This window comes from Panthera tigris, chromosome A1 (genome assembly GCF_018350195.1).
Source record: "Panthera tigris isolate Pti1 chromosome A1, P.tigris_Pti1_mat1.1, whole genome shotgun sequence".
Lineage (NCBI taxonomy): Eukaryota > Metazoa > Chordata > Mammalia > Carnivora > Felidae > Panthera > Panthera tigris.
Window position 1 is genome coordinate 218440334 of NC_056660.1, and position 288358 is coordinate 218728691.

The following is a 288358-nucleotide window of genomic DNA, read 5'->3' on the forward strand; positions in this document are numbered from 1 at the left end:
AGACATTATCTCAGATGAAATTTTTCCTGAAGGCACACATATGGAGCATTTTCCAAATTGCCTTTGTTAAAATTTTATTGAAAACAAATTATTTAAAATTTTTATTAATATTAACCCTTCCAAAAAATGAGTAGTACTTTTATGATGATAATAATATCGAGTACACAAGCAACTAGAAATAACACTATGCTTGAATATGGTCGGTTGTAAGAATGTGGTAGTGAACAAAAGTTTTACAAGAGTTTCTTTCATTCTTAACTCTGTGTGGGTTTTAAAAACTGAAACATAGGCAAAACAAACAAACAAACAAAAACAAACATTCCCAAGCCTATTGTTAGCTTGAGCTAACAATCTCCCACAGGTCTTCATTATAACTCCTTCCTTCATTCAGTACCAGAGATTAGAAACTTTTAGAACCAAGATTTAGATGAGGTTTCTCAGGAAAGCCGTGGAAATGAAGAAACTGGCATCAAAAATTCTTGGCTGCTTTCTAGTTTATACATGAAAAATAAAGGCCATTGGCCTCCTAAACTCTTCATTTGCTTTTGTTGTTTGTGTATTCGGTCTTGAAAAAAAAAAAAAAGATATTACCTTAAGCTAAAACTCAGTATTATTTTTGCTTCTTTATGGACTTATTATTCTGTGCTCTACTGTACTTTTTGTAGATAAGGAGATAAACATTTCTTTGGGGAGTTGAAACATACCCTGGACCAAAAGTAATAATATTTCAAAACTCTATTTCAGAGAAAATTATCATGATGAAAGCTTCTCTCTAGTCTACATTGACCCATGTGCCTTAACCTTTGTCAAATAAGTTACAGCCCACAGAGCTGCAGTAAGTCTACATAGGACATAAAAACTGGTTTTTCAATTGGTGAGGTCACAGTAAATCAAAACAAAACAGCTGAGGTCATTGGTTTGTTTTTCCCTGTCCCATTAATTCCATCCATCAGCCATAGGTTGGTACCCTAACCTTGGAGAGTGATCTTGAAAATGTGAATATTTATTTTCTTAAATTTGGGGAGAGGGGTAAGACAGTGTAAATGGAAATGTGCAAGTAGATCGTTAGTCTTTCATAAAAAAAAAAAAAAAAAAAAAAAGATAAAACTACAAAGACTACAAAGGGGGTTGGTGAGCAGTATTACCCAAAGGACTCCACATGAAGGTGCATTATTTGCACAAACGGATGTTCTTCAATATTTAATCCTCTACTTCAAACATACAAGTCCAAGTTAACAAGTGCCTTTGTCCCCAAAGGACATGTGATTCAGTGTGCTTCTAATTCTGTGACAGCATGCACAAGAATAAATAAATGCTTAAGTATTCATTTGTTTGACAGGTCTCAATTTTGCTAAAAATCAGCATGTTAATACTGAGCAAGGATTAATATTTTTTCTGACTCATTTTATTCAACTTTCAGACAATGATTTTGGAAAGGCTTACTTCCAAGGTTCCAACAAGACCTAAGATTTTATGATTTAGTGAGTTAATTAACAATCAACATGTTATAGAGGAGGTCACATTATGTCACCTACTAAACGTTAGAAGACAGGTAATCATGCAGGAATCAGAGAACACTGTTAAATATCACAATTTGATCTTTCTGAAATGTTTGTTAAAAGACATTAGAAAATTTGTCTTGAGTTAAAGTGATAGAGAAATACTAAGACATAAAGACTGGTTATTTAACTTAAAGCTAAACGATCTTGAACAAATGTATGGAATACATTAAAATTAGTAACTTTGTGATTTAATTTGGTGAGAAAAAATAAGACATACAGAACAATCATTAATTAAATATCTGGAAAGCAAAACTGAGCATTTTTGTTTTGATATTAATAAATTTTATATGCCAGAAAGAAAATAACCCTGTTGATTAATGATGATTTTATTAACATGCATAAAGTTGTGGTTTCCCTTGCAAGCTATTGATCACACCTCACATTAATTTTTTTTAAAAACAATGAAGTTAACAGAAGCTATTCTGCATCAGTAATTTTTAGATGGTTTCAATAAATTAGGATAATTTAATACTATTATTTTCAAAATTCTGAATTTTGTAGAATGTACGTGTTTTATTGTGAAACAGAATGGGGCACTATTTTAACTTTAAATGATTTTTTTTTATATTTAGACATAAATTAGTGAGCAAATTTTATTATCATATTATCACTTCAGTATCTAGGCCATGGCTTAGTTGGTACTAATATTTATTATTAACTATTTACTATTTCATACAACATTCTGTTTTTTTAATCTATGTGGTGCTCTTTATACTATGTGCTTATAAGAGTTCACTCAGATGTGCATGCCTACGTGCCAGCATCAAAGGTCAATATTAACATAGTGGATCTTGTAGGAACACAAATTAACCTGCAGAGAGCTGAAATGGCCAAGCAGGAAAGAACATTTTTTTGTTTTAAGAATTTCAGATATTTGATGATAACCTACCAAATACATGATCAAATTATTTCATTACTTGCCATTAAACTTATTTTCTCAGTAGATGTTTTAATGGGGGTTTATGCTAATGCATAAATGTTTTAAAATACTCCTTTGCTAGAATGTAGTAAGAGATATACACATCTAAGTTGCATTAAACTAAATATTATTTTATGTGCAATTTTTAAATTTATGATAAATTAAATTCAATTTAAGTGTAGAGACTTCATATGAGTTTGGAAAGAGTTTATTATTGAGATCTACTTTCCAACAAGATGGCAGTTATTGTAAATGTATCAATTAAGTACAATTTATCTTTGACTTTATTCTGATTAATTCACTTTTCAGTTTAATTTTAAGCGTACAAACCTAGGCCTCCTCATTCCTAATACAATGTTCTTCTAAAATACAATGCTGTCATTTTTTAATTAATGAAAACAATAATAGTCATTTTTAATGTTTGAAACCTGTCACTTTAATAGGCCCAAAGTCCCCGTTCCCACTTAATATCACCTAGAAACCAATTGCCATTGCTAAGAAAATCAAAGAGCAGAACTTTATAATATTGAAATCTCATCTCAATGAATTTGCGTGTACCTTCAAAATATCATTCTTATTTAGATTCTCAAATTAGGTTTATCTAAAAAATCATTAACTCGAAATTGCTCAAGTGAAAAGTGTATAGTTTGCCAGATGGTTAGGAAGACAGGTAAGCAGAAATCACTGAAGATAGGAGCTACTCATTGAGCAGCGCAGGAGGGGGGCATCAAGCATGAAAATGGTCTCTTCTAAACTATTATTCTGAAATTTTTCAGTCAACAAAAACAATAATAGTCATGTGTGATGCTAAAGGCAGGGTAAAAGATAAATTCAACATATGTTTAAAGTGTGGAAACGTAAGAAATGTTTAAAAGTCACAAATGGAATCCATTCTTTTGTGCCTTCTAGCTTTTAGAGACTGACCACATCCTTGGCTCATCCATCTTCAAAGTCAGTAATAGTGGGTCTTTCTCATGCCACCATCCCACTGGGTCTCTTCATTTGTTCCCATATCTCTCTTTGAGCTGAAAATGTTCTCTGCTTTTAAAGACTCATATGATTATTTTGGTCTTGCCAGAATAATGCAGGATAAACTTTTCTTCTCAATATCCTTAACTTAAATATATTTGCAAAGTCTCTCTTACTGCATAAGGCAATATATTCACAGGTTTCAAGGATTGGGGGGTGGATATCTTTGGGGGCCATTCTTCTACCAAAAACATACACTTCCTAAACTTGCTTTATTTTTACATATAGCACTTACCACCATCTGCAGTATTAAATGCTCGTTTATTTTCTTACTGGCTTTCTCTTAGTTGAATGCAAACTTTTTTGAGAACAAAGACTTTGTACATTTTCTTTACTAATGTATCCCCAAGTTCTAGAATAGTCCCTGGGATATGGGAGGCATTAAAGAAATATTTGTTAAATGAATAAATAAGTCAGGTGTATTTAATAACTAAAAGAGATATTTATGACCATGAATAGTAAACTTGATATTGAAATTAAGAAATATTGCTCAAGAAATTTGTGATTTCATTTGAATATAAGAATAGAATTTGCAGGTGTAATGAAATAATATATGTCATATGTTTTTATTATAGCAATCTGGTTGCAAATTAACACATCCCTGACGCCTATCCAAGGAGTGGTAGGTTAAGTAAATGAAAATGAAACAAATCCTATACTGAAAATTTATAACCAGATGACACTTTTATTCTTTAAGAAATACAAAGCACACAACAGCACATTGGCTGTTAAGCTAGATCACCTCCCGAAGATTCCAAAACGTATGCGACAGGGAGGGTCGCTGAAGCAAACAAATGAAGTCCAAACATTTGATACTGAGTAATGCATATCAATGTCTTCTAATGACATGATAATAACAATTGTTGTCAGACTTTAATTCCCTTAGGCTATGCTCATAAATCCATCCTGATTTTTATCATTTAATTTTTCATTATACTTTATTTTTGAGGAATTGCATATAAACAACATTTTATTTTTGAAAGATTGCATGCAATAAAAATCTACACATTCATTTTTATTGACTTCAAAAATGCACATATGCCAAATTGCCTGCACTATGGACTATAAGCTAACAAGGCTGAAAGGCTAACAAGGCCCAGAGGCTAAAAGGTAATAATAACATGATAAGGATTTTCAAAAGTCTAATAATTCATATCTGCAATGTACTTCCCTTGATGATATCACACAAGCCATTTTTGTGTGAATGTATATTATGCTAAATTTAAATATACCTACCTATTGGGGCACCTGTGTGGCTCAGTCGGTTAAGTGTCTGACTCTTTGTTTCAGCTCAGGTTATGATCTCACAGTTCGTGAGTTCAAGAACCACATCAGGCTCTGTGTTGACAGTGCAGAGCCTGCTTGAGATTCTTTCTCTTCTCTCTCTGCCCTTCCCCGACTCATGCTGTCTCTGTTTCTTTTAAAACAAATAAACTATATATAGCCACCTATTACATGCAGTTCACAAAGCTGTATCAATACTGCTAATACACTAAGGATTTACATTTTCTGATCTGTATGTGCTTATCAATTGCATAAGCTTTTAGGTGGCTTTTATTCAGGTATAATTTTCTTCTTTAAGAAGAAAATAGAAAAGTTAATTAAATGCAAATTATACTGACCAGAGAGATAAAGACAGAGACCCTTAAGAATGTATGTAGAACTTTATTAGAATAGTGAATCATAAAGTCGTATATTAGCACAGTCCACTTTACCCTCCATCTGGCTTTTGGGTGGGGAAACAGCCCACTGTTGTGGTGACACCATCTATCCCAAGCCAGGTCCACAAGCCTCCAGTGGTGAGGCCAAACTTGGAGGCCTCCCTATCCTAGGGCTTTGATTTTAGTTCTCAGTTCTTTCCCACTTCTAAGTGCCTTCATATCCTCCTCAAGAGCCCTTCTCTCCCTGATGCTGCCCTCCACCAACCCCAGTACAAGGTATAAGAAACTGAAAATATCTAAATTGATGAATATTGGAGTAAGCATGAATTTATTAAAAAAAATGTCACTCATGGAATTTAAGAAACAAAATGAATGAACATAGGGAAGGGAAGGACAAATCAAATAAGATAAAAATAGAGAGGGAGGCAAACCATAAGAGACTCAACTAACTGAGAACAAACTGTGGGTTGCTGGAGAGAGTTGTGGGGGGGATGGTCTAGATGGGTGATGGGCATCAGGGAGAGCACTTGTTGGAATGAACACTGGGTGTTCTACGTAAGTGATGAATCACCGAATTCTTCTCCTGAAACCATTACTACACTCTGTGTTAACTAACTTGAATTTAAATAAAATCATGGAAGAAAAAAAACGTCAAATAGGACTGGAAGACTTAGGATGGGAGACATGAGTGAGAGAGAAAGGCAGTTTAGGATTAAGATTGAAGAAGGAATTCTTTTTGATAAATAAAAATAATAATAATAATAAGGTTTAAACATACTTTTATGATTGCCATACTGTGAATATCATGTGTATATAAACAAATTTAAAAGTTTTAGGGTTATTATGTTAATTGATATAAGTGAACATTGAAAGTCACTGAGAGTTTTGCATCTTAAGTCTTTCCCACTGTTTAAAATTTTGTGTTTAGCACTTCTTATTTTGTTAAATGATGTTATATGGTTTTTCTTAAAAATTGATCATTTTCTTTTTACTTTGGAGGAAGTCTGTTTTACTGTACTAGAATGAAGGCCAATAACAAACATGAAGTTGATAAAGAACGCACTAAAAAATTTCCACTCCTGGAATAGTATTTACAGAACCAACTCAGGAATTTGATAAGTGATCATTCTTATGCTTTGATTTAATTTATTTCTTAAATTTAAATTTAATGTTTTAAATTAGGCAGTTATTAGTAATTTTAACAAATCATCTAAAGTTTGTGGATGATTGTGTATTTTTTTACAAAGACTTTTAATCCATTTGTATTAATTGAGTTAGGATAAGAAATGCAAAATGTTAAGCATTATATTATACATACCCTGAGACCTTGTATGTAGTTGAATATCTACTGTATCAATTAAATGATAAAATTTATGAAATGTAAATCTTTATCTAAAAATAACACTCCTCTAATCAAAGCAAATTTGTTTTGGCCTTTGGTTTAATCAAGCCTGAATGAGATATCTATATCTATATCTATATCTATATCTATATCTATATCTATCTATCTATCTATATCTATATCTATATCTATCTATCTATAGATTAGATATAGATATAGATATAGATATAGATATAGATATAGATATATATCTGAATCTCATTCAGGCCTTGGTTGAATCTCATTCAGGCCTCTCTCTCTCTCTCTCTCTCTCTCTCTCTCTCTCTCTCTCTATATATATATATATATATATATATATATATATATCTGAATCTCATTCAGGCCTTGGTTAAACCAAAGGCCAAAACAAATTTGCTTTGATTAGAGGAGTGTTATGTTTAGATAAAGATTTACATTTCATAAATTTCATCATATATATATATATATATATATACACACACATACACACACACACACACTCTCACTTAGAGGAGGACTCTCACGGAGGCTAGACAGACTTAACTTTTGGCTCATTGTAGTAGCTGAAGTATGTTTTGCTTCATGACCAGCAGCATGAGTAAGATAATGTTCTTAGGAAATTCCTCTGACCTCCTTACCAGCCCCTCATCCTACCCACCCCCTGAAGTTAGGTTAAGACCTTAAAAGCTACTATAGAATCAAGTGTGTTCCTTCAGTGCACTTACTGCAGTGAATAATAATATAATAATTTGTGAGATTAAATAATTATTCTTGTCTCCTGTTAGAGGGTGAGTTCTATGTGGTTAAGAACTAATTGAGCTGTTGATGACCATCACATCTCCAGGGCTAAGCAAAATGTGTGGTACATTGTGGCAGCTCAATCAGCAGCTGGAGAATGAAGAACTGAATACATGAATGAATGAAATTTTACCTACTGATTTCATTGAGGCTTTATGCTAATGCCTTGACACTAGAGATCAAATGTTACAGAGTCAAGCCCAGCTTAACATGAGTCAAGTACACTTTATTGTCCTTGTTTACTAATGACCGATTTATTGATGTGTTTGTCTGTTAAATGTCAACATTGATTACTGTTCAAACATTCATCTATGACAGGACCTTTTTAGTCCATGGGTGACATCATTCTGCATCAGCATTGTTAGCCGGTTACAAAGCAGATCAGCTACAAAATCAAGTGCCCCCATGCAAAATGAAACATGGAGCCCCTTGTTCAAAAATTGTAAGAAATTCAAGAATGTACCAGCAGTGCATGAAATCAAGAGCAGGCCCCTTCTTAAGCACAGAGTTGTGTGTGACCATGCAGGATGCATACCCATAAAGCAAGCACTGTCAGTAAGAAAAAAGATGTTTTTTGCTTTCCTGTAGGTTTGGAATCTGATTTTACGAAACTCTCCCCTTCCTGTTTCCTCTCATTTTTTTATTCCCCATTCCTCATCACTTCCAATAATGTCATCACATGAAGGATTACACAGGGAGGAGTGTAATCACAAGAGGGGCTGGGGTTAGGACAGACATTTGTATGCAGAGCAAGCTAGCACCACCATTAGAGATTGTAAGAAAGGAGTTCAGAACTCCTCCTCCTTCTGGTCTCTTGGCAACTGTGGTAGGACTTTGTTTAATCAACACACTGCTGGGATGAAGCATCATGGCCAGGAGTTTTCACTGCCATTCTTCTCCCAGCATGTTGACTGCAAAATGAAAACCCAAACTGACATTCATCAGAGTTGTAATATTATATTTTGAAATCTTGAGAGTAACTACTTCTGCATTCATAACACACGTGGCAAAAATCGCTTCTTTCTTCCCCTTCATTTACTTGCATGTATACCTTGTCGTCATTTCTGTCTCTCTCATTAGATGGTTAAATCCTTATTTAGCCAGGACCGTGCCTATAGCTCTCCCCCTCAATTTCATAAATAGCATATGTTTTGCAGCGATTCTACATATTTAAGTGTGTGTGTTAAAAATAATAAGTGATTGCATAAACAATTCTCTTATTTGTAAACCATGAGTTTTAAGTCAGGGTTTCTTTCTTTTTCTAGATTATTTTAAAGCATCTGAAGCCCAGTGATCCTCAGACTTTTGCTCTCAGAATCACCTTAAGACATTTGAAAACACAGAATACTGACCACTCCCATAGTTTGGAACTGACCCTCTGATTCAGTACGTCTGAGAGCCTGCATTTGTAACAAAGTCCCTTGTGATGCTATCATTGTTGATTCAGAGACTGCATTTTGAGAACCATTGTTCCAGGCAGTAAAGAAAAAATTATTCAGTGGCGTTTGCTAAAGCACAGTAAGGAAGACTTTGTTCAAGGAGGCCATTTTGATTGGTGCAGGGACCACTGCGTGGGAAAGAGGACTGGGTTCAACTCAGAACATAGCATTGGCAAGTGGGAATTTAGAGCCATGGAGCAGGTGGGGGTCAGTGCATGGAAAATTACTAAGAAAACAACAGATGGGGGTGGGGGTTGGGGGGATTCCTGCTGAAGGCAGAAAACAGTGATCAGACATCATCAGGGATGGTGGAATATGAGGAACCTGATCAAAAATTGAGAATGATCAGATTTGTTCACAGCCCGTTATAGAAAAAGTGTGGTTCCTAAGCTTGGTGTCCTTCAGCTAGGATGTAGAGTCACCACATGTACTGCATCCACCTGAACTCATCTCAGACATTGTCCAAATGAGATGTGGGAGAAAAAGGAAATTGACATAAATATGACAGCCATGCTGTTTGGCTTTGGCTCTGACTTAGAAGTCTCATATTTTTTGCCAAGCATCCATGAAGCTGGCAAGCTAATCTGATAGCTTATAAGGAGGTTAAATAGCACAAAATTAAGTTATTGATAAATAATAAGGGAAAGAAAGGTGAAGGAGGAATGAAATGATATATTTTTTTTTTAACATTTATTTATTTATTTTGAGAGAGAGGGAGAGGGAAAGAGAATCTGAGCAGGGGAGAGGTAGAGAGAGAGGGTGGGAGAGAATCCTAAGCAGGCTCCACGCTGTCAGCACAGAGCCCAACTTGAGGCTTGGTCCAAGAGATCCCCGAGACCATGACCTGAGTCGAAATCAAAAGTCAGATGCTTAACTGACTGAGCCCCCCAGCCCCCCCAGAAAGATATTTCAAAAACAAATAAAACAATATTTAACCTTTGTCTAATCTTTTTATAATAGATACTCAACTTATTTAAAAAATTGCCTTAGGGATGCCTGGGTGGCTCTGTCCGTTGAGCTTCCGACTTCAGCTCAGGTCATGATCTCACAGTCTGTGAGTTCGAGCCCCGTGTCGGGATCTGCTGACAGTTCGGAGCCTGGAGCCTGTTTCAGATTCTGTGTCTCCCTCTCTCTGACCCTCCCCCGTTCATGCTCTGTTTCTCTCTGTCTCAAAAAGAAATAAACATTTTTAAACAAAATTAAAAAATTGCCTTAAAAAGATTCTTAAAAAGAATCCTTAGAAATGTTTTAGTGATGATATTAATTAAAATACTGCCTGTATCACTCAGACCTAGTCTTTGCATTAACAATATAACTTAAAATAAAATATAAAATTAAAGACTATATTTTTGTTCATTAAGTGCAATTGCAGAAACATTAAACTTTTGATTTATTTTTGCCACTATTGTTTTTTTTTTATTTGAAATATATTTCTTTCATTCACTTTCTTAGGCATAAACTGAAATCACAACCAGACAATGGAAAATTCAATCCTGATTACTTTCACTTCACCAATGTTTCAAAATTTAAAGTAGGCCACTAACACTAACCTTATTCGGGTATGGATACGGTCAGATTGAGTAAGAATTTACTTTTCAATCAAACATGAGAAGTATTCAATCTATTTTGTTTCTGTCTTGCTAAGAAGATGGGATTCAATTTATTTGTAAATCGTTTCATATGTAACCAAAAATTTTTATGTTAAAAATAGAAAGCAAAAAAAAAAAAAAAAAATCAAGCAGTGTGATTCAGGTTTGATCTGATAAAATTAGGAGAAAACCAGCCCTGACTTTTACACCTAAAGTACACAGAACACCTGGCTCATAAAGGGAGGGGGCAGGAAGATCAAAATAAATTTAAGACCACATGTTCTTTCATTAACTCTTGATTGTTTTTCAAAATAATTACATTTTTTAAAAATATAACTGGCTATTTGATCCTTTAACTTTTCTCTGGTCAGTCTTCCCTCCCCTTGCTTCCAAGTAATGTGATCTAAGATATGCTGAAATACGATTAAAAAGTAACAGTAACAGAAGTTACTGTTATAAACAGGTTTCAGTGACAGTTTACTTGCAGATAACAGAAACCAGGTTAGGTGATGATGACGATGATGGCGGTGGTGGTGGTGATAATTGCATCTTGAATGTAGATGGGAGCCTACAACATGATCAGAAGGAGAAGGACTAGGTGATTGGCAAGTGTACTTCCTGCCCCAGAATCACACATCCCGGGCTGTGGTGCGAACAGCTGCCAACATGGCCTCAGGTAAGGGTGACTACAAAACCATGCTTCCTCCATGGTGGCCAGATCAACGTCTCCCCCCCTTCCCTTTCTCCTTATTTGACTCAATTTCTAATTTAAGGATCATGAGGACATCTGAAAAACAGCATATGAATCACTCCCCACCCCCACCCTGAGCACTCACTGCCAGGGGAATGTAATTTTTAGTTTTCCAGACTCTACAGTCCATAAGGCAGACTGGAAGGAAATTAGGAAAAAAAAAAAAGTGTCAAAATACTACGCAAAATTATTCTTCCTCCAATGTATTTGTGGAGAAGGAAGTGGTATAGACATTCTCTACATTCATCTCATAGCCATAGAGAGAGAATTAGGTTTAATTTCCTGTTATAATGGAAACTCATATTATCTCTAATACTAGAGATTAAAAGGAACCCAGGGAAGGGTGGCTGAGAAGCTATTGATTTTAACAAGTATGTAGCTCTTTAGTAAGTGACACCTTAAAGATTGACACATTATTTAGCAACAGCATGACAACTTTTAGGCATATAATTCCACACGAAATAGAAGGTTGTTTTATTTAATTGGTTTTAACCAAATTGAGTATTTTACATTTGCTGAAGGTGGTCAGCCTTCAGAAGATCCCATTATTATAATGACAGAATTCTCTTCAATTTTTTGAGTGTTTTATGATTATAGTAAGGCATCTTTTGTGCAACTTCTCATTTAGTTTTAAAAGTATAGAAATAGGGGTGCCTGGGTAGCTCAGTGGGTTTAACCATCTGATTTCAGCTCAGGTCATGATCTCATGGTTTGTGAGTTCAAGTCCCACATCAGGCTGTCAACACAGAGCCTGCTTCGAATCCTCTGTCCCCTTTCCTCTCTGCCCCTCCCTGGTTCATGCTCGCTCTCTCTCTCTCTCTCTCTCTCTCAAAAATAAACATTAAAAACCTTAAAAAATAAAAATAAAAAAACTAAAAGTATAGAAATAACTTGTTTCAAGTTTTTATCTGCTTTTATTTTCTTACAATGGACATGTGGCCTCTCCTTACAATGAGGGATACTTCTGAGGCACTGACTCATTGATCCCATTCATACATATTTTACTGTCTTTTCTTTTTCTTGGGCTTTTCATTGGGCTACCATTTCTTTAAATAATAATAATAATAATCATCTTTATTTATTTTTGAGAGAGACAAAGAGCAAGCGGGGGGTGGGGGAGGGGCAGAGAGACAGGGAGACACAGAATCCAAAGCAGGTTACAGGCTCCAGAGCTGTCAGCACAGAGCTCAAGGTGGGGCTCAACCCCACCAACCTTGAGATCATGACCTGGGCTGAAGCCGGATGCTTAACCAACTGAGCCACTCAGGTGCCCCTGTGGGTTACCATTTCTTAACGTTGGTGACTCTAAGGCAGTTTTACCTAACTCACACAACTAGTTTGCGTAATATTTCTACAGAAAACTCAAAAGAAATAGAAAGATTTGCAGAATCCTGTTAACCCATTTACAGAGTGAAAAAAAGAAGGAATTGAAAATTATATTGTTTAATAAAACAAAACTCCTTATTAGAGGTTTTAATTTTGAAGTAATGTTCTGTTTGTTCTGTATTTTAATTTTTATTACTAAAGCTTATGTTCAATAAGATAGCATATGAGTCGCTCTCTTAAAAGGAGGGTATCAAGGAAAATGGGATAAGTTTTAATACATTCATTTTTCAAATGCTCTCTCTCTTTCATATATCTGTATCTGTATTTCCTGAACTTTGGAATACATAGATGTTTATTATTTACTACACATATTGCCTGATCATAAAAGAAAATGCAGTAACAGGCAAGACCATTGTCTCATACTGTAAAGCTTTAAAATATTACAATCATTTTGCATGGGTGCCGTTCTCCAACACTACGATGAATTTCAATTTTAGACAAAAACAATTTTTTTCCTCTAAAAAGCTAGAAAACATATGCCAGCACTACTGCTATTTGTATCCAATTTTGTTATCTACTTCTCTAAAAGTATCAATGGCCTTGGCTGGGCAAATGGCTTTGCAGAATAAATACTATGTTCCCAAGTCTCTCTCACAACAAATTTGTGCTCAAGTATCTAGTTTTCAGCCAATGAAATCACAGAAGATTCTAAGGGAAGGGAGCATCCTTTTCTTCTTCATTTTATTTCTCTTTATAAAAAGCAGATGTGGGGGTGATCTCTCTTGGGTCATCTATATGAATTCAATTCCTTAATAATGGTTGAGCATGAAGACAATCTGAGTTTCTGATGACTACACAGAGCAGGGCAATGATACCAACTCAGAAATTTATGTAAGAGAAGAACAAACTTCTGTCTTGTTGAGAAACTATTATTTTAGGAATATATCATCACATCATATATTTTCATGAATAAAATAGCATTTCACATCTGATTTCAGCCTTTGGTTATTTTTTAAATTGGACCCATTTAAATGTAATACAAATAACTCATCACATATGCAGTCATTTATTCTAAAACTAACAACAAACAAGCATACAGAAAGAGGCCATCATGTGTGTGTCCATCATCCCTCCCGCACTTAACTAAAGACTGTAAAACATACAAACAGTATGAGATTCTACAATTTCTCTTGACAACCAACTTTAATATGTCAATGGCAGTATTATATTGAAGGCACACATGTATATTAATGTATATTAACAAATGCATTACAGGAAAAAAATTGGAGTACTTATTTTTACCTGACTGTAACGTTAAAGCATTCTGTTGAAAAAACTATGGGTAAGCAAGAGATCAGGTTGAGAATTCTCACTCGATTATCACACACATTACAATTTTCCAGAGTTTAGTGCCCTCGTATGTGACATCAAGATTCAAAAATCGTTTTCTGCTCTAAATATCATTTTGTTGAGCAGAAATATTTTCTATTTTTTTTTAAGTGTATTTGTGTATTTTGAGAGAGAGAGAGAGAGAAAGAGAGACAGAAAGAGAGACGATGGGCAGGAGAGGGCAGAGAGAGAGAGAGAGAGAGATGGAGAGAGAGAGAGAGAGAGAGAGAGAGAGAGAATCTCAAGCAGGCTCCAATGCTGTCAGCTTGGAGGTCTAGGCTGGACTCAGACTCAAGAACCTTGAGATCATGACCTGATCTGAAATGAGAGTCAGACGCTTCACCAACTGAGCCACCTAGGTGCCCCAGAAATATTTGATATTTTAAAATAGAAAACTAGTTAGTAACATTGGTCATATAATAACATTTGGTATACTAAAACTTTTTTGCAGTCTGAATTAACATCTCCTTCCCCCCATTTTTCCTCCCAGATTAAATTTCTTTCCTTTCTCATTATGCTTACTGTATAAAGGACCTACTGATATTGCAATAATCAGATATGTGCCCAGGAGGTGGTATGACATTTCAGAAACAGTACTAAAGTGGAACTATAAATACAGGTAATACATGTTATATACTTACATAAACATATTTATATAACTATTAAATATCAAGTCATTATAGTTTTAACTATATCACCACTTAGCTCTGTGACCTTAAGCAAGTCATTTAACATTTCTAAGAAGTATTGTCCAGTTTTATAAAAGTCATAGCTAGACAAGATTATCTCCACAATCCCTTCTCCAGCTGTAAAATCATTTTATAGTACATTATTATTTCATAGTATGTTTATAAAATTTATTTACTTTAAAAAGAAATCTATATGTAGCCAGAAAAATATAAAGGTGTCCATTATCTTATGGAGCTATACTGACATCCTTTGGTAAGGTTTTGGTCGAATACAAATTAATGTAGAGATAGATGAAAATAGAGAGATGGACAATCAGATGTTTGATAAATAAATAGAAACACCCAGATGTACTTACATCTGCCCCCACACACATTTGGGCAGGAAATTCAAATTTCTAGGAAAAAAAGAAAAAAAAAAGATTGTGTTAAGTCCGAAGTCTAAACATTGTAATAGTATTAACTGCATATTTGAATCATGAATAAAATATTTTATCTGTAAAATATAAAAAATGCAAAGCAGGTATCAGATTAAGGAGACCAGACTGGCTCACGGACGTTCCAAAAACGATCAGCCAGGTTATGTTCTCCTATGACAAGAAGTAACAACAATAAGGTATTTGGAGAATCAAAGAAGAAAGTTCACTGCAAGCAAAATTAAATAAAAAGCATAAACCTCAACCCAAATCACTCTGGGAACGTATCAGATCTGGTTGCAACGTGATTTGGCACTCGGCTAAATACTTGTATTTCAGTAGTCTGGTGTAAGGGTGGTGCAGGAATATATATGTCAGAAGAAGTATCTATTCAAGAAGAATTGCAAGAAGCAGTCCTGTTCCTGAGATTGCGTGACGGACACAGCCGGATTAGATTGGGCTGATTACCTTAGCCTTGAAACAGAGAGTCTTTCTGCCCTGCGGGGGAGGGGAAGCCTTTCATCCACAGCTCTCGTCTTGGATGCGCCCTCCCCTCGCATTCACTTGCAAATCGCTGTGTGCTAGCAAAAGCCGGCACTTCCCCAGTCTCTAACCTTCCCATGGCGAGGACTGCCGCTCTATCAGCAGAACCTTTCTCTCCGCGTGAGGAAGGGCTTTTTTCCCCTCCTCTCCTTTTTCTCCCTTCCTCTTAATCAGAAGCACTGAATGAAAGCCAATCAGAGAGAGCTCGCCCCCGTTTTCTTCGGTTCCCTGCCGTCCAGAGTTGAAAGTAATGCTGAGAGAAAGCTTGAGTTAGATTGGAGTAGCATCAGTGATAGAAAATAACAGCCGAAAACAAACAAAAAGGAGACACAGTGACAATTTCTCCAGGGTTATTTTGGCTGGAACCAACTTCCGTTATCCAGAAGCTGCCAAAAAAAAAAAAAAAGGTAGGAAGACTTCATCTCTCCCACCTCCTCTTTTTTTTTTTTTCCCCCCTAACCCCCTTAAGGTCTTTTATTTTCTCTCCCTGGGGGTGGGGGTGGGGGTAATGTTTGTTTTTAAGTTGTATTTAGCAATTATTTCCAAATACTTATTTTAACACATGAAGAAATTAATAAGCATAAAACTCTATATATTAGATTCTAGAAACAACGGCTTTGAATATCTATGGAGGTAACGTAAAACTAGATTAAATTATATATTATGCTCAACAGTGGGTCATCATACTAGAGTTTGTGAATTCATTCACTCTGAACAAATGCTAAAAACAGATCACGGAGTGTAATTTGTCATGCTCGTACTAGTTTGTCTTTATTTGAAAAATCAGTTGAAGAGATAACCTTGTTGCTGTGAACTCTCACATCATCTAACATTACTTTGCATTCCATACGAATGGATTCACTCTGCGCTTATTCGTAGTCATAGTTCATTGTATGTTCAGTATAAAGAGAAATGACAGGCAGTCGACAGATTCCTTGAAACTGTCAATGGTCACTAAGCATCTACATAAATAAAAGAGATTGGCATTCATCAGAAATAGAAGAGGCATAATTCCTACATGCACATTTCATATCTGAGTCAGAAGTGCAAGGGGAAAGATGAAGAAGGGAGACTAAATGCATGTAGTCAGCAGCATTTATTGTCTCTGCTGCAATAAAATCCATATTTTATGTGGTGTTAAATTAATGCAGCACGTTGCGAGTCTAAATGCATGGCCCCAACAAGTAACTATTGATAGCACTGTAAGTATGGGCAAAAGCAGTAGTCCGAAAGTGTTTTTATGTCACCACAATAGAAACCTACCATCTCCTCATGATTAAAAGGGGGTGGGGGGTACAGGTGCAATCAAAGACAAACATCATTTTGAAACTGCCCTATCATCTTTTGCTTCAAAAAAACAGAAATCTCTTTATAATAGTGGTTCTTCATCCCAGTAAAAGCTTCTGTTATCCAAAACTGCACATCCATTACTCTCAGCTGTTTGGAGATGCATTATTTCTTCTTCTTCTTCCTTCTTAAAGGCTCTATATTAAAAAATCATCTGTCCCTCTGATGCTGACAACAGTTATACTTCAATGCATATGTTGGTAGACTTTCTTCCTCCACACCATCCCCCTCCCTATCCTTCTTTAAAATGTAGCTACAAGAGCTTCTCTGTGGTGAATAACACTTGGCAAGAGTGTGCTCATTTTTTAGGTCTGGTATGGTGAGGATTTTTAATTAGTAGAACTTTCATGAAAACATTATGTCATTGACAAGAGCTCTAGGTTCATTTTTAGTTTAAGTGATGAAGAAAACAGGAAGAGGTTGTGTCAGAGAGAAATAGGTATATAAGTTGCATAGATCATGTACCTTGTCCCTAATGCTTGCAGTGTACGAAATGTGGCACAAATGTATTCAATGTGTAATGCATAAGTAGTTTATGGTGGGGGGAGATCGGGGAGTATACAAATATAAGCAGAATGTGTCTGTGTGTTTGGGACCCATCAAATACAAATCCATCCTGATGATAAAAACATAAAGAAATGCTTCCTTCGTTTCCTTTCACTTTTTTTTCTCCCCAGCTGTCTTTAAAGTATGAGTCGATGTCTGTTTTCAGGAAATCAGACACTTTTTTTTTTTTTTTTGGTTTCAAATACTTGCTGCTAACAAATTGACTTTCCTGGTGAATGCATATGCCTTCCCTGACTCCAATCAAAGAATAGGATTCCATACAGTTATATGCTTTGGAAAAAAACAAGCAAACAGGAAAATAAGAAAGCAACATATAATGTCTATGGCATCCACATATGTATGTATATGTAGGAGGCCAGTGGTTAAATTGCCTGGTACCTGATCAATACTTCAGATGTTATTCCTAGATGTTTATAAAAACTAGCTATTTGGTGATACCAGTACTGCACAGGTATTCGGTTTAATATCACACAGATTTTTACCACACTGAGATTTTCTTTAAAAAAGAAAAAGATGGAAAATTGATTTTCTATCTAGGGAGATGTACATTTCTGGCACATTATTAAGAAAGTAGTGTAATCTGAAAGGTGAATGGCTTTTTCTTGTTGAAAAAGAGTATATTTGAAACCGAAAGGTTAATTCCAAAATACGTGAACCCTGTCCAGACTCTAATATTCATTTCATGATCTTCATATTTAATTTCCCATATAAACAAAAAAATCGAGGCAGATAATATATTATCTAGGGGATTTCTGGACATAGGACTTATTTCCTATGTTTCTTAACCTACTTTGCAGCAAGTGATAACACTGTGTCCTCCTGGAATATGTCATTTTTATACCAAATCATTCCGCTAGGCTGCAGCACAGGAATATCATTAGCTCCAATGATGCTGATTCAGCAGCAAAGTGAACCATATTTTTGTTAAGTGTTATTATCAGGAAGAGTGCTGCATAGTAAGCAATTAATACAAATCATGGATATAAACCCAACTGTCTCTAGTCTAGCCTTTGGGTTTGAAAACTATTAGCCACAGAATATTGTTATTTCTACTCCGCAAATTGCATTCTAATACTGTTACCACATTAGAAGTGCTTGTAAAATACTGAAATGAAGTAGCAAAGTATAAGAAAAGAAATATAAACATTATTTGTACCAATCATAAGTAATTTTATGCAGATATTTGATCTCCAGATTTCAAGTCTATGTTTGAAAGCTCTACTTTTGATTAACCTAAAATATTATCTGATTAGGGTTTCAGGAAAGTCACTTTACTAACCATATTATATTTAGCAGTCCTGTTTGAAATAAACTGAAGTTAAAAGTCAAGTAGCAAGAATGGTGCCTTCATTCTTATTAGGCTAATACTGAGCAATAGTGATATTGATAAGGCATTATACTAAGTATAATGCACCATACCCTGTTATGAATATTTTGAAAAAAAATCAGAGCCCAAAGAATATCATTATGAACACATATTTGAGAAATGAAAGTAAACATAGGGCAATATATTTTCCTTTTCTTGACACTTTATTCACATCAATGAGTTCACTGAAAAAAATTTATTTTGTCATAATTAAAATAATCTGAAATATACAGGTAGAAAGAAATGTCCCAAATTTAAACATTTTTAAATCTGCCCTCTTTCTCTCTCTTTTTTTTTTTTTTTTCTGGTTAAAGCATTTGGATTATGTTCAGAGAGCACTAACATAACATTCCCTGCTTTTATCTCTAATAAGTTCAACACTCAAAATTACAGATTTTTTTCACGCATGAAGAACGAGAAGATTTCAATCAACAAGGAGTGCCTGTTTTCTAAGATAACAATATCAGCTCACGGTCACCTCCCTTCTCTTCTTTGCTTTACAGCAGCTTCACTTCACTTGACATTTTAGTATGAGACTTGGAGCCCTTTCAAATCCAGTCATAGTGTCTTTCGTAAGGGTATCTAAAGCATGAGGCCATTTTTGCCTTTGCCATAACCTCCTTTGTCACTGCTCACTTCAACTAACTCAAGAGTCAAACCCTGTAAGAAAACATCTATCACATTAAGGTTGTAGATTGCTGGAAATGCATTATCCTTAATGTTATATGAACACTGATCAGTTAAATTATCTGACAGTTTTATAAAAACTGTTTCAAAAGAACTTTTGTTTAACTCTTTATTATCAATGCAACTTCTTGCAACAAAAAAGTAATTTGATTTTTTTTTTAAAGAATAGAGATGCTTTATTTTCACAAATGTCTTTACATTTTTGTCCTATTTCTCTCTTGCAATGTACGTGATGGTCTGTCCTCTGTATTGCTAAGAGATATTTGTTAAACATTACCACATGGGTGGTAGATTTAAAGAAAGTGGAAACTGGAAATTGAGTAAGAATGAATAAAATGAAATTACATGTCGCCTCATTTTAGGAAGTAAAATGTAGCATTCCTTAAAAATAGTGACTGCCTTTGGGAGTTGAAATACCTTCATATAACAATCCCTTGTAGTAGAGGAATGTAGTACAGAGTTTGCCAGTAACATAAAGCACTTTACCAAACTATGTGATCTCAATATCCTCCCCACACCCCACCCCCTTCTTTTGGAAAGTGTCCTGGATTCTCCATACTCTACCTGATGCAAAAATATACAAAGTTAAATGACCTTTGACTTCAGGACAGAATTTAGCAATAGACTGTAAGGTATAATACAACATTCCTTCACAACAGGAAATTCATCATTAAATGACATGTCTAAACACTTCAGAGCCCTGATGATGCTCAGAAATTTTGTAGTGTGCACTCATTCTATCTCTCTCATTGCACCTCCCTCCCTTTTTCCCTCTCTCTGTCCCTCTCTCTCCCTCCCTCCTTTGTCTCCTCCCTCACTTATGGCAGTTACAAAGGTCCTTGAATGAGTTTTCCATGTGCTTTTTAAAAAAGTCACCCTATATGAAATAATATTTCTGTAAGTCTTGTGATTTTTATAGCCACTACCCTGTCATTTGCTATATTATACTTTTGATTTATTACATTGTACTTTGCATTATAGCATAAAGTCTATGACAGTTCAGTTGGCTGCTTCATGTCCCTTAAAATGAAAGCACTTCTTTTAGATATTATAACACCTAGGCTTTTAAGGAATTGAAATTGGCACCAATGTAGTTTACTGCACTAGCAAGGAAAGTATGGGAACTGCAGCATTTATTAACGAAATGACTTCTCCAAAGTATCAGAATGTAGAATGCATAGACATGAGTTATTATATTCAGTACATTGGTTTATTGATTGGGAATCTTTGTTGATTTACTGTAACAGAAAATATTGAAATAGTTGGGCAGTCCTGGTTTTAAAAATAAATTAAACATAAATTGCACTTTCCAGGAAGCGGTCTTTCATTAGACATGTTGATTCTTCTTTTTGCAAGACACGAATATTACCAGTTTATAATATAAGGATGTAAACTGATATAAAATGAGCACATGTCTTTCATAGACACTGTAAAGAACTGTCATTGCTCCTTTTTGTTTTCAGTAGAAAATTTGGGAAACGTAAACCGTAATCATACTCAAGTTAAGCAGAATCTACGGAAATTAAAATAGTCAATAAACTCAATAAAGTAAATGTTTTAACTTGGATTATTCTGGTAATTCTCTGCAATGTTCATGTAGAATTTATACATAGAAGAATCAAAGTTGAAATTTTGCATAGTTATGTAAACGGACCAAAGGCAATCAATATGTTTGACTTGGCTATTGAGTACATTTTTTGCATAATGCTAATATAAGTTTTAAAAATGTGACTGGGCCTCCTTTTGTATATAACTTTGCTCCCAATAAAATCAAGTTATATCCACTCCATTTGAAAACCATGGTAACTTTTGGGATTTCTAAAAGTAAAGAATGTTTCCATAATTCTTGAATCAGACTTCACATTTAGATGAGGTTCCATAATATTTTCGGATAATTTGACTTACAAGCATCGGCTATAAATTAGTAGTCCTTTACTTAGGTAGATTTGAAAATATTTGTACTATCTGCAGGACTTTAATACTTTTGTGTCCACCATGTAAATCTTCTAAATGTGGAATATATTTATTATTTTATTTAAATTTTTGCTTAAAATAACTAAAATATTAATATTTTACTAGCTCTAACTCATTGGTTTAAATCTTCTGCTGATATAATAAATAATAGGAATTACGTGTACTTTTAATACCAACAGCATAGTATTTTATTTGCTTTAGCAGATACGTAAAGGAAATAAACCATTGGAATAAAATAACATATATGTCAACTTATTCAATCAAATAAGCAAACATCAAGTACACAATGACTAACAATTAACCCTGGCAAGTATATATGTTTTTCCTTTCTTTCATTTTTTTTCTTCTTTTGGGGCTTCTTCCTAAATCACGGTAAGTTGGGGTTTATTCCTGCTCTGTAGTCTCAAGCAGTATTTGGTTGCCAAAGTGACTTTTTGATGTTTACTCTCTAGGGTGTAAAACCCACCAACATGCACATTTATTCTGTCTACATCTAGCTACTTAAATTTGAGTACAGTAATCCCCCCTTATGTACAGTTTTGCTGTCAGTTACTCACAGCCAGGTGTTATTTGAAAACAGATGACCCTCCAGACATCACAAGGTCAGTCGTAGACTAACGCTATGTCACAGCGCCTATATCGTTCACTTCATTTCCTTTCATCATGTAGGCCTTTTATCACCTCACGTTATCATATAAAGAAGAATGAGTATGGATATTTTAAGAGGGAGAGAGAGACCACATTCATGTAACTTTTATTATAGTATTGTTATAATTGTCTCATTTTATTATTTGTTGTCAATCTCTTAATGTGCCCATATAAATTAAAGTTTATCACAAAATGTATGTATAGGTAGAATCATAGTTTGGTACTATCTGCAGTTCCCAGCATCCACTGGGGATCTTGGAATGTATTCCCAGCAGATAAAGCGGGACTGGTATGAAAGCCTTTGCCTATGAATAAAAACCTATGGAAAGTCTTCATTTCTTGATCAACTCCTTCACCCAGGCTTCAGCTATTCTTTTGGAGATTTGTTCAACATTGCATCCTAAATACAGGCATGGGCCTAGAGGCATTCTTCCATCTTTCTGCTTTTTCTTTATGTGTGTGTGTGTGTGTGTGTGTGTGTGTGCGTGTCTCTGCGTGTATTCCTGCTGAATTGAAGAGTGGAGATTTTCTGTAGAATTTCTCTCCATGAAACAAAGGAGTTTTTTTTTTTTTTTTCCTACTGGACATGATTTTTGGATGGATGAAAGTAAAAATATAATGAGAACTCTACATATTGTCTAACAATCTCTTCTGTTCTAGCTACTATGCCTTTTAAAATACATGCCCTAATTTTTTTTAACATTTAATAACTAGATAGTTCTACATTTTAAAAATTAAATTTGTAAAACTTCACTATCTTGGGAATAGGCACAAATATTCTTTCCCATACTAAAAAAATAAATAAATGTTGGGAAATGAATAGCACTAAATTTAAGTTATAATAAATCATTTCTTTACTATTTTTTTTCTCAGAACTGGATTAGCCTCCATTATAGAATATGAAATCTGCACAAAGTGAGGGGAAAACATGTTTTCTTTTTTAGGGCAAAGCCATGTGATTGTTACATGTACAATCTCTATTGAACATCCAACCCAGTGGAGAAACTAGAGAAATGATAACCATAATTTTGACTTCAGAGAAAAAAACATTATTTCACTTCACTTGATAGGTAGGGTCTAAATCAAACCCATTTCTGGGTAAGGCCAAGGTTAAAAAAAATGTGGAAAAGAAGAACCCTTACCTTTCTAGAAGCAAAGTGTGATGTCCCATATCAACCATTGTCCTCAAAAAACTCCTTATGGAAATTTTCAATTTTTAATAGTGGCAGCAGGCTAAGCACTATGATGATGCAAAATTCGCAATAATTAATTTAACCCCCTTTGGTTTTAGGTTATCGTATTCTTTTACATGCGTTATATTTTTCACTTTTATTTTCCTTTATAAATTTAAATAATTTCCTGGAATGTAAACAATAACTCTTTCAATTTTCCCCCAGCTTCTAATTGATTTCATTTATTTTGGGGGAAGTTTCTATGAGCCAGTCCCTTCGTGCCTCATCTGGAAATATAAAGATGAATCCAAATATTGTAAACATTGTACTTGAGGAGAGGTGATTCTAATGTAAGATATTGACAACAAATACATTCACAGTAAATATTACATAAGTTATAATAGAAATCTTAGGTAGCTATGTTTTTTATTTTATTCTATTTTTTGAGAGAGAGAGAGTGAGCGAGCGCACAAGCAGGGGAGGGGTAGAGAGAGAGAGGGAGGCACAGAATCTGAAGCAGGCTCCAGGCTGGGAGCTGTCAGCGTGGAGCCATATGCAGGGCTTGAACCCACCAATCTGAGCCAAAGTCGGACGCTTAACTGACTGAGCCACCTAGGCACCTCGGTAGTTATGTTTTCAATGTTTCAATTTTCATGGAAAAGCAGTGAATTAGATAACAGGATATCATTTAGTCAGTCACCTATTTCTCCACCTAACACAAAATCTTCAGTTTTGATTTTCTGTTATTTAAACTACTGAAGAAACCTTTCATATCTTGTTTCCTTCATTCATTCTTTCATTCCTCCATTTGGTATGTATTCTTAAAGTGCCTACTGTAAGCCACATACTGCACGAGCATCCTAAGGTCCACACATGGAGAAAGAGAGAAAAACAAAACCAAACCTAACCTCTGCTACACTGAGGCATTAAATAAATAATCACATGATTTGTTATCATCACCCAGTTTGGGTAAGAAAGATGAGTACTAGGTACTTTTATAATGAATGACCTGGGGCTCTAATTCACATATTTTTAAAAAAAAAATTATATTCTGGGGCACCTGGGTGGCTCAGTTGGTTAAGCATCTGATTTCGGCTCAGGTCATGATATTGTGGTTCGTGAGTTCGAGCCCTGCAAGGAGCTCTGTGATGATAGCTTGGAGCCTGGAGCCTACTTCGGATTCTCTCCTCCTCTCTCTGCCCCTCCTCTCTCTCGCTCTCTCTCTCTCTCTCAGAAATAAACAAACATTAACAAAATTAAAAATAAAATAAAATTTAAAAATATATTCGAAGCCACGCAACATCTTTCAGGAAATTGCCACAATGTGTTAGCAGATTAGTTCAAGATACATTTTTATGTAACCTCAGATTCATTCCGTGGCCTCCTGAAAGTGGGTTCTGAATTGGTGCTTCAGTTAGGGGCCACCATCTTGGTTGGAGTTCTATGTTATACTTCTCGTTTGCAATAGACAATTGTCACCTTATAGCACGGGCTTTAAATTTGAGACTAATATTCTCATCCCAGACATGAAGCCTAAATAACAAGTACGTATCTGAAGGCCACGTGGACCCCCAAATTCTATTGCTGAAAATTGTTGACAGAAGGTCTCACAAACCCATGAGTAATTAAAATATGCACTGGCATAGAAGCCATTGTGTTTGAAACTTGTTCACTCTGTGAAAAAGTTTCTCATACAATATTCTGTTCTTGTAAGGATACCCGATGAAGGTCATGTTTAATAGGGAGGCTACACAGTGATAAGCCTACATGCCAGAAGCACTGAGGTTCCTTTCTTGGAATGGTAAGATTGGCAAGGTTGCCTTTATTAGAATTTCTTTGATGGAGAAAAGTATGGACTGTGGCACCAGGCTGTCTGGCTTCAAATCCTATGTCACTTACCATATATTTAATATTTAATATTCCTGATACTTTTTCATCTGTAAAATGAGGTTAATAATTACACTTACATAATAGTGCAATTATTATAATTTTTAAAACTTATAAATGTAAAATATAATACCTGAAAATAGCTGTTCTAGTGCTATATATTCTTGTTACCTTTTATTTTTATTGGTATTATTACTACTATATGTAAATTCATGTGATCTATGCTCTTTTTTTTAATAAATATTGAGTGTGCTTTATTTTAACCATAGCATACGAGTTGGACTACCACTTTAAAATTTTTGACAGTTTTAACTTGTATCCTATAATTGTAATTTTGTGCTTGAGTTGGAATGAAAAATCCTTGGTGTTTTAAGTCAGATTTTGTCACTAATTCTACTGATAACATCATATTTTTTTCCAATTATTTTTTGTTTGAAGTTTGAATCATATACTTTTCAAAGACACAGTTTATCTATTGCTGTAATTAGAAAGGGCTCATACAATCTACTATGGTATCTGGCAAGGGCTCAGTATATAACTGCTATAAATATATTCATTCCCTAATGATTGTGAAAATGTCAGTTGCATAAAGAGAGAATGTAACCTGAAAACTTAAATTACATTCTCAGAATCACACATAGTAATTGCATGATCTAGGAAATTGATGGACATGAATTTTGAAAATGATACAAGGACCCAAAAAGGGGACAGAGGAGGGAGAAAGCATTAGAAAGATAGAGACTTACTGTTGTGAGTTCCATAAGCCACATAAACTCACTCAGGTGAAACATGAACCATTTCTGAATACAGGCAGTAATGGTTCTTTTAACAGATTCTCCTTCTTGAGGTCAGAGTAATGAGAATTAGAACAAGAATGATGAACAGAGGCAGTGCATTACAGAAATAATCCCATTAAAGTTTGGATACCCATAAATCTCAAGAATAATTCTGCAGTCTGTATTACAAGCTGAAAGGTCAGTGGACTACTGCTTTCTTAGACTAGGTTCCAGAAACTGTCTGATGAAGACATAGGATCTGCTGCAAAATGTGAAAATTCTAACAGGTTTTATTTAGATAATTCTTTCTTTTCATCCTTCATATTTAAGGTGATATGAAGATCAATTTAAAATCGCTTTTTCTTCTTCTGGCTTGGGGCTGTATATGGTAATTTAAAAGGCATGTGGAATGAATTTTATGACTTACAAAAACAAACCAAAACATTGAGGTCATAAAACATACATTTCTGTGAGTCCATAAATATCTTTCTTTTTACAACTCCTTTTTTGAAATCCAGAATTATATCACAGTTTTCATATTTCAGTCTCATTTATAACCCAGGACTAATTAATGTACTTATTTTAGATGTTAACACATTGAAAGAATATACTTAGTAGTTTATTATCCATCCACATGGAAAGGTGAAATAAGTCATAATAGAGACCACTAAACCTAGCCAACAGATGTATTTTTGTGAACATAATAAAGATAATCCTCATTTTTGGTCATAGCTATATATTTATATGTATTATATATATATATATTTACTATTTAATCAAATTCACTGTCTTCTTATGTCATCTTTACTAAATAAATGCTGTGATTATTTAATAACAGTCATTTCTCCTCCTGACTTCACTATAATATTTGGATAAATGTTTTCATCTTATGGATGATTAAGATGTCTGACTTAAAATATTCTCTTAATGTTACATGTTTTAGTTTAGTAGATATTCTCAAAGTGTGTACTTTTAGAAGGAAGCCTCTAAAGATTAAAAAAAAAAAAACTAGGCATGCTTTCTCTTTAGTTTTGAAATTCTTTATGCTAGTGAGAAAGTTCATTAACTTGCAGGTATTTTCCTTTCATTTAGTTGGAAATCAATTGAGAATCAAATTGTGCAGAATTAGAGGAGAAATTAATTATCAAAACCTAAGCAAAAGAAATGTTGTTGAATAATTAATTATGCAGGCCAAGTAATCATTTCCCTTCAAAATCCTCCAAATTCTTTAAGGTTTTTAACCATTTGACATGTTGTTTTGAATATCTGCATTTTAAAATAATAGAAATTTTATTTCAAAACTTAATTTGAAGGTTAAAATGAGTTTATGTTTCTGAAGTATCTTCCCACTTAGTAAATTACTGCTAACATTCCTGGTAAAACTGTATTCACCTCTCAAGAAGTAAAATAACAACATACTGTGGTCTTTGGAGCCACCTTGTGGCCACATCATAGTACATTAAGGAATGCTCTCTGGTTTCAGATTCTTTTAAAAAAATCTTTTTTTAATGTTTATTTATTTTTGAGAGAGAGAGAGAAAGGTAGAATGAGTGGGGGAGGGGCAGAGAGAGAGATAGGGAGACACAGAATCTGAAACAGGCTCCAGGCTCTGAGCTGTCAGCACAGAGCCCGATGTGAGGCTCAAACACTGAATGGCAATATCATGATCTGAGCCAAAGTCTGAAGCTTCACAGACTGAGCCACCCAGGCGCCCCCAGATTATTTTCTAACTAATCATTACACCTGGAAGCATTGAAACCAATGAAAGAGGTCCCTGGCTAGTTTAGTAGGTAGAGCATGTGACTCTTGAATTCAGGGTTGTGGGTTCAAGCCCCTCCATTGGTTGTGGAGACTACTTTAAAAAAGTAAAATAGAAATATTTAAAAAAATTTTTTTAACGTTTATTCATTTTTGAGAGACAGAGAGTGTGCAGGAGAGGGGCAGAGAGAGGGGGAGACACAGAATGTGAAGCAGGCTCCGGGCTCTAAGCTGTCAGCACAGAGCCTGACACAGGGCTCCAACTCATGGATGGTGAGATCATGACCTGAGCCGAAGTTGGACATTTAACCAACTGAGCCACCCAGGCGCCCCTAAAATAGAAATATTAAAAGAAAAAAGAAACAAATATGAACATAAGGGCTATATAGTAGTACTAAAAATAGATCATTTTTACATTAATTCAATTTAATTTTTATATATCAGTGTGAGGTTGTAAAAATACCGTTTTGAAAAAATGTAAATAAAATATTTTAAACAGCACTTTTGAGGAAATAAATAAGTTTTTAGATTTTTTTGAAGTTTCTTTATTTATTTTGAGAGAGAGAAAGAGAGAGAATCGCAACAGGCTATACACTGCCAGCACGTGGGGCTGGAACTCACGCACTGTGAGATCATGACCTAAACTGAAATCCCAAGTTGGTTGCTTAACCGAGGAGCCACCCAGATGCCCCAAAGTAAGATATAACTTCTAACTTAAACTGTATTTCACTGTGTCGCTGCAAGTCAACTCTAATGACTCCTTAAATGTTTAACTTTCTCAAGCAACATTTCTTCCAGCATCCTCTGGTATATAGCACAAAGAAACCAGGGGCTGCATTGTTACTCTTGAGTTTTGTAAAACTTTAACATAACTATGTAGCCTGCATGAGAAAGCAAACAAATGATTGTGATTGTGTTTTTGAGCTGAGCTCATTGGAAGTTTAGGGCGACAATTTTTTTGCTTTCATTTCTCCATAAATATTAGAATAATTTATAGTTTGTGTGCAAACTTATAGGCATAAGATACCTATCCACAAAATGTGAATAGGTTTGTGTGCAAACCTTATAGGCATAAGGTACCTATCCACAAAATGTGAAACCTCTTTTACTAGGTTTTTTGTAACTTAACACACTTGCATGAGAGTACCCATAGTTACTGCTTCTCCTGTAATTTTAAAAGAAAATACCTGCACTTAAAAACAAAACAATACAATTATTTTCTAGAAGCCAGAAATAAGCACTTCTAGATTTTAAAATCTGGAACAGGCATTGATTGCTTATATGGTCTTACTCCTCATTGGTTACTTTATTCTCTACAGTTAAAAACGAAGCCGTTTGATTAAAAAACATTTTCTTCCCACATTGCCCGTAGCAAAAAAATTTCTTTAATTCTTATTTCTATATCTAGAGCTGTATCTTTAGCTTTCTCTATTTCTATTTGCCTGTCTCTCTGGACACATTTATGTTATCATACTAAAGTAACACTGTTCATCATCATCATCATCTTCTTCATCAGCATCATCACCTGCATAAGACTTCAGTTCCAACATTGGACATGCGAAAGCTTAGTCACATTTACAGCCCACAATGTGAACAGGTCCTGAATTGTCTCTCTGGATCAATGAGATGATTAATTAAAAGAATAAAGCTCAAAGGGAACTGAAAACAAACTCATAAAATTACAAAATAATCTTATGAAGGTTTTCTCTGTTATGTGTTAAAGCCATAAGTTGTCCATATTTATTATTTTTTTAAACATGTTAATTTATTTTTGAGAGAGAGAGAGAGCACAAGCAGGGGAGGGGCAGAGAGAGGAAAAGAGGATCGGAAGCAGGCTCTGCACTGACAGCAGCAAGCCCGATGCTGGGCTCTAACTCATGAACCGTGAGATCATGGCGTGAGCCGAAGTCAAGTGCTCAACAGACTGAGCCACCCACGTGCCCCTAAGTTGTCCGTCTTTATAAAGCAAATCATTTTCTGTCTCTATTTTGAACATGTCAGGTTGCCTCTTAATGTAAAACAAGTGGTCAGAGCATATCATTTCTCATGCACAGCCCAATAGTCTGACTGAAAACAAAGATTACTTTGCTTCCCATTAAGCTATGTTCCCTCTGTCAACGAAAGTGCTTCTATTCTAAGAGATATTACTATTGATTTGCTTTTATTCTTAAAAGACTGCTAGGTTTTTTTTTTCTTTGCAGTGCTATACCCTGTATTATTTCAAATAAGCCTACAAAGCATTTATTATAATCCAAAATGGAGACATAAATTGAAATGTTGTGTTTAAGAGTTTAGAAATGTTTAAAATTTAGATAAAACCTTTGGATGATGTTATATTCACATTTTGTGCAATTGCTTTGGACAAAGTTTTTTTTTTTTTTCAGAATGGATAGTGAATGGATAATCATAAATATAGAAAGAAAACATATAAAAACATCTCCCCTGGTGAGTAAAAACCAAGAAATACCCCAAACACTTTTAGCTAAAAATTTCTAGTTCCTTGTCAATTTTAGTCTAAAACATAGTATACCTACTTACCCAAGATAATTGGGTATTATCATTAATCATCATTCCTGAGACCATTTTTAAACTTTTTAAAATCATTTTTACTTAGGGCAAATGCATTGTTTGTAAATCTAACTCTCTCTACCCCAATATGATTATTTGATGAACCTTTTTAATTCTAACTCTATAAAAATTATAAAATTGATACTTTTCCTAATTCCCATGCAACAATACAGAAGAGGTTCTAATTGTATCTTTCCTTCTCAGTTCAACCATATTTTTTAGAGTTTTATGAGGTTTGCTAGGAACCTGGGAAATAGTTATAGATAATTTAGTCCCTTCCTCAATGAGATGAAAATACGGTAGAAAAAAAGCAACATTTAAAGGTAAATACACTTATAGTTATTTAGTGTTTTGCTTGTAGGATGAATGAGGCTTTAGGGGAATGTGGATAAGGGAACATGGCAATTTAATCATAGAGGAGATGAAGGGGAATTTGAAAGATGTTATTTGATTATTGTTCATTACTTAATTTGTTATTGAAGGTGAAACTAATGAAACAAGAGACATGGCTATGTACACATCCAAAAATCCCCTAGGTGATCTTCTCTCTCCCTGCTCTAGTCCTTCCTAAAATATATTTTTCTTAATCCATTTTTCATGTAATTATTCATTTACTAATAGTCATTGATATTTCATTATGAAGAAGGCAGTAAATTAGATACCGAGATGTTATGGAAAATAAGTGATATTCAAACTTTCCAACCTTGAATGCCTTCTGGTATTTTCCAGAAGACAATCAAAACAAAAATTACAAATAATCTGATGCCTGCAAGGAACAGTATAAGCACAGGGTACTATGAAGTTAAAGATGAGGGCATATGCCAATGTTAGAATCTAAGAAAGGCTTGCTTCAGAGATGAAACTAAAGCGAAACCCATAAAGCCATGTCGCTCATTAGCTTGCAAGTTTTCCTGCTTAGCTCTGTTTTGACAGATGCTATCAAGTAGTGGTAAATTATTCTCACTCCAGAGTTGAACAGGTGGATCAACATAGTTTTACTTCCATCACCAAAGAGCTTGGAAATCTCGGCCAAGGATTTTAATCTAGCTAAGGCTGGGTTTCCTCATCTGGAAGATGAGATAATGATGGCTACTTCTTAAACCTGCTGAAAGGATTAAATGAAACTGTGCTTATAAAACACTTAGAGATTTGTTTTGCAATTATAAACTCCTAATAAACATTACCAGAGTTGTTACTGCTTGCTAGGTAAAATTCAAATTTTTTAACCTAATCTGATCTGTTTCTTCTTTTAAATCATTGTAGCTCCTTCAGCATCCCCCCACCCTGCCCACACCTAGTGATTTGCCTCAATACATACAAAGTGACCAGCACTCAGTTCTAGAATTCCCCTTGTTCTATGCATTATTTAATTATTATTATTTTGCATCTGCCCAGCTTTGTTTATATTGGTCATTCTGCCTCCAGGTTCTGCTTACAAAACCTCTTACCATTCAGATAGGCTTCCAAGTGTTGCTTTTACTTGAGATACTCTTTGATTCCCCTGCTAGACAGACTCCCTAGCTTTAGAAAGTCTTAACTCTTTATTTACACCTCTCTTTTACTATGGGTCATCATCTGTCTTGAATTATTTTTTTGTATATGCCTTGTTTCTTTTTTATATGTAATTACTTTCTTTTTCTTTTTTAATTTTTTGTGTGTTTATTTTTGAGGCACAGACCATGAACAGGGGAGGGCAGAGAGAGAGGAAGACACAGAATCTGAAGCAGGCTCCAGGCTCTGAGCTGTCAGCACAGAGCCCAACACGGGGCTCAAACTCACAAACTTTGAGATCATGACCTGAGCCGAAGTCAGACGCTTAACCGACTGAGCCACCCGAGCGCCTGTAATTACTTTCTTAAATCCAGGATCGTTTTGATTTTTATCTACAACACCAATGCTTAGCTCCATAACTCCCACATAGTAGCAAATGTATGATAAGGAAACTCATGCATAAGTTGAACATATACTATGGATTATAATTTAAAGATAAACATACTACCATAGAGTAATTCAAAGATTAAGTCTTTGAGGACACAAACGGTGTTTCCTTTTCCAGTGGACGCTATTCACTATCTCTCCTTTAACAAAAGGCAATTTTCATTTTTAGAAGTATGAACGCTAAGGCAGTTTTTTTTCCCTCAAACTGATTAATTTATTATCTTATTCATTTAATATGCACAACTGACCCCACCCTAGACTTTTTGGAGCTATGGTATGGACTTACATATTTTAAATTTTTGTCAACATTTATTTATTTTTGAGAGACAGAGTGTGAGTGGGGGAGGGGCAGAGAGAGGGAGACACAGAATCTGAAGCAGGCTCCAGGCTCTGAATTGTCAGCACAGAGCCCTGCATGGGGCTCGAACTCATGGACCAAGAGATCATGACCTGAACTAAAGTCAGCACTTAACCTACTGAGCCACCCAGGTGCCCCTGGCCTTACATATTTTAAAATTCTTCCTGGATGATTTGAATATGCACACCAGAGAAATCATTATAACTAGAAAATACTGTGATGTGTTTATGTCTGGAGCCGTAAATTGATCACAAACCGGTTTTAAAAGGGAAAGTTTCATAAATACATTGAAAATAACTAGTATTTTTTCTTGAAAGTAACCACCATGAAGGAGACGTTACTTATTTTAAGATACACAAATTCTTATTTGATTCTTTTCTAATTGACTCTTGCTTTATAGTCATTTTAAGCACCTATTATGTACAGAGCTTTGTATTGTACACTGAGATAAGTATAATGGAAAAAGTAAGAGATGCAGTATGTTACTGAGAAACAAAGTAGAACAGTCAGTACTTGGGGTATGATTAAGCACTCAAATGACTCTAAAGCAGTAGGTTTTAGGAATCATTAGTATAAGTTTAAAAGGTGAAATAATGGGGAAGATAGAATTGTTATTTTCCCTTTGCTTGGAGGATGTATATAATGTGTACAAAGAGCAGCCAGTTCACCATTTTTATCACTAGGAGCAAAAACAGGAATGGACATGGAAGATTGGTTGGCCACTAAGGAACAAAGCTGTGTTTAATCTGAGAGTACTATATTTATGAAGAAACTTGCAAACAAATTACAGGGTTCAGACGTGATTAAAAAGTTCACAAGAGGTGTACTAATTTAAAGCTGTTAAAAAACATATATTCTTTGGGGCATCTGGGTGGCTCAATCAGTTGAGTGTCTGACTCTTGATATCAGCTCAGCTCATGATCCCAGGGTTGTAGGATTGAGCCCTGAGCTGGGCTCTGTGCCAAGTGTGGAGCCTGCTTAATATTCTCTCTCTTTCTCCCTCTACCCCTCTTTCCTGCTCATGCACGTGTTCTTGCTCTTTCTCTCTCTAATATAAATAAGTAAGGAAATATTACTTTACCCTGAATTCATTGGAACAAATAAAATTTAAAAAAAATTAACCATGGGGTGTCTGGGTGGCTCAGTTGGTTAAGCGGCCAGCTCTTGGTTTCTTCTCAGGTCATGAATTTACGGTTCCTGGGTGCAAGCCCTGTGTCAGGCTGTGTGCTGACAGCGCGAAGCCTGATCTGGATTCTCTGTCTCCTTCTCTGCCTGCCCCTCCTCCACTCGCGCTCTCTGTCTCTCTCGAAATAAACTTAAAAAAAATAATTGAGCATTATGCTTGACACTTTAAATGCCTCACATGGTGGTGGCACTAGAAAACCAAATCCTTCAAAGTGAACCAAAACTAATAGCCAGCCTGAAAGTGCTAATGGAATTATGCTAATAAATAGTATGTCTGCCTCTGCCCATTCTCTACCACCAGCAGTTTTCCTGTATGTGCCCTCAAACACTGGTGTGCCCTGAGTTACCATATCATGTCTGTGATTTTCCTCCACTCCATACATCATTCCCAATGGCCTGGTTGCTCTCTGGTGTCTTCTACTACTGATGGAAGCATAGTTTTCTCTAGTCTGTGTTTGCTCATGGGATCTGGTGTTCCAAAGCTATTGAAACTACTGATGCCGACACTAGTGAGTTAGTACCTTTGATGTATCACACAGCCTTTCAAAACTTCTGCTTCAGTCGAGGCCCATTTGTGTGTGTGTATGTGTGTTTCTTAAGAAAACAACTTGTTCTTAATCTCATAGTCAGTTATTGGCAAAACACAAAGTAGAACTTATGTCTTAAAATTCCCATCCTTGTGTTGTTTCTACCATGCTATAAAAGTAGTAAAAGGTTTTCCTTGCTATAAAATGGAAAGTCGGGTAATACCAGTTGCATGAGTTTATTTTTTTATAATTAAATGAGGTAATACATGTAATATACTACTGTTGTATGATACACACTGCTTATTCTTTATATAATAATTAAAGCTGCCATAGTTCTTTCACTAATACTGATTATTTGTAGGAGATGTTAGATCTGTTATTAAAAAGTTTTAAAGCAAATGGCTAAATATTAATAAGCCTCATAATGGCAATAACTGTCATTTTTTGAGAATTTTCTAAGTGCCGGACACTGCTCAGAGTGATTTACATCTAGGGTTTTTCTTTATCATCATTAAAGAAGAATTTTTTTATGAATAATATTATTATCTCATTTTTGAAATGAGAGAACCAAGGCACAGAGAGGGTAGATAACTTTCACAAAGCACAAAGCGAGTACGTTTGAGAGCCAGAATGCAAACTCTAGTATGGCCCCTGCCCCTCTGTTCTTACCATCTCCCCCCTGGTTACCTAAGCCATGTATGCGTTCCTGAAAGGAGAAAATACATGATCTACTTTTTTCTACTCCTGCTTTCCTTTTTGTAAAATTTCTATTTGCCAATGGCTATTTTTATTTGTTTCTTTTTCAGTGAGAACATTGGACTAAAAATAAGTGGGTTTTAGCATGTAATAGTACAGCAAATGTGCCATATTTTAAGCACTGTTTTATTAATATGTACAATTGAATTATCAAAATTTGTTCATAAATTGTGTCATGGCAAAGAGAAAACTTGCATTGTACATAGAACAAGTTTTACTAAAATATCTAACCTACAAAAGTAACCATAAATTCCTTATGGATATCATGTCATTCTCTTAACATTATATTGTAGTTTTTTTAATGCCTCCAGTTAGAGGAATAAGGCATATAATAATATTCTGAAGCATATGTAGGATATTTCTGTAGTAGACATAGAAAAATGGCCACAATGGTTGGCTCTGGGTATGAGGTAAGGGAATTGATGTGTCTACAGTTAGAAAACCACCTTCATTGTACCTTGTACATTAATCAATACATTGTACCTTATTAGAAAGTATTATGAATATGAACAAATTTTTCAAAACAATATTTAGTTTAAAAAGGCTTGTCAATCATCATAAAGCCTCCTGAGAATATGAGAAATGAAAGATTCCAAACTCTTAAATTGATCTTTAGAGCATAAATTAACTCATTCAATGTCTTTATATAAAGAGAGGAAAAAAACTATTAAGTGAATGTACATATAAACATCATTTACTAAGCTTTAGTAAATTGAACAGATATTACCAAGAAAACTCTCAATAACATTGTTTTTTCCCATGTGGCTCTAACCTTAAGAGGAATTTTATATATTTTTTAAAATTAATTGTTAGCAAACCATGTTGAGATTATGATATAAACCAATGTTCTTCAAACTTGATTCAGGCTATATGAATTTTGAAAACTGAACTTTCATATGACAGTATGGATATATTTAATGTAATCATACACTTAAGGCAAAAAAAAAAACAAAAACCCATCTTGTAACAAATTACTCTTGGGGCACCTGGGTGGCTCAGTCAGTTAAGCATCTGACTTCAGCTCAGGTCATGATCTTGCGGTCTGTGGGTTCGAGCCCCACATCAGGCTCTGTGCTGAAAGCTCAGAGCCTGGAACCTGCTTCAGATTCTGTGTCTCCCTCTCTCTGTTCCTCCCCTGCCTTCTCTCTCTCTCTGTCTCTCTGTCTCTCTGTCTCTCTCTCTCTCTCTCTCTCTCAAAAATAAATAAACATTAAAAAAATTACTCTTATGTTATTCCAGGACCCACTTTTCCATTGTGATCATTGTCACTGTTGAGCTTCTTTTAGGTTTCTAAAGCAAGAACAGAGGTAGAAATATTATATATCTAGTGGGTTTTTCCAAGTGAGCTTTAAATGATATTGTGATGAATTATCTGAATTAATTGAAAGTTTTGCCACATAGTGAAAAGTGAATCAAGAATTTACTTTGTTCTTTTTTTAATGTTGATTTATTTATTTTTGAGAAAGAGAGAAGACAGAGAGAGAACAAGAGAATACGAGTAGGGGAAGCGCAGAGAGAAGGAGACAGAGAATTCCAAGCAGGCTCCATGCTGCCAGCACAGAATTCAGTGCCGGCCTGAAACCATGAACAATGAGATCATGACCTGAGCCAAAAATCAAGGGTCAGGTGCTTAGGGGCACCTGGGTTGCTCATTTGTTTAAGCATCCATCTTGGTTTTGGCTTAGGTCATGATCTCACGATTCCTGAGATCAAGCTCCATGTCAGGCTCTGTGCTGACAGGATGGAGCCTGCTCGAGATTCTCTTTTGTGTTCTCTCTGTGTTCCTCCCACACTCAAATGTGCTCACATTTATGCTCTCTCTCTCCCTCTCTCAAAATAAACAAATAAACACTTAAAAAAGAGGTGGATGCTTAACCAACAAAGCCACCCAGGTGCCCCTACTTTGTTCTCTATGTATTAATCTCTAAATAATTTCCATTTTAATTCTCAGTGCCATATTCACACTCAACCAATTAGTTATTGTAAACCAAAATAATCCCTTGCATAGAATTAGTATGAATTTGAATACTATTAATTTTGTCAGTTTTGCTTGTAATTACTACTTTTGTGTTATAGTCTAAGTACAAATGTTTGTCATTTCACCAAAAAATCTCATGCTTAATTTATACGTGTTCCAGTAACATTATTCTACAAGTTATTCACATCAATGTAGTAGTAGGAATTATGATAAGAGAACACAATTCAACCTAAAAGTTCACGAATAAATCTGAAATTATCTCTCAATATTTAGTTGTTGAGTGAGAGTAATATATCATGGTGATATTTTTTTTTTTGCAGCTAAGATTAACATTTTAAAATGTGTTAGACCTCATGATATTAGGGATGTAACACCAAGAGACTAAGAGGCTTCAAAATAGAGCTTTCTGTGTCCCAAAACCTAGCGTGCATATCTGGTAGAAAAATAGCCTTTGGTATGTTTTCATATTTATGAATTTGTGAATATGTGTATTTGTATGCCTGTATATATATAAGTATATATTCCAGAATCAGAGAGATCTTGCTGCTAAATGTAGAGATTTAATCCAAACATTCGGAGACGATGCAGCCTCAGAGAGAGTTCAGTATATCAAATCACATTTTCATAATGGTCCCATTTGGAAATTTTATCTTCACTGTGGGAAATTAATCCAGTCAACAGTAAACTATTGAGAATTAGTTAGGTGTAGAGCTCTGCTCCACATCAACTTTTACTGTTTAGCCCGTGTTGCCAAGACACGTGGTTCTTTAATTTTGGTGTGAAAATGTTCAAGCTCGATCACTTCAAGTATCACTAAAGACAAGAAGAGCCCTGTATGTACTTTGACAAAGATAAAAGCAGTTTTAATGGTATATTGGGCCACTTCCCTTAAATAGTCTAGAATTGATTTATTGTATGTTTTTTATCTAAACCTTTTATGAACCTATTATATTTTCAGTCCGTGTTACTTCCATAAGCACTCTATCTAATAAATAAAGTAGTTTGGCACTTCCCATTATTTGTCCTAAATTTATCTCTTTTAAACTTCAAAGGATGCCCTTAGACCTTGTGTAATTGAAGTTTGTGGATAGCTTGGCTTTCACACTACCAACCTTCTTCATGATTTAATAGATGTCAGAGTATCCAGATTGAAGATTCTAATCTTTAAGGTCTTCCCATACAAAGCTGCTCCATTTCTTTAACAATAGTTTAGTTGTCTCTCTGTGAGCATTTTCTAGCTTTGCTATATTTCTTTGAGGTAATGCAGTCAGCATTGTGTGAGAACCTTCAGGCAAGTGGATCATAGAAGTTCATAACACAAAGAGTGAGTATCTTAGAATATGAGTTCCAGTCTCGCCCTTTCCACCAATCAAGGGATCTGTAACACATGCTTTTATACCTCTTGCGTTTATTTTGTTTCCACCAAAAATTGGGCATTTAGAAGCATTGACTTCTAAGTTCCTTTGTGATGTTAGAACCTCAGAAATGAAATTACCAAATTATTTTTAAAAAAGAAAAAAAATACTTTCGGATGTGGTTGACGAGGCCGGACTAACAATGAAATAATTTAGATTTCACCTTTGTGTAGTGATTGATACGGTAGCCACATAATTTGATATACTAACATGGAAACCTTCTCATACCCCCATGACCACTCTTTTCAGTCTCGTGTCACCTCATTATAGCTTTGTTTAAATGTCTCAGAAATGGTTATGTTTTCCTCCCTCTTCCTTTAGGTTGTTTACTCGCAATTCGATAAAATAATTTTCAGTAATAGTTGGTAACTTTATATTGATTCATTTATATATTGAATGAAGCAGCGGGACAAAAATCCATACATAAAAATCTATGACCTCATGGAATTTCAGGGTGGGGATCACACAATAAAAATCTAAATGACAAAAATATTTAATATGGCTGATGGTAATAAGTGCTATGGAGGAAACAATGCAGAGGAGGGTGTTACTGGTCTAAAAGTGGTTCCTTCCTCTCAACAGGATGCTGCATCTTTGATGGCGGGGTTTTGGTCCCTCCTGTACCTTGGAGCACCTAGTGAGCTCTCTGAAAAACAGTTGTTGTGTGGGTATCTGGCGATGTCCGTTTTTTTTCCTTCAACCTGCTGTTCTACTGTGATCATGAAGAAATGTTATAGAAATGTATTTTGCAGGGAAAAAAAAGAGAGAGAACTTTCATTTCTCACTAGATAAGGTACAGTTCAGAAAATGCAAAAAATAGTTTTGAGTGATACATTTTTCATTTTCATCACTGATACAGTTGACAGTTTTGTGAAGAGGGAAAAAAAGGCACATGCTGTGAGACAAATCCCTAAAAACATATATGCGGTTATTTAAAAGTACAGCTCACCCTTCACTTGCATTTGGAATTCAGCAATGCCTTCTGCTTACTTTGTTTTTGATAGCTTTCCTTTTCTGTAAGGTAAGAGATACTCTGACCAGAGGGTTGTTTGATTTCATAAATATTTTTGTTCACATGATGCTTAAATGCTATTGAAACAGCTCCTGCCAGATCTGTAAATCTCTCTGTTTGGGGTTTTCTTATTCTCTGTCGCTATCTTTGTATCAGTTTCCTTTCACGTAGCTTTGAGGTATTTGAAAGGAGAAGTTCTCTGATTGTTTAAATTATTTCTGATTTGAAAGAAATACTCTATTATAAGAATGCACGTTGCAATGACATTCTCTTTTAAAATTTGTTATGCGATTTACAGGTTTTGGGCTGTCACTCACTACACATTTGTTCTCTTATATATTGTTATTACCTTTTATCCTTATCGCGTGTCATATTTTATATGCAGTCATTAGACACTTTCATGCTCAAGCGGTCATTAGCTGTGTGCTCTCCAGCTGTTCACGACTGTTAAATAAAACTAGTTCCCCCATCGGGAGCGTGCCTGACTGGCTTCCCTGCATCTGCAGGAACCGCTGGCATGGAGTTGGCTATGAATGAACATGAAGAGTCTGCCCTGATCCGGTAACTTCATTTCCCAATCCTGTATCTTCTTCCTGGGTGACACAGAGGAAAGGGGAAATAGTACTCATTTCTGGAAGAGCCATACCATTTTTCTTCTTCTTTTCCATATACTTGGCATTATGAGCACAGCACTCTTTGAAGCTACCTCACATTTTTATATGTCCTAGAAAGTGCCAGAACTAAGATCAAATATGCAAGTGCAAAGCTTTATTTAGTCTCAAAATCTTTTTTTTTTTTTGAAATGGGAAGAATTGAATTGGTAGATTTCTATCTTTTTCATTTCTTTGAGTTTTACAAAATGGAATGATTCTAGGTAAAGCAATATTTAAAAAAATATGTGGATGTGGGTAAAATATAAATGTGACTTTAGAGGGTTCCCCGCCCCAACTACCTGCATTTTTATGTCTTTGTAATTACAATACATGAAGCAATGTTTGGTATCTCAGAAATATTGAGAGCTGCCATATTACCACCATGAATATATGCCTCCTCTGTCTTAGAAATGTTAAGTGCTGGGCGCCTGCAGAACAGTAAGACATCCTGTGTATCCAAAACTTTATATTAGCAGACTTAAAATACATCATGATCATCACTGTCAAAACTAACAGGGATTAAGAATGGTGATTCATTTTCTCATTAGAAGTAAGAGTGATTTGGCTAAACACATATCTGACTCTGCACACTCTCATCCATCCTAATGCATTCCAAATTTTCACAGCCTACCAGAATAGATCTTTTAATATCAACGGAGCTGAGTCTGTTATGGCTAGCTAGGAGAATGTCCCTTTTTCCCTCATGCTCCTATCTTCTTCTTCCTTGCAAATTCTCACAGCCCACACATGATGTATATGTGTGTGTGTGTGTGTGTGTGTGTGTGTGTGTGTATTATTCATCCACCAAGTGTACTCTTGCCTACAACATTCAAAAGCTGAAAAAATTTCACCACATTAAATGAATGTTTTGTTAAAAGTCAGCTGTGTCTTGTAGAATTGTACTGACGTTTTTTCTGGAGTCTTCATTCTAACTGAATTGAGTAGCCTTCACATGGATCTCCTTGTTTCCATGCTTGCTCCACCTCAAACTAATCTCAGCCCAGGTACGTGAGATCATGTCACTCTTGTGTGCAAATGCCTCATTTGGCCTAAAAGCCAAAGACTTTGCAAGAACTGGCAAGGCCCCTCTATGGTCTGGTTCTCATTCTGTCTCCAAACACATCTCCTGCTTTCCCAGGGCTGACACACCACCTCTGCCCTTTTGGTTTCTAGCTGAGCATGTAACATTCTATTATGCCCCTGCATTGGGTGGAGCTTTTGAATTTTTATGTCCCTTCTGGAAATGTTTTCATATATGCATATAAAATATGTATATATGCCACATATCTATTTTATACATATCTATTTGATATATTTGATTTTTACACATGTGTATTTTACATACATATATCTATGTGTGTATATATGAGGCCAGATTCACTCTTCTTTCCTTTGGGTCTTTACTCAAACACGACCCCTTCACAAACGCTTTCCCTGATATCCCTATTTAAAATAGAAATCCTAAGGGGTGCCTAGGTGGCTCTGTCGGTTAAGTGTCTATTATTTTCAGCTCAGGTCATGATTTCATGGTCATGAGATCGAGCCCCGCATCAGCTCCACATTGGGTGTAGAACCTGCTTAAGATTCTCTGTCTCTGTCTCTGTCTCTCTCAAAATGACTGAATGACGAAATAAATAAATAAAATTTAAAATAGAAATCCTTCAACACTTCCATTTTCCCAATTTCGGTGTTTCCTAAGCATTTCTCATATCCAACATACTATATATTTTACTTATTCCATTTGTTTATTGCTGGTATCCTCCCAATGAAATCAAGGTTCTTGATGACAGTGAATTTGCCTGTTTTGCTTCTGCTGTATGACTTATTTATTAGGTTTGTTTCTTTGTTTGAATCCTTCCAATAAAAATGTAAGCTCAGTACTGGCCAAGAATATCGTTTGATTTATTTAGCTGTGTCCTGTCAATTCATATGCGTTGTTTGAATGTTTAAACAAGTGAATGAATATGGGGATTCTGTAGGGTTTCTAGATGGTGACCAATCCTGGAGATTGCAAGGAGACTTAGATCACTTCTTTGGTTTTCTTTCTCCCCACTGACGCTCTGACATCCTTCAGTATTGTGGGCAAGGGCCGTTGTGGACTCCCAGGTGTGGCTCCCCTGACCTGGCAGTTCTGTCTGTCCTTGAGTAGACAGCTGATGAAGGAGGTTTCTTCCTGAATTAAACTGCATCCCAGTATTTGCTGCATGTTGGCAGGTACACCCCAGTTTCAAACTTGAAAATATGAAGTTGGATGCTGAGAGGTCCAAATGTCTTGTATATTATGCTGACAGCTAGACCTTGATGATAAGATGAAACTAAAAAGAATTCTCCATAAACCTTCAAAAGTTAAAACAAACTGTCCAGAGCTAGTCAGTCAGCTAAATTGATTGCTGTTTTCTGGAATTTGTATATTTAGTCTGCACCTCTTCTGTCAACATTTTTTATGTCCAATATGAATACTGACTGGTACAGGCACGACTTACAAAACCGTGGCAATGAGAGGAGAAAAAAATCTGCTTCACCCCCTAAGTGTGGTCATATATAACTGGCCTATTCAGAGTTGATTCTCTAGAGTAATTTTAAACAATATATAAAGGTCAGGAAAGTACAACCTTGACAGGGATATGTTCTGTCCTTACCGCCCACCAAAAAAAATAGTTGGATTTATATGATTTTAAATCAAATGCAATGTTAATGTGCTGCTTCATTTTTAGAGAACTTCCTTTATTCAGAGGACAGATTTTGAGAACAAAAAGAACTCTATCACATTTTATATGTCTTATGCAAGTTTTTTTCTCATCTTAATTGATTCATAATGAAGCCTTGTTAATTTTAGACAAAATGAACAACTTTGCTTCTTAGTACTACTCTTTCTCAGTGTATTTGAGGTCTGATTGTTGAGGAAGGTTATTTACATCTTAAAAACAATATGGAGTCTTCTTTTAACTTATATAATTTTGTCAAAATGTCGTAAGTATAAACAATTAACTGCTTCATTTTGAGCTGACAAAGGAAACAAGGAAAAATCTATGTTCAGGAATATTAGAAAAACTTTTTTTTATGTTTACTGTGATAAAAAATGAATATGTTAACATCTGTGAGAGATTAGAGCTTTATGTCTGAGGTCGGTAAGGTAACATTGAAAAGGAAGGAACTTACAGGTTTTTATTGAGAAGTGCTTAGGCTGATACATGTAAGTATACTGCATTCATTTTAAGGCTAACAATGTTCCTTTTTTATGAACAAATCTCAATTATAACAAAAATCATTTTAAAAAAGCCCAGTGTGGTACTATATAAGTAGAAACAATACAAAATTAAATTATATGTTAATTTTGGATATATAAATTTTGGCAAAAATAGAAAAAATATGCATGAAAGCACACACACTAATTTTATGGCAATGTTATACTGGTAAAGGGAGAAGAAAGAGAAGAGCTGGGATGAAGCTTATTTTGATTTTTAAGAGAGACATCTGAAGCATATGCAATGCTTTTTGACATGTCTAAAGTCTGATTTTTGGTCATTTGATTTCTCTTGCAATATTTGTTATATTTTAAAATACAGGCATTAACATAAACATATTAAAATGTGTGGACAGGTAATATCAAATTGCATTTGTAGAACCTATTAACACTTTCTGCACTATTTTCAAACATTCCAGTTTGTATTTTACTTTCTTTTCATGCATACTGTTGAGAAGAAGAACAATGGCAGCCTCACCTTTTCCCAAAGCACTTATGGTTCCATATTCAAATACAGTAAAACCTTGAATTGCAAGTAACTTGTTCTGTGAGTGTTTTGCAAGATGAGCAAACATTGCTAATAAATTTTAACTTGATAAACAAGTGATGTCTTGCCATACAAGTAGTATGTGATGACGAACATCACATGATCAGAACTGAGCCAGTGGTTCTTCTCTTGCGCGCGCTTGCTGGGGGACTGTGGGGGATTGTTTCCCATGTTCGGATGCTCGGTCTCAGGCCACGAGATGTGTGGCAGAAGTCAGTGGTCTTTCGGAACATTGGAAGGTGCCCGCAACTGGCACTGGTGTACTTTTTGTCACTTCAAAGCACCTGTGGACAGTCTTGCTTTTCCATAAAAGAGTGAATTTAGGAATGCTTTGCTTCATTCTAGGTCATTGGATAGGTTCCTTGTTAAAGTTGCACAAAAAGAAAAAGATTCCATTGAACCAGCAGGTAGCAGTGATTCGGTTAGTGATAGTAGAAGTCCTGCTACGCAGTAACCCTCCCCTCTCCTGGCTCCCTCACACCAGCCACAAAGATTTTCAAAGGTAAGTGCAGGTTAATTTGTTTATTTTTCTTTATATGTTGTATTTACTTTGTTATTTTGTATTATATTATCCTATTATAATCAGTTTTATATGAATATTTTTGGGTTGTGGAACAAATCATCTGAGTTTCCATTATTTCTTAGGGAAAAATTTGCCTCGATATACACGTGCTTTGGATTGTAAGCATCAAACATGTTTCCAGAACAAATTATGCTCGCAAACCAAGGTTTTACTGTATGTTATGTATATTATAAAATTTTATTTCAACATGAAGCATGACATAATTTGTTTCTATATGCCAATGAACATCCCATGTATCAATATACAATATTACCAATATGTAACCTTTATATTCTGAACGACTTTCTAATAAAATACTTTTTTTTCCCTATTTAAAGACATAAAGGGAGAAATATTTATAATTTGTAAGGTCCTGGAAAATTTTCATTTAGGAAGAATTTCTGATGCTTAAAAATATCAATCTTTTTAGTGAATAGTTTTTGGGGGGATTAAGGGTTAAATTGGTAGTGGAAGATTATACCCTTTGTATTTAGTGAAATTTATTTCAATTTAACATTTTCAGTCTTTTTCTCTTTGGGTGTGGGAGGAAGGAAAGATATCAAAATGGCTGTGAGTATATGTGAAAACTTCTCCAAGATGCTGTATGCTACACTCTTTTTTGTTTGTTTTTGTTTCTTTTTTTCTTAAGAAGGTAGTTTCTAATGTTCAGTGAGAAGGGTCAATCAATCCATAATCACTTATTGAGCTTATATTATGTCTTAGATGTGTGAGGAGTGGTATGGAGGTGGATAAAAAGATAAATAAGAAACTATAATGAATTTATAAGCTAGATAGAAGTTTTAAAAGCATATATACACATATATATATGCTTTAGAAGCGTGTATATATATATATATATATATATATATATATATGCTCAGACCACAGCAGATTTAGAACTTTTTGAGGAGATTCATGAGGACATTATTTTATCATCATCAATATACCTACAAATCTAGTTAGGCACCTTTAAATTGGGATCTTGGTCATAGAGCCATATAGTTTTAGAATTGAGATCTGCTATAAGTTGCAGGCAGAGGTGATTAGATAAGGAAGGCATAGCCTTATGAAGAGTGTTAATGCCCTTGTAAGAGAGGTCCCAGGGAGCTCCCTTGACCTTTCACCAAGTTATGACACAGCAAGAAAACAGCTACTTATGAATCAGGAGGCGGATTCCTTGCAGACATGGAATCTCCTGGCACCTTGATCTTGGACTTCCCAGCATCTAGAACTATGAAAAATAAATGTTTGTTATGTAAGCCACCCAGTCTATCACAATGGTAATTTTACACCATACCAGTCTATAGAGACCAAGGCAGGATCTTAGCAATCAGTGTGTCTCCATCCCCTATTTTATATACCATCATCAAAAATGTTATGTGATTTTTCTTATATCTCCTGCTACTGCTTCAACAGTAGGTCACAGCCCCCAATTCGTCAGTGTGCAATCTCAATGTTTGTTTGGTAGGAGTTTGTTCCCCTCCTCAACCATTTTATACAGATCATGAGGTGATTTATCATATGTTCATTCAAGATCCCATCTCAGAAAAAATGAACTATTATTATAAGCGTAATTTTGGATAATTTTGAGTTAAAATAATTTAACACGGGCATGGTGGCTATAATTTTCTGGTGTCTCGAAACTGCACTGTTTGGAATGTTACTGAAGGCTGATTAGTTATAAAGCAAAAGTTCAAACAGTTAAGGAGACAACTGTGGTGGAACATGCAAATTCTGTAAAGCTAGTTGCTGAGGGGTTTATTCCCACTTACATTTTATATATTTTCAATATTTACTTCGTTTAAATGTCACTGTTAAGATTCATATGATTATAATATTTTCTGCACAAATATTAAACGGGCAAGCATGAAACCCTTTTTCATTTCTGAACTTAATACTTTTATTGAAGTTCTAAATTTGTATTAACTATATCTTTTAAACACTGGCCTTAATTTTCTTCTGACATAGTGATTTCAAGGGAGTACTGGTTTCATCTAATGGAGAATGATTTAACTGTTTACACAAGTGATCCATTAACTGATGCTGACCACTTTATAGAATTATAGATGGAAAAAAAGTTATATGGTATAGCTATCTAAGTAATACTTAAGCACTATAATGCTTTAATCGAATGTTTATTCCTGAGCACGAAACTCAGTATCTATAGGAACATCTTCTTTAATTAGACTTCTTTCTCTTTTGTAGATGTTATTTTATATTGAAATCAAATGATATATTGAGAAGTATCTAGAGGCATTGCATAGTGTCAAAAATAAATTTCCTGTAGTCTTAATCATCCTCAATATGAATTTAAAAATGTTTTCTTGGCTTTTAAATTTTGAATTACTTGCAGACTTAAGAGCTTCTGTCAAAATATTACTTTTTATAATTGTTATTCTTGCTTGTTTTAGTATGTTCTATAGAATTGTTCAGTAATCTAGTAAAACAGTCAAGGTTGAAACTAACCCAAAACACGAGTTTATTTTTGAATTAGTAAGAGTACATACAATAGTGATATGAATTTCCTAATCCTTAAATATTTATGCAAGTGTTAACTTATGTCTTTAAATTTAAAGTGCATGAACACATAAAAGGTAACTCTAAGCACCCGTTTATACCTTTTAGCAAGATATAAATTAAGCCCTCTTTTATGAAATTGAATATAAATTATTTGTGAGCACCTCAATTTTAGAAAGAAAACATAGGCATAAATTATTTAACTTGAAGTACCCAGAATTGTATACTATCTCTATGAATGATATTAGTGAAGTTATAAACTATTCACTGGGTAAATTTGTGGTTTAGATTTAAGATTCGAATATTCAAAATTTCAAATTCTTATGCCTTTTTAAAAACTAATTTAAAACCTTCAAATAACAAATAAAATCTGTGATACAATATTAATAGGTAAGTGACTCCACTGATAAATTTTAAAACCCTCATGAAATGTCTTAGTGGTTCTAATGAATAAGATATTACCTGTAACAAAACTTGCCTTTAGAGAGTCAAGTTGTAAATTCTCAGGAAGTATAAACTGCACTGAAATGATCATTAAACATCTTTGCTGGAAATTTATTTAGAAATATCTCACATTTGCCAAGTGAGTATCATGATGTGTTTTTTTCACATTTTTTTCACATTTAATATGTTAAGATGGCCAGAATTCTTTTTCTTTAATAAAAAGTTGCTTTCTCATCAAGAAAAAATTAAACACCCATACTAGAAAAAATTTCATAAATAACATAATTATAACACATTATTCTGTCTAAAGCATTAACCTGACAAATACCATTTTATTTCCAGTTATACATCCACAGCTTGTCTCAGAAAGGGTGATTTTGTTTGCAAATTTTACTGAACTAACAGCCAGTGAATTTAGTTCTATCTCTAAAGTAATTTATTGGTTCAGTTAACTAGAAGACCACAGATATAGGAATTCTATGTTGTTTAAAAACTTGGGTCTTTCTGGCTCTATTTACTTTCATTCACAGTTTTGAATTCTTCCAGTAATAAGGCCCCTTATGGTTGCAAAAAAAATAGCCATAGGTGGTAAAGAGAGAACATGAGAGTGAGACAGATCTATCATAAAAATAACTGAAGAGAGCCTCTCAGAATTCTATCATTGGATCAGTCAGGAACAAGGGGCATGGGATTACTGGAACTTGTAAAGTTGGCTGTGGTTAAGTCTCTCCTTGAGGTACATGATGGGAGTGGAGTAAAAAAAAAATCTGAATAAAAAATTAAATACTTAAGAAGAAGTAAAAACGAATGAAAGCTAGCTAGCTTTTGGAGATTTTCTTCTAGTTTCTGAGCATGTTCATTTCAATAATATGCCCAGAAACTGTGTACATTGATATTGGATAGGCTTGAGGTTTCACTGAGCTGATCATGAGATGAAATTAGATCAAAAGTCCATTTTAATACTTCATTTGTCCTCATTCTGGGTAGTGGATCAGAAAAATTTTTATGTTCCTAAGTACTTTGATAAGCTTGAAAATTTCATCAACATTCTCAAAATGTCTAGCTATTTCTGTCTACCCAGTTCACAGTTAACCCAGAAAGTCTCATTTGGAAAATCTAGGTAGAAGCTATTTGTGCTGTTACCATGGTTATTATCTAGGTGTGGTCAAATAATCATTCTGAGTCTTTGAAGTGACTCAGTTCTGGAATTTGGCTGAAGAGACAAATCTCTGTTGTTGTTAGAGCATCCTTTTTCTGCCTCACCAACCGAAAGAATTCTCAGTTTCATAATTCTTGTAGACCTTGGAGTGCTATACATCTATTTCACTCCTAGAGACTGAATCATTTAGTCACTGAAAAATGCTCTCTTGTACCACTATTAATTACAGAAATTACATCTTGAATCTGATGGTCCATTGGCATTATTTACTCTCAACACTCAAGGGTCTCATCCATGCTGCCCATAGATATAGGGAGGCTTTTTTAACTGCAAAATCTGTTAGTAGCATTTTTAGCTAACAGAGGACAATCTCTACAGGACTTTTGGAAGATGCTGATATGCTATAATCTATATTTCTTAATACCCACGTTAGAAAGCATTTTTCATTGTCTTTTAAGAGATGTAAGGAGTCAACTGAGTGAATTTCACATGATAAACCATTCTACCATTCTCATTTCCTTAATTAAATGAATCTTTTTTATATACAAAATAGCAAAGAGTTTTGGGCATCTCATAGTCTTCATTAAGTCCATATTTTAATTAGCTAATAAAGCAACAAAGCATACCCCATTATCATGTGCTGAGAATAACACAATAATTCTAAAGTTTATGGGAAGGGCAACCATGTTAGTAAATGTTGCATTATAAAATGTTCTGCAATCCTGGGTTTATTACTTTCAGAACTTAATCCTATATATATTTTCTAGATTTTTGCTAATACAAATCCAACAATTCTTGCAATGTTTTCATGATTAATCATGTCTTCTAAAATCTGAGTTTGTAATTATCTCTCTTGGGCACATTGGGTTCTGATTCTAAATTAGATTAGGAGGTAATTAAACATGGTGGAAGATCAACATAATAAGAATAGTTTTGCCTTGTAAAGTGACTCTCTCAAAAGAGATCCTTACTGGATTTTAAGCAAAAGCAAAAAGGGCCTTATCGCACTTGGAAGGAAGGGTTGCTTTTGCTAACCATGATCAGGGATATTTGGGAGTTTGGGGCCACTGAGCCATCTGGATCCTATCACATTTCCCTACTCCAATATTCAGAATCTTACTTATTCTCAATTAATTCACTAGTTTTCATACTGTGGTAGTAATGAGACTGTGTAGACAACCAACTTACAATTTTATAATTGACAGGATCACATTTTTGAGTTTAGGGCTCTGCCTTAGGTCTACGGTTGTAGATGATAGAAGGTTATTTTATTAGTCATAAAATTCCCATGGTTTCTCTCTGTGCCTTGAGCCAAGATCAGAGCTTTGAGCTTGTTATTCTTCTTTAAGCTGTCAGTACAATTTGAAACAATCAACTCTTTTACAGTTCACACATTCCTCATGCTTTTTATATTGTTCTCTGGTAACAGCCACCTGATTCCTCAAAGCATTGTGCTCAGTGAGCACTTTACTCTAGGTTACCATAGGTCATGATTTAATTAGGTGTTTTGCTACTGCAGACCACGGGATGATAAAATTTCATCTGGAATTTTTTTAGAGCCATAAGCTATACCAGGCCTGTTAACAGAGTCAACATTTCTTTTATTGCCCTGAGGTCCTGTTGGCTGTGACCACTTCTACCAATTTATGTATCATTTCAATTTGTGATGCATCAGGTTTGTGGAGTCAAACTCACATGTGGGTTTTCTAACTGCAAAAGGGGCTAAGAAATCTATTCTTTGGAATTCTTTCTTAGGATTCAGGAATTAAAAGGCAGGACATTCAGTCAACATTGAAAAGGTATTTGAAATAGACTTGTCAGCAAAAATAGTGACAAATATATAATACAATGGTTCTTATCTTTTGGGGAAGCATTACATATTCATTTTTTTACTCATTTTTTATGAGGGTCTCATTTTTTTAAATTAATTTGTCAAAGTACTTTGTCCCTTAGAGGTATTAAATCCTCTGTCCTATATATTGCATGCATTTTTCCAAATATTCACATTGTCCATCAAAATATATACATTTGTTATTATTATAGCTTTTACATTGACTGTATTTTTGCCTTATTTAATGTATTCAGTTTTTCTTTAAAGACTTTTTAAAAGGCCATGTCTATAATAGCAGTGTGATGTTTTTATAATTACCTTTCAATTCATTTTGATTTAGATTCCATCAGGAACCTAAGTTCTGTTTTGTTTGGGGGTTGTTGTTGTTGTTTTGTTTTGTTTTGTTTTTGTTCTCAAAAAGTACCAAAAATATTTTTTCCTACTGATACGAAATTAATGTACATTTGAAAACATAGTCAAAGCTTATATTTGTCCACTATTTCTTTGATGTTATTATGTAAGCAAAACAAAGTGTTAGTAGTCCTCTTGCTCCTGGGGCTGCCTGTCAGCTGACCTAAACAAATTACATGGCCAAGATGGAGTGGGGATATAGGTGTCATTAACTCAACAAGGAGGCTCTCCTCTTTGGAGGTACATGGTAGAGACTACAGATACATTACCCTAACAGAAGGAGGAGATCAAGACTTAGAAGTGGTTGTTTAATTATTCCTTTGTAACATCTTGCATTAATTTGTGGCTGGATATCTCTCCAGTTTTTTGTTTCCTTCTGAGATTTGAAAAATATTAAATTATAACTTCGATTTTACATTTATACTTTAAGTCATTTGGAATTTATGTTGACATACTTATGCTATGAGTATCCAATTGTATTTTATTATTTTTTTTAATTTTTTTTAACGTTTATTTATTTTTGAGACAGAGACAGAGCATGAACGGGGGAAGGGCAGAGAGAGAGGGAGACACAGAATCTGAAGCAGGCTCCAGGCTCTGAGCCATCAGCCCAGAGCCCGACGCGGGGCTCGAACTCACAGACCGCGAGATCTTGACCTGAGCTGAAGTCGGATGCCCAACCGACTGAGCCACCCAGACGCCCCTCCAATTGTATTTTAAATAATCAATTAGTTTCATCGGTTAATTTAGCTGAATATATGTATTTTTCCATATTTTATTTTATTTTTTAGTGTTTATTTTTTTTTAATTTTTTAACATTTATTTATTCTTGAGACAGAGAGAGACAGAGCATGAATGGGGGAGGGTCAGAGAGAGAGGGAGACACAGAATCTGAAACAGGCTCCAGGCTCTGAAGTGTCAGCAGAGAGCCTGACGCAGGGCTCAAACTCAGGAACCATGAGATCATGACTTGAGTCAAAGTTGGACGCTTAACCCACTGAGCCACCCAGGCACCCCTTTTAGTGTTTATTTTTTGAGAGAGAGATAGAGTATGAGTGGAGGAGGGGCAGAGAGAGAGGGAGACACAGAATCTGAAGCAGGCTTTAGGCTCTGAGCTGTCCCCACAGAGCCCCACGCAGGGCTTGAACCCACAAACCGTGAGATCATGACCCGAGCTGATGTCGGACGCTTACCCAACTGAGCCACCCAGGCGCCCCATATTTTTCCATATTTTAAATTAGTACCAACTGTTCCTTTTCTAATATGGGACAGTAATGTACCTATTGAGAAATATCAAATAGCTAAGATCACTAAGTCATCGAAAATACCACAAATATTTTATTGTTATTATTGCCTCCAAACCAAAAATGAAGGTTTTCTTTCATAAACTGTTGAGTTAATGCATTCTACTGAAAACCAAGGTGAGGATAAAGATAGATGGTCAGACAGACTCTTAAGATAAAAACTCTAACAGATATATGCTGTATACTATTGCTTACAGAAAGCGACTTTTTGATCTTCTCTGAACCAATATTCTTGTCTCTACCATATCCCATAGTCCTCAATTGCCAATTTTTTCCAGCTTGTCTCTATGCCAATTATTACAGAATTTACTAAGCCATATCAATCACATACTTCAGTGTAAAGGAGCTTTTTTTTGATATTTTCCTGAGTTTTGGTTCAGTGTGACGCAGGAGAAAGCCTAAATGTATGCCTGAAGGTATATGTAATGTTTTAGGGAATTTGGTGTGACTGGACTCTGCAGTTTTGGATTATTGGATTAGCTATGCTAGTATGAACCCTTGGAGAAATAATTTACCTGTCTGATGACATATGTATATATTTTTTATAAATTACTGATTTGGATTAGATTAACTCTGAAGTCATTTTGCACTTCAAGCTTTTATGAAAATAGCTTAGAAAGGGAAAACAGAATGATATCCTGTAAAAAAAAAAAAACAACTTGCATTCTATATTTGCATACAGATTAATTAGCAAACATATGCCCAACACTTACCTCTTTTCAGGACTTCACTCAGCTCCTGATTTCAGTCTTCCTTTTCCTTTAAACTTGCACATTTTTTAGGGTTTGCTCTCAGTGCTTAATTAAGTTATTCATCTAAATATAAATATTAGAGGTGATGTTACAATTTTGTGGTTTTAACTGGGGACCCTTTTGCTGCTACTTCCCCGGGGAACATTTGGCAGTATCTGGAAACATTTTTGTCTGTCACCACTGAGCAGGGTGTCATTGCTACTGGTGTTGGGTGAATACAGGCCAGGGTTGCTGCTAATCATCCTACCTGGCACAAGATGGCCCCTCACAACAAAGAATTATCCAGTCCAAAATATCAGCAGTGCTTCTGTTCAAGAAAGTCTGATATAAATTCATCATAAATTCAACTTGATTTATTTGCAAGAGGCTGGATTTGCCATTCCTTTACAGTGCTAACCATGCAAAGATTTTTGACTAAAGGGATACGTGTTTTAAAGGGATGAGATAATTAAATTCGATGGAGTTATAATAATGAGAGATGTGTCTTTTTCTCAAATAACTATCTGGCTTGGATGTTCTTGAAAAAAAGAAGATATATTTATATAGATGGTAGAGGAAAAATAACACATGCACTCTGAGGACCAGTATAATCTATGGTCATTCCAGAGCATGAACTTAGCTGACATGCAAACTGATAAACACAAGAATTTGGACTTAGTCCAGTGGTTTAATAGATATGAATTTGAGACTCCTGCTTATCTAGAATCAATGAATGCATCTGAATGCCTACTAAAACATTCTGGAGAATAAATTTTATTTTGTTCCACATCTAAATTTTCACAGAACAGGAACAGTTGATTGTATGATACTTTTTTTTTTAATATAGAGAGTATTAGTTATGTCCAGTTTCCAAAATAATTGCAATCTAGGAATAGCCCCTACTTTGTACTAACTTCATTCACATTTATCAATGCTACTATTTGTTTTATATCTACTTATTTAATACTTTCTTCCTTTTTGTTGTTTTTAGCTTTAAGAAATCCCAAAGTGTAGAAGCCATACTCAGTTATTTCCTAAAAATGTAAGAAATCTTGAAAAACACAATGCTAATTATAATCCAAATTTATTGCTTAAAAACCAATTCCTAATTCTCATTAACCTTGGGAAACACACACACACACACACACACGCACACACACACGCACACACACACACGAATCCTTCTTTTAATGACTTACGTAATGAACATTTAAGTATTACTTGGTCTTTGCCACAGAAAACTCAGATAACTGAAGTCTACTTTTTTCCCCACTAAACCTGGGTATCTCTTGAAAATTACTACACATAGACCTCTCTCTTCTTTTTAACCTGCTGAAAAGACTTAAACCCATGCAATGTCATGGAATATACATTTCCTTTCAAAAAAGCATAACAGATCAAATAATTTTGGATAACAGTGCATAAAAAGAGGATGATTCTTATTGAATAATTTAAAGTAACAGAAGGCATGCTAGCTTGAAAATGTGGAAAGATAAAATTACAAATGCTAGAGCCAAAATCATAACCTCTAATTGCCAACAGATTTGGGTAATAAACATATGCTATGGCTAATCATGGTAAGGACCACTTTATGCTTCAAGGCATAATTTCCAAAACACATGGCCTGCTCACCCTTCATCACTTTGTTGAATTACATATATGGATTACTTTATGGCATCATCAGAATAAAAAAAAAGTCAGTCTAATGGATAGGCTTGAAAATGAGAATCTGAACTGTACCTGGAAGTCAAGTGAAAGTTAGAGAGGTATGTTTTAAATTATTTGGAGCTTGATATTCGCTAGGAGATGCAAAATCCATGATAGGTACAGATTTTAGGTAAGCTCTCTAGTCTTAGAAAGACTTAAGTTATTCATTCATTCTTTGTTTCATTTGATTTGTGCTAACAGAATATTGACCTACAATGAGTTCAGTACTGCTCTGTGTTTGTGGCTGCAACAAAAAACAATAAATGCTAGTTTGCTGTACATGTAGAATGTATTTTAGGAATAGATGACAGTTACACAATAGATAGAAATAGCAATAATATCACTGTGTGATACAATCTACAAAAGAAATGAGTGAGGTGAAGTGAATGAGAATGTCTTTGAGGCCAAATTTTGAGTAAGATTGTCAGAAATTTCTGAGGAGGTGATATTTGAGTTGAGACTTGAGAAATGTTAAAATGTGAAACATGCGGGATGTGAACAAAATGCTTTCCACACAGAAGGAGCAGCAGGTGTAAAGATCCTGATGCAGAAGCAGGCTTGAATGTGTTGGTGGAAATAAATGGAAGGAGAAGAAAACCAACCAAGAGAAATAGATGAGAGATGACTTAAGAAAATAGACAGGCACAGTATTATAATGCATTATGAGTAAAGGACAACCTGAGAAGATGTGGGGAAGAGGAATTTGGGAGTTTATATCAATGGATCTGAAGTTACAGTTATAGAAGATGAAAAAGTTTTAGAGATCTGTGCAGCATAGAGTTTATAGTTAACAATGCTGCATTACGCATTTACAAGTTTAAGAGGGTAAATCTCATGCTAAGTGTTTTTACCACCCCCCCCCCCACACACACACAAAGACAAGGAATGCACAAAACCTTTTGGAGGTGGGAGACGTGCCTATTACCTTCTTTGCAGGGATGATATCACAGGTGTATGCATATATGCAAATTCATCAAAATGCATACATCAAATTGTGCATTTTTTGTATATAAAGTGTACCTCAATTTAATTTGAAAAGAAGAAAAAAACATAGTCAAGAGTGTTTGTAAATGGACTGGTTCAGTGGCTACACTCGCTGGAGACATCAGAACACGTGAATGCCTCCAGGTGCTAAATTCCTGCAGTTGAAGATGGCATGATGGTTGAAGCCAAAGCCTGTATATCTTTGTCAGCTGCTATTCTAGGCAATAGAAAATAAGGGGACTACATTAAAAAAATAAGCCCTGTTCTCTTGGATGTGGCTGGTAAACAATGAGCAAGCAGGTGGCAAAATGAAGAATGAAAGCCGAGATAAATACGGATCTTGTGCTATGCCTCAGTTTAAATAGTGCCCGGAATTCATCCCCAAATATCAGTCTGGTTGGCACAGAGAATTACTGCAGACACCAGTAGCCTGATAGTTGTGCCTGGTTCTCTCTTTACTGTGTCTGAAAAACAAAACAAAACTGGCTTCATCAGATGGTGGCCTCAACAATGAGAAAGTTGTGAGAGGCAGTGGCAGAGAAAACATAGTGTGATGGATTCCTCACCCATTTCATTGGCTTCTGCAATGTCATGCTGGTTCCTTTACCAAATACTTAATTTATCAACCCTCTATTATTTATTTTTAAGTTCATTTATTTTGACAGAGAGAGGGAGAGAGCACAGGCGAGTGGGGTAGGGGCCGGAGAGAGAGGGAGATGGAGAATCTCAAGCAGGCTCTGAGCTGTCAGAGCAGAGCCCAATGCAGGGCTCAAACTCAAGAACCATGAGATCATGACCTGAGCCAAAGTTAAAAGTCGGATGCTTCACCAGCTGAGCCACCCAGGCACCCCAACCCTCTGTCATTTAGAATTTTTAAAATTAGTGTGTACATCCTCAATTACACTGGGATCAGACACTATAGTTTCATGATCCTTATTTTTTCTGTTCCAAAGTTAAGTTGTCTAAATTCTATACCATATAATCAGGAGGAAGTGTGACTACCATTGAAAGGGTGCAAGCTAGAATTAATTTCTTGGAAGTAAAATATATTTTCCTATTTCTCTAAGGTTTTAGAAAGTGAATGTATTGCACATTGTATTATGCCAGATCGCATTATTCGAACATGCCTTGTATCTATACTTGTTTACATTTTCCTACTTCATAAATTTCCATTGCTGTCATATGGCCTCTCCTTAGAACTCACAGTTTGTTCTATGAGTAGTGACTAATTATTTTGTTAATACTGTCAGATCCACTGTGTCTGTATTATAGCCACTTACTAATATCAACCACACAATAGAACCAGAAAATACCCTATCACAATTATAAGAATATGTTCCTTAGCTGTGTGATCTGACTTCAGCCATACTCTTCTAGAATGCATAGTTTCACGTCCAAGAGACCATCTGTTAGTTTTGGTGTTTAGGTATCCCTACAAATGAATAATTCCTCAGGTTTCAAGTTACATTTGTAATTTTTCTATTCATAAGCAAATGATTCACTCAACAAATATCTACTTAATGAGTAGTTGAGTCAAGGTGTTTTCAGTGGGGATGTGAGAGCAATTGACTCCCAGTTCAAAAAGGCCTTTCTGTAAAGTCTTTCTATTCACAAAATAGCCTGAACCTTTCATATGTATTATGTATGGTATCTTCGTAAGGGACTGGTTCTTTAATTACCAATAAATTATGTGCCCCCAAATTAGTTTATGTAAAACCTGAAAAAATCGCCAGAATGTACTGTGTTGCAACCCTGTCCCGATTCCTACTTACTGAGAATGTCTTCACAAGCTGCCTCAAATACTTCCAAGGACTTCCTTTCATTTTTATGCTAAACGAAAGCTGTATTTCATTTTATTTTTCAGTGAAGAGGATGCTTGCAAGCCAAAGAATACAGCAGAGAGTACAATGAAAACAATGAACAAAATTTTGAAAACTACTATATAGGAAAGTAAGAAGATACATAGAAAATAAAGATGATTTAATCTCTTTTTTTGCTAGGAAGGCTATAAAAGTGAATCGTACTGCTGTAAAAATGAGTCTTATCAACCACCTAGTTATTTACACCTGCTCATAGATATATTTACAGCAGAGAATACAAATGCATTGTTTTTCCTGAGTTTTTATTTTTAAGGTGATTTTACTCACCACAGCTATGGTCAAAATATGAAATAATGAACAGTTCAATGCTATACGCCTCTTTCCACACATTCTCTAGAGCTGATGGGCACCTCAATTATTCATTTGCAATTTTAAGAACCAAATGCCTCCAGTTTAGATAGAATGAACATAATGGAAAAATTACATTACACTCTTACATTTTTTTCTGTATGGAAGTGCTCTAGGATTATCTTAGATGATGACAATGATATCCAGTCAGTTCTTGCAGCCTGTCTCAAGAATAGTAGATGTGACCTACATCTCTAAGGGGTGTCTTCTCATGTCTACAAATAAGGTACTGCACGATCCTGATTCAATCACCCTTTTAGAAAGACTCAAAAATATAGTGTAACGTTCCATCAGAAGTTGTCATAACCATATACATTTTTGATGACTAAGAAACTACCCTACATTTCCAAAGTTCAATTAGTGTCCTACCAATTTCGCTATATTGATTAAAAGGAATCACACCAGTAAATTTAAACAAAGGAAAAAAAAAAAACTTCTTAAACTACCATAAGAAACATGTGTACAAATTTGAGGCCCGTATATTTTCTTCAATGACTTCTGAATTTTTAAAAACCGTTGTATTTGTGAGCCTTGATTTTTGTTCCAATATTGCAGAACAATAACAAAAAAGTATTTAAAATGTATACCATTAACACATTTATAATTATTGTGGTTTATCAGTTGCATAAGCACTGTCATTTTATGTCAATAAGAGAATAAATCTCTTTTTAAATTTTTTTATGAATTTTTTAAATGTTTATTTTGAGAGAGAGAGTATAGGGAAGGGAAAGGCAGAGAGAGAGGGAGACACAGAATCCAAAGCAGGCTCTGGCTCTGAGCTGTTGGCCCAGGGCCTGATGCGGGGCTCAAAGTCACAAGCAGTGAGATCATGACCTGAACCTTAGGACACTAAACTAACATGCCATCCAGGCACCCCTAAACTTCTTTTAATTGAACTATGTCATTAACCGAAAGATGTTTTCTACATTCAAAGGTCGTACAATGTGAAAAAAAAAATTCATCTTTGAATTGATGAGTTAAGGTCAGAGGAAATGGGGCATATAGAAAACAAATTATGCCTTTTGAAAGATTTTCTTTTTGTGGTACCTTACTGCAATTGGAACCATATAAAATATGGCATTTATTGTGGTTCAGGAAACTATTCTTACTTCCAGTGGGCCTTTGGTCACTCTGTCCCTTTACTACATACATTTGCATGATCATAAGCACGTGATACTTTTTCTAGAAAATGTGATCCTTTTTAAAAATTAATTTGTTTGAATATAATATTAGTTATATATTAGCATGAAACAAATTGTCAGAAAATTTGGCTGCTTAAAACAAAATGCTTTTATTATATTACAGTGGTGGTGTGTCATGAATCCAGGCATGACTTAGCTGGATCCACTGCTTTAGGATCCTTCACAGGCTACAAAGATGCCACGAGAGGGACTGAATAGATGGTTGTTGGCAGAATTCAGTTCCTCACAGGTTGTGGGACAGAGGGCCTCAGTCCTTTGATGGCTCTTGGCCATGGGCCAGGCTCAGTTCCTCGTCACATCATCCTCTCCAACATGGCAGCTTTCTTGTGAGCATGTAAATAGAGAAGGCAATGGAGGGAGTCTGCTAGCAAGATGTAAGCCACAGTCTTTGGAATTAATATCTCTTCACCTTTCCTGTATCCTCTTGGTTAGAAGCAAGTGTCTAGGCCAGCTTGACATTCAAGAGAAAGGGATTACACATGATTGTGAATGCCAGGAGGAAGGAATCACTGGGGACCATCTTAGACGTTTGCCTACCACAATTAATGAAAACCTATGCTGAGAAATAGGAGACAGGAATTTTTAAATGTTTCTAGTGATTCTGTTTTATACTTTCTTCCATAACTATGTTTATTGCTATTTTACAAGGTATGAACAGTCTATTGTTAGAAAATCAGATAATAAAGAGGAAAGAAAGAGACTCTTCTAAAATCTTAGTCATTTACTAGCTATGTTGCCTGAGACATGTTATTCTTCAGACTTGTGTGATTTATCAATTAAGTGCGATTAATACTTTATATGATCTAGTTGTAGGTATCCTGTCAAGGAAAAATAATAGCTTACTTTTCAATAATTTATTGAGTGACTATATATACAAGGATCCACGTTAGGTCCTAGGGATTAAAAACAAAGTAGTTAGTCTGTTCCCAGAACAGTAAATAATCTGAAATGAGAAACAGTATTTAAACTATATAGAAACATGTCTGGCCCATAATAGTCACTCAGCCAATGCTGGCCCTTCAGAGGCTTTTTGTTCTTTTTAAATTTTCTCTTAATAAATGTTGGTTGTTGATCCTTCAGTGAGGGCAAAGGGGACAATTGCTAGAGTCTTAGGAAATCAGTAAAAGAGACAGCATCTCTATTTTCTTCAGCACACTTATCCGTTTACATTTCTACACCTCTTTATCATTTCCCACCTTTCTTCCCTACCCTAAATGCACAGAAGCCCAGGATCCCACAATCTTCTTGAGTACTTGGACTGAAGAAAATAAAATTAAGGATGAGAAAATTGCCAGGAAGTATTTATTGATGCTAGTATGAAGATTTTACCAGAAATAAATCAATATATAATGTCTATATTCAGGGATCATAATTCCAGTTGGTAGAGCTATTTAACATTGCCATTCAGAGAAAATGTAATGTTTTATTCATAAGTTTTTTTTAAATAGAGGCCAAACATTCATATTTATAATATGAAAAAAATATTAATATTTAAATATCTACCTCTAAATTTAATCAACTGCAATTAGCATAGGGGAAGTAAAAATACAGATGACCCTAGTCAGCGCAATTTTTAAATGGACTATTTTTTAAATGTCTTGTATATTGAAATTAAGATTAAGGAATTCAATTTCTATTTAAGAAGTTATTTAATATGATGTTATTTTCTATAGCCCTACACAGGCATCTTAAGTATTTTTGCCTTATTTTTCCCATTTATATAATTAGAAATCTAATTCACAGCTTTTTAAGAATTAACAGCTTTTGTGAAAGTACCTTGCTCAGTGGTTGGAATGTAATAATTGGTCATATATGAAATTTGATTTTCCAGAACTATCTCCAGATAAAATTAGATCCTACAAAGAAAGATCAGCTAGCTAAAAATGTCCAGTGTATGTGTATCAATATGGAATATTTCTGAGTCCAAGACCCCCTTAAAATATGCTAATGAATTCTTGTAGTGTTTATTTATTTTTGAGAGAGAGAGAGCAAGCAGGGGAGGAGCGGAGAGAGAAGGGGACAGAGGATCCAAAGCGGGCTCTGTATGAGTCACCCAGGCACCCTGATGCTGAGAACTTTTAATGGGTTCACTTCCCTGCTCTTCTGCTCCACACCACTGTCTTCCATTATAGTACCTACCAGATGTTATGGCCTGAATTCTGGACTGGTAGGGGAAGAGATGAACAGATATCTGACAGCTAGTGGTGTGATTAGTAATTCTGATGGGTACCTGATCATGGAGGCAAAGCCAGATGACCAGGGGAATTAGGAGATGGTCAGCAGTGGTGAGGATGACTGAAGCCAGCTGAGAAATGTGTGTATGGGGAAGAATCTAGTAGGGGAGATCAGAAAGCGGAACATTGTAGGGTTGCTCTCATAGTCTTGTGGTGGCAGTGCCTGATCTGGGATACCTGTTGGTCTCTGTTGCAAAATACCTAGTCCTTAGAAACTACACGGTAATTATTTGAAGGATGATCATTTTGGTAGATAACCCCAGAGTTGTGCTGGCGTCTGATGTAGTATGGTTGGCTTATGATTGTCTGGTAGGATCCTATCATAATCTTGGGGCTGAAATCTGTGGTCTCACTTCCTTGTCTTTTCTTAATCTCCCTTTTAATGTTTGTTCTGGTTCACGAATTACTTCCTCAGAACATGCTCGATTGTATAGGGCTCTGTCAGGCTGCCTTCCCACTCACCCACCTAGGCACATTCATCAGCCATTTCTATCTACCACCCAGTCTGTGCCTCTAACTCTTCCTCCCCAGTCCTCAGCCACACCTTAAGGGTGTAGACTAGAGGCCTAGAAGAGGAAGAAATTATCAGGAGTCAGGAGCCTAACGTCTTTGACCACTTGCCATTCTGTTTGTTTTCCTGAGAGCGCTTCTTCAGAATTCGAAGTGATTTCCTCCTTTCCAGTGGAGTGAGAATTCTGCATTTTATCCTTAGTTCTCTCCATTCTGAGGTAAAGCTTTACAAGTTCAACAGTTACTGACTTTCAAGGCATTTATTCTACAGATATACTAAAGAAAATACAGTTGGAAACGCAGTGCTAAATAACACAACTTTATTCTATCCAAACCCTTGGAGCCTAACACCCAAAACTTCCAGCACAAAGAACGGTGTTAAAGTAATTGGGGGTAGCATTTAGCAACATGTGTCATGAGGAATTCTTTAAATGCACAAACCTCAATAACTTTAAAAAAGCTGCATATTCAGTTTATATTGTTAATATCTCTTTTTTCCTTTTGAACATTAGGCTTGTTTAAAAGAGTGTTGTACTTTAAATCCTGATTGTATTTTACAGTATCTGGTTTATACTAAGTGTTAAATAGCTGTTCATTGAATGAATTGATCAAGTGATGGGATAACAAAGATTTTAAATGTTTTTCACAAATATTGAGACCATGTGATGTGCACTAATACATTCTATTTTGAAATCTTTTGCTAAAATATTCAGATCGTAAGTAAATGAAGCCATTAAAGAACAACATATTGTGTTTACAGGTAGTAAGAAAAGTCAAGAAAGATGGCTCATTATGCTAACAGAATCCATTACTATTCTGTATCTTTTCTCATTACCACTGGTTTAAAATGGTATGATTTGCAATCTGTTTATTTGTAAGAATATGTCTATGTTATTAAAAAATACAAAATATTGTGTCACATACACTGTTTAGTGTACTTCCTCCTAATACTAACATTTCTTGTCAAGGATATTTCAGTAGCAAACTGAGGATTCCAAACATTGTCAGGGAGCTAAAATAGCCAGGTTGATGTTATCAAATAAAAACAAAATAAACCAAAAGAAGGCTTGTTTTAAATATAGAATCACCTTTACAAAAATATTGAGTTGATAATTTTTTATCGCAAGATAATCTTAATATTTAGGTCAGGCTGAGATATACTGTTTAAAGTATTAATAAAACACTGTTATGAAAAGCATCATAGAGTATTTGCTTTTGCTTCAATATTAACAAAACTTCCATTTGTATGATCTCAGATGAAAAATTCTTCCTAGCTCTGTGAATGATTCATAATTCAATTCCTTTCAAGAAATTATTAATTTTATTTTTTTGGATATCATTTGGAAAGGTATAACTAATAGGCACCCCTAGAGAGCAAGATGTAAAATACAATATATGGAATTCTAACTCATAGCTCTTGAACTTCTCTGGGATTCACAAGAAAGTTTTAGAAAGCTTACATGTGAGTCATAAAAATATTATTCCTCATTTGTAATTTATGTTAGAAATTTGCATGTGAATAATGTGGGAACGGTAGAAGTCTGGTGGTATCTTTCATAACTTTCGTTCTTATTTATAATGCAACTCTGTCGAGTTTGTTTCCCTAGTTGCCTTTCCCTAAAATGTGCCCTTCCCTATTTTTGTCCTGTTCCATCAAATACTTGTAAATCTAAGTCCCTCTGAGCATAACTTCGCACCTTTGCATCTGTCTCTAAGGGAAAATGTAATCTTCCTTCCGTCATCTAATTAGCAGTGGGAGTCTCTGTGCTGTAGGCTCCATCATAGACACAAGTGTGATGTGCCAGTGCGCTGACATCAATGAACACTTTATTAAATTACACACCCCTCTACGCAGGAACGGGCTCAGAGCCCTAATATTTTATGCACTATTGCACTGGCTCCCTGTTTTCTGAAACTGTGAGTATAAGGCCAAGCTAGGGTTATAAAGTCTTGGTGAGATTATGTAGATATAAAAAAGATACATGGCACACTCTTATGTGTTAGGTTTAATGTTTATTTTTGAGAGAGAGAAACAGCGTAAGTGGGTGAGGGACAGAGAGAGCAGGAGACACAGAACTCAAAGCAAGCTACAGGCTCCAAGCTGTCAGCAGAGAGCCGGATGTGGAACTCGAACTCAAGAACCGTGAGATCATGACCTGAGCTGAAGTCGGATGCTTAAGTGACTCAGCCACTCAGGCACCCCTTAGGTGTTAGGTTTAGTCTGTTTTAACAACTGATAACTAGCTAGAATTAAAGAATAACAGGAAGAAAGATGGGGCATATAATTTAGTGCCTCTTTTTCTTTGGACCACCGATGTCTCAGGAGAATAAAGCAGCCACTGATCTGAATAAAATTTCAAAATGATAAACCTTTCCTGGAATACTCCATCTTTAGATTTATAAATAGTATGTTGTAGTTAGTTTTCTGGAATGGATACTTATAAAAGTATACATTCTTAATGCTTTTAAAATTATTAAAATGTTTAATATATGATAAAGGTAAGTACAATGAAGCTAAATATCCTTTTTGAAAAATGAAATTTATCCTATTTAATAACCATCCTGACAGGTGCGAGGCGAAATCTCATTGTGGTTTTGATTTACATTTCCCTGATGATTAGTGATGTTGAACATCTTTTCATTACCTATTAGCCATCTGTACGAAGGTCTAATTTACATATAGTAAACTGATCCTTTTTAATGTAAAATTCTATGAATTTTGACAAATGTATACAGTTGTGTAAGTACCACCACAGAAAAGATAGAGAACATTTCCATCTCCCCAAAATGTTCCCTCATGTCACTTTGTGGTGATTAAGTCCCTGCAACCACTAATCTTTTGTGTTTTGAGTCTTTATACTTCTCTTTTTTCAAGAATGAAAAATTGAAAATATGCCAAAAATGTCATATACATGGTTATGCACTATATATGATTTTAAGTCCACTCAGCATAATGCATTGGAAATTAATCTGTGTTGCTATATCAATAGTTCCTACTTTCCTAATGACAAGGAGCATGTCAGTGTATGGCTGCACCAAAATGTCTTTGTCCATCACACATTTGAGGACATTCAAGCTGTTTCCAGATTTCGATGATAAAGAATAATGAATAATCATTATTTAATCATTTACATATACTGTAGTTTTGTGTCAACAAGTATGTTTATTTCTCCTGAACAAATACCTAGAATGAGAATGTTAGATCAAATGATGAGTGCATGTGTAACATTTTAAGAAATCTCGTTTTTTTTCTCTAAAGTGGCTATAGGCAGTCCCAGCCCCCAGCACAGGGCTCAGTAAGTGAATTATTGAATGAATGAATCTTTCCACAATGGTAAGGAGCCTGCAAGAAAGAGTGTTAGTGTAGAATTTGTATGTGGGCTCATCACACCCCACAGCTGTAATCTTGTCACTGGCACTGCTTGGGGTGTCTGAACTCTCCAGGGAAGTCCCTCTTTAAAGGTGGTATTGGGGGAGAGACTGGAAGGTGGCGGCGTAGGAGGACGCTGGGCTCACCTCGTCCTGCTGATCGCTTAGATTCCACCCACATCTGCCTAAATCACCCAGAAAACTGCCAGAAGACTAGCAGAATGGACTCTCTGGAGCCAAGTGTAGACAAGAGGCCCACAGAAGAGGGTAGGAAGGGCGGAGAGGCAGTGCGCGCTACACAGACTGGCAGGAGGCAGCCGGGGCGGTGGAGGGGCAGCCTGCCGGGCAAGGCAGAGACCCCGAGTCTGGCTTGCAAAAATGGAGGGGCAGGACTACGTGAGTTCTGACAGCCAGCGGGACTCAACATCTGGAATGCTATAAGTCAACAGCTCTGCTCTCGGAGAGCGGAGAGCGGGAGGGTGAGAGGACACTGGGAGGGAGAGGTATTGAGCCCCGGAGGACAGAGCTCAGCTCGGTGGGGAACAAAGGTGCTGGGAAACACCATCTCCCTCCCCCATCCCCCAGCCGAAATCCCAAAGGGAGCCAGTTCCGGTCACCGTACTTGCTGCAAACATCCAACACTGTGCTTCTGTGGATCCATCCTTCCAACCGGTCTGCCTCCCTCCCAGTGCTGCAGGGCCCCTTCCGCAGGGGAATACTGATGGCAAAGCAAGCAAAGCCTGCCCCTCAAGGCCCCTGTGCATCTTGTGGATCCACCCTGGCTAATTCACCCTTGGCCAGATCGCATCAAAGCAGCACCACAAGCCTGGCAGTATGCAAATAGCCCAGACAGGGGCTACACCACTTCACAGTGAGTCCTGCCTCTGGGAGAGGGGAAGATAGGTACACACCAGTCTGACTATGGCCCCAGCAGTGGGATGAGGGCAGACATAGGGTCTGACTGTGGCCCCGCCCACCAACACAAGTTACTCTGGACAGTATGGGGGAAGTGCCCTGCAGTTGGGAGCCACCCCAGGGACTACCCAAAATGACGAAATGGAAGAATTCTCCTCAAAATAAATTCCAGGAGGTAGCGAAAACTAACGAATTGATCAAAAACGATTTAAGCAATATAACAGAATAAGAATTTAGAATAATAGTCATAAAAGTAATTGCTGGGATTGAAAAAAGCATAGAGAACAGCAGAGAATCTATTGCTACAGAGATCAAGGGACTAAGAAATAGGAGCTAAAAAATGCTATAAATGAAGTGCACCATAAAATGGAGGCAGCCATAGCACGTATTGAAGAGTCAGAGGAGAGAATAGGTGAATTAGAAGATAAAATTATGGAAAAAGAGGAAGCTGAGAAAAAGAGAGATAAATCCAGGAGTATGAGGGAGAATTAGAGAACTAAGTGATGCAATCAAATGGAACAATATCTGTATCATAGGAATTTCAGAAGAAGAATACAGAGAGAAAGGGGCTGAAGTTGTACTTGAACAAATCATAGCTGAGAACTGCCCTGATCTGGGGAAGGAAAAAGGCATTGAAATCCAAGAGGCACAGAGAACTCCCTTCAGAAGTAACTTCAATAGATTTTCTGCATGACATATCATACTGAAATTGGCAAAATACAAGGATAAAGAGAAAATTCTGAAAGCAGCTAGGGATAAGCAGGCTCAAACTTATAAAGGGAGATGTATAAGACTAATGGCAGACCTATCTACTGAAACTTGGCAGGCCAGAAAGGAATAGCGGGAAATCTTCAATGTGATGAACAGAAAAAATATGCAGCTGAAATCCTTTATCCAGCAAGTCTGTCATTCAGAATAGAAGTAGAGATAAAGGTCTTCCCAAACAAAAACTGAAGGAATTCATCACCACTAAACAAGCCCTATAAGAAGTCCTAATGGGGATTCTGTGAGTGAAATGTTGCAAGGACCACAAAGCACCAAAGACATCACTACAAGTATGAAACCTACAGACATCACAGTGACTCTAAACCCATATCTTTCAATAATAACACTGAATGTAAATGGACTAAATGCTCCAAACAAAAGACATAGGGTATCAGAATGGATAAAGAAACAAGACCCATCGATTTGCTGTCTACAAGAGACTCATTTTAGACCTGAGGTCACCTTCGATTGAAAGTAAGGGGATGGAGAAGTATCTATCATGCTACTGGAAGTCAAAAGAAAGCTGGAGTAGCCATACTTATATCAGACAAACTAGACTTTAAATTAAAGACTGAAACAAGAGATGAAGAAGGGCATTATAAAAAAAATTACAGGGTCTATCCATCAGGAAGAGCTAACAATTATAAATGTCTATGCACTGAATACGGAGCCCCCAAATATATAAAACAATTACTCACAAACATAAGCAACCTTATTGACAAGAATGTGGTAATTGCAGGGGACTTTAATACCCCACTTAAAACAATGGATAGATCATCTAGACACAGGATCAAGAAAGAAACAAGGGCCCTGAATGATACATTGGATCAGATGGACTTGACAGATATATTTAGAACTCTGCATCCCAAAGCAACAGAATATACCTTCTTCTCGAGTGCACATGGAACATTCTTCAAGATAGATCACCTACTGGGTCACAAAACAGCCCTTCATAAGTATAAAATAATTGAGATCATACCATGCACACTTTCAGACCACAATGCTATGAAACTTGAAATCAACCACAGGAAAAAGTCTGGAAAACCTCCAAAAGCATGGAGGTTAAAGAAAACCCTACTAAAGAATGAATGGGTCAACCAGACAATTAGAGAAGAAATTTTAAAAAATATATGGAAACAAATGAAAATGAAAAGACAACAATCCAAACGCTTTGGGATGCAGCAAAGGCAGCCCTGAGAGGAAAATACATTGCAATCCAGGCATATCTCAAGAAACAAGCAAAATCCCAAATACAAAATGTAACAGCACACCTAAAGGAAATAGAAGCAGAACAGCAAAGACCGCCTAAATCCAGCAGAAGAAGAGAAATCATAAAGATCAGAGCAGAAATAAACAATATAGAATCTAAAAAAACTATAGAGCAGATCAATGAAACCAAAAGTTGGTATTTTGAAAAACAGAATTGATAAAAGTCTAGCCAGGCTTCTCAAAAAGAAAAGGGAGATGACCCAAATAGGTAAAATCATGAATGAAAAAGGAATTATTACAACCAATCCCTCAGAAGTACAAGCAATTATCAGGGAATATTATGAAAAATTATGTGCCAACAAACTGGACAACCTGGAAGAAATGGAAAAATTCCTAGGCACCCACACACTTTCAAAACTCAAACAGGAAGAAACAGAAAACTTGAACAGACCCCATAACCAGCAAAGAAATTAAATCAGTTATCAAAAATCTCCCAACAAATAAGAGTCCAAGACCAGATGGCTTCCTGGGGAATGCTACCAGACATTTAAAGCAGAGATAATACCTATCCTTCTCAAGCTGTTCCAAAAAATAGAAAGGGAAGGAAAACTTCCAGACTCATTCTATGAAGCCAGCATTACTTTGATTCCTAAACCAGACAGAGACCCAGCAAAAAAAGAGAACTATAGGCCAATGTCCCTGATGAATATGGAAGCAAAAATTCTCAATAAGATACTAGCAAATCGAATTCAACAGCATATAAAAAGAATTATTCACCATGATCAATTGGGATTCATTCCTGGGCTGCAGGGCTGGTTCAACATTCGCAAGTCAATCAATGTGATACATCATATTAAACAAATAGAAGATAAGAACCATATGATTTTGTCAATCGATGCAGAAAAAAACATTTGACAAAATTCAGCATGCTTTCTTAATAAAAACCCTCGAGAAAGTTGGGATAGAATGAACATACTTAAACATTATAAAAGCCATTTATGAAAAGCCCACAGCTAATATCATCCTCAATGGGGAAAAACTGAGAGCTTTCCCCCTGAGATCAGGAACCCGACAGTGATGTCCACTCTCACCGCTGTTGTTTAACATAGTTTTGCAAGTGCTAGCATCAGCAATCAGACAACAAAAGGAAATCAAAGGCATCAAAATTGGCAAAGATGAAGTTAAGCTTTCACTTTTTGCAGATGACATGATATTATACATGGAAAATCCGATAGACTCCACCAGAAGTCTGCTAGAACTGATACATCAATTCAGCAAAGTCATAGGATACAAAATTAATGTACAGAAATCAGTTGCCTTCTTATACACTAATAATAAAGCAACAGAAAGACAAATAAAGAAACTGATCCCATTCACAATTACACCAAGAATCATAAAATTCCTAGGAATAAACCTAACCAAAGATGTAAGAGATCAGTATACTGAAAACTATAGAAAGCTTATGAAGGAAATTGAAGAAGATACAAAGAAATGGGAAAACATTCCCTGCTCATGGATTGGAAGAATAAATATTGTCAAAATGTCAATACTACCCAAAGCTATCTACACATTCAATGCAATCCCAATCAAAATTGCACCAGCATTCTTCTCGAAAGTAGAACAAGCAATCCTAAAATTCATATGGAACCACAAAAGGCCCCGAATAGCCAAAGTAATTTTGAAGAAGAAGACCAAAGCAGGAGGCATCACAATCCCAGACTTTAGCCTCTACTACAAAGCTGTCATCATCAAGACAGCATGGTATTGGCACAAAAACAGACACATAGACCAATGGAATAGAGTAGAAACCCCAGAACTAGACCCACAAACGTATGGCCAACTCATCTTTGACAAAGCAGGAAAGAACATCTAATGGAAAAAAGACAGTCTCTTTAACAAATGGTGCTGGGAGAACTGGACAGCAACATGCAGAAGAATGAAACTAGACCACTTTCTTACACCATTCACAAAGATAAACTCAAAATGGATGAAGGACCTGAATGTGAGACAGGAAGCCATCAAAAACCTAGAGGAGAAAGCAGGAAAAAACCTCTCTACTCTCAGCCACAGCAATTTCTTACTCAACACATCTCCAAGGGCAAAGGAAATAAAAGCAAAAAATGAACTATTCGGACCTCATCAAGATAAAAAGCTTCCACACTGCAAAGGAAACAATCAACAAAACTAAAAGGAATGGGAAAAGATATTTGCAAATGACATATTGGACCAAGGGCTAGTATCCAAAATCTATAAAGAACTCACCAAACTCCACACTCGAAAAACAAATAACCCACTGAAGAAATGGTCAGAAAACATGAATAGAAACTTCTCTAAAGAAGACATCCAGATGGCCACAGGCACATGAAAAGATGCTCAACGTCACTCCTCATCAGGGAAATACAAATCAAAACCATACTCAGATACAACCTCATGCCAGTCAGAGTGGCTAAAATGAACAAATCAGGAGACTATACATGCTGGAGAGGATGTGGAGAAACGGGAACCCTCTTGCACTGTTGGTGGGAATGCAAACTGGTGCAGCCACTCTGGAAAACAGTGTGGAGGTTCCTCAAAAAATTAAAAATAGATCTATCCTATGACCCAGTAATAGCTGCTAGGAATTTACGCAAGGGATACAGGAGTGCTGATGCATAGGGGCACTTGTACCCCAATATTTATGGCAGCACTTTCAACAATAGTCAAATTATGGAAAGAGCCTAAATGTCCATCAACTGATGTATGGATAAAGAAATTGTGGTTTATATACACAATGGAATACTACGTGGCAATGAGAAAGAATGAAATATTGCCTTTTGTAGCAACGTGGATGGAACTGGAGAGTGTTATGCTAAGTGAAATAAGTCTAACAGAGAAAGAAAGATACCATACGTTTTCACTCTTATGTGGATCCTGAGAAACTTAACAGAAGATCATGCGGGAGGGGAAGGAGGAAAAAAAAAAGTTAGAGATGAGGTGGGGAGCCAAACCGTAAGAGACTCTTAAAAACTGAGAACAAACTGAGGATTGATGGGGGGTAGATGGGACAGGAGGGCGGGTGATGGGCTTTGAGGAGGGCACCTGCTGGGATGAGCACTGGGTGTTGTATGGAAACCAATTAGACAATAAATTTCATATTAAAAAATAAATAACGTGGCTATAATATGCAGCATTACCATCTGCAAAGTATAGAAGTTTGATTTACTTTGTGTCCTTACCAGCACCTGTTAATGTCTTTTGAAATTTTATTTTAGCTAGTTAATGTAGTGTAGTGGTCAACATTGTGGTTTTACTTTTCAAATTTTTATTAATGGTGACTGATGTTGAACATCTCTTTATGTCATTATTTGGCATATGTATGCTGTTGTAATTGTGGAGCCTGTGCCCATTTTTAAGTGAGTTAATTATTGACTTTGGTATTTTTTAATGTATTATGGAAAATGTTTTATCACATATGTGTTTGCAATTATTTTCCCCAAGTTTATGAATTTTCTTTTCATTTTATGTTTCTTATAAAAGACATAATATATTTAATAAAATGTATCATTATCTATATTAAATATATAGTTATTACATATATATTTCTTTTGTCTCCATCATTTATGAAGAATTCTTCTTTTAAATGTCTTTTAAAAAAGATTAATTGATTTGACATGTTTTTCCTTACTGAAATTGATATGTTATGCTTTAAATTTCCCTTTAAGCACTTTATTAGCGACATCCTACAAGTTTTGAAATATCCTGGCTTTTTAAATTTTATTAAGGTTAAAATCAACACAAGAAGAAACAACAGATGTTGGCAAGGGTGTGGAGAAAAGGGACCCCTCTTTCACTGTTGGTAGGAATGCAAACTGGTGCTGCCAGTCTGGAAAAGAGTATGTAGGTTTTTAAAAGGTTGAAAATAGAACTACCCTATGATCCAGCAATTGCACCACTAGATATTTAACCAAAGATTACAAAAGTACTAATTCAAGAGGATAATAAGTACCCTGGTGTTTGTAGTAACAGTGTCAACAATGCCCAAATTATGGAAATAGCTCGTGTCCATAGGCTGATAAATGGATTAGAAAGTGCTATGAAAAAGAATGAAGTCTTGCCATTCGTGATGATATGGATGGAGCTAGAGAGTATCACGCTAAGCAAAATAAGTCAGTCAGAAAAAGACAAATGCTATATGATTTCACTCATAAATGGAATTTAAGAAACAAAACAAGCAAAGGGGAAACAGAAAAAGAGGGGCAAACCAGGAAACAGGTTCTTAACTATAGAGAACAAACTGATGGTTACTAGAGAGGAGACAGGTGGAAGGAAGGGTGAAATGGGTGATGGGGAGTAAGGAGTGCATTTGTGATGAGCCCTGGGTGTTATATGGAATGTCAAATCACTAGAATGTTCACCTGAAACTAGTATTACACTGTATGTTAACTAACTGGAATTTAAATAAAAATTTAAAGTAAGATAAACTAAAATAAAAAATCTAATCTAATCCAATCTAATCTAATCTAATCTACTCTATTATGGTACTTCTTCTGTGACCCAGGTCTAAGAGTTTTTTAAATTTTTAAATATTTATGGATATTCAGGTTTTTCTCTCTCATTACTCATTTAAATCTGTTATAGTTAGAGAAATATGGTATAATTTGTCTTCTTAAATATACTATGACTCATGTTACTGCCCAGAATGTGGCCTTCTCACTGCATCTTATATGTGTATTTGAAAAGAAAGTCTTTGCTGATATTATTGGGATGGATGTTAAAGTTCACTGTTGTAATTGTGTAATTACTGATATTTTTTTATAAATCAGTTTATAAGCTTTTCAGTTTATCAGTTTATAAATTTTTGCGTAATCTATTTTGAAGTCTGTCTACACATTTATTATTGTTGCATTTTCTATGTGATTTGGCCCTTTTTCATTATACAGTTTCTTTTTCTATGGTAATATTCCTTGTTCTGAAGTCTACGTTATCTGATGTTAATTTAGCCAGTCCGTATTTTTTATAATTAGTGTTCTCATGGTAAATATTGTATATTCTTTTACATTCAACCTATCTCTATCTTACTATTCAAGATGAATTTATTTTATATCACATGTAGTCAGTTCGTACTTTGTTACCATTCTGGTACAGGGCAAGTGAAGATACTAGGCTTCATAGTGTTTGGAAGTTTACTTATTTGATAATTAACTCTAAAAATATAATGAAATTTACTATAAGCTTACTATAGTTTTCATTATCAGTTTTATTCATGGTGATAAATCTACCTAATCAAACTAAAAATCAAAATTAAAACTTTATTCTTTACATTTATAGACTTTATTTATACTGACTTTAGCAAATGAAATACTATGTAAAGTCTACCAAAGCTATTTTTTTAGTTTCCTGTATTGGTTTATTTCTTCCAATGGCACAATTTGTTTTCAATTGTGATTTTGCAATCACACTTTGCAGTTGCAAACTTAGAATGCACATTTGCACTACACAGCAGACATATACAATATTTGAGGGGATGGAATTGGAAAGGACCACTACGAGCCATATGATCTTAAATGATATTTTAGTTTTTGTGTATCTTGTCATAGAGTTTTATCATCCTTTTCCCAATGCTGTGGAACTTTAAGATAAATTCAGTATTAGACGTATGAGTCCACTGCTGATATGTGTGTGCGTGTGTGTATATACCTGATATAACTGATATCTCTACTTACGCACAGTGCTGTGCTTCCCACCACTGTGTTCTCTGTTCGTATGGATATACCACAGGTGTTTTATCTCTTCCCTTGTAGTTGTCCTACTCCTATTTTAAGAATGGAAACCAGCTAGGTTTTAGAGTTTTAGCATCCAATGAAACTGCTATCATCCAAGATAAGTTATGGAAGCGATCAATGTGTTGTGCTTAAAAAGGTGAATATAAATGTTTACAAAAAGAAATCAGGAGAAATGTTGAATGAATATAGGAGTCTTCCATTTTAAGAAATTAGGACTGGAGGCATATGCCTTCTTTGTGACCCTTTATTCTCATTACATAACTGACCTACGAGAAAATAAAAGTGAGAAAACTCAATCTCCACTCAATTTCCTTTCTGTATGTCCCACTCACCTCCCCACCCCCAGGTATCTATGATTCTTTGTTGGTGGTGGGAGGCAGGAAAATAAGGTAAAATGTCCTCAAATGGAAACGCAAGCTAGATAATACTTTCTTTGATTAACTCAGTCCATTAAAAACTATTCACACACAAGAATACAAACACACACACAAATACACAAAGCAATAAAAACATGCCTTTTTCTAAGATGCAGAATGCATGTTTGGAGGAGTAATCAAAAAGTCAGGAAGTAACACCATGTAAAAAGAATGCCACGCAGAAAATCAGAAGGTGTCATGTACACAGGAAGGGGTTATATACAGAAGATATACCTAGTATCCAAGGGAGCTAGGAAATGCTGAACAGCATTCAGCTTGAAACAGTCGTTTGCAGTTAACTGAGGAGATATCATTTTATAGATTATGTCTTAATGGTCCAGAATTTAGATGTACCACTTTGTTTCTGGCACTGATCTTGACTCACTTAATTCTTATTAAAATGATGCATCTTTGTGATTCTCATAGTGATTGTGACTGAATATGGGTCAAGTGTATAATTGTTTCAGGGACCAGTGAATAATCTCCTCTATTATCTGAAAGCTTATAAATTTCATTGCCTTCAGTAAGCGTAGATTTTTGTTATATGACTTTTTTTTTTTTTTTTTTGGTATTACCCTGGATTTAAGCAGTAAATGATTCAGTAAAGCAGACTTATAAACTGTAATACTTTCTAATGGTTAAAAATAATTACAGATGTGTTTCTTCCATTGGTGTTTATACTACAAAAAAAGTCAGATATACATACATGAAAATCAAAACTTTTAAAAACAGGTGGTCATAGGGGCGCCTGGGTGGCTCAGTCGGTTAAGCGGCCGACTTCGGCTCAGGTCATGATCTCACGGTTCGTGAGTTCAAGCCCCGCGTCGGGCTCTGTGCTGACAGCTCAGAGCCTGGAGCCTGTTTCAGATTCTGTGTCTCTCTCTCTCTCTCTGACCCTCCCCCGTTCATGCTCTGTCTCTCTCTGTCTCAAAAATAAATAAACGTTAAAAAAAATGAAAAAAAAATAGGTGGTCATAAAACTTATCATGTGAAAGACTGAGAGCTGTATTTCAGTTGGAATTCCAAGAGGCATAGCAGGGAATTGAATGGTACTGATGAGGCCAGGAACAGGGTGTAAAGTTAGAGTAGGGGACAGAAACGACTAAATGTAGCCATACCTTTCAAGAAAAATTGTTAATTATTTGTATTAACTAATTTGCCATCAATTCCAACTTTCCTCCTAAAGGCATAATTCTTTAAAAAGAAGGATTGCTACTGAACCTTTGTTCTCAAAGGGACTCGAATAGCGACTTTATACTTAAAATTCAACATGACAATCATACGTTTTAAGTCCAAAGCATTCTGTGGACATTACATGTCCAAACACATTTTTGCTAACATTTTTAATAAATATTCTGTATCCGGAATGTGTATATGTCCACATGCTTTTGTGGTCTGTAATTCAGAACACTTCTGTGGTGTCAGATCTCCCCACTCCAGTGAGTTCATCTTTTCTGTGCTCAGCAAACTGGAAGCTAGCCAGGATGTCTTCTCGATAACAGTATTTCAGTGTAAGTTTTAATCATGATAACATCTATTCATTATTAAATTATGCAAGACATTTCAGAACGGTGCAAGGGAAATCGGATGACCTGAGTTGTATTTCTGGTTATGACACAAACTACTGGAGAGTGAGCACATCATATAACATTACTCTTGAAACTGTTTCCATCTCTGTCAGATTAAATTATGGGAGAAAAAATTTATTTCTGAAACTCAGTTCAAAAGTACTTGATACTGGGTGACTCAGTTGATTCACCGTCTGACTCTTTTTTTGTTTGAGGGGGTGCACAACTGGGGGAGGGGCAGCGAGGGGGACAGAGGATCTGAAGGCTATGTGCCGACAGGCTGACAGTAAGGAGCTGATGTGGGGCTCAGCCTCATGAACCACGAGATCATGACCTGAGCCAAAGTCTGATGCTTATCCAACTGAGCCACTCAGGTACCCCAAGTGTCTGACTCTTGATTTCAGTTCAGGGCTCGTCTTGTGGCTCATGGGTTCGAGCCCCATGCTGGGGTCTGTGCTGACAGTAATACTATTTCTTTTTAAGTTTATTTATTTTATTTTGAGAGAGAGCATGCATGAGCAGGGGAGGGGCAGAGAGAGGGAGAGACAGAATCCCAAGAAGGCTCTGCACTGTCATTGCGGAGCCGGACATGGGGCTCTAACCCATATGTTCGTGCTAAGGCCAGGCACAATTTCTCCCTTAGGCACAGTAGGCACAGAGCTTAGGGTCCCCCTTACTTTGGGGGAGGGGCCCATGGAAGTGTTTTTATTTCTTTTAAAATCAGAGCCAAAAAGTAAACTTTTATATCAAAGACAATTCTTTAATATGTAATATTAATATATGTGTCCTTATATGAATGCCATTGTAAAATATGTTTGCTATTATGTTTTATCGAGGAAAAAGTCCTCAAGGGGCCCATGGAAGTCATAAGGCCAACCTGGCTAAGATAGAGAAGGCTGTGGCTGAAGAATTAGATGGCTTGGACTCTGCATTATAACAGGCCTGGACCTAAGTTTAGGTTTGAGCTTAGACATCTTAAGAAATTATGTCATGCAATCAAAATGAAATGATTCCATTTTATCATGCTCGTTTTTTTTTGTACATGAGCTTTGTACAGTTGTTTCCCTGTTTGTGACCCATTGCATATTCATGATCCGTCATTCCAATTCATGGAAAACAATTCCATCCCACTATGTTGCCAGAACTCAGTTTAACCACTGCACATGCTTGCATACAATATGCACAAGTGTTCACAAGATGACACTCTGTCTCCTCTTCCCTGTGTGTCATCTACGATATGATTTCCTGCAAAAAGATTTCTCAGAGCTTCCATGTTTGGATTCGGGGCTCTTTTCACCCATCAACACTGTTAATTCTTAGGTAGTGAGAATCGTTTCAGCTTTGTTCACATTTGACAGCCTCCACACAGTAGAATGTATGGCACACAGACAGTGCTCCATGAACGTTGCTGAGAGAACAATCCTGAACCTCAGTGACTGCATCGACGTAGTGAAAATTCTAAACACAGTCCATTGAAATGTGTGGGAAAAAAATACATCCACAAGCAAATATTGGTACACCTAGTGCATTGGGATGCTTATTATAATATAGCTTAATATTTTAAGTAGCTACAAAACTCACACTATGTCTTAGAGTGCATACTTAAGCATCGATACCTTTAAGACTTAAAAACATGAATAAATATTAGAAAATAAAGAAATAAACCTTTTATTGTCTTTTTGGTTCAGTTTGAAATATATGATGAAAGTACTATTTAACATTGAGCCAAGCATTATGAAAAATAGAAAATAAATTACAATCTAGTCCCTTTCTGCCCCCAAGAAAATGAAATTTAACGCAACACTATTCCAATTTTATATTCCAGCTACAGATGCATAATTTAGGAGTTAATCCTTTTTTATGTAATGGGCCTCCATATAGAGATAAGATAGGCTATCTCCAAATGGGCTTTTTTAGTATTGTGCAAATATTGAAGCATAATTAGAATTAAAAGTTAGTGCTGATAAAAGTGTCTGCTTCTTTTATTTAAGCCTGACCATCTCATAAATGCATGCCAAAAAGATCTGTCTAATGATGACTGCGCTAATCCACATGTAATCCACTATATTTATAAATTAAGTATATCTTTATGACCGATAATATATTTCCACGTTTGTACCTTTGAATAATTTTACAAATTAATGTCATGTCTCTCTGTACTTTTAGGTTTACCAGCAAGAACACAGATTGCTGTATAGTAAATCCCGATTTAGTGCATATACTACACATTCACATAGTAGGACACTCTGAAGTGTGTTGTGATTGCACGCTATTTATTCGTACATGCACAGGTCTTCACATAAGTAACTTTGAAAGGAAATGATCTTTAAGGGGTTTTTCCTTCTAGCTATAGAAGTTTTTCCTTGATGTTCTTCCAAGAATGCATTAAATGAGGAATGACACCCTACCTTGGTAAGGAATTCCTAATAAAATTCTCAAGCTCTTTCTCCCCATCTCTTCATTCATTGCTTTTCAGAAGCAGTTTAAGCCCTGGATCAAAGAAAATTGGGTACCAGATGGGTTTTATCCTAACATCTTTAAGTTACCCTGAGAGCATTCTTGCTACCAATTTCCACACAGTGAAATAAATCCTAGCTACAGTAGAATGAGACTTCCAGGAAGCAGCAGGTGTAATGTCACAGCTGTATTAGCACTGCTAACTTGATCGAGGATCACGTTACATCTGGGACTGTCACAGTCGCTGCTGAAGTTACAAAGGCTGCTGAGAGTGAAGCAAAAACTCTTGGGTGCTATTCTTTAGCTTATTAATGGGAATCTTAGAGAAAATGGCCACACTAACTTATGTGTCTCACTCACCAATGCTTCTCTTTACTCCTGCCACATGCTTTATTGACCCACTGCACCCAGTTTTTGTGTGCTTTGTCTGTTTTTGCTAATTATCATGTTAAAATGTTAGCATGTGGCTTAGCTGGAGAAGTATATTACTGGTTTGCATGCAGGTCACACTCTGGGGGAATAAAATTCATTTCAAAGGGCTTTGCTTAGAGGGAAATTTTAATCTGAGAAGAGTAACAAGGATTGGAGCTTCTTGGAATTCTGTCTGCATTTGTAACATTCCTAGCAATGTTTGATAACTTATCTGATACTTTGTGTTACGTATTTCATTTAAAAATCATATATTGATTTCCTATTTGACTGATGTTTTATGTGAGTTCTGTGATGTTGTATATAAACAGGATATGAGCATAAAATGGTACAAATGGTCGTTGATGCCATGTTGTACATTTTAGAAAAATAAATAGTTTCCTTTTCATTGAAATATTTTAGAATAATAATATTCAATTCCAAAAATATTTATTGAATATTTTGTGCAATCCATTTATGTGTAACTTTTGATTCAAGACATAAAACCATGCTTTAAACCTACAATCTAAACAGAGATACATATGCAAACACATACTTAAAATAGAGTGATAATGTTCAATTTAGAATTATATATTTCCTATGACATTAGAGCACAGTAGGTAATGTGTAATGAATGCTTGGAAAATAGGATTAAGCATATGGACTCATATTATTTGAGTCCTAAGTGTAGGGCTTTGATTCAGTTATTTCACATAGTGCTTTTTACTAGATGCATAAAATGGTATCAGATGCATAAAAAGGAAGTATTTAGTATGCGCTGGCTCACTTAAATTGTATAAACATACCTGAAAAATGTTCTTTTCTTTCTCAATGTTGAAATTTCATTAGGCTGTATTGGTGCTATAAACCTCTAAAGGATTAAAATTATTCATCCATAGAGCCTTGGATTGGGTCTTAATAATCTTCAGGATTTTCTATTGTTATAAATGGTAAAATTAAAGAAAACTTAGGAAAATGGTACATTAAAATCTTAACATAATCAGCTGACTGAAGAATGACTAATTCCTTTTATTAGCCAAGGATGGATTACAGCTCAATGGATCATCTGTGATGTGTAGAGACCTAATTAATTATTGAGATGAGTCAAAATGTCTATTATATTTTGTGATCTGCCATTCTTTGCTTACATATATAAATAAAATTAATATGTTTTAGAGAAAAATGGTTTTGATAAATATTTTAGAAGAATAATGAAACTCTGTGATTGTAAAAGTGAAATGAAATCCAAACATTTGAAAATGTAAATCTAAAGGAAAACAGAGTTTGTAGCATGATCAGAATAATTGCTGTAGTGTACTGACTTTAATCAAACAGATCTTTCAGATTAAAAAAAAAATTCTGGAATAAACTTGATTATTTGGAAATAATCATTATCTTCCCGCAATAATCACCTTATATTTTATTTTCCTGAAAGTGTAACAGGACACATACCTGAGCTGTGAGTCGTTAAACAAGGGAAAGTCATAAACACATTCTGAAGATGACTTAGGTTTAGAGAGTCCTTCGATTTTTCTATTCAAAGTGTGTAGGCCAGCCTCATTGGCCTTACAGGGGAGCTTGTTAGAAGTGAGGAGTATTGTGCCCCACCCAAACCCACTAAATGAGAACACTGACTTCTAACAGGAGCCCCAGGAGATGTAAATGTACATTAAGGTTTGCAAAGCACTGGTCTAAAGGAATTACGGGAATGCAGAATGAATGCTCAGCGATGGTTCAATGATTCTTGTGATACTCATGTGAAATTATTTTTGAGATTAAAATACGTTACTGGGGTTTTGAAAGGGCTTCTTGAAAATAAATTTATTAACTGGAAATAAAATTATATAATTTCATTAATTTTTAGCATTTTCATGGCAAGAAATAGTTTAACTTTGGTCTCAGCCCATTTGAGTCCTTCTAATTATAGTTCCGTTTACAATGATATTTTCATATTCTAAACTTTAGCCTTTATTTTTCACCAGAAATAACCCAACCGATTCAGAAAGACTTTTTTAAAACATATTTTTTACTTAATAAAGAAATGTTGGAGTGCCTAGTTGGGCTCAATTGGTTAAGCATCTGACTTGATTTCAGCTCAGGTCATGATCTCATGGTTTTGGGGATCGGGCATCATGTCTCTCTCTCTCTCCCTCACTATCTGCCCCTCCTCCACTTGTATGTGAGTGCTCTCTCTCTCTCTCTCTCAAAAATGCATAAATGAACTTAAAAAAAAAGAAATGTTTACTCACACACCTATATATACACAGTAACAATTCACTAGTGAGGGAAATTCAATAAAGTATAAATACCTAGACAAGATTCAGAATTATGTATTAGTGAGGGAGTAGTTTATGTACATAAAAAGTTACATATCAGGCTTGAAACTAAATAACCAATCAGAAATAATGTAAAAAATATATATTTTTAAATATCACTTGGTTCCATGTTATTATCCTGGTAGTTAGATATATTTAAAATTTTTAATTGATTTGGGTCAGGGTGAAGTGGTTTTTGGAAAATTAATTTAGCTAATACCCCACAGGATATATTTTAAGTAAAAAAAAATGAAGGTTAAGGAAACCTGTTAGTGTACATTTTTTGCATGAAATGATGACATAAAATCGTGTGTTGGTTCGCTTGCTCTCTGCCTCTCTCAAAAAAAAAAAAAAAAAACATAAGGGTTCCTGGGTGGCTGAGTTGGTTAAGAGTCAACTCTTAATTTCGACTTAGGACTCGGGTCATGATCTCAAGGTTGTGAGACCCAGCCCTACATCAGGCTCCCTGCTGAGTGTGGAAACTGCTTAAGATTCTTTCTGTCCCTCTTCCCTTCCCCTGCTCACTTTCACTCTTTCTCTTTCTCTTTCATAAATAAATAAATAAATAAATAAATAAATAAGTAAAATAGTGTGTTGTCACATACAATAGGAAGAAAAACAAAAAAAAAGAGCTGACCACTATGAAGAAGAAAACAAAAACAAGGGTATAATATTGACAGACTATGTTGGAGATGGGCTTGAATTAATGGAAGTGTCAAAGATGTTCCACATTTTGAGTTTAGTGAAAGAATATTTATTTGTGATATTTATAATGAAAGAGCAATATGTTGAAAAGTCTAAAACTGGGTTTCTAGCTGCATAGACCATACCCAGGAAGAATTTACATGGGACAAATTAACTGTTGGTTTGTTTCATACAATTCTCTATTTTTATTTTATGTGTGTGTTTATGAATTGTTTATTTTTTGCAGCATTTTTAGGTTTCCAAGAAATTTAAGAGGAAGGAACAGAGATTTCTAAAATACATAGCCTCTCCCATTAACATTGCTTACCAGAATGGTATATTTTCTTACCAAGGAATAACCTATATTGATGCATCACAATTGCTCAAAGTCCATAGTTTACCTTATGGTTCACTCTTGGTGTTATACATTCTATGGGTTTAGACAAATATATAAGGATGGATGTGTAAGGTTTTGGAGGATTCTACTGGTATATCTTCTTGATCAAAGACTCTTTTCTCAGCCATGTCCAGTCTACTAATGAGCCTAATCTTTTATGTGACAGTGTTCTTTATTTCTTGCATTTCTTTTTAGTTCTTTCTTAGGATTTCATCTCTTTACTTATGTTGCCCATCTGTTGTTAATATGCTATCTACCTGATTCATCAGAACACTTAATATATTGACCACAGTTACTTTAAATTCCAAGTCTGATCATTCCAACATTCCTGCCATGTCTGATTCTGATGCTTGCTGAGTCTCTCCAGTTTGTGTTTTTTTTTTGTTTTTGTTTTTGTTTTGTCTTTTGGTATCCCTTGTGATTTTCTTCTTGATAGCTGGTTATATTGTACTGGAAATGGAACTGCTGTAAATGTTCCTGTAGTAATGGGATGTTTAAGTGTGGGGCCAGGGGAAGTGTTCTATAGCCTCTGATTAGTAACTGTCTTTTAGTGAGCCTATGCCCCTATACTGTGAACTTCACAAGCATTCCTCATTTTTTTTTCCCTCTGTAGGAGAAACCTGAAGGCTATATGGGATTGAATTCTGTATTTCCCTTCCCTCAGGTCAGTTAGGCTTTGATAATACTCCAAGTTAGGATCTGGTTAACTAGTTTCCCTGAGGGCAGACCTTGTTAGGAACACAGTGTTCGGAGGCATTTCAAAATATTTCCTTCCCTGTTGAAAGCATATGGGGATTTTTATGACATTTTACTGTAGGAAACTGGTGAGTCCCCCATAGGTAAATCTCCAAGTATTGAGGAGCACCTCCCCAAACAGCATGGCTGGGTCTCCTGGAGTTTTTAATTTTGAGAGTTGTGTGCACTAAGCCTCCATTAATTTGTCAATTATAGTTCAGTTTTCCTCTACCATTACTGGTTCTAAGATGGTTTCTGCTCCTGAGTCTCTGCTGGTAAGTCTTGTTTCCTTCTATTCACATGTCTCTCTCTCCAATCTTGGGAACAGTAGTTTGCCCAGAGTCCTTCTGTCTCTTATGGATCCAAGAAGAATTGCTGGTTTTTTAATCTGTTCAAGTTTGTGTTGTGTTAGCTTGGAGTGGTAATTTCAAGCTCCTTACATGTGAAACCAAAAAATATCATTCTTTTTTATTGTTTAGTAACATAGCATTGTACAGATATACTCTAATTTGTTTATCCATTCACCTGTAACATTTGGCTTATTTCCAGGTTTTTTCTCTTATCCATAAACTTCTGTAAACATTCATATACAACGTTTAAATGAGCATATACTTTCATTCCTCTTTTATAAATACCTGGGAGCAGAAGACTGGATTATATTGTAGATGTACTTTTACTGTTTTAAGCATCTACCAATCCTATTGCTACTGTAACAACTTACCACAAACCAAGTGACTTAAGACAACATAGATTTATGTTGTTGCATATCTAGAAGTCAAAGTCTAAAATCAAGGTGTCGAGGGGCCGTGTTCCATCTGGAAGCCACAGGGGAGAATCCACTGCTTTCCTTTTATAGTTTCTAAGCTTCCTGCGTGCTGGCTGCTGCCCTCTTGCTCAGGGCACTCAGACCCCTTGCTTCTGTGATCTTATCTCTTACTATTGACTCTGATCCTCCTGCCTTCTTCCTACAAGGATCCTTATGATTACAATGATCCCACTTAAATAATCCAAAATACTCTCTTGAAATCTCTACAATCTTTCAATTAATAACATCTTCAAAGTCCCTTTTACATATTTACAGATTCCACAGGTACCAGGGATTAAAATGTGAATGTCTTTGAGGTGTCATTATTTCAGTCTACCACATTATCTTCCAAGGAGATTATATAATTTTACATTCCCATTAATAGTGTAGAATTGTTCTAGTTCCTCCACATTCTCACTAACACTCGTTAATAGTCACTTTATTTATTTATTTATTTATTTATTTATTTATTTATTGAGAGAGTGTGTGAGCAAGCAGGGGAGGGGCAGTGGGAGAAAAAGAGAAAAAAGAGAGAGAGAATCTTAAGCAGCACTGAGATTCCACCTTAAGACATGAGATCATAACCTGAGCTGAAATCAAGAGTTGGACACTTAACCAAATAAGCCACCTACGTGCCCCAATAGTTAGTCATTTTAATTTGCGTATCTCAGATAACGAACAACGTTGGATACCTTTTCATGTACATTTTTGCTTTCTATAGGTAAAAATGTCGGTTCAAATACTTTCCCCATTTTTTATTGGACTTTATGCTTTTTGATTTTTGGATTTTGAGCATTCTTTGTATATTATAGATATGTCTATAACCAAATATAATATGATATTATATATTGTTGGCTTGTCTTTTTTTTAAATATATTTAAACATATTTTAATGATTTAAAATCATTATTAAGTAATGTATTTAACAGTGTTCAAGCTCATCAAGTTGTATAAATTAAACATGAACAGATTTTTGTATCTCAATCATATCTCAATAAAGTGGTTTAGAAATAAAAATAACAACAAAATATGAAAATATTAGGGTAATATTTGATAAAAAGTAAGCAAGATCTGTACACTGAAATCTCTAAAACATTACTGAGATGAACTCATTGATGTAGAGATATATAGGGTTTTTAGGTCAGAAGAGTCAATGTTGCTGTGATGGCCATTTTCCCCAAATTTATCTAAAGATTCAATGCAATCCCAGTCAAATCCTCACAGGCTTTTATATAGAAATTTCAAGGTAATTATAAAATTTAAATATAAAATGCAAATGTAGACATATATAGACACACATATGTAGACAAACTGATTTTTGACAAAAGCACAGAGGCAATACAGAGGAGAAAGAATGGACTTTTCAACAAATGGAGCTTGGGAAACTAGATATTCATATGCAAAACAAAGAACTTCAATTCATATCTCACACTATATACAAAACTTGATTCAAGTTGGATCATAGACCTAAGTGTTAGAACTAAGACAATAAACCTTTGAAAAGAAGACATGAGATGAATCTTCTTGATCTTAAGTTAGGCATAGATTTTAAGTTTATTTATTTGAGAGAAAGAGAGAGAAAGAGAATGGGAGAAAGCACAAGCAGGCGAGGGACAGATGAAATATCGAACTAAGGTGAGATCAAGAGTCAGATGCTTAGCTGCCTGAGCCACCCAGGTGTCCCCAAAGATTTTTAGATATGGGACCAAAAGCCCAATCAAATAAAGTAAAAAAAAATCATAAATCAAAATAATCAAAATTTAAAACTTTTGGGAGCACCTGGGTGGTTAAGCGTCAGACGTCAGCTCAGGTCATAATTTTGTGGTCTGTGAGTTTGAGCCCCACATCAGGCTCTGTGCTGACAGCTCAGAGCCTGGAGCCTGCTTGGGATTCTGTGTGTCCCTCTCTGCCCCTCCCCTGCTTGCTCTCTGACTCTTTCTCTCAAAAATAAATTAAAAAATCATTAAAAAAATTAAAACTTTTGCTTTTAAAAATTTTATTTAATCTTGTCATCATTTGAAATGGTTTATCAAATATTTAATTCATGTAAAATATATTTTTAACATATTTTAATTATTTTAAATCAGTATTAAATAATACATTGTACTATAGACCCTACAGGAAACTTATTAAATAATAGAAACCAGAAAAATGATGAAAAAAAAATTCCATGCGTATGTAGAGCTCCAATTATTTACTAGCAATTTTCACAGTTATCATCTCCACCTGCTTATTCCCCAAAATATTGATGCTTAAACTTTTAAAATTATAGATAGTTATAATTGCATTGAAAGTGATCGCCAATATATCTTATAGTTGCTGGAATATATTTTTAAAATGAAAAAAAGAGATGAAATGAGAATGTTGCTTCAGTAAGTGTTAAAGCTTTCACAGAAAGTAGATACAGTAAATTATACACACTGCCCTCTAATTTTTAGGAACAGTGAAAGTTTCTGGAAATATTATCTATCGTGCCCTGTTACATAAAAAGACAAACATTGGTTTGGTACATGTTCCTATTACTTAGAATCCAATCAGTTTAAGTTTCTGTAATGTCAGTGCTTTGTAAGGCAAAATCATTGTATGTATCAGATAATTTCTATACTCCAAGTATAGCAATACATGATTTTTTAATACAGTTTACATCTGTCATTTTGAATGCTTCACATGCTGTAGAGAACTCCACTGTCATTTAATACACTCAAGGGAATACTGCTTCACCATTAATCTTATTTGTAAAACATGTTTGCATTAACTTTTAAATCTTCTTAATAAAAGAAAACCGAAAAGAATAAGCAGATTGCTAACAGATTATTGTGGATGAAAGCATAATGTCAGTGTCAATGCTGGATGACTTAGAATGCTTGCCATATTAGAGAAAAGGAACTCAATCCTTCGGTACAAAAACTACTTTTTTATAAGAAATGTTTTATCCTATTCTGAAATAAAATCCTTACCTAACAGGAAACAAACAAAGAACAATCTATAGAGAAGATTTTAAAATAAAAACAAGATTGTGAAGATTAACAGTAATATAAACAAAGAATAAAATAAAGTAATCATGATTTCAAAAATGTATTTCCATACATAAGTGTTGGAGCATAACTACATAGAAAAAGGAATGGTACTCAGATTTTTTAATCAACTTACAATATATTCATTTATTCAATTAAAATGTTTATTGATCATCTGCTGTAAGAGTCTGTTATACAGTAGCAAAACAACCCATGGGATTACAGCAGGGAGACAGAATGCATCCCGAATAAAATAAAGCACTTATAGTATATGGGTATATATGGAATGTTAGGGGAGGATTCAAGAAAGACCTGAAGGAGGCAAGAAGTCTAACCAAGTGGACCTCTATGTGGAAAAACATTACAAATAGAAGGAAAAAGTAGAAAGTTCTAGTTTAGGAGAGGAGAATATGAAGTGTATTGCAAGGTGAAAGAAGAAGGACACTTTGGCTGGAAAGGAGTCAGTTTTAGGAGGTGACACGGGGGATTGGGGTAAAATATGAGGTCAGAGAAGTGACCAGTAGTCATGAAATCAAGTACAGAATTGTAGGTTTTTGTAAGGCATTGGGTTTTAATTAAAGTGAGAGGAGACTTCATGTGAGTTTTTTGTTCAGATAAGTGACATAATCTGATTTATATTTAATAGGGTTACCTGGGTTGAGGAAGCAAGCAGAGGGAGGGAGGTGGAGAGCAGCCTGGAATCTATGGCCCTCCCTAGTCAGGCTGGGGCAGTGTGGAGTTCTAGTCTCAGAACTTTTCTAGTGGGAGTACAGCTGACAATGTCATTCACTCCCTCTACACAGTAGTATGAATTATATTACAAATGGATCTACTTTAGTAGTGATTTTTTTCTACTTTAAGAGGGAAGAGAGAACTTTTCAGCCAAAGGCACTTCAAGTGTTTTATTTGTTCTTATATTGCTTTTACCTTTGAGCAGAATTAAATTGGAAGAAACTGCTGCTGTTTAAAAACATTCAAATATCATTGCATCGCACAACAGATGCATGTTTTCTGTAGCTTTAATTAAATCAATATTTTGTTTTCAGTTTTTTAATTTATGTTGTTACTCTGAAAAAAATGATGTGCAAAATTAACTTCATCCCTACTCCATATAGGGATCATAATTCCTGAAAACTGTTATAATCACAAGAGAAAAAAGAAACAAAGCTTAATATGTCCCTTCCTTAAAATTTGTCTGAAAGACATTATTTACCATGATCTTTTCATAAATTGCTGACATGTTACTAGACAAGCAATATCTTCCAAAAGTAATCATTATTTTATAAAACAGCAGGAAAGTAGGTATTTTGTTTGCTACTAATCTTTATCAATTTCATATTTAAGGTAACAGGTAACATTCATAATGTTTTCAACTGACTTTTTTTTATTTGTTTGTTTTTTTGTTTGAAGCTTTTGGAAACATGTCCAAAACATTGATGAGATGTTGGAAACCAGTTGAAACACAGTAAAATTCAACTCAATAAAATAGGACTGCTTTCTCTTCATCCACGTTGGAAATTTTCAAGAAGTGAACTATGACAATATACCAATTTTTGCTACTATTTCTACTCTGGGTATGCCTGCCACATTTCTGTTCTCCAGAGATAATGTTCAGAAGGACTCCTGTACCCCAGCAAAGAATTTTAGGTGCACGTGTACCTAGGAGTGATGGCAAAATTCTGCATCGTCAAAAACGTGGGTGGATGTGGAATCAATTTTTCTTACTGGAGGAATACACAGGATCTGATTACCAATACGTGGGCAAGGTAAGTTTGCACTGAAATGGCAAATATTTACATTCTTTCTTTACATGTCTTAGGAAAATTTGAAGGTTATCAAGATCATCATTCTTATAAATTTTATTCTCTAAATATCCATAAAGCAATTTTTGTTTATGGAATAGAAATTATAATTTGAAAAACCACAGAATAAATAAATACAGCATGGTAAAGGTAGAAATTCACTTGATAGAATTAATTCTGTCCATTTCCTCATGGATTAAAGAAGTACTAAAATTACGCTTTTAGAATTTGTAGTCAGAAATCAATGACAGTGAGAAAACTATACGTCAATCTGGCTACTTGAAATGACTAGATAGATAGATAGATACATATGCAATGGTTCCCATCGCTCTTGATTTTCGCAGGGAAGAAAAGACATTTAAAAGTAGTTTAATATTCTATAGAATGAGAAAGCAAATGTCGTTAAAAATATGACCTAAGGCCAAAAAAAATAGCTTTTTTATAAGAAAACTTATTTCAGATATGAGTGTTATTTACTTTTCTTAAGTCTCACTGTGGGCACATTTATATAAAGGAAAAATACATAGAAGACAAGCAGGTAGAAGTGGTTTACTTATTGTGATATGTGGACAGAGACAAGTTTCTACTCTATTCACTTATAAAAGTGAGGAAAATTAGTTGTGGTTGGGAGTCGAATGAAAAGTAACAATGAATGCTTGTGTGAACTATCTTCTATTCATTTTGAGTGTTCTTTTTTGGCACTATCTGAATGTAGTAGAAGTTAGTGTCTTAAGAAAGGTTTTGTGTTAATAGGCATGGTTATTGTTTTTATGGACAGTATAAAAATATATCAAAGAAGAAAGGGAAACACTAGCAAGATAAAAGTAAATATAATCACATGTTAATACACCCTATGTTAACACTATAAAGTTATGATAGATACATTACCGTGATGGAGAATTTTGCGTTAACCTAAACTTTAATAGCTTCATCCAAACAATTAAAATGTGCTAATAATTTTTAATCCTCTAAGAAAAACTATTTTTAAAAGTTATGTAAAGTATTTTTTTCATTGATTTTAAAACACTTTGATATGTTTTTTCATGTTCCAATTATTTCAGTCATCTTTAAATGTCTGCCAATATGGCATAGATGACATTAAAGGTTAAATGTTATATCAATTATAAGGAGAAGGAAAAGTGGCAGCAATCTGAGCAATATTACCAGAAAGCACACAGTAGCAGACTTATCACAGGTCGCATCTGATTGGGTGTCCAAGATCAGTGGATTAAGGTACATTTTATGGTTGTCGTGATAGGCAACTTTTAGTTAATGAAAGCAACCACATGAAAATATAATAACAGAAATCTACACCAAAGAAACTATACAGTAAATAATTTTCTTTGGTTCTTCCTGAACAAAGAGCTTATTTGGGTTATTCGCCTGTATTTCATTGATTGAATTGACCTGAGTTGCACTGGATTGAATTCTCAGAATCATCTGGTCCTGCTCGGTTCTTTGGGGGAGGGGGGAACTAGTCTAGAATTTAAATCCCTATGGGTAATTAAAACTGGTAATACTTGTATATGCATCTTGATATACAAACCAAATTTTATTCTTATTTACTCTGCTTGAAAAAGGCAAGTCAGAAAACTCTTTAATAAGAACAAACATAAGGAATTTATGGGATGTGTCCACTAGTTCCTTTCTATATAATATGTGCTGAATTACTAGATCAACAGAAATTTATTATATTCTGTAGCAATAAGCTTACTTCTAATGCCCAGAGTATCTATTTTTTGGTTTATATTTCAGGACCACTTTGTAGTTTGAATCATTTATTCATGTCATGACCTGTGAAATAGCTATTTAAACATTTTCCTTTTCTATAGTATAGTACTTGCATTAATTACTTATTATTTATATTGCATTAATTACTTATACAATTAAAAACCTTATTTAGATATAAACAGATTTGCAGATGTCAAAAAGGCAATGTGCAATATAGAATATTTTAATAAACATATACTACGATGGATATAAAACATTTTAAATTCCCTAAATATTCTTTCTAAAAGTACTTACAGTAAATCTAATACATATTTATCCTTTCTTTCAGAAATTTCACTTCCAGTTTTTACTACCTTTAAAGTAGGAATGTAACATTGATGCTTAATGATGTATCTAGGTTGGTTTAGATATATTAGTAATACATGTTCTAATTACTTGACATATGGAAGATAATGATAGACACCCCATTGTAGTGGGAAATATTTGAGAAGCTCAGAATAAGAAAATGGAGAGAATTACACTGATAGGGTGAGGACAAGACTGAAAGCACATGCGTGAAGAGGGAATCTTTTTTTTTTTTTTTTTTTTAATACCAAACAATTTGCCAACCAAATCCTATAAAGAATAGATTGGTATATAATTTCTCAGATAAAAGCCCATTACTGATTAAGGGAAACAGAGGGAAAAACCTATTGCTTATCATTGGGTAAAAGCTAAGGGAAGCTTAGGAAAATCATATAATTGTGGAGCCTCTGTAGCTCAGTGGGTTAAGCAACAGGCTCTTGGTTTTGGCTCAGGTCATGATCTCATGGTTTGTGGGTTCCAGCCCTGTGTCCGGCTGTGCATTGACAGTGTGGAGCCTGCTTGAGATTCTCTACTCCCTCTCTCTCTGCCCCTCCTCACTCCCACACTCTGTCTCCCTCTCAAAAATAAATAAATAAATAAATAAATGCACTTAAAAAAGAAGGAAAAACATGTAATCAATGATCAGAAGACTTAGGATATAACCTTGTTTCTACTACTATTTTTCTCATAGTGGTTAAATCAACCTACTTCTCTTAGCCTTCATTCCTTCATGTATGAAATCAAACTATGATTATGTGAATGGTTTAATTTATATATTCATGTTATGTAATTATATATGTTAGTTTTATCCACATTAATTTTAATATATTCATCTTACTATATATTCATTTTTAATTTAATAATATTTTGCATTATAAAGTATATGAGAATTTTAAAATCCATTTAGAAAAAAAAGAAGAAATAAACAGAGAGAAAGAAAGAGAAAAAGAGATAGATCAGTCGCCAAATTGTCATTGCCATGACTGTTATTAAGAAACCAAGCCAAGAGGTACTCGGGTGGCTCAGTTGCTTGAGCGTCTGACTCTAGATTTCGGCTCAAGTCATGATCCCAGAGTCGTGGGATTCAGCCCTGCATCAGTCTCCATACTGAGTTTGCTTAATATTCTCTCTCTCTCTCTCTCTCTGTCTCTCCCCACCCCTTCCCACCCCCGTCCTGGCTCTTTAAAATTAAACAAACAAGAAATAACGAAGCCAGCCAATAATGAACTCACTCAAAGCATTTCTTTGTTCAGCTCTTGAGGATCAAAACACATTTTCCTCTAACCATTCAATCAAATACATCCTGAACCAAAATATAATTGTCGTTATTTTTTTTTCTTTTCAGTGAGATAATAACAAAATTTGCCTTTAAGAAGTTTCCTTTATAGGATAACACCATGTCACCTCGCTTTAACTTCCATAGCAAGGGGTTTATATTTGAACTTCAAGTAATCTACTTTTGTACTATGTTGCTTTCATTTTGCATCTTTCTATAGACATATTACATTTTTCCAATTTAAGATTTGAGAATCATTATAACTATAAACTATTTTTATTTAAGTATAACTTTTAATCACAGTTTCTTATTGCCTGATTCAATCACCCTGGACAAATAATTTCAAATATCTAGGTTCCAAATATTCAAACAATATACATAATGACATTAAACTAGATACTCTTATCTATACTACACTGTCTATTAATTAACATGAATTTAAACTACAAAAAACCTAGATACTCTTGAATTTACTTTAAGCTGTAACAGATAAACAGTGGTCAAAGAAATACTAATTTTATTTACAAAAATTTTGTATTCATTTTATATAATAATTACTCTCAAGTGGGGAAGAGCATGTTAAAATTAGACTTTTAATAAAAACCAGATACTGAGAAAAACCCCTAACACCCCAAAAAATTAATAACATATTTGGGTAATAATAACCTGATTTTGAGTGAGCATAGTAAGACAATTCACTCCAGGAAGTGAAAATATAATAATACTTTAAAAATAATTAGGGTAACTGTCTACATTTTTTGGTACAATAAAACCATCAGGTGGTGGCAGTAAAGGGGCTGCTACTGGGATCTAGTTGGCAGAATCCAAGTTTACTGCTAAACCCCGCAATGCATAGAACAGACCTCCATAAAATTTTCTAGTTCCAAACATCAAGTGTGCTAAGATCAAGAAATACTGTCCTAGTTTGCCAGTTTTTTTTACATTTTCCTAAATAGCTCAATCTTTATTTTAGTTCTTTCTGGGTTCTTTCTTCTGAACCTGCTCCCATTTGTAATTTTATTTCTTCCTTCCAGAGTTGCCATTAGTATTCACTTTCTGAAACGGACTTCTCTTAAGATCTCCTCTCCTTCATGTCCTATCTAATCTTGAAGTCATGCATTTGGTTCCAGCCTCTTAATCATCCTTTTCTGTAGACTTATGGGCTCCACAAACCCCCTAAAAATGAAGTATGCATTCATTCTTTCAGTAAATATCTAGAAGACCCACTACTCAGATATTAATTACTCCTATTAAGTATATAGTAGAGAAAATATAATTTCTCTGCTCACGAAGTATCTGCCTTTAAGAGAAGGAGAAAATAATAATTAAAGCTAACAGGAAGTTATGGGACTCTTTTAATCTCTGATAGAGCACAGAACCCAAAAGCCACCAACAAAAAAATAAGTACCAACTATCCCCCTGTTCTATTTCTGCAGTAATTGTAAGTAAAGTGGAAATGAAATTTTGGGATTTGCATCACATAAATCAATGTTATTAAAAGTCAAGATTGGAGAGCCAAGGTATATGCTTTTATTTTTTACTTATCTGTATTTCTTTGGAGCTCTTTTGATGTACAATGCCTCATAAAAAGTGATCACTGTAAATTTCTAGAAGAAAGATCTTCCAAAAACTGAAAAAAACATGATCCATGAAAGAATAACCTAACCTTAAACAAAATTCCAGAAATACCAACTGTGCCCACCATATTAGACCAGGTTCCTTTCACCCTTAATAATGTAGGTACAATCAAGTCAAACCTGTTAACAGGGGAGAAAGAGTAGTTCTAGGATAGAGAACTATGTATCTATCTATCTAGGATAGAGAACTAGGATAGAGAAAGGAAGCTTCCCTGACCTCCCCACTGCAGTCTTCCGGGGGTGAACAGATCTGAGTCGAGCACGTGGAGAAAATGCTACATAAGAGTTCAGAAATTGCAAACATTTTAATGGATGTTAAATATTATCTTCGGAGAGTTGGATATTTTAACGACTGTAATAATACTGTTCTTGACACTAAAAATTCCGGGTGAATATTTCTTAAAAACAATCCAAATATGACCAAAAAAGACCTACATTAAACAAACAAACAAATGACAACAACAGAAAACCCTTTAACTGTTTAATATATAGAGATCTGATTTTAGTGGGCGGGGGCAGGCAGAGTGTTGGTATATGGTTATTTTCTATTTGAACCCTATTAATTGCAGCCACTAAAAGAATGAGGCATGAAACAAATAACACAGTAGACAATTTTAGATAGAAAAAGTCCTGGAAGAAAGTAAATGAGGATGATGTGACAGATATTGGCAGAGACCTTCCTGATGAGGGGACATTTGGACTTTTGGATGGATCAGGACATTATTTATCTGATATGCAAAGATCACAAAATAAGACAAATCTGAATTAGAGTGCTTAAGATCTTCTTATACTAATCTTCAAGCAAGAGGTAATAAAAGCATTTTTAAATAGAAGCCTGGCCTGCGGAACATTGATAATGTTTTCCAGGCAGACCACCTCTTGGTTTTTAATTCTTAAAATGCATACAATATTTATATCTTTCAATACAATGATATTTCAGCCAGAAGTAATATAGGGAAAATATGCTTGCATCCTCAAAGCTCACTATATTTTAACAAAGCAATATTTAGGAAGGTAGTTGAGTTGCATTCCAGATGCATTTGCATTGAGGATGAAACTTCAAAACCAGGCATAGATGATTTGAAGATATCAAAGTCTGTCAAAAAGAATGTGTATCCAAGTTTTATAACAGAGAGAAGCCATACTAATTCATATTAACCTCAGGTGATCAGGTAACACGGATTTAAGCATTTTACATATTAACATTATAGCACGTTATTCATATTATACAGATTTTACTGTACTTTGGTTACTAAATTTTAGAATTGGTTTTGAGCTTAGATGTAATGTGTGAGCATTATATTTTTTCTCATTTAAAATATTAGGAAATAGGGTCCCTTTTAGCATTTTCAAGAAAAACATCAAATGGTAAATGTTGCATGTTAAAAATAAATGACATTTATTTACAAGATAAATGGAATTAAGTATGGAATGCTCATATATAAATAACAACCACAATCATCTTTTTACTTACAAGTTTTACTGGTAGTAGTGATAACATGTTTTCTATAGTCTTCCATGAAGTTATTTGCATAACATGCTACCAAATATCAAGATTATTCATATAGGGGCGCCTGGGTGGCTCAGTTGGTTAAGCGTCCGACTTCGGCTCAGGTCATGATCTCACAGTTCAAGGGTCTGAACCCCACATCGGGCTCTGTGCTGACAGCTCAGAGCCTGGAGCCTGCTTCAAATTCTGTGTTTCCCTCTCTCTCTGCTCCTTTCCTGCTCACACTGTCTCTCTCTCAAAAATAAACATTAAAAAAATTTAAAAAATTAAAAAATATTATTCATAAATACGTGTGACAACTTCATTTTATAACCTTCATGAAACAACTCACACACACACACACACACACACACACACACACACCCCACCTAAACATATTTACCACACTCCACTGCCGATATTGTCCTTAAAGGATTTATGGAAAGTCTACCCTTTCATTCTCCCATTTTTTTCCCCTTGAGTTACTATCCCAGAGAGGCTGTGAATGTTGTCATCTTTTCTTTCCTACCACAGCCTGACTTTTGTATATTCCTGTTTCATGTTTACTAATTTATTAGCCCTTCCCCACAGAAACCTCTTCTCTTTTCCTGTTTCTTCAGTTAGCCACATAGCACCTCTTAAAATCTACCTCCCTATGTCACATCCCTTGAAGTTACTTTTATTGGAATATATTTTAGAAAAAAGATAATTATGGGTTTATTTTCTAAAGGTTTTTTTTCTGTGATTTTAGGCCAATGAATTCACAGAGACTAGTAATAGTTGGAAGTAGATAGAAGGGCATTCAAAATAATAATAGACTGATGACAATAAAAAATGATTAAAATTTTTTTTTCTGTGACAAATACGTTTTGGAAAACTTATTATCTCAAAATATTCAAATTCAAATAAAAATTTAAAACTATAATTTAACCCATCATTTTTTCAAATATAAACTTTTAAGAAACATGATTACTTTATAATGAAGATTATGTGAAAATTGAGTAGATTTTTAACAAAAACTCGGGAGAAATCTCTGTAGATGAAAAATGTATTAAATCTCACATAAATTTGCTCAGCAGAAAGTATCTCAGCGTAATTTATCAGTAACAGGTGCATGTGTAATGGTCATGAAGCATGGGAAATTATTATTATTGTATTATGAATTTCTACCAAAGCCCTCTCATTTTCTTTCTTGGAGACAATACATAATTATATATTCAATTAAATTCTGTCCCCATTGTACTGAAGAATAATGTTCTCTTCAGGAAAGAAAATGAAAAAGTGGGATGTATGTTATTGTGTTTGCTCACCAATGTTTCACACTTGGTATATGTTCATATATTCAGATTCTCAGTTACCTTTTATGAAAGCATGAAAAGGAGTGAATACTTTAATAAATGTTCTGAAGTGAGTTCCTAAATATTCATAGTTAAATTTCTACATTTTTTAGTAAACAATATTATTTAACCTTAATATTTTATTAATATTATTATTACTATTGCCATTATTATTATTGCGATGCTAATTGGGTAACTGTTCCATGGCTTCTCATAATTGCAACTAAAAGCAAAAATAAAGAACAGTATGAACATGTAAGTTTCTATATAGATGGGCTAAATTTAGAGAAGGGAGCAGTAATTTTGTTGGAATATAGTTCTCTCCTTTGGTTCTCTCCTTAGAACCCTAATCCACAATAGGCAAAGGGCATTTTATGTAAATTTCAGATTCCCTCTTTCAGTAAAATTCTTTCACTTCTTTAACTTCACATTTAAAACTACACTGTATGTGTTTATGGATTACATAAAACTATTAAATTTAGAATTTTAAATTCAGATGTTAACTCTCAGTCCAGTACTAAAATTATTTTATGAAGTATGAAATTTTACAGAGTAAGAGCATATACTATTATAGACCTTTTTCTAAAGGAATATTTCCTATTTTGGTGGCTGTTTAGCTTAAATTCCATCAGTGAACTTCTCAGTTCAGTATTATGTCTTCCAAATACCCAAAAACACTCCAAGACCACTGAGTTTTGCAATTTTCCTTGACACCAATTTCGCCACAAACCTACATCAAATCTAGCAACAAATTTAGTTTGTACATATGTGTTCGACTATTCTGAGTCTAGCAGAACAGAAGGATAGAGTTGTGAATCATGAACAGACCCAGTTTCTGCATCCTTGATGTCTGAGTTTCTGAAGGGAAACAATAAATAGATAAAGCAAATATCAAGGACATGACTTTTGATTAAAAATCAAATAGCATACAGGTAGAGGCAGAGAACATCCAAGGAGAAGCGGGGTGGTGGGGTGGCGGGGAAGAAGGGCAAGACTAGGATTATTATAGAAGACAAGGGAGGGAAAAAAAACTGCAAAGAATAAGTGACTAATTTTGTTGTGTCATGCAAACTCAATCAAAAGACAGGCGTGACAATTTAAAAATCAGTGTGGACCAAGGAGAGAGTTACTGTAATCATCTGAGGCAAATGGGAGTCAGTTTGTTTTGTGTTGGACAGTTTCTCATAGGCATATTATCAATTAGACAAAATAAGTGGAGAATGAGAGATATTTTGAACTGATGAAGAGCTAGTGATAGGATATTATGATGTGGCAAAAGAGGATGTGAATGTGCAAAAACAGATGAGCTCTCTTTCCTTATTAAAAATTAGAATTGAAAATATCTATCAAGGTGACAGTGAGCACCACACATAATCATAATCACTAGACAAAAAGAATACTGCCGTGTAAATCACCAAGAGAAGTAAAACAATTAAAAAAACAACACTTTTCTTGCCGCTAATACTTACACACTTCTGAAAGCAAAAAAAAATTGATGTAAATATTATTACACATGGTTTTATGTGAGAATTAAATAAGATATAGTTTATAATAATCTGAAACACACTGATATATCCTGATAATGATAACTGTAAAATTTGATTTATTTATTATTACTTAATATTACTGTAACCTCATAAGATATTTTTATTATTATCTCTCATTTATAATTAAGAAAAATATGTCCTTATTGTCTAAATAAGTGTTCTAAGGGCACAAATCAAGTAACTTGTAGAGCTGGAGTTCTAACCCAGAAGAGATGACTCCAGGGTATATAATAGCCAACATTACACCTCATTACACCATTATTAATAATGATATTCTTGTTGTTGTTAATATTCTGTATGTTACCTCACTAAAACAATTATATTCTTATTTAAGAAGTATAATGATAGGGGCGCCTGGGTGGCTCAGTCGGTTGAGCGTCCGACTTCATCTCAAGTCAGGATCTCGCAGTTGACGAGTTCGAGCGCCATGTCAGGCTCTGTGCTGGCAGCTCAGAGCCTGGAGCCTGCTTCAGATTCTGTGTCTCCCTCTCTTTCTGCCCCTCCCTCCCTTGCTCATGCTCTGTCTCTCTCTGTCTCAAAAATAAATAAACATTAAAAAAATATAATGATAAGTATATTAACTGTCTTTTCAGAATGATATCAATAGAAAACTAAAACTGCATGGGTAACAGGGATATTTCTATTACATCATAGAGGTGTCAAACTTATTTTGTTATGTGTTTATTATTTAATTTATATATGGAATTGATAATGCATTTACTTTGTATAAAATTTGAAGGGCAAAACAGAGTATGCAGTTAAAACTAAGACTCCCACCATGATCCTCAGGCCTTCCTAGTTCTCTTCCTAAGAAATAATTGCATTTACCAGGTGGTTTTTGGCAGTGGGTATATATTTCAAGAGACATTATGGAACTATATAACCACACATGTACGATTTGCTTTTACATAAATAGCGATGTACTTTATGCAATCTTATATAATGTCATTTTTTAACTTAAAAATATAATTTGAGAACTCTCAGTTTCAGTAAATAAGGATTTATTTAAAAATTTAGTTTCTGTATAGTTTCCTGTGGATATATCATAATTTGTTTATCATTTTCCTTTTGCAAGCAGTTATTAAAAATAATTTAATAATAACATGAACTGTTATTTCACACACTGCTGGCATATCTTCAGGAATAAGATGAAAGGTGGAGATGCTGAAGCAGTCTTGAGCGATTTTATACTTTAATTAGTATTGCTAAATGGTTCATCAATGGTGGATGAGAGTGCTTCTTCACCATTTTATCATATCTCTATATCATCATCATCTTTTAATTCTCCCAGTCTTATGAATGAAAACATATTTCTGTTATTTTAAGTGATGATAAGCATTTCTTCATGTGCTTATTAAAGTGTTTTCCATTTCTTTAAATGAGTGTTTATATCCTTTACCAATTTTTATACTGGCAAGATAGGTTTTTTTACCCTTAACTTCCTATTAACTGACCTTTAAGTTTTTTTTTTTTCAAATGTAATTCATACTGAAAGTTGAATAAAACATTTATATACACTTTAATGAATAAATATAAATCAATGGAAATGGAAAATTGCTAGCCTTATGAAACTTTCTCTGTGGGTATGTTAACAACATTTCTCCTTTATGAAGGTGTCGATAGGCTTCATGTTGTGTTAATAATGCCTTGCTTTTCTTTATAATTTGAACTTGTATGTAGCCCTTGCTAAACAAGATACTATAGTTTTTTTAATGTTTCTGAAATCAGGTATAATTATAGTTCATATATTATTTTGTGTCTTTTTTCCTTTGTTCAAATAGGTTTATAAAATTAACCCATTTTGTAAAGGATTTCTTTATATGAAGGTGTTTGGATTTAGTGAGATAATATTAATAATGAATATACAATAGTGTCCCTTCCCCTAGCTTTGGCTATTATTAATAATGCCCTTATGAACATCTAAATATGCATTCTGATACGTATGTATACTGAATAAGTTTAGAGTATATAATTAGGAGTAAAACTGCTGATATATATAGTGTGTGCCTAGCTTTAATTTTTCCAGAGAGTTCCATATTAGCTTCCTAAATGTTAACCAATACATATTCTCACTAACAGTATATGAGAGTTCTGTTACTTTGGATACCCAACTTTGTTATTTAACACCCCCAACCCCCAGTCTGGTATTTTACTTAGCTTTATCCTAATTAGCAGTGAGCTTTCATTTTTGTGAAAACATTTTTCGAGTATTTTACCAATTGTTTCTTTAGGTCATCTTTTTTTTTTTTTTTTTTTTTCCTATTGATTGCTTCATCTCCAAATCCATAATAGTTATGGAGCAGGCACCTGTTATTTCACTAGTTCACATAACTTAACAACATATCCTATGTCATGAAGCTCATGTTTTTAGTAGGAAATTCAGGAAATTAAAAAGAAACATAATAAATATATTACTATTACAATATTTCAGAAGATGAGGAGAGCTATTAGAAAAGAAGAGATGGGGTGCCTGGGGTGCTCAGTCAGTTGAGTGTCCAACTCTTGATTTTTGGCTCAGGGCATGATCCCAGGGTCGTGGAACTAAGCCCCCAGTCAGGCTCTGTGCTAAGTGTAGAGCCTGCTTAAGATTCTCTCTCTCCTTCTGCCCCTCTCCTCCACTCTCTCTCTCACTCTCTCAAAAAAAAAAAAAAAAAAAAAAAGGAAAAACAAGGGGTGGAATATTGGGAAATGAGACATAGTGGGTGGTGGTGGTCAGATATTTCCTCATTGATAAGGTGGTTTTTGAGCAAAGGATTTGGAGGAAGTTAAAGAGGTAACTAAGCAGCTATCAGTGGAATATATACTATATATATATACTATATATATATATAGTATATATTTATATACTGAATATATATATTGAATATATATACTGAATATATATATATATATACATATATATATATATATATATATATATATATATGTATATATATACTGAAAACTCTCCAAATCAGGAAGTTCCTTGGAATATTCCAAGAAGAGCAAGGAAGTGAGTGTGGAAAAAAGGAATCAATAAACAGGTGGTAGAAGAGGAGGTCTGAGAGGTAACGGGATGCCCAGATCTCATAGAGAATAGTAGTCAGAATAGTGGCCCTCAAAGATATCCGCATCCTAATTCTCAGAATTTGTGGCTGAGTTGGTTAGGCACCAACTTCGGCTCAGGTCATGATCTCACCGCTGTGGGTTCGGGCCCCCAGTTGGGCTCTGTGCTGACATTTCAGAGCCTGCAGCCTGCTTCTGATTCTGTGTCTCCTGCTCTCTCTGCCCCTGCCCTGCTTGTACTCTGTCTCTCTCTCAAAGATGGATGGACATGAAAAAAAAAATTAAGTTTATTTATTTATTTTGAGAGAGAGAGACAGAGCATGTGAGCAGGGGAGGGGCAGAGGGAGAGAGAGAGAAAACCAATCAGGCTCTGCACTGTCAGTCACTGCCAGTGCAGAGCCTGATGTGGGCCTCGAAACCACCCACCGAAAAACTGAAAGGTCATGAACTGAGCCTAACTCAACACCCTGACGGTTACCAACTGAACCACCCAGGCGCCCCAATGAATATGTTATTTTAAATAGTAAAACAAGACTGTGAAGCTGTAATGAAATAAAGGACCCTGAAATTGGAAGATTAGCCTGCTTTATTCAGGTGATCCCAATGTACCCACGTGGGACAGATGCAAGAGGGCCCAAGTCAGTAAAGGGACATAACAGTGGAACTAGGGATTAGGATGATAAACTGTGAAGTGGAGGGAAGGGATGCAAGCCAATGAATGCAAACAGCCTCTGGAATCTGGAAACTGTGAGGACGTCCCTGAAGCCTCCAGTAAGAGAGGAGCACTGCTGACACCTGGATTTTATTCTGACTTCCAGAACTATAGAAAAATTAATTTGCAGTGTTTTGAGCCACTGGGTTTGTGGTAATTTGTTGCAGCAGCAAGAGGGAACAGTATGTAGACAGGACCTCTTAAGTAGTCTGACTTGTACTCTGAGCGAAATAAGAGGTTCTGTAGAATTTTGGCATAAGAGTGGCATTACATGAATTACGTTTTAAAAATCTCATTCTGGCTTCTGGCTTTAACATCGATACAACATAAATTTCTGCAGTAGTACACATGGAGTGTTGGGGTTGTTGTGTATGACTCAAAAAATTTAGGGGCACCGGAGTGGCTCAGTTAAGCATCCATCTCTAGATTTCAGCTCAGGTCATGATCTCGAGGTTCTTGAGATCCAGCTCTGTGCTGAGAGCGTGGAGCCTGCTTGGAATTCTCTCTCTCCTTCTTTCTCTTCCCCTCCCCCCGCTCAAGGGCACATTCTCCTTCTCCCTCTCTCGCAATAAATAAACATTAAAAAGAAAAAATTGGCCCAAGCAACTGGAAAGATGGATTTGCTTTTATTCGGGACTGTAGGATATCAAGTAATTGAGTGTTCCGAGAGAAGAGGACACAGGGCCGGGTTCAGGGGCAGACGCATATTGAAACATGAGTGAGATAGACGAGGATATGGGGGGAGAGATGAAACACACGATGAATGAAATGGAACATAAACATTCCTTGAACTGCAAGGAACACTAAGAGCCTGGAGTGTCTTAGAATACAGGTAAAGAAAATGTTTGGAGAAGAGTGTGGATTAACTGTGCCGGACGCTGCTGGAAAGTCAAGTATGTTGGGACTTTTGAATACTAACTTTAGTTTCTCAGAGTTTATAGGTGAACTTGGTGCTCTGCTTTCAATGATACGGTCATCCAGAATTCTTCTTACAGTGATTTAAAAAGGAATGAAGGGAGAGAAATTAGAGAAAGTACATGCCAGAAACTTTAGAGAGTCTTGCTATGGAAGGGAGTAATGTATGCAACAGTATGTGGCAGAAGAGAATGTTGGTGGGATCAAGAGGAAAAAAAACACACAGCTTTTTTTACTTGTCTTTCTGCACGGAAGAAAGCTCTGATGCAACACTGAATAGATGATTTGAGACAGAACATCTTTATTTTGCTCATGATTTTTTTAAAAAGAGTTCAACATTCTGTTATTAATCGTGAAGTTTCTTAGGGTTGTTTTAAAAAATATTTTTTATTATACTAAAAATGGCCTTTTCATCCTAATGTGCTCTGTTTTTAAATCATAAATGAATATGAAGCGTTATCAAATATATTTATGTGTCTATGGAACTGTTTGTTTTCCCATTGGTATGTTAGTCTAGGGATTGACTTAAATGATTTTTCTTGTTTGAACTAAACTTGTAGAGTTGAAAAAATTCATGTTTGGTAATGATATAATAGCTTTCTATTATTGTATTCCATTTGTTCTTACTTTGTTTAAAATTGTACTGTTATAAAATCATGTGTTTTTATCCAAGATATCACCCTGTGAAATTTCTTTAGGTCTATTCCTATCATATTTAGATATCAAAATTATGATAATCACATAAAATGAAATAGAAAATGTTACCAATTCATATAACCTTAAATAATTTGTGTGTGATTGAATTATTGCTTTCATGACTGTTAGCTAAATTCACTAAAAATTCACTAAAAATACCCTAGGATGCAGCAGTTTTATTGTAAGAAAACTTGGGCTGTTGACTTATTTTCTTTAACAGTCATAAGGATACTCAGATTCTCTTTCCTTCTTAGTTTCTGTAAATTGCATTTTTTGCATCTATTAAATATTTCTTTGAAAGAAATGAAATGATAATGATAATAAAATAAAATAAAATGATAATGCAGAAAGGAGTCCCAAAAAGACTTTTTAAAATACACTATTTTATTTAACATTTATTTTATTTGAGAGTTTCTATTAACTCCACACCCAGTTTTCCTTATTATTAAGATTTTAAATTACTATAATATGTTTGTCACAAATAATGAATGGTATGTATAGATAATTATTTTTTTAATTTTTTTAATGTTTTTTTTTTTTTTTAATTTTGAGAGAGAGAGAGAAGAGAGAGAGAGAGAGCAGGAGAGGCAGAGAGAGAGGGAAACACAAAATCTAAAGCAGTCTCCAAGGTCTGAACTGTCAGCACAGAGCCCAACACGGGGCTCAAACCCATGAACCGTGAGATCGTGACCCGGGCCGAAGTCAGACACTTAACCCACTGAGCCACCCAGGAGCCCCTATGTTATTATTAATTACACTCTATACTTCATTAGGATTTCATTGTATCTTTCCTAATGACCATTTTCTCTTCCAGAATCCCAATAGGAGACGATCCTGCATTTAGGTGTCATATATTCTTATGCTCTTCTGACTGTGAAGGTTTCTTGTATTTCTTTTTGTTGATGACGTTGTACTAATCGGATATTTTGTAGAATGTCTGTTACTTGGACTATCCTGATATTTTTCTCAAGTGTAGATTGTGGTTATGGGCTTTGGGGATTTCGAGACCACGGAGGTAAAGTGTCATTCTCAGCATCATGTCACAGCCGGGGCACTTGCTTTCAGTATTACTTATCACTGATGATGTGAATGTTGATTTGAAATCTTCCTAAGATCTCCAGTGTAACATCACTTTCCATATTGTACTCTGGAAATGAGTCACTAAAGCACAGCCCACACTCAAGGGACAAACACTTATGTTCCAAATCCTTGAGACGTAGAATCTACAAAATTATTTGAAATTGTTCTGTGTGAGAAATGTGTCTCTTCTTTCTTGTTGTTTTATGTAATAGTTTATTTATAGTCAGACAGATATGTGGGTATTTATTTTTATGTATTTGATTACAAGCTAATGTTATTTAATTTGTTGCTTGAATTCATTCAGATTTGGCAACTGGGAGCTCTTTCAGATTGGCTCCTGTGCCCTTTGACATACCCCATCATTTTGTTTTTTGAGCACTTTTTTGTTTTCTAGTACCATAAGATATTCCAGGTTAATCTGTATTTTCTGCCCCAGCACTAAAACAAGATACTGTTCAAAGGGGACATTTTTTTTAAATATGAAAACAGTGAGAAGCTTTAATCTTCCAGAGTTTAAGTCAAATAATATCATAATCCCAAAAAAGCACATGGCTCTGACAACAAAAAGAAAAAAAAAAATCAATGAATTAAGAGAAATTCTGAAAGGTGAAGGAAACTCTCATGAAAATTACATGTAATACACATCAGGAACAAGTCAGTAATAGAAAAGTCATCCTCACTCTAACTTGTTATTGGAGCTACTGGCTAACAACATAGGGAAATTAAATTCAATTATAACTGATATAATTGAAGAAATGGAGACGACAGGTCATCACAAAGAAAAGTGAAAATTGTCCTTAGAAACAAGAGAGATAATATCTTAGAAATGAAGTTGAAAATATAAGTAAAAATATTATTGGCAGATTAATACAAAACAGGTACATGTGAATGATAGCTCTATAATTTGATTGAAACGATCAGAAATCAATATTTTAAACAATATATAATAAATTACAAGTTTTTATATTTTCAACCCAATAATTCCAGTTTGTATAATTTAGAAAGCATTAATTCTACAAAAAAAATTAAAAAAATGTTTGTAGAAATATATTTGTAAAACAACAAATGGAAAATCCAAACTCCCAGCAACAGGATAATGAATAAGCAATTAAGATTTGTTAAAACAATGTAAAGTTTGCTCGAGTCTTAACAAATATGCAGACTATGAAAGCACATGGAAGTATCTTAAATTAATTCTTAGAAATGTAGCAAAGGACTGCTGTAAATTTTCAGACTGAGAATGAGAATACATTGAGGGTGAAGTTTATCTCTTTGTCTCAGGTCAGTTTGAATAACTATTAAAAATTTACTTGAAAATCGTCTCCTGTTTTCCAATTACCCTTCATTCTGGTGGAGAGACTTTATTGGCAGAAGTTCAAAATGATTAATTTCGCTTCTAAGTTCTATATTGAGGTTTTCAAATTATTTACATTTAATATGATTATTGATATGTTTCGGTTTGAGTCTATCATCCTGCTCTTTGTTTTCGATCTGTACCATCTGGTTTTGTTGCCGTTTTCTCTTTTTAGACTTCCTTTTGAACAAATTGAATTTTTTCTAATTGTATATTATTACTTTTTGTTTCTGCTTATTAGCCGTAACTCTTCATTTTGTCGTCTTCGTGCAGAGGTTGGTAAACTGTGGTTGGTGGGATAAATTGAACCAAATGGTAGTCTTTTAGCTCGTAACCTAATTTATACAAGTTTTTAAAGCTATGTGTTTTAAAAAAAGAGAGAGAAAGAAGAGGAAAAATATGGTGTAGATACTCTATGTGGTTTTCAAAGTTGAAAATATTTATTATCTGTCCCTTAACACACACACACACACAAAGTATGTTGATCTTGTGTCCATGTTTTCTTTAGGATACTAATGTAGAAAGTCCTTTTTTGCATGGTAGTATGGGACCATAAAAATGTCTATGCAAGATGAAACCATGTAGTGTGATCTTAATAATCATTGAGGAAAATTACAACACTTCTATTACTTTAGAGTTGCTATATTTTTGTCAAAGCTTTAAAACATTCATCTAATATTTGATATAAATTTATAGGAAATGAAAAAAAAATATAAAGCTAATATTATTGAGTATGCTCTAATTTAAAAGATTAGAAATCCTGAGAATTAAAGTGTTGTATTTCTTTATTTTAAGAAAAAGTAGCTTGAATAGTGCTTGCATTCTTGTCATCATAAACTTGATACACAGTGAGCATCTTTTTCAATGCCTTGACAAGTTCTCACACTCTTTTCTCCTTGTTGTAAAATATCTTCAAGAGTTTCTCTACTCTGCAAAGGGAACTAGAGGCTGGATTGTACAAGTATCACAGAATACATTACTGCTATTCATCTCCAACATGAATTATGCCATCTTTGTCTTTTATATTCCTTGTTTCTTTAGATTTACTTACATGTTTTGCTTTCTCTTCACTATTTCTTCTTACATCTCAGACATTCATTTAAGAATCAGTTGCCTTAATATTTATTAATATATACACTGGTGATGATATCTTCGGCTTTGTTTATCTGATGATATTTCTGGCCTTGCGTTAAAAAGTCAATTTATGTGGGTATAGAATTTGAGAATGGCAACCACTTCAGGTAACATTTCTCTGCCTCCTGCATTATTAATGAATTGTTGCTGTTGAGAAATCAGCTGACAGTCGCTTCCCCTTTGAAGATAATAAGACTATTTTTATCTGACTGCTTTCAAGTTTTTATCTTAGAGTTCTCTGGTTTATTTGCACATTTTTATTTTATTTTATTTATTTTCATATTATTTTTATTTTTTTGACAGACAGAGAGGATACAAGTGAGCGAGGGGCAGAGAGAGAGAGAGAGAGAGAGAGAGAGAGAGAGAGGCAGGGAGAGAAAATCCCACAATGGACAGAGAGAGAGAGAAGCAGGGCTCACCTGAAGCAAGGCAGGAATTCACCTGGAGTGGGATCGAGCTCACTCAATACCTGACTCGAGCTCACAAACCATGAGATCTTGACCTCAGCTGAAGTCAGATGCTTAACCGACTGAGCCACACAGGCGCCCTACCTGCACAGTTTAATCTGGCTCAAGATATGGGTGAAGGTCAGCCTGTGGTCAGAGCCTCTCATCATCAGTTGTTTTTTCTTCACCTTTACTGTTTATGCATTGACTTTCCTTTATTCCTCAAGTTTTGCTTAAGATAATTTTTCTTCGGTTCCATGATATGAGCATCTGCCTTTAAATGTTTAATTTTGGGTGTTAAATCTATAATTTTGGTCTTGAGTTGTATACCCAACATGGGCCACAAAACTGAAAAGTGAGTTTTCTCATATAGACATATTTTCATAGAAAAATAGCTTTGTGATCTGTTATTCTACTCACTGGTCTAGGTTTTTATTTTCCATTATACTTTGTTGCTGAATCTTGTCTCTTTTTAAAAATTTTTTTTTAATGTTTATTCATTCTTGAGAAGCAGAGAGACAGAGAATGAGTGGGGAAGGGGCAGAGAGAGAGAGGGAGACACAGAATCCGAAGCAGGCTGCAGGCTCTGAGCTGTCAGCACAGAGCCCGATGCGGGGCTCAAACCAGGATCTGTGAGATCATGACCTCAACCAAAGTTGGAGGCTTAACCAACTGAGCCACCTACGGGCCCTTCTTGTCTTGTATTTATTACTTTTATTAAAGTATTGTTTATATTCTCTCCAGCACTCTAAATTGTTTCAACCTAAGTTTTTACAAGCAACTTCTCTACTGTGTTTGAAAATGGTGTCTGGGGGCGCCTGGGTGGCTCAGTCGGTTAAACGTCCGACTTCGGCTCAGGTCACTATCTCGCGGTCCGTGAGTTCGAGCCCCGTGTCGGGCTCTGGGCTGATGGCTCAGAGCCTGGAGCCTGCTTCCGATTCTGTGTCTCCCTCTCTCTCTGCCCCTCCCCCGTTCATGCTCTGTCTCTCTCTGTCTCAAAAATAAATTAAAAAAAAAAAAAAACGTTAAAAAAAAAAAAAGAAAAAGAAAATGGTGTCTCTGGGGTGCCTGGGTGGCTCAGTCGGTTGAGTTTCCGACTTCGGCTCAGGTCATGATCTCACAGTTCGTGGGTTCGAGCCCCGCATCAGGCTCTGTGCTGACCGCTTGCTCAGAGCCTGGAGCCTGCTTCAGATTCTGTGTCTCCTACTCTCTCTGCCCCTCCCCCATTCACGCTTTGTCTCACTCTGTTTCTCGAAAATAAATGTAAAAAAAAAATTAAAAAAAAAAAAGTAATTGGTGTCTCTAAGAGTTTTAATGAGTTGCAATATATTTTTACCAGTGTATGTTGTATTTAGCCATTTGAATATATATCCCTACATAAGACTATTTGATTATTTTTGTGAAGTTAAAGTGTGTATTTCTTTTGTTGTGTGAATTTTCTCTCTGATTCTCTTCCTGGAAACAACTTCTTTTTTTCTTTTTTTTTTTTTTTTCTCTTAACATCTTTTTATTCCACATCCAAGTAATTTAGCATTTATTTTCTTCAAACAAAGCCATTCTCTTACACAATTTCCTTATTTTAATGGTTCTGTTGTGATTAACACTAATACATTACAAACATCTATTTCAGACCACATTCAAATCTTGCCAGTAGTCCCAGTAAGCCCTTTATAACAAAATGATGCACCCCACAGTTATACATTGCATTTAGTTGTCATGCTTTTTTGCTTTCCTTCTATCTTCTGATATAGTTCTCAATCTTTCTTTGACCTCATGACCTTGACTTGACACTTTTGGAGATGACAGGCCAGGTCCTTTGTAAAATGTCCTTCAATTTGGGTTTGTCTGATGTTTTTTCATGACTACACTTAGGCATCTTTGGCAGGATATCTCAAGCGATGCTGCTGTCATTGTATCCCGTCCTGTGGGGCAAGATTTCCATTTGGCTCATTTCCATGGGCCCATTTGGCCTCTTATGCTGGTGATAAGTATGATGATTAGATTAAAATGGCATCTCCACTGTAAAGTTACTCTTGTTATTTATTCCTTTTTGTATTTTAATTTTTTTAAGACTTTATTTTTAAGAGCAATTTCAGATTCACAGCCAAATCACAGATATTTCTTACATACCTCTGCCTTCACACATGCATAGTCTCCCCATTATCAGAATGGTATATATCTTACACTTGATGAACCTATGTCAGTACATTGTAATCACCCAAAGTTCAGAGCTTACCTTATAGTTTACTCGTGACATTGTACATCCTATGGGTTTGGACAATGTATGTAATAACGTGTATCGACTCTTACAGAATCAGAAGGACTATTTCATTGCTCTAAAAATCCCCTGTACTCCACCTATTTATTTCTCCCCATTCTCTAACACTGGTAACCAAGGATCTTTGTACCATAGTGTACCTCTTCAAATGCTATATAGTTGAAATAAAACAATATGTAGTTTTTCCAAATTGGCTTATTTTATTTAGTAATACGCATTTTAAGGTTTCTCCATGTCTTTTTATAGCTTTATAGTTCATTTTTTTTAGCACTGAATTATATTGCATTGTCTGAATGTTGCACAGTTGATTTATCCATTCATCTATGGAGGGACATTGTGGCTTATTCCAAGTTTTGGCGATTATAAAAAAAGCTACTGGAAATATCCTGAGTGGGTATTGGGTGGACATAAGTTCAACTTCTTTGGGTAAATACCAAGGAACACAACTGCTGGAATATCACAGGAAGAGCCTGTTGTAAGAAGCCACCAAATGGTCTTCCAAAGTGGCTCTAACATTTTGCATTCCCACCAACATGTATGAGAGTTCTTTTTGTTTCACATCCTTGGGTGTTGTCAGTGTTCTGGGTTTTGGCCATTCCAATAGATGCGTAGTGGTATCTCATTGCTATTTTAATTTGCATTTCCCTGATGACATATGATGTAGAGAATATTTTCATGTACTTATTTGCCATCTGTTTATCTTCTTTAGTGAGATGTCTTTTAAATTCTTTTTGGCCTTTTTTTTATTTAGGTTGTTTGTTTTCTTGTTGAATTTTCATATTTCTCTGTATATTTTGGATACCAGGCCTTAATCAGATATGTCTATTTAATCTTTAATTCATTTTGCTTGCTTTTCTTGGTCAAGATTTCTCTTTTGGTTACTACATTAATAAAAAGTTCTATTCTCTTTTTGTTGCTTCCTCTGTTCCTTCCTTTTTGTTTCATTTTACTTTTCTCATTTTTCCTGAATTCTGTTTATATTTTAAATTTCTGTGTTATTGGAATATCTTCTATCAAGTCTTGTGTTGAGACTTGGACTTCTGTTATAGAGAAACACATTTTCTTGTGACAGTTTTTAACAATCCATGCCTGTTATCATGTGTGTTGGGCTTATCATTTTTATGTGGCTTAAAAAAACACTATTACATTACCTGCATTACTAGTAATGCAAACACTATTGCTAGTACCTGCATGATATTTGGTAATTCCATATAAATTGTTCTTACCTTGTAAAAAATATTCATGCCTATTTCATCATAATTTTCTGATGACCTTTTTTTCTGTGTGTATCTTTTGTTCCTGATTTTTTTGTTTTGTTTTGTCTTTGTTCCTTATTTTTCTTATTCTAGGATAATTCTATAGATTCTGAACTGGTACGTTTGAACTATCACTAAATATATATTTTTTCCGGTCCAGTTATTGTTATGAAATAAATGAAGCAGAGGCAAGAGTGCAAGGAATTCTCTGATTATGTGAATATGATGCGAGCTAGATCCAGATGTGGTGTGAGTCAGAGGCAAGGTTTTTGTTTGTTTGTTAGATTTTACTTCTTTGCAGCCAACTCATGTTGGTGGTCAAAATGTAGATTTCTCTTCTCTTTCACTCTCATATTAACATAACTTCCTGCAAACATGACTATTCTGTTTCATTCATTTTACCCTGTCTTGCATGTGTCAAAACAGAGCTTCTTTACTCTTGCCATCAACCCACATAGCCATTCCTTTTTTTGTAAATAAGAGGGTGTTGATTTTTTTTTTCTTGTCATGTAGTATCAAATATTTTGTCAAACTGAAGTCTACCAGTGTTTCCCTAGCTCCTCAGCTCCGGGCATCCTCTTTTGGTGTGTTTTCTCCTGCCATTTACAATTCACTGCATATCGCTAGCCTTAGGGTATCTATCACTTGGTTTCTTCAAAGATGGGGCTGGTGTTTTGCCTTCTAGATCTCCTCAATTCCTTTAGGTGTTTTGAAAAGGAAGAGGGAGACTTTCTCTACATATTGTTATTTTTTAACTAGAGTGGTAAGGCAAGTTTCAAAAACTCATTCTGGATGTGCAGAGAAGGGTTCACTCCATTCCTCCAGCTCTACCACTTGGGTCCTTTGAAGCTCCAAATGAATTTAAGTGCTGGCCCAGCCAGAGCTCTGGAATAGTATTCATTCCTCCATAGCATCCAGACAATGGGTTTTTTGTTTTGCTTTTTTGTTTTTCCTTAAGTCTGGTTTAGTAAAAATATGAATTTTTAAAACAGAAAATTTATATAAGTGTGAGTCTGCCTTTTCCTGGATTTATTATATGTATTAGTGTCTTGTTTTCAGACTGGACATAGCAACAGTGGTGTCGAGCCAGCACACGCCTTCTTGCAGAGCCCATTTTTAATGTTTCAGGATGTGTACGTGCCAGGTGATGCCACCGTGATAAATTCAAATTAAGTGTCATGTAGTATTACACAACCGAAATTGGCAGGCACTGTAGACCAGGCCTCCTGACACTGAAAAGCTGGTTGTTGAAGATTTGCCAATTCACCTTTACATAGAAGCATTTTTTCCCACAAAGATATCATTAGAACTGAATGCAATAATTAATGCAATACATTAAGTATGTTTTGTGGCATATTGTAAATACTCAGTACATGTTAGTAATCTCTTCCCCTTCTTGCCTTCCTGCTACTTTACCCTCACCACTGTCTTTAGTTCTCATGGAATTTCTTAATTGCTTTATTGTTCTTATACTGATGTTGACTCTGATTGAATAATAATGCTTTTCTGACCTCTGACTTCATTTATTTTCCTGACACATAATTCCTCATATATTCCTTTGGCTGAGGCATTTTCTTTCTGCTGACCCCTGCAGGTTTTAGCATTAGTAAATCTCTTCTTAGTTTGTCTGTTTATTCTCTTGGTATAGTTAAACTGTTTCTATTATTTCTTACATCTTTTCTAACTTCTTAAAATCTTTCCTTTTGTCTCTAGAATCTTCAAGGCTCATCATGAATCTCACTACTAAAATGCACTGAAGCATAAAAATTAATATATATATATATGTTACATGCATATATAGATATGTATATCCATGTTATCCATATATATATATGTATATATATATACAAATATATACACATCCATGTATGTATATACATACATCCACCACTAACTACCAAAGATGCTGATTATGGTGGATGCCACATAAAGTGAAAGAGGATTGGTTCTCCCTAAAAACTCTTAAATTGGATTTTTACTGATGCAAAATTCCATTTTGAGTAATACTCAGTTCTAAAAGAGGACTGAGTTAATGGACCCTGTTTCTTTTCATTCTTCACATCAAATTCTGAAAGAAACTATCAGGAGCAAGTCCTCGTTAAAATGGGTAATAAGCCAACAGGACTTCCAACGAGCAGCTACTAACATACTCTTCATCTTACACGCCAGTAAGCCTAGCCAGGTCATAATTTTCTTTGGAAAAAAGGAAATAATTTCAAAGCATTCACAAAAGTAAGCTTGTAAAATTGGTAAAAATTTAAATTGCCTCAGAGCACATTAAGTAAAAACTCTGAAGCACAAATACATTATGAGCAAAATTTTCTATATTTCTCTAGACAGTTTTAAATTTTGAGATTTGATTAGATAAAATGCAAGAGTAAGTAGTATAAATTATTTGCAGGAGTCAGATAACAAGCCAAGTAGTATCTATTTTGAGGGTTGCATGATGTAGCCTTTTGGAATATGTATTAGGGAGTTCCTTGGCATGAACACTTGTGAAGGGAGATGTAAGAATTAGATCTGAAAAGGGCACCTTTGTGGTGCATTTGGTTGACCATCTGACTCTTGATTTCAGTGTTAAGTCATGATCTCACAGTTTGTCAGATCAAATGCCATGTCACACTCTGTGCTGAGTATGGAGCCTGCTTGGAATTCTCTCTCTCCCTCTCTCTCTGCCCCTCTCCCCCCACTCGTGCTCTCTCCTTCTCTCAAAGTAACTAAGTAAATATTAGAAAAAAAGAATTAGAATTGAACTGAGAGTTGGTCACTGATACACACCCCACAGCCTTAGCCCACCTCATGGGGTCTCAGGAGCTTAAATATTCTACCAGAATCTTCCTTCATTAAAGTGGAATGGCCATATCCTTATGCTGTTGCCTCTATCAGATTCTGGATGTGGGTTTCCCTCAGAAATGGTGACCTGGGTTGGGTAGCTCTCTGAAGTTGAGACCATCCACAAAGGAGATTTCATACAGCTGGAACCACATTCTGTCCTTCATGGCAGAACTGGGGCTGGCAACTCAATGCACAGACCACAGAGCAATGTGTAACCCATATTGTTTTCAGTTAAAACAAAATTGAATAGAAATATTTTATCACTATTAAAATCATATGCGGAAGTTTCTACAAATTAATGTCTCTAAGAAAATAACAGATTCCTATGCAACAGAAAATTGGAACATTTTGAGAGAAAATTGTCAAGGAAAGCATACAGTTGCTCACACAAACAAACACGGAGGTGACAGTGTCTCCCAATGAAGAATTAAGATTTGGGGGAAAAAACACTACATATTTGAAATAAATTTATTAGGCCTACTAAATTTTTATAAAAGCAACAAATAATTTAAATTAGGAAAATGTATAGAGTCATTTTAAATATAAATGTGCACAAATACTTTAGAATGACATTAATGGTTCTAAGGAAAATCTGTTTTTGACAATAGAAATTATTTTGAGAATTTCTCCATGAGTGTTCAGAGGCATGGATGTGTTGCCTTTTAGCATATGTATAAAAAACATTGCACATCATGAATATTAAAATTAGTATGTTTGGGTGCCTGGTTGACTCAGCCGGTTAAGCATCTGACTTTGGCTCAGGTCATGATCTCACTGTTCATGATTTCGAGCCCTGCATCAGGCTGTTGTCAACACAGAGCCGGCTTCAGATCATGTCTCTCTTTCTCTGCCCTTCCCCCGCTCAAGCTCTCTCTCTTTGTCTCTCTGTCTCTCTCAAAAAGAAATAAACATTAAAAAAATTAGTCTGCTAATAAAGTTCCTAAAATTATTTATTTTATACATTCCCACCAGCAATGCAAAAGTATTTCAATTTCTCCACATCCTTGCTGAAACTTTCTTTTTCCTGTTTGTTAATAGGCATCCTAATGGAGGGGTCTCATTGTGGTTTAGATTTGTAGGCCCCTCAGGACTAGTAATAGAGAGCATCTTTTCATGGGCTTATTGGCTATCTGTGGATCTTTGGAAAAATGAGTACCAAAAGCTTTGCTCATCTTTTAATTGGAGTGTTTATTTAAAATTTTATTCATCTTAAATTATTTTTTAAATGTTAACTGAGAATACATTCTCTATACCCAATATTCCTTTATAGAGGTAATATGTTCAATACATCAATGTTTTTCTCTTTGATTTCTATTCTATATTTATTTCTTTTTATAATAAGCCTACATTAAAAAAATGTTTTTAAGTTGCTTACACTAAAATCTAAAACTAAAAATTCATAGGTAAGGCAAACAGTAGCTATTTTTCTGGAGAGTAGATCACAAGATTTGTATTGAATACCATGCTCTGATTCTAATTTTCTTTATGATTATGGAGAAACATTTAATTCTTTGGGTTTCTGGTTTGACTATTACCAAAAATGGAGTATGTGGGTGAGACCAAATCTGAGATACCATTACATTCTATAATTCTATACTAACATAGCTGATAAAATAAAAACCAAAGGAAAGAAATGCATACATACAGAGTTAGAGAAAGGGGAGATACTGTTTGTGGCATAAACTTTCTCAATAAATCTCTTCAAGTAAGATGTTTTCAAGTTTTTCTGCTATGAGTAGCCTATAGCAAATCACACTGATTTGTTTTGGTTTTGGTTTTTGTTTTTTGCAAATCACACCACCTTAGCTGTAGTCTAATGAGTTTTGAAAAATGCATTTGCCTCTGCAATCACATGAAGTATAAAACATTTTCATCACCCTAGAAAGTTCTCTGTGTTCCTTCTCAGTTAGCAACAGTCAACCACTGTTCTGATTTATTCCAACAGAGATTAGTATTTCCTCATTTAGAATTTCATACAAATGAATTCATAACAGGTACTCTTTTGTGTGTGTGTGTGTGTGTGTGTATGTTTTCTCAGAGCATTTTTTGGGGATTTTGTGTGCTATTGTATTTATCAGTGAATCATCCCTAGTTATTGGTGAGTGGTGTTCCGTTGGATTAGCATACCAAAATTTGTTTATCTGGGTTCCAGTTGATGGGCATTTGGGACCTTTTGTGTACATCTATTTTTTGTTTTCCTTCCTTCGTTCCATATTTCCTTTCCTTTCTTTCTTTCTTTCTTTCTTTCTTTCTTTCTTTCTTTCTTTCTTTCTTTCTTCCTATAAATGCATAGAAGTGAAATTTCTGGGTCATGAGCTAGGTGCATAGTAAATGAGAAAATTCTACTTTTCTGAAGGGGTTTTATGTACCATTTTATACTCTTACTACTAATATATGAGAGCTCCTGGATAAAATTGGCAGTTAATGTCTTGAAAATTGAGCCATTCCATAGAATGCATAGTGGTAGAACAACTTTGCATTTCCCTAATGACTGATGACATTGATGATCTTTAATATGACTTAATAAAATGGAAAATAGCCATTTTAGGTAAACCTTTATGCAGTATCTTTATGAATTTTGCCTAATATTTTATTGGGTTTTGGGACTTTTATAAATGACTCATAGGAGTTTTTTTTTTTTTTTTTAATATTGTGGATGTAGGTTCTTTATCAGATATATAGTTACTGCAAATGATTTTTTTTCTCCAATGAATGGGTTGGCCCATTCATTTTCTTTATGTTGAAGTAAAGGTTTTAATTTTAATAAAGTCCATTATATATATATTATATATTTAAATATCCTATATAATATTCTATATATATATTCTATATTCTATATATTCTATATATATTTTTTTTCCCTTTTATAGTTAGTGCTTACTGAGTACTTCCTCCCATCTAACAGATTTTTTGGTTACTGTAAGGTCATGAGGTTTTTCTTCTTCTATATTTGCTTCTGGAAAATTTATGGTTTTGTATTTTCTGTTTAGATTTGCATATATTTTTGTGTGTCATGTAATTTATGAATAAGAAGTTTTGTCGTTATTGTTGTTATTGTTCTTGCTGCTGTTGTTGTTGCTGTTGTTTTTCCATATAGAAAACCATTTGTTCTAGAAAAATTGGTGAAAATATTTTCCTGTTCTCATTGCAGTCCTGTCATGCCTTAGTCAAAAATCAGTTGACCTTATCATTGTAGTCTAATAATGAATGATCAATCCACTCCATTGATCTATTTGTATATCATTATGCCATTCTGATGTTGTCTTGCTTACTATAGCTTTAAAGTAGGTTTTGAAATCAAATAAGTGCACCAACTTTGATTTAATTTTAAGTATTTTTGACAATTCCATGTTACTTTCTTTTTTTATTTAATTTTTTGAATGTTTATTTTTGAGAGAGAGACAGAGACAGAGAGACAGAGTGGGAGCAGGGGAGGGAAGAGAGAGGGGGAGACAGAGAATCTGAAGCAGGCTCCAGGCTCTGAGCTGTCAGCACAGAGCCCGATGTGGGACTCGAACTCATGGACCACAAAATCATGACCGGAGCCAAAGTCGGATGCCTAACCGACTAAGCCACCCAGGTGCCTCCCATGTTACTTTTATGTATATATGTATATATGTATATATGTGTATATATATACATATATGTATATATATACATATATATGTGTATATATATGTATATATGTACATATATATATCTTACCCTCATTTATATATATATATATATATATATATATATATACACACATACATACATATATATATATCTTACCCTCACGAAAAAATATATTTAAAATATACTATTATTTGGATTTCATTGGATTTATAAATCAAGTTGTGTAGAATTCATATCTTACATTAATCTGCTTAGGGCTATCATAGCTAAATAGCATAGACTGTTGGCTTAGACAACAGAAATATATTTTCTCACTGTTCTGGAGGCTGAAAGTCCCAAATCAAGGTCCAGCAGATTTGGTTTCTGTTGAAAGCTCTCTTTTCCTGACTTGCAGATACTTGCTTTCTCACTATGTTCTCACATGGCCATTCTTCAGGGTGTGCATCATGGAGGCAAGAAGAGTGAGCTCTCTTTTTGAGACACTAATTTTACAGGATCAGAGCCCCATACTTATGACATTATTTAAGCTTAATTACTCTTTGGAGGCCCCATTGCCAAGTACAGCCAAACTGGGTGCTTCAGCATATGAATTTGAAGGGGACATAAACATTCAGTCCAAAACACATCTTTACATTGAGTCTTCCAGTCTATTAACAAGTTATATTTTTCCATATATTTAGGACGTTTTTAATTATGTCAATAATGTTTTGCATATTTAAGTATAGAGATTTTAGATAGATACTGTTACAATTTCCCCTAAATGTTTTATGTTCTTTAATGTTATTATAAAAGGTATGCAATTTTAGTCAATTTTCCAGGTGTATTTTGCCAGTATGTAAAAGTACAAGTTATTTTGTATTTGACGTTGTATACTGTGGCCTTGATTAGTGTATTTGGCACATCTAGCATTTAAAAAATAGATTGCTTAGGTTTTTCTACACAATTGGGTTGTCTGAGTAAAGATAATTTTACCTCCCATCTCTTTTCTCTTTTCCTTCTCTTCCATTCCCTTCCTGGACAATTCATTTAAATCTGAGACAGAGCAAACTAGACATTAACTCCCAGGATTGAAAAGGTCTTAGATGCACAGAATGATGTTTCAGAACCAAATCAGGGTAAGCAAGCATCCTTTCTTATGGCAGCCAGAAGTAGAACGTCAGAGGCTGTGCAAGGTAAGGAAACATATATAGGGAGTTGAACTGATGTGGGCAGACAGACTCAAAGATGAGTGAGGTGGGCATATGTACAGTGACCCAGCACGCACACCAGAGTAAGCAGGAGAAGATGCCATTTGTGCTCTGGACAGACCAGTATGAGGTATCAGCCTGGGCAAGGAGGTGCATTCTACTGAGAGAGAGGTGATGGTGGCAGATATGGGAGATTTGTTACAAGCAGAATTTATTAAGTAAGGATAAATATTAAGGATTACAGTGAATCTATAGATCAAGTTGGGAAGAACTAACATATAAACAATATTTCGGTCCATGAACATGGATAGATCTTGTATATATTGTGCTAGGTTTATGCCTAAGTATTTTATTTTGGGGGGTGCCGATGTAAATGGTATTATGTTTTTAGCTACTAATTCTACTTGTTTACTGATATTAATAGGAAAACAATTGACTTTTATATATTAACCTTATGTCTTGTAACTTCACTATAATTGCTTCTTGGTTCCATTTTTGTTGTTGTTGTTGATTCTTTCAAGTTTTCTATGTAGATAATCATGTTACCTGTGAACAAAGACAATTTTTCCCTCCCTAATCTGTATACTTTTATTTCCTTTTACCTTTCTTATGTATTGAATTAGCTAGAAATTCCAGTATGATGCTGAAAAGGAACGGTGAATGGGATTATCCTTTCTAGGAGGAAAGCTTTGAGTTTTGTATTATAAATAAAATGTGACGTTAACTGTAGTTTTTTGTAGATATTCTTTTTTTTTATTTAAATTTTTTTTAACGTTTTTATTTATTTTTGAGACAGAGAGAGACAGAGCGTGAACAAAGGAGGGGCAGAGAGAGAGGGAGACACAGAATCTGAAACAGGCTCCAGGCTCTGAGCAGTCAGCACAGAGCCCGACGCAGGGCTCGAACTCACCAACCGTGAGATCATGACCTGAGCCGAAGTCGGACGCTTAACCGACCAAGCCAACCAGGCGCCCCTGTAGATATTCTTTAACAAGTTGAAAACATTTCCCCTCCTCCTTGTTTACTGAGAGTTTTTAACATGAATGGGTATTGGATTTGCCAAATGCTTTTGTCTATCTATTGATATAATTATGTGACATTTTTTATTTAATAAATTTTTGAATTTTAGATCAGCCTTACGTACCTGGGATGTACAGATTTCACTTGGTTGTGGTATATAATTCTTTTTATTCATTGTTTACTTGATTAATAATATTTTGTTGAGGGATATTACATCTATTTTTTTAAGTTTGTTTGTTTGTTTATTTATTTATTTTGAGAGAGAGAATGAGAGAGAGACAGAGAGAGAGAGAGAGAGAGAGAAGGAGAACAAGCAGTGGCAGGGCAGAGAGAAGGGCAGAGAAATAATCCCAACAGGCACCACTCTGTCAATGCAGAGCTCAATGCTGGCCTCAATCTCATGAACCAGGAGATCATGACATGAACCGAAATCAAGAGTTTGATGCCCAACCAACTGAGCGACCCAGATGCCCCTTACATCTATTTTTTTGAAATATGACCCCCATTTTTTTTATAATGCCTCTGTCTGGTTTTGGTGTTAAGGTAATACTGGTTTCATAGATGAACTACAAAGTATTGCCTCTGCTTCTGTCTTCTGAAAGAGATTGTAAAGAATTGGTGTAATTTCTACTTTAAATGGTTGGTAGAGCCATTTGAGCTAGATGGCTGAATCACCAAATCACAAAGCTTTCTGCTCTGTAAGGTGATTAATTATTTAATTTCTTTAATATATATGTGCCTATTGAGATTCTCTTTTGCCTCTTGTGTGAGGTTTAACAGATTGTGTCTCTCAAGGAATTGATCCATTACATTTAGGTTATCAAATTTGTGGGCATGAAATTATTCATAGTATCCTTTAGTATACTTTTTATGACCATGGGATTGGTATGATGTCCCCTCTTCATTTATGATATTAGTAATTTGTGTCGTTTGGTTCTTTTTCCTTAGCCTGGGTGGGAGCTTATGAATTTTATTGAAATTTGTCATAAAACCAGCTTTTTTTTGCATTGATTTTCTGTATTGACTTCTTGTTTTAAGTATCACTGACTTCTGCTTTTTCTCTTCTGTTTACTTTATAATTAATTTGCTCTTCTTTTTTTAAGTTCCTAAGGTAGAAAGTTAGATAATTGATTTTAGATATTTTTTTTCTTTTCTACTATATACTTTCAATGCTGTAAATTTCCAAGCTCTGCTTTCACTGCATCCCACACATTTTAATATGTTTTCATTTCCTTAAGTTTGCATTTTCATTTCATTAAGTTTATCTTAATATTCTTATACATATGTGTTATTTAGAAGTAGGTTGTTTAATCTCCACATTTTTGGGAATATCCCAGTTATATTCCTATTATTGATTTCTAGTTTGATTCCAATGTGATCTGAGAACAAGCGTTGTATGATTCTATTCTATTAAAAATGTTAAATGTTTTTTTATGGCCCAAATTGTGGTTTATTTTGATGAATGTTCCATGTTAGCTTAAAGAGAATGTATATTCAGCTGTTGCTGGATAAAATATCTATAGATATCAGTTATATCCAGTTGATTGCTTGTGCTGTTGAGTTCACTTTGTCTTTACTGGTTTTCTGCCTGCTGATCCTGTCTGTTTTTGGTAGAGGGATATTGAAGTCTCTATGATAGTGGATTCATCTATTTCTCCTTGCAGTTCTATTAGTTTTTGCCTCATGTAGTCTGATGCTCTCTTGTTAGGCTCATACACATTATGAATCATTCTGTCATCTAGGAGCACTGACACTTCTATCATTATGTAATGCCCTATTTTATCACTGATAACCACCATTGCTTTTAAGTCTGCTCTATCTGAAATTAATATGGCTACTCCTTTCTAATATTAACTAAAAGTGCTTTCTTTTGATTAGCTTAAGCATGGTATATTTTTCTGCATCCATTTACTTTTAATCTATATGTGTCCTTATATATAAAATTAGTGTCTTATAGACAACATATACCTAGGTTTTGTTTTCTGATCCACTGTGGCAGTCTCTGTCTTTTAATTGGCAGATTTAGACCATTTATGTTCAAACTGATTATTGATATTGATGGATTAATACTACCATATTACTTACTGTTTTCTATTTGCTGCCATTTTTCTGTGTTCCTATTTTAGTCTTCCACTCTTCTGACTTTTTCTGGTCCTAATTGAGCACTGTATATAATTCCATTTTCTGTCTTTTCTTAGCATATTAGTTATACTTCTTTTTTTTTTTCTTTAGCAGTTGCCCTAAAGTTTGCAATATATACTTACAGCTAATCCAAGTTCACTTTCAAATAACACTGTACCAGGGGCACCTGGGTGGCCCAGTCAGTTAAGCATCTGACTACAGCTCAAGCCATGATCTCATGGTTTGTGATTTCAAGCCCCACATCGGGCTCTGTGCTGACAGCTCAGAGCCTGGAGCCTGCTTCGGATTCTGTCTCCCTCTCTGTCTGCCCCTCCCCCACTCACACTCTGTCTCTGTCTCTCAAAAATAAACATTGAAAACAAATTTAAAAAAGTAATATTGTATCACTTTCCAAATAATGAGATTTTTATAATAACAAAATAATTCTCTTTCTCCTATGCATCTTTTGTATAATCACTGTCATTCATTTTACTTATATATAAGCCCACGTAAACATTTACATGAGTTATATGCAAAATCATAGACATTCAAATACATTATTGGTATTATTATTTTGAAAAAAATTTATCTATTAGATCAATTAAGAATAAGAAAAACAAAAAGTTTTTTTATTTTACCTTCACCCATTCCTTCTCCAGTGCTGTTGTTTACTTTATGTAGATCTGAGTTTCTAACCGATAACTATTTTCCTTTTTTCTAAAGATCTTCTTTAAACATTTCTTGCCAGTCAGGCAGGTCTACTGGCAACAAATTCCCTCAATTTTTGTTTGAGAATATCTTTATTTCTCCTTCACTTTTGAAGTGAATAATTTCAGGGTACAGAATTCTAGGTGGTAGTTTTGTGTTTTGTTTTTTTTCCTGTCAGCACTTTAAATATCCCCCTCCACCAACTTCTTTCTTGCATGATTTTTGAGGAGAAGCCGACATAATACTCATCTTTATTCCTCCATAGGTCAGATTCCTTCCTTTTTTGGTATTCCAATCAAACACATGTGACACCTTTTGTAGTTGCTTCACAGTCCTTGGATATTTTGTTCTGTTCTTTCCAATCTTTTCGTGTTTGCTTTCCAATTTTTGAGGATTCTGTTCATATATACTGGCTCAGAGATTTTCTCCTCAGCCATGTTCAGTCTGCTAATGATCCCATCAGAGGCAACTTCAGTTTTGTGACATTTTTTGTTGTTGTTATCTCTAGCATTTCTTTTTGGTTCTTTCTTGGGATTTCTCTCTCTCTGCTTACATTGCCCATCTGTTCTTGCTTGCTGTCTACTTTCTTCATTAGATCCCTTAGCCTATTAATCATAGTTGTTCTAAATTCCCATTTTGATTATTCTAACATCTCTAATATGCCTAGTTCTGATGCCTGCTCTGTCTCTTCAAACTGTGGTTTTGTTTTTGTTTTTGTTTTTTTCGCATTTGAGTATGCCTTGCATTTTTGTTTGTTTGTTTTCTTCATAGCTGGACATGATTTACTGGATGCATAGTCCTCTGTTAACGTGATGATGAAGTGTGAGGGGAAGGGAAGCATTCTATAATGATCCTGTACCTCTGGACTTTGGACCTCACAAATGTTTCCCGGTTTTTTTCTCCCCCACTTCGGTCAGAATGGCTAGAATATCTTGGTGTTGAGTGATTATATTCTCCCAAGTGGACAGTTAGAGATGACTGGAGTTGGGCATCTCCGCTTCCCGGGACACTTAGAACCTGTTAATACCCCAAGGACTTGGTCTCTTGTTAACTAGTTTCCCCTGCGGGCAGGCCTTATTAAGAAGAATGCAGTACATGGGCATATGTCAAAATGGTTCTTTTTCTTCTTCCTCTGCTGGGAGCCGGAGGGGATTTTTCTCAGATAATTACTGTGGAAACCTGCCGGAGCTCCTGGAGGAAAATCTCACAGTACTGTGAGAAACTCCCCCATAACTACGTCCTCTTGGTGTTTTAACTCAGAGTCGTCCTCACTGAACTTCCATCCACTCATCCATTACAGTTCCGGTGGCCACCCTGGCACAGGTTCCTTTGTTGGTTTCAGCTCATGAATCTCTGATTCATTAAGCGGATTCCCTGTGATTGCCTTTCTGTCTCCAATCTTGAGGGCAGTAGTTTGCCCTACCCTGTGTCTTACCCTCTCTTTGGGACCCAAGAAGAGCTGTTGATTCTTCAATCTTTTGAGCTTTCTTGTTAAAGTTAAGATTGAGGGAACTTCTAAGATTTTCATAGGCTGAACTGGAAACAAGAAGTTTTTCTTATTAATTAATTAATTAATTTATATTTAAAAGCTTTTTGATGGGTGCCTGGTGGCTCAGTCGATTGAGCATCCAGTTCGAGTTGGATTCAGGTCATGATCCAGGGTCATGGAATTGAGCCCCAGTTGAGGTCCACACTAAGCCTGGAGCCTACTGGGATTGTCTACCTCTGTCCTTCGGCCCTTCCCCCCCACTGTGCTCTCTCTCTCTCTCTCTCTCTCTCTCTAATAATAATTTTTAAAAAAAGTTTTTGATTGTGAAATAAATACAAATTTATACCAAACAAACACATATTTATGAAGTGAATAAGACATAATATGAAATTTATGTTAACCACCCCAATATTTCTGCTTTCAAATTCCATATATTCTGTTGCATTCATATATTTACTATAGATATTCTATATAAATATTTTACCGTATATATAATATTAGCATTACCTTTACATATTATATATATATATATATATATATATATATATAGTACTTTTGAACATTAAATGATAAAAGTAATACTAGTTACCATTTATTGAGGCCATAGTGCATTCCAGTTATTGCTATTGCCACTTTAGATGCTAAAATTTACGCAATGCTTTGCGACCCAAGGATTCCTATTTCTATTTTACCAACCAGAAACTGAAGCTTAGAGGAGCTAGGTTAAAGCTACTTATTTAGCTAGTAAGTTATATAGCTGGGATCCAAATCTAAGACTATATTACCGGGAAACTTAGATTATTTAACTATAGTATATTAGTATATTAGTAAAATGTACAAAAATCACAAAGAAAAATGCAACTTTATTTTTATGGGTAGGGTTTTTATCGAATACATAAATTTATCAGCCTGACATTTTCAACCTGAAATTACTTTACTCTTAAAATACAACTATTTATAGACGAAAGAATTCTGAGTTTCAACTCCAATGCACATCAGCAGTCAAGATTCCTTGAAAACATGATCTAATCTCCTAGATTTCATAGTTTTGAAGGGAAAAATAACATCTCTTTATGCAAGTTGTAATTTTGAAAGTCAAAATTAGATAATGAATATGCAACCTTTGAAAAATCCATCACACCCCATCCAAATATCCAGTGTTAATACAATTTAGGGCACATCAGTGAAAAAAACACAATAGTTTGTGACAAACAGGATATTTAATTCAGTGCAATTTTAATTATATAAATGAAAAGAAGAGTCTAAAGAAAATATTCAGAAATGGAAGTAGCAGCCTAAGTAAAAATTATATATTGGCCATGTGCTTCTTTCCCAGCATATTTTCCTAGTGGCCTGTTTAATATGCCAGAAACATCTAAGCCAAAGGAACTGTGTAGAATATTGCAGAGATATACGCACACACAGAGAACTGGAATTAGTTCCAAATAAAACAGAATTTCTTTATTTTAATATAATCAGCAAAGGTAAAGAAAATCTTGCTTCTATTTTTTTTTTTTCAAAGATTTTACTTTTAAGTAATCTCGGCACTCAGCGTGGGCCTCGAACTCACAACCCTGAGATCAAGAGTTGCATGCTCCACCAACTGAGCCAATGAGGTGCCCTTAAGAAAATCTTGCTTTTAGCTGAGCGGCTGCAATCATGGGTTGCTAAAGTAAAATCGTCAAAAGATGTTAAGTTAAAGACACAAATGGTTAGATGGTCACAATTTGGAGATATAATAATGAAAACTGGTAAGTCACTTAAGAGCAATGATAGGAAAGTAACAAAATATTTTTAAAAATCACACTTTAAATCATGGAAAATACAATTTATTCTCTAGCCAAAAGTGATATTGCTACTGAAATCTGGCCTATAAAATAAACGGAATTTTTTTCCACTTTATCAGTTAAACAGTTCCCAAAGAAAAATTTCAATCTTGTTTTTTGAATAGTGCTTTTAACTAGATCACATTTCTCTCTTAGGAAATTTAGACTGTGTTCTCAAAGCATCATTTTGCAAGCAGATTTTTTTTTTAAATACAGCAATTATTGTTGTAAACTGTTTCATTGTCAAATATATCTGTTTCTGGTAATATTTTTACCACAGATTTTCTTTTATTACAATACACTATTTTTCTCTTCCTTGCCCATGATATGTTTTCAATTGACCGGAAACCTTTTGAATTTACCCTTCCAATAAACACGTTTCTCAAGATAGAGTATTGCAGTGTAAATCAGTCCAATAGTGAAATGTCTGAAAGAAGTGTTGATTGGATATTGATCTAGGGTCAATTTATGCATATTGTAACTATGCATTCATTGGTTAAAAAAAGTAATTCATTAAGAATGTTTCTTTTATGTGCCGAGATATACATTTGTATACACAGATTTGTAACTAAAAAATGTCACAACCAAATAATAAATTTCAACAGATGTCTATTCATTACTAAAATTGGCTGTGATATACAACTTGGCTAACCTGAGTTTTTGTAGGATGATTTGCTTGAAGAGTAAAATAACCAACCACAGCCTATTTTCTTTATCTGTTTATTTCTACTAACAAGGGGAAAATGATTCCTATGATACCTATTTCCTAACAATATGTTTATTTGTGTGCACTAATAAAGCAAAGTAGGGAATCAAGTGAATGTTTTTATGAGAATAATTGTCCTACCAAAGGGATAAGTTAAAACAAATAATTTACACCATGCAGTAGTCCCCACCAGCCCTCTGCCCCACTAAGCCACCCTAAGTAAAATGCTTGTTAAAAAGGATAAGGTTCAAAAAAAATCACTAAAAAAATAAAAAAATAAAATCAGGACACTGAATTAGATAGGACCAGGCACATGAGAAAAGATACCAGATCTTAAAACACATTAATGTAAAATAGTCCCATAACTAATGTGATATATATTACATTTCATATTAGCAGGTCACAGCAGTGTAAAAACGAAGGCTTCTCCAATATTGAACCCAGATTCTAACATTGTGTACATATTTGTAATTGTGTATTGAACCAAACTTCTATAAATTATAATAATTTGGATACCCTTACTTATAGTATTTGATTTTTTTTCTTCTCTGTTCCTTCTCCTCTTTGGATTTTTAGGCTGATATATTCATTTCTTGACTTTGACTGTTTTGTTTGTTCAGTCTGAAAGGCATACTCTGAGAAAGGGCATGAATTTTAGTATCTCTTAAAATATATACTAACTCCATTTGAGGACTGAATACTGTTCAATATAAAGTGTGGTCATCTAAAATTAAAAAAATGTAGTTTTCTAAATTAGTTCTCCAAATTAATTATGATCTTTAAGATTTTCATCCAAATAAACTTTATTAGTTACTTAATTTCTTATAATTATTCTGTCATAGTGACTTTTCTTGCTAAACATACATAATAGTTTGGAAGAATATTTGAAACTATGAATGTTCTGGAAAATTTGGAATCCTGATCATAGCTTATAATGAAGTACTATATAAATATAATTATCTAAATTCTGTATGTAATCTCTGTATAACCAAATGTTCTGAGATGATAAAATATACTAGCATTGTATTAACCTAGGTAAGTTACAGAAAATGCTCCAAAACACAGTAATTTTCAACATTACTTACTGAAAGTCTTACAGATTTTCAACACTTAAATGGTCTTTGTTTTCAAATATACTTATTTTATTATTCTCAATTTAAAGAATACACTCTTTTCCCCAAGCTTATTTTGTTTAATATTACATAAAATTATAATAGGCACAAAAAGTACTTTTATACTTTGCATCTTTTCAAATAACTTGTATTCTGGGGTGGTTAAACATTTTAAGCAAAATATAAGTTTTCTGTCATAATTTCTCAAAGGAGTTAAAAACAATTAAATTCAGTTCTTGCTTGAGAAAACTGATATGCATCATTAGTTACATCTTTAACCCAATCCATTAATCTTATTTTGTTTGGTGACTATACCAATTTTTAAATAATTGTTAAATTCAGCAGGGAGAATTTTGAAATATCATCAGTTGCCTGCAGAACCTGAAGTAGTTATTTGTTCTTTTGGATGGAGATACATCCGGCAACCTCAGGCCTTCTTCTTCCTTTCTTTTTTTTTTTTTAAACTGACTAGAAATTCATCTCATATTCTTTTCCCTTGACTAATGACTAAAGGATTCAAGCAAACAACTTCGTTGAATATGTAAATTAAGCTATGAAATGTTAATGGTGTGTTATCTTTATTTTTATGTGGAGAGGATCACAATTGAACTTAAGCATGAAATTATATGGAAATATATTGAACCCTTTTTTTTCAGCCAGCAATCAGTTCTATTTTGCTAAAAACAGAAGAGATACAAATAAATGAGAACACGGTGGGATATAAGGATGAGTATCTAAGAATATTAAAATTGAAAAAATATCAAGACTTTCAGTTGGTAACAAAATCTAATTATAAGTAATGCCAAAAAACAAACAAACAAACAAACAAACAAACAAAAAAAAAACAACTAGAAAATTTCTACCTAAAAAATGTTCAGGAAGTTTTCAGGGCTAGAGAGCATCTACACTGAGGTGTAGAAAGTAATTGCAAAATAAAACAGTGACAGATTTTAATAACCCCACTTTTATCTGTAGTCACAGTTGTAGGATATAGTACTAACAACAGAAAGCCATCTACTCCCCTCACCACATCACCACCACACTTACACACTAAAATTTTTCATAGAATTTAGGCACAAGAAATGAGGTGCTTTAAGCAAACTTGAAAAGAATACCTTAAAACATAGTTTATGGTTACAATTTTTATAAAAACACATGAAAAACTTTTGAGATTAAAATTTATTAACTTGGCTTTAAATCATTTCATATATGAGAGTATATGTAAAAATATTTTTATGAACAACTCTAGAACAGAAGTGAATGTGTAATCATCAGTGTGTAACACAAGAATAAATTCTACTCAGTTAGTTTCCACTATATATGCTGCCATATAAACTATCATACATTGTTCACTATTATAGACCAGTGGGCTGCTTTTTAATAAAGGTGTATTAACTATTTTATTAAATTTTATTAATATTTTACATCTATTCTTTGTAATTTTCTAGTCATTAAGTTAAAAAAATCATCCAAGAAATTACTATTTAATGGCTAGTTCGATCAAAAATTTTGTTTAATCATTAGAGGTGAAAGAACCTTTAATAGATTTTTCAGTAAGGATGGAGCCTGACTTAGGGATTTTATTTAAACCTTATGCAGAAGGCTTGTTGAGCTAATCCCAGAAAATAACTACATTTTATAGACTTTATTTATTTTAAGTTTTTATTTTAATTCAACTTAGTTAACTTACAGTGTTATGTTAGTTTCCGGCATACAATGTAAGAATTCAATACTTCATACATTATCCTAGGCTCATCAAAGCAAGTGCACTCCTTAATCCCCATGACCTATTTCAAGAATCCCCCCACCTACCACCAGTTTGTTGTCTATAGTTAAGAATCTGTTTGCGGTTTGCCTGTGTTGCACTACTAGGTATTTACCCAAAGAATGCAAAAGTATTAATTCAAAGGAATACAGGTACCCCAATGTTTATAGCAGCAATATCTACAACAACCAAACTATAGGAACAGCCCAATTGTCCATTGACTAATGATGAATGGATAAAGAAAAAGTGGTATTTATACAATGGACTATTACTCAGCCATAAAAGGAAATAAAATTTTGCCATTTACAGCAACATGGATGGAGCTAAATAGTATTATGCCAAGCAAAATAAGCCAGAGAAAGACAAATACCATATGATTTCACTCGTATGTGGAATTTAAGAAACAAAACAAACAAGCAAAGAGGAACATTTTATAGATTTTTAAATGTGCTAGAAATCTGAACATTCTATACAGCAAAAAAATTAAAGTTAACACAACCTTGACAACCTGTTATATTTTATTATATTATATATTGTATTATATTAATATTTAATGAATGCATTGTTTTATTTAATAATGTAACTTAAACCACACTTATTTGTAGAGCATTTAGAGCAAATACTTTCAATTTGATCCAATACAATTGCACTGTTTCAAAAAAAATAATGTTTACTTATTTTTGAGAGAGAGAAAGAGAGAGAGAGAGTACAAATGGGACAGAGAGGGAGGGAGACACAGAATCCTAAACAGGCTCCAGGCTCCGAGCTGTCAGCACAGAGCCTGACGCAGGGCTTGAACCCACAAACTGTGAGATCATGACCTGAGCCAAACCCACAAACCTTGAGATCATGACCTGAGCCAAAATCAGGCACTTAATCGACTGAGCCATCCAGGTGTCCCCTCTTTTTTACAGGTAGTTTTCCTTCAACTTGGCAATCTACTCACTATTGGTTATTTCCTTTCCCACCTGAAAAAGAAGAAAATGAAATGATATGCCCACATTACAAACAGAGAGAATGGAAGAGATTTCAACTGAAAAAAAAATTATGAAGATTTTATGGGCCGCTAAAAGTGGAAGGGTCACATTGATAGCTACACCAATCACCAGAACAGAAGTAAACATGCAATAAGAGTGGTAGAGAAGAAAGCTGAGATGGAAGTGTTACGTTCAACCTTAATTTGGACTCAGGGATTATTTAAATTGCTCCTCAACAGTTAGAGGCATGGATTGGCTTTTCCTTCCTACTGCCCCACTTCCCACCTCTACTAACAGCATGAGCAAAACATTCAATCAGATATCTTCCTAGCAGTGGTTATGGCTCTCAAATTGGGTATTACTAACTACTAATAACCAATATGTGTGCCTGGTAGTGGAGGTGGGAGCTTCACTTCATGTTTCCCATCTGCACGGTTTATTTTGAAGTTCTCAATCCCGATAGACATATTCTATCCTTGTTGGAAGACAACTTTTCATACATCTGTTACATTTCTTCACTTCTAGATATTAACAGCCAATTTGCTTAGATTAATTTACATTACAGAACAGTACAAATAGAAAATAGCTCCCTCCCCAGTGGTATTTCAGAATAGTAGATAAAAAAAACTCTCTCTCTCTCTTTCTCTGTCTCCTCAGTAAGGATTTGCTTAGTCCAGGGAAATAAGTATAATACTAGAGATTCCTTTGGGATTTCCTGGGTTCAGTGTCTTTCAGCTATAGCATAGACCCACTGTATGATTCTGCATCATCCCCTTAGGACTTGGGGAGTAAGGGAAACCAGTACAAACATTAAGTTTAGGCAGCCTGCTTTGCTTAGAGTAATACAGTGGCTAAATCTGTTGGGCTTGGTTGTCTTTAGCAGCCAAATCTACAGAAGCATGGCAAGCCAACCTACCAGCTGCTACCAAGCCCTGCTTAGGAACTGCTTGGCTGCTTGATGATACTGTTTGGGCTGTGTGTTGTCCTCATGCTCATCTAACGGTCAGGTTTTAAGGAAGGAGAAAAGTCATTTAAGCCTCTAATGAACCTTTTACACAAATGTAAAAGAATAACAAACTCTCACTAACACTTTAGGAAATCCTGTAGCACAAAAAAAAAAAAAGACCCTCATTTAATAAATAGAGCATCAATCTCTGAGGAAACAAGAGATAAGTCAAAGAACAATAAAGAACTTTAGAATAATTAAATTGTATTTTCTAAGAGAATGGAAAAATGTAAGACATTTTTATAAAAAGGATCATTTGAAACAATTTTATTTCAAATAATAAAGCAAATTTTAAAAGGGGCGATATGGATAAAGCAGTCAAGAATAAATCCAGAAGGTCTAATAAGCTATTACAAATCTAGAAAAAGAGGAAGAGGTAAAGGAGAGAGAGGGAAAACACACACACACACACACACACACACACAGAGAGAGAGAGAGAGAGAGAGAGAGAATGAGAACAAAGATCAGAAAATGCAGACATAATAAAATATTAAACAACATATTTATCACCCAAAGCTGATGTCAGACACCAATGATTAAATCAAAGGGACTCCTTAAAGAATTAAAATGAAGTTATTTAATTTCTAGAACTATTATCACAAGATTTCAAAACCAAAAGGACAAGATCTTTGGATTAAGTATACCCAGAATATCTTTTTATTTTTTTACTACAATTAAATAAAAATCACATTCTGACTACACTTTTCAACAGAAAAATTGGATGGTAGAGTAACATGGCACAATTTATAAAATTTTCTGAGGAAAAAAATTTGTGGGCCATGACACAAAAGGAATTTGAGGGAATTAGAAAATATGTACAGAAAAACTAATAAAACAATTTCTACAGCTATGTAATATTACCATACATTAATATAGAATGCAGTGTTCATACATAGAAGTGCATATATGTTACACTAAAAAAATGAAAGAGTGCTCTCTGGTTAGCCATTGCTGCCTAGCACCACAAAATGTAATGACTTGTCACAACAACAATGATCTTATTTGCCATAGTTCCTGTCTCTGTCTGTCGGTCTATCTGTCTCTTTCTCTCTGTCTCTGCACTTCTCCCTGTGGTCTCTCCATGCATAGTTGGGATTCCTTAAAGCCCGATAGCTTCTCAACAGCTAGATTGCTTACACAGTGGCTCAGGGCTGTAGTCCAAGTGTTACACAGAAGACTGTAACTTTTTCACTTTTTTCCCCACTTTTTCTGACACAGCCGAGAAAATTATGCAGCCTCACCTTAACTACATTCTGTTTGTTACAAGGGAAAAGGAATTAGGTTACATCTCTTGATAGGGATTCCAAAGAGGAGTATGGAGCTATTCTTCTTGAATATCAGAAGGGGATAGGGTAGAAATAATGTTGCAGTCATGTGTAGGAATGTTATGTGCTACATGTATATGATTTTAAGAAGTGAATTCAAATAGAAAAAAGACTTGTCTTTGGAATGTAAAGATATGATATCAAATATAAAAATCTCAACAGACAGCATGGAAAATAATATTAGGAACATAACCTAGAAAGTAAAGCAATAAGCCTAGAGATGGAAAATCAGAGCTAAGTGACAATAAAATTAAAATGAAAAACAGTGCAGACCAATATCTGAATAATAAGAGTTCCAGAACAGGGAAAATGGTGGAGAGGGGATATCAATGAAAATTTTATTAGACTGTCCCAGAACAGAGATAGCAGAATGAAAGCACTTGGTTACAATGCTGAAATCTTGAAAGAAATGTCCAAACGCCAATGAACAATACCATTCATTTTCAGAAATCTAGACAAACAGAAGATTTTTTAAGTTTCCAGAGAAAAACAAATCCCTGGATCTTATACAAAGATCAGACATCAGAAACACTTCAGATTTCTGAACAGCAATTCTACTAAGAAGAAGATGATGGAGTAGTGTAGTTCAGATTCTCAGGAAAAATAATATCCAGCTTTGACTTCTTTGCCCAATGAGAAAATACATGTACATCCAGTATTTTGGATGTCACCTCAAAATTGAAGAGTAACAACAAGAAAGAAAGAAAGAAAGAAAGAAAGAAAGAAAGAAAGAAAGAAAGAAAGAAAGAAAGAAAGAAACATACCGGAGATTGGAGAGGCAAAGGATTCTGGTTAAGAAAGATCAGAGGATAGCAGCTATAAAGTCTGAATCTCAACGAGTTCCTTTTGGAACGTGGTAGGGGCTCTGGGAGTTTGTCTTCTGAAAGATTAAAATTGTTTTAGCCTCAGCAGCTTGAGAGGAAATTCACACAGTTGTGGAAGAGTTTGTGGTTGAAAAAGGAAGAGATAGAGAGAGAGAGAGGGAGAAAACTAAGGATTTAGGCAAATACTATTTGTGAGGAAAAGAAACTACCAATGGTAACAAAGATAATATGTTCAAAAGTAAAATTAATCATTGTGGGCTGGAGAAATAGACCTCAAATCAACTCTGTTTTAAGAGTTCACCTTAATTATATTAACAAAGAAAGTTTGAAACTAATGCATGTACAAATACTAACAAAAGTAAAGAATGATTTGCAATATGATAACAGGAAAAAGAACGGCTAAAATATAGTGAGATGATTCTATCAGTTTATAGAAAAACTCACAAGAAAATTATGAAGTAGGGTTCAGTGGAAAACTTACATTGATTATAATTGATTGATGTTGATCTGCATGTATAATGAATTTTCTTCATATTACTATAATTCAAAATACCATTTTTGCACACTAGAAGCAACTATACTAATTAAAAAAGTATGTAAAATGATCCTACTTGATAGCACAGTCTCTAGAAACCTAAAACAAAATCTAATGAATTCAGATGGTAAAATTGAGCTAAATATCAAAACCAAATGCAAAATTATCTTGAAGGGGATTAATATGTCCTTAATGTATGGAAATAAAAACAATATTTGAGAAAAGGAAGTGGTCTTACGTTTAAGATTATACTCTCTCCAATTTAACCTATAAATTGCAATCCCAGTAAAATACTTAGCAAGGTTCTTTTGTTCTTTGTTTTGTATTTTTACTAGAAGTAACATGCTAATGCAAAAAATACATATGGTGAAGACCAATAATTGAAAGATAATTTTTTTAATATGGTTAATAAAGGGTACTTATTTATTTTTTTTATTTTTTTAATTTTTTTAACGTTTATTTATTTTTGAGATAGAGACAGACAAAGCATGAATGGGGGAGGGTCAGAGAGAGAGAGGGAGACACAGAACCCGAAACAGGCTCCAGGCTCTGCACTGTCAGCACAGAGCCCGACGCGGGGCTCGAACTCACGGATGTGAGATCATGACCTGGACCGAAGTCGGACGCTCAACCGACTGAGCCACCCAGGCGCCCCAAAGGGTACTTATTTAAACACCTATCAATCATGAAGCTCCGGAAATTGAATGTGTTTTAGTATTTATACTATAATGGTGCCAATAGTCAAATGGAACAAAATAGAAGGTTCTAAAAACACTTGTGATTATGTAGAAAAGGAAACGTTTTCAGAGAAGCATCAGCTTTATTGGTCTTTTGTGCTTAGAAAAGTGGGGGCTTGGACACCTAAGGAGGGTTCTGTGGTCTCTTCCCCAGTCACTGCTGGTGGAGGGCTTAAGCGGGGTCCCAAACCAAGCCAGCCAGCTCTCTCGCGATTTTCAAGAGCAGGTGTGAGACCTCCACTAGCAACGATGGCGGGAGTTCTGAGAGTCCATCGTCCCAGGTCCGGAAACAGCAGAGACCACGGGTCGCCCAGGGTGGACTGCAAGAGAGGGCTGGCTAGGTGCTGCTTTGGCAGAGGGAGGGGCGTCTTGTCCGGCCTCTGGAACTGTTCTGAGATTGAGGCCGGGCCTGGCCCCTCATCAGCCCATCACTGGGCCTGCCCCTTGTCCGTAGGTGGGCAAGATCCTTGTCCCGGGCTCCCCAGCTCCGCCTCGTGGTCCTCGCCGCCCCACGGTCCAGGAGAATGCGGCAGCCAAGGACTCGAGTGAGCCCCGCACTGGCCAGCGTGGCCTGACTGCGTCCAGCTGGGCGTTTGGGGAGGTTTACTGAGGTTGTACTTCACCGGGAAGGTAAGCAGCACCCCCATGCAGTTGTGCAGCATGAGGAGCTGGAGATGAGGACCACCAGGGGCCAAAAAGGCAGAGCCAAGGTCTTCAGTTGGAAGGCGTTGGCCCTTAGCATCTTGATATCCAGCATGTCCTGGGCGATGCTCTGCTTATTGGAGCAATGGTCAAAAATAAATTTAAAAAAATGCCTGTGGTTACATAGAATAGGTGACAGAGTTGGAATGAAAATCAATGGTTTAACCATATCTATTGTAAATCCTTAAGAAAAGAAAAAAAGATCTGTTGCTAATACCACACACGCACACACACACACACACGCACAGCATTCAAATGATAGCAGTGAGCTAACTGTCCAAAGAAAAGCTTTAAAAATATTAAAAGTGAAGAGACTATCCGAGGCCATATATTTGACTTTGATTTAGGAAAATATTTTTGAGTAAAAGATAAAAAGAAATTACCATAGAAGGGACGACTGATAAATTTGACATTAAAATTAAACATTTTCTGGGATAATAGAAACTATTATCAATGTTAAAGGAAACAGACATGAAGAAGACATTTGTGATGGCATAAGAACAAATTACTAATATTCAGATATATACAGAATTTCTTGCAAAATAAGAAGAATAACAAACAGTGGGAGAAACATGCAGGACAAAAGATAAGGATGCACAAGAGATAAACTGAAAGGCCTATAAAACTTAAGTGAGGAGGTGTATCTCATTCAAAGTGACAGCAAGTGTCGAAGACTGAGGTAGAAATATTTTCAACACGTTCAAGAAATAGGGAGGTCAGTGTGAGTTCAAGTGGTTAAAGGGAGAATGGAAAGAGATGAGATCAACGTTGACAGGCGAGGGCTACATCACTGGGAATGTTGTAAATTAGGGTGAGTTAGTGTTGTAAATGGGACAGGAAGCCATTGCTCAATTTTGAGCCCAGTAGTGGTGATGTGTCAATTGGCATTTTTAAATAATCACTGGCTAGTGAGTGGAGAGTGGGAACCACAAAATGATGGAAATGGAGGTGGCACACTGTGTGGAACACTCACCACAGATGATGCTGATTTTTGTTGGGATGGCAGCAGTGGAGGCAGCGAGAAGCAATTGGAAATATATTTTGAAGTCAGAAAGGATTTGCTTATGGAATAAATGGGTAGTGTTAGAAGGGAAATCAATGACCCTCTAGGTTTTTAGTCTGAAAAACTGGCTTGATTATTATGAAGTTTACTAAACTGAGAGGAGTTGCTTTGTGGGGAGGGTGGAAATGAAGCATTTTGTTTAGGACGAGCACTATTACTCAAATTGTAAGTATATAATACATGGAAGAAAAAGATTCTTCAGAGTGCTGACATGGGTAAGGATGTAAGGAAAGGAGTGAAGGGACAGAGAAGGCTTCATTTGTATGAATTATGTTTTATTTTCATGATTGTTTTGCTTAAAGCAAAAAGGATCTGACATCAACTTGGCAAAATATTGATGTTGATGGAATCCTGGTACTCAGTTGTTTGGTTTATTATTCTCTATGTTTTTCTTCATATCCCATTATGGTGGCATCCATTTTGGGGGGGCGGATTATAGGCAGATTTATAATCCTGGAATTGATGGTGCATGAAGGGGTCAAGATGCTAGGTGGGAAGACAGTGAAGATAAATTATGCTAACTTTGTATTGACGTATGATAATCATGCAGAAAAAAATGTGCATATCAGAACTTCACACTTCAGTGTATTGCACAAACCAGTTTAAATTTAGAATACTTTATTTTTTAATATTTTTTCCATATTTATTTATTTTTGAGAGAAAGAGAGAGTGTGAGTGGGGGAGGAGCAAAGAGAGAGACACACAAACAGAATCTGAAGCAGGCTCCAGGCTCTGAGCTGGTAGCACAGAGCCCGATGTGGGGCCAGAACCCATGAACTGTGAGATCATGACCTGAGCCAAAGTTGGATGCTTAACTGATTGAGCCACCCAGGTGCCCCTAAATTTAGAATACGTTAAACTTCTATCCCCTCTTCTTTTTTTCTATGATGTTATTGTCATGTACTTTATTTCTACACATCCAAAGACATTACTATTATTTCTTTGTATATATTCAGTAATCATTTTTATATTTATTACATAATTAGAGTTCTGGTTCTTTCATTCTCTTCAGAAACTTTATTTGAGATTATTTTCTTCCATCTTGAAAACACTAGTTTCATGTTCCATTTACTGAATGTTCACTGGGGTAAATACCCTTTGTTTTTGTCTGAAATCATACTTATTTTACTTTCCTCTGTGAAGCCTGTTTTTAAGCACAGTGTAGAATTCTAGGTTGCTATTTTCTGTTACTGCTTTAAGATGTCATGTCATTGTATTTTGGCATCCATCATTTCTATTGAGAAAACAACAATCAGGATTAAAACTTGTTGCTTTGAAGTTCCTGCATCTTTTTTTCCCTAAATACTTTTCTAGTTTTCTCTGTATGTCTTCATTTAAAAATGTGACTATAATGGGATTCGTTTGCTTTTACTTTTATTTGTCCTTCTGGAGCTTCTCAGATCTTATTGTATCTGTTGGTTGATATCTTATACCAGTTTTAAAAAATTCTTCCCCATTTTCCCTTCAGATATAATTTGTGCTGCATTCTCTCTTTTCTCTCTTTCTGGGAATCCAATTTCATGTGTGTTGCAACTTTTGATTTGATTTCACAAGCATCCAATGATCTTATCTATTTTTTCTCATATATTTTCTCTCTGCATTTCAGTTGCTATATACCTAACTTCAAGTTGGCAACCTATTTTTACTTTCTGAAAGACTAATCTTGTGTTTTACTATACGCAATCTGCTGTAAAAACTTTCTATTGATTTATGAAAGCCAGACATTGTATTTTTCATTTTAGAATGCTCTTTTGATTATTTTTATTTCCACTTTTTACCTGTTTTTTCCATTTTTCCTTACATTTTCAAATATACATTATTACTTTTTGATTTTTTTCCCTTAAATACAATATGTTTATTATCTGCCATCTCCTGTTATTCTGTTTTTATTGTATAAGTCATATGATCTTACCTTTTTGCATGTATAGTAACTTTTTATTCTTATCACATATCATGTATAAAGAACTTAAAACCCCCAGAATGGGTCAGTTTTCACTAGAAAGTCTTCTTCATTTATTGGGTTATTTGGTCACCATGGATGATCATTAATTTTATGTATCAACTTGACTAAAACATGGTGCTCATTTATTTGGTCAGACACTAGTCTAGATGCTTCTATGAAAGTATTTTTAATGTAATTAATATTTATAATCCACAAGCTATAATTAAATCAAACTATTCTTCATAATGTGGGCAGGCTTCATGCAACCAGCTAAAGGCCTTAAGAGTAAAAACCGAAGCTTTTAAGAGACACTTAAAACTGTAATATAGAAACCTTGCCCGAGTTTCTAGACTGTTGGCCTGACCCAACATTACAACATCAATTGTTACTTCATTTCTGAGGTTTCTTTCTTTCACTACCAATTTCAGACTTTTTAGCTTTCACAATCTCATTAGCCAATTCCTTATCATTCTCTCTCTAGATGGATAGATAGAAAGAAGGAGATATATGGATATAGATTTCCTATTGGTTCTGTTTCTTTGGAGAACCCTAACTAATACATTACCACAATTCAATCAGGGATTGAGGAAGATAAGGGTAAGAAGCCATTTAGTAAGACTATGTTTACCACTGCTTATTCCTTTTCTGAGAGGGTGAACAATTCAAATAAGAGTGTTTCCTGACTCCTCTGCCCCCAAATTCTATAGTTCTACTCTTCAAAAATTAATCATTTTCTTGAAGCTGCTTCACCCATTGACAGAAATCTCCAGGAGAGAATGAGTGGGGTGTTTTGCCGCTTCAGCTTTGCACGAAGAACAATGCATGTCCTGCTTTATTTCTCCCCATTTGTCAAGGGATCAAGCCTGTACTTATAGCCCTTAGAGGCACTGAGAATAACTGTATGTCCCTAAATAAAAAAATATCCCTGCATTCCCTCAGATTCAATTTGACATTCCCTGGAAGGGTTTCAAAGTTCACCTATTTGCCCTTGTTTTTCCATTTGAGTCTGAGAACATCAAGTCTCTAGGAATGTGGACAATTCTATTCTGGCTTTCAGAGGCTTTTAGCCTGGACCTTTAGCCATCTACAGACCTATAATTCAACAAATGTCTTATGAGAAGGCATTTGAGGACCTTCATTTCTCTAATATTTTCACTCTGTCACCATGTGAGCTCTAAAACCTCTCCTGTTTTCTTCTTACCCTCTTTTGACAGTCACAGATTTTTGCCTCCAAACCTAGCCCAGAACAGGCACATGCCCAGAACAGGCACATGCCCAGAACAGGCACATCCCCACAGGGAAAAAGAGCTTCCAGTCCCCAGTTCATTTTTTTACCATTCTCTCCTCCCAAGTTTTAGTCCATTCAGTTCTTGTTGTTCACACAGCAATTTGGCCTTGGCAATACGTTTTCCTTGTCACCTATGGTTGTTCTAGATTTTGTCAGTGGGAATGTTGTACTGTTATTATTGCCTAGCTACCTTATCCTACTTTTAAGTTAAATTACAGATGTTTACAATGACTTACCTTACAGTTTCAGAGACAAATTTGGATTTGCATTTCTATCCCTAGGTCTTCACTGAAAAATTTAAATTTGTCCCCTGGTAATCTATGTATGTATATTTCACTGATGCAACCTTATAGTTAAATGGAATCTGTACTAACTTACAGACCCCATCTTTTTCAATATAAAGAATAATATTTTCTTTACACACCCTTATAATGTAGACTTTTCATTATGGACTTCTAACTTCATTTCACTCCATTCAGAATATTCATCCTTGCTAAGAAAGTACTACAAAATGAACTCTCTATGCCTCATATCTGTGGCATTTGATGTTGATATTGATTTATTTCCTTCCGCAGGTAAATAACTGTGTATTATGTACTGTGAAATGTTGAATTCAAAAGAATGGAAACTTGGGTCTTATCCTCAAAGGAAATATATTTGTAGTTCCATAAGGACTTATAAAAATAATAGTTCAAAATTAATACAGATGCTATGAAATTTTATACACGCAAACACACACACACACACACACACACACACTATAATTGGGCACCAAGAAAGAGAGGGTAATTCAGCCTTACAAAGGAGTTTGAAATGACTATGGATTTTCAGGGTGGATAAATTAGTGTAGTGGGGAAGGAGACAAGTTATAGAGGCATGATATTGTCTGGGAACTAAGTTTCCTCATTTAATGAAGATATAACAGTCTCTCAGTCAAATGAGCAAACCCTTTTCTGAAGAGAGCATCTATCTTGATTTCTCAGTTCCTTTTTGTGTGTGTGGGAAAACACAGAAAGCTGACCAAGAATAGGAGTTTTTAACCTAATGGTCTGTGGCCATATTTCTGAGGCTATTTGCACTCTTGGATACTGTGTATATATAACATTGTTTTTTTGTATTTTACACACACACACACACACACACACACACACACACACACTTACTTATGTAATTTCTTTTATAGGATAGCATTCATAGCCCTTTTTTGATTCTTATTTAAGCCCATGCCTCAAAATATCCAATGCATGTGAAGATCCAAACCCCTTTTCATTTTTCTTGACCAGAGCCCCTAGAGACGGCAGGCAGCTCCCTGGTCCTTCTCCTCTGGGCTCCCAATCATGTACTTGTTACTCTCTACTTTCAAGATGAAAGCACCTTTACAAGTCTGAGGAACCCAACAGCTTCAAATACTGCCTGCACAGCAAAATCTCCAAAACTTTGAAATCCTAAAATACCACGCTTAAAATTCTCATCACTTTCTTCAATTTACAGTAGATCAATCCAGTTCAGAAAATACTTATTTAAATAAATTCCTTCAAGGCATAGCTATCCTTTAGCCCTTTCCTACCTTTCCCATCTCCTATTGTCAGCCTTTGTTGGTGAAAAGGAAGGAGGAAGGGTTCTCAGCTGCCCATGTAACCCATGCATAAGTGACCATCGGTTTTAATTCTTTTCACCTTATTGATTAGAATGAAAATCTCTTGGTTTTAATCATTTTGCATTTACTTAACAATTTAGACATGTGTTTACAAAAATCCTGTATTATAAATCCAAGATGCTTAAGAAGACTTCTCCAAGTGGTGGGGAGGAATGAGGTATAAAATGTTGATTTCATTTTCACACCACAAGGGACTACTTTGCATAATTAGGTGATTTTCATAAATATAACAAGGAAAATGTCAGGCTTCTAAAAGAATATGAACCTCCTCTAAAATATTTCCCCAATAACTCTCTTTGGAAAAGATAAACTGGGGGACCAGGGTGGCTCAGTTGTTTGAGCATCTGACTCTTGGTTTTGGCTTAGGTCATGATCTCACAGTTCCTGAGTTCAAGTCCCGCATCTACTGTCTCCCTCTCTCTTTGCCCCTCACCCACTTGTTCTATATTTCTCTGTTTCTCTCAAAATAAATGAACATTTTTACTTAAAAAAAGAAAGAATAAACTAATACGTCAGACAGAATGTGACTACGGTTTATTATACATATCATTTAAGTTCTTGAAGCAACTAATGTTCTGTAAACGTGTCTATGGATAACTTAACTGAATCCCTTCAGTGTCATCTTGGTATCTTTACAGTACTGGCAAAGGAATGTACCCAAGTTAAAACACTTTAAGATGTGGGTTAGCTATAGTTCTAGCAGGAGAGGTCATGTCTTCTTGAATTTTATATCACTTTCTGCAAAGAAAGCTAACCTGTTGCAGGGCCTTGAGTAATTTCTAATGGCTTCAAAGAGTGCACCCAGAACTATAAGATGATTCCAGATTAGACTCCCCACTCAGGGTAGTCCATAATCAAAAACAAAACAAAAACAAAACAAAACAAAACAAATAAAAAAACAAACCCATACAACTTTCAACAGGCTGAACTCTTGGAAGACCAAATGAGAAAAGGAACCCTTAGTTATTGAATCCAGACTCTACCAGAGTTTTTCCTCTTGAAGGACATTCTCTAGAGAACCAATATGGAAAATAAACCACTAATTTTGTTTTTTTTTTACAGACCCTAAGCTATGCAGACATCATTATCCATCCATCATTTAATCCTCTATACTTGCCTCTGGTCCAAGAATGAGATTGTTCAAAACAGTATTAACTAATATAAATCATATATTTGGTGTATTTTTAAATTATAATTGTTTTTATAATCCATTTCATTGATAAGCTTTAATTTCTCCTCTCCATTTCTATTTTTGAAGGAAAAATTGTTTCATTGGGATTAGTAAAAATTGGCCATATTTTTCCTACATCACAAATATTAAAATAATGCCCAGTTTTACTCTGTAAACCCCACATAATCCAAATAAGATTTGTCACTCCTCTTCCCTTTTTTTACCCATTCTCAACAAAATGAGTAACTATGTATTTATTTCTGACCATATTGTATTTACTTGCTTTAACATGCTTTTGGCTGTTTTCTGATGCTAGCCCATCTTTACTACGACTATTTTTTTTGATGCAAATTTGAAGTATTTGATCCAATGTCTTATTTTCCATTTGATACTATACTACTCATGAGAACAATTAAAGCAAAATGCTAATAATGTTACTACCAGAATAGCACAACGAAATTGCCACATCCTGTATTTTTTTTTTAAAAAAAATATAGAATATATTAGCTGTTTGAAGGACTAACAGGCATAAAATTATCACTATTCATTAGAAAATATATTCAATAACTTCTGATACTTTTAAGTTAATGCACACACACACGAAAAATTGTTAAACTCATATAACAAACGTTACAGTCCTATAAATTCATCAAAATGTATCCTTCAAAGAACTAGTCTAACTGATATAAATATAATTCTAATATAATTTTACAAAGAAGATTCAAATTTTCTCTACTATGTTTTTTCAGTTTTTGAAATAGAACCAAATACCAACAATTACCAGTATCCAAAAAGGTATCAATATTCGGAATGAGAAAGAATCTCACATAGCAATATACATTTCCCTTATCTGGCAGGAATCATAGCTTTCCTGGCGGTGGTGACAGATACGGTTTTTTACTTTTTAAAACTTACTCTTCATTTTCCTCCAGACAAGGGTGAAACTATAGGTAAAAACCTTTTATCAGTTATTCTTTTGGTAATAAATTACTTAAATTCCCTGAACTATATAGACACTTTGATTATTTTTTTTATTTCTTTATTTAATGTGAGGAACTGAAAAATAAAAATGAACATAGTAAGAGATAAAGATTCCGTGAACATAGCACCTAACCAAAAGTGTAATCTTAATTTAACTTCTGTGTCATAAAGAAAATAACTGATCATATCTCAGTTTCTTCCTCTTAAAAAAAAAAAGATGACCTTAAACTAGATAAGCTACAAGGCCCCTTTTAGCTTACAGACTGTTTTAGACAAATATCTTAAGATGAAGCTTTACATGAAATATTAAAAAATTATCACAGACCTGCCACATTTAAAATGAACAGGCTTGGGGCGCCTGGGTGGCTCAGTCGGTTAAGCGTCCGACTTCAGCTCAGGTCACGATCTCACGGTCCGTGAGTTCGAGCCCCGCGTCAGGCTCTGGGCTGATGGCCCAGAGCCTGGAGCCTGCTTCCGATTCTGTGTCTCCCTCTCTCTCTGCCCCTCCCCCGTTCATGCTCTGTCTCTCTCTGTCTCAAAAATAAATAAACGTTAAGAAAAAAAAATTTTTTTAAAAATAATAAAATAAAATGAACAGGTTTTCAGTAAATAATTTTTGGTTAAAATATTTCTTTAAAATCAATGGATTGCTTAGTTTTAATTACTAAGCTACTCAATACAAGCAAATGGGTTATATAATTAACCGCATCTAAACAGAAAAGTTAAATAATAGGAGAATGACTTTTAAATGTGCAACACAGTAGCAGTTGTTCAAGTTTCATTAATTGTCATGTATCGTGCCACGTCCTTTATCTGCTTGTGAATTTACAAGGAACACAGCAGGTTGTGAATTTTTAATAGGCTTTCCTCAAGGAAAGAAAAGGTCAGCATTAACATAAAATTCTTCTTAAAGATTTGTGGCACAAATGTTTCACACAGGAGAACAGGTGTTACAGAGGAACTAAAGCCACAATAATCTGACATTCTTTCTATGTTTAAAGAAAACTTAATGTTTCACATAATAAAATAACACAAGGTCAAATCAATACAAAAGTTATTTCAGAGTGGACGCTGTAAGTTACTTGGCACATGATCCGTAATCCTATTTCTCAGTAACAAAAACCACTAATTTTGTTCAATTAAATATTTGATCCAAGTATTGATACCTAACATCCAAATAAAAAAAGGGAAGAGTAATGAGAAAGCTATCATTTTCAGGACTAACTAATCCTGGTCTGATTTTTATTTAGTAAATGAGTTGTAGTCTGAAATAGAATTTTATCCCACACAAGAAATAAGAAACAGAGACATTATGCCAGGGAAAGGGTGGGGAAAATATACAAAAGAAGAGGTAATTGGAATAAAAAAGAGAAATTTAAGAGAAGAGAGGGCACTTAAGCAGGATGATATAATTAAAGAATTTTGTCCACTGGTCTTGTTCTGTAACTGCTAAGGAATCAGTAACAACAACATACCTGTTGTAAGTTAACTCTTGTCTCTCAAGGGTTTCAAACCAGCGTTTCAATCACTCAGGTTTCAGGAGGTCTAGAAATGTATCTCTCTGCCTTATAGTAAATATTTGTTGTAGTTTCTTTACTGGTCCAGTTGCCAAATATGTTTGGTTAAATAATATTTTGGTAAACATAGGCCAATTTTAAGCCCCCAAATATGATCATTTTGGCCCTTTATTCTAATGTCAACATTCCTTAAAAAAGAAGATACTTTGCAGAACCTGGGTGGCTCAGTTGGCTTAGCACCGACTTTGGCTCAGGTCATGATCTCACAGTTCGTGGGTTCAAGCCGTGCGTCAGGCTCTGTGCCGATAGCTCAGAACCTGGAGCCTGCTTTGGATTCTGTGTCTCTCTCTTTGTCCCTCCCCTGTTCACACTCTGTCCCTGAAAAATGAATAAACTTAAAAATTTTTTGAAGAAAAGATACTTTTTTTAATGCAATCTCTCTAATGGTTTAAGAAAAAATGCATTGTAAACCTGGCTTCTTAAGACCAAAACTTATAAATGCATAGGTCTGATTTTTTTCTGTTAAATATGAGAAAATTAGAAATCCTTTTCATTCTGATTCTCCAAATCACTGTCCAGCTTCTAACCCTCATCTCTTTGATCTCATTCTACCATGTTAGATTTCCTAATCCAATGGAAACTCCCACAGTATGTGATCCAATTCCAGGATTTATGTTCTCTTTCTGTAGTGTAAGTTAAGGTAAAAATCCTGCTGTGATTCATATTCTAAAACTGAACTTCAGAATAACTAAGAGATCCCCATTCTAGCATTTTCTTTTGCATGTCTAACTGATTAGAATGACAGAACTGGTGTTAATGATTCCCATCTTGTTGTATATCCTTTCCCACTCCGAATCTACATTCTATATTCATCTAGTGTTCTGTACACTTTGTAAAATGCAAAAAAAAAAAAAAATCCAAGTTTATACCTCTAGTCATTCTTTGGTAGTTTAGGTGTTAGATGCTGTAGGAAATCCACACACAGCAGTGGGCCTGTGAATTTCTCTTACACACAGCATTTGGATTTTCCATAGCAATAGAATGGAATCATTGATTTACTTTTAGAAGTACTTGATTCCTATGAGAGTAAACACATATTCCTCAATTAAAATTGTTGAATGGATAGGCAGTAAAAATCACAACTGTTTACCACAAATCACAGTTATCTGAACAAATGATTGATATCATAATCTTTTCTTGAATTCTTTCGATTCCCAGGAAGAATAAGAACCATGCAATGCTTGTGTGCTGTGTGGAAAATTGCCACTGTTGCACATTCATGTCATTGGAAAGTTTCTTGGAAGCTATGTGTGTTTTCAATTACTAAAAAGCATCAATCTTGCAACTTATTGAGAGTGGTTCCCTGGACAACACAGTCATATGTTACTTCTGAGGGCTTTTTAGTTAAAAGCAGACATTTCTTGAGTTTTTCAACCTTACCTTATTGTTTGTGAATAGCTAAAAAGCAGTAAAAAAATATTTGTCATCCGGCTTCTCTCTTTCTTTAAAGTACATATCCATTTGGGTTTCTTTCCCGATATATATATAATGAGTTATTTGTCCAGGAATCAGAAAAAATGACTTTGATCCAAATTTGATGGCTAAAGGCTAATTACTAAAAACCATTAACTAAAGAGAAGACTGCCTTTATTTATTTATTTATTTATTTATTTATTTATTTATTGATTTATTATTTAGGGAACAAGCACCTGAGAGTGGGGGAGGGGCAGAGAGAGAGGGAGAGAGAAAATCCCAAGCAGGCTCCATGCTGTCAACATAGAGCCACACGTGGGGCTCGACCTCAGGAGATTATGACCTGAGCTGAAATCAAGAGCTGGACACTGAACTGACCAGGCACACATGCGCCCCAAGAGCAGACTGCTTTTGTAGACCCAATAATACCAGTAATACAATATATTATCTGTATGTGTGTGTTTTAAAACATATATTTAACCTAACAGTTTTATGTTCATGTAAAAATGTTGTCACAGCCAAGTCATTGACATAAGCTCCGAAAAAGAAGAAAAAAGCCTTTCAAATAATATAAGCCTGCTTTAAATAGAAAATAATCAGTTTAATATTTCTACATGAAATTAGATGAAAATGTCTGTTGATGTAAATAAATATCAAACATTATTTAGATAAACATCTAACTAATTTTTGCGTAATTGAAAGATATTGTCTTCAGTTTTTAATTTTTAGGCTGCACATCAGTGTGTCTATTCTACCTTACGACTACATTTTATATGAATACTTAAAAAAATGTTTGTGATGATTCCTAAATTATAATAAATGCCTTCTAGAAGTTTAGAAAATCTGCGCATTGTTTTCATATTTCTTATCTGCTGAAAGAACAAAATAAAAATTGTAAACATAATCTCTTATTGCAAATAATCCAACTGTGAGCCCAGCATAGAAACTGCTTATTGGTTGGGTGGTTCAATTAAAGAAAAACTTATAATCCTTGTGTTGTACAAAGCCATGCTTGGTCCCTCCTACATGTTAGCCCAGGATGCAGGGTAAGAATTCCATGGAGAGCAGGGGATATTCACATCTAGAGCCTGCACATCTATTCCCAGGTAATACTCAAGGTACTTGGGACCCATTATTTCCTGCCCAAACATCCCTGAGCTTGCTTCTAGGTCCAGGGAAGCTCTCTCCTCCATGTCAGTCACCCAAAGACCAGACTTACCAACTGTTATATGCATCCCTAACCTCTGGGGGCAGTCCTAGGGAGTATCTGTTAAAATACAATATAGATGGAATTTGCCCACGAAAACCTGGAATCCTAGGTAGCATTTACACTGGGATGGGTTGTGCACTGGGCTGAGATGCCCACATGAATGCCTGCAAAGCTCTTTGACGTGAGTGGATTCTGGATGATTAATGTTGTGGGCATAGGCAAAGAAACAGACTTGCTTAGCATTGTCTTGTTCCTGCACAAAACTTGTTTGAGGTTTTTAGGAAGATACATTTGGCAAGGTAGGAGACTATATAAGACATATATGATTGTAGAATTTATTAACTTGGTTTATAATATTAGAATACATAAATATCTATTTGTACTCTTTTTCTGAGTTTCAAAAATAGCTGTGGGCAGTCTCTCTCTCTCTCTTTTTGTATGAACCAAAAAATAATGCATAGTGCTTCTAACATAGGAGCTATACCTCGTACACCTTTGCCTTTCTTACAGTTAAGCTATCACTAATTCTCCAATGGAAATGCAATAACTAATAGTAAGTTTATAAGAATTTCCTAAATAATAGGAGAATAAGAGAATTTTCCGCTCAAGAAAGAAATGCGAGAAGAAATGTTTACGGAAGCATATCAAGACCAACGACATAGCTTTGTCAGGATTTAATTGCCTATGAAAATGGTTATTTGCAAAGCAAAGTAAAGGGGGAACTGTGTTTGGTTTATTTTTATTACTTTTTCCCATTTAAAGTAAAAATCACACTGGTATCTGAAAGGCTAGCCTTGCTGTTTAAGATACACAGGTGAGTGTGTTCATACTTATTCAAGTCACATTTCAAGAACTAAGATAACTGACCCCATTATTCAGTGATGGGACATGAGAGACTGTTTGAATTCTTTCAGCATTATGTACTTTTAGGCATTATCATGGATATGCTCTTTTTTATTTCCCTTAGCTTCATTCAGACCAAGATAAAGGAGACGGATCACTCAAATATATTTTATCTGGAGATGGAGCAGGTACTCTTTTTATTATTGATGAAAAAACAGGTGACATTCATGCCACAAGAAGAATTGATAGGGAAGAAAAAGCCTTTTATACTCTGCGTGCACAAGCTATTAACAGAAGAACTTTGAGACCAGTAGAACCAGAATCTGAGTTTGTGATCAAAATCCATGATATCAATGACAATGAGCCAACGTTCCCAGAAGAAATTTATACAGCGAGTGTTCCGGAAATGTCTGTTGTAGGTAAGTTCATTTATAGGAGTTATCGTGGTATGTAAAAAGTATACAAAATAATTACCAGAAATTTTTAAAATGCTATGATCAATTAATTGACATTTTTGAGTCCCTCCTAACAGTACTTATTTAATTTCCTCATGTCGGAAATGAGTTAGAAAAAAAAAGATGAATCATTTTTTACATGCCATGGATTTGTAAATCTTTGCAAATAAGTAGATATTTCCTTTAAAAACCAATGAAAATATCATTAAAATTTAGTAGAAAATTATGAAAATATAATATCTTTGTCACATGGATTTGTATAACAGCTAGGTAAAATTCTGACCCCAAATATATTATAAGCACATTTAGATAAATATAGATGTAATATAGTCTTCATATACATTCTCTAGGTATAATTTGCCTAAAGACTTTGTCTGGTTTATCTAAATGATACAGAAGATGAAAATGATTAGATTATCTAATTCATATTATTTTAAAACATATTTTTCTTATAAGCATAATCCTGCTGATATAAATCTCTTATTCAAACAAACTAGTGGAAATCCACAATCACATACTGATATACAAATACAGATTTAGGCTGTAGAATCTGTAAGATGGAAGGCATGAAAAAGCTAGAAGTATAACACTCAAGATAATGGAACCTTCTTTTTCAATGGAAATAAACAGAAGTTGTTATTTGTAAGCAAAGAAAGTTAAGATTGCCTTATTTTTTTTATTAAATAGAGAATGACAAAAAACAAACATCAGGAAACAAAGGTAACATTTTTTTGGAGATAGATATTTAGATTTGGTAGAATAAATTTATTCCTCAAGCATGAGAGAAGTCATATAAGCCAATGCAATAATTCTGATTCTTTTCTTTTAAGTTACAATGGCACATTTTCAACTCTGCATTTCTCAAAAGCATTGTTCTGGGATTATTATTTAATATTTACTTCACTAAACCCCGAGGACTTTGGCAATTGCTTTATGATAAAGCTCTTTTTTTTATATCTTGAACTTTATTAAATAGCTTTTAATAGTTCATGGAACTTGGGATCCTCTTGGATTGTTTCTAAATTTAGAATTTAATCTATTCATAAAATTGTATTCTAGAGCAGATGTTAATTATTTTTATAGTCAATTAGTGGAGAGGAGGAAAGAAGAGCACACTTACTCCTTTGTGATCGGATATGCCCTTTACATGAAACAAATCTATTATGTGAAAATGAATTTTAATATCAAACCTCATCATATGTAAAGTAACTGCATTTATTATAGTCTGATACATTGTAGCATTATCTACAGGTGCATAAAAATATACCTGTTGGCTAATTAAATATGTAACTGAATTCAGAGTTTTCCTGTAATAACACTATATGTATGATTTTCATGTCAATTATATAGAAATGTTTCTTTAAGAGGTCATTATTAAAGCCAAAAATCATTCAAGTCTTCCATGAAAACCAGTGCTTTTGCTCCTCCTTCTGGTGCTGTGCAGAACTAAGCTGAATTTGGATACTTCAGGTACTTCCGTGGTGCAAGTCACAGCTACAGATGCGGATGATCCTTCCTATGGGAACAGCGCCAGAGTTATTTACAGCATACTTCAAGGGCAGCCATATTTCTCTGTGGAGCCTGAAACAGGTCAGGAATCGTGAATCAGTTGTTACTTTAAGTCATTATGATCTTTTCAAGTAGAAAAAAGGTGGGAACAATAAGACAAGCATTAACATTACTGCTTACAGAAGAGGGATGATACCACACTTAAAGACTTGAGAATTTAAGTGAAATGATTGAGTGAGCTAACGGAAAGAGACCTGGCTTTATGTTTTTTGCATATGGGTTTAGGTCACTATATAGTCAATATGGTATTCTTTAGGTAACAGAAAAACCGCACAAATTGTAAAATATTTCCACTGAATCACTTTCATGATTTCTAGATAATTAATAACAAAAATATATTCTGTCTTTCAAAAAACCCTAGATGTATAATATGTGGTCTTAATCAACTAATATTTGAAACTTTAATGAGGATAACAAAAGTTTTTTTTTTTTTTCTTCCAGGTATCATCAGGACTGCTTTACCAAACATGAACAGAGAAAACAGGGAGCAGTACCAAGTGGTAATCCAGGCCAAAGATATGGGCGGCCAGATGGGAGGCTTATCAGGGACCACAACGGTGAACATCACACTGACAGATGTAAATGACAACCCACCTCGCTTCCCCCAGAGTAAGCTGCCTTTAATGGTCTTTCCACATGGCAAAAGCTTTAGACTAAAAAGAGAAAAGATATGGAAAAGGTAGTTGTCAATCATTTAATTTTAAAAACATTGAAAATGTGCTACAAAAGTGAAGAAAAAAAAAAAGGTCCGTATGCTGATGCATTCACTGTTACTGAAATGTAAAAAAAATATATTTTGGATATATTTCATTTAGAAATAGGGATCTATGGATGATCACAGAACCTGTCCATAAATATGCTCTGCATCCATGACTACAATCCAAGAACTATTTCTTTCAGTTCGCAAAAAGAAATTATGTTTTATTGGAAAACAAAGTCATACTTCTACAATGAATGTGTTTACTTCCACCTAGAATTTAATAAGAAGGATCTTAACTTGAGGGTAACATTTTTCAATAAAATATCTAATTTGTCATATTATGAGGACTTAGAAAGGGCTACATAGCCAGAACATAACAAACTATTCAGACTTACATTTAATATCGCTGTGTCAGACTTACAGTTACTCTCTCTGTGTTTGGAATGGTAATCATTCTAAAACATTTTGTATTCCTGACCTATTTAGTTATAAAACACTAAATCTATTTAGTGATAATGTCATGTATTTGGATCTATTTTTGTTATAAAATGAACTCTTCAAGTTCTCAAAATAGATCAAGAATAGGTTAAGAACCGTTAGCTTCTGACCATATAACACATGCATTTATTCATGTGTTATACACATGAATCCCTTTTTTATACAAATTTGTATAGACATGCAATTAGAGTGGGTGATGTTAGATCTGAATGGGCAGCCCAAGTATCAGCCAATTTCCTGCTCATTGGAAAAATCCTGTACTTTAAGATGGAATTTTATGTTGTTAGAAATGTGGCATAAAATGCAGGTTGTAGTATCTTTGTCATTATTTTTTAGCATTTTTTGTGTGTTCACTTCTAAGTTGATCTCCCAATTCTAGTTTGATTTTTGGCTTACATACTTTTGGGAGAAATTATTAAAATGTAGTTTTTTGTGATATTTATATTTTTACACTAAAGACTATAATGCAGAAGGAATCATGATCTAAGAATTTGTTGCATTATTTTGACTGTTTCAAAGAAATTTACCTCTTTTCCATGTTATTTTTATCTAACTTTGATGAGTAAAAATAGTGTATGATTTGAATTGATTTGTCTAAAATCTTGTGTGTAGAAAAATTATAACATTCACATAGAATATTTTTTGAGCACAGTAATCACTTGTTTATTATTCATGATGATTCTTTTGCTAAATATTAAGGAATGTCCCCATTAGGTCTGCCATTGTGGTGTTTGGCTCCAAACAGAGAAAAGGGTATTTCTTTATGCTCTTTTCAAACAGTCAGACTACAGCTCCAGTTACCTGTAGCATCAGCAGGAGAAAGGAAAATAATAATCCCTATTATTTCTTCTCAAACAAATCTGAAGACATGCTTAGTGGCATTAAAATTCAAATCTCACATTTTGTAGATATTTCTGACCACCTCTTAACCTGAACTTGTTACCAGGAGAATTAACATGCAAATCCAGTAGAATAAACCATAACTAATTACTCACATTATCCACGAGAGGCAAAAATATTCCTTTAAAAAAGTATTTTTTAAGTCAATAATAAATGACCACTAAGAGGACTATTATATTTTAAATGCTCAGGAACATATATACACATGTCAAATATGCAGTTCATTTAAAAATGATAATCCGATAAAGGAAATTAATAGATTCTAATTAAGCACAAAAATCAGATATTTGAAAGATAATAATGTCCAATGAAAATTCATTTTATTATTTTTTCATCTACTATGATACCTTTATTAATTCATTTGATAATTTTTTCCTTTGCTTTTGTTGAGTCAGAATTTATGATTGGCATCTGACAGATACATTACACAAGCCCTGATATAATTATAATAGTAGTGATGATGATGATGATGATGATGAAATATTGATAATAAAAAGAAGCAGCAACATAACACATTTTCTGAATAACATGTTTTTTGGACACTGTACCAAGTTATTGATTGACCTATTGTTATTTGATCACAATATCTCATTTAGGTCAATATTACGATCCCCATTTTACAAATGAGAAAACAAAAGTTCTAGATGTTAAGACCAAACTCCAAGTAATGCAGAGTAGGGTTGCAATCCATGTCCAAATCCAGATGTATAGCACAACACATTTAGAGGAATTGTAGAGCACCTTGTATCTTGCCTCATTATTTTTTAATTATAGCTAGAAACATAATTTGTGGATTTTTATTTTCCCAATTATATTTTCTGCGATGAATATTTGCAACCATATCTTACTATTGGGAACATTCAGTCATGGCAATTAGAATACCACTTGATAACCTCAGTCATCTAATATCCAGAAAACTAGTTTTTAATTTCCAATATCATTTCATTAAATAGCTAAGATTTGGAGACAGTTCCACAGTTTATGAAGTCTTTCATATGTGGCATAGCATTGAGAACTCAGAACTAACCTATGTAGATCCCTTGTTAGTATTATTATACTCAATGCATGGAAAAAGTAAAGGAGATTCAGAGTGGCAATGATAAAGACAACAAACCAATGCTGCCTAATTGAAATATAATGCAAACCAAAATTGTGCGCCACGTACGTAATTATAATTTTTATCAGCCATCTAAAAAAGTTAAAAGAAACAGGAGAATATATTTTAACCATATATTTTCTTTAGCCTAATAGTGTCCTTTAGATATGTCAATATAAAACTTAATTCAGGTATTTTATATTCTTTGTTACCATAATTCTTTGGAATACCCACTTAGATAATGTATTTTCCAGTTGCATCAAGTCTCAGTTCAGACTAACCGTATTTCCACTCGATCACTGCATGGAGTGATTCTGCATGAGTCCCAGCGCTGTCTTCCTCACTTAGTAGCTTTTTCATGTTGGTCAGTTAAACCAACCCTTCTGTTTTTCAGTGACAACGAATAAACTTGGATAGCAGTGCATACTCCATGGTAGAGTGTAAGACTAAATAATTCAACACCTATGAAACACTTGACCCAGTGGCTGGCACTAGCGTATTTATGTGTTAAGTAATGTTGATTTGTTCAAGTGCTGCTCTATTACTATTATTAGTCAATATTATAAAAGTGGCCTCAGAACTTAAACTTGCATGCAGATGGGCTGATCCAAATTCTGTATTTCCCGATATGGTCCATCTGTGAAAGATAAAACTCTCAGTCATTTGGAAGGGACAGTGAAAGATGAAAACTCAGATGTCCTGCTTCATTGTTTAGCTTATTTTATTGTGTGGATCTATAACAGTCATTCCCCATCAGGGACAATTTTGCCACCCCAGAGAACATTTGGCAATGTTTTGAGACATTTTTGCTTGTCTCAGCTGGTGGCTTCTACCAGCATCTATTGGGTAGAAGATAGGAATGCTCTAAACATCCTTACAATTCATATGACAGAGAATAATTTGGCCCCAAATGCCAACGGTGCTGCAGTTAGGAAACTTTGATGTGTTATATGAGGATCTGTTCAAGTGAAATAATAAATTTATTTATCTGACAATATTTATTGAAAACACACCGTGTGGCGCCTGGGTGGCTCAATTGTTTAAGCGGCCAACTTTTGATTTTGGCGCAGGTCATGATCTCACAGTTGTGAGATGGAGCCCCCACCTCAGAGCCTTCTTGGGATTCTCTCTCTCACCTTCTCTCTCTGCCCCTGCCCCACTTGTGCATGCACATGCTCATGTGCTCTCTCCCTCAAAGTAAATAAACATTAAAAAAAAATGCTTGTACCAAACACTATTTTAGAAATTAGACCTATGAATGTTGTCAACAAAGGGTCCTGGTTTTTATCCCTATGACCTTTCATTACAGTAGGTGAGGTCATAACTTATCAGACATAAGTAAAAATATATATATGCAAGGCGTTGACTCAGTCATGGATAAAAAGAGGAACATGTGTGTGCCAAAGGGAAGAGTAGGGGAAGATCTCATTCGGGAGGGGATATTTTATCCAAACATGGCAAGATGAAATAAACTTAGCCATATAAAGAGATGTGAAAATCCCCCAAGCAGAGTTAACACCATGTGTGAGACCCTGAGATTGGAAATTGAGTGATTATGTCAAGAACCAAAGATGGTGTATCTGGATCATACCAAACAGGAATAGGTTGGTGGGAGATTAGATTAAAAAGCTCTACACTCCCAGGAGCATTGACAATAGCAAATTTTTATTGGTATTAACAAACATACAACTGTGTTCCTGACCTAAGTTATCATCACGGTCCTGTGCTTTTAGAAGTATACAGGTAGGTGAACATTAATATAATATGGGTGCCCAGCTTAGTGTGATTCTAAAAGAGAGGCAATGGATTAGAAGGTTAGGGGGCACCTGAAAACTGAGTTCTAAAAGTATTTTCTGCTCTTTTGCTCTAGATACTAACTTGTATTTTTCAGTCTCAAAAAGATACTCTATTGAATTTGTTCACAATCCTGCATTATATCAAGTGACATAATTTTTAAAATAATAAGGGAAACAAATCTATTGCTTACCTTTCACTGGCAGGTACTATGTTTGTACCTAAGCGTATGAACATTAATGTCTTGATTCTTGATTATGAGTCATATATTGTCTAGCAATAGAGAGAATATTTCAATAGGAAATCATGTGTAATGAAGGAACTATGCACAGAATGCAAGGGGCATACAGAATAGTAGCACTTATCCAAATTGGGGGGAGGGGTGAAGGTATGAGTACATCGTTTACCGTGGAAGCTTTTTGGGGGAATTTATCTCTTGATCTAAGTCTTTTCTTAAAACTACTGTATGTCATAAAGATAGAAAAAGATGAAGAGTTCACAAAGCTGGGAATTAGCAAAATCTAATTTATGAAAGGGCATATTCTGTGCAGGAAAAACAAATGATAAAGGGCATGCTTCAAAGTGGTGATGAAGATTCTTTGGTGATAAAAATGATAGATGCTTTTTTTTAAATATATATTTTTGATGTTTATTTATTTTTGAGAGAGAGAGAGAGAGAGAGAGACAGACAGACAGAGTGTGAGTGGGGTAGGGGCAGAGAGAGAGAGGGAGACACAGAATCCAAAGCAGGCTCCAGGCTTCGAGCTGTCAGCACAGAGCCCAGCGTGGGGCTCGAACTCACCAACTGTGAGATCATGACCTGAGCCAAAGTTGGACGATTAACCAACTGAGCCACCCAGGCACCCCTGAAATAATAGATGCTTTTAATGTTTGCTTTTCTGTAGCTTCTATTTTTATATGTTTTTGTAACTTGATAATGCCAAAACAAAACAGAATAACAATGGAAAGGACAAAAGTGACCATTACTTCCAAAAAGTCCAATTAAATCAGCACTGGATAGCAGCTATTGGAATTTACATAATGGGAGTAATTGCAGATGATCTTTCCCAATTGGTTTTCATTGAAATTATTTTGTAAGAAGCTGGAGGATATTAAGTTGAGGAATAAAAGAAGAACAGGAAGAAGACTGAAAAAATAATGCCTGTACTTTAAGAAGTAAGATGAATAAGAAAATAAAATAGACAAACAATATAGTAGTTAGAAAGAAATCTTGAATTAAGTGTGGTTTACTAGGTAATTTCTTAAAGTCTCCTATGGCCCAGTCACAAAGTGGGAATTAGGCCACAATGGCCAACAAAGGACCTGAGCTCCTAGTTGAAGATGCAGACAATAAAGTGATAGCTACAGGAACATAATGTGATGTCTGGTTGTGTGGTAAGTGTTGTGAAGAACATAAAGCAGGTAAGGGGCTAGATAATGGCAGGGGTGCTATTTTAGGGAGGATGAGTAGGGGAGGCTTTTCTAAGGAGACCTGAGTAATTTTAGGAACTGAAATGCATACAATTAGACAATTTAGCTTCCCTAATCATAGGTCTTACATATACAATACTTAGAGGGTTAACAGTTAATAAATAAGGTCAGGGGCCCACAGGTGGCTCAGTCAGTTGAGCATCTGACTCTTGATTTAGGCCAAGGTCATGATCCCAGGGTCATGGGATCGAGCCCCATGTCGGGCTCTGTGCTGAGCATGGAGCGTGCTTCTCTCTCTTCCCCTCCCTCTACTCCTCTCCCCTGCTCATGCTCTCAATCTCTGTCTCTAAAATAAAAGTAAATAATTTAAAAAATGATAAAAATAAATAAATAAATACAGTCACATATGTAAAATGTCTTCAATAGTAACTGCAATATATAATAAGTTCTTGATAAAACTCAATTTCCTCCTCTTCCCTTTTCTTTCTTCATGAGTGTATCTAATGTTTCTGATCTCATTCCTTTCCTGTCTCTGATGTTGTGCTGCTGTTCTTTGTGGCCAACCAAAGATTAAATAGAAGTGCCTTAATTAAGCCTGGAGAGACCTGTAACCTCAGTGGCCAGAACAAAATGAATGTGCGTACCTCATACAAACGAATGAATACTTTCATGAATGAGGACTCCAGAGCCTGTTTTTCTGCTCTCCAACCAGTCAGATGCTCAGTGGTCCTTGTATGGTGCTGTTTCATTGCGCTAACCCAGAACACATAACACTTCCTCACCTGAAATCTAAGCTCCTGGTATCCTGCTTGAATACTTTAGTCTTTTTCATTCCATATCCTTTTTTCTTTCCCTAAAATAAGAAAAACAAAATAGACTCCATGGAAAAGGTCTATTAAAAATATTAAATTACTGCAACTTGATCTCTGTGGGATTTGGAAAAATCAACTGGGACAATAAGATTTATGTCCAATGACTTTAAAAAAAAATCTCTGGGAAAATGTTATAATAACTGATTTTCATCCTGACCAGAGTAAATGATTAAGAAATATCTGATCTGCAGAACCCAGTATCTTTGCCTTGATATAGCAGAGAATGTTATATCATAAGACTCTCAAGTCCATTAAAAACAAAAATAAAACAAAACAAAATAAACATCTAGAAGGTAGGTTCAGGATTAGGGAAAAAGCATTTACAAAAGCACTTATGCAGATGGTTAGGGTCTCAGCCAGCCAGCTGGTGCTGGGGACTTGGATCTAGTTCTTGAATGGGACAGTAGTTCACTAGAACTCAAGAAGAAGGAAGGCAGCTAAACCTCTGAAACCCTGGCAAAAACTCCAAACCGCAAATGAGACAAGTCTAGGGCACAGCTCAAGACCACAGCTCTTTATTCACATTTAGCTGCTTTCCCACACATCCTATCACAGACAACAAAAGACAGAGAGAGTAGATTATTTTCGCATCTCCTAACTGTAGGTGTGAGCTCCTGAGAAAACCAGCTCTCATGGAACCATGCCTCTAGTCTACTTAACATTGAGTCACAGACATGTTTGCACCAAGCTTAGGTGGACAAGTGGGAGTCAGGAACCAGTAACTAGTACATTTATGCAATGTTGAATGAGCTGAAATTCTATGAAGGGGAAAAATTTATAAAATGCAAACAAATTGGGTGATAGTTTTATTTGTATTTATTCTTCATTCTCTTAAGTTTTAGGGCATTATGTGTGTAGATACTCATCAAATCTATGAGAATTTGATATGATGTTTATTATGTCAGTTTCCAGATCTATCCCAAGTACACTCAAAAGAGTGAATTTATATTTGTTCACTATATTTTTTGCCATGAATTATTAAGGACAGTAACAAAAATCAGTTCATTGGGTTGTTAGTTCTGAAAATTGACACAGAATTTCTCCCTTATAGGAAAGCTTTTTATTAAGATAAATAATAGGTAATAAGACACTTTCAGTATACAAATAAACTTAATAAGATTCTAATTTTCTGAATGTTTTAATACCATCTCTTTATATTCTCTCAAATTGTATCTAAAGATTATACACAACTATAGCCAATTGAGAAATAATAGCAAACAATTCTAGAATCACTCAGAGCCCTAAAAAGATATCATATGTATATTTATGTATTTTATCTAAATGACCTAGATTGGACACTGACTGACTTTAGTTAGCCCATTAAATTACATAAATATGGGTTATCCAGTTTGCCTAAATTTCAAAAAAGCAGTATAAAAATAATAGTAATAAGCACAGTGTTATAGCATGTACTGAGAACTATAAAATACAAAAAAAAACCTCATTAAGTCTTCACAATATCTATATAACATTATAACATAATTGCCTCCTCCTTTTTATTAGTTAAAAAAACAGATATGTGTAAACTTAAGTTACTTGTTCAAAGTTCTATAACTGGGAAATAAATTAAAGTCAGATTGGGGATCAAGGTTCTTTGGCTCAAAAATCTACACTTCTAACCACTACACCAAGAAAGAAATTGGTACATGAAAGACTCTCTTCTTTATCTTCCCTGGATCATTTTGCTTTTCATTAATTCCATAATTCACTACTTGTATGTAGATTATACAGATAACTTTAGATAAGGTATACTAAATTCTTGAAATGTCTATGCATTTGCTACAAATAGGGAAATGAAACCTTTATAGGTTGGTGCTTTTGCAATTCCCAGGGACCAAACATGAGTGGCTGTTTTGTTTTGTTTTGTTTTGTTTTTTGGTGGGATCCTTATACTCCTTGGACAGATAAATAAACAGGTTTGCATCAGACAAGGTCTTTCAAGGAAATGTCTCTATGATATACGTAGGGATTTAAGACCTGTATATTCAGTGAGCTGTAGGACTACCGTAATCCCTGCCTGGTACAAGAGAGATTTGATTTAATAAGTGCTGATTTTTCCTTTGTAAATAGAGTCAACCTCTTCTCTACTGGGGATTCTAAGGTAATGTAGGCCTCAGGCTGATCTGCATATTTTAAAATTATCAAGCACATTTCAACTAGAGCACATTTCAACTAGAGCAACAGTCAGGTATGTCCCAAGGAAGATGCTTTAGCCTGAGAAAGAAGGAATGAAATTTAAAATATCTCTTTTTCCCTTTTTCATTGTCTAGGGAAAAAAAATACCTTTATATTCCTTAGAACTGTTCTATAATTTTTATTGGTTAGAGATAACTATGATTTTTACTGTGACCACCAAAATATTTGTAGGATTCTTCCCTATGGTTCCAATGTCTACAGTTTATAATAATTACAAAGAAATGGTGTTGTAAAAGCATTCCTTGATTTATAAAATGTTGAATGAAGTCATACAGTGTGGGTAGGAACTATGCTAGTAAATAATAATAAATTAATAAAGAGAGATACAAGATACAGGATACATCCACAAATGGTTTGTATTTTGAAGGGTATAGACACAAACTTTCCCTTTCCTGTGTCCTCTCTCTCTCTCTCTCTCTCTCACACACACACACACACCTTTATAGTTTATCTCACACCCCATGTCTTCTTTACTTCTTTTCTTGCTTGTTTTTGCACATAGATATAGGTTATGTGTATGTACGGATGTGTAGTTATAAGTATACATACTCATATATGTATGCACACACATATGTATGTTGATATGCATGTTCCATACCCACCTATAATTGGAGAATGGTGCAATAACATCCATACTATAATTACCAATTGAAGTCTAAAACATCAAATGATAAACTCTTCAGATGTAAGTGGATCAGGAAAGAGAAAATTATATAAGAGTTCTCCAGGTAGGAAAACAAAGGAAATGAATTCTGTTTGGTATGGCTGGACCTCAGGGTTTGCAGCAGGGATTATGAGACAAGAAGGAAAATGTATGGGCATTGTTAACATCAGGGAAAGGGATGGATATAAAACTAAAATGCCATATAGATTATGCAAAGGAATAATTATGCTAATTATTCTGGCAGCAATGAAGCACACTGCTTGGATCACAAGAGCAACAGTTGATGAGAGTCTGGACCAATGCTGAGGAGAGGAGGAATTTGAGACACATTTAAGTGGGTGATCCAATGGACTTGGTCATCATGTCGACAAAAGTTTTGAAGGAGAAAGGAGAGAGCAAAAGAAAAAGCTGTTTTATAGCTTTTTACCAGAAGACATTGTTTGAAGAGAGAGACAGGGATTTCAGCTTGATTTGAAGATTTTGAATTGAGTTTCAGATATCTAGGAGTAGTGAAAAAATATGTTGATCCGAGGTACACACATGACATATAAGTGAAAACAGACATGTATGATCTCAGCCAGGCTAAATGTTTAGAGGGACATAACTGGGGAAATGCACAATACTGCAAATCTGATGAAAGATATAAATTCCTCAGAGGAGTAGTGTGCATGGAAATTATACAGAAATCCACTTGAAACTCCCCAGTTATTCCATGGAGAGTTGCCTTCGACTAAACCATTTGGCATTTTGAAAAAATGGGATTCAAAGTTCCTTTGTATCCTTCAGAGCAAAGTTGAATAATACCCCAGGATGAGTACAGATATAAATACTTAGATACAAACTAGCTGTGTAAATGTTTGGCTGTTACAGAGGTTCTAGTATGCCTATTCAGGGACACATTGCAAACATAGGGGCCACCTAATACAATGTTAATATGCTTATGAATGACTAGTTTAAGGTTATCTTAACTTCTCCATGTCCTATGTATAATTTCGTTTCTATACATTGCAATTGTGTGCATTGCATTGATGCCAAACCTCGGAGATGATCTCAAAGATACGTATCCAGATGGATTTCCAAGTCCCCGGGAATCAATGGGCAGCTTTTCTTAAAGCTTTGTCCTGTAACTTTCCTCAATGAACAGGAAACTAAGACATCATGCAGCATCTTGTTTTGCTCTAATTTAACTTCAATGCCCAAAGCTAAGCTGGTGATCACGTCTCCAGTGCTCACAAATTTAGGTTTCTGTCTTTCCTCTGGTGACAGTCTTCAGTTCCAGAGCCTCATTCCTTTGTCAGTCTCTGGTGTGACTTTCATCTCTCCTCTCCTTTCTCCTAAATGCCCATTTAGCGTTGCATAATTTCCTTAACCACTGTGCAGTTTTCTCCAAGGAGCTTTATCTCGTTTTTAATTTCTTCCTGTTAAGCTCATTAAAAAACATCTTTTAAACATTATACAATGGAATGGTTTATAAACGTGCATAATTGTGTCGTTTTTCTTAAAGCAAGTGTTTGAGATTATTATGCAGCGTAGAGATGTTACAATAAGATTACACACAAAGCAAATAAAAAAATTAAACTAATGTTAAATTATTTTGTTGATACATATATGTGGTGCTTTTTTTCTTTTTTTCATCACAGTGTTAGAAATGCTGAGAGTTCTTACGTAAATGTGAATAGCAACAAGGACAGGGAACAAAGAAAAAAGACAAATTCTATCTCTTTGAGCCTTACTGTTTTTTATCAACAAAACAAAACCGCAACTATTTCCTGCCAAGCTCAAAACCTGAGTTTGCCCTTGCTGCCCTCCCACTGGTGTTCTGGCATCTCTTTTGTTGTTTCTGAGGATGTCATCTTGTCACATCTCTTACTTGGCTTATCTTATGTCTTTCCTCCAGAGTCTCCTACATTGAGCTGTCAATTGTTTCTAATTCTAGTACACAAATCTGCAGCGTTTTTAATATTCAAGTGCAAAGGTCCTATTGATCAAAATTTTGGTAAAACAGTGACCTGGAATGTTTAATCTGAATCTTATAAAATCAGAAATACATCAAAATTGGGTGAAATCTTTAATAATGAAAATTCAGATGTCATGTGAAGTTGTCAATAATGGTCTCCAAGTGCACTTCCCATACCTTTTGCCCAGTCCTTACAAAGTCTTTGCAATATTATCTTTTAGATTTGTACTTCTAACCACGACTTTCCATATATGAGACACAAATGGCAATTTCCCCTTGCATTCATGCCTTTGTGCTTAAGTCGATAACCAAACTAAGAACATACTCCAGGAAGAAACATTTATCTGCTCTAAACATTAAAAGAGAAGCAAATGATTCAATCTGACACCTGGGAATGAGTTTAAAACAACTATAAATTGGAATTGATAGGAAAGCGTACCACATAATTAAAGCTCCATCAACTGTAAGAGTAAAAATAAGGAGCATGCAAATAGATGTCTTTAAGGAAAAATGAAATGTTAGATGGATGATAGGAGCTACTGTGCTTTTGTCAACGGACGCGTAACAATCTGCCTCCTTCCGATGTCTCTCTTGCTCCCAACCCCTACATGATAAACACCCTTGCAGACTCCTAATGAAAATAATTTCAGTTTGTTTGACAAACTAGGATACTTGTGTTCAGCAGACTACTCTTGGAAAGGAATTATAAAATAGGAATGAGTAGTTCTTTCACACGTTTAAAATATAGAAATGCAGTCTATTAACTTTGAAATAGACCCAGTGAATCTTCTCCCTAAATAAGTTTCTGCACATAAACATAATTCCAGAGAAAGCTTTCCAGAGAAAGTATTGTCAAATTGTATATGTTGGGCACTGAATAACTAGTTCTTGAACAAATTAATTACTAGAGCTGCCATAGAATTAAAACAATCATGACTGCGTATATTGTATGTGTGTATATATCATACTATTTGAATTATTTAATAGAGAGCTAAATCTATACTATTTTGATGAATGGGCTCCATCTTAATTGTGGCTTTTCTGGAAAGTATGAGACACCTTGAACATACTTCTATTAACATTTCAGGGGTAAATAAGTATATGTATGTGCCTGTATGTACACACATATTCCCAACTCACCTACTATATGTGTTTGTGTTGTGTGTGTGTGTGTATGTCCCTTACAACAAACTACTGTGGAATAGAACTGAGATATACATACTAATTTAGTCTTATTATAATATGAACCAATGGAACATGGTCACTTCCTGTTTAAGTCTCAGAAGGTACTGAAAATTAATGCTTACTCTCCTCAAAAGGAAATAAATTTTGCAATGGAGATAGTCCCTTCACCAACCAAAAAATAAAATGAAGTGATAAATAATTTTGGATTCTTGACCAGAACTATAATGACAAGTTTAAAGCAGGCAGATTTTCAGAATCTAAGCATGTGCCTAAAAATACAACCAATCTCAAAAATGTCCAAGCTAAAAATAAAAAGTGGGAGAACAGATTTCCAGAGGCAATATTCAGTGAAATCTGTGTGACAGTAAAATTAATGAAACAATAAAACGTTTTATTCTTTTGTTCTGTCTGTCTGTTAAAAGAAGACCCATGATTAGGAAACCTTTTACCAGAACCTGATAATCCCTAATATCATCAAGAACATTTTCTACTTAAGGTTTTAAAAAATATTTTGCATCGAAGTAAGTTTATATATTTTTTTAAAAAGGAAAATAAGCCACCTCTTCCATTCTTCCTCACCTGTAGCTCTAATCCTCACAGAAAACAACTTCAAACTGTAACTTTTTCAGTTCATCTAGGTTAAGCTACAATTCTTTAAGCAATATCTTATTATTTGTTGAAATATTTTTATATCTCACCTTTGACTTCCTTTCATGATTAGTGAAAATGGAACGCAGTAACATCTCAATCCATTCTCCCCTAGATGTAATTATATCACTTTTTTCCCCATTGCACTATCCATTAACTTAGCAAATTTAAGTAATGTGATTAGGTTTACTTTATCCACTATTGCCAATCTCTCTCTGTCTTTCTATCCCAACAGCATTTTCACAGAATCACTACATATATATATATATGTATTTTTTTAATTGTCTAAAAAAAAAAAAAACCTGCAAGTTTCAAAAGGAGCTTATCAAAATACTATGCTATGAACTATGTAAAATGTTGACCATTGTGCCACCTTTTTAAAAATTTTTGTTTATTTATTTATTTAGACACAGCAGGTGGGGGAAGGGCAGAGAGAGATGGAGAGAGAGAATATCCCAAGCAAGTTCCGCACTGTCATGGGGTTCGAACTCATAAACTGTGAGATCATGACCTGAGCCAAAAACCGAGTCAGACGCTTGACTGAGCACCCAGGCGCCCCTGGGCCAAAATATTTAACAGAGCATATTCTGGCTCTCAAATGTTTCTAAGACAAAGCCAGACATTTTATTTCCCATGCAATAATTTCAGCTATTAAATATGAGCGATCCTCTTTACCAAAGTTGTATTTTTCCAAGATATTACAGCTTTGAGCTTTTCACGTGCTCCGTGTACAGCTGCTCAAAACTCGTTCGCGAGCAGCCCCATAGCACTTAGCTTCATCTTGGCAGCGTTCGGGGTTGCACACCTAAAGCCCTCTTATTCCCCTCCCAGCATGGGCTGGCTAATCTCTACAGCTCAGGAAATCCTGCCATCCCAGACTTTCCTTTTTTACTTTCGTACTTTGGATAGAAAACTGTCTACATCTCATGTATTCCCATATCTTGATTTAGCACCTTATTTTCCTGGAATACATTCTTCATTAGGTTCTTTCAAAAAGCCCAAAGGGAGAGAAATTTGCTGAGTCTAAAACTATCTTTATTGGGTTATCACATTTGATTAATATGCTGGCTGGGTTGAAAATAATTTCATCATCAAATTTTGATGACATTATTCAATATTTTGCTAGGATCAGGGGCTACCTTGAAAGGTCCATTGACATTTTAATCCATGTCTTTTTTTTTTTTTTCAACCACACAGTTGCATATGAGTTTTCAATTGCATATACTTCCTTCCATTTATCCTCTAGCCCTCAAATTCCCACGTTGGATAATCATAATCTTCAGTTTAACCCATCCATTATTTTTTAACTTCAACTATTATATTGTAAATATCTACTGTATTTGGCTCTTTATCAAAAATGCCCGGGCACTTTTTATAGTTATTTTCTGGTGAGATTTTTATGACCACTTTTACTTCTTAAAGCATATTGAATATATTTTAAAATATTTTTATGTGATGGCTCCACACTCTTTTGTTGATCTAGCTCCAAGGTTCTATTTGTTTCATTTTTATTTGCTTTTGGAATTTTTTATATCAGTGTTTTGTTTTCCTGGGATACTCATGTTTCCTTGTATTGTTATATGTATTATTGTTATTGTATATTATATATTTATATTAATTTATAAGTAATTTATATTAATATCGCATAAATACAATAATATATAATTAATATTTATATAATATATAGCATATATTATGTATTATATTGTTATAGATAATATATAATATATGAATCCCAAATATATATAATGATATGAAATAATATATAAATATATTACACATAATATATGATTATAATAATGTATAATGTATACACTATATAATATATAAATCTCAAATATATATTTGAACTTTGTGAGACATGTTATTGAATCCTAACTACCAACACTTATTTTTTTTTAACTTTTTTGAAATTTTTGAGAGCGAGAGAGAGAGAGCGTGAGCAAGGGAGGGGCAGCGAGAGAGAAGGAGACACAGAATCTGAAGCAGGCTCCAGACTCAGCTGTCAGCACAGAGCCTGATGCAGGGCTCGAACCCACAGTGATATTAGGACCTAAGACAAAGTCGGTCACTTAACCCACTGAGCCACCCAGGTCCCCAGTACCAACAGTTTTAAGTGATGCTTTGTTGTGTATATGAGTTTGCTTGTTTGCTTTAAATTTTCATGTATGTTATAATAACTACAAGAGAATATAAGTAGTACCACTTTGAATCATTACAAGGACTTTAAAAATAGTTTTCATTTATATGCATGATCCTCAAATTTTGTTATTTAATATATATATTCATATATACATATATAGATAATTTATAAGTATACATAGAGCATTTACATATCCATAAAAATATATTATTGATTTTTATTGTTTATAGCTTATAACAATAATATCACACTGTATATAATTTTCTGATACATTCCTATTTCCATTTATTATTATGTATTTAAGATTCATATATATTTTTTTCACATAACTATAGCTCACAGTTTTCACTTTTGAATTTTGTTTGCATGCATATTATGTAACAAGTTTATTATTCTCATGCTGTTTGACATTTGGGTTCTCTTCCTTTTTTTTCCTTTCTTTTTTTCATTTTACAAATAGTGTTTCTATATGACATTTCTGCAACTATTCTCATATGCCTTGCTGGGCTTTGTTTATGCTACCATTTAAGTTTGCATTATATATTCCCACGTGTTTCATGTTATGGGTTGAATTGTGTCCTCTGAAACATATATTTTTAAGTGTTAAACCTCAGTATGTCAGAATATGACCTTATGTAAAAATAGGGTCTTTAGAGGTAATCAAGTTACAAGGAGGTCTTTTAGGGTTAGGGCTTTAATCCAATATGACTGGTGTCCTTATAATAAGGGGCAATTTGGACATAGAGACAAACATTCACAAAGGGAAGACAAGGTGAACACCCAGGGAGAAGATGTCCATGTAGCTGGAATGATGTCCTTACAAGTCAAGGAACACAAAGGATTTTGGGCAAGGCCCAGAAGCTAGAAGAGGAAAAGAAGGATTCTCCCGTACAGTGATCAGGAAAAGCATGGCCCTGCCAGATATTTAGATCTCAGACTTCTAGGCTCCAGAACTGTAAGCAAATTTCTGTGGTTTTGACACTTTGTTAAAGCAGCCCTAGCTAATTCGTACATTTCCCAAAACCATGGTGCCAAAATTAACACCCATCAGCTCTGCGTAATAGTTCCCATTACACCACATACTTTGAATACTTGGTTTTGTCAGATTTAATTTTTGTCAATTTAGTAGGTATAAAATGGTATCACATCATGGCCTTAATTTGCATTTGCTTGATTAAAATCCAACATATTTCTGTTTATTTACCTTTCTTGTTTCCTCTACTGTAAACTGTTCACCATTCATATTCTTGACCAATTTTTCTGGTAGTTTATGTGTCTTTTATTATGGATTTTAGACATACTATGTTTTTCAAAGTGAAATTATTCTCTTCTCTTTATTTGTAACATGTTTCACTTTCTCTATATTGTCTGTTATTTAGAGAAGTTATTAATTAGAGCATAGATTGATTCATCAACCTTTTATCTTATGCATTGTTAATCGTTTGTCCTATTTTAGAAATCTTTTCCTTGCTAAAGATTGCTAAAATATTGGCCTACATTTACTTGTAAATTAAAGTTTTAGAAACAACTTGTGTGTGTAGTGTGTGTGTGTGTGTGTGTGAGCTGAGGATTGTTGCAGATAACCAAAAAGACACTGACTCAGAATTTTTAACTAAAGTTTTTGCATATGGAAAGGAAATTGAAGAGGGACCTTTGCAGGATAAAGTTGAAAATTGGAAATAACCACATCTCTGTGTAATCTCCCTCCCATGTAACTTAAAGCTGCCTTTGGCAATAAAATAATTTGCTTAATATATAGATATGCCTTAGTATTTTGTAGTTCAATAATTATTCTGAAACATGAAGGAAAAGGGGAGGAAACTTACGATGTTAATTCAAAGAAGTCATAAGGCAGAGATACCTATAATACTCTGACAGAGCTGAATTAACCTTCATTAGGAAATTTCAAAAGCTTATTTATAAAGATTGTTGACAATATATTCCATTAAAATATTAAAGAACTATTTGTTTCCTAAGAATGTATATGCATATAAGTACATACAAATACATATGGATGTATATACACACGTATATGTATTTATATACGTATGTACTTATATGTATGTGTGTTTCTATCTCACCAGGCATTTGATATGTTGTTCTATATCTTGTGGCACTTACTCCATCATTTTCCTTCTTTTGTGACTTTATGAGTCAAATATTTACAACTGTATTTTTATTCAGCCATAATATATCTTTCCAGGGCTGGTAATGTCTCTCGCTCTTGTAAAAAGCGCTTGAAAAAGAAAGATATGGCAAGAGGCAGTGAAGAAGAAGGATCCCCCCAGGTAGCATAATTTCAGTGGTTTTCTTATCCATACACAGATTCTCCCTGGAGTAACTGTAGACTGACTTGTAATCCTTTACCTTTGTGTTGATGGATGCTACAGTGTCATCTTTCTCTTCTAGCGGTTAAAACTGCTTATGTCTGTAAAAAATATAGTTCTTCAGGATCTTATGAACACACACTAGGAATGTAAAATGTTGTCAAAGGTGGTTTGTTTTTAGGTGACTTTTTCCTGCAAAACACTAATCCTAGTTAATTGTGGAGACAATTTGTTGTTGCATAACCCATCTGTGGATTACGTGGAGTTTGCTACATGTCCTTCTTGCTTGAAGAGGCTATAAAAATAATGATCAATTTTGTAGAGATGGTAAATATCCTCAGGCCAAAAGGGGATTTCAGTTTTCTACTTACTTTTGTGGGTTCTCATTTTCTGTCAACTTGGTGCTTGTCCTTTTTTAATACCTTCAAGTGTATATTTCTATCTCAATTTATGATCCACAAATATTGTTTTCCAGTTAAACTGAATTATCTAGCTTCATTGCCAGAAGCCTGTTTTAATGTCTTTCATTCAACTAAATTATTATTGTATTATCAATGATCACGTTTTCAAAATGATGGACAGTAGAAATAAGTTGATTTTTGTGTTTTTCTATGATCCCATTAATCTTTGATATCTCACTTAATTTCAGTCTGAAGAATTCCTGATCTCACTTTCCATTCCTGTGACTTACAACAGCAAATCTCCAAGAAAATTTAGTTTATATTATGGAAAACACTTGTGACCAGTGTTTGGGCATTAGGGTTGTGTTTCATGCTAGTGGAATAAAATTCTATGCCTTTTCAGAGACAATGATTAAAATAAAAACGTACAGTTAGTTTATAAGTGTGAATTTATACATAAAAATTTGTGTAATCAGTTTTAATATTATGGTGTTTCTATGAAATATTTTTATTCTGTTATAGCACAGGATTTTCTTTTAGGCTTTAAAAACTTTAAAAACACTAATATTATAAACTTAGAGCACTCTAAATTCATTTTGAAGGATACAGATATTTTATTTTTAAAACAAATATCAGGGGCGCCTGGGTGGCTCAGTCAGTTGAGCGTCTGACTTCAGCTTAGGTCATGATCTCACTGCTTGTGGGTTCGAGCCCCACGTTGGACTCTGTGCTGACAGCTCAGAGCCTGGAGCCTGTTTCGGATTCTTTGTCCCGCTGTCTGTCTTCCCCTCCCTCGCTCATGCTCTGACTCTCTCTCTCCCTCTCTCAAGAAGAAATAAAACATTAAAAAAAATTTAAAAAAATATATATCAGTTAACAAGTTAAAAAAACAATAAATTCCTATTATGTATATCTTTTTATCAAAGATATAATTAGATTTCTTATTTTAAAGGCAAGTAGTTCCTTTTCTCCTGGCTTTTTTGACACATTTACACATTATGAAATAAGAGTTATTTCATTTATTATAAGTTTTGAATACCTCATTATATTTAAAATTATGGTTCTATCTCCATTAAAGAAACTAGGACTGAGGCGCCTGGGTGGCTCAGTTGATTGAGCTCCAATTTCAGCTCAGGTCATGATCACACAGCTTGTGAGTTCAAGCCCCACATCCGGCTCAGTGCTGACAGCTGGGACCCTGGACCTTGCTTCTGATTCTGTGTCTTCCTCTCTCTTGGTCCCTCCCCCACTCATGCTCTATCTTTCTCTCTCTCAAAAATGAGTAAACATTAATTTTTTTTTTTAAGTAAAAGAAATTAAGACTTACTTTGAGACATGGCTCATTTAAGGCTTGGTCAGGGAAACGTAAGATGAACCTGTAACATTTTGTGATGCCAGAAATTAAGGAAGCACTCAAAAAAAATAATAATAATAGTGCAGGCACCTGGCTGGCTCAGTCAGGAGAACATGCAATGCTTGATCTTGGGGTCGTGAGTTCAAGCCCCATGTTGGGTGTAGAGATTACTTAAATAAGTAAAACATTTTTAAAAGGTGGCAGAGGCATGTTGAAAGTCATCATGAACAACCTAAAGGAGCACCCACTGACGAAACCTGTAAGAATTGGTGCAAAAGAATACCTAGGATATTATTGGATTATAATGCATACTATAAAATACGTGTCCTGGAGTCTATGCTGATAAAAATAGACAATAACAGAAATACATGGGGGAGAAAGAGCAGCTTTTCCTTTCAGAAGAATTCCAAATAATAAATATGGAAATAATGAAGAAAATAGAAAATCACCATTAGAAAATCACAGTATTGGGGCGCTTGGGTGGCTCCAACGGTTAAGGGTCTGACTCTTGATTTTAGCTCAGGTCGTGATTTCATGGTTGTGAGATAGAGTCCCGTCTTGGGCTCTGCACTGGGCGTGGAGCCTGCTTAAGATTCTCTCTCCCTCTCCCTCTGCCCCTCCTCTGCTCTCTCTCTCTCTCTCTCTCTCTCTCTCAAAAGCAAACAAACAATCAAATAAATGAATAAGAAAATCACAGTAGTAAGTATTACAGGTAAGATCACTCATCAATGTTAAAATTAGTGGGCAGATTTTTGAGGAGAAACAATATTTGCATAATCTTTAAGTATATCTCCCAAAACATGCATTAATTGTTTTAAAAATTACTGATTAGTAATGGAGGAGACTGTTAGAAATACCTTCTTAACCAAGGGATCAAGACATATTGACATCGCATGCCTCCTTTTATATGCTATGCTGAGAACAGATCACTTCTGTGTTCTGTTAACAACTATGCAAAACCTCAATGAAATCACGAAAAAATATAAGACAGACTGAGATTGGAAGACATTTTACGGAGTAACCAGTTTTTTAAAGTGTCAAGGTCACAAAGACAAGGAAAGACTGACACTCACGGATTGGAGGGAGTAAGAAAACATGACCACTAAATGCAAAGTAGGATCTCTGCAAAGACTTTAATAGAAAAGCTGGTGAAATCCAAAGTCTGGAGTTAGTTAATAGTAAAGTGATTAAAATAACATTTCTCAAAAACTAAACTTAATGTAAATGATGGTGAATTAAACATTAAAAATGAACTTGCTAAACATTACATGATTAGGTGTGGTGGATCTTGACTTTTAACCCACACTGTATAACCATTGGACTCTTATCTGGTGTTAGTATCAGGGTTATATTGTTCTTATAATGAGTTGCGAAAGAATCCTCATTTTTCTTTTCTCCAAAAGACTTTACATAAGAACAGAAAATAAAGAATTTTCTGTTTTGTGAATGTTCCTTAAAAATATTTGACCTGTTGGGGCACCTGGGTGGCTCAGTCAGTTGAGCATCTGACTCTTGATTTCGGCTTAGGTCATGATATCATGATTTGTCAGATCAAGCCCCACGTCAGGTTCTATGCTGACAGTGTAGAGCCTGTGTGGGATTCTCTCTCTCCCTCTCTCTGTCCCTCTCACTCCCCTCTTTCAAAATAAATTAAAAACAATTAGAAAAATATTTTAAAAAAGAATAAAAAAATATTTGAGCTGTTAGTATTTAGGAGGATAGATCATTTTAAATATTATATCATATATTAAATCATATTTTATTTTCTCTTTAGTAGCTTTTGTACATTTTTAATTATCTTTAGGAATTTACCTAAATATTTAATTTTATTGACATGTAAGTGTTCATAATATTCTCTAAATTTCTAAATCACTACATTATCTGTAGTTGCATTTCTTTAAAATAATTCTTAATACTTTTTGCCCTATCTCCTCTTTTCATGAACCATTTTGCCTTATACATTTATTTCATGGATCTTTTAAAACGACTAACTTTGGGCACTTTTATTCTCTTTTTTCTACACTAGTTTTCAATGATATTACTTCCTGTTTTTATCTTATTACCTTATTTTTCTTTGATGGCTATTATGTCTTTCTTTTCTAAGTTCTTATGTTTAATGCTTAGCTCATTAATTTCATATTGTCTTTCTTTGTATTAAAACACACAGAGTTATAAATTACCTTCTCTAGGGGCACCTGGGTGGCTCAGTCAGTTAAGTGTCCACGATTTGATTTCGGCTCAGGTCAAGATCTCATGATTCATAAGACTGAACCATGTCTGACTCTGCCCTGAGTGTGGAGCCTGCTTGGGATTCTCGCTCTCCCTCTCTCTCTGCCCCTCCCCTGCAAACACTCTCATTCAAAATAAGTAAATAAACATAAAAAAAATTACCTTCTCTAAGTAGAATCATTTTCTCTGTACCGTGTTTCAATTTCTTTTCACTGATTTTTCAATTATTTTTAGGTCTCTATATTTGTATCTTATTTGAACCATCAGTTACATAGGAATTGTTTTCAATTTTCTTTTAAATTTTCAAGAATATGAGTATTTGGGAGTTTTCTTTTTTTGTATTAACTTCTGTCTTAATTGTAGGATGGTCAGATAATTTAATTGATACAGATTTATTAAAATTTATTCAAACATGTCTGATAACTTAATTCTTGATCAATTGGGATTCAGTGCTTCATGCCAGCTTAAAAAAATCTGTATTCTCTAGATGGTATGTGCAGGTTTCACATACATATCAATCAAATCATTCATATTATTTTTATTTATTTTGTAAAATATTCCATGTATTCCCTATTCTTGGTCTGGTTAACTGATCATTAATTGAAAACAGCATTAATGTGGCTACACTTCACATATACTCTAGATCTGAGAATAGATAATCCTGATACCGAAGATTTTAACAGCAAGTGGCTTTTAAAGACATTATAAACTAAATGATGAAATTTAAAAAAAATATCCTAATGTCAATAATAAGTGCTTTCAGTAGAACAGTGATATTATTTTTGTGTTTTAGAAAAGCTGCTTCTGCTACAGTGTAATAAATCAACTTACTGAGATGCTGCTTCTATAAAATTTAATATTTTAAAGGAAGTTGTAGCAGTAAATAGATTAGAGTCAGTGATGTTCTGTGATAGAAAGATTGTGAAATAGATATTTTTCAAAAGAACAGTTAGAGGTTTCCTGGCAAAGAGTTGTGTGGAAAATCGAAGTAAGAGAAGCATACTGGATAAGTCTAAACCTGAAAGAGACCAGTGCTGTGGAGAGTATTAATTAAGAGAAAGGATGACAAGACAGAGAAGCAAATTTATGGAGAGCCAGCTTATGTATGTTTTATAAGTTCAATGGGACCAATCAAAGAATTTTGAAGCTCTGAGTAATTATCAATAGGGTTATTGTTTTCATAAATAAAAGCTTGAAACACACACAAAAGAACATTATTGTTTTCAAAAGGATAACATGACTACAGTGTATAATAGCATCTGAGATTTTATTGAATTTAGTCAAGTAAAGGAGCTTGTAGACAAGTTAGGAAGTTTCTCATTTATCTAATACACAAATAAGTATATAGTGGCCACTGCATTCAAAGAAAGAGCGTGAGAAAATAGTGGTGGAAAAATACAAAGTCCCTGTTTCGCATTACGTCTTCATGGTACATAAAAATAAATAAGTAAATGATACAATGATTAGCTGTTGCAAGTACTATGAAGAATGATTGGGTGTAGTGTTTCCGATAAGGCTATTTTCAGTAAGGTTATTGGTGAAAGTTTCTGAGGGAGTCACAGTTGAGCAATCATCCGAAGGAAGTGAGTGAGGGCCATCTGAATACTCAGGGACAGGAAATTTGAGAAGAAACAGCAAAGGTAAAGAGTGCCAGAAGGACTGTAGCCAAGGGATGAGTTGAGAGTTGCTTTCAGTAGTGTTACCAAAAATAGATGCAGAGAAAAATGTAAAAGAAAAATTAAAAACTACAAAATATAAAAAAAGAACAGGCTGAAACTCACTGGGGAGTGGCAGAAGCAGAGTCCTGGGAAATGACTTCCCAAACGGAGCAGATAGAGGTCCCTGTGTTAGGGCTGCCGTAATAAGGCACCATAGATTGGGTGGCTTAAACAACAGAAATTTGTTTTCTCACAGATTTGGAAGCTGAAAGTCCAAGATTGAGGTTAAAGATCAGCGGGGTTGGTTTCTTCTGAGGCCTCTGCTTGGCTTCTAGATGGCTGTCTTCTCTGTGTCTTCACATGGTCTCCGCTCTGTGCCTGTGACCAGATCTCCTCTTCTTGGAAGGACACCAGCCATATGGGATTAGAGCCCACCCTAATGATCCCATTTAGCCTTAACTACGTCTTTAAAGACCCTGTCTCCTAATACAGTCACATTCTATGGTACTGAATGGGGGGTTCAGGCTTCAATATATGAATTTTGAGGAGCACAGCCCCCAAACACTCACTGTAACACTGTAACAGTGCCATTTTCTCAGATTTGATAAATTGCATTGTGATTAGAAGAGAGTAGTGGGGAAGAATTTATGTGAAGGAGATAGCATGTGAAAAACGGAGAGAGAGATGTAGGACATTAACTTTTGACAAGAAAACTTTGTAAAGTCCAATTTGGTGCAAAACTTTCATACAAGTGTCTAAAGGAAAAATACACTGGGAAAGAATATACTCAGGTAAGAGCATGACTGGCTGAGAGGCCTGGGCTTTATTATATACATGAAGGAGAATTATTTAAGGTTTATGAGCATGAAGGTGCTATAATCAGAAGAGGGCTTCAGGTCAATTAGTCTGTCAGTAATATATAATTTATGATCATAAATTTATCAGATTTATGTTTATGCACATAAATCTCATCAGCAGTAGAAGTTGTTCCCACTGGAACCACATCTAGATGCACCAGAGGCTTAAATTCTTGTTTTGCTCTGGAATAGAGGGAATTTGTCAGAATTGAGTGTTTCACATTGACACTGTGAAGGGCCACAGACTATTCTTTGTTTCTCCTGTCACAAATTTCTAGAGATAGGATTCCTCCCCACTAAAGCTGATTTCATGGAATTTTGTAATGTTCTGTCCTTCAGCTGAAAGAAACTAAGGTTAGTTAACAACTAAATAAAAGCAAGGGGAAACAATTAAATATAAATATTCACTGTGTATTCTGAGACTTGTTGTGATTTTATAAACACACACAGGTACGTATCTGCACTCAAAGCTGATCTCTAGTTATCTGTGCAAATGCAAAAAAAGACAATGTGCTTATTTTTAAAATGGAGTTCTTAACATGATTAAAGGATAGTACTCACTGTTTGTTATATGCATAGACACAAGCCCCCTAAATTCCTCTTTTTCCATTCCTAGACCTTAATCCATACTATGTGTCTTCAACTTTTTAATCAGTTAACATATGATGTAGAGTTTAAGACTTATAATGAAAAATCTCATTCATATATATATATATATTTTTTTTTTTTTTCCAGACACCATCCACCTTCGAGTTCTTGAGTCCTCGCCAGTTGGCACAGCCATTGGAAGTGTAAAAGCAACTGATGCAGACACTGGGAAAAATGCAGAAGTAGAATACCGAATTATTGATGGTGACGGGACTGATATGTTTGACATCATAACTGAGAAGGACACACAGGAAGGCATTATAACGGTGAAAAAGGTGCCCATAATCAGTATAAATAAACATCTTCCCATTTAGCAAATAAGGCTTTCGTTATGTGCCATCCGCTCATGCGTTGTCCATGAAGAGATGCCACTCTCATAGCCAAATGTAATTTATATCATGCACAAACATGAGAGACAAGAGCCAAAGATCTCCTTGGGCGTTTTGACCAAATGCTCTTGTTGACTGAAACGTGAGACCTGAGTTTTTACAAACTTTAAAAGACAAATTAATATATGTATGACTGTATTTTTGAGCCATGTTAATAACCCCCCCATAATAACATTGTTTTCTTTGAGTAAAAGCAGTTAATAGCTATTAATGGCAACATATCATCACAGTTGGAGGCACAGAAAGTAGCATGCCATCTATCCAGATGTATGAAGCAATAATTAGAGCTGCTAATAAAAAAGACACAGCATATTTTCAAAGATAATTTAATTGTTCACATTTTCCCTTCTGCTACATAAATTAAACTTTTCTGCTAACATATGCTCAGTGATTCAGTTTAAAGGTAACTAGGTTTTTCATTGTAGCGTCAGTATGATCATTATAAGAAAAAAATTAAGGCCCCATGACAGATCCCAATGAAATGTCCTGAAAACTCTATTTCATTAAGTAACCACTGAAGAACTGAGGAATCGAAACTATCCAGAGATTCTGTTGCAAAGACCAAGGTACACAACGAAATGTTTTTAAATGGACAGTGACCAGGAAAGGAGGAAGCAGCTTCTTTGTTGTTTTTCATGACTGGCAAGTAATAATAATGCAAATAGAATTTACTGCTTATCAGATAAAAAGAGGAAGGTTGAAGGAATCTCAAACTACAATGTCTTTTTTATGTTTACAAAAAATACCTTTTGGAGGGGTAAGAAGGGAGGAGCTTGATTTCATACTCATTACAGTTAAACTACCTCAATATTTAAGTCAGTTTTTTTTTTGTTTATGCATAATATAACGTAATTACTAATTTGCTATCAGATTTTTTCTCTCTTCTCTTTAGTCCAGGTTTTCCTGATCTTCAATGTTTCATACAACTATTGAAAATTTTGTATTAGTCTTCAAAATTACATAAGGTTTATGTAGTATCATGAGCCCATTAAACTGAATGGAAATATCATGACATACATGTAAAAAGATAACTAAATTTTTTGCTTGCAGACATTTAACAGTAATGCACACACATGAACACAGACACAATCTACCAGCATTTTTTAAAAAAATTTTAATGTTTATTTATTTTTGAGAGAGACAGAGACAGAGCTTGAGTGGGGGAGGGGCAGAGAGAGGGAGACACAGAATCTGAAGGAGGCTCTAGGCTCTGAGCTGTCAGTACAGAGCCTGAGGCAGGGCTCAAACTCACGGACTGTGAGATCATGACCTGAGCTGAAGTTGGACGCCCAGCCGACTGAGCCACCAGGCGCCCCTCAGCCCATTTTTTGTAATGAGTCACCACATTATAACATAGGTTTTAATGTTCTTTTCAATATTTCCAATATTTAAAATCTAATTTTCCTATGTTCTGAAGTATTACACATTGAATGCATAAAAAGTAATAATCGAACCTTATCTGATATGTAAAGGTATATTATTCTTTTTATTACTTTTAATTATTTTCGGTTAATAAACAACTTGACAAAATTCAACCAGGCTTTGAAAATCACACTGTAACTTGAAAGGAACATATAATCCAATTTCCCTCATTCTAATTTGATGATTTACTTACACAGCCACTTGACTACGAGAGCCGAAGACTTTACACACTGAAGGTTGAAGCAGAAAATACCCATGTGGACCCACGTTTTTATTACCTGGGACCATTTAAAGATACAACGATTGTGAAAATCTCCGTAGAAGATGTGGATGAACCTCCTGTTTTTAGCAGATCCTCCTACCTGTTTGAAGTTCATGAGGATATCGAAGTGGGCACGATCATTGGTACTGTAATGGCAAGGGACCCAGATTCCGCTTCTAGCCCCATTAGGTAATTATGCCCATGTTGCCGATGAAAGAAAGGGAATTGAAATAAATGTAGAGAGTAAGAAATTCTATTTATAGCATTTAATGCACTGAAATATATGAGTCTGTAAGTTGTACATCAATCTGAGGAGCACAAGTGTTTAAAGTAAATTATCTCTGAATGTTTTGGGGCATGGCGTGCACAGCTTTATAATTTTCTCCACTTCAAATCATGCCTTTTAGCCTAAAACCTAGCTTGTATCATCTGCCTGTATCTTTTAAGGTATTTGTTCTTCTGATCCCAGTACAGATAAAGGACACTGTGTCAGCTGTGCTATTACAATGTAACTGAATCACTTCTTTGTGCTTTCAGTTATTAAATGATATGAGAAGTTGAGAGTTGTAACAGTTAAAAAGAATATGATTCCAACAATGTTACAATTCAGTGAAAATACATTTTAGAAACTCCCATGTACTCCTACCATCAAAGAAGGGAAGGTTTTTGTTTGTTTTTGTTTTGGCTGTTTCAAAAAATATTTGTAAAGAAAATAGAGCATTCCAGAAAGATCAGAGTAATTTAATTTCACTTTTTATTTTTGCTTTGCTTTCTTATGGCAGCCCAAAAACACATGAAATATGATAAACACATACAAATGAGAAAGACTCAAAGTTGTTATTGATTTTGTTCTATCATTTTAAAAAGAAATACGGATATCTATATATAATATTTACCAACAAAATGGCCATTTTAAACCATTAGTATATCATGTGTTTTGTATTTCACTCTTTTCCCTAATTCTCAATAGGTTAATTGTGCCTCCCCCTTGCTCCACATGGACTAGTCAAGTAAGAGTTTAAATGATGATTACACAATTTCCAAGCACACTCTTCTTTGATTCCAAAGTATACAACAGCAGAATAGAAAAAAATCTTGTATGCCATGTGCCTCTAACTCAACTCAAACTTAAAACTGCTACAGGTTCTGCCATACCTTCAAGTGAAGACATATTATATATAATATATATAGTAAGGAACTTGAAATAATATATTATATATATATATATATATATAATATGTCTTCATATATATAACATATATAATATGTGTATATTTATACATATATATATATTAGTGCTTGATTTACATAACTTTATCTAAATATTTTTGTTTTATTTTCATGTTTTTTTTTAATTCTAGTGTAGCTAAAATACGGTGTTATATTAGTTTCAGGTGTACAATATAGTGATTCAACACTTCCATACCTTACTCAGTTCTCATCAAGATAAGTGTACTCTTAATCCCTTTCACCTATTTCACCCATCACCCACTCCCCCCACCAACTCCCCTCTGGTGACCATCTGTTCTCTAGTTTTTTGGTTTTTCTCTCTCTCTTTCCTTTTTTTCCCCTTTGTTCATTTCTTTTGTCTCTTAAATTACACATATGAGTGAAATCATATGGTATTTGTCTTTCTCTGACTGACTTACTTCACTTAACATTATACTCTCTAGATCCATCCATGTGGTTTCAAATTACCAAAATATTTTCTTCCATTCACATACAGCATCACAAATCACATACATGGCAATCATGTACAGCTCTTATCTGCCAGCATGAATTCCCCATAATTGCCTCTTCCCCAATCCATTTGTCTTCATTGAAATGGATCCATTCTTGGATATTTTTAACTTTGAAGGCTTTATATAGCCAATACACATACTTAATTTTACCTATTAAATACTGTCCAAGCATTTTCTTGGCCTAGCTCTTCATTGACTTTAACAGGCTGTGTTCTGTGTTCCTGGTTTCAAAGTGGCCTTTTTCAAAAGAAATATATTATGTCTAAGGAGAATTCAATTTAAATCCAGGGGTGTTAAGTGGCAATGTAAAATATTATCCAGACAATGAAATAGATTTTGCATCCTCTTATAGATTGATGGTTATTATATGTCAAAATATGTCCGTGGATTTTTGAAACAAAAATAAAATATATAATCAGAATGCAAGTCTAAGAAACTACTCCATTTATGTCAATCATTGCAATACAATTAATGATGTTATTGCTTATTAATGACAAAGTCTATGTCATAAAGGTTGTATAATTGAATCAATGCTAACTTGATATAGAAAATTCAACTTAATATTTTGAGATATTAATCTTGATAGACCATGTAGTTTAAAAATATGTATGTGTGGGGCGCCTGGGTGGCTCAGTCGGTTAAGCGGCCGACTTCAGCTCAGGTCATGATCTCGCGGTCCATGAGTTCGAGCCCCGCATCGGGCTCTGTGCTGACAGCTCAGAGCCTGGAGCCTGTTTCAGATTCTGTGTCTCCCTCTCTCTGACCCTCCCCCGTTCATGCTCTGTCTCTCTCTGTCTCAAAAATAAATAAACGTTAAAAAAAATTAAAAATAAATAAAAATAAAATAAAAATAAAAATATATATGTGTAATCAGAAATATAATAGTTTTACTAATGCAATGTATTTATGGAATAGATAGGACTGGGGACATTTTAAATTGTTTATGTCATATAGTGTAGATGTTAATATAATAATCAAAGGGCTTTACTTAAATGTTTGTTCTGGAAATGATTTTAAAAAATAAAATGAAAATTAGCACACAAAATTTGCCAATAGAGAATCAGAAAATATAATTATGTCATGTTTGAAAAAGGACTAGGATCTCTGTATCTTTAACATAATCTTACATAATTCCTAAATTTTTAATTATTTTTAAAACCAAATTATAAGAAGTAAGATGAAACACACATAAAATTATATGACATGGACAATAATGCTTAATTTTGATCTACATATTGCAACTTCACGGCATATTTCTATAGAAATAAGAAAACTTATTTGCCAGAACGTCAAGGAAGTCAGTTGTTCTTTTTCTCATTTAACAAATACTTGTGGATCCCCGTATCAGATATGAACATATTTCTCAAGGAGTTCTCAGTCTGTTAGGGAGGAAGATTCAGTAAGAGAAATAATATTCGTTGAGTGCCTACTCTGTCAAGAATGATGCTTGATTTTGTCATCTTTGATTTCCTGTTTGAGATGTAACTCACATGCTGATGTTGCAGGGAATTCCAAATACAACGTGGTAAGTGGCAGAGATGGGTAGTACAGGCACTTTTGTATGGAAGGTATGTTGAGTCTTTTAGAGTAAAAGAACTTTGTCAACTTGAGACAGAATTCATGATTTTTCCAGATATAGAGATTCAGTGTTTTACAAATTAATGTGTGACTGGGAAGACATGTTGTTTGCATGCAAAACTGAATTCACATTTTGATAATAGAGAGGGCTAGAGCTTATTGAGGAGATTTGTTAATTATTGTCCTTTTCCATTTAGAACTGATTTAAAATAAAAATCTATAATAAGCAATCCTCAAAAGTAAAATCACATTAGTATTGACAAGATATGTCATTCCTCTAATGCAGTTTATTCAAAACCCAGCATAAGGATTATAAATTTAAATGGATTTTTGGAAATATTATACAAGTTTGGAACATCAAAAGAGAAAATAGTTTTATGGCACTTTAAAAATCATTTTGTATTATCACTCACAAAACACCACTTAAAAATAATGTTTCATAAAAATATTAAAATAAATGACAGCTGTGGCTTAGGAAAAGAAATGCCAAAACTGAATGTTACTTTAGGACTTGTTACCTTTATTTTGCTTTGTTTTTTTAACACGGAGCATTAAATATAACTTGAGGATTATGCTGGCTAACTCAGGCACTATAAAGCATGTGTAAGCCACTAGCATTGTGAACCGGCAGGAACCAATGAGGGGTATAGCTAGCTTAAATCTTGCCTGACAATCCCCCAAATAATGGGATTTATGCCAACTATATCAACCTGATTGATCAACCTGGCAGTAGGCTTTAGAATGAATCCCAACACAATGCCTTTAATCAATTTGCAGCATAGTTGGTTTTTTATACATATACTAAGACTTTATGTGGTACAAATGTGTGAAAACTCCTTTCCCAAAATTTTCTGTTTTTTTAAACACCTCTTGTCAAAATATATGCATTTTTTTAATGATACATGTGGTTAACAAGCTCAAGCTTCATGGGTATCATACCATGAAGTTACTGAATATCATCCTAAATTGGTAATCTATTATTTTTAAAATTTTTTTAATGTTTATTTATTTTTGAGAGGGAAAGAGACAGAGCATGAGTGGGGGAGGGGCAGAGAAAGAGGGAGACACAGAATCCAAAGCAGGCTCCAGGCTCTGAGCTGTCAGCACAGAGCCTGATACGGGGCTCAAACCCATAAACCGCAAGATCATGACCTGAGCTGAAGTCAGATGCTTAACCAACTGAGCCACCCAGGTGTTATGATAACCTACTCTTTTAATGAAAATAATATTGTCTCCAATTTCATCACTAAGAAAAAGACTATGCTTCTGGGAATGTTTTTTTCTTTCTTTCTTTCTTTCTTTGTTTCTTTCTTTCTTTCTTTCTTTCTCTTTCTTTTTTGTTTTTGCATTAGATCCTTATGGTAATTCCCTAACAGAATTCGCAGCTTCTGGCTAAAGTCAACTGGTATTGTAACCACCTGTAATCCCAACTATCTTGTAGAAAAAGTACTTCACGTTCCGTTGAATATGGCAATAGGTAGTGATTTAATAACACAAATATTCAGAAGACCAGCGTTTGAATGTGGAACAAAGTGGCAGCTCCTGCCTCCGGAAGAAGAGGGAGGTGGAGATGGATGTGTGTGTGTGTGTGTCTGTGTGTGCGCGCACGCACCAATGCACACAGGTGTATGTGAGATAAATCAATGAAACAGTCTTCGTTCTACATCAGTACTATGTACTTGTATGAACTTATGATATGTTACTGTGTGTTCGCATTACAACATTTTCTCCTACAAACCGATAATACTGCCATGTATTTTTCTTTGCTTTTTTTGTTCAGATTTTCCTTGGATCGCCATACTGACCTTGACAGGATCTTTAACATACATTCTGGAAATGGATCCCTTTATACTTCAAAGCCACTTGACCGTGAACTATCTCAATGGCACAATCTAACTGTTATAGCTGCTGAAATCAGTAAGATGACATTTGTGTATATAATATTTAACATATAGTTTTAGGTTTTATTTTATTTTAAAAATAATTCCTCTGGGGCTGGGTGGCTCAGTTGGTTAAGCGTCCGACTTCAGCTCAGGTCATGATCTCACAGGTTGTGGGTTTGAGCCCCACATCCAGCTCTGTGCTGACAGCTTGGAGCCTGGAGCCTGCTTCAGATTCTGTGTCTCCCTCTCTCTCTACCCCTCCCCCACTAATTCTCTCTTTCTCTCTCTCTCTCTCAAAAATAAATAAACATCGAAAAAATAATTCCCTCTCATTATATGCATGAATTGTAATTTTAGTCTGTTTTTAAAAGGCTTCTTAACACCTTTAATTCTTTTCAATAATTTATATATATATACTGAGGCATCGCTACAGGTATCCCAAATCAACATTTAATATTGACTAATAAAAATTATCTAGAATTGGACACCAAATATATCCTCTTTGGGGGAGAAATAAATGCATTAAATTTATTGCATGGACACTGTAAATTAAAATCGATGCTAAACATTGGGTGTGTACCATTTAAAAAATTTTTTTTCAGTGTTTAGTTATTTTTGAGACAGAGAGAGAGAGAAAGAGAGAGCATGAGCAGGGGAGGGGCAGAGAGAGAGGGAGGCACAGAATCCGAAGTAGGCTCCAGGCTCTGAACCATCAGCACAGAGCCTGAAATGGAACTTGAACCCATGAATCGTGAGATCATGACCTGAGCCAAAGTCGGAAGCTTAACCAACTTAGCCACCCAGGCACCCCAGGTGTGTATCATTTAACAACATACATGTAGGTAGGTATTATTATTACTTCCTTCTTACAGATGAGGAGACCAAGATATTGATAATAATAGCTAACATTAAGCACTCTGTGCCAGGTATTATTCTAAAAATTTTATATTAATTTTCTCCTACTCATATTTTTATTGACTTTATGTATCAGAGAAGGAACTAAGGCTTCAAGGGTTTTGGAAACTTGCGAAAGTCCTAATACCAGAAGTAGTAAAACTAAGATTTAAAACTAGTCATTCTGTTTCTAGATCCAGTATTTAATTCTATACCTAATTTACAAAATTTCATCCCAGTAATAACAGGGAGAGCCAGGATTCAAAATCATATCTGTATCTAATTGCAAAGGTTCTTGCCCATTCAAATGACTTGCTACACAATTTTCAGAGCCCATTATAAAATATAAGTGTCAGATCTGTTAAAAATAATTAGGAGGGGCGCCTGGGTGGCTCAGTCGGTTAAGCGTCCGACTTCGGCTCAGGTCATGATCTCACGGTCCGTGAGTTCCAGCCCCGCGTCAGGCTCTGTGCTGATGGCTCAGAGCCTGGAGCCTGTTTCAGATTCTGTGTCTCCCTCTCTCTCTGCCCCTCCCCCGTTCATGCTCTGTCTCTGTCTCAAAAATAAATAAACGTTAAAAAAAAATTTAAAAAAATGATTAAGATGTTTAACATGGCAACAACAGAGCCTTAAAATAAGTGTGGGGCCCTTCTTGAGTAAGGCCCTTTACAATTGCATATGAAGCCAGCTTTGTCCACTCAAGCAAACTTATTCGTGGTTTCTAATTCCTGTAATGTGATTTACATGGATAAAGCAACTCTTTAACTGTTTTAAAAAGAAGCATTAATTAGTTACTGAATCATGGGGAAAAACTAAGCCTATAAATTCCAAATCTGAAATACCAGGCTGAATCCACAAACACATATCACAGTGAAGTTATTTGAAGCCACCATTCCAGGATTTGGAAGGCAGAGCCTTGGGGCCAAATTGGCAAAAGTCTCAGAAGGACGGAACTAGGCTGGACAGATCATTAACAATGAATTCAATCAAGATAAAATAGTAGACTTAGCTTTGTCCTTAAATCTGGCTCTGAAATACAGATTAACTCCACCATCCAAATGACCCAGTTTTTTCTGTATTGTGATATAAATGGCTGTGCCTTTTAAGGCTAACCGAATTATTATTATTATTATTTTTTTTTTTTTTTTTTTTTTTTAGTTTTTATGTTCAGGAAAGCTTTTACTTCCATTACCTATCTCCATATTACCATGTTGTCATGTGTCTGACAGGGTCCAATCTGATCATTCCAGAATCATGATTGTTTGTGCTCTCTCCTTGACTCAAGATCCTAATTCAAGCCTAACGAGTTAGGAATTGCATTTTCCATTTCAGATACTTTGAGAAATTTAACTTCTAAAGCTAGTTGAAATAATTACGATTCTGTAAAAAGCAAAGCCAATTATGTTCTTCTTTTTAAGAACTAAGCCTATTTTTTGCCCTTAAGTGAAATCAATTTATGGAGTAGCTGCTGGAAATGCCTACCTGCCAAGCCACAAGCAGTCAGGGGCCCATTATGCTGTTCTGGCTATTAAAGGAATAAGGGAGAGAGGGAAACAGCATATATAGGAAATTGTTTTTCCTAGATTTTAAGCACTGGGTTTGTGGTAAGTGTGCATTACACCAAGCCCTAAGCAGGACAGAATGATGTTTAAATGGACTTCTTACCAATGCGATTTCAGGCCCTGCCTCTAACAGTTTAATTCTACATCCCACAGCAGTGTAGCACATCATATGGCAAGCACTGCTCCAGGTAATTATTTAGTGCGCTATACCGTGAAAAAACTTCCCTTTTTCTTCTTCAAAAAACATTTTTAAACGCCATTTGGAGAATAAAAACCCTAAAATTAAGGTCACACTTGGATTGTAGAAATCTGTTGTAGACACTAATGAGTTCCTCTGCCCACATCTGAAAATTTGGCTATAATCATCGCGATACCTTCTGAGAACAGGAGAGCGAAGTTCATGAGCAAAGAACTCCATTTTCTATACGTGGTTCCTTGACAGTGGAAATTCTTGCCCTAAGCAGGTAGAAAAGATACATCTTTCTAAAGCCTCGGATTTCTAGATAACAATCTAAGCTTTCCTTTTCTTGGGTATGGAAAAGCCTGTTGAATACATAGGAATGCTCTCACATTTTAAGATCCTTTATTGCTGATACATTGTTGCTACAGTGGAGTGCGCCTGGATGACTCAGAGAGAGACCCAGGTGGTAAACATATGCCAGCTACCATTCTGTATGATGACTCTTGGAATGCTTTATGTTTTTATTTGTACATAAGCTGCAACATCTATCTGTAAAAAGATTAGTGTAAGCACTGTTGTTTGAATAGGTGACTCTGGGCCTGATGCTTTATAAGCACATTTATCCCTGTGGATTTAGCTTTTGATTTGAAGAGACTGGAATTGTTTGTAAAGAAGCTGGAGAATCTTCATATGGTGTCAGGCAAAGGACTAACAATGCAGTTGTTTAGATCTGAAACTTTTCTGTCTCTCTCGGCTTCTGCAGGATAGTTAGAAAGTGAATTGCTACCAGCAAGAGTTATTTTTATGTCAGGACTCTATATTGAAAGAAAATATTTTGCTTATGTCTACTATTTAAGTATATGAAAAAGAACATACTAGAAAATATGGAAGAATCATCCCTTCCCACTACTCCTCATAGCAACAAATAACTCTAGGTAGATTGAGGATTATTTGCAGGTGAACACTTTGTAGGTGAACTCTGGCTATTTGCAAATTGTTTAGGACTAAGGGAGGTAGGAAAAGAGTGGAATGGACTGTTCTTTTTTATCTCCTCTCTCCACTTCTCCCCACACATGGTCCTCTTCAGACCTGTATGAACTGTGGGAAAACTAGTTAACACATTTTTATTGTGTGAGTGCTTTGTGTGGAGTAACATAGCATAAGCTCTCAAGAAATGTAAGAAAATGAAAAAGGTATGATGGTGATAATAAAGATGATCTTAATAATAATAATCAACATGTATTGAGCAATTAACCAACAAAGTAATCCTTTTTTTTTTGGATAGTTTTCATGCATTAACTCCATAGATTAGAAGTTCTATTTTGATTTATACTGAGTAAATTGAGGCATTAAAGAGATGGAGTAAATTGGCCAAAGTCACACAGTGAGTAAGTGGTGAATCTGGGAATCAAAGCAGCTGTGTTCCCAGGGTCTGAACTCTATAACCACCTGACACACAAGAAGTGAACAGTAGGTAGCAATACATTAGTAAATATGAGATCAGAACCTGAGAATGGAATATATATGGTTTAAAAAGTGTAAGACTGGAAAAGAGTGTTAAAGAGAGGATGCCTTTTAAATTTCCCTCAAGAAAAGGAAGGCAGATAAACACACTTCAAATAGATTTAGAACTCTGTTTGCTTCCTTCATATGACTTTAACCTTGTAAACGTTCCTGCTGAGTAATCAGTTCTTAAGCATTATTTTTAAAAGTGCTGATTTCATTATTTTAGTAACATCATAATTACATGGAGAGAAAGGGGAAGAAATAAATTCTTTTGAATAGTAATATACACCCTATCTGGATATGACAATAATTTTTACTCTTGTATTTGAAAATCATTGAGATAAATAGAAAGTCAGATAAATTTCACAAAGGTAAATAATACTATCCATAAACCCTGTGGGTAAAAGGCCATTTAATAACATCGCTATTGTCCCTCACCTCATATGTTATTTTTGTTTTGCTTTGTTTTTATTTGTTATTTATTATTCTTATTATTATCATTACTATTAGTTTTAAATTTACATCGAAGTTAATTAACATACAGTGTAATAATGATTTCAGAATAGAATTTAGCGATGCATCACTTACATGTAACACCAGTACTCATCCCAACAAGCATCCTCCTTAACGCACATCACCCATTTAGCCCATCCCCCACCCAACACCCTGCCATCAACCCTCAGTTTGTTCTCTGTATTTAAGAGTCTCTTACGGTTTGTCTTTCTGTTTTTATAGTATTTTGCTTCTTTTCCCTTATTTCATCTGGTTTGTATCTTAAATTCCACATATGAGTAAAGTCATATGATATTTGTCTTTCTCTGACTTATTTTGCTAAGCATAATACACTCTAGTTTCCTTCACGTTGTTACAAATGGTAACATTCCATTCTTTTTTATGGGTGAGTAATATTCCATTGTTTACATATACCATTTCTTTATTCATTCATCAGTCGATTGACATTTGGGAGTTTTTCATACTTTGGCTATTGTCGATATTGCTGCTATAAACATTGGGCTGTGTGCCCCTTCGAAACAGCACACCTGTATCCCTTGGATAGATGCCTAGTAGTGCAATTGCTGAGTCATAGGGTAGTTCTATTTTTGGTTTTTTGAGGACCCTCCATACTGTTTTCCAGAGTGGCTGCACCAGCTTGCATTCCCACCAGCAGTGCAAAAGAGATCCTCTTTCTCCGCATCCTTGCCAACATCTGTTGTTGCCTGAGTTGTTAATGTTAGCCATTCTGACAGGTGTGAGGTGGTATCTCATTGTGGTTTTGGTTTGTATTTCACTGATGATCAGTGATGTTGAGCATTTTTTTTTCATGTGTCTGTTAGCCATCTGGATGTTTTTTTCTTTGGAAAAGTATCTATTCATGCCTTTTACCCATATCTTCACTGGATTATTTGTTTTTGGGTTTTTCAGTTTTATAAGTTCTTTAAAGATTTTGGACACTAACCCTCTATTTGGTATGTCATTTGCAAATATCTTCTCCCATCTTGTCAGTTGCCTTTTAGTTTTGCTGATTGTTTCATTTGCTATGCAGAAGTTTTTTATCTTGATGAGGTCCAATAGTTCATTTTTGCTTTTGTTTCCTTTGCCTCTGAAGATATCCAATAAGAAGTTCCTGCAGCCAAGGTCAAAAAGGTTGTTGCCTGTTTTCTCCTTTAGGATGTTAATGGCTTCCTGTCTTATGTTTAGGTCTTTCATCCATTTTGAGTTTATTTCTGTGTATGGTTAAAGAAATTGGTCCAGGTTCATTTTTCTACATGTTTCCATCCAGTTTTCCCAACACCATTTGCTGAAGAGACAGTCTTTTTTCCATTGGATATTCTTTCATTAATTGGCCATATATTTGTGGGTCCATTTCTGGGTTCTCTATTATGTTCCATTGATTGGTGTATCTGTTTTTGTGCCAGTACCCTATTGTCTGGATGAATATTGCTTTGTAATATAGCTTGAATTCCAGAATTGTGATGCCTCCAGCTTTGTTTTTTGTTTTTTGTTTTTTTTTTTTTTTTTGGTTTTTGTTTTTGTTTTTTGTTTGTTTGTGGTTTTTTTTTTTTTTTTTGCATTATTTTGGCTATTCAGGGTCTTTTCTGGTGCCATACAAATTTTAAGATAGTTCTAGCTCTTTGAAGAATGTTGGTGTTATTTTGATAGGGATTTCATTGAATATGTAGTTTGCTTTTGGTAGTATTGGCATTTTAACAATATTTGTTCTTCCAATCCATGAGCATGGAATGTTTTTCCATTTTTTTGTGTGTCTTCTTCAATTTCTTTCATAAACTTTCTATAATTTTCAGTATAGTGTCAGTGTATAGATTTTTCACCTCTTGGTTAGTTTTATTCCTAGGTATTTTATGGTTTTGGGTGTAATTGTAAATGGGATCGATTCTTTGATTTCTCTTTCTGCTGCTATATTGTTGGTGAATAGAATTCAACTGATTTCTATACGTTGATTTTATAGCCTGTGACTTTGCTGAATTCATGGATCAGTTCTAGCAGTTTTTTTGGTAGAGTCTTTTGAGTTTTTCACATAGAGTATCATGTCATCTGCAAAGAGTGAAAATTTGACTTCTTTCTTGCCAGTTTGGATGCCTTTTATTTCTTTGTGTTGTCTGATTGCTGAGGTGAGGACTTCCAACACTATATTGAATAACAGAGGTGAGAGTGGATATCCTTGTTGTGTTCCTGGACTTATGGGGAAAGCTCTCAGTTTTTCCCCATTGAGGATGATATTAGCAGTGGGTCTTCTGTATATGGCTTTTGTGATATTGAGTTGTGATCTTTCTATCCCTACTTTCTTGATGATTTTTATCAAAAAAAGATGCTGTATTTTGTCAAATGCTTTCTCTGCATCTGTTGATAAGATCATGTGGTTCTTATCCTTTCTTTTATTAATGTGATGTATGACATTTGTTGACTTGCAGATATTGAACCAGCCCTGCATCCCAGGAATAAATCCCACTTGATCGTGGTAAATAATCCTTTTAATGTATTGTTGGATCCAGTTTGCTAGTATCTTGTTGTTTTGCATCCATGTTAATAAAGGAAATTGGCCTGTAGTTCTTTTCAGTGGGGTCTTTGTCTGGTTTTGGTATCAAGGTAATGCTGGCCTCATAGAATTTTTTGGAAGTTTTCTTTCCATTTCTATTTTTTGGAACAGCTTCAAAAAATAGGTGTTAAGTCTTTTTTAAATGTTTGGTAGAATTCCCCTGGAGAGCTATCCAGCCTTGGACTCTTGATTCTGGGAGATTTTTGATTACTGATTCAATTTCTTTACTGGTTATAGGTCTGTTCAAATTTTCTATTTCTTCCTGTTTCATTTTTGGTAGTTTGTATGTTTTTAGGAATTTGTCCATTTCTTCTAGATTGCCCAATTTGTTCTCATATAATTGCTCATAATATTATTTTATTATTGTTTGTATTTCTGCAATGTTGGTTGTGATCTCTCCTCTTTCATTAATGATTTTATTGATTTGGGTCCTTTTACTTTTTGATCAAACTGGCTAGGGGTTTATTAATTTTGTTAATTCTTTCAAAGAACAAGCTCCTGGTTTCATTGATCTGTTCTACTGTTTTGTTTTTGTTTTTTGTTTTTGTTTTTAATTTCAATATCATTGATGTCTGCTCTAATCTTTATTTTTTCCCTTTTTATGCTGGTTTTGGGCTTTATTTGCTGCTCTTTTTCCAGTTCTTTTAGGTATAAGATTAGGTTGTGTATCTGAGACCTTTCTTATTTCTTTAGGAAGGCCTGGATTGCTATATACTTCCCTCTTATGAACACCTTTCGTGCATCCCAGAGGTTTAGGGCTGTTGTGTTTTCATTTTCGTTGGTTTTCGTGTACTTTTTAATTTCCTCTTTAACTTCTTGGTTAACCCATTTATTCTTTAGTAGAATGTTCTTTAGTCTCCAAGTATTTGTTGTCTTTCCAGATTTTTTTCTTGTGTTGATTTCGACTTTTATAACATTGTGGTCTGAAAATATGCACCATATGATCTCGATATTTTCATACTTGTTGAGGGCTGATTTGTGTACCAGTGTGTGATCTATTCTGGAGAATGTTCCATGTGTACTCAAGAAGAATGTGTATTCTGCTGCTTTGGTATGAAATGTTCTGAATATATCTGTTAAGGCCATCTGGTCCACTGTGTCATTCAAAGTCATTGTTTCCTTGTTGATTTTCTGTTTACATGATTTGTCCATTGCTGCAAGTGGGGTGTTGAAGTCCCCTACTATTATGGTATTATTATCAATGAACTTCTGTATGTTTGTGATTAATTGATTTATATATTTTCCATGTTGGGGGCATAAATGTTTACAATTGTAAGATCTTGGTAGATAGATCCCTTAATTATGATATAATGCCCTTCTTTATCTCTTGTTACAGTATTTTAAAAGCTAATTTGTTTTCCATAAATAAGTATGGCTACTCAAGCTTTCTTTTGGTGACCATTGGCATGAGAGATGATTCTCCTTCCCCTTACCTACAATCTTCAGGTGTCTTTAGGTCTATAATACGTCTCTTGTAAGCAGCATATAGGTTGGTCTTGCTTTCTCATCCATTCTGATACCCTGTGTTTTTTGATTGAAGCTGTTAGCCCATTGACATTTAGAGTGGCTACTGAAAGATATGAACTTAGTGCCATTATGTTGCCTGTAATTGGAGTTTCTGGTGATGTTCTCTGGTCCTTTATAGTCTTTGTTGCTTTTGATCTTTTTTTGTTTTGTTTCATCTCTTCTCTCAGAGAGTCACCCTTAAAATTTCTTGCAGGGCTGGTTTAGTAGTCATGAACTCTTAGTTTTTGTTTGTCTGGGAAACTCTTTATCTCTTCTTCTATTTTGAATGACAGCCTTAGTGGATAAAGAATTCTTGGCTGCATATTTTTCAGATTTAGCACGTTGGATATATCCTGCCCCCCCTTTCTGGCTTGCTAAGTTTCTGTGGATAGATCTGCTGCAACCCTGATGTGTCTTCCCTTATACATTAAAGGATTTTGTTCCCTTGCTGCTTTCATAATTCTTTCTTTGTTTGCACATTTTGTGAATTTGACTATGATATGCCTTGCTGATGGTCAGTTTTTGTTTAATCTAATGGTAATTCTTGGTGCTTCTTGGATTTTGATGTCTGTGTCCTTCCCAAGATTAGGAACTTTTTCTGCTATAATTTTCTCACATAAGCCTTCTATCCTTTTTTCTCTCTCTTCATCTTCTAGGACTCCTAAGATTTGTATATTATTCCTTTTTAATGCGTCACAGAGTTCTCTAAGTCTTGTATTGTGCTCTTTTGACTTTGTTTCCCTCTTTTTGTTTCTGCTTCATTATTCTCCATAATTTTATCTTCTATGCGTCTGATTCACTGCTCTGCTTCGTCCATTCTTATCATCATGGCATCAACTCAAGATTGCATGTTGGATATAGTATTTTAATTTTGTCCTGACTAGTTACTTCTTTTATCTCTGCAGAAAGGGAAACTATGTTTTTTTTCAACCCTAGCTAGTATTCTTGCTATCATGGTTCTAAATTCTAGTTCACACATTTTGCTTATATCTGTGTTTCTTAAGCCCCTGGCTGTCATTCCTTTCTGTTCTTTCTCTTGGGGTGAATTCCTTCGTTTTGTCATTATGGAGGAAGAAAAAGAATTAATAAAATAAAAATTTTAAATTAAAAAAATTATAAACAAAACAGAAAAATTAAATAAAGGTAACTAGATCATAGATGTGTTTTGGTCTGCTTGTTGAAAGAAGCTTGGTAGAATAGAGAAAAAAGTAGAGAAAAGATAGAAAAGAAAAAAAAATTAAGAAAAGTTTTAAAGATTAAACAATATTTGTATAATAAAATATAACAAAATGAAATAAATAATAAAATAGAATTTTAAAACTACAAAAAATAGTAAAAATAATGAAAATAATAAAAAAATATTCCTGCAAAAGAGAAAATAAAAATAATTTTGTGTCTTTCTGTAACGAAGAAAAAGAAAAGAAAAAAAACAATTTCAAGAAAGACAGAAGCAAAAAAAACAACAAAAGAAAAACAAAACAACAACGAATAAATAAATGAACCAGCAAACAGAATGAAACCCAAATGAAGTTAACACTCAGTGTCCCCTAGAACTTGAGCTATGAAGCACTCTATATAGTCCATACATGAAGCAAGCAGAGAGACTTGTGCTGGTTGTCTAGGGGATGTGCTTGGAGGATGCATTTGTTTGGGGCTTGGTGTAATGGCTCCATTCTCCACTCTGTGGAGCTACTTAGTTCACTGGGTTGGATGCGCATGCATATGCATGTGCAGGAGAGGTGGAAATGGCCTCACCCAGCTTCCTAGTCTGTGGCATAGGAACTTCATGCTCTCATGAAGCCCCTCCTTTGTCTCAGGGCTCCTTCCACTCCTTGCCTCTACCCTGTCCATGTCCAAGCCTCAGCCTGCCAGGCAGCACCTCCCTTCAGAGTTTTATCTCAGGTGGGCTGTGTTTCAAAACCCCTCTCTGCAGAGACCCCTGTGACTTGGGCCCATGCCAACTCTCTGGGAAAGGGTCTTGCTGAGCAACAACCGGGTGCCTGCTTGCCCCAGAAAATGATTGTGTAATTACACAGTGACGCTTCTCCCCCGTGGCACATGAACCCCTCAGACCTCGCTGCCTGCTCCTGGGTATTGTCACTACTTCCTCCCCAGAGCACCAACAGGCACTAAGCACCAGAATTTCAGACTCTGTGCTCCACTGTTTATATAATCCTAATGGTGTTGAAATCCTTTCCTTTCTCCCTGTCAATGGTTTTGGGGAACAGAATTCTTGTTCAGTCCCCTGTGAGTGTTTTCACTCTTTCTTTCTCTCTCTCTCCAGCAACTTTTGGGGGAGTGCTTTTCTTGCATGATCCCGATTTACTGCACTCTCCCCCTTTCTCTATCCTCTATCTGAAAAAAAAAAAAAACAGCTCCCTACCCTCTATGGCTTCTCTCTCTCCCACTTCACCTCTCCACATTCCTGAATTCTGAATTCTGCTGAATTCTGTGGCTCAGGTTATGCAGATTGTGGTGTTAATCCTCATATCAATTTCCTAGGTGTGCAAAATGGTTTGGTGCTGATCTAGGTGCATTTCAGGGACATGACAAGCTGAGGGTTTCCATCCTCCTCCACTATCTTTCTTAGACCCCTGCTTTCCTTTGTTTTTAGCTATTTACTTCCTTTGTTCTTTTATACTGATCTTCAGTTTGACTTTGCTGAAGTCCACATAGAAGTTCAACTATATCCAAAGACTAAGATTTTGACATCACAAAGGTTGATAAATAGAACCTGAATTTAAGATGTCAAATCACTCTTAGATATCAGTACACATTCCTAGAAAATCCCATTGTTGAGATAATGGAATTATGATTAATACAAGATTGTTACTCCATGCTACGTTGTTACCTCATGTCTGTAAATAGACATTAATATTTTAAAATTCCACTTACAAATTAAGACAATTTTAATGCATATTTTTATGTGAAAACTTTGATGCTGTTGATTTTTAAATTTGTAGGAAAAAAAACAAAACATTATTATTCTACTATATATTACTACCAAACTAACTTTATTTTACAAAATTCAGCCTGGATTGTTGAAGTTGTACCAGTAACAATTAATGAAAAATTCAAATGCTTATATTTTACTGTAAATTTCCATCCAACTTGTAAAATTAGTAGCTGTATATTAAAATTTCCAAAAGAAGAATTGAGAGTCGCTATTGGAATACATTTTAGTGATTAAAGTAGTCAGGAGGGTAAGTTGTAATATAAAAACTACTCATTACGAGCTTATGACTATGGGCTAGTTAATAATTTATTTAAAATTATTTCTTCAACCAAAAACTTGCTGAAGCTTAATATAATACTGTATGATAAAGATTTAATAACTATTTGTTCTTATTTTACATATTTTGGACAGTCAGGACACAAATACAATATGAACTCATTTACACTGGATTTTGCTTTTGAAAAGATTTTCCAAAATAATAGTAGTACTCTTGAGGCCAATAATAACTGAATTTATGACTACTTAATTAGGCTCTGTAGTGATTTTCTTTATTGCATTTGCTCATTATGTTAGTAAAATGAACACGATGCTTATTTTTATGTGAGCACTTAATATCCACAAGATGCCTGTATAAATTAAATCTGGTGCACAAATGTGTCTTCCTAAACAAATTTTTCCTTTCCCTTTTCTAGACAATCCCAAAGAGATGACTCGTGTGGCTGTTTTTGTCAGAATTTTGGATGTTAATGACAATGCCCCACAATTTGCAGTGTTCTATGACACTTTTGTATGTGAAAACGCCAGACCAGGGCAGGTGAGCAGCCATAGGACTTAAAAGCTTTGGAATATTTTAGTGGCTTCTTAAATATTTTCTTTTCCTAATCTTAAGAAGAATGAGTAAACAGAGATAAAAACAATCATATAAGTACCAGCAATATAATTTTTTTAAAGGTTGATGTTGGGGTGCCCAGTGCCTGGATGGCTCAATCAGTTAAATGTCTGACTCTTAATTTCTGCTCAGGTCATGATCTCATGGTCATGAGATCAAGTCCCTCATTGGGCTCTGTTCTGGACATGGATGCTGCTCAAGATTCGCTCTCCCTCTCCTTGTGCCTCTCCCCTGGTTATGCTTCACCTCTCTCTCTCTCTCTCTCTCTCTCAAAAAAAAAAGCTGATGTTTTTAGAATTACAAAATTGTCTGAATGACAATATAGTGAGTTTCATATTTCTTTTGTGCAGTTAAAAAGAAAATATAAGACATTATTGTTGCCACAACAGTTAAGGTGTAAGAAGAAATAACTTTCACTTGTTAAACTTTCAAGCACAAAAACAGGGAGAAAAAAAAAACTGCTCTTTCTTTAGATGAATACTGTAACTGCTAGAGAAATGGGAGATGGAAGTTAGAAAAAACACAGAGACAGATACATGGGATCAGCTAGACAGTGCATCAATATTCCAATGAATGCAAATGATTTGAAAGCAGACTGTAGGATTCACTCCTTAGATTTATACTTGTATTTCATCATTATAGCAACACTTAGAGTGCTTAATGACTTAGTTTTTGTCCTTTAAAACATTCTTTATACATCAGCTTTGTTTATAACTCTTTAAGTCTTTTCCTCAGTGGACTCATTTTGTTGTTTGCAAAACTCCAGTGTATATGGCTGAAAGAAATGCTCTTAATTGGTTTGAGTGCTATCTTCACAGAAGGAAGCTGCATGTTATAAATAATAATTGGGAATCAAATGTGTTTTATTAAAGGAAGAGGACCCATCCCAAAACTGTATTATGTTTTGACATCATTTGATGCTCTTTATAAACATCAATGTCATTGTTACATTTTTATGCAAATTACATTGTGGAATAACACAAATTCTTCCTTCTGAAGATTCTAACAGGAATTCAATAGCCTGTCTATTGTTTGAAATGGCAAAATTGCTGCAATTGGATTCATTTTTTATTTGAAAATGTTATGGAAATGTTTAATTTGGAATATTTAAATGACAAAGCTACTTCCGACCCACTTCTTAATGAAACAGTGTTTGCCCTGAAAATACTATTCCAAATAGTCCTCTGCTTGGCAGGCTCAGCATGATATAAGTTGAAGCCTTTTCTCTAAAGAGATAAATTACCCACTTTGCAACTGCCTTATGCATTGCTTTCTCTATGGTTATTCTATTTGATTTTCAAGAGATATCTTTTCAGAGCATTTGAATCATTTTAAATACTGATTTCCAAATGTATTCAAAATATACAAAATAAGGGATTATGTTTTTTTTCTTTATGCCTCTTTTTAAAAAAATATATCTGGTTTAGTAACTTTATATTTTTTGGACTTTAAAAACCACTTGGCGTATTGAAGGAAAATAATAAAATAGAAGAAAATTTTAATTTAAAAAGTAACCTATTTTGACCAACTTGATAGGAATAACATGATTAATAATTTTTGTCTAATTATCTGAATGTGCAATAACTTCCTATAGTATTTATTATTTTTAATGTTTATTAATTTGTTTTGAGAGAGAGAGAATGAGAGAGAGTATGAGCAGGGAAGGGGCAGAGAGCAAGAGAGAGAAGAGAATCCCAAGCACACTCCACACTGTCAGCAAGGAGTCAGATGTGCGACTTAAACCCATGAACCATGAGATCACAACCTAAGCAGAAATCAAGAGTCAGAGGCTTAACCAACTGAGCCACCCAAGTGTCCCCATAGTAGTTATTTTTAATAAGATCAGTTTGTTAAATATCATTTTGGTCTCACAGGCTGAAAAATGTTTCTTAAACCAAATACTTATGTACTCAATGATGCAATTCTAGGTTACAGCATCCTAGGAGGTAAAACTAAGGTTTGGAAAAGTCCTTCACTGAAACTTCCTTGAAATTTATTTGTTAACTCTGCCTTCCTTCCTTCTGGGAAGTAGGAGCTTCTCAGGACTTCTGGGTGTGCTTTAGTTGTTTATAGAGTATTTCAAACAAACTAATTCTCTGAATTAAGTGCCGAATAAAAGTAGCACTTTGAACAGCAGTATTGGAAATGATTCCATTTATTTGATGCGTGGACAAAACGAGAAGACAGAGATAAAGTTAACTACCATCTCCTCCTCCTTTTCTGCTTATTCCCTGATCTAAGGGTAGGAGACTTTCCCCCTTGGAAAAGATGGAGCTTACAATTGATGTAGCATTAACAGTTCCTTCTTGTGCCTGAACTAGGCTACTTGAGTCTTCATCTTTTCCATCACAGAAAGAGTCTCTTGGGAAAGGAGAGGAAAGAAGACCGGCTGTTTCATTTCTCATTGATTTTCAGTCAATAAAATATATTTTAATAATTTTAATCGTTATGGGAAGGGAATACAATTTCTGTCTCACAGATTTCCCAGAGTCTCCCCAGGGAGGAGTGCTACTTGTATTCACCCACAGATAGTATCTGAGCTCCAGGCTTTTATCAAACCCCAAATATCCCACTACATATCTCCATGGCACAGTGTTTAGTTACTTACCAGCTACTGAAAAGGGTACTTTTTACCAGAACAAAGGTAATTTTTGCATCAATGGAAACTACTACTCTAACCACTGGCAATGCTAATGATCACTGAAACACCTTCTTGCTGAATTGAGATTGTTTTAGAATAGCCTAGTAAAAATACAAACCAATTATGTTACAGCTCAAGAGATACAATGTAAATGACTTATCAGTGTCTGTTCTTCATATGCTGAAAATGAATACTAGACAACACCAGTGTTTTTGTTTTTGTTTTCCATAATGTGGCAACCTATTGTATTGGAAGTGATCTAAAATGAATTTGTCAAATTCAAAAATGAATTTGTCTCTAGCAGGAATAAAATAGTGAGTACTTATACAGAGAGATAGGGGATATCTCCTTGTTGCCAACTTATGATTTCTATTGCAAATCAACTCAAATGTATAATATATATATACATAGTATATATTATATAATATAATATATTTATATTTATATTGTATAATATAATATATTATATATTATATTTATATATTATATGCATTTAATGTACATATATGATATGTATATGATATTTTATTATATATATTATAATATATATTATGTATATATATTATAATATATATCATAATATATAATATGTATGTGTATGTGTGTATATATATATATATATATGCCCATATGTATATGGTACATATGCCAAAACAAATAAGCACACATATACCAAAACAAAATACAGTTGATTCTTGAACAGCATAGGGGTTGGTTACTTTCTTTATAACATTTAAAGAAAATATACCAGTGAATCACTAATTTTAAAATCAATGATGCTATCATGTTTTATTCAAACAACATATTTTAATTAAGAATTTTTGCATAAGGGGCGCATGGGTGGCTTAGTCAGTTAAGTGTCCAACTCTTGGTATCAGCCCATGTCTTGATCTCACAGTTCGTGAGATTGAGCCCCATGTTGGGCTCTGCACGGACAGTGAGGAGCCTGCTTGGTGTTCTCTCTCTCCCTCTCTCTCTCTGTGCCCCTCCGCCATTCTCTCTCTCTCTCTCTCTCTCTCTCTCTCAAAATAAATAAATAACTGCTAAAAAAATTAAAGAAAAGAAATTTTGTGTAAGGAGACCTGGGTGGCTCAGTCGTTTAAGTGTCTGACTCTTGATTCCTGCTCAGATCATGATCTCATGGTTGGGCTCTGAGCTGAGCATGGAGCCCACTTGCGACTCTCTTGCTTCCTCTCTCCGTGCCCTTCCTCTGCTCACGGGTACATGTGAGAGCATGAATGTATATGCTCTCTCCCAAAATAAATGAATGAACATTAAAAAAAGGAATTTTTGTGTAAACCATTATAATTTCTTATATGTAAAGATGTGACCATTTTGTTCTCTGTAGTGTATTATTTTGATTTGTAAAAATAAACTGAAATTATAATTTTTAATCATAACTGAAAATGTATATTTATTATGAAACATTATAGTTTTTATTTTAAAAGGCCTACTTTTAAAGTTTTAGCTCTACTTTTAAGTTTCTATCATTTTGTCTGTATGTGTGCCAACATATTAATCTTAATGATTTGTATAAACATAAAAATTATACTTAGTCTACTATCTTTCTTGATGTTATTTCATTTGTCATTTTTCCCCTCAACTTATTCTTATAAATCACTATTTAAAAGTATAATCTTTTAGACTGCCTGACAAATAAGAGTCATTCAAGAAATGTTTTTATAACTGAATTCATACCTCTTAAAGGGTATTAATTAATTCTTGTATAAACATCTTTCTCTTTAATTCCTTCACATATGTACCATTTTTAGTTGTGTATTGGATGGCTAAGCCATTAGCAATAAATCTTTGATTTCTAGTCAATCTTAAATTACCACTAAAGTTTCATTAAATAGTTATGTTTCATTTTAAAATATATTTTAAAATTATTCGAAGTTTAAATTATTTTTTTGGCTGCTTATTCTTAGATAATAAACATTTATCTTTGATCAAATTATAGTTCTTTTATCATTTAGAAGGAAGTGGTTAAGGTTGTAAATAAATAGGGAGTACATAAAATTTATCACATTTTTATTTTTATAAGGTAATCTAGAGGAGACTATTCAATACAGAAGAGTTAAAATAATTTATTTTTCATAATTACTTGATATAATGTTTTAAATTTGAAATCTCTTTTTAAATAAAAATCAGTAGCAAATATTTTGATCAAATATAGACACAATGTTAAAATGAGTCAATTTATTAAAGTATATTCCTTTTAGTTAAGCATAAATTTGACCATTTATATAAACATCAATATACAAGTTAACTTCTGAAGCTCTCTTGCAAATTAAGATACGCAAAAATATATATAAAATGTTATACATATAAATTAAAGACAAAATGGGTATATATGCAAATATTACATAGCTATATGTTATATATATATATTTAATAATATTAAACATATATGGTCAAAGCACTGATCTGATTACAGTATAAGGTGTTACATTTTCTTGTTACCATATAGCATCTTATATTGTCTCTTATCCTTAAATAAGTCAGAGATGATCTTTATAAAATAACCATTTCCCATAGTATGCGTATATTGAATTAAAAATATGTAATATTATTTACAGTACAGATGAAGTGAGCCATTACTGCTAAAGTAGACCATAATGTTTAAGTCCTTCATTTAAAAAGTTTTGCATAATATTATCTATGTAATCTCTACTTTCTTTGAATAATTTTCACTTTACTTTTTTTTGATAAGGAGAAAAGCCATAATCACAATAGTTTTCTGAATTTTTCCTACATTAGATAAACTCTTCCAGATCAATGTTTAAAGATGTGTGAAATAACCTACTCATTTCAAATGCTAAATTAATAAGGATGCAAAGAATATAATATTACCAGTTTTTATTTTGAAGAAATGGATAACATATAGGAGAAATTGAGAAGGAGGGACAGAAAGAAGCACGGAGGGAAGTAGAGAGACGAGGACTCTATTAAAATTAAAGTAATAACAAAAAAAAAAAGATGGAATAAGCCAAAGATACATGCACAAGGAAAAAAAAAACAACTGCCTTTAAATTTAGACAAAATTGGATGTTAAAAATTACATATTGTTAAGCAGGTTATACCCATAGAATTTGATAAATATGCATTTTTCTCTTTTCTCCAGCTAATACAGACTATAAGCGCAGTAGACAAAGACGACCCTTTAGGTGGACAGAAATTTTTCTTCAGTTTAGCTGCTGTCAATCCCAACTTCACAGTACAGGATAATGAAGGTAAATTTTAGAACACGGTCATTATGATTTAAGGTGACATTTACAACTTTTCCCCAAAGTAGCAATTAACATGTATGGTGTATTAATTTATTGATCTGTGTTACAAAATGTTTTCATAAGGTATTTAATCAGATTAATTTCTTGACTGTTCATTTTCTCAAAATCTCAAAAAAATAGTAAATTATTTGAAAGAAATCTCTACATGAGTACTAATGAAAAGATTGGATCTTGAAAACATTAGAAAGGCTGGAAATAATCAGACACATGGGGTAGAGAAATGAATGACTCAGTGAGACCCTTGTGCAAATTTCAATGATACTTAGCAGCAACAGATTCACCAAAGCCAAGAAGGCATGGAATATGGGTCAGAAGAAAGAGAAGTAACCATATTAGCCTGTGAGGGTTTAAGTGCAAAAGCAGTTGCAAGGACAAGATATACTATTCTTTTGTGTAATATGTAAATATTACGATGTCTCTGTGATCAAAAATACTGAAATTACATTTCTTGCATTCCCAAAAAGAGCAAAAACAGATTTTTATAGGAAAAAATATGAAAATAGTTACTATTTTTAAAAAGTTGAACAGCTTTATTCTTTGAAAAATATATGTGGTAATTATCTTAGTCTAAAAGTGTGTAGAGCTTAACCCCTCCCCCCCCCCCGCAATAAGTATATGTTAAACTAACAATATCAGGTGATCTTTCCAAAACGGCATACATATTTTAGAGTAAGTGTAAATATGGTTATTCTTAAAATAAATGTAATAACTACCTTACTACCTTGGCATATTTGGAAATACCTTCATAACGATGTAGCTACACTGGTAGAGGCAGATGGCTATATCACCTCTAGGTGGCTTTCAGAATATCAGAAAGAAGTTGAAGATAATGGATAGTTTTACATTAACCCAATTTTTATTTGAAATATTTGATATGGTAGAAAGTGCACAAATCAGTTGAAGAGAGGGCACCCACTGGTAACATCTGTTTACTAAATTGGAGTTTCTGAAATGTCTGTTTTGTATCCCTCTGAACGTCTAAAATAATTGTGACGGGAAAAATTAGCCTAGGGTTGGCAGATAAGACACAAAATGTCCACTTTCATCTGCATATCAGTAAAACAACACCCATTATTTTATTTGCTGAATCTGGCATCCTATATATGGAACGTAGACTGGACATCCCTAATACTGAACTGGCAACATCATTCATCTTTCTAAGCGTGTTTTAATTTATGTTCCTGTTAAACCAAGCCCTGGCTCCCAATAAACCACCTCTCAATTTTGAAAAGTATTAGAGACTTGAAATAGTGTTACCTTATCACAACATTTCACAGTTACTAGGTAAGCACCTTTAGGCTAATCTTAATTCAGTTCTCACAAGTAGTGGCATCTTCCTATATTTGGGAGAGTTCCTGATCTTATATGAGTTACTCAGAGCAAGCGTTGAAGCCTTATAAATATACATCTGAACATGTCACTATATAGAACACCACTAAAGTCAGATGGAATATAGGATACAATCCTGCATAAATTCACTAATTTGTTATCGTGCATTTTGAAAGAAATTCTATTGAGAAATGGAATTGCTCTTCTTGAGAAAATACCCTTGTGTTTATCTATATGTTCAGCTTAAAAAACTTTATGGTATAAGTTTTTAAAATTTAATTTCTTGCTTCTGTGATAACACACTTGGAGCTTTTAATTGTTAAGATTCCCTTACTTTCCACTAACATAGATTGAAAGCATAATTATATGATGACTTTTTGAATATTTAATAAAATGGTTTGAATAGAATGGCTAGTTTAGGGCAAAATGACATTTTGTTCTGCAATATAATAAAACTATTGTAGATAAAATTAACATTTAGAAACTTTGGAAAAGTTAGGGAAAGGCAAGAAGATTCTAAATATAACCATACACTAACACCTGTTGTTTTTTGTGTTGTTGATTTTAGCCATTCTGACAGGTGTGAGGTAGTATCTCACTGTAGTTTCAATTTTTATTTTCTGATGATCAGTGATATTGAGCATATTTTCATGTGTCTGTTTGCCATATGTATGTCTTTTTTGTAAAAAAATGCCCATTCTTGTGCCCATTTTTTAATTAGATTATTTGTTTTTTTTGGTGTTGAGTTTTGTAAGTTCTTTCTAGATTTTGGATACTAACCCCTTATCAGGTATGTCATTTGCAGATATATTTTCCAGTTCTGTAGGTTGCCTTTTAGTTTTGTTGATTGTTTCCTTCGCTGTGTAGGAGCTTTATCTTTTGATGAAGTGCCAATAGTCTATTTTTGCTTTTGTTTCTTTTGCCTCAGGAGACATGTCTAGTCAGAAGTTGCTATGGCTGATATCAAAGAGGTTACTACTACCTGTGTTCTCTTCTAGGATTTTTGTGGTTTCAGATCACACATTTAGGTCATTCAGTCTTTAATCCATTTGGAATTTATTTTTGGGTTTGGTGTAAGAAAGTGGTCCAGTTTCATTCTTTTGCATGGTGTCATCCAGTTTTCCCAACACAAGACGGTCTTTTTCCCACTGGTTCTTTCCTGCTTTGTCAAAGATTAACTAACCATGTAGTTGTGGGCTCATTTCTGGGTTTTCTGTTTTGTTCTGTCGATCCATATGTGTCTATTTTTGTGCCAGTACCATACTGTTTTTATCACTACAACTTTGTAATGTAAGTTGAAGTCTGGAATTGTGATGCCTCCAGCTTTGGTGTTTTCTTTCAAGGTGGCTTTAGCTATTTACGGTCTGTTGTGGCTTCATACACATTTTAGGATTGTTCTTCTAGCTCTGTGGAAAATACTGTTGGTATTTTGATAGGGATTGCATCAAATGTGTAGATCGTTCTGGGTAATATAGAGATTTTAACAATATTTGTTCTTCTAATCCATGAGTGTGGAATGTTTTTCCATTTCTTTGTGTTCACTTCCATTTCTTTCATCAGTGTTTTATAGTTTTCAGAGGATGGGTCTTTCACCTCTTTGGTTAGGTTTGTTCCTAGGTATCTTATTGATTTTGGTGCTATTGTGAATGGGATTGATTCTTTAATTTCTCTTTCTGCTGCTTCGTTATTGGTGTATAGAAATACAACAGATTTCTGTCCATTGATTTTGTATCTTGTGACTTTACTGACTTCATGTGTCACTTCTAACAATTTTTTGGTGGAGTCTTTTGGGTTTTCTATATGGAGTATCATGTCAGGTACGAATAGTGAAGGTTTTACTTCTTCCTTGTGGATTCGGATGGCTTTTATTTCTTTTTGTTGTCTGATTGCTGTGCCAAGGACTTCCAGTACTATGTTACACAACAATGGTGAGAGTGGACATCCCTGTCTCATTCCTGACCATGGAGGAAAAGCTCTCAATTTTTCCCCGTTAAGAATGATATTAATTGTGGGTTTTTCATATAGGGCCTTTATTATTTTCAGGTATGTTCTTTCTAAACTTACTTTGTTGAGGCTTTTGTCATGAACGAGTGTTGGCAATGATGTGGAGAAAGGGGAACCCTCTTACAGGATTGGTGGGAATGCAAACTGGTCCAGCCACTCTGGAAAACAGTATGGAGTTTCATCAAGAAGTTAAAAATAGAAGTACCCACGGTACAGAACTTTTACTACTATGTATTTACCCAAAGAATACAAAAATACTATTTCAAAATGATGCATCCTAGTGTTTATAGCAGCATTATCTACAATAGCCAAATTATGGAAACAGCCCAATCTCCTCTGACTGATCAATGGATAAAGATGAAGTGGTGTATGTATATATATATAATGGAATATTACTCAGCCACAAAAAAAAAAAAGAATGAAGTGTTGCATGGGTGGAGCTAAGCTAAATAAATCAATCAGAGAAAGACAAATACCATGTGATGTCACTCATATGTGGAATTTAAGATACAAAACAAAAGAACAAAGGGGGAAAAAAGAGATAGAGAGAGACAAACCAAGAAATACGTACTTACACTTAACTACAGAAAAGAAACTGATAATTGCCAGAGGAGAGATGGGGGGGGGGGAAATAGGTGATGGGATTAAGAAATGCCCTTGTTGGGATGAACACTTAGTGTTGTATGGAAGTGTTGAGGCACTATATTGCACACCTGAAATTAATACACTTTATGTTGACTAACTGAAATTTAAATAAAAACTTAAAAAAAGAAAAACATATATATCCATATGCCTATAAATACTAATTTTAGTGTAGGTTTGAGACTGGAAGAATTATATCCTAATACTTCTTGGAAGAAAAGTCAGATTTGCAAAATTATCAGGGTCACATTTTTTATTTTATTTTTTTAATTTGCAGGTGTACATCTTCTATTTTGCTAATCTCCTTTCCTAGCTTATGCAGTTAACCGATGTAGTAGAAATAACTTCTTACTAATAATTTAGGAAATGACAGTTTTATAGTCAACCACTATACCTGCAATAAATTATCACCATTCTTTTTCTGTCCTACACGATTTGAGCAATTGGCTAACTCACTCCCTTCCCTGCGTTAGCATTTTACACAAGCTTATGGGATCGGCTAAATAAGACTAAGTGCATTGGATAAACGGAATAGAAAATTATCATGCAAGTATGTAATGATTTTATTGAAAAAATACTGATTATAGAAGGCAAGGATAAATCTTTGTTTATTAACTGTACCACCTCCATTTAAGGATACTGGCTGAGTTACCAGATAAAGAAAATTTCAGTAGCAATATACTGGGTAGTAGAATGCTAGTGTTTATTCAATCCTTACATTTCTCTGTGCCTCTGTTAGGCACCCCACATCAGCTGTCTTCCACCAATACTTTGGGTTATATGTTATATTCATTTTAATGGGGGGAAATTAAAGTTCAGAAATATAAATAACTTGCTCACTGTTGTTCATATATTGGGACTCTTGAAGGGTTTGGAGTACATTGTTGATTTTAAGAGCGCAACTACACTTAACATTTGCCCATTCACATTTTTCTTCATGAAATTAGATTAGTGTGTGCTGTGTGTGTGTGTGTTTGTACGTAAATATACATGAATTTATAAATAAAAAAACATTTACTATGATTTTTTTTCTTCGTACGCATATGTATGTTTTCTGAAAATTCTGAAAACCAATATCCTATCATCCTTGCAATCCTTCTCATAAAAACTTGCCATTTTAAAAGCATTATCTGAAAATTAGTTGGAAATCTAATAAATAAGCATAGTATCAGATACCTCCAGCTATCTAATCTATCTTATCTTTTAGTTACACTGCATACATTTTATAGGAAAACTGACAGTAACTTTATAATTTACATGAACATCTTTTTACTTATATGTCAAACCATCAATGATCAAGATGAGAGAAAGGTACTATCCCAAGCCATTTTTAATATTTTCAAATTTATTTTAGATAATACTGCCAGAATTTTAACCAGAAAAAATGGATTCAATAGACATGAAATAAGTACCTATCTCTTGCCCGTGGTGATATCAGACAACGATTACCCAATTCAGAGCAGCACAGGCACGCTGACCATCCGAGTGTGTGCTTGTGACAGCCAAGGCAACATGCAGTCCTGCAGCGCTGAAGCTCTGCTCCTCCCCGCGGGTCTCAGCACCGGGGCCCTCATCGCCATTCTCCTCTGCATCATTATTCTGTTGGGTAAGAAACGTGTGTGAAAATATGATTATTTCTACATTGTATATTTGTAAATCAGAAATTCTGTTATCAAAATAAGTCTTCCGGGCGCCTGGGTGGCTCAGTCTTTAAGCATCAGACTTTGGCTCAGGTCATGAGTTCGAGTCCCACATTGGGTGAGCAGAACCCCCTCTTTGTGTGAGCCCTGTTTCTCTCTCTCTCTCTCTCTCTCTCTCTCGCTCTCTCTCCCTTGCTCACTTTCACCTTGTCTCTTTCAAAAAAAACCCAAAACTTTAATTTAAAATAAATAAATAAATAAATAAATAAATAAAATATCTCCTCCCAAATTAACTCCAATATTTAAGACAGACATAGGTTAACCATAGGATATTGTTAAATTAAAATATTTTATCTGGTCAGATAGTTATTACATTTTTTTAAAATAAGACCGAAAGTTAGAGCTATTCGAAACATTTTTCAAAATCATACAATTTCTGAGTGGCTCAACGAAGGCAAGACCCTTTGCTGTTAGTTGTAGATAGATTTTTAGTAAATCTAAAGTTTATTTCCAGTTTTTTTGTTCGTATTATGGCTGGATGGAGGTCTCACTATCTTACCTTTTCATTGAAATAATGTTGAAATAGGCCTTTACCTGGTTCATTTTCCCTACAATAATACTTGATTTTATAACCTAGAGCAAATTGCTTTTTAACTGCCTTTGAATGAAAAATCTGATTAAGTTTACTCTCCAGTTGCATTATCTTAAAACTATTGTGCATATTCCTATGACCCTAATCAAAAAACATTGTATCTGACATTTTAAGAAGCAGTAAAATGAACTTGGATTTTGGATCCAATCTTAGTAAGTTTCATTATCCTCATTATTAGAACATTTTTTACTGGGTAGGGTCGTTTGGTTGATAATAAGTAATCTAAGGTTCAAAATCTTTACATCACAAGTTTATGTGCGTGCATGAATATATGAATTTAAGCAAAATAAAATGTCACATTTTCTCAAAGACTGGAAGAATAAACTTTTTTTTTTCCACTTAATGCTGGCCTATTTATTTTTTAACCACTTTGAAGGTCAAGAATAGTTATCAATGGATTAAAACTTTATTTTGTGTTGCATTAAAAAAGTCCCTTGTTTGCCCTTTCACACAAGCTTGAAGGCAAGCAGCCTGACAGTCCTGTGTTAATAAAGAGAAAACAAAACAAAACTTCACATAATAATATAATTCTCTTAGTTCAGGCTGCTGTAACAATACCATAAACTGGATGGCTTGAACCACACACATTTATTTCTCATAGTTTTGGAGGCTGGAAAGTCCAAAATCAAGGCACTGGCAGATTCCAAATTTGGGGAGGGCATACTTCTTAGTTGAAGACGGCCATCTTCAATTGTATCCGCACGTGGCAGACAGTAATCATCTGTTTGTTGCTTTTTATAAAAGCACTAAGCACTATTTCAATTCATGAGGGCCCCACTTAATGACTTAATTACCTCCTAAAGACCCCACTTCCAAATACCATCACCTTGGGGATTTAGGCTTTAGCATGAATTTTGAGAGGACATATTCCATTCATAATGATAATAAATTCCATCTCCTATAAGTGTATATTCTAAAGAATTTAAATAAATATAGATATTTCACTGTACATATATCTGGTAAAAGATTTTCTCTCTCTTTTCTTATCTAATTGAATTCACTTCTGTTTCCCCAAGTCATCATTTTAAAGGATCATCTCCAAAATGTTTGTGGATACTGAATGAGGGTGGGAAAAGTCATACAACCAGAGGGAATCTGAGATTAATATTCTTCCATCTTTTATGCTATTGCATTATGGTTAGTAAAATTATTGTCTTATTATTATTTGTAACTTGTCAGGGAAGTAGGGAAATGTCCTTTTTGAGTGATACACGTTTCTTTTTTTATTTTTTTTAATGTTCTTATTTATTTTTTGAGACAGAGAGAGACAGAGCATGAGCAGGGGAGGGACAGAGAGAGAGAGGGAGACACAGAATCGGAAGCAGGCTCCAGGCTCCGAGCTGTCAGCACAGAGCCCAATGCGTGGCTTGAACTCACAAACTGCCAGATAGTGACCTGAGCCAAAGTCGGATGCTCAACCACCTGAGCCACCCAGGTGCCCTGAGTGATACACGTTTCTATCTGTACATCTACAATTGTTTAAGATGTATCTAGCTAAGGTTCACACATAGTTTTTGTAGGTAATTCAGTGTAGAAGCTGGAATTCACTCTTTGCCATCTTGTGGTCCTACAACTTATTTTTGGTCTCACATAAATACATACTTTCATGTAATACCTCAAAGATTGCTAAACCAAGAGTGTCTAATCAGGAGGTCACTTCCCCTCCACTAATTAAGACACTGTAAGAAAAAAAATGCAAGAAAAAAAATCTTTTTCTTTTAACAATGTAACAAAAAGAAATCTATGTAAATCCATCAGCAAAGCTATTTAACCCAAACCAATACCTCCATATCTTGCAAACAATGCTGCCTTTTTAATATTGTATAAGGATGTGAAAACTATGGGCATGTTTTTGTTCTTAATTGTTTTATTTGAAGCTGAATTCAATGTCTGTCTATTTTTTATGTAACACCTTATGTCACTATTCAATGCAAAATAGAAATAATGTCTGTACAATCAGGAGCTAACTTTAAACAGATCTTAGGAAAAAAAAAATAGGCAAAATATCTCACTGTATTTGAGAAATATCCCAGATGGCTTTAAAAATAAATCGCAAACACTGCACTTAAACCACCCTTCCTGGCCAAACCTCAACAATCTCTTCTCCCTTCCCCCCACCCCCCCACCCCCCAAAGGGATGGAAGGACAAAATTAATCTGAAATTCTAGCCTGTCCCCGAAAACCTAAGTAACTTAAGCTCCTTTCCAGTGCTTCCACTCGTCATTTATATAGTGCTTTTAGATGGACCGCTAATGAATCTTCTTTTCTTTTTTTCAAGTTATAGTAGTACTGTTTGCAGCTCTGAAAAGACAGCGAAAAAAGGAGCCTCTGATCTTGTCTAAAGAGGACATCAGAGACAACATCGTGAGCTATAACGACGAGGGTGGCGGAGAGGAGGACACCCAGGCCTTTGATATCGGCACCCTGAGGAATCCTGCAGCGATCGAGGAGAAGAAGCTTCGGCGAGACATCATCCCGGAGACGTTATTCATACCTCGCAGGACTCCCACGGCCCCGGATAACACAGACGTCCGCGATTTCATTAACGAAAGGCTGAAAGAGCATGATCTCGACCCCACCGCGCCCCCCTACGACTCCCTGGCAACCTACGCCTACGAAGGGAACGATTCCATCGCGGAGTCTCTGAGCTCCTTAGAATCGGGGACCACTGACGGAGACCAAAACTACGATTACCTCCGAGAGTGGGGCCCCCGGTTTAACAAGCTGGCCGAAATGTACGGTGGCGGGGACAGTGACAAAGACTCTTAACCTAGGCTATCGATTCCGTTCCAACAAGAGGAGGTAACTGGACGGGCACCGTCCCCCCCTTCACAATATTTGATATTCAGGAGAGTTTTCCTGCCACTCAGCACAATTTTTTCCCATTTACTTCTTAATTTGTTCATTAATTCCATTAATTCTTTCCTGTAGGATGTCTCATGGAATATATGCGAAATTTTATTTAATCACTTCCAAGAGCCAAAGCTATGGAAATTCAGTGTTGTCCATCTTAGAAATAAAAGATAATTTCAGAAACACGAACAGGATAGGAACCTCACAAGCCGCTTCTGTTAGATACACGTCCTGCCCTTGCAAATGAAGCTTTTATAAAAAATAATAAAAAAAAAAAAAGGTGAAGAAAAACATTTAAGGTATATCCTGTTCTGTACATTAAATTAAAAAAAAAAAAAGTACATGTGGTGTTAGTAGGTGTGATATGCAACCTGGTATACAAACGTTTGTGCAATTTCATTTCATCAAATTCTATCTGCTAATGTTTTATATTTATATTTTTGTATTTATTTTTAAAAAAAATAAACAAGTTTTTACAACTACCTTGTCTCCAGCTTCATTTCTTTTCCTAGGAAGAAGTTTCTTCATGGACTGTCTTGGTACAAAAGTCCACTGAATGCAGGTAAGGGCACAAAGTCATTATTGTTACTTTGGGACATCTAAACAAGTTAATAGGATATAGGTATGAATTGTTTTTCCAGTGAGTTTTGTTATGCTCTGATACGTGAAAAACTTGTCAAATTAAAAGTAATAGTCATGTACCATTAAGCCGATTTAAAAACATGGCTGTCTTTATGCTAAATATCCCCAGACATCAGCAATACAGTCATTTCATTTTGTTCATATTCATTAAAATAATATCTGAAAGAATATAACTTTTTTTATTTTTGTATGACATTTGTTCTTTGAGTTTTACAGGTAAGAATAGTTGAGACAGATTTCGTACTGAAATAATCCTTTAATGGAAAATATACTTGCTTCCCATGGTGACTTTGAAAATGCTTAGTTATGATAGTAATAATGCTGAATATTCCATTAAGATACAGCATCGTGATTATGTCAAGTTTTCAAAAAGGCATTATAGATTTATTTGTAATTAAGTCTGTTTTTCTGTCAATGATTGATTCAATAGAAAGGAAAAAAAAAATACTGGCAGTTAATTATCTGGTGTCCCTGAGATTCACAAAAGCCAACTGCCACCAACTGCTCTCTTGTCTCTCAAGCTCCAAATATGATTTATTTATAAATGGAGCTCTCTGTTGGGCCTACACTAGGAAGGCGCATTCCCTGCTGAGGAAATCATAAACAATACCAAAGATTTGTGTGCTTTCCAATTAGTGAAAATGCTATGCTTTTGGAGTGAGAGTACAATATTGACATATCCTTAGTGCAGAATTATTTATTTCAGTCTTCTTGGATGATATTTCCCCCCCAACTTCCAGGCTAAAAAAGCATACATTTCACTGACTACAGACAGTTTGTGTGGTAATATAATTGTGAATGAAAAACAACCTATGTGGTCTAGTTAAAATTAGTCACATTACAAGGCTGATACATCAGATCATAGTAAAACCTAACTTGGTTCACTTATTGTATTTCAAGATGCCATTCATATACCCAGAAGGCTGACTAAAAAGGACAGAGTTTATTTATTTATTTATTTTTAATTTTTTTTTAAATGTTTATTCGTACTTTGAGAGACAGAGCATAAGTGGGGGAGGGGCAGAGACAGAGAGGGAGACACAGGATCCGAAGCAGGCTCCAGGCTCCAGGCTCCGAGCTGTCAGCACAGAGCCCGACACGGGGCTCGAACTCACAGACTGTGAGATCATGACCTGAGCTGAAGTTGAACGCTTAACCAGACTGAGCCACCTAGGTGCCCTAAAAAGGACAAAGTTTAAAAGGGAAGATAAATGAAATAAAACAAAAACTAAACAGAAGGAAAAGAAAATCCTGAATGTCCTAGGATCATTCATTCAAATAAAATCAACAAAAATTGGAAAAATTAGAAGAAAGTATATTTTACAAACATTTCACAATAATTATGATTAAAAACATAATATTAATTTGGTTGAAAATTAGTTTATAAATTTCCAGCATTAACTATTTTTATTAATATTGGATATCAGTAATTGGAATTCTTGATCTGAATATTTTTAATTATCCTCATCAGATAATTTCAAACTGACATTAACTTGCTCTGTCACTTTTTTTTTATCATCCAATTTTAATAAATTTAAGAATTGTAGCAGTGATCTCTAGTATCATCCAAATCAGGTTTCCAAAATTATCGTTAAGGAGATTGATCAGCCGGGTTTTCTGCCTATATCCTATGTTGTACAGAAATCATTTTTCAGAGTTCTGAAGCAGTCCTTGGTAACAGATATCCTATTATTTTTTGATAATGAAGGTTACGTGTTAAATTTCTTGGAGATCCTGAAATGAAAAAGTACCCCTATAATGCCCTGCTCAGACTCTCTCAGTAGTCTCCCTTACATGATGCTCTCTTAAGGAATGCCCAATACATAGGTTATTATATGTCTAAGTTTTTGTTTTTATATTGCAAATGGGGAAAATGTCTCTCAGTATCATGATATTGATTACATCAGATAACTGTGGGTTTTTCATTTATTCATCCATTTATTTTTTCATTCATCAAATATTTTGAGCATCTATTATAAAAACCAAAAGGTGTTCTAGACCCTAGGGAAGTAATAATAAATTATACATGATTTTTGTATATGTGTATAATCCCTCTATTACTGAAAATGCAAAAAATGGTAAAATAGTTATCAAAATACTCAGTATTTATAATAAAATACTTAACTTCCACTGTGATTAACTTTTTTAAACACAGAGAAAAATTATTCTGCCATCCTTTATCATGCTTGAAATATTCGGATAAGTGAAATAAAATGATTTATAACCTTTAGTCATTAGAAATGGCGATTAAGTCAATCAATTCTCAATTGATTTTATTTTCAACAAAATATCAAAGAAAGTTTATGCAATGATAAATTAATACTCTTAGGCTGAGTGTCTATATAGTCAGGTAGATATGTCACACAGTGAAAAGAGTTCCAGTGATTCCTTGGGAGACTTAAACATATAAATTATGAACAATTAGATGTCTAAGACAGTCTCAAAAATTTTAAACCCCTCAGATTTCAGATTGAGAATTACGAGTATCTGGTTCATTGACTAACACATCTACCTAAGTGTCTGTATATGTCTTCATTATGCCTTCACCAGCTACACCCCCCTTTGCTGGCCTTTGTTGCCTGGCTTAGGCTGACCATAGGCTGCAGCTCCCCTGCCCTGTGGACTTGCGCCTGGGCGGGCACCCGTAGGGGGCGCTGCAGGAAGGCCTGGCCAAGCTCCCTGGTGGCCATAAATGGAAATCTCGCTGACTCAGATCTGCCCGAAGTGTAGCCTGTTCCAACTGAGTTTGAAATACAGCCAACCTTTGGTCTCCTTTTATCATCTGGTCGGCTGGCGGGACTCCCCCGTTGCTTTGAAAGAGTGCAGTGAGGAGTTCAGAACTTCCACTTGGTGACCAGGTTATCCTGCAGGATGTGAATAGTGTGAGGCAGCAGCTAGTCGCATGGGCTGTCTTTCCCCTTTTACGCCAATGATATGCTCAAACCCAAGACTTTGCAGTCATTTTGGACCCTGCTGTTTCTTGTAAAGCCCACATCCGAGAAGGTGGTTTCACTTCATTTGTAAAACATACACGGGATCCCACCACTTCTCTCCATTTCCATCATTCTACCCTAAACCAACACACCTTTTCTCAATTACTAGGAGCAATTAACTTCCTCACTGGTCTCTCTGTTGCTACCTTGCCCCACTTACACTCTGCTGTCAGCATTGAGGTCTAAGAAATATTTTCAAAATCCCATTTGGAGGTTCCCCGGTTCTAAACACTACTCTTTTCATTTTAGTCAGAGTAGAAAGCAAAATCCTCATTTTATCCTTAAAGCCTTTGCAAAGAACATTCTCCCATTTATTTCCTGTGCCGCAGCAGCTGACCCTTTGTTGTTGCTGGCATTCCTGAGTTCACGCTGACCATTCTCTCTTCCCCAGCTTGCGTCCCTACCTTGTCCAAATTCTTTAGTAAATGCTAGTTTTAAATTGAGGTCTTACTCTGTCCAACCTACTTGAAAGTTATAGTATTTCCCTAGACTGTCCTCATTGCTCTGATACTGCATATGTTTTCTCTCTAACACTACTAACTTTGCTACATGACGTAATTGTTTACTAAGATTATTTTCTGTCTCTCTCAAATAGAATGTAAAATTCATGAGAGCATGGATTTTGTGTTTTGTTCTTTATGATGCCCAATAAACAGAACTATATCTGTTTAGGTGCTCAATAAACATTTGTCGGAAGAATTAATAAATATTGTACTATTGGATTTATCACATATTATACTTAATTTTAAAGTATAATATGCCTCCTTCTTTAAACAGTGAACTACTCAAAGTTATAGGAGGAGTCTCAGTGACTCTTTTATTCATTTACTGGAAAGCTTTTTCCTTCCAGACTGGTACTATCCTGGACCATCATTTTAAACGTAAATGTTAATTAGCCAATGATTATTTTGGGTAATTGCTTTAGGAAATTAGAGATATATCTTAAAAGACACACAGATCTGAGAAAGTCAAAACATTTTATATGAAGTAACATTGCAAATGTGTTTGGAACATTAGCGAAGTACCAAAAATTAGGATAGTGGGAATTGACATAAAATGAAATAAGTGCTAGAAGCACAGATGACTCCTTTTCCAGGATTTGGTCTGCTGTGACTGGGGTCTGAGTCATGATTTGGGGGACCTTAATAGTGCTGTGAAAAGGCCAAATAACGGGACTGTTGATCAGGGAAGGTTTTGAGAAAGATTATAATGAAAAAGAATGTTGAAGGAAAACTGCCATTTTCTTGCCCAAAGGCACTAGGGTTCAATATTTGAATTTATTTACTTCTTGTATTTTTATTTGTTTACTTCCTATAGGCCATAACTACTGGGCATAAAGAGATTTTTATTTTATTGATTGCTTGTAGTAAATTTCACTTGTTGCAATTGCCAGAAATATACCAAGTTACTGTTATGCAAAGAGGATAGCCTTCAAACTTACCTAGAGATTCTAGAGACAACCTTGAATCAAGAACCCACAACAAAACCAAAGAAATGAGCCAAGGAATTGATGTGAATGAGCAAAGATGCTTGCATTGATAGTTAATTTTTTTAAGTATATGTATACACATACTTTTTTATGTAGCAACCAAAACCAAATCCAGCAAAACAATATATATTAACATATGTTAATATGTTAATATATATATAATTTCTTTGTCCACTCATTTATTATACATGTTATAACTTACATCCAATTCCTCTGATAATCTCACTATTTCTTTAAGACTATAAATACAATATTTACCTCTATGCTGAATTAGCTATTTCCTTTTCAGGTATGGAAATCAACTAAGCAAGACAGCAGGGTAAAAAAGGCACTTTTCATAATTCTAATTAGTAGGAGCAAAAACAAACAAAAAAAGGCAAATAAATATAATTTGTTCAACCTTATTTTCTACTATTATTATAAATGGGATTATTTTAAACTAGGCATGAAGTAGCACACTGAGTCATCTTGATTAAATTAAAGGATTTGTATAAGAAAGGATTAACAATTTACAAGAGCATAATAAAAGACAGGTAGCCAGTTTGTGAAAACTCTTTTCCAGCTGTGGAATTATCCTGAATTTGGAACATGACATTTGCAACTCCACAGGAAGGATAGCACAGCAACGTCATCCCCAAATTATCTGAATAAACCTCCTCCACAATGTGAAATATTTAGAAGCATTCCTAAGGTTCTTGCCATGATCTTTGCCTCTCTCTTTTCACAATCAAGAAGATTTCAAATGAGTTTTTAAACCAATGTGTGAAATCCATGCCATTGTGTTACAGTTTATATTTATTTCCATTATCCCCACTACAAATATAGCCTAAAATAAGTCTTTTCTAAATAGTTTTGTTAAGGCTGATACATCTTTGAAGAAAAAAAAAAAAAAACAACACAAAAAACAGCCAGACTTAGTGACTGATTCTACTTCTGGCACATTCTACTTTTCTTTTAGAAGAGCAGGACTTTAGCATTGCAAGTTATTTGTTTGAAATTATTATTTATTTTTTCCAGTTTTCTTGGGATATAATTGACCTATAATATTGTATAAGCTTAAGGTATACAATGTAATGATTTCATATATATATATATATATATATCATATATTTATGTGAGATATATATGTATATATATGTATGTATATACATCTTAACTGCATAAATTTCATGCTCTGTTTCTTCAAAGAATAAAATTTTATTATAGGCAGAATTTGATTCTGCATTTATAATAATTCTGAGCATAGAAAATATTCATTCAAAAGGGTGCAGGTACTTCAGAAGCTCCAACATAGGGAACATTCTCTTGGCAGATCCATATAATTTAGATTAAAGCAACTCCTTGATTTTTAGGTTTCATTTGGCTAAACACTTAAATCTGATAAAATGCTAGTTCTGAGCAGCGCAAGCAACACCTAAGTAGGTACTATACAAATACTTGTTGAGTGATTGATTAATCTTGGCATTCTAATACTTTGTTTTCTAATTTTGGCACCGTGGAAAATGTCAGGTTCCATGCCTTCCCTACCCTCAACCAAAAAGGCAACATGTTTCATTCATATTTGAAAAAGCATATTCTAGAAATGTCACAGTAACCTTTTCAGATGACAGTCTCTGCCTAGGAATTCTTGACAGCAGCTATGCACAATTATGCCAACTATATATTGAAACGTTCTTACATCATCTTCCCAAAAGTGATAGCCTGAGCGCACAGCATTTAGATTAACTGGATGGAAGGAAACCCAAACTTGCACTCTTTTACAAAGTTTATTTTTGAGACAGGAATGGAAAAAAGTGAAATTCAATTTTTGGTTTATATATGGGCAAAGTGAATAATATTTAAAGATATTTAGAGGTAATCATATCATGTCTCAGTCTCCCTACCTGTGAAGCTAAAATCTCAGTGCATTTACTAACATTGAATATTGAGAACAATTAATTTTGTATCTTGATACATTTGTTAATATACATTTTAAAATTTTGTTGAAAAGTAGGAAAAACAAGGATGAACACAAAGGTTATTCTCCAAATCATCTAAAATATAATGATGCATTTTTTGAATGGTGAATTAATAATGATAAACTAAGTACATAAAATGCCAACGATTAGCAATATCTTTAGGGGGTGACTGGGTGGCTCAGTCAGATAAGCGTCCAACTCTTGCTTTCAGCTCAAGTCATGATATCACAGTTCATGAGATCAAGCCTCTTATTGGGCTTTGTGCTGACAGCACTGAGTCTACTTGGGATTCTCTCTCTCTCTTTCTCTCTCTGTCCTTCCCGTATTCTCTCTCTCTCCCAAATACATAAAAAAACTTAGGAAAAAAAAAAACAACGATATCTTTAATGTGTGTGCTTGGAAAACTTACTCATAGAACCATAAGGCTGTGTTCTATTTACCATAATAGTAATGACTAAGATTATAGAAATGATGATGATGATGATGATAGTAATTAACATTTATGTGTCTATTAATATGTCAAGAATTATTCAAAGTGTCTAACATATACTGACACATTTAACTGTCACAATGACTGTAAGATAATTACTAATAGTGTCTCCATTTTACATATTAGAAAAATACATAAAATCGTGCAAGTTTCTACTCTTTTTACATAGTGGAGCTGGGGACACAAGTGACTCAGCTCTAAGTTAGTACTCTTAAACCCAAGCCTATTATTGGTGAATATAAAATAATCAATCCTGATATGTTAGGGTAGTAATGATAGGGAGATTTCTTTCAGCAGTGTTGTTATGGGGAATGAACTTTTTAATAAATAAAAGTAGTAGTTTTTAACCACACACATTTGGCCTGAGCTTCACTACTGATAGTGGGCCATATATTGTCTGGGCCAATAAAATCTGTATGATCATGATCTCTAAGCAACTTGGTAGGGCTTTGTCCCCTTGGGCTCTCTGATATAAGAGAGGCATGTTGTACAATACACCCTCAATCGTGTGGTCAGTGTGTGGGAAAATTAAAATGTTGAGGGGAGCGTTTATTTGGTAGGTGGATGTGAATGATGTCCTCTCTAATGTCAGAGGTGTTAAGGTTCCCTGTAAGTACTAACAAGGGAGTCCTTAGAGGAGACTGGAAGTAGGGTGGGGAAGGGGTTGAAAATCTGAAGACCAAAAATTAAGCTATATTAGAGTTTGGGGTAAAATATCTGTCCATTCGGGGGATCATTTATCATTTAAAAGCTTAAGGAGCATATGTTTGAGTAGACTTTATGCCTCTCTCTAAGTCCAGCTGCTTGGGGCTAGTAAGCTAGGTGGAAATTCCATGAGATTCCAAGTTCTATAGCCCATGATGGAACAGCTTGGGAAATGAAATGAGAACCTTAGACTGAATCTATAACATCTGGTGGGCCTGAGAAAATGAACACATACCTGATTAAGAAGGAGTTTACATGACGGGAAGCAGGATTTCTGGAGGAAGCAATCCAGGAATCCCGTGAAAGTATCAATGATGGCAGCTGCATACCAACCAGCCACCCTGGAGGGTGCAGTGGTTCAAAAACATCAGTTTGCTTTCTTGACTAGGGTCTGTAGTGCAGCAGCACATTTCCCCACTTGGGAGCCTTCCAGATTTTGGGGGGGAACAAAAATGGGCAATTATTTACCACCACATTGGCTAGAGCCAGAGTGAAGGGGGATCTGCACCTGTAGGCCCAGTCAGAGAGTTCCGTTACTCCCATATTGCCTGATGTAATAAGGGTCCACTCTTCTAATAGGTGTATCCCCTCTGGGGGGAACAGTAGTATCTGGATTTGTGACTGACTCTCTAGGAGGTGGCTCATGTGGGGCCTTGGAACTAGCACGCAATTCGGATAAGGAGTTTGCAATGTTCTTACAATGTGCTTCTGGTGCTTGCTGGCACGTGTGCACAAACACCCGGGATCACAATTGGCCCTATGAGTTGGCTGTATCTTGAGAGACTTCCCTTGAATCATGACATTATCGTTTTGTCATTGTCCAGACCAACTTGTGAGCCCACTGGCTACCACCCGGGGATCAGTAAAAAATGTGTTCTTTGGAATTTTATTTTTAGGGCTTGTTGCAGAGCCAAGCTCGCTGCCACCGATTCTGTCAGTTTTGTCAGATGGGCCAAGCCAGGAGGAGGCATCCTCAACTAGGGACATGCCACTAGCAGGACGAAATGATGCAGTCTCCCAGCAGGCTACATCATGCAGGATGGTGGCACTGCTCTTGTTGAAGAATACTGACTCCCTTTCCACTTCAGCCAGTTGGCCTCCAGTTCTCCTGACTGCTAGAGGGGCCCCTTGTGGGAATACCCACCTCAATGTCCGTGGGCAAGAGGCTGAGCATGGGAGATGCTACATCCTCCTATTATCTAGAAAAGCCCTTGACACCAAATTAACTCTTTCCCGATGGCACCCCATTCCTTTTTAACAGTGAGACCTCAGTAGCCATGCTGAGGCTATTGGTTTGCATCCCTGACCCAAGGCGGTTGGGGACTTGTGTGAAGCAGTATGAACTGTGAGACTGATAGTGCCTCTGTCTGTAAAGAGTCCAGTGGGCTGTCAAACTTTGTTGTTTGAGTGATATGTACCTGGCTGCTATCTGGAGAAGGCGTTTCATCCAGAACCTCGTGGGCAACCAGATAGAACCATGTTTAGTCCCCATGAGGTGGAGTCACACCTGTGGCTCAACTCAGAAGTCTGAGCCCCGAGGGAGTCAAGGCAGGGCCTGCTGTAAGGCTTGCGCGGCCAGCTGCAAGGAAGTTTATTGAGGTTCTCACCAATGGAAAGACACTGATTTGCAACTAAAACCACAAGTAGACTTTAAAAAAAAATGTTTATTAATTTATTTTGAGAGAGAGAGAGAACACAGGGGAGGGGCAGAGAGAGAATCACAAGCAGATTCTGCGCTGTCAGCACAGAGTCCAACGTGGGGCTTGAACTCAGGAGTGTTGAGATTATGACCGAAGCAGAAACCAAGAGTTGGATGATCAACCAACTGAGCCACCCAGGCACCCCAAGAGCATGAGCAGACTTAGGTGGAATGAGAAAATGTGTAATGTATTGCTTCTCAAAAGTGAAGAGATCTAACATGTGCTGTGCCCACCGCAAAGCTTGTGAGTTGATATTTTACGAGGAGAACTTTGACGCCCTCAGGTGAATGCTAACCCCTTGAGGTCAGCTAACTTCAGTGGCTGCTCCTTTGATCTTACGCAGGACAGAGGCCCATCCTCTGTACTATAAATAGTGTTAGCAGCTGTAAGTCTGGGAGAGCATCCTCAGAAATCCCACAGAGTGGAATGTCTCCAGAAGCTAGCTTGACTTGAAGTCAGATTTTCCTCCCCAGCATGTCCCAATTGACCTCCCTGGAATCGGGGAGACAAGATTTTAGGACTGGCCCCTAGGCCTTGAGAATGTAGAACTGGAACTTTGGCACATTGTTCTGCTGTCACACTGAGGAGTACCTACTCCTTCCATGGGCATTATAGATTTAGTAAGAAGCTTTATAACTTCCTCATAAGTTCTAGGGGAGCTGGCACTAGGTGTTTCAGCCATTTGTATTCAGCTATTAGACCTTGTGACACCAGGGATGGGACCTGTGATATTCATGCGGTCGGGAGATGAGGTATGACAGCAAGGTATGCAGTGAGAGAGAGACCATGTGCCCCAGCCACTCTCGCCTTTGTCAGGGGCCCTGCCTTCCTGAGTAGTGAGAGTGTCCCAACCATACTGGTTAGAACTCAGAGTCTTGGTGGAGTTCCCAAACACAATGGCCAGGGAAGGGGAATCTCCCTCTCTGTCTTCTAAGAGCTCTGCCTGGCACCTTTTCACAGTAGCCCACGCTTGGGCTGGGGATGGCATTCTCATGTCCTGGCATTAACTAGTGCACCAGGACCCTGCAAAAATCTTAGTCAATTCTCATAACAGACAGCAGCTGGCTTTGTGCTTAGAGTCAGGAAATATACCCAAGACCTAACAATGTTTTGGGAATTTTACTCCACAAGGTGTTAATAGGTGGAAAGCACATTCTTGTCCCCTCTAACTGGCTCCAATGATCACTACTCTGAGATTCAGGAGGATTCTTGTGCCTTTTTTCAGAACTTGTATTTGGGGATGAGAGTACAATGTAAAACCCTGCACAGTTGGTGCAAAGCAGCCAAAAGTAGCACAACTGAAGGCCAGCAAGCACTGGATCCTTCTCATATAGAATTACCCACCTGGGAGCATCAGTCAGAAAACCATTTGCATCTGAAAAGCATTCTCTGGGGTCTATAGCAAATGTGACTCAATCTGCCCAGTTCTGTTGGTGAAACCAATCATTGTGACTTTGTTAAATTAACATTTGTTGAGTAAAGTGTCCAACGGTGAGTCAGGGAACAACAAGGGAAAGTGAAATAAAGTTCAATTTACGGGTCCTGCAGGAGGTACACATTACACCTTGAGGGCCCATAAAAGGGTAAGAGAGGGTATAGGCAGGAGTGGCGCAGTACCTGGGGCACAGGCTTTTATCAGGGTCCACAGGGGAAGTGCTTTGTGGTTCCTGGTCTAAGGCCAGATTGGTCAATTTAGATTGAAGGAGTCAGGTCTTAGTAAGTTTATTAGATGTCCAGTACATGTTGACACAGAAAGGGAAGACCCTGGGAGGACGGAAAAATATTTATCACAAGGTAGTTGGGGGAGTCATATCAGGAACTTGCATGCACTTGTGCCTTATGGGAGAGGCTAATGTCGGTTCAAATCCCCTGCAGACTGCTTGGTCACACAAACTGCCAAGGCAGCAGTATTATGGAGTAGTTTAAACTCTCAACAATGGAAGTCCTTGAATTCTCATCTCTTCTGTTTCAGGTCACTACACAATCCTTAGCCTGCAATTGTCTGTCGTGATTTGCAAGCATTCCGAATATGGTGCTTAATGGGAGGTAGATCTGGAAAAAGAAGAAGGAAGGCACTGACATACTTTGCTTTACATATTGCTGGTAGCTAATTATCCATATGAGCTCCAGAACTGTCCCATTCTTACTCTGCCATATGGCATCGGCTGTGCTTGCTTGTCTTAGTGAGCCAACAGTAGGGTAAGATGCCTCTTGTCAACTTGCAAAGAAACAACAATACAGGTAATATCATTTCTCCAGCCGGTTCTGTCATAATGTGTGCCCTCTTGTCTTCTCCCACACAAGGGCAGTGGCTGCTCCAGTGTTGGGTTCTATTCCTTCCATTCCTCCCACATAGGCTTCTCATATATTCTCACAAAGTTATCAGCATTCAGTGGTATTATTAAGGCCAGTTCCATCAATCTCACATTCTGTCATGGGAGCTGATATGTGTTTTTCCTTTGGTCAAAGCTTGCTCGTTGGCTTAAGTCTTTCTTAACATTCTACCATCCCATCTTATATCTTGGTTCATAGTGTCTCAATTATTTTAAAAAAGTGTATTTGAAATTATAGGGAAAGAACAAGATTAAAGGAAACGTTAGTTAATACTTGCTCTTTTGTTTTTTGCCGATGGAGAGAAAAAAGAAGCAAAGGCATATTTACTTACCAAGGTTTTAAGTGTGTTTTTGATTTAGACTGTAATTATTTAGAATATTTAGGACAAGGAAGAAAAAAAACCCCACATTATTCTGTTATAATAAAGAGAAAGAAACTCCTTGCTTTTTTGAAAATAATAATGTACAAACCAAATTTATCTCCTTAAAATAATCTGCATGAATCACCAACATATTAAAAATAAGCTTTACCTAGGTGTGGAAGAATAATGACTATAATATATAAATATATAAACATGCTTTTTAAGATGTAGTTGAATATATTGATATTCACATAAACTTTTCAACATGTGGTTGAATGAAGAAGATCAGGCTTTAAAATGTACTAAAATATATATTGAATTTTCTTGTTCATTTTTAACTATCTTTTTAACATTTACTGATGTATTCTGGGAGACATATTACCTATGTTACATATACACACACACCTGTATATATGTAGACACTTTCATACCAAAATATATATATATATGCATATCCTCTTATATTGCTGTTATGTGTATACATATAAAACTGTTTTATAACTACTTGTAATTATCTATTTATATAATTATATAGATATCATAATGTGGTTTTATATATAATAATTCCTTATCACAGTTTTTTGGTATAGATCAGTAGTCACGAATTAAAATATCTTGCTTTCAGGTGGACTGTTTTCTTTTTTAATAAGGTGTGTTCTACGTATAGGACTTTGGGAGGGGGGCTCGCCAAATATGTGAAATATGTAATCTTCACCCCAGTTAACCTGTAGAACATTTTCATCACTGCTGTACACTTATCAGGTCATATGCCAGTGAATCCATACTCCCCAGTCCTCCAGTGCAAAACACATTTCTGACTTCTGTCACCATTACTTAGTTCTGCCTGTCTAGAGTTTAATATAAATGGAATCGTGCAATATGTATCATCTTGTGAGTGGCCTCTTTCCTTTACCACAAAATTTTGAAATTCATTCCTGTCACTGCATGCATCAGTTGGTCCATTTTATTACTAGATATGAACTGCATGAATGCCTCAGTTTCTTTACCCATTAATGGATAAAGACATTACTGGATATTAATGTCATTTTTCCCTTTTGATTACAATGAATGAAGCTTTTATGAATATTCTCTTGGGAGTAACTGCTGAGTCATATATTTAGTGGGTTGGAATTGATAGGTCATACACAGTAAAGGTCTTGTTTATAAGACACTGCCGAACTATGTTCTGAAGTGACTGTAACATCTTATAGTCCCAGAAGAAATGTATCTGAAATTCAACAGCACCCATACTCACTAACATTTGATAATATCAGGCTTTAATATTAGTCATGAAAGTGAAGTACTTTTTCGTGGTGGTTTTAATTTGCATCCCTCATGAGCACCCTTTCATGGGATTCAGAAGTCTCTTGCACATTTTATAAACTGTAGTCCTTATTATTGAATTGTTAAATATACGCATACATATACACACATGCAAACACAGATATAGATAATTCTGGATACAAGTTTTGACAACCTCACATCTATTTAGTTTTCTGCCAATTTTTGGATTACCTTTTCATTTTATTAGTATGTATTTTGAGGAGTAGAAATGTATAAATTTTATAAAGTCTAGTTTATCCATGATTTATTCCATATTTAATAATCTTAGTATTTTTAAAAGAAATCTTGACCTACTTAGAGGTTGCAAAGATATCATCCTAAGTTTTCTTCTGAAGCTTTATAGTTTGAACTCTTATATTCAGTTCAATTATCCTTTTCAATTTAATTTTTATCAATCATTTGAGGTAGGGACATTGATTCATTTCCCCTCATGCACATTTTCAGTTGTTTTAGAACATTTATTGAAGAGAAAAGCCTTTCCCCAGTTAATTACCATGGTGCTTGAATTAAAATTTAATTGATTATATCTGTTTATGTCTATTTCTGGACACTCTATGATGTTCTATTGATCTATTTGCCCACCACTGCATTTTCCTAATTATTTATACTAACTATGGTATTAAAATTAAGTAGTGTAAGTCTTCTGTTTTGGTCCTCTGCATTTGTGTGTCCATTTTAAAATCAATTTGTCAATTTCTATAAGAAAGCCTCTTGGATTATTTACAGGGATGGACCTTGAATTTGTATATTATTTTTGAGAGGACTTGTGTATTAACAGTATTTACATTGTGTATTAACAGTATTTAAATCCTTTAAATTTATGACATAAACTATCTCTCCATTTATCTAGACCTTCTTTAATTTCTCTCTGCTCTATTTAAAAATTTTCATTCTAGTGGGCTTACCGTTATTATATATACATATATATGAATTTTAAAAATTATTGTGAATGGTGGTGTTTTTAAATGGTAATTTCTAATAGTTTACTAGTATACTAAAATATAATCAAGTCATTCAGATTGATTTGAACCCTATGATCTTGCTAAATTCATTTATTAGTAATCTTAGAGCTTTTCCTGATTAACTAGTATTTTATATAAAAACAATCATGTTTTCTGCAAAACAAATTTTTTTTTCTTCTGTTCTTGTCAGAACTAATTTTTTTCTTTCCTTTTTGCATTGGCTAAGAACTCCAGCACAATACTGAATAGTAGTGAGAGCAGACAGACATCCTTGCTTTGTTCTCAATCAGCTTAATTTGTAGTCTGTTTACTAAGTATTATGTTAGCTATAGATTTTTCATGGAATATTTTATCATGTTAAAGATGTTTACTTCTATAACTAAGTCACTGAAGGTGTTTATTATGACTGGTTTTTAGATTTTGTTAAATGCCTTTTCTACATCTATTAAGATGATCATATAGATTTTATTCTTTATTCTCTTAATGAGGTAAGTTACACCGATTGATTTTGAGTGTTGAACACATTATTCTAAGTTATTTACAGTTATCAACTCATTAAATCCTCATACCATCTCAGTGAAAGAGGTACTGTTAATTTACCCAAGGTCACTGAGATAATAATTTGTCAAAATAAGATTCGACACTGTAAATTTCACACCTGAATCTATGCTGTAACCACTACTGTATTTAACAATCTTTTCTAATCAGTCAAATGCATACCATCATTTATTACTCTCATAGAAAATACATTCAATTCAAATCTATATTACAATAAATTTGTGTAAGCATTCTGAAATTTCAAATGATGCAACAGCTCTTTCTAAAATCTCCTCTAGATTTGAGTATTTGGGGAATCTCTAGGCCCTCCTCTATTACCTCTTAAGCAAGAAAAAACAAATGTTTCGTCTTGGCAGATATCCTTGTTTCTGTCAGTGTCACTTGGTGTAATGATGAGGAAAACAATAATATTTAAAGACTCACTGTCAGTTTGGCAAGCATTTAAACATGTGAATACATTTTTAAAATTTAATGATGATAATTTTTTCAACGTGAAAAGTTAAAAATTGTAACAAGTTAGCCCTCCTGAACACTTTCACTGAATTTTTTAGTTCCTCGGGCCAGTTATGTACTGCAGTATGTGAACTCATTTTTTTCTTTTCGATAATAGTAATGTCAAACATTGCACAAGATTAGAAAAAGTATATATAAAATTGAAACAAATAACTACATTTGTGTTTACATACTAGATGAAATAATGTTTTAAGTTCTTCTTATATTAATCTTAACCATTAAGGGATATTAACTGCATTAAAATGCAGTAATTTTAATTGTTTTTAAAGTATAGTTACAAGATATTTATTTCTGTAATAAATGATACTTGACTTTCTGTAGGATGCTATTTCAAAGTATAATAATATGCATTATTTTATTTGATCTCTAATTATTCCTATAACTGGTAGATTCTGTTTCATACTTATTATACTAACCATATTTCAAAGGCACTGCCTTCTACTGATTTTGAAGTTTTATTCCCCTACAGATTCCTTTTCCCAAGTAATTTTTATCAATCCTTAATCCATAACGATGAGTTGCAAATCAACTGATTCTTGGACATCACTACGTGCTGGTCTCAACTCCTTAAGAATTTTGTTCAAAGGTCATGGTTTCAAAGACGGGATAAAACTGTGACCAGTCCCCTCCTCCAGTCAAATTCCCGAACCCTGATGATTTCTGCCATCTCTGCAGCTGTTTCTAACAGGAAGCACCCTGTGTGAGGGCACTGTGCTGTTGTTCCCAGTCTGCCAAATACTGCTTCAGTGTTGAGGGTAGGAAGTCTCTCTTCCCATGTGGTGCTCAGACAGGCCCTTCGTGCCAAAATAGATCAGGGCCCCCACATGAGAAACTCTAAGCAACCTATAATTTAATTCATTTGTATGCAGCCATAGACTAGTGTGGCTGAGTCCAGAAAGAAGATGTAAGTGAACTATAATATATATTCCATAAAACATGCTTTCCTCAATTACTCAGGTGTGGTATTTGGCATGAGTTACCATCATATACCATAACCTTTCTCAGGTAAGTTGACCCTTACAAGGACATTTGCCCTCTTTTCCTAGATTTCGTTTCATTTGGGATCTATTTAATATATGCTTAAAAAAATAAGTTTTCTGGTAGAATAGATAAAAAATGCCTATTTATCTGCAGATTGTGAGAATTTCATAAAAAAAAAATATAACTGGGCTCCATTTAAATAGTGTATACGAGTCCTCCTAGCAAGCAAAAGTGGTAAAAGCCTGATCCAAAATGGCATCGCTACTTTAGAAGACAGTTTGGTCTTTCCTTATAAAATAAATTTACTTTTACCATCCTGAAATCATGCACTGGGTATTGATCCAAGTGTGCTGAAACATATGTCCATACAAAAACCCCAAACTGCCAAAACTTATAAACAAGTAAGATGTCCTTCAGTAGATGGATGTATAAGTAAGTATGGCTCAGCACTAAAAAGAAATGAACCATCATGTCATGAAAAAACACAGACAATCTCTAAATGCACACTACTAAGGGAAAGAAGCCAATGTGAAAAGGCTGCATAACATATGATTCCAACTATATGACATTCTGGAGAAGACAAAACGATGGAGGTGTATAAAGGTCAGTGGATGCCAGGGATTGCGATAGAAAGGAAAGGATGAATAGGTGGAGAACAGAGGACTTTTTGTGTGGTCAAAGTATTCTGTATGACACTATAATGGTGAATACTTGTCATTAGACCTTTGTCACAACCCATAGAATGTACAAAACCAAGAGTTGACTCAATGTAATCTAAGGATCTGGGGCAATTATGATGTGCCAGTGTAGTGTTATTGATTATAACAAATGTCCCATTCTAGTCAGGGGGTACAGATAGTGGGGAGAGGCTGTCCTGTGTGGGACAGAAGGGTAAATGGGAATTCTGTACTCCACTCAATTTTGTTGTAAACTTAAAACTGCTTTAAAAAATAAAGTCTATTTCTTTAAAGTGCTAAAGCCATTTCAGCCAGAGAAGGTATCTTATCTGAATCAAATACACATTAAGTGGTGGCTCAGCATGTGAGGTGTCTGATAGACCAAACTCTCAGCAGTACCGTATCATCACTGGAAATGTAACAAGGTAGAGACAATGGCTTTTGCTAGTATTTTGTAGAATGAAATACTACACATACTAGGTTAAATCACATAACATTGGCAAAATCTGACATTTTTGACCAAGAAAATACTATTAATTTTATATGGCTCAATCTGACACTGGAAAGTTAACTCTGATTTGTATTTTCTACTGGAGGGTGAAGCACCAATGCAATTTCTTAGGTTGGTGCTGAATAAGAAGAGTGAAAAAAAGGGTGTGTCCAGTGGACTGTTATATGTTTTTCTGAGGAAGTTTGTTGTTGTTATTGTTTTTGTTGTTGTTGTCTTTTCTTCAAGAAGTATATGGGAAACCTAAAGACAGAGATGAAATACTTAGAAAACAAGAGGGAAGGTGAGTTTTAATAATGGTACCAAGAGTCCACTTGCTCAACATTTAGTATCCATAATCAATATGTATTGAAGAAATATCTGGAGACTATCTTTCTGAAGAAGCATCCATGTGTGTACACTAGTGTGATTAGATGTTTCAGTTGAGATCTATGCAAAATCAAGGATATTAGAAAGAGCCTGGGGAATCAGAGCAAAGAACTCCAAATTTAATGGATTCCAGGATAAAGCCAAAAGAGATAAAGCTGAAAATCATGAAGGATTTTGTGCTCCATTTAGGATGATAGTTCATTCTCCAGAGGCATTGGAGATTCGTGGGAAAATGAGATCAGATTTGCATTTTATGAAAAAAATTATCTGTTGTGAAATAAATCCATTATGGGGCACATTAAACAAGGCAATGACCACCAAAATGAATACAATGGGCCAGTCAGGAAACAGTAGATGTATAAACAAACAGTGGTAGTGAAAAATAGACAGTGAAGGAAAATTTGAAAACATTTAATATAAAGTATTAGAAGAAAAAAAAAACAGTTACAACAAACAGATTATGAAAACCTTACTGGATAGTTTAAATGGAGGAAATAGGATTAAAGAGGAAATGAAGACTAAAGTTTTGTGTAGGGAGAGTGAGGGAATATTGTTGCCATTCCCTGAGGAAAGGAAACAAAGAATCAAATAAAGAAACACATTTTCAAATAACGACATCTTTATTAAAGCAACAAATTATGTAAAAAAAAGAGTACAGTGTTCAGGGTATTGAAAGATAAATATGGGTTTACAACATGAACAAGAGGTAAAACACTGGAAAAAAATAATAAAGTGAGAAATATATATACTCTGTCTGTCACTTAACATTCAATGAAAGGTAGTTCACAGGTAAGAATAAACCTATAGATGTCTAACAAAACAACAAAAAATGACGTCACTTTACAGAAATACTGAAGGGAGTTCTAACATTTGGAACATAGACATGTTCACATCTCAAACCTGAAGAAACCATGACCCAGAGCATGTACAGCATATAATTACTGCAAAAGTAGGAGTGGCATTAGAGTGTGCCAAGCTAAGTCAATGCTCCTGAGATGGAGCAATGGCCTTGGAAACATTTGTTGTCAAGGTTACTAATGGCGGAGATACATTTGGAATGGCTAGACCATTTGAGTTCTTCCCATTTTGCTCAGAACTCACTGTAGTGGTACTTGATCTAGAGCTGGAGCAGTGTCATTCCTGAGAATGAAGAGATTAGAGAAACGTTCTTAGAAGCTAATTATGCCCAGAAGGGGATGAACAGTTCATATCCAGAGGACATGACCTTGGCACATACTTCTCAGTAGGAGCAGTACATGCTGTCCATCTTGTATAACATCTAGGAACAGACTACAGCAAACTAGAACTAGAATAGGATTTCCAAGTATTACTACTACGACTACTGCTGCTACTATTAATAATAATGATAGTGATTAAACAAAAGTCACCCAATATTAGAAAAAAAAACTTTTATAATGAGACTAAAGCAACAAAGTAAAACGATACAATTAAACAAGAAACATGAGAAACAGAAGATTTTAGAAAAGATATAATAAAGAATTTTCAAAGATATGTATTTGGATATTACCTATCTAAAAAAGATTCAACCTATGAATTTGTAGATTAAATTTTTATTTTAGAATCATGTAAATTATGATTATAGCATATCGTCTGTTTAAACTATTTGTCTTCTTTTAAAGCAGACATTTGTAAAATCCTTTTATAAAGTAGTTGCCTTTACTTTATAGTTTTTTGAAGCCTCTTTTCAGTTAGAAACATGTCTAAGCATTTTGAAAATAATGTGCATTGCATAAGAAAGAAATGGACCTCTTTTGGAATATAATATCAAGACATCCAACAAATCTTGAATTTGAACTTTTATTTTCTTTTAAGACTGCATACCTTTCGTTAAAATGAACAAAATCTTATAGCTCTTGCCACAGAGTTTTTAATGTGAAGTTGTCCAAAGGTGTAAGAATGGAATTAAGTTTTATATTGGCACCTAAATTCTGTCTTTATTGACTGAGAATATAAAGTCCACATTCCAGCTTGCATGTGCATTCCAACTTGATTATATTAATTTCTCTCTTGCTACGTGTAAGTTCCTTGAGAATAGGTACCATTTTTTAATTTAAGTTTTCTTCACAGAAATTGTATAAAGGACCTTTGTATAGTAGACATTCCAACAATGTCTTATGAATAAATAGAAAAATATATTGTTTACAAACTTCCTTAAAATATTTTCTGGGTGAACAATACAACATCTTCTACAAATGAGTCTTTAAGAGAGTAATTACAACATTACTGTGTTAATTTGTTACACAAAACCAATTTTTTAAAGAAATAGTGTTCTAATCCCATCAACTGTAAAACCAGTGCCAATTGGAAAGTGTTCAGGAAGCAGGCCACTTCAACATTTTCAAAGAGAAAATAGCAGAAAATTTCTTCTTTCTCACACTACTCTTTCTCGTCTTAATTCTTTCCACATATGTGAAGATATCAAGGAAGGTTTTTTTTCTTTTCTTTTTTTTTTTTTTTTTTTTTTTTTTTTTTTTTTTGTTAATTACTAGGAGATTGTCTGACACCTAGTGGGCACTCAGTAAATGTTTGTTGAATTATTACAAGAAAGAAAGTTGAGAAATACAAGAGAGAAAGAAATGAGGGCAACATCATTATGTAAAGCATCTTAAAATGCCTTAAACTATAGATGTGATAGGGAGAAAGGGCTGGCATCTTAGAAACTTCCTGGAGGCACTCTTTGAGAACACTCTAGAGGCTAAAACAAATCTGAATTTTTAAAACTAAGAGAAGATTCAGAATAAGACACACTAATCCAAATATGCACATTCATTTTAAGACTAGGATACATTTATAGAAAAAATATATATTTAGGATTGAATAAAATAACCTCATTATAATTTGTGATTTATCCACATAACTTAATGATTCAATATAATAAAGAAAATGTAAAGTTTTGAGTGAACAGAATATATTTTATATTTCACAGACTGTTATTGAGTTAGCAATTCTATGTTTATTTAGAGGCTTAAAATTAAGAATATTTACACTACACGAAGAATTAGTAAAAGAATAGTGAATAAAGAAGTTAACATTTCACCTAGAACACATTAGGTAAGGGTAACTAGAACAATAAAGTTCTAACATTAGAATATGCTGTATTTAAAAATATCCTTGGGGTGCCTGGGTGGCTCAGTCGGTTAAGCGTCTGACTTCGGCTCAGGTCATGATCTCACGGTCCGTGAGTTCGAGCCCCGCGTCAGGCTCTGTGCTGACAGCTCAGAGCCTGGAGCCTGCTTCAGATTCTGTGTCTCCCTCTCTCTCTGACCCTCCCCCATTCATGCTCTGTCTCTCTCTGTCTCAAAAATAAATAAACATGAAAAAAAATTAAAAAAAAAATATCCTTTTAGGGGTGCCTGGGTGGCTCAGTCGGTTAAGCTGTGACTGGATCTTAGCTGAGGTCATGACCTCATGGTTCATAGGTTCATTCGAGCCCCACATTGGGCTCTGAGCTTCCAGCCTGGAGCCTGCTTGGAATTCTCTCTCCCTCTCTCGGCCCCATCCTCACTCGTGCTCTCTCTCTTTCTCAAAATAAATAAAGAAACTTAAAAAAATTAAAAAATAAAAAAATCCTTTTATCTACAAATGTATATTTTCTATGCTTCTTTAAAGTTGAGGGTTATAAATAAAGTCATCTGTGCATTTCCATTATTTACTACAATGGAATGATTATTTTTTACGAAAGTTAGTGAGCATTCTATTTCCCTTTCTGGAATGTTATATGCTAGTATTACTCAAATTTAAGGTCTTTATAAAAGATAATCCTATGTATTTACCCATTGTGCAGCTCAAAGTTGCTGCTAATCCATTGATTTTTTGGCCTGAAAACCATATACAGATGCAAAAATGAATCACAAAGTGACTCTAACTGAGAAAAGAGATGTTGTGGTCAGTCATTCATGTGTGCACCAGGTATGTGAACTGCCAAGCACAATTTCACTGGACACCTATGTGCCCCTAAAAGAATCTGACCTGTTTGTGATGTGTCCAATGCTGCAAAGACAGACAGAATTTCAGGTCCTTGAAAGTGAATACATACTTTGGAAAAAAATCAGAATACAACATATAAATCCACACCTGTTCTTCCTTCCAAATAAATTAATATTCATTACAGTTTGAGCAGAGTATGTACTTCTAAAGTTGTTATAATTAACTAAATTTTAGTTAATACAATTTGAACAATTTTTGATTATAAAATTTTAAGTTGTAGTACAATGTTATATAACTACATCAAAATATTAGAGAGCCACCTTATTTTCCTGAATTAAAAAATAAATAAAGTATTATATTTATTATTTTATTTTATTATTTATTTTAATTCAGGAAAATAATTCCTGGGCTAGATGCCAAAAAAAAAAAAAAAAAAAAAAAAGAAAAGTACAAAAGACTAGTTTGTTTGCCCATTTCGGTATGAAAGGAAATTAATATATAGATATAGGAATGATATATAATTTGGGGTCAGCATTGAGACAGACCAAACAGAGATATGAATGAGCTCAGGGACAACATTTTACTTTATAGTTATAGTTACACATTATATGACAGTCAACCTATTATCTCATACTTATGCTGACTATTTAAAAGGATCCATAAGTACATCGCAATATTTTATACTCCTGATCAACCATATGCATACTTATATTAATAGAATGAGGAGGCCAATATTTATTCATTCAGTGGTGGCTTATTGTCCAGTGCTGAGGACCAAGCACTCTGTGAGCTGTTAAGCTGGGCCAGACATGGGTCCCCATCTCCAGGAGGTTGCTGTGGAGTGTGACAGCACTAACAAAGCTGTGCCCTATAGAGGCACAAGGAAAGATGACTAAGTGTGCCTGGAAACTCAGAAGACTTCACAAGGAAGACACTAGTCTATCTCAAACTTGAAGGAGGAGTTGGGTGCTGTGTGTGGATAAATGTGGAAAGACATTTCACGCAGCAGAGATGATATTTGGAAAGGAAGGAGGCCAAGGAACAATGCTTTTTTTTTCCATCCAAGATTTTTTTTTTTTTTTTTTTTTTTTTTTCACTCAGGGAGGTAACAGGTTGATCTTCGCAGGACTCAAACTTACCTGATTCAAAACAGACCATTTCTTCATCCCCACCATCGACCCTTTTTGGAATCACTGTACCAGTCACTTAATCATTAAAAATAAACCACAGGAAATAATTTTACTCTCCTTCTGCTTCCTCATTTCCCGCACATAGTCATAGTTTTCACATGGATCCCTTCTTTCCCATATCTACTCCTATTAGGACATGGGACAGCTGATGGGTGACACATTCTGAATATGAAGTCATATAACCAGGGGTTTGAATGCCAGTTCCAGCTTCAACTATCACTACATCTCCGACATGTTATCCACTACATGTTATACCCCTACACCTTCACATGTTATCACCTGAGTGTGCTAAACCTTGGTTTCATTAGCCCTATTGCGACGGTTCATCTTATGTGTCGCCTTGGCAAGGCTATGTGCTCAGTTGTTTGGTCAAACACCAGCCTGGATATTTCTGTGAAGTTACACATATTTTTAGATATGATTAACATTCACAATCAGTAGATACTGAGTAAAGCCTATTATCCTCCATAATGTGAAGGCCGACCAGTTAAAGGCTTTAGGAGCAAAAATTGAGGTTTCTGGAAGGAGAAGGAATTCTGCCAGAAGATTGTAACATAGAAATTCTGTCTGCGTTTCTAGCCTGCCACCTACCCTGCAGATTTTAGAGTTTCTAGCCCCCACAATCACGGGAGTTAATTCCTTAAAATAAGTTTCTCTCTACCTCTTTGCCTCCCTGTCTGTATCTCTGTCCTCTGTTTCTCTTTTTATCTCTCTCTCTCTCTCTCTCTCTCTCTCTCTTTCTCTCTCTGTGTGTGTGTGTGTGTGTGTGTGTGTGTGTCTAAAATATTGGTTCTGTTTATCTGGTATGGGGTACAAAATTATTTTAGATAATATTTTTGTTTTATTATCAGTATTATTATTCTGTTTTATTCTGTAGACAGAATGGATGAAATACTCCATAAAGAGATTTCCTAGCCTGCAGTGTTTTCCCCTACCACTGAGTTCTCTCCACAGCTGCTGGAATGATCTTCCTATGGAATGAAGCCCTACTAATCATAGTAGCAATAAGAATAATAACAGTATTGATAGTTGAAATTTGAGTACAACTCAGCACTATGTTCACCACATAAATTTTATTATTTTATTTAAACCTGAAAAACCCATAAATGGTACATACGTGTGTACATATTCATCCACACATTTCAAATATGAAAACCAGGACTTACAGCTATCGAGTAATTTGTCCAAGGTGAAGCAGCTGTTAGGGTGTGGAAGGAGGATGTAAGTCACATTCTGCCTTGTCCCATCACCCACCATTTAACCATACTTCATTCAGTGTCCCTTTCAAATTTAACATTTAGAAGTCCCCCCCGCCCCGCCCAGCTAAGCCACCTGCCCCATACATACCTTTCCTTTTCTTCAAATAATATTTTGCTCCCTCTGCTTGAAAAATCCATGAACATTAAGATATATGTTTTTTTTTTTGGTGCCTTTCCCCTATTTCCTACCATACATCTGGCAAACTATTCCAAATACTGTAGGACTCTGATTAAAAGCAGCTTTTTCTGGGAAAGCTTCCCCAACAGCCAATCTACCTGAAGATGGGATGTGTCTTCCTCTTCCTCTGTGTTACCAAAGTGACACACACATACCTCTGTTATAGTATTTCTTATATTCTACCTTGGCCATTTTCACCTACTCCTTTAGAATCTGTAATACATAAAGTCAATACAAGGATGTGACCTATTTAGTTTTCTATTCAATTACCTACCTGAGTATCGGACACTTAGAGTGCATAGTTGAGACATGAATGAACAAATGAAGTAAGTTTGGGAACAAATGAGGTAAAAGAAAAAAAAAGTCTTGCTTTTTTAAATGCCAGCAATGTAGTGATTAAAATTAAATTTTAATAAATTATTTTGAGTATATAGGCTAAGAATGTTGATAATAAGAATTATGTTAGGCAACGTGAAATACAATATAATTTCTTAATTTAATTACATCTGAAGGGTTTTATATCTTTGTGAATTTACAGATTTTGAAAAATAAAAAAAAGAGAACTATTTAATGACTTAAATTGATTAGATATACTGGAACTTTGGAAATCCACAAGATAATTATACAAATTTCTACTTAGCTTTATATCTTTGACCCAGGAGTCAAAAATGAAAAAAAATGAAAATTTCTAACTTCAGGCAAAAATAAGCATCCCACTAATTATTATGAGTCAATTATATTACATAAGCATGAAATTCTGATAGCAATGAACTACATTATGCATGCCTAATGATTCCAAAAATGGAAATGGATTTGCACAAATACAAGGACTCCATAGCAGTTATAAAAGAAAATACAAAAATAGATTGCTATCAAACAGAACATCAGCATGTAAAGTGTGACAACTGACTACCTCTTCATGTGATACAAATTAAAAATCTCTTACATGTGAAAAAACACAAGGATGTTTTAGTATGAATGCACATAGTGATTTGAGATTATTCAGGCAAATAAACTTCTAATTTCCTTTTAACTCCAAGTGATTAGTTAAAACATAAATGCATGGAACAACTAATAATAAAGGAAAGTTCTCTGAGGTGTTGTCAAGAGTGTGCTTCTTTTCTTTAAGTTTTAATTTAAAAAAAATCCCAGATTCAGTCTCTGAAATTTTGCTTTCGTCCCTTGTTAGGCTTAAGGATATACCATGTCCTAAATATGCCTCAGTTTTCTCATCTGTAATATGAAGATGAGAATAATTCTTTTCAGATCTCACAGAGCTGACATAAATGTCGAATATATTAATCCCTATGAAAGTACTTTGAAATGATAAAATACAATGTTGACATTGCTATTATCAACATTTATATTTCTATGATTTTTGACCAAAAGAGATGTGAAATGACCCCAGAGCATAAAGTATAAGGGATGGGGAAATCAAGCAGATAAAATCATTTAGTGACTGTTCCTGGAAAATGTGTTTCTAAACCTGGATCTACAAGTATAATCCATGCTAAATTTTTAGACTAGTACTGTAGAAAGTATACTTGGAGGGGATTTTTTTTTTTTAAGTTGAGTAAGTCGCTTTCTGCCCCTGGACACTGCTGAGGAAGCATCGTTAAAGTCTCCCCTCCCACCACCCTCATATCTAGGTCTGTCTCCCAAAGGGCCTGAACAGCTGTGGAAGCTTTTCATCGGAGGTTTGAGCTTTGAAACAACTGATGAGAATCTGAGGAGCCATTTTGGGCAATGGGGAATGCTTACAGATTGTGTGGGGATGAGAGAGCCAAACACCAAACTCTACAGAGGCTTAGGGTCAGTCACGTATGCCCCTGTGGAGGGGGTGGATGCAGCCATGAATGCAAGGCCATGCAAAGTGGATGGAAGAGGTGTGGAACCAAAGAGAAGAGAATAATTTCAAGAGAAGATTCTCAAAGACCTCATGCCCACTTAACTGTGAAAAATATTTGTGTTGGTGGCATTAAAGAAGACACTGAAGAACACGTCTAAGAGACTGTTTTGAACACTATGGGAAAATTGAAGTGATTGAAATCATGACTGACCAAGGCAGCGGCAAAAGGAGAAGCTTGTCTTTTGTAATATTTGATGACCATGACTCTGTAGACAAGACTGTCATTCAGAAATACCGTGCTATGAATGGCCACGACTGTGAAGTAAGGAGAGCTCTATCTGAGCAAGAGATGGCTAGTGTTTCATGCAGCCAAAGAGGTCCAAGTGGTTCTGGAAACTTTAGTGGTGGTCGTGGAGGTGGTTTTGGTGGGAATGACAACTTTGGTCATGAAGGAAACTTCAGTGGGCGAGGTGTCTTTGGTGGCAGTTGGGGTGGTGGTAGAAATGGTGGCATTGGGAATGGCTACAATGAATTTGGTAATGATGGAAGCAACTTCGGAGGTGGTGGAAGCTATAATGATTTTGGCAACTGCAACATTCAGTCTTCAAATTTTGGACTCATGAAAGGAGGAAATTTGGAGGCAGAAGTTCTGACCGTTATGGTGGTGGAGGCCACTACTCTGCCAAACCATGAAACCAAGGTGGCTATGGCTATTTCAGCAGCAGCAGTAGCTATGGCAGTGTCAGAAGGTTTTAATTACTGCCAGGAAACAAAGCTTAGCAGGAGAGGAGAGCCAGAGAAGTGACAGGGAAGCTGCAGGTTACAACAGATTTGTGAACTCAGACAGGCACAGTGGTGGCAGGGCCTAGCTGCTACAAAGACATGTTTTAGACAATACTCATGTGTATGGGCAAAAAACACGAGGACTGTATTTGTGACTAATTGTATAACAGGTTATTTTAGTTTCTGTTCTGTGGAAAGTGTAAAGCATTCCAACAAAGGGTTTTAATGAATTTTTTTTCGCACCCATGCTGTTGATTGCTAAATGTAATCATCTGATTATGATGCTGAATAATTTTTTTTTTTTTAATGTGCTGTGTAAAGTTAGTCCACTCTGAAGCCATCTTGGTGAACTACACCAACAGTATGAAGTTAGGATTCCTTCAGGGTGATGCCAGGTTCCAGCTGACATTTATTTGCAACCCGCTTGGGCACAGAAGCCATTGTCTCCACAAACATCGGTGTGGTTGAACTGACAGTTAATGTGTTGTGACCTAGAGTTCACCGTTAAAAGGGTCACCCAAGCAAAGTCCTGGAATTTATTTGGTTGTTAATATGATTGTAGGCATATCCTATGCAATATGTCTAAATTGAATTTATGGTATCAGATAAAGCTATAGCTTGGATTAAAGCTTGTGTATCATCCATTATCATGTGTTATGAATAAATGATTTAATATTCTTTTAAAAAAATAAAGAAGAGTAAGTCATGAACTTCTCAGATTGGCTGATGTAGTCCAATAATAACTAAAGGACTGCATAAAGCTTAAGTGAAACTGAAGCAGTTCATTTTCAAGGCATCTGATAAGGGAGTAAGACTCAGAGACAGAGTGCAAGCCATGAGTGTTGGAGAAAGTCAAGGTCTAAATGCAAGCCTTCTTACCAACTTCAGACACAAGAGCTGGGATTGAGTTTGAGGTCTCAGATGATTCCTGAATAAAGCTGGAGAATGAAAGCACTAAGAAGTAGTTTTTCCTGACATTTTCATTCAGGTTTTTAAAGCACAGACCTATTTATTGAAGGTGAAGAAATAAAGAACTATTTCCTTCAAGTAATCTGTCCATTTCTCCACACTTTTTTTTCATATGCAAGTGATTCTTAAAAATAATCCAGTGGCCTTTGGGAGGCATACGGTTTGGAGTATGTGGGGTAGTGGCTTCTCTTGTACCATTGTATGACTGCCATTGTACCACCCACCCTGCGCATCTGGGAGGAGAAAGACTTGACCTTCATCTGTATGATCTGAAGAAACAGGATGCTATGCACTAAATTGCATCCCCCAACCAAATTCATATGCTAAAGTCCTAGCCTCTCTCCCCCCAAACACACAATATGATGGTATTTGGAGATGGGGCCTTTGGGAGGTAATCAGGTTTAGACAGTCAAGCGTCCTCATGATGGGATTAGTGTCCTTAAAGAAGAGACCAGAGGGCTTGCTCTCTCAAGCTCTCAGCCATGTGAGGACAAAGGTGGTCATCTGCAGGGCAAGAAGAGGCTGTCACCAGAGCAGAGAAGACTGGTACCCTCATCTTGGACCTCTGGCCACTAGAACTGTGAGAAATAAATGTCTGTTGCTTAAGCCACTCAGTCTACAGTATTTTGTTATAGCAGCCCAAGCTGAAACACAGGAAATTCACTGAAATAATCCTGGACTGGATCTAAGATTCAGAATCTTTAGAGTAGCATGCCTGACCGGAGATCGTAACAACAGAGATCTAATCACTGGTCTCTTTTCCTTAAGGTTATTGTAAGTAGCCGCGTCCCTCTCTCTCTCTCTTTTTTTTTTTTTCAAATTTTTACTTAAGTTCTAGTTAGTTAACACTATGGTAAAATTGACTATAGATGTACAATTCAGTGATCCATCACTTACATAAACATCCAGTGCTCATTACAAGTGCCCTTCTTGATGCGCCATCACCCATCTAGCCCATCCCCACCCACCTCCCTACAGCAAAAAAAAAAAAAAAAAAAAAAAAAAAAAAAAGAAGAAGCAAATCATAAGAGACTCTTAACTATAGAGAACAAACTGAGGGTTCATGGAAGAAGTGTCACTTTTAATTGGCTTATTCAACTACAGTTCTTCCTCATCACAAACAAGATTCTTCGTATGAACTTAAATAGTTGGCTAAGTAAAGCAAAATAGGAACAAAAGTAGAATGTTTAAAATGGCTGTTTGGCTACAGAATAAGAGTCTACATTTTTGTCTTTATTTCATTCAGCAGTTCGTGGAATATATCATCATGAGATGAAGGAAAAGCTTATGTAAATATTTATTCATTGTGGCAATATTTTTTTAGAGAGAATGTAGTAAATAACAATGGTGTTATGAGAAAACAAAATTATTTACTAATTTTATAAAAGACTTTTCAAGTGCTGTATTATACCACTACTAAATCATATTATGGGAAAACTGCGTGAAAAGCAACACATAAATGTATACATGTACATACATACATGAGCATACACATGTATTATAAATTAAGGACAACCATAAAATACCAAACTTCTATCTCTAGATATTTCTGGGGAGGATAATTTGTGTGACTTTTTAAAAAATTCCTTCTGGTTTCAAAAGCTTGACAATAAGCATCTGGTACTTCATAATAAAAAAAAAGTTATTCTTATAAATAAAGTTATGTGGGCAGAGGCATTCCATGAGCATGATGTATATCAAAAGGAAAGCCAGTCTCATTTGATGTTCATGGTAAAGAATTCTGGTAATACATAAATATTGGAATACTATACATTGCTTATAGTTATATCCAATTGGTACACATGTAATTCAATGTTGGCAGTATCCTACTTAACAAATGCTACAATAGAAAAACTTAGGTTATTTCTATTACTATTAAAAAAAACTGATCAGAATTTAAGAATTGCCTAATTTTTCTTTCACCGATAGTCTCAGTTTAGTGATTGCAAAATAAGACATGAATAGCTATATTTAAGCAAAATTTAAAATAATGCTAAGCTTGGGGTGCCTGGGTGGCTCAGTTGGTTGAACATCTGACTCTTGATTTCAGCTCAGATCATGATCCCGGGGTTGTGGGATGGAGCCCTGCGTTGGGCTCCAGTACTGAGCATGGAGCCTGCTCAGGATTCTGTCTCTCCCTCTCCCCTTTCCCTCACTCACACACTCTCTCTCTCTCTCACTCTCTCTCTCTCTCAAAAAATACAATACAATAAAATAAAATACAATACAATAAAATAATGCTAAGCTCTTAATTGCATTATAGAAACCCAAATGTGCACATTATGTTAACGGTGGTAAATATTAAGATAAGAGAATTATGTAGTGATTGAGATTGGAGAGGGGATGAGGGACAAAGTGATTTCTCCAACCTTCAGGACTCAGCCTAGACTTCCTTCCCTAATCTTCTAAAAACAGGTACATACTCCTATAGAACCCCTAGCACATTTTATTGCATGTGATTATTTTACTATTACACTAATTATTAATCCACTATAGTGTAAACTGTAAAAAGAAAAGGATCTCGTCTCTATTGTCTAGATTGTATGCTCAATATGTGGCACAATACCTGACAAATTAGAAGTAATGAATCAATATTTTGAAGTTAATTGTTTTTTTTTAATGTTTATTTATTTTTTGAAGAGAGAGAGAAAGCATGAGCAAGGGGGTGGGGGCACAGAGAGAAAGGGAGACAGAGAATCCCAAGGAGGCTCCAAGCTGTCAGTGCAGAGCCCAATGTGGGTCTCAAACCCCCGAACTGAACCATTAGGTCATAACCTGAGCTGAAATCAAATGGCAGATGCTTAACTGATTGAGCCACCCACATATTCCTGAAGTTAATTATTAAGGGAGAATAAGCGGCTAAGCAAAAATTGAGAAGGGGAAGAATAGGAATATTTAAAAGAAAAAAAACAAGATTATTGACATTACTTTTAAATCGAATTACTGACTAATGAGTTGGGCTGTTTTATTTTTCTACTTTGTCTTTGATTTATCTAAAGCAGTATCTTTGTTTTGTGTAGATGAAAATCTACAAAATCATGTTGAATGAGAAGAAAGTACAAGATCTAATATCTTGTAAATTCATTATTTAGCAATACAGAAGTGAATTCACCCACAATTATATTAATACTTATTTTCAGAAGTTGGAACACAAAATACTTTTGTATTCAACTCTCCTGATGAGAGCCAAGAGAACAAAGATCAAGACAACATAAGGATCAATTAACTACTGATAGAAAAAAACAAATAAAACCCCACACACTTATACTAACAAGAGTGGTAAATGGGACTTACTGAATATGATAGAGAATTATTTAAAGGGTAAAAAATCGGATTATTCATTTTGGGGGCTGTTGAGTATTATACATACTTTGTATAGTTTGGATATTAACCATTTATCAAATAAGTTATGTGCAAATATCTTATCCCCTTGCATAGATTGTATTTTAGTTTTGTTTATTGTTTCCTTCGTTATGCAGAAATTTTTATTTTGATGAAGTCTCAACAGTTTGTTTGCTTTTTCTCTCCCTTACCACAGGAGACATATCTAGAAAGAAGTTTCTATGGTTGATGTCAAAGAGATTAATGCCTATGCTGTCCTCTAAAATTTTTTATGGTTTGGGGTCTCAATTTAGGTCTTTCATTCATTTTGAATTTATTTTTGTGTATGGTATAAGAAAGTGGTGCAGTTTCTTTTGCATGTTTCCATCCAGCTTCCCCAACTTCATTTGTTGAAGAGACTGTCTTTTCCCATTGGATATTATTTTCAGCTTTTTCAAAGATTAATTGACCATATAGTTGTGGGTTTATTTCATGATTTTCTATTCTGTTCTATTGATCTATGTGTCTATTTTTGTGCCTGTATCCTCTTGTTTTGATTGCTACAGCTTTGTAATATAAATTGAAGCCCAGAATTGTAATACCTCCAGCTTGCTTTTCTTTTTTAAGGTTGCTTTGTCTATTTCAGGTCTTTTGTGGTTCCATAGAAATTTTAAGATTATGTGTTAAAGCTCTGCTAAAACTGCTGGTGTTATTTTGGTAGGAACTGCATTAAATGTGTAAATTGTTTGGAGTAGTATAGACATTTTACCAATATTTCTTCTTCCAATCCATTAGCATGGAATGTTTTTCCATTTCTTTGTGTCCTCTTCCATTTCTTTCATCAGTGTTTTACAGTTGTCAGAGTATATGTCTTTTACCTCTTTGGTTAGGTTTATTCCTAGGTATCTTATTGCTTTTGGTGCTGTTGTGAATGGGATCGGTTCCTTACTTTCTCTTTCTGTTGCTTCGTTATTGGTGTATAGAAATTCAACAGATGTCTATACGTTGATTTTGTAACCTCCAACTTCACTGAATTTGTTTATCAGGTCTAGCAGTGTTTTGGTAGAGTCTTTTGGGTTTCCTATATAGAGTATCATGCCAATGAAAATAGTGCAAGTTTTACTTCTTCTTTATGGATTTGGATGCCTTTTATTTCTTTTTGTTGTCTGATCTCTGTAGCTAGGATTTCCAGTACTATGTTAAATAACAGTGGTGGGAGTGGACTTCCCTGTCTTGCTTCTGATCATAGAAGAAAAGCTCTCAGTTTTTCCCCATTGAGGATGATATTATCTGTTGAGTTTTCGACATGACCTTTAGCAGTATGTTCCCTCTGGACCTTTGTTGAAGATTTTTATCATGATAAAAATCAAATGATAAAAGTCAAATGCTTTTTCTGCATCTATTGACATGGTTCTTATCCTTTTTTTAATTATTAATGTGGCATATCAGGTTGATTGATTTGTGAATATTGAACCACTCTTACACCCAGGAGTAAATCCCATTTGATTGTTGTGAATGATTCTTTTAATGCTTTGTTGGATTCAGTTTGCTAGCATTTTATTGAGAATTTTTGCATCCATGTTCATCAGGGATACTGGCCTGTAGTTCTCTTTATCTGGTTTTGGTATTAGGGTAATTCTAGCCCCATAGAATGAATGTGAAAGTTTTCCTTTCTTTCATATTTTTTTGGAATAGTTTGAGAAGAATAGGTATTAACTATTCTTTAAATGTTATGCAGAATTTGCCTGTGAAGTCATTTGTCTCCAGACTTTCGTTTATTGGGATATTTTTAAATACTGTTTCAATTTCTTTGCTGATTATTGGTCTGCTTAAGTTTTCTATTTCTTCCTGTTTCAGTTTTGAGAGTTTATATGTTTCTAGAAATTGATTCAAATTTTCCAGGTTGTCCAATTTGTTGGCATATGGTTTTTCATAATATTCTCTTATGATTGTTTGCATTTCTGTGGTGTTGATTGTTAATTCTGCTCTCTTATTTGTGATTTTATTTATTTGAGTCCTTTCTGCTTTCTTTTTCATAAGTCTGGCTAGAGGTTTATCAATTAAAAAATGAGCAGAGGACATGAATAGATATTTTTCCAAAGAAGAAGACATACAGATGGCCAACAGACACATGAAAAGATGATCAACATCGCTCATCACCAAGGAAATACAAACCAAAATTAAAATGAGATATCACCTTTCACCTGTCATAGTGGCAAAAATCAGCAGCAAAAGAAACAACAAGTGTTGGCAAGGATGTGAAATGGAAACCCTCCTGCACTTTTGGTGGGGATGCAAACTGGTACAGCCACTCTGGAAAACCATATGGAGGTTCCTCAAAAAGTTAAAAATAGGGGTACCTGGATGGTTCAGTCGCTGAAGCACTGGATTCTAGGTATCAGCTCAGGTCATGATTTCATGGTCGTGAGATCAAGCCCTGTGTTGGGCTCCGGGCTGAGTGTGGAAACTCCTTGGGATTTTCTCTGTCCCTCTCTCTCTGCCCCTCTCCACCTCAAAAATAAATAAATAGAAATTTTTTAAAAAGTTAAAAATAGAATTTCCCTATGATCCAGCAACTGTACTACCAGGTGTTTACACAAATACAAAAATACTAATTCAAAGGGATGTGTTAACCCCAATGTTTATAGCAGCATTGTCTACAATATCCAAATTATGGAAATAGCCCAAATATCCATCAACTGATGAATGGATAAAGAAGAAGTGAGTATATGTATAATGGAATATTAGCCACAAAGAAGAATGAAATATTGCCATTTGCAGCAACATGAATGGAGCTAGAGAGTATTATGCTAAGCAAAATAAGTCAGAGAAAGACAAATACTAAATGATTTCATTCATATGTGGAATTTAAAAAACAAAACAAATGAGCACAGGGGTAAAAAAGAGAGAGGCAAGCAAGAAGCGGCCTCTCAACTATAGAGAAGAAACTGGTGGTTACCAGAAGGGAGGTGGGTCGGGGATTGGGTTAAATAGATGATGGAGAATTAAAGAGGGCACTTGTTGTGATGGGCACCAGGTGTTTCATGAACGTGTTTCAATCACTAAACTGTAGACCTGAAACTAATATTACACTGTATGCTAATTAATTAGAATTCTATAAATACTTAAAAATTAAGGGCAAAAAATACTTGTACCAAATGTAAAATAAATGAAGTACTAGAAATTCTTCATAAGAACCCATTAAGAAATACAAAGCACATACTTTTCTTTTTCTAATTGTACAGTCAATTTAAAAACAAATGAGTAGTATATTGTTCATAAAATGTAGACCATGGTGGTGAGAAACTTGAAACCAGAGGAACTTTCATTTCAATTAGTCATGAGCTGCCTGAGAAGTCTTGCTTGATTGGAACGATGGCTTTGTCTCCCTTTAGGTCTGTACTGTTAGGGAACAGGAATTACTGTCTAAGATGCTGCACACTGTGCCAGTTCCAATACACCAAGAGCAGAGCGGCTGTAAATTTCAGGAAATCTATTCTCTGGCACCGTGGGGAAAAGTTACAATAAGGCTGATGAAGGTTAAACAGACCATATATTTTAGTTCAGGCTACAAATCTATAGTAAGCTCAAGCCAATAAAAACAGGTAATGTCTCCAATTGAAAAGAAAAAAAAATACAAAAGCCTGTTTAGGGTTATTGTAGAAGATAAAATCTTTTAAAAAAAGTGATGGAATCTTGGCTTAATGAGAATTTATTTTCTTTTGCATTTATTGTATCTGGATCCATTTATTCTGTGTAAATTTTTTAACATTTCTGTTTGTCTACCTGTAACTGTGTTTTATTTAAAACAATTTTTTTTGGTGTTTGTTTATTTTAGAGACAGAGAGACAGAGCACAAGCTGGGGAGGGGCAGAGAGAGTAGGAGACTCTGAAGCAGGCCGCAGGCTCTGAGCTGTCAGCACAGAGCCCGACGTGGGGCTTGAACCCACGAACCGTGAGATCATGACCTGAGCTGAAGTTGGATACTTAACCCACTGAGCCACCCAGGCGCCCCACTGTGTTTTATTTTTTTAAGGGAAATAAAGACCCTTTGAAAAATGATTGAGCTTAGTGCTTTCTTGGTTTACAACATCTATACCAGTAGTTTACATGTAGTGGTCACAAGATACCTCAATGGTGATAAATGGCATCTATTGAAAAAATATGATTACTAAATTAAATGAAAGGTCAACAGTGCAGAAGAAACCTCCCTCTGATATTCTGGCAATGGAGAAGAAGCAGTAGCACTTACGAAAAAAAAAAAGCATATGATAGAAAGCTGCTACAGAGAAGATACTGATCACCATTTAGTGTTAATTAATTGATACATGTAATGTTAGAGAGGGACTAGCTTTCCTATTCTATTCAATTCATATTGTTATTCAGGATGTCAGCTCAACTTCTATTTTCTCTTAGTTGATTCTCAAATATTTCGATTTATATTTGTTTTCGAACACAATCCTCCAAGGTACTTTTGACATGTTTTGTGATAGCTTTTGTTCCCAACTCTATTTTCAAGGATTTTTGTATAGCAGAAAACCTTGAAAGACAGAATCATGTCTTCCATTGAGGACAGGAGGTGCGTATGTTTCCTGATGAGCCTGATAAAAATGATATCTCCAGCTGGGGCAAAGTTTGGTCACGTTTGCTAAGAAGCCTCTCAAAAACAAAAATAACAACAACAACAAAAAATGATTTTCTTCAGCTTGGACTTCCTCCACTCTTGCAAAAATCCACTGTATGTGCAGTGTACAATTGGGCCCGCTTCCGGATTGCCTCAGTGGATCTTGGCAGGCCAGTGGAAACCAATACAAATATAGAATCATGCTGTCTACTGTTAGTGAATAGTATAGCTCTTTACTTGTGGCCCAAGAGTCTCAGGTCCTCTGCCAGAATCTGTGGAACTGTGGTAGATTAACTTCACAGTTCTCTACACTTGTAACGGTGTATTCTTTTTGTGATTATTCATTTAGAAAAAGGGCAAAAGGAGAGCACATACAGAGTTTTTTTATGGCCTGAAACCCAATGATAAAAGGCAGACGAAATAGTCTCTTGAATGTGACCAGAAAATGTTTATTTTAAATATTTCAAAATTTTCCCTTTGAGAAAGAAAAGTGTATTTATTCATTCATTTATTTATTTAAATTTATTTTGTTTTTCAATAACTAGTTACTTTGGATAAAAGACCTAATCAAAATATCTACTTTTTATGGGACGATGTTTGTCAATGGCCAAAGATGAATAGACTTCTGTTTTTGTAATAAGGTGAGTAATGTTCTTTACTATGGGAAAACTACACTAAAAGTAAATTGTGATCATTTGCAGGGATTGCTACAGACCCCACTGTTTCAGATGACATCTTAAGATAAAAATTTCCCACTTATTTCCCCATTTTAAGCAACTGGAGAAAAGTTCCCAGCGTTGGTCAATACCACTGTTAAGTAGTCATCATGAACGTCTCCTTTATTCCTAGTCACATTCATCATGAAGGTGAATGTCCAGATCATGGAAGCTTCCTGCTCTGCAGAAACTCATAACCATTTGGTTTGATGTTAGTTTATTTCCTTCTTTAGACACTGCACACAGCAAAAAAATTCCAACCCCTTCATTGTTTCAGAACCTGGTATTGAGTGGTCACTCCTATTGCCATATTTTTGGGGGTTGGGGAAAATTCCTCAAGATGGTTCTGTATCTAATAAACATTAGATATGCTAAAATATTGCATCAATGTTTCTGACTATTTCTTCTGTCTCTTCTTTCTTCTGGCCTCTTTTATTCTGTTAAAAGATACCAGAGGCATTTTATACTGAAAGGGTCATATGTACAATTAAAATTTGTAAATTCTCTTGCAAAGTCTAAATTCACAGTGGTTTCTGATGAGCAGCAGCTTATGTTGTGTTATATATTGTAGCCAGTAGAACCTAGTGATTTTTTTTTTAATGTATCACATTTTCTTGCCTACTCTTGTGTATAGTGTGATTTATATTGAGTGGACCTAGAACACTATGTATATTTATGATCAAGGTTCCCCTTCTTATTTCTCATAATTAATCAATAAAATGATTGTTCTATAATTCATCTTTATACGTTAATCTTATTTCAGCCCATAATCAAATAAATCTCCTATTTACCAAAATACAAATATATGAGACAGCCAACAACTCATTTTTGTACAGTGAGGCTAAGTAAAGATTCTGTGACAGAATTTTCAACTCTTTTTAACTCATCTTGAGTATTTAAATTTGTTTCTGAACCTTAAATATATTTCTTTCCTCTCCAACCAAAATGAGATAAATGTCAGCTTTTGGATTTGATTTAAATTTACACCAACCTCTTTCATCTCAAATGCACACATCTCATCTGTGACTGCTTATCACTGAGATGACTGAAGGCAATTGCTTTAAGTGCCTAACTCAATATATCTACATCCATCTGTAGAACTTCAGTGCCACACTCGTATATATCACCATGCTCCATGCTTCTGTGATTCTTTCTACGGAGAATATAAGTCTCATGAGTTGAGCACTTCGCATTTGTCTTGAATCACTGTGTTAACCTAACCCCACTGCCTTTCTCTTACAAGACTGGATGAAGAAATTATAGTCAAGTGTGAAAACTGAAGACTCAGGAAAAGAATAAAGAAGTATTGAATATCTGTTTCATGAATGAAAGCTAATATGCACTTTTGAAGAAAAAATAACATTTGGGCAGTTGATTCCCTTAGCTATTAAAATATTTTTTTTTTGGTCTGCTAATCGCCTTTCTTGTTCCTCAACCACAGCAGACCCAATATAATTTGTACATTTAACTTTTATCTATTAAAATATAAAATGGCAAGAATGAACAAAATAATGACCAACGTTCTCTTAGAATAGGATCAATTTTAATGTGTGAAATTTAAATATGAATGTCAAAAACAGTTTTCACTTTAACAGTATTATGGATTAACATTGCCACAGTAATCTGGAAGTCTGGAAGTTTGTTTTTGTTTTTTTTGTTTGTTTGTTTTTGTCTAAGGTAACCATATCAAATTTAAACTTGTCAAATTCCTCCCTATACACAGAAATTTTACAACACTTTGAGTGGTCTGCAGAGTAAATATAGATTCTGATTCAGACTAGAAATAAGCAAAAAAATATTTAAAATGTTTTTATCTCATTTCCTCAATAAATTCCAGTAATCCTCTATGAAAATATTGCCTAATAGCCTAAAAATACTGAACAAAATAATGTGCTTATACAACATTATTATTTGTTGTTTTAACAAGAATTGGATTAGCTTAATATCCGCTGAAGCAAACCAAATACTAATTTCAAAGTTGGAGAGTATTTTCATAAATTTCATCCTTTGAAATTATTTTTATATGACTAAATTGAGTGTAAACATAGGTCACTAAATTTCCAGGTAAGATAACATTTACTGTTATGTTACATGCTGAACTATTTCCAGACATGATTTGTTACCATACTATCATTAAGTGATATCCTGGTACTGGTCTTAGTTAAACATAGCAATATTTTTACCTTCAGGTTGCAGGACCAGGATACATTGGCAGTTGCATGAGGGGAGGAGGGAAATCCAGTGACTCTGCCTGTACAAGCATGGAGGCAGTTGAGAAACCTCCCTCCAGCACCCCACTCCTTGAACTCAGGAGAGGCCAACGTACAGGACTTTAGTTCTGGGGATTAGAGTGGATCTGCAAGTGCCCACCAGAATTGGGGATGGCAACTTCAATTCACAAGCAGTGAACTCGCTTCTCTATTTCTTTCTTTCAGCTGTGCACTGTTTTCATCAGTAAAATGCACAGTAGTTATTCTCAGGTCACATGTTTTGATAAGACTCTGCTTCTTAGCCTTCAGTTAGTTGACCTGCAACAGCTCTAAAGGAAATGGAAATTCATTTTCCCTGTTACTTTGTAAACGATTTGTCATTTACTATATATATATATATATATATATATAATATATTACATTATATACAATAGTGTATTTTATACACACACATACATAGCTACACATTCCTTTACTAAAGAAAATACTATGGCAAGGGTGAAAAATAGATACAAAGAGCCATAATACAAAGCAGTGTGTAATCAGAATCAGTAGTTACAAAGTGGATGCAAATAAAAGCTGGAAGTGTCCTTGAGGCATTTGGTAGGGACTCAGTTTTGGCCTGGGATGGAACTGAGCTAGCATTCTAGGGAGAGGAAAACAGGAGAAGCAGAATGCTTGGGCAGGAAAACGTACAGCACCTTATAGGATTATAGAGAAATCTGGTGTTAATGGAGAACAATTTACATTTATATTAGTTCTCAAAGGTGGAAGCTCTCGAAAGCCCTGCCGAGAAATCAAGATGTTATCCTAAGGGAGGAAGGGGGAGCTTAGGAAAGGTTCTGAGCAGAACCATGATTTAAGTAGAACTATATCTTAGGAAGTAGTGTTTGTGATGAACTGAAGAGAATAATGAAGACTAGAGGAGATACAGAAACCATAGAAGGTGTCCAGGTAAGAAAGGAAGAGGCATCTGAAAACAAAACTTTTTAGAAAATGCAGAGGAAAGGATGCTTTGAGAGGGCACTGACTTCTTTAAAGTTTGCTTTGAGTGAAAGAAGCTACCAGAAACATATACTGATTTTAAATCAATGTGTGCATAAAAACAATACTTCAAAATTATAAAGCATTATAAAGCATTAATTGATATAACTAAAAAAAATATCCTAATCTATAATAATAACAGGGACACTAATTCTCACTAACTTGTAGATCCAGCAGGCAAAAATAATCAGTAATAATATAGATTTGCACAATGCAGCTAATAAACTTGAACTACATTTCAGGTGTAAAACATTGTGCCCAACATCAACAGAATGTACATTATTTTCATGTGAAAATGAAATATCTCCTCAAATTGACCAGATGGTAGATGATTATACATTTTTTTTTGAGATTCAATATATTTCAAAGTTTTAAAATCACTTCGGATGTTCTCTAATCACTGTCGATTTAATAATTAGTAGATATTTTCTGTTTTAAAATAAAGTGTTGAATCAAAGAAAAAAATCACAAAAGAAATTGAAAATAATTTGAACTGCCTGGTCATAAAGAAATGATAAAGGATGCAGGCCAAGTAAAGTAGTGTTTAACTAGAAGCTTATAGCCATAAATGTGTATATTAAAAAGGAAGAAAGACTAAAAACCAATGATTTAACATTCTTTTATAAAAGTAGAAATAATCAAACTCAAAGCAGAAATAATCAAAAATAAAAATAATCAAATAAGCAACAACAAAAACCAGGCATACGGTCGAGAAAAATCAAAACAAAAATTCCATTCTTCGAAAAGATTAAAAAACTCAGTAAGTCTCACATACTACTGTTGGCAAAATCTGCTAAAGCTGAGCCTATTAATTCACCAATTCTAATTCTATGCTTATATGACATCCCCCAAACAAATGTAAACACATGTTCACCAAAAGACTTGAATCTAAATATTCATAGGAGTCTGTTCTTAATATCTCCAATCTGGAAATTGACAATTGTCCATCAACTACAGGGTGGATAAGTAAACTGTACTGTATTCATATAATTAAATATCTTCCAGAACTGCACAATAATTTAGATGGATCTCACCAATATAATGTTGAACAAACAACCCTGAACACAAAGGTATGCATCATGCATCATTCCACTTATCTGAAGTTGAAAAGCCACACAAAACTAAACTCTATTGTTTAAGGAAGAATATAAACCTCAATGAGCTGGAGATTAACCCTGAGGAGGAAGCCAAGGGGATTCCCTGGGAGACTGGTAATGTGTCTAAGTGCTGGTTATAATGGTAGGTTCACTTTGTGAAACTTTTACATGGGCACTTTTCTGTAGACATTTTATAATTTAATACATTCAGTGAAAACATATAAATCAATCACATTTAATGTAGTATTTGTGTATATACTCCACGGTGGTCAAATATAGTATTCATGTTCAGTTGAAAGCCATAGTATTAAATTTTCTAAATATGCCTGTTTTGTCTTCTGAAGTTGGAGATATTGCCTCCAGAATAAAAGCAAACACAACATTTAAAAGTGACATAATATGATGATCCTAATATGCAGTCATATGATAGAGCACAGTTCTTTATTAGATAAGCATGGCAAAGATTCTTTTGTGCTAAAACAAACCCAAGTATGAAAGGTAATTTGGTGTAGATAAGATATTGGGCAAAAAAAATGAGAGAAAATACTAACACTTTTAAAATAGTTTATTTCAAAAAGGTAGCACTTTTATGTTTGAAATCCTTTAAATCTTTTTTAATGTTTATTCATTTTTGAGAGACAGAAAGAGAGACAGAGCACGAGTCAGGGAGGGGCAGAGAGAGAGAGGGAGACACAGAATCTGAAGAAATCTCCAGACTCTGAACTGTCAGCACAGCCTGTCGCAGGGCTGGAACCCATGAACCCCTAGATCACGACCTGAGCTGAAGTCAGACGCTCCAACTGAGCCACCAGATGCCCCTATGTTTGCAATGGGACACATACCATCAAATGATGTTTATTAAATATTTTTTAGTGCTGCTGGATTTAACATGCTAAAATTTAATTTAGTGAAATATTATTTGAGGGCATATATTTATATCATCTGTGTGAGATAAATGAAAACTCCAAAGATGAAAATGGTACTTCTTTAAAACAAGAGAGACCAACACATGGCCCTTGATATGAAACTTTTCCATGCCAGTCCAACCAACTAGATAAAACCCCACAAGAACCATAAAAGCTGCTTCCTGAACTTATATGGAGAAGTAAGCAGTATGAACAATGGAAACCATGAAAATGCACTGCTCAACTCTCATGTTATAGGATTCTAAATGACTGCTGATCCTCTGTTTCCACAACTATGGACCATGGCAACATTTCCTGTAGACCGTCATGACCAAGAATGGCAAATGCATTAAGGTCAGTCTTTTACAAAGAGAAGCAAGATAAGGTTTTTTGTTTGTTTGGTTTGTTGTTTTTTTTTTAGGTTTTGTGTGTGTGTGTGTGTGTATGTGTGTGTGTGTGTGTGTGTGTTAAGTTTATTTATTTATTTTTAAAGAGAGAGAGAGCCAGTTGGTGGGGGAGGGCAGAAAGAGATGGAGAGAGACAATACCAAGCAGGCTCCATGCTGTCAGCATAGGGGCTCAATCCCACGAAATGTGAGATAATGACCTGAGCCAAAGTCAAGAGTAGGACTCTTAACTGACCAAGCCACCCAAGTGCCCCAGAGAAGCAGGATCACTTTCATGGACAACCTTGGCAGGGGGCTACTAGTTCATCTGTGTTTGCCTATCAGTCTTACCCAAAAGAAAAGTACATTTTCCTACCTTTATGACAGGGGATACTTTTACAAGTTGAAGCAAGGTGTCTATGGAGGTTGGGTATCTTTCCCTGCTCAGACTAAGAGGCACTTTAGCTTCCTTCAGGATTACACTTCAAAGGGATGGCCCTCAAGTCCATGAGAAAGATAGTCTAGGATTGTAAAAGAGGCAAGAGACTATTAAAAATATTTACAACTCAAAGGAGCAAGCAAAGAAATTACAAAGACATATTTTCTAAAGTGAATGCTCTAAGAAAAAGGAGAGAAGGGGCCTTTGTTTTTAGGCCATTTGAATTCTCTAAGGGCCATGGCTGTCTATAGGAAATGTGACCATGGCCTGAACATAATTGTGACGACAGAAGGGGACCAGGTACCTAGAGGCCGGTCTAAAGTTTAGCTGAAGGGAATGTAAGGGCATCTTGGACATGTCTCCACTTCCTGCTCCCCCTCTCATCTCTTATGTAGGTACATCCCATTTTCAATTCTCTTCTCAGTGGACCCAAACTAACACAACATACTATGTATCTCTCTAATGAAATAAACTATGTAGCTTACTTAAAATAATATCTGCCATGCACAATATGAGAGTATCAGAGGGTGTGCTGACACATAAATGGCTTGTTTGAATAAAAACACTGGCTCCAGACTGGCACAGTTAATGCTCCAGGGCATGAGCTTATTGAACACAGGGTACTAGATTTCAGTTCTCCTATAGTCCCTTTTTCTTGGATCCCTTGGTTAGAACAAAAGTCATTAGTTTTGACTATTACTATTATCTGCATTGCCACTATTCCACACCACTGTCTTATATTGTCAATTGCAGTGGTCTTGCAACTTCATTCTTCTTATTTTTTGAGTGGAAATACACACACACACACACACACACACACACACACACACACTCTACATGCACAGAAACATAGTCTTTTAAAAAAGTCACTGTATGTATTCCCTTAAAGTTTTAGTAGGATTTAAACAAAGGTGATTCTAAAGATAAATATTGTATTTACCATAAAAAGCATATGTTCAACTAGGTATATACTCTATTGATTATGTATTACCATGTAAGTAATATAGTCATGAAAAATTATAACTTCTCTCAATATTTGTATGATTTTGTAGATTTTATTTTTAAGAACTTCATTTAACCCACTATGATAGGAATGATGACTTACATTAACTGCTAAACCTTTAGTTAATCACTGGCATGCTTTCAATTATTTGAATATATTGGGCATGAATAATTAATTTCTTCAGTTCTCATTTTAATATTTTTCATTATTGAGTCTGCAGAATTTCCCCACCTTCACCCACAACATACCACACACACACACACACACACACACACACACACCAGCAAAGCCATTTCTAGCATACTTTTTTTTTTTTCCCTCTCTCACTGTTTTATGTAGTCTTAGGGGAAACTTGAAAGGAACTCATTTTATTTCGGACCTATAAACCAGTAACTAGCCTTAAAATCTCACATATGTCGTCTCATTTAATCCTGCCAACACACTGTGCGGTTGGCATTACCATTCATATTGGTAAAGGGATTCAAAGTCAAATTTGGGAAGAAAAAACTTACTCAGGTTCTCAATTAGAAAATTGTAGAACCAGGAATTAAGTTCAGCATGTCTGACTTCAAAGGCCATGGCTTTCCATTCTATGACCTATCTCCTTTTTCATTATACTATTAAAGTCGTCAACCAATGAATGCATATAAACTTAGTAGTATATATTAGAGTGACATGTTTATATATTTTATTAGCATTAAAATAAGCTAATGAGTATTGCCATATTACTGAGATATATATTGCATAGACTTAATGGTTATTGCAATATTAATAAGATATGAAAGAGAATTTTTGTGGTGGTGATTGCAATTTCAAGAAGATGTATGGGGAAGTTTATAGGCTACAAAAAATAAACATGCTGAAGGAAAACACTGTCATAATGCATATTCTAAGAGTAGCACAGCTTGAATGGTTATGGATTACAAAAGTAATTCCACTGGAAAGTTTTAATGTCTGTTAAATGTAAAGTTAAAATGATATAGGGAAGGCACACTTAAATGATCTCCCTGTCTTCAGGCTCCCCCTGCTTCAGTCCATCTACTAGAATTGTTTCCTTCCTAACATACAATTTTGATTTCATTAAATAAGTTTTTCCAAGTTATATCAGTTTCATTTCTGTCAACATTGACAGGAGAATAAAGGCCATTTCTGTAAACTGGGTTAATAAGCCATTCATGACCTGACTCTCGCCTACATTTCTCCTGTTCAATCCTACATTGTTTCTGTTTTGAACAAATTTGATTTACTAACTGTGCATAAACCCTAGTTACATATTCTCTTCTCCTAAATTGTCAATCGTAGTCCATCCATAAAAAGTTCTTCTGTGTGCTTTTAAGCCATTCAAATTACCAACTTGCTAACATCCTATTCCAGGTTTATCTCACCAATATACTTATGTTACAAATATTTTCCAAGTACTATTTGAAGTAGTGCTTTTTTAGTACACATTTTAATTGTGTATTCCTTAGATATAGAAACAATTGACTTTTCTACAATAAATATATGTGGGACTCTTTGGTTATATTTTATGGTTTGCAGATTGTATCCAACATGCTGACAACATAATCTGCAAAGAGATCAGCTTTGGTTATTTCTTAATAATCCTTAGGCGTGCCATTAGGGTATACAGGCATACCTTGTTAATTTTTTTTAAGTTTTTAATGTTATTTTATTTTTGATAGAGACAGAGGGTGAGCAGAGAGGAGCAGAAAGAGAGGGAGTCAGAATCCGAAGCAGGCTCCAGGCTCTGAGCTGTCAGCACAGAGCCCAGCGGGGGGACTCAAACGCACAAACCACGAGATCGTGACCTGCGCTGAAGTCGGATGCTTAACCAACTGAGCCACCCATGTGCCCCTGACATACCTCATTTTATTCTGCCTTGAGATATTATATATATATTTTTAGCTTGTTTGTTTATACTGAGAGAGAGAGAAAGCAGAGGAGGGGCAGACAGGGGGAGAGAGAGAATCCCTAGCAGACTCTGCACTGTCAGTGAAGAGTCCAATATGGGGCTCGAAATGGTGAACTGTGAGATCATGACCTGAGCCGAAATCAAGACTTGGATGCTCAACCAACTGAGCCACACAGGTGCCCTGAGAGAAAACATTGTTTAAACTGAAGGATTGTGGCAACTCTGTGCACGGCAAGTCCATTGGCACCATTTTTCAAAAGCTTTTGCTCACTTCATGTCTCTGAGTCCCCTTTCGGTAACTTTCTCAATATTCTAAATTTGTTCATTATTATTTAATTTATCATGGTGATCTGTGATCAATGGTTACAACTCCCTGAAAGCTCAGAAGATGGTTAGTATTTTTAGCAAGGAAGTATTTTTAAAGTAAGGTACGTACATTGCTTTTATAGACATAACACTATTATACATTTAGTAGACTACGGTATAGTGTAAACATAACTTTTACATTCACTGGGAAACCAAAAAAATTCATTTGACTCACTCTATTGAGGTACTCACTTTATGGCAGTGGTCGGGAATTGAGCGGCAGTTTGAGCTAAGCTTCTACTTGTGTATGGGTAGGAGGGATTGAAAGGAGGGGCTGGCAGAGGTGGTGGCCTGGGGTTATCTGCCTGCAAGGTCAGGGTGTTCAGCACAGTGGCAAAAGGAGTGATGGAGAGGGCACCTGAACAGTGGTGTTGATTATTCTAAAACGTGAAGAGCTTACAAATGTCCACCATTAACTGTGGCTGCTGCAAGGTTTGGTAGATTCTCCTTATTAAGGTAATTAATTTCCTTTCTGTTCCTAGCTAAGAAGATACTTTAAAACATGATTGAATGTATTTAATGACATGTCTATGTATTTTAAAATGATCTTAAGTTATTTTTTCTAGTGGCCTGTGATGTGGTAATTTACATTACTGGCTTGTTTAGTGCTAAATTGTTCTTGCATTTTGGCAAATAAATACAATAAGATCATGTTTGCTTTTTAAACTATTGTTAATTTACTTAAGCCTTGCTTATTAAGGGGCATCTGTGTGGCTCAGTTGGTTGAGCATCCAAGTCTTGATTTTGGCTCAGGTCATGATCCCAGAGTTGTGGGATCCAGCCCCACTTCAGGCTCCACACTGAATGTGGAACCTGCTTAAAATTCTCTCCCTTTTTCTCTCTCTCTCTCCCTCTTTCTTTCTCTCCCTTCCCTTCTCCCTGCTTGTGTGCTCTCTCTCTCTTTCTAAAAAGAAAAAAAAGACTTGTGTATCAGAATTTGTAAGTGAGATTAAATTATTTTCCTTTCTCATTCCTGTTCCAATCTAGTTTATTGATACAATAACAACACTCTTGATGCCTAATAAGGCATTTTAAAGTAATTCAATAGAATACCATTAGACTGAAATGGCTCTGTCTAGGTTGCCTACATAAGTACCAAAACATAAGCCAGCATCAATTCACACAAATCTGAGAAAATGAAATTTAAGGACAGCTAATCACAAACAGCCAAATCAGCATTTCCAAATAAGGCATATATATAGTATATATATAATATAATATAATATAATATAATATAATATAATATATATAATATGATATTAGATATTATATATGTATATACTATATAGTATATATAATATTAATATAATATATATTATATAATATCTATATATTAATATAATATAATATAATATAATATAATATAATATAATATATATGTATATATACACCATACATATATATGCCATATATAAATACTATATATAATATATAATATATAATATATAATATATAATATATATTATATTATATCATATCATATCATATCTTATATAACACTATATATATATATATATATATATACATACATACACATATATACCTTATTTGGAAAAAATGATTTAGAAAAGCTTTTATACACACACACACACACACACATATATATATATGCCTTATATATATACTTATATATATATATAAGTATATAGTGTATATATATAGTATATACATAGTATATATGGTGTATACTATATAATATATAATATAATATATACTATATAATACTATATAATATATACTATGTACTATATAATATATTATATACATAGTATATATAGTATATACTATATACTATAATATATTATATACTATATATGCTATATACCATATACTATATAATATAATATATTATATAGTATATACTATATATATGCCTTATTTGGAAAAGCTGATTTGGCTGTTTGTGATTAGCTGTCCTTAAATTTCAAATATACAAACATATGTATATATATATATATATATATATATATATATATATATGCCATGTCTTCTCTATGAAAGCCTTCCCCTACCTTCTGTTTGTTGAGTGCTTCTCACCAATGTTTGGTCCTGCCTCATTGGAATTAATGTTTGTTCAAATAAATTATTGGAAATGTAATGTGCTTCAGTTTATCTCTTAACAGACTTTTGCTTTAAAGTCATTTTTTCTTAATGATGTTATAACAATGACAATTTTCCTTTACTTGAATATTCTTACTATAATATTTTTAAAATATGTCTACCTTTTTTGTGGCAATTTAGACCATTCTATTAATTGTAATTTTCAATATATTAAGACTAATTTTCACCGTCATAATTTGGGTGTTCCTTTATTCAATCTTATGCTTTTTTTTTTCTGATATCCTTGGACTTTCCATGCTTCTTATTTCCTTACCTATCCACACACTGGTTTTAAAATTTATACATTGTTATTTTTTTCCTTAAAATGATACTTTTGAAATTTTTTCATGTATCCTAGACTCTAACAAATTTTAAAAATAACATGTACAATTTTAAAATTATCTGCTTGGGGCAGCGCAGATTTGGATATAATACAACTGGTAACCATTTTTCTTTCCTCAGCAATTCCTAAGACACTATATTAATGTTTCAATAACTTGCTCTACATATTGATATGTCGGTATCTAATTGCTTTAAAGACTTCTCATTGTATTTAGTCACCTGCAGTTTTCCTAAAATATGCTGACATGCAGATTTATCCTACTTAAAACTTCTGCCATTTGAATCTGAGAAGTCATTTATTTAATCAAATTATTCCTTTTCCTTCTCTCCATTCCTTCCATGATAATTCCTAATAGGCATGATAAACTGCCTCCTGGTTCATTATATTCCCTTTTATATGTTTCCCTTCTATCTGTCTATAATATATAACACAACTTCAGGTCCTACTTTTCCAGCCAAATTGAATCTTCTGGTTAAAATTCAATAAGCTTCTATGATTCAAACTCAGTAACACTCTTAAAGATCCCATTTAAATAATTTTAAAATAATCTTGTCTCTCTGCATTTTTATATGTTTGAACTTCCTATATGTTAAACTAATTTCATTATTTTAAATCAATTAAGTTGTCTTACTTAAAAGTCTATTAAACATTTCTATAATCTTTAGTTCTTGGGAGTTTACTTCTTTTACTAATATATCACTCATGAGATATTTTCTTTATTTCCTTTAGCCTACATATTAATACCTTGTCAATATCATATACAGTACAAATCACTTCTTTCAAAATGTAAATCATTGTGCAAGCCCTCTGTTTAGTACTATTACTTTTAATATTGATATTGTTAACTTTGGATGCTGTTTATAAAAGTTCTTTCTTATTTACAAACACATTTTTTTCCAATGCTTTTTGAATTTTTCTATTTGTGATTAGCTCTCTAGTTTTTATTAATTTTTGTATATGCAAAATATAAACCTAAATTAACTTTCTTATATCTGGAAGTCATTACCCACCATCAAGTTTTGAATAGCTAATACTGACCTCACAGATTTGAAATATCAAATTTAAAATATAATCAATATCCATATGTGGGAAAAAAAGGGATAACACAGCATGAGCTGCTGGCTTTCTACCAAAAATGGGGATGCTTCTTCAAAAGTGAGAAGAGAGAGAGAAGTATGTGGATCTGGAAAACTGTCATAAAAAGTCTGTGTGAAAATCCTTTAGAAATAGAAGACATTTAAGAAAAAATGTCATCAGGATATAGTGTGTGTCTTTGGGGTGTTATCAGAAAAGGGTAATAGTCAATGGGAAATCTTTCAATGCGCTGCGACACTTTGTTTAAATCTTAGACTGTTTTATTGCCACAGTCTCATTTGTAATCTATTTTGTATTTTGCTATGTTAATGAAATACTGCAGTGATAATATCAATAGATTCAGAAAAACATTTTGATAAATTTCCCTTTTAATATGTGGTTTTTTAAAGAAAACACAATCCATATGATGGAATAAAAAGGAACATTCTAAACTTATGATGTCTATATTATGTGCAGTTAAAGCAACCATTAAAATTTGTGGAGTTACTGGGGCGCCTGGGTGGCTCAGTCGGTTGAGCGTCCGACTTCAGCTCAGGTCACGATCTCGCGGTCCGTGAGTTCGAGCCCCGCGTCAGGCTCTGGGCTGGTGGCCCAGAGCCTGGAGCCTGTTTCCGATTCTGTGTCTCCCTCTCTCTCTGCCCCTCCCCCGTTCATGCTCTGTCTCTCTCTGTCTCAAAAATAAATAAATGTTAAAAAAAAAATTTGTGGAGTGACTAAAATGCACTTCTTTTAAAGTAGGAGGAAGAATTTATAAAACCTGTCTGTCATTACTGCTATTGTTCAAACAATATTTGAGCCTTGAAAATATTTTTAAACAAGAAATAATGCTGCAAGAAAATTCTATGAATATGTTAAGGTGAGAAAAAATTAAGTTTTTTTTATTATTTGCAGATTTTATCAACCACATTAAAAAATCTACCATTCCCAAAAGTTACTTTATGGATATTGACAAACTGTTTCTAAAGTTTATATGGAGAAGCAAAAGAGCTAAAAGAACCAATACAATATTGAAGGAGAATAAAATAGGACAGATGCTACTTAACTTCAAAATTCACTCTAAAGCTACAGTAATCAAGAAACATTGTAGGGGTGAAAGAATAGACAAATAGATCAGTAGAATAGAATACAGAACCCAGAAATAGACCTCTATAAATATAGTCAACTAATTTTTTGATGATGTAGCTAGCAAAGGGAATACAATGGAACAAAGATAGTCTCTTAAACAAGTGGTGTTAGAATAACTGAACATTCATATGCAAAAAAAAAGAATCTAAAAGAATCTAGACAGACCTTAGATGATCCACAAATTAACTCAGAATGGATCACAGACCTGTGATGCCTTTTTAGATACAATATCAAAGGCACCATCTACAAAAGAAATGATTGATAAGTTGGACTTTATTTTTTTGATAAGTTGGACTTTATTAAAATTGTAAAAGTCTGCTCTGTGAAAATAACAGTATCAACAAAATGAGCAGACAAGCCACAGACTAGGAGAAATTATTTGTAAGAGACACATTTGATAAGAGAGTGTTATCCAAACTATACAAAGAACATTTAAAAATCATCAATATGAAAACAAGGTGATTAAAAAATTGGCTAAGGATTTCAACAGTCATCCCATCAAAGTAGATATACAGGTGGCAAATAAGTACGTGAAGAGATGCTCCACAGTATATCTCATCAGGGAAATGCAAATTAAAAAAATGAGAAACCACTGCACACCTATTCAAATACAGAACACTGACAACATGAAATCTGGTGATGAGGTGAACAACAGGAACTCTCATATTTTGCTGGTAGGAATGCAAAAGAGCACAGCCACTCTGGAAAACTGGTGGTTTCTTGTAAAATGTTGAGCATTTTACAAGAGTTGAGCATTCATGCTTCTCACTATGTACCCAAAGGAAGTGAAAATTTATGTCCATACAAAAACCTGCACATACATGTGTGTAGCAGCTTTATTCATAATTTCCCATACTTGGAAGCAACCAATATATGCTTTAGTAGGTGAATGGATAGGTAAATTGCAGCACACCTAGACAATGGAATATTATTTAGTGCAAAAAAGAAATGAGCTATTAAGCCACAGAAAGACTTGGAAGGGCTTTATGTATATCACTAAGTGAAAGAAGCCAGTCTGAAAAGCATGTATGTTATATACTTCCAACTATATATGACATTCTGGAAAAGGCAAAACTAAGAAAAAAAAATAAAAAAAATAAAAAAATAAAACTGGTTACCAGTTTTAGAGGCACGAGGAATGATTAGGCAGAGCACAGAGGACACTGAGGGCAGTGAAATCAGTCTGTATGGTATTATAATAATGGGTGTATGTCCTTATACATATATCGAAGCCTGTAGAATGTACAATAGCAAAATTAAACCTAATGTTCTTTGTGTTATTATAATGTGTCAGTGGTAAAAACAATGCATGGTAAAAAATAAGAAAACATATGTCAATAAGCAATATAAAGAAGATCTGAATAAAAAATAGAGAGGTAAATCAGATAATTGTTTCTTTTTTTTTTTGATGAATTTTTAAATATTTATTTATTTTTGAGAGAGAGAGACAGCTTGTGAGTAGGGGAGGGGAGAGACAAAGGGAGACACAGAATCTGAAGCAGGCTCCAGGCTCTGAGCTGTCAGCACAGAGTCCAACACGGGGTTCGAATTCAGGAAAGCGGGATCATGACCTCAGCTGAAGTTGGACTCTCAACTGACTGAGCCACCTAGGTGCCCCAGATCATTGTTTCTTAAGAGCAAAGAAGTATAAATCAACTTAGCAAGTGTATGTATTTTTATTTTAATTTTTAAAATAAAAATCATTTTTATTTTAAAATTTTTTAAATACAAATATTTTATTTTTTATTTTAATTCCATAGTTTATAGTTACCATACAGTGCTATGTTAGTTTCAGGTATACAATTAAGTGATTCAATAATTCTTTATATTGCTTAGTGCTCATCATGATAAGTATGCTCTTTAATCTCTATCACCTATTTTACCATCCCCCTACCCACCTCCCCTCTGGTAACCATCGGTTTGTTCTCCATAGTTAAGAGTCTGTTTCTTGGTTTGTCTCTCTCTTTTTGTTTTCCCTATGCTCATTTGTTTTGTATCTGAAATTCCACATAAGAGTGAAATCATATGGTATTTGTCTCTCTCTATTGAGTTATTTTGCTTAGCATAATACTTTCTAGCTCCATCCACATCATTGCTAATGGCAAGATTTTATTCTTTTTCATGGCTGAGTAATATTCTATTGTGTATATATGCCACTTCCTCTTTATCCATTCATTAGTCAATGGACATTTGTGCCGTTTCCATAATATGGGTGTTGTAGATAATGTTGATATAAACATTGGGGTATATAAATCCTTTGAATTAATACTTTTGTATTGTTTGGGTAAATACCTAGCAGTGTAATTGCTAGATTGTAGAGTAGTTCTATTTTTAACTCTTTGAGGAATCTCTATAGTGTTTTCCAGAGTGGCTGTACCAGTTTGCATTCCCACCAACAGTGAAGAAGTGCTCCCATTTCTTCACATCTTTGCCAACACGTGTTGTTTCTTGTGTTACTGATTTTAGCCATTCTGACAGATATGAGATGATCTGATTGTAGTTTTGATTTGTATTTCCATGATGATGACTGATCTTGATCATCTTTTCATGTGTCTGTTAACCATTTGTGTGTCTTTTTTGGAAAAATGTCCATTCATGTGTTCTGTACACTTTTTGATTCAAAAATAATAATAATTATTATTATTATTTTGGTGTTGAGTGTATCAGGTTTTTTTTTAAAATAGATTTTGGATACTAACCCTTTATCAGATATGTTATTTGAAAATATAAGCTTTTTATTTTGATGTAGTCCCAATAGTTTATTTTTGCTTTTATTTCCTTTGCAGGATATAACAGGCTTGCAGCAATACAACAGGATCCTTGTAGAGATTGAGCAGTTTTCTCTCATCCAGGGTGCAATGCAATTTTATAATTTTAGAAGTGTAAATGTCAATTACATTTCATTATGTTTTTTTAAATTATTTTTAGTAAGGAAAGAGATTTATATAGACTTATTTATACAGTCTTATTTCATAATGTGTTGTGTCTAGGAAATAAATATTCAGTAAAGACTTATAATGGGATAGATTAAAGACTTAATTTTTTAAAAAATGGGAATAATTTTTACATGTGATCATCACATAAAATTATCTATATTTTTATATTTATATGCACTTGTGTATGTGACCTTTTCCTTATGTCCTCCTCTCTTCCAAAGCTGTCAACTATATGTGACAACTATATTTTTATATGTGGACCAACAACATAGATACACATGTTTACATCTACATATCTAGAGATACCTGAATGTACATAAACATGCATATGCATATGTAGATGCATCATTAATACAAAATCTACATTTTCAAATCTTTTTTTGGCGACTGAAGTAAGATAGTAAAATAAGTAAAGCAAAGATAAGTAAAATGACCAGTCGACTATGAAACAGTCTAATATAATAACATAATTCATCAAATTGATTGCTGTTCAATTAAAAAAGCCATCACTTTAAGCAGTTTGTCTCATTAAATTATCACTAAACTGTCCAATATGTTTATTTCAATTTGTTCATTTGAACAATGTTAAATGGATGTTTTCTAAAATTCAGGAAAATTGGAAACCAGGGTTTAATTATCATTATGACAAAGTAAAAGACATTAGTTTTATAATTGGCAAAATATCTTTTGCACTATACTGAAATAAAGTTCCATGTTACAGATTGTGAAGCATGCCATTTGAAAATTCCTGAAAAATAACACAAACATCAATAAACCAAATGCAAAAATGCCAAATCATATCAACAAACAAACATGGTATACATAAGTGAAATATTTTAGAGTGATGGCAGTACATTTAATTTCAAATGTTTCTGGTTCATACATAAAATAATGGAAAGTAAAAATATATATAGTATCTAAATATAGAGCATATCTTTGATAATTCACACAACACATTTTCCATATTTTTCTTTCAAGTAATAACACAAACTAAAGAGAAAGCCTCACTGAGAACTGAACGAGGATACACAACATTTTCCTTCTCCCCTACATTGCATCTGTTTATCCCCACACTGCTCTCAAATAAGAGATTCAGGAATTCAAGAACTTTCCCCCGATTTTGGCTCAGAAACAGGCTGTCAGGATGAAAGAGGGTCAGGTTTTAGCAAAACAGGCACTGTACTTGAAGATTAGCCATTAGCTCCAGATCCATGCCAACAATAGCAGCTGGCTTTTAAAAGTCTCACATGCTCACTTCATTTCTGTTCATTGATTTCTCTAAAATGAGTGAGGAAGGATAAATGACAAGGATAGGAGGGCACAAGTATCTTCGTGTTGTTTTCACTAAATTGGAGTCAACAGATTTAATTGTTTTTGTAATGCAATGATCAATAAACTTAAATACAGCAGTGAACATTTTGGATCACATCTCAGAAACGTTAGACAACAAACTGCATTTATCATGCACTATATGTATGTATGTATGTGCATATGTATTATGTGTATATGTGCATGCATGTTTACATACATGCACAAGCATGTATCATAAGGAGTTACAATAATTTGGAAAAACAGAGATACTATATTAAGTGCATAATGTATAGCCCATCTTGAATATACACCAAGATTATATAGCTTAACTATATGCACAGATACTTAAAGATAGTTATAACTGGCTGTCAGGTGTGACTTTAATGCCCTGTATATTTCTGTGTGTGTGCGTGTGTGTGTGTGTGTGTGTGTGTGTGTGTGTTTAAGCACTGAGAAATTAGGTGCATCCACTAAGGTTATCTCTCTATTCCCCTTATTCCTTATTCATCATAATATTCTTTATCATTCACTCAGTGGGTCAGCAGTAATGGCTTATAGTAGGTAAAGATCCATTTATTTTACACAATATGACAGCCAATACATTCAAATAAAAATTATGTGTCTTAGAGTACCATCAGGATGTTTAAAGAGATTAAAAAACGTTAAGGAGATTTAAAAATTCTTGATTTTTTAGGAGTGGCACAATGATTAGAAATCTTTACTTTCGGAAATAAAATTTAGGTTCACATTGTGATGGACTGTGAGGTGAAGGAGGGTTTGCGTTGAGATGTATCTCCCGGGGTGCCTAAGTGGCTCAGTTGGTTAAAGGTTTGACTCTCAATTTCAGCTCAAGTCATTGTCTCATGGTTCATGAATTCGAGCCCCATATCCACCCCCACCTCGAGCTCTGCACTGACAGTGTGGAGCCTGCTTGGGATTCTCTCTCTTCCTCTCTCTCTGCCACTTCCCCACTCATGCTTTCTCTCTCAAAAATAAACTTTAAAAAGAAAGAAAGAAAAAAGAGATGTATCTCTCAAGGGTTTAAAACTTAGGCATAAAAAAATGGGAGTTTGGAAAGAGCTTTTGACTATTAAGAGCATTCTAGCAATGATCACTGTCCAAAGCAGATGGAAGGACTTGGGACAGAGAATTGTAGTGGTACTTAAGAACATGGCTGGGGACTGTCCAGGGGCTTCGGAAGCACCTCCGTACCTGAACATGTTCAGAGCACAGTCTATTAAAAATACGTAGCATGTGGGGCACCTGCGTGGCTCAGTCAGTTGAGACTCAGACTTTGACTCAGGTCATGATCTCACCGTTCATGAGTTCCAGCCCCATGTCAGGCTCTGTGGTGACAGCTCCGAGTTTGGAACCTGCTTCAGATTCTGTGTCTCCCTCTCTCTCTGCCCTTCCCTCGCTCTGTCTCTCTGTCTCTCTCTCTCTCTCAAAATTAAACATTAAAAACATTGAGGAAAATATGTATGTCATTTCTAAAATGGGAAGATTTATGAAAGTGGAGAGTTCACTAATTTTTTTTAAATTGCCCAAACTCACTTTTTCCCATTTCCCTTTTACTTAGTGATGTTTGATATTATACTTCCAAATGATATGATTTAATTTGCCATAAAAATTACTCCAAATGGTAATGTGTTGTCTTAAGAAGCAGAAGACATGGAAATTCAAGAAGATATCTACAGTGTTTTTAAGAAATCTGTGAGTTGAATAAATTTTGAAATCATTAAAAATAAAGTGAGAAAAATTCCTCCTCTCACAGGATTTATCATTATGGAAACATCTGGCATTTGGAATACAGATATTAAAATAAAATTCATGATATTTTACAATATCATTCACAATGTATAATTGATCTTTTTTAGCAGATTTTTCAAATTAGTCATTCTTTTTTTGCTTTCCAAACATGTATTTTATATGACCCAATCATTTTATATTACATTAAAAATATACTAAGAAGAAAATTATACTATGTTTTTATTTATTTTTTAATTTTTTAATGTTTGTTTATTTTTGAGAGAGAGAGAGACCTAGTATGTGCGGGGGAGGGGCAGAGAGAGAGGGAGACAGAATCCAAAGCAAGTTCCAGGCTGAGCTGTCAGCAGAGAGACCCACGTGGGGATCGAACTTACCCACTGGGAGATCATGACCTGAGCCGCAGGCGAAGGCCCAACTGACTGAGCCACTCTGGCGCCCTTATACTATACGTTTTAAAGAAAATTAAAAGTAACTTCACAGAATAAGGAAATTAGTTGGGAAAAATTAAAATATGCATCATATGCTAAGGAGAAAAATACAATAAAACCCAAAATATATGTCATATTCTAAGGAGAGAAACACAATATGCAAAATAACTCCACCCGATAAAACCTTATTTCTTCTTTCTCACAGAAGCAGCTGTGTGGCTGTCATATAACTGTGCTGTTTGAAAGACAAAATGCATAATTAGTGGTCATTAAGACACTAAGGTTACTTTCTGCATGTGTCAGTCTTCTCCATGTGCCCCATGCAAGAGATTTCTTGACTAACAGCAAGAACAGAAATGTTATATTTGAGGGCCATGAAAGACTGTGTCCAATCATAATTTAGAGTGGATTTACTTCAAAGTTCTTAATTACAGGTCACTTCCGCGGTGCGACAGATGGTAGAATGGTAAAGTGGATAACAAGACAGAAAGACAGGTTGCAGAGATGCTGAGGGAATTTCTTCTAAGACCGTGTCGGTCTGGGCATTTTAGCGACATTGGGACTCCCGGGGCGAGATCATGGGTGGAGTCAGTGCTGATCTGAAATCATTTAAAGAATTGATAATTGCCTTCAGTGAAACAGTCAGCTCTTTTAATTATCACCTTGAAAGAGCATACTAACAGTACATCGAATTGTTTTGTGAAAACAAAAGAATATTCCTCCTGGCCTTCAAATGTTTATTTAGGAATAAGCAAGTTAAATTATATGTCTAGTGAACCAAAAATAAGCAAATAAAGCAACATACTTGGAAAAATCAATTTTTGTTAGGAAGGTTTTCAAGACATCCACAAATCCCAACATGTTTTTAAAAAAAATTTGTAGAAAAATGCCTCATAGATCTCTTTTAAATCCCCCTCTGTGGGCATGACTAACTTCGGAGATAAAAGGAAGAGGATAGAGGCTGGGATGTTCCGCTAACCTTGAACAGGGAAGAACAGTGTCTCCACGGGGAACTGGCTATGGCTCATTTTAAAGGGCAAGAATTGGGTGGAAAGCTGCCTGGAGCAAAAGCAGTGCCAGCAACGAGAGCAAAAACACAAGACACTCCTGTTGGGATCAGTCAATAAATACTTATTCTATGGGTATTTTCATAAATCTCACATTTTTCTTACTTGCTGTAGCGAATTAGAGTTACATATGCTAACCGTGCTTAAATCTTTGAAAACAAACCATTTCCTGGCATGATTTAGGAACTTTGATGCTCCAAACTCCACAAGAATAGCACTACACATTTCAGCACAGCAGTATTGCATGAACACAAACTTAGAGATTGTGTAGTAATTTTGTGTTGTAGAAATAAGGATCTTGACTCTTTGACATGTCCACTTTTATTTAAAACTGTGACTCTCCTTTCAAAGCAATGAGTGGTATTTTTTTTTTACGATAACAATAATAATAATAACAACAAAGTGTGTTCACAAGTTCATAATAAAAGTAATCAAGAGTTATTTGGATATTATAGTCCTAAAGGTGATGTGATTAGTTATAGAGAGTAAGCAAATTAGATGGACTAAATCAATAGCTTTACAAGGACAGGAAAAAATATCTCCATTTTCTACTCTAGACATACATTAAATTAATTTTGAAATAAACAATAGCATTATTGTATTTTCATTCTTGAGTAATAGTCACTTAAGAAAAATACAGGTAAAAGGATGGGAAAACATTTCCCTTTATTTATTTAGGAAGAAATATTGCCTATTCCTTGTGGTTTATTGCTAACACCTGCTATATAGGATATTTAAGGACTTAGTAAGGACCAATCAAAGGGCTAAAAAAAGTACCTTGGCAAACTACAGTGCAAATGATCTTTTAAACACAATATAATAATTTCTTTAATATTCAAATTTAAAATAATGCAAATTTCACTGAATATATTAGAATATGGCTAACTTGAAGCAGCATCCTAACATTATTACCTTGGAAAAGTTCAAGAAATTAATAGAGATTTATATATAATTTTGCATGTATCTCACAGTTTCTATTTTATTAAGATATTATAAAATTTCTAATAAGTTAAAAGCATCTAATAATATAAATGCAGAACTTTTGAAAGAGAATCACTAATCACTTCTCAAAATTAAAGTTAAAATTTTAATAGATAATATTTCCTTATTAGTTTATTGATCTACCTAGAAAATCTCTATTACAGAAAAATGTCATATAAAGCCATAGAAATAACAACCTATAGTTGTTATTGTAGCCCAGGAGAGACATTCAACTGGTCTGCACTGGTTAAGATCCATTTTAAGAGTCTCTATTCTGATTGGCCTGTATTTATTGGATGGTTATTAAATATTATGAATATCTCTGCTGAATTTGAATGTTACCTTGAAATGGTAGAGATGTTTTCATCTGCATTTTACGTTGAATTCAAATGTGTAGGCTTCCATGTCCTGCTAATGCAAGAAGATACATACCAGGACTGTGAATGAATTTTTGCTATGATCTTTTAAGGGCACAATTCTCTTTACCACATAAGGAGATGAAACTAACACAAGCTTGTTCAGAAAGGCATTCCCTGTTTTATGTCATAGAGGTCTCTGAGTTATTCTAGGTCTATAAGAAGGCATGAGTAAAAACACCGTATTTGAAGTTAGAACAGCACTTCCTTCTAGTTGGATAGTTTTCTTTCTACCCAGAGAAAAGTTTCAGTGTCAATAAAGCTCACCAAGGTTTTCTTCAAGAAGTAGCTTACACATTCCCCACAACTTGGGGAAATATTTGGCTGAGATATTGTAATTGTAAGTCATCACCCTTGACAAAACAATTTAATTTGCATAATTCCAGAGTATTCATTCTCTTTACTCTTATAACAATTTAGTAGTATCTCGGGAGGGGGGGGGTGGCATAGATGCTTGGTTGGTTCTCCAGCAAAAAAGTTTGAGGCCAAGGATATCCAAATTTCTTTGATTAGCTGAGTTAGTTTCTGTTGACTTTTTAAATAATAAAGAGCATCAAGTATTAAGGGCTGAATTGTATTCCCTCAAAAAAATATGTTGAAGCCCTATCTAACTACCTCTCAGAATGTGATTTTATTTTGAAATAGGGTCATTACAGATGTAACTGGCTAAGATGATTACCCGAATAAGGTGGGCCCCTAATCCAACAAGGTTAGCGTCTTATAGGAAGATGGCCGAGTGAAGTAAGAGAAACACTGGGAGTATGTCCTGTGATAATAAATTCAGAGATTTAAGTTATACAGCTACAAGGAATACCAAATGTTGCTAGCAAATCCCCAGAAGCTAGAAAAGACAAAGGAGTCCCTACAGATTTCAGAGTGAGCATGGCCCTTCCAATATCATAATTTCAGGCTTCAAGCCTCCAAAACTGTGAGACAATACATTTATGTTTTTTAAGCCACTTAGTTTGTGGTATGTTGGGATAGCAGCCCCAGGAAACTAATATTTCTGGCTAATAAAATGTTCACTTAATTAAAACCAAGGTTAAGATATTATATGTTATACTAGTTATATTAGAAAAATTGCTTTCTGTATTGGCTCCTGTTCCGTAATGATAAAAACACACATGTGGAATACAATATATGTGTCCTCCTTTTTCTATAATGTTTGTATGTTGGTCTTTAAAATGCCCGAATTCATGTTCCTACATGAAGGGATCACAAAAACAAAACCCCTTCATTAAAATGCTCCAAATCGTGACTTGCTTTGTGAGGAAGCCATTTCTCTCATTCTTAGACTGATATAAGAGCAAATCAGTTAAGTAGTTATATCTGAAGTGGTCTACCCACAAGGTATTTCTGGTAATGAAAACCAACAATAGTTCAATGTAGCTAACTCCTTGAGTTTTCAATAAAGTTGCCTATCACCTATGAGGCCTTTATTAAATGTTTGTTGAATATCTGATTGAATTAAAATGTGAATGCAGGTAAAACAAAGAATAACAATAAGTAGTAATAAAACTGTGTTCAATATATGTTTGCTTTTATTAAATATAGAAAGAAACTATTCATATGGTGGCATTATCTGCTTTTCAGGTAATAGAATAGAGCTTGGGATACAAAGAAGACCTTACTATATTCATTTTCTTTCGCCTCTAATTTTACCATTGCAGTTACATGCTTGGAGAGGGAAACCTTGATCATCTTCACATTGTTGTAGCGTGTTTTTTTTTTTTAATGTTTATTTACTTATTTTGAGAGAGAGAGATGCACAGAGACAGAGGGAATCCCAAGCAGGCTCTATTGTCAGTGCAAAGCTTGACACGGGGCTAGATCCCACAAAACATGCAATCATGACATTGGCTGAAATCAAGAGTCTGAGGCTTAACCAATTGATCCACCCTGGCACCCCTGTTCTAGCATTTTTATGTCAAGAATGCTCGTGGTTAGGAGATACCAAATATTAAGTCTTTAATAGCATCATCCTTAGTTTGGAAATAAAATTTACTTCTCCACTTGACTCACAAGTCAGATCATAAGATAATTTGCCCAGAGAGTTCTAAATCAGTGCCTCATAGTGGAATGATCCTGTTAATTAGGATTATATATGAATGGAGCTCTGGAAAAGCTATGCACATTTAGGTTCTTTTGCTGATGTATCAGTTGTTGGTAATATAGGCTCTGTAGACACTGAAAGATTTCCAATTTAAAGTCAGGCAACTAAAAGAATTTCAGGCAAGGTTTGAGGGAACTATGATTGTTACAACACATTGATATCTATTTCATTAGGAAGCTTAGTCAACATTTTGAGAAATAAGTTTGCATAATTTGTGAGCATTTTCAGAGAACATCTCTCTGGCATTCAAGAAAATTGATATGATTTATCCTTATACTTCAGTCAAAACCATAGTTAGACTTCATAGAAAAGAACCTAAAAGATTGGAGAGGATATATATGTATACAATAATTGAAACTCTTTAGTACAATATACCAAGTAAGAATTAATTTTTACCATACATTTATGTCGAGGAAACCCAATAAAATGAAAAAAATATAGATTTTAGTTTTTAAAGTTTCAGTTAGATTAATCTGTCACACTTGGTGGAGTAGCTATCACTAAGGTAAGTGAAAGTTCTTGCATTGCCTGGCAGAAAGTGCCATTTTGTGTTACCAGTCGAAGGCACTCTCTTGCATGTCCCTCAAACTACACTTTTGTTCTTTATTCTGCTTCTCAATGTATTTAAACTTTGAGATTTTTTTAGCTTTTTCTAACCAGGAAACGTTTCTCCTTCTTGCTTTCGCATATAAGTATATATTTTATGTTTTTATTATTTATCAATGTCATTTCATAAATGTATTGGGGTTCATGCCCAAAGAAGAGACGGTATGTAGTCAGCTCACAATTTGAAACTAGTAATCTGTTCGAAGGTTTAGTTCCAGTATTTGATAAAAGCCATAAACTTTGTCTGGATTGGAAACAGCACGTATATACTAAAACCAATTTTTAAGCCACTCCCTGACCCTGTCATTCCAGAGACATCATGGCTCTATCCCTTGGTATTTCAAAACACACTCCAGGCTGACTCAGTGGAAGTGTGTGTCAAAGTACAAAGTGATATATCTGAATTTCGTATAGCACTTAAGGCCCATAGATTTAATCTTCAACCACAAAGAGAGAAGTTACTGATTACAAAAATCCTATTCTTTTTATAGCTAGTAGACTTAATTATTGACATAAATGTTTTTTCAGAGAATCATGAACTTTTCTGTCCAATTTAAAGCAAATATGTTTTGTGCTTTTGAAGAAACGAGGCAAAATAATTTCTGCAGCTAATGAAATCAGATCGGTTTCCCTAATACACACCTCAGGCAGAGGATGTGGAACTGGCTGAGTTTTTAGAAGGTGATGTGCTACCAGGTCAGAATACATTTGTGGGTCAACTTTGAATGATAACTTGCCCCCTCAGGTTACTGGAATCTTACATTTTTCCTTGTCAAAGCTCTTGATAAATTGGGAAGCAGAAAAGCACCTTGCACTTAAACACTTTTCATGTCTACTATCTTTCCTTCTGTGTGAGACGAGTCAAGTTGTCAGGCACAGATATAAACAGACTTTCTTTATGTAATGATTTCTATGGTCCTAAAAATAGTAAACCTCCCTGCATGCCAGTATGTGAAGAAGGAACAACAATTTTCATTTTGAACCAGTGTCAAAGTTAATATTAACTGAACTTAAAGACACCTAACAAGGAGCCACTGATACCTGTTTTGGGGAAATCGGCACAAACGTTCTGGATGTGTAATTCATAAACCAGGAACTAGGCTGCTTCAAAAAGTTCCCAGATATGAACTGATAACTGAGATTTGTTCCAGCACCGTGATGCACTTGGGTGGTTAGTAAGTAATGTGGTCATATAATTTGTCATATACACCTGCACACTTTGGAGCGAATGGGGGTGTTATTAATTGCACAGGAAAACAACCATAACAGAAGTGTCTGGGGCCAGGTAGAATGTATGGTGACCCAGTTTATGACTTCATGCACAGTGCCAGTAGCAAGAGGGCTCTGATGAGTTTTGTTTCAACAGACAGAACCATAAGGTCTTTAAAAATATACCTCAGATCAAGAGTTTCAGGTCACAGTTATGTTTCAAAATGTGATCCTTTACAGATTAATTTGGATGAAGTTGGCTACTCAGAATATACATGACCAAATGCTACTTCCTTAGTTTCTTCTTGGACCCATTTGGTGTGATCCAATAGTGTAAAAAGTGTGTTTGTGTGTGTGCTCACACACACGTATGTCAATTAGTAGATACATATACAATTATACACAGAGATTATCTTGTTTTGAAGCTACTTGACTAATAAGAAAATAAAACCCCAGATCCACTAATTTAACTAATTGACCTATGTGGTAAACACACTTAAAAATCACTTAATAGACAACTTTGTTGTAGTGACATAAAATTTGGTATTTTTTAAGAAAATTAATATTGTTACAAGTAAGTTATTAAGTAATAAAAAATAAAAATGAATACAAATTTGCTAAACTTGATTTTATCATATTTATATTTAAGCAAGCTACATAATGTATGATGAATGTTCTTTCCAGATGTTACACATATGTACAAATTCTAATACATACTAAACATAAATTGTAGATGAAACTATCTTTTATCACCCATTAAAAAACTTAAAAAGAAAAAAAAAAGCCTCACCTGAGAAGTTGGTTAAAATTCTATGACATTTTGTATAGACACTTCTGGTTAAGAACCAGGAGGCTCACTCTTAGATACATTGAAATTTAACATTGCTTTCAGTCTAAACCTATCATAATTTCATAGGCTAGATGTCTGGAAAAGAACCCACCTAAAACTATCTTTACCTTCTTTTACAGTGCAATAATTATTCTTCCTGTTCAGAACACATTTTAGTAAGGTGGAGGTCAATCTAACAGTGACAATTTTTATTTTGTAACTGTAGGTGCAAATTATAATATATATAATACATTACATATATATTGTATATAATATCATACATGATATATTTTTAATCTATGAAACATGTTTATATTTTATATTTTATATTTTATATTTTATAGGTCAACATAGTGTTCTCTGTTGTCTCAACCTATAACTGTGTAACAAAAATTCTTGAGATAAATCTATTACTATCAGATGCAGATTAATCAACACCCAAAGTACAATTTATTTACTTTGCAAAATTAAATTGGTATATTGTGTACAAATTTGTATTAAAGTTACTTAACCCAATTTTTAATTTTTTATCTTCACTGTTTTAACAGGAAGCTCAGCTTATGTATAATGCTTTCATTCATTTCAGGCTTACGTGTTTTAAATTTTAATTATGCATTTTCCCTTTTTACAACCTGTATTATGGTCTAATTAAGTTTGTTTAGAAAAGCAACAATCATTTAATAAACGCCAATGGTTTTAGTTTATCTTTGCATAAGTAGGTTAATTAAAGAAATTATTGTTTTTTCTTTTTGTTTTCTTTTCTACAATGTAAAAAATGCATCCTGATACAAGGTGCAAAATTAGAATAAGATAGATTACAGACTGAAATGGATTGTAAATCAACTTCTGTACTGTGAATATTTTATAGCAGGCATTTGCAAACTAAAAAATCTGACATTTATATAGCAATGCATGCATAATTTTCCCCTTATATGTCATTTCCCTGAGATGAAAGTAATTTTAAAATGCAAGGTCAAAGAAATGATTACCCCTAACAAATAATAATAGAAGTTAAGGACAAATATCAGGAAGCAATTTGGCATTTTTCTATTCCATGGAGCATTTAATATCTAATGTACACTTTCTGATAAGACCAGGGATGGTGAGGTAGAAAATCCTTGCTGTAATATGGAGATAACTTCAAGGTAGATAAATTGTTCCATTGATTTAATGGCTGTTATTGTTCCCTGGCCAAAACACAGTTGGAGCTGTTCTTGTGGGACCAGAGTATCTCCTATATCTGATAAATGGTATGACCAGGACAACCTCAGTCTCAGCAGGAAAGACGCTGAACAAATTGTCAGCATGATTTACATACAAGTTGTCAACAGCATCTGGGTTGCTCTCTGAAAGAATGATGGCTAACAGATGTTCTGGGAAATGCTACCATCTGCCCTTTCTCAAAATACATCCCCTGTGAAACAATGCATTTGAATGGATGCCACAGAGATACCTTTCTTTTGAAGAACTTAACCGTCCTCAATATTTCAACGTTACTTGCGGCCGTCACAGAAGCAAATGGTCTTAAGAGTGTAAATGCAATCAGGCTAAGTAAGCAGACAGGTCCTTGAAAAGGTTTTTAAGTTTAGTCACATAGTTTGGAAAAATAATGGTTGATGACTCTAGTGAGTATACCAGAAAAATTCCGTTGGGAGGTCAGGAACTCCTTTCGTGCATATCTATTAGGTGCTGTCACACTAGTTAGTGGTTTGTTTAAAATCTACAGTGATTTCATAATATTTTAAAACTACTCTACAATTACAATAATATAAATATAAAAATCAAAACATACAATTCAATAAATTGACACCAGTATTCACCTGTTCTAGAGATATAAATACTCTCAGCAATGTATCAGTATGTTGAAGGTTAAGCGTGCCACAGTTGATCAGTATTAGCAATAGTAACAGTCAAAGCTCTCAAGAGTGAAAAAAATATTTAGCCACTTTCTCTTTGCTTTTCTCCCCAGTATGAATTATTTATTTAAGCAAAGAGTTTCTTCCTTCTGTAGAGATGGTGATAAGATTTGTGCTTGCTGGACCTGGCATCCTATATACAGTGAAAAACTCAGAATTCAACCATATTTAAACAATCTACTAAACAGTTTTATATACTGAATTATTACTAAAATGTTATTTTTAGACATACAATTACCGCAAAAAGCATTCATAAGATTTTCTTCGTTTTCAGGATTTGTTGTGTTTTAAATTTTAATGTATAAACTCCTTATGCATATGATGAGAATACATTTATTAAAAATAAGATAATAGAGGTTAATCTTGACAGGTGTTTAGCGACATATATAACTACATTGATATAGACTGCTTATTTTATGATGATGCCTAATTAATGTAAATTTTTGAAATGATAATCTTGAGGAGTTTTAAGAACCAAATAAAATAGCTTTCAAATTATGACTATTTATGTTGTATATTTTATCACATTTATATATGTCAAAATTTTCCTATCAGTTTGTTAGAGATGACAATTTTATGGTAACGAGAATATAAAATTAATGAAAGTAATTTAATCTTAATATCACTCAGAATAAGAAGAAATACAGATATTTTGTGATAGAATATGACTTGTAAGAAGGGAAGAATAGCCTAGGAGTGAAATCATCTACTCTCAGATTATACAGTGTCTTTTTAAGGCAGTCAAAATTTTAAAAATGACACACATTCTCTCACTCTCTGTCTCTCTGTCTCTCTCTCTTTCTCATTCTCTCTCAGAAGAACAATAGCCAGTTTGTATGTGGGAAAATACATTTAAACCACTGAAATCTATCCCTAGCCAATTCTCTTTCATGTTGGAATTCCAAAAAGAATATTTTATCTTCTTCACTTTTATCTTTTCATCTCATTTTATCTTCTCGTCACCATCACCTGTGACAAAATCAGAGAGGGAATTACAGTATTGAATTATGGCAGATTAAAAGGAAGGGATTAAGTTTGCTGACCTCTTTTTTTTTTTAACTAAGGTTTTAGAAAAACACAAAACACCAGAGAATTACTTATATTGACTTAAATTGTCATAATTTCATCCAGTTCAGTTGAGCAAACACTGAGGAAGCAATGAGTAGTCCCGTGTGTTAAGGAGGACACAAGTATAAAGATGCAATTGTTCACAGACGGTGGGATAGTGAGACAAACATTATACGGAAATCCCCTGTGGATGCCCTAAAATTTATATTAGATGAACTCATGTGTCAATTAACATTATGGTTTGCTTTTGTCTGCTTGCCTTTATCAGCAACAGAGCTAAGCACATCATGACAATTTATCTATGAAAAACAAATAAATGTAGCTAATTAGCCCATTTTCTCTTAGCCCCAAAACAAAACAGACCTGTTTTTAAAGATAAAATATATCATGAAAACTGTCAGAAAGACATAAAGAAAGAATAGGTCCATAAGAGTCATTATACATAGAATATAGTCCATAAATAAAGGGATCAGATTCCATTATAACTCATACCTTGATGATCCTTAAAAGTTGATCAGCAACAGCTTCTTTGGTATAAATAGCTTTTCAAGTGGGCTTGATTACACAGAACTAACCATAGATACAAATGATTCTATATAGTACAAAGTTATAGCCTCTAGTAGAGGTCAAGGATGAATGCCCTTTTATTGGAGATTACATGAAAGGTATAGGGGATTGATTGCAATAATGGCCAACAATCTTCATCCTTCTCCCTTATATCTATGTTTTTTTGCCATGTGACTTCACAATTTCTCTCACTAAAGAGACTGAATCTATTCCCCTACCCCTGAATTCTGAGTTCAGGTATATAACTCACTTAGGCCAAGAGGACATTAGAATATGTGATCCATGTGGAGGCTTGGAAAAAGTGTTGGTGTGTTTCCTTTTTCTCTCTTATCTCCTTGGAATGACATTAGGATATACTCACATTTGTCTACTTGAAACAAGGCTATTTTAGGTAATCTGAAAGCCAGCTAATCCACAGACATGTGAGTAAATTCTACAAGATCAGTAGACCAAAGATGTATGAGCTAGCCCATTTGAAATCAATGGAATACCCAGATGTGTGACTTAAATAAATGTTTGACAATTCATGTCATGAAGGTTTTGTGATCACTTTCTATGCAGCATGACTATAGTTGTGAATAACTGATACACATATGCATAGGTTATTTCTTTTGTTTGTTTTCTTTTTGACCAGCATAGTTTTTTTAAGATGTGATTTGAATGACTGTCCTTAGGAAGACGAGTTTTTCAATTAACTGAAGAGTCAATCATATACTATTGTTGTGAACCTGGAACAAAACACACATTTATGTTATTTGCTTGAATTTTATAGGGTTTTACTTTTATAGCCCTTGATCTTTGAGGATATTTATAGAATATTTATTCTCTTGAAATAGTAAAGCACTGACATAGACTTTGATTTTACAAATGTATTTATCTATGAGCTAAAAAATCTCTGGGTTAACTGCCAAAAAAAAAATATTTCCAGAATAGTTATTCAAATGCAGTTCAGTCTGTAGAGATGAACATTGTTGACCTTTATTGCAGGATTTCCTAATTGTCAGGACCAATGTCATAGAGGAAACTCAGAGAAAGCACAATATAACCTTTTAAATGGTAAAGAAATTAAAGAAAAAGAAAACAAGGAAAAGCTGTATCTGGCTGTAATAGTATTGAACCATGTTTTATGATTAATTTAGTTTTCAGTCATCAAAAATATAGTTCTGAGATTAATTTATTCTCATTTTTCTTTGAAAATGATAATGCAAGACAAGGTAATTTTAATGACTTGTATTTAGAGGTAGTTAAAATTATTTCCTTTCCTTCATTAATATTTTGAATAGTTTCTTCTAAAATGTCACAGTAGATAATATACCAAATTAACAGATACTCATAAACATACTGCACAGTGCAATTATTTCTGTTTTGTGAAGCCCACTACAAATAGCTCCTTTTCTGAGTCTTTCCCGGAACTACACTAAGCTTTATTGGTTCTTTTTTGTTCTTTTTTCTCCCCCATTCTTCTTTCATTTGGAATATATATCTATATACTGAGTACATGTCATGGGCTTTAACAATGCCAAGTTTTAGATGTTCCCTGCCTACAGGGAGCTATTAGTCTGGTTAGGAGGTGGACTTTTACACAAATTAACTCCTACAAGCTTTATCTAAGCCATTCATTTTATACTAAGACTAAGCAATCTTGCATTGCTGTTATTATCAACTCACCAAGGTTAGTGACTGTGCTTCAGATCTCTCTACTTTTGTATACTGCAATTCTGCTGTTCGGTTAATTCCAGGGTCTCAGGTGTGTGCATGACACACAGTAGTTCCCTTGTACGCAGTCTGGAATCCTGAGTTTACTATTGCTGGACCCTTTTGTTTCCTCTGCAGTTGGGCAAATGCTCTGCCTTTCTGCTGTCTGGCCTGGAAAAGTGTCCTTTAGACTGTGGAAGAGGTAGCATGTAAGGAGACAACTTCCAAACACTGGGAAAAGGGAGCTGGTGGATAAATATTACAGGGAAACCATCCTAGAATGCATTCTGCCTGCTTCTCAAAAAGTCCAGGAGAACCCAAACTTGTGCTTCCAACAGCAACTACACAGTAAACACTCTCCTAAACTGCCTTTTCCTCCTTCTCTACCCACTCTCCCTGATCTGTTGCTCCACATTTCTGGGTCGACCTCTACCTCCTTAAACCCCACTTTTTCTCTTCTCTTAGGAGAAATCAACTAAGACTTCCCTTAACAAATACTCATCAATAAATAAATGGGTTCCCTTTTCGTAGCAACATATTTTACAAAGGAGCTAAGTAAATGTTCTCAAATGATAATGACACTGGTCACATTCAAAACCTGGAGTTCCATAAGTCCATGATTGGTTGGTTAATTTTTTAGGTGAAAAATTTAATATGAAGCATGAAGATCAGTGGAGTCCATTGTCTCTGATTATCAAAACAACTCACGAATTCCATATTCCTGTTATGTAAAGTAAACATTTTTAGATACTGCCAGATAATTAACAAAAACTATGTGCTTGAACCAAGTGAGGATCTGAAATGGAAAAATAAATTTCACATCAAAGATTTAGAAGTTAATGACTCCTAATCCTTGCCAGGTGAGAAATAGCTAGTGGGACCTACTTCTTTCTCTTATTATGAATTTCTAAAGTAATTTTTTTTTCCAAATGCTATAACAATAAAGAGAAGAAATTACATATGGCTCTTTAAAATTCAAGTGACCATACTGATAGCATGCTGAGTTATGCTGTTATTATTTACAGGAAATGTGGCTCTGGGTAAAAGTGATCTTCACTTATCTCTTGCCGAGTACTGAGAGCTATTGCTCTTATTACCTAAAAATAGTGAAAATAACTTCAATAGATACTTCAAATAGTTGTCTTAAAAAGAGATATAACAAACTTTAGTTAGATGTGATTTTTTTAAAGTTAGTTTCAGTGTATATTTTTGCATTTCCCATTTCTCCATACTTGTTACAGGTACAGTCTTTTATTGTTCAGAAAATGAGTTTTTAAAGATTTCCACTCTTACAGTATTTCAGAGGAGTTATAATCAAATGTTTGGATCATCATCAAGGCCTTTTATTTCATGGATTATATTTAATACAATATTCACAAAAAATAAATTATTAATTAAGTATTCCCCTTTATATAACTCAGTGTGGTAATATTCATTTTTATTTTTTTAAATATTATATTCATTTCTCAATTTCCCTTCATCATTGGTATATTTCTATAAGTTCAAAGCATTTTTACTTATAATTTTTCTAAACATCCTTGTTCTTTGATTATACATAAATTATACACAATGCTTATTAAAATGTTTGAATTTCATCATATATTAGGTATAAATAAATAAAAATATTTATTTTACCAAAAAGAATGGTGATAAAAATTTATAAATATCACCACTAAGTAGCTGAGTATTTTCTTTGTATTAAACATTGTGTGAGATATTTCTTAAGGAAAACCACAAAAATTTCCCAAACTGTATTTCACTTTTAAATAATATATATATAACAGTTTTTTTTACATGGGCATTATTTTCATTATCAAAAGATATAATTTTATATTCTCTACTCTTACATCATACATATTCTCATACTTCTGGAGTATATTTCTTGTTGCCACTTTACATGACTGTAGATCATTACCTACAGTTGAGGTATTATAAGTAGCTGTGTATTTTAATTTTTTTTTAATATTTATTTATTTTTGAGACAGAGAGAGACAGAGCATGAACGGGGGAGGGGCAGAGAGAAAGGGAGACACAGAATCGGAAGCAGGCTCCAGGCTCTGAGCCATCAGCCCAGAGCCTGACGCGGGGCTCGAACTCACGGACCGCGAGATCGTGACCTGAGCTGAAGTCGGACGCTTAACCGACTGAGGCACCCAGGAGCCCCAGTAGCTGTGTATTTTGAATACAGAGTCTCATTTAAAATTTTTGTTAGAATATTTCATATATTTTTCATCTGTAAAATAAATTTGCAAAGATGGATTTATAGAAATAGGCTTAATATGTAGAATATATATTGCATGACACATTGGTGACCAAACTATTCTAATAGGAAGTTAAAAATATCATCAGTCTATGAACATCAATTTTACTATGAATGCTCCAATATATATTTTCCTTCTTTTTTTCCCAAGTATTATCTTCTCTAATTTATTAACACAAGTTTAAGTTTCTACAATGTTGAAATATTGTTTATATTTTTAAATTAATAATACACCTTTAATTTCTCCTTTTTTTATTGAAGTGTAATCGATATACAATGTTGCTTTAGTTTCAGGTGCACGGCATAGTGATTTGAAGCTCTATACATTACACTATGCTCACCACAAGTGAAGCTACTATCTGTCACCATAGAAACCTGTGACAATATCTTTCTGTCTGCTGTAACTTTTGTCATTGTGACTTATTTATTACAGAATTGCAAGTTTTTCTCTCACTCCCCTGCATGCATTTTGTCCATACCTCCACTTTCTGCCCCTCTGGCAACTATCAGTTTTTTCTCTGTATTATGGGTCTCTTTCTGCTTTTTGTTTGTTTTGTTTTTCAGATTTTACATATAAGTGAAATAATATGGTATTTGTCTTTCTATGTCTGACTTGTTTCACGTAGCATAATACTCTCTAGGTCCATCCATGTTGTCTCAAATGACAAGATCTCACATTTATTTTTTATTTTTTCTTAAGGTCTATTTATTTTTGAGAGAGACCAGAGACAGAATGTGAGTGGGTTAGGAGCAGAGAGAGAGGGAGACACAGAATCTGAGGCAGGCTCCAGGCTCTGAGCTGTCAGCACAGAGTCCAACGCGGGGCTCGAACTCACAAGCTGTGAGATCATGACCTGAGCCAAAGTCGGATGCTCAACCGACTGAGCCATCCAGACACCCTAAGATCTCATCATTTTTTATAACAGAGTTTTATATATATATATGTGTGTGTGTGTGTGTGTGTGTGTGTGTGTGTGTGTGTGTGTATATCACGTGTTCTTTATCCATTCATCTATCAGAGGATGCTTGTGTTGCTTCCATAACTTAGCTATTGTTAATAATGCTGCAATAAACATAGGGCTGCATATATTTTTTCACATTAGTGTTTTAATTTTCTTTGGGTAAATACCCAATAGTGAAATTAGTGGATCACATGATATTTAGAAATATGATATTTCTATTTTTAATTTTTTGAGGAAACTCCATACTGCTTTCCAAGGTGGCTGCACCAATTTACATTCCCACCAACAATGCACAGGGTTGAACCTTCAATTTCTTATACAAAGTCCATCTGTGTCTTTGAGCACACTAACTCATATTTGTGTTGTAACCTAACGTTTAACCAATTATACCATTTTATACCATTCATAGCATAAACACTTAGCATTTTTTGTTTGCAAGTGAGTATGGTTATGTCATAGATATAAAGCTAGTTTGGGAAAAGTAATTACAAAGTTATGGTGAACATTTTATTTTGGGAAATATAGATATGAAAAGGAAGATTTCCAAACAATTAAATAAATAATATTTAATATATAATAAAATTCAGGATTATAACAAAATGGAAATTTCTAATGATGGCCTCCTCACTTACAGTGTTAAGCAGTATCTCAACTGGAATAAATATGGGAAGTTTTGGATGAATATGTTGTATATGAAATTGATTATAAAAACTGGTAGATCAATTGTAAGGAAAACCATATAGAAACTAAAATTCTTAAAGGATGAAACTATCCAATTTTCATTTTTGAGGCAGAATATTAACATGGGTATGGCAGACAATTCTCTTTATTCTTGACATTTATTTACTTATATAATAATATTTGTTCCCTGTTGAAAAAAATGTTTGCTTTTTACAGAAAGTACACTTATTCTACTACGTACTTGTTAAGATTTAAAAGTATATGTTTTTCCATTTTACAAATGACAAGAAAACAATTTTAGCTTTAGTTTAGTAAGCCGTATTTTAACCTATTTCCTTAATTTCACAAAGTATAGAATTTTAGAAATAGATTACTAATTTACGCAACATATATTTTTATTTCAGTATTTTTGTATTGGTATGGATGTACATATAAATATCTTAAATTTACACTTCTGTTTTAAATAGATTTTTCATTTGTTTTGGCTATTGTCAATTCATTGAAAGTACAGTGCCTTTCTTAGTATTGCAAACAGTGTACATATATGGAATAATTTTTATACTCTCTAGCCTCTGAAAATTTAGTTTCTGCTTTTTCTTGATATGTAAATGTTTAGAAAAGTCATATGGTTGTTTTTATTTTATATAAATGCAGTATTTCTCCCAATATATTTTCAAATCATTTTTTCATCATATTCTATGTCCGTACCGATATAGACTGAATGTTTGTGTCCCCCTCCCCAAATTTATATGGTGAGGCTTAATCCCTGTTGTGATGGTATTTGGAAGGGACCACACAGCCCTCATGAACGAGATTAATGTCTTAAAAAAGGGACCCCTAAAACTCCCTACAACATGAGAGAACACGCTGAAAATACTGGACTATGATGCAGGATGTCAGTCTTCACTGGACACTGAATATGTCAGCAATACTTTGATCTTGGACTTCCCAGTCTCTAAAATTCTCAGAAAAAAATCCTGTTGTTTATAAGCCACCCAATCTATGGTATTTTATTATAGCAGCTCAAACAGACTAAGACAAAATAGATTTAAATTTTCTTTTTGCCTCTGTATAATATTTACAAATATAAATTGACCTAAGTTAGCGAGAAGTTTATTACTGAAGTACATTTAAGATTTTTTCCAATCTAGGGGCATCAGGGCGATTCAATCAGTTAAGCTTCTGACTCTTGATTTCAGCTCAGGTCATGATCTCATGGTTTGTGCTTTCTAGCCCTGCATCAGGTTCTACACTGAGGCTGCTTGGAATTCTCTTTCTTTCTCTCTCAAAATAAAGAAGTAAAATTAATAAAAAATATTTTTTCAAACTAACTGTAATAATCATTATAAACAATTCACTGATTAGTATATATATATTTTTAACATTCTTCAATGTGGTCCTAGAGGGTGTGTGTGTGTGTGTGTGTGCGTGACAGAGAGAGAGAGAGAGAGAGAGAGAGAGAGAGAGAGAGATGGAGAGATTACTGTGAAATTTCCTTCCAAATTAACCATAGCATTTTACTCTTACCAACAGTAAATGACTGTGCTTGTTTTCAATTCTTTATATGAATGATATTCTGAGAAGCTTAAAATGTGGACCATCTAATGGTTGGTAAAATTATTTATTTTTATAAATTGTTACATATTATTATGATAAAAACATAATTTCTTATGCTTATTAATTGTGCTTTTTTTTCTACTGTGAATGACTTTGGTTTTTATTTTTAATTTTGATCCAGATATATATATCATATATTTCTTTAGAAATTTTATACTTTTGGAAACTTTCCTTAACCTGATATATAAGCATATTATTCTTGTTGTTCTTTTTATTTGTAGTATCTTTGGCGTTAGTTTTTATTTATAAAATGTTTGATTTTGAGTAACATACATTTTCACAGAATATAATCTATGTCACTTTAAATTTCAAGATTATTATATTGCATTAATTTAAAAATTATTCTTTGTACATATAATCTTCTGGATTGTCTGTGCCTTCTCTGCTTTTTGTTATTTTTTTAAAAATAAACTTTGTGCTTTAATGTGATTAATTCCTTAAGACAAATTCCATGATGTAGGTACTATTGAGTTATATGCTATGTATATTACAAATGCTGACACATCATAGTTGGTTGCTGTTTTCAATATTATCTGCCCAGTCCCATAAAAAATAAGTAGGACTTATTCGGATATTCATAAAAGCTTTAATTCTCTGTGATAGATAAGGCATTTAGGCCCCCATGAAACTGATGTAATTTTAAGTCATGCACTCTGGCTGGAGTGGACAAACCAAGACAGGTATGGAAATGAACCCAGCAGGTGTTATTCTCAGCAAAGATCTGGAGGTCTGATAGACAAGGAATTAAGTTATGCTCTGGCACATAATGACTGGGTGATCTTAAGTCACTACTGCCTATGACCATCAGCTTCCTCATAGCTATATGGAATGTTGTGTAGAGTTAACAAAACTCCTACTCTATGGACAAATAAGTTTCTACCCCTGTTTTTCCTATAAAAGTAGGATGCCAGCTGTGTAACTAGGTATCATTGCTTATAGCAAACATGACCCCATATAGGTAAATGGCATCTGGACAGAAGATCAATGAATAAACTATAACTATCTAGTGAGAGTCATAACTTTGAGACTGTCCTGAGGGCAGTGGATCTGATAACTCAGAATTGCCTGTTGAGATCCTGGAAGTCTTGCCTATGGAATTGTCAGGAGACATATTGGCTCCTCTTTGACACATAGCACTTCTAAGCCAGGGAAGTGCCACCATTTGTGTCTCCTGTCCTTGCACCTGGGCTATCACACTTGCATACCAGAGAAGAGCTGTATGGTTTGTGGCCTCTTCTGAGAAGCCTCATTGAAGAAAAACCCCAGAGGCTGTCCTGCCCCATGCCCTATTTCCTTCCCTGTGTCCTTTTGGTAAAGCTGGTGCCACATACTGCCTATTGGAGTCTTGTAAGTTTAATGATAGGTTGAGCCTAAGAAAACCCAGACTGGGAGCAAGAAATATTAATAATAACCACTTTACAGAGTTGTGAAGAATAAATGAAATAATGTAAATGGAGCTTGGGCATAAGGTCAAAACCTCCTCTGTATCTCAGAAAGAACACTTGTGATTAAGCTCTTTTCCTCGTCTTTTCCTTGGGGAAAGCCTGCCTCTGAGCATCCAGTGTGAATAGTCAAGCCATAGTTTTTCTTCTTTGCTTTTCCTTTCCCCTTTCCTTTCTTCCTTGGGGAGGATCCCTAGGGGTACTGTCTCTCATTTTTAATGAGGACTTTGGTCAATGATACTCAGAGCAGCGTTCCTCGTCCTTGTAACAGATATTTCAATCCTGCTGGTCTGTAGCAACTGCTTCTTATACATGGCATTTGCACTAGCAATCAAAGACTGTTCCTTAATATAAAGATCCAAATATAAATTAAAAAAAACAAACTCCAGT

General features: G+C 34.7%; 1 protein-coding gene and 1 pseudogene across 3 annotated transcripts; both read left to right on the forward strand.

Moving 5' to 3' along the window:
* The first annotated feature begins 88008 nt into the window (after window positions 1-88008).
* On the forward strand, window positions 88009-210565 carry LOC102954987 (cadherin-10). 3 transcript variants are annotated; one of them, XM_042960623.1, is made up of 12 exons: window positions 88009-88239; window positions 148316-148610; window positions 150117-150236; window positions 150657-150824; window positions 175861-176048; window positions 177782-178035; window positions 182947-183083; window positions 195402-195530; window positions 195753-195757; window positions 201364-201472; window positions 206859-207110; window positions 210075-210565. In XM_042960623.1, the coding sequence occupies exons 1-12, from the start codon at window positions 88009-88011 to the stop codon at window positions 210563-210565; spliced, it is 2379 nt and encodes a 792-aa protein (XP_042816557.1). The 3 variants fall into 3 exon arrangements, with proteins under 3 accessions (XP_042816557.1, XP_007075996.1, XP_042816551.1); XM_007075934.3 differs by lacking the exon at window positions 195753-195757 and having other exon boundaries at window positions 195402-195523; XM_042960617.1 differs by lacking the exon at window positions 195753-195757 and having other exon boundaries at window positions 195402-195523; window positions 210081-210565.
* A 9773-nt stretch (window positions 210566-220338) lies between these two features.
* LOC102958987 lies at window positions 220339-238485 on the forward strand (annotated as a pseudogene).
* The last annotated feature ends 49873 nt before the right edge of the window (window positions 238486-288358 follow it).

Coding starts and splice junctions, on each gene's coding strand:
- LOC102954987 (XM_042960623.1), top strand. CDS start 88,009: ATGACAATATACCAATTTTTGCTACTATTTCTACTCTGGGTATGCCTG. Junction 201,473..206,858: donor CACAGTACAGGATAATGAAG/GTAAATTTTAGA, acceptor AATTTATTTTAG/ATAATACTGCCAGAATTTTA. Junction 207,111..210,074: donor CTGCATCATTATTCTGTTGG/GTAAGAAACGTG, acceptor CTTTTTTTCAAG/TTATAGTAGTACTGTTTGCA.